Source organism: Thamnophis elegans, chromosome 17 (genome assembly GCF_009769535.1).
Source record: "Thamnophis elegans isolate rThaEle1 chromosome 17, rThaEle1.pri, whole genome shotgun sequence".
Lineage (NCBI taxonomy): Eukaryota > Metazoa > Chordata > Lepidosauria > Squamata > Colubridae > Thamnophis > Thamnophis elegans.
The window spans coordinates 7,142,389-7,425,061 of record NC_045557.1 but is presented as its reverse complement, the minus strand read 5'-3'; the positions used below and the strand labels follow the sequence as shown (position 1 = coordinate 7,425,061).

General features: G+C 45.9%; 10 protein-coding genes and 1 long non-coding RNA gene across 24 annotated transcripts in view; 3 read left to right on the top strand and 8 right to left on the bottom strand.

Annotated features, from left to right (window-relative positions):
* Window positions 1-17,979: 17,979 nt before the first annotated feature.
* LOC116520146 lies at window positions 17,980-33,611 on the bottom strand. Its single transcript, XM_032234297.1, has 7 exons — window positions 33,411-33,611; window positions 29,860-29,952; window positions 29,277-29,286; window positions 28,024-28,292; window positions 21,281-21,425; window positions 19,192-19,460; window positions 17,980-18,078 (listed from the first exon to the last, which is right to left on the bottom strand). The coding sequence occupies exons 1-7, from the start codon at window positions 33,609-33,611 to the stop codon at window positions 17,980-17,982; spliced, it is 1,086 nt and encodes a 361-aa protein (XP_032090188.1).
* Window positions 33,612-51,288: 17,677 nt separating this feature from the next.
* LOC116520246 (phospholipase A and acyltransferase 3-like) lies at window positions 51,289-67,938 on the bottom strand. 2 transcript variants are annotated; one of them, XM_032234407.1, is made up of 5 exons: window positions 67,840-67,938; window positions 62,201-62,289; window positions 54,887-54,989; window positions 53,434-53,702; window positions 51,289-51,414 (listed from the first exon to the last, which is right to left on the bottom strand). In XM_032234407.1, the coding sequence occupies exons 2-5, from the start codon at window positions 62,255-62,257 to the stop codon at window positions 51,313-51,315; spliced, it is 531 nt and encodes a 176-aa protein (XP_032090298.1). In that variant the 5' UTR covers window positions 62,258-62,289; window positions 67,840-67,938; the 3' UTR covers window positions 51,289-51,312. The 2 variants fall into 2 exon arrangements, with proteins under 2 accessions (XP_032090298.1, XP_032090297.1); XM_032234406.1 differs by lacking the exon at window positions 67,840-67,938 and adding an exon at window positions 65,706-66,647.
* A 2,757-nt stretch (window positions 67,939-70,695) lies between these two features.
* Window positions 70,696-73,900, bottom strand: LOC116519769 (phospholipase A and acyltransferase 3-like). Of its 3 annotated transcripts, none has more exons than XM_032233784.1 (4): window positions 72,827-73,900; window positions 72,549-72,651; window positions 71,505-71,773; window positions 70,696-70,906 (listed from the first exon to the last, which is right to left on the bottom strand). In XM_032233784.1, the coding sequence occupies exons 1-4, from the start codon at window positions 73,142-73,144 to the stop codon at window positions 70,835-70,837; spliced, it is 762 nt and encodes a 253-aa protein (XP_032089675.1). In that variant the 5' UTR covers window positions 73,145-73,900; the 3' UTR covers window positions 70,696-70,834. The 3 variants fall into 3 exon arrangements, with proteins under 3 accessions (XP_032089675.1, XP_032089676.1, XP_032089677.1); XM_032233785.1 differs by having other exon boundaries at window positions 71,555-71,773; XM_032233786.1 differs by having other exon boundaries at window positions 73,429-73,900.
* An 8,275-nt stretch (window positions 73,901-82,175) lies between these two features.
* On the bottom strand, window positions 82,176-84,138 carry LOC116519850. Its single transcript, XR_004256691.1, has 3 exons — window positions 84,059-84,138; window positions 83,137-83,199; window positions 82,176-82,243 (listed from the first exon to the last, which is right to left on the bottom strand). It is a non-coding gene; the product is annotated as an uncharacterized LOC116519850 (long non-coding RNA).
* A 756-nt stretch (window positions 84,139-84,894) lies between these two features.
* LOC116520145 (phospholipase A and acyltransferase 2-like) lies at window positions 84,895-91,389 on the bottom strand. The gene is made up of 5 exons (XM_032234296.1): window positions 91,279-91,389; window positions 88,561-88,663; window positions 87,434-87,666; window positions 86,533-86,595; window positions 84,895-85,101 (listed from the first exon to the last, which is right to left on the bottom strand). Exons 1-5 carry the CDS (start codon window positions 91,285-91,287, stop codon window positions 84,895-84,897), a joined length of 615 nt encoding a protein of 204 aa, XP_032090187.1. The 5' UTR covers window positions 91,288-91,389.
* A 2,829-nt stretch (window positions 91,390-94,218) lies between these two features.
* On the bottom strand, window positions 94,219-130,558 carry ATL3 (atlastin GTPase 3). 2 transcript variants are annotated; one of them, XM_032233841.1, is made up of 13 exons: window positions 130,479-130,558; window positions 110,984-111,201; window positions 109,123-109,266; window positions 107,915-108,019; window positions 106,464-106,514; window positions 106,172-106,228; window positions 105,028-105,120; window positions 104,649-104,787; window positions 103,627-103,754; window positions 101,453-101,509; window positions 99,448-99,519; window positions 97,280-97,725; window positions 94,219-96,614 (listed from the first exon to the last, which is right to left on the bottom strand). In XM_032233841.1, the coding sequence occupies exons 2-13, from the start codon at window positions 111,188-111,190 to the stop codon at window positions 96,545-96,547; spliced, it is 1,569 nt and encodes a 522-aa protein (XP_032089732.1). In that variant the 5' UTR covers window positions 111,191-111,201; window positions 130,479-130,558; the 3' UTR covers window positions 94,219-96,544. The 2 variants fall into 2 exon arrangements, with proteins under 2 accessions (XP_032089732.1, XP_032089731.1); XM_032233840.1 differs by lacking the exon at window positions 130,479-130,558 and adding an exon at window positions 123,962-124,042.
* Window positions 130,559-130,620: 62 nt separating this feature from the next.
* RTN3 (reticulon 3) lies at window positions 130,621-182,375 on the top strand. Of its 2 annotated transcripts, XM_032233843.1 has the most exons (10): window positions 130,621-130,757; window positions 152,331-152,381; window positions 157,122-157,130; window positions 163,328-165,277; window positions 171,833-172,040; window positions 173,181-173,319; window positions 174,472-174,541; window positions 177,145-177,191; window positions 179,070-179,128; window positions 180,255-182,375. In XM_032233843.1, the coding sequence occupies exons 1-10, from the start codon at window positions 130,646-130,648 to the stop codon at window positions 180,298-180,300; spliced, it is 2,691 nt and encodes an 896-aa protein (XP_032089734.1). In that variant the 5' UTR covers window positions 130,621-130,645; the 3' UTR covers window positions 180,301-182,375. The 2 variants fall into 2 exon arrangements, with proteins under 2 accessions (XP_032089734.1, XP_032089733.1); XM_032233842.1 differs by lacking the exons at window positions 152,331-152,381; window positions 157,122-157,130; window positions 163,328-165,277.
* Window positions 182,376-189,442: 7,067 nt separating this feature from the next.
* C17H11orf95 (chromosome 17 C11orf95 homolog) lies at window positions 189,443-199,102 on the bottom strand. The gene is made up of 5 exons (XM_032234101.1): window positions 199,028-199,102; window positions 194,714-195,193; window positions 192,176-192,556; window positions 191,402-191,824; window positions 189,443-190,190 (listed from the first exon to the last, which is right to left on the bottom strand). The coding sequence occupies exons 1-5, from the start codon at window positions 199,071-199,073 to the stop codon at window positions 189,664-189,666; spliced, it is 1,857 nt and encodes a 618-aa protein (XP_032089992.1). The 5' UTR covers window positions 199,074-199,102; the 3' UTR covers window positions 189,443-189,663.
* A 2,362-nt stretch (window positions 199,103-201,464) lies between these two features.
* SPINDOC (spindlin interactor and repressor of chromatin binding) lies at window positions 201,465-219,422 on the top strand. Of its 2 annotated transcripts, XM_032234456.1 has the most exons (9): window positions 201,465-201,622; window positions 203,390-203,456; window positions 207,860-208,045; window positions 209,460-209,729; window positions 209,856-209,957; window positions 212,892-212,987; window positions 214,850-214,969; window positions 217,069-217,119; window positions 218,451-219,422. In XM_032234456.1, the coding sequence occupies exons 1-9, from the start codon at window positions 201,560-201,562 to the stop codon at window positions 218,882-218,884; spliced, it is 1,389 nt and encodes a 462-aa protein (XP_032090347.1). In that variant the 5' UTR covers window positions 201,465-201,559; the 3' UTR covers window positions 218,885-219,422. The 2 variants fall into 2 exon arrangements, with proteins under 2 accessions (XP_032090347.1, XP_032090348.1); XM_032234457.1 differs by lacking the exon at window positions 209,856-209,957 and having other exon boundaries at window positions 201,467-201,622.
* A 5,125-nt stretch (window positions 219,423-224,547) lies between these two features.
* Window positions 224,548-228,595, bottom strand: LOC116520221 (dual specificity protein phosphatase 10-like). The gene is made up of 3 exons (XM_032234368.1): window positions 227,389-228,595; window positions 226,315-226,614; window positions 224,548-224,813 (listed from the first exon to the last, which is right to left on the bottom strand). Exons 1-3 carry the CDS (start codon window positions 228,593-228,595, stop codon window positions 224,548-224,550), a joined length of 1,773 nt encoding a protein of 590 aa, XP_032090259.1.
* Window positions 228,596-251,688: 23,093 nt separating this feature from the next.
* Window positions 251,689-282,673, top strand: part of MARK2 (microtubule affinity regulating kinase 2) — a 126,895-nt gene continuing 95,910 nt past the window's right edge. For 6 of the 8 annotated variants that reach the window (XM_032233821.1, XM_032233818.1, XM_032233816.1 and 3 more), the window contains exon 1: window positions 251,689-252,241. In XM_032233821.1, the coding sequence (XP_032089712.1) occupies window positions 252,188-252,241 (54 nt within the window). In that variant the 5' untranslated portion in view covers window positions 251,689-252,187. The remainder of the gene's footprint in view (window positions 252,242-282,673) is intronic. The other 2 variants (XM_032233819.1, XM_032233815.1) reach the window with 1 other exon arrangement.

Below are 282,673 nucleotides of genomic sequence, written 5' to 3'. Positions count from 1 at the left end.
TCTCCGCGACTCCTTGCCAAGTTTTGCAGATATCGGCCTGGCAGCTCTCCAAGCCAGATAAGGTCTGTGACTGTAAAGAAGTACTGAAGAATTGAAGAAGATTCTTGGCTGAGAAGCCAGACATCTTCAAGCAAAAACAAAGAAAATCCTTTTGAAAAAGCCCCTTTGGGACATGGCAAAGTTCTCTACGTGTGATGGGAGAGGGGCAAGAAGCAGATGTCTCCTTCCAAACTTCGCAATCTTTCCAAACCACAAGGCTACCCGTACTCCCAATCAATCCCAATTTTTCAGGAGAGAATTCCATCAAGGGGGCCTTACTCAGACTGAGTCGAGGGGGCTGCAAAACTGCTGCTGCTGAATGATGGAAGGGATGCCATCAAAAACAAAAACAAAACCAGCAGCATCTTCTGCTCTCTCCAAGGACCAGAGTGAGAAGGAAGGAGAAGTTTGAGAGATGTTCTCCACCATCCTGAGAATAAAATAGAGAAGCAGAAGCCTCTTACTGCAGGAGAAGGAAACTTCTGAAAAGGGGCAAACAAAAAAAAAAAGGTTTTTAGCAGAGTGTTTATTGGAGCTGACGTCTTGCATGGAGCTGTTGAAGGACATCTGGAATTAGCTGAAGCCCTTCTGAGCCCACGGGCTGCACAGCCCCATCCTTGGCATCTCACTAGCTAGATTCAGCATGACAAGTTGAAGCTAGGCCTTGACAGCTGAGAACTTGACATTTCCCCCGAAGAAGTCAGAGACAGGTGAAGAGTAAAACAGGAGTCTCTCGCTAACTTCCTGTTTGCAGTCCCCTCTGTCTCTTCCATCGCCTTCTTCAGATGAAGGAGATTTGAGGTCAATTTCCTTCAAGAGAGAGTTCCGCTTTCCTTTTCTTTTTTGAACCCCCGCATTTTATTTATGTAACATTCAATTTTCATCAAAGAGAGTGTGGTCTGGATATTGTTGTTAGTTGCAAAGTGGTGTCCAACCCATCAGAACCCCATGGACAACGTTCCTCCAGGCCTTCCTGTCCTCTACCATCGTCTGGAGTCCATTCAAGCTCACACTGACTGCTTCAGTGACTCTGTCCATCCACCACCTTTTCTGCCGTCCCCTTCTTCTTCTTTTGCCCTCCATCGTTCCCAGCTTTAGGCTCTTCTCCAGGGAGTCCTTCTTCCTTCTCATTAGGTGGCCAAAGTCTTTGAGTTTCCCCTTCAGGATCCGGCCTTCTAAAGAGCAGCCAGGGTGGATCTCCTCTAGGATTGACCGGTTGGATGGCCTTGCAGTCCAAGGGACTCGCAGGAGTCTTCTCCAGCACCAGAGTTCAAAGGCCTCTGTTCTTTGGCGCTTAGCCTTCCTTATGCTCCAACCTTCACAGCCATCCATTGCAACTGGGAAAACCACAGCCTTGACTAGAGGCACTTTTATTGGCAGGGTGATGTCTCTGCTTTTTAGTATGCTGTCTAGATTTGCTATCACTTTCCTCCTCAAGAGCAAGGGTTTTTAAATTTCTTGGCTGCTGTCCCCATCTGCGATGATTTTGGAGCCCGGGAAAATAAAATCTTGTCACTACCTCCATTTCTTCCCCATCTGAGTCCCCTCCGGGGAAAAGGGCGGCATATAAGTGCAATAAATTCAATTCAATTCAATCTATTTGCCAGGAATTGAGAGTGTCAGATGGGTATAATTATGTTTAAATAGTCATATTACACATCTTTGTTGTGATATTCATCACCATCATATTAATAATATAATAACATAATGGTATAATAACATTGGTACTTATCATCATCTTCTTTAGCAACTCTCTGCTTTACCATTTCTTCTTTTTATATCTCCTCCTTTCTAACTTCTGTTTCTGTTATCTAGCCATTGATAGAATATGGCCCATATCAAAAAAAATATTCATTTTCTTCTTTGTCCTTAATAGTAAGCATTAATCTGTCCATGTCTGCAGATTCTAATATTTTCTTAATTACATTCCCCTCGGACGGAATGTCATCATTTTCCCATTGTTGCATAAATACAATTCTCCTTGCAGTTAGTACATGAAAAATCAAGTCTTTTTTATCATATTTTCTACCAGAAAGATATGATAAAGAGAGTTCCACTTTTCAATGCTCTCAGTCCCCTACAGGGTTTTTACAGTAGTACCAACATAGTTTAGCTCTGCTTCTCGAAGAGCCAGCGCTGTCCGAAGACGTCTCCGTGGTCATGTGGCTGGCATGACTAAACACCAACAGTGCACAAAATGCTGTTCCCTTCCCACCAAAGATGGTTTCTATTTTTGTACTTGCATTTTTAATGGGCTTTCGAACTGCTAAGTTGGCAGAAGCTGGGGCAGGTTAACAGGAGCTCATTCCGTTATGTGGCACTAGGGATTCGAACCGCTGAACTTTCTGATCGACGATCTCAGTGTCTTAGCTGCTGAGCCACCATGTCCCTCTGCTTTTGTATAGTTTTCTTTAATTTATTTATTTTTATGGTTTATTTCCTGTCCTCGTCAGTTTTTGGTTTGGTTTTTATTTTATTTTTATTTAGCCATAGCAATAGCAGTTAGACTTATATACCGCTTCATAGGGCTTTCAGCCCTCTCTAAGCGGTTTACAGAGTCAGCATATCGCCCCCACAGTCTGGGTCCTCATTTCACCCACCTCGGAAGGATGGAAGGCTGAGTCAACCTTGAGCCTGGTGAGATTAGAACCGCTGAACTGCAGATAACAGTCAGCTGAAGTGGCCTGCAGTACTGCACCCTAACCACTGCGCCACCTCGGCTCTTTATTTTTATTTGATGCAGGCCACGCGAAGCCTCAGTTACACAAGATGGCCGGTTATATAAACCTTCTAAATAAAAATAAATAAAAAAGGATATAGTACCCCACGCAGATGTTGGCTTTGAATCATTCTGTGATTTCAACAACAGGAGCTGTTACCGGGAATAAAACTCACTGTTGCACGGAGCTCAGCAATTTTTTTCTTTTTAAAAAAAAAAAAAAGTTTGGAAGACTGAATTAGAACCAGGGTTCAAAATTTTTGTGAGGCTCTCTCTGCAAATCGGGCAAAGGGGGGGGGGGAACCAGCTTCTTTTGTTCTTTATGCAAATGACTGAGCCTTTATATAGTCTAAGTAGGTCACCCAATTCACAAGTCTAGAATCTAGAAGCGTAATTTGGGTTTCTTATTTTTTTTTTTTTAAACAGCCTGTATGTGCACCTTCCAAACAGCTTATTTTAAAACTGTAGGATGCATTCATGGGAGATACAAAACCATCTTTCATTAACCGAGGGCATGCACGATTTTCGAGGCATATACATTCCATCGGGCGATTCCATTCAGAAGCTTAAATTAAACTAACCCGGCGTCGTAGTGCAAATTTGAATTGGGTGTAGGCTGATTCGCACATCCCTTGTATTTCGTTTTATTTTCCTTGCCATCGTATTAACATTTGATAATTCACTGGCAAAATTTCGAGTAGGGTTGTGCTGGGGGCGCCTGTTTCTTGAGAGTTTTGTGATACGTCAATGCTACATTTTGATTCAGAATAGAATAACAGAGTGGGAAGGGACCTTCTAGAGGTCTTCTAGTCCAACCCCCTGCCTAGGCAGGAAACCCTACACCACTTCAGACAAATGGTTATCCAGCATCTTCTTAAAAACTTCCAGTGTTGGAGCACTTCACAACTTCTGGAGGCAAGTTATTCCACTGATTAATTGTTTTAACTGTCAGGAAATTTCTCCTCAGCTCTAAGTTGCTTCTCTCCTTGATGAGTTTCCACCCATTGCTTCTTGTCCTGCCCTCAGGTGCCTTGGAGATTAGTTTGACTCCCTCTTCTTTGTGGCAGCCCCTGAGATATCGGAACACTGCAATCATCTCTCCCTTAGTCCTTCTTTTCATTAAACTAGACATCCCCAGTTCCTGCAACTGTTCTTCATATGTTTTAGCCTCCAGTTCCCTAATCCTCTTTGTTGCTCTTCTCTGCACTCTTTCTAGAGTCTCAACATCTTTTTTACATCGTGGCAACCAAAACTGGATGCTGTATTCCAAGTGTGGCCTTCCCAAGGCCTTATAAAGTCGTATTAACACTTCACGGGATCTTGATTCTATCCCTCTATTGATGCAGCCTAGAACTGTGTTGGCCTTTTTTTACTCTTTACAATGCCCGATTCGCTTTTATGAGGCTGCAAATAAAAAGAATCAGGACATAAATGCCATGTAACCCTTGACATAATTCAGCAGCAAAAATTCAAAGGAAAATATATCCAGGTTATGAGGACCCATTTGTAACCAGAGTTATCCCAAGCCTTTTCTTTAAATAGGTTGTTTTTAATGTATCAAATTATAGACTTTCATGAATAAAACAGAAGCTGGAATGCAAAATAAAATGAGTCTATTTTTTTTTAAGATACAGATGCTGAAAATAAAGTCAAGCTTTTTCCCTGATTATCTTATCCTTCACAATAATATCCAAAAACCTTAGTTAAAAATCACTGCCTCAATGAAAGAAATAACACATATAAATTCTTTGGCTGCCTTCCAGATTTCAAATGGCTTCATAATTACTTCTGTAGTTCCCCAAAAATAAACCAGAAATAAAAGGTGGCAATTCACATTTGAAACTCTGAGCCGTTCCATTGAATTGGCCTAGCCTAGGATATCTATAGAGCGATGTGGTGGCTCAGTGGCTAAAATGCTGAGCTTGTTGATCAGAAAGGTCCGCAGTTCGGCAGTTCGAATCCCTAGTGCCGCGTAATGGAGTGAGCTCCCGTGACTTGTCCCGGCTTCCGCCAACCTAGCAGTTCGAAAGCAGATAAAAAATGCATGTAGGAAAATTGGAGCTACCTTTGGTGGGAAAGAAATAGCGTTCTGTGCAACTTCGGCGTTGAGTCATGCCAGCCACATGACCACGGAGACGTCTTCGGACAGTGCTGGCTCTTCGGCTTTGAAACCTTATGAATATTATTAATTAATTAATTAAATAAATAAATAAATAAATAAGCGATTATTTTTACTCAGGCAGGAGAAACATACTGTGTGAATTAATCAATGAAGTTGCAATTCTTGGACAGCCTAGAAGTCAACTTCAGCGATATCAAACAGACTTACTCTGAGTAGACACACATAGGGACCTGTGCTGTAAATTATACTGGTACTAAGAAGTAAGCGCGTGATCAAGTGGGGGTGGGGGAAACCTATCAATGCAGGGGAGATAAACTCAGTAGAAGGTGGGATCTCTATACAAAATGTTTGTGAGTTGTTGAATTGTGATGCTCAACATTCTCTACTAATGGAGGAGGAGGAGGAAGAAGAGGAGAGGGAGGAGGAGGAGGAGGAGGAGGAGGAGGAGGAGGAGGAGAAGAAGAAGAAGAAGAAGAAGAAGAAGAAGAAGAAGAACAACAACAACAACAACAACAACAACCAAACAAACAAAACTTTTGTGAATTGTTGAATTATGATGCTCAACATTCTCTATTAATGGAGGAGGAGGAGGAGGAGGAGGAGGAGGAGGGGAGAAGAAGAAGAAGAAGAAACATTTGTGAGTTGTTGAATTGTGATGCTCAACAATCTCTACTAATGAAGGAGGAAGAGGAGGAAGAAAAGGAGGAGGAGGAGGAGAGGAGGAGGAGAAGATGAAGAAGAAGAAGAAGAAGAAGAAGAAGAAGAAGAAGAAGAAGAAGAAGAAGAAGAAGAAACATCTGTGAGTTGTTGAATTGGGATGCTCGACATTCTCTACTAAAGGAGGAGGAGGAGGAGGAGGAGGAGGAGGGGGAGAAGAAGAAGAAGAAGAAACATTTGTGAGTTGTTGAATTGTGATGCTCAACAATCTCTACTAATGAAGGAGGAAGAGGAGGAAGAAAAGGAGGAGGAGGAGGAGAGGAGGAGGAGAAGAAGAAGACGAAGAAGAAGAAGAAGAAGAAGACGAAGAAGAAGCAGAAGAAGAAGAAGACGAAGAAGACGAAGAAGAAACATCTGTGAGTTGTTGAATTGGGATGCTCAACATTCTCTACTAAAGGAGGAGGAGGAGGAGGAGGAGGAGGAGGAGGAAAAGAGAGAGAGGAGGATTTTTATTTGGTATTCATATAGAACTGAGGATAGTACAAGAAAAACCACAGTGAAAATGCATCACAATATAAACATATATTAACTAGGTAGGAGCAGGTTTCAAAATTCTATTTCGGCTAGAGACTTCACAGGTTCCAGCAGCCAGAGCTCTTGTTAAATAGAAGGCCACCTCTAATGAAGAGACACTGCCTTTCCATTCCCTTCTGTACTCTACAGTAGTCATTCTCTGTTATTTATGTTTTATGTTTTTAACATTTTATTGGTGCACCATGCAGAATCCCTCTGCGAGAAGATGGATTTATTGATATATGACTCAGGTCTGGTTGCTTTATTCACTGTCCATGGTGTTGAAATCAGGCCTGCTGTCCAGTTCTTTTCACAGTTTACTTCCTCCTACTTCCTGTCTACACCTATTTTGAAACTGTAATGTGCTAATTTTCCCACCCCCCGAGAGGTAATTTTTGGCTTGGATTGCACTCAAAAGCACGCATGGGTAGGGATGAGGTGAGCCTTAATTTTGTTTTATTTGTATTTTAATTGAATTGAAAGTCAATACAGATTAGATTATGGCTTTATGGATTAGCCTATAGGCCATATCAAATCACAAGGTTCAAACACATATCACCAATAAAATGCTATACAAACAATTTAAAAGAAGAGTAGGGTAAAATACAATAGTTATAGGATAAGATACAATATAATTTAACAGAGTGCACCTTCAGCGTTTGGTCATGCCGGCCACATGACCACGGAGACGTCTTCGGACAGCGCTGGTTCTTCGGCTTTAAAACAGAGATGAGCAATGCCCCCTAGAGTTGGGAACGACTAGCACATATATGTGAGGGGAACCTTTACCTTTACCTATCTAATAATTAAATCCGATTTATAGAGTAAATGTTTATTTGCATAAAGATTCTTCCTAATCTCTAACTAACTAGGAAAATCTCACAAACGGCTAATTGCAATGTTCTCACCTAGCTTTTAATTTAAAAAAAAAAAGGGTGGTGTTGAGAAAATGCATTTATAGGCATTTCTTCTTTTTTTCTAAGCTAGTCTTCCTTTCTGCATGATGTATAGCATATCCACAAAAAAAGGAAATCCAAGATAGTTGAGTAAGCCAGTGATGAATGGACTTGGAGTAACAACTTCTAAAGTACATGAATCACTTAAGCTTTGTCTCCCGATTTGGATAATCTGATTTGCGAAATCAAATGGATTCTGCAAAACAACAAAATATTGATCGTACTGACAAAAGTTTGCTGGATCTTTGGATCAATTGCAAAGCATCTGATTACATCCGAGGCATTGAAACTTGGTGATTCGGTTTGAAAACTTGGTTCTGTTCCGCTCAATCCAATGATTTTCAAGTCCTGCGATCAAGACTTACCCCAAGACCTAATAAACGCAGCTGACAATCTTAAAATCTGTCAGGAAGTCAGGCAAGATGGTATTTGAGGGTCTAATACGGTGCGGTTTGCCCGTAACCAAACAACCAAATGGATACCACCAATTCCTGCAAGGAGCCGCTTGTTGCCGTGGAAACCGAATAATCAAGACATGATTGAAGGCACGGCCTCAGTGTCCATGCTGCAGGTAAAACGGAACACACAAGCAAGGTTGCCAAGGCAACAGATATGTTAGGAAGTAATTAAAGATAGGGCTGGTATATCTTAGTTCGGAACCAATTATAATTTCAGCAGGAATCTTCATGCTGTAGGTTAATGTTGGCGAATTGATTGAGCCAAGATGACTGCAAACATCAGCAAACATTCATAAATATCACGGAGAGAAGAGATTGTGATGCCAGTGGCAGGAATTATGGAACAGGAAGTGGAAGCAATTGGGTTTTTAAACCGTGGTTCCAGGTGAGTTGAGATTAATTGAGTGTTTATCAAATCCTCCGGATTCACAGAAGTGATACGACTGCAAAAAATATATATAATAAGTGACCAAAGGTAGCTTTCCAGGGGAAGATGTTGGATAAATGTTAATTTTGATATATGGCTGGTATTTGCCAACAAAAATGCATACCTGGAGTGTTTGGAGAAGCTTCCAATTTGTCACAAAGAGTGACTTACCAAAAGAAAAAAGAAACTGTATGAAGTTTGTCCTGGGATGGGCAATAGCCAAGCAAGGAAGAAAGGAGACATTATCACCAGGATCAAAATCAGATGAAAAGGAGGAAAACAACATTCTATTTGTTGCTTTGGTCCACTTGTCTTTTCTATGTCACAAGGATGATCTTGATGTCTTCTCAGATAATACAAGATCTTGAGGATGTTCTCCATTTCTTCCTCAGTTCAAGATAGTTTTGTGGCCCAACAGCAGCCAGCAGATCTGGCAGCAGATTCGGACAGTGAGAAGGGTTGGGGAGGAACATGGGCCAGTCCTGGAGTCTGGGGAAGTCTCTGAGGAGGGCTCTGTGTCGGAGGCAGAGAGGGGGCCAGAGCCGTATGCCAGTTATCAGCTGCCTTCGGAGTTGGATATCAGGGAGGCAGAAGAACAGCTGGAGCCAGATGAAGGAAACTGGTAATGAACAGAGGTCGACTTGGGAGTAAGGCCACAGGTGGATGGTTAATGGCCCCTCCCAGAGGAAATAAAAGAGGAGCAAAAGGGGAGTGGAGTTTGCAGGGGACAATTAGTTCAATTCATTGGCTCATGACTCTCCGAGGCTCCTTGCCAAGTTTTGCAGCTCCCCAAGGAAGTTAAGGTCTGTGACTGTAAATCCTCCCTTGAAAGACTTTGCTGGATATGAATGAGCAGAATTCACAGCAAATTTACAAAAGGATTTTTTGTCGGGACCAGGAGTTTGCTTCATGGTCTCGGTGAGTCTCGGTCAGAACAAATAGCTCTTATTTTTCCCACTGCAATTCCTCCAAGATTAGCCAAACAACCTCTTTCTAATAATGGCAGTCATTCTTCAACTGCCCTGTTTTGGGGAACAATCTCTCCATTATCTTCACTGTTGACCTACCTGGTCCATGGACAGCAGAAGAAGCTTTAAAAAAAAAGTATATGAGTGCTGGCAGGTGAGGCTGATAATTCCACCCAGCCCAGAGTTTCTTCAACTAGATGGCCTTCCCAATAGATGAACCTCAAAACTGTTGGAAACTCTGAAAATTGGTCTACAGCATGAGCTATGAAAGAGCTGCTCTAGTGACAGAATGACAGAATTGGAAGGGACCTTGGAGGTCTTCTAGTCCAAGCAGGAGAACCTATGCCCATTTCAGGCAAATGGCTGTCCACTCTCTTCTTGATAGCCTCCAGTGATTGAGTGTCCTCAACTTCTAAGACCAGCAGTGGTTAATTGTCCTCACTGTTAGGAAGTTTCTCCTCTCATCTACATTACCTTCTTCTCAGTAATGGATTCGTTGCTACTACTACTTTGACTTGAGGGTCATATACTGGGACTCCTTGGACATGTGGTCTACAAGTAGACGATTCCGCTAAAACATGCTTTTCCCTCCACTGTTTTTGTATTTTTGTATTTGTATTTATTAGTTTGTTAAACATGTACAAGATAGTAAGTATAAATATAAACATGGACATGAACGAAAGAAATGAGTAGGACAGGATGGAAGGCACGCTGGTGCGCTTATGCACGCCCTCTTTATGGACCTCTTAGGAATGGGGTGAGGTCCACGGTGGACAGTTTGAGGTTGAAGCTGTGGGGGGGGGGGGTTGAGGATGTAACAACGGAGTCAGGTAGAGCATTCCAGGCATTGACCACTTTGTTGCTGAAGTCGTATTTTCTGCAACCGAGTTTGGAGCAGTTTACCTTGAGTTTGTATCCATTGTTTGCCCGTGTGTTATTGAGGTCGAAGCTGAAGAAGTCATTGACAGGTAGGACGTTGTAGCCGACAATTTTGTGCACTGTAATTTTGTGTAAAATACTGTGTACTTTAGATCATACCGCAGGTGGTGCAGTTCCAGATTGCCAAGCCCAAAATTTTGAGCCTGGTAGCATAAGGGATTCTATTGTGAGCAGAGGAGTGGAGGACTCTTCTCGTGAAATACCTCTGGACTGGCTCGATTGCATTAATGTCCAATATGCAGTGTGGATTCCAGGCAGATAAGCTGTATTCAGGGATTGGTCTGGCAAAGGATTTGTATGCCCTAGTTAGCAATACAATGTTACCGGAGAACAAGCTTCGCAAAATTAGGTTAACAACTCTTAATGCCTTTTTGGCAATGCTGTTACAGTGGGCTCTGGGGCTTAGGAGATGAGTATTCCTAGGTCCTTGACAGAGTGGGGGTCCTCTGCTAGGTCGTTTCCGCCCACTTATATTTGGTGTTCTGATTTTTATTGCCAATGTGTAGAGCAGAGCATTTATTAGTCGAGATTTGGAGTTGCCAATTGCACGACCATTCAGACACATAGTCAAGGATAAGAGCCGAGGTGGCGCAGTGGGTAGAGTGCAGTACTGCAGGCCACTTCAGCTGACTGCTAGATCAGCAGTTCAGCGGTTCAAATCTCACCGGCTCAGGGTTGACTCAGCCTTCCATCCTTCTGAGGTGGGTAAAATGAGGACCCGGATTGTTGTTGGGGGCAATATGCTGACTCTGTAAACCGCTTAGAGAGGGCTGAAAGCCCTATGAAGCGGTATATAAAAATCTGCTATTGCTATTGCTATAAAGGTCGCTTTGTAGAGTAGGGGTATTGCCGGTGATGCTAGCCAGGAAGCTTTTCACCAGAAAGGATAACTACCCTAGAACGACTATTTAATCTCCAAGTATAGTTATGGGTACTTGTAGCAAATTGCACCCTACTTTCTTCTCCCTTTAAGCTTCAAAGGTTAAGAATTGAACACGGGATTCTGCATTGAAGGCTGAGCCAAGACATTTCCAGAGGGCTCAAGGTTATATACACCTTTGTAGGTCAACAGCAATCTTGTGAATTGATGCTAACTTCAGGCCAGCAAAGACCTTATAAATGACAGGGAAGGTTCAAACAATGCGGAGAGCATCTAGATAGCAAGATTGCCACCTTTATTTCCAAAGGCTGCCCCCACGTTTGATTTGACCTGCCCGAAAAGCCACCTTTTCAAAGCGAGAAAGAAGATTTATGCAAGGGAAGCCAGATGTTGTAAGCCGTTCCTTCACCTGCTGGGCTTCAAGGAGGCCTGAAGTTACTAATGAACGATTTAAAAATGAAAGGGAAAATCCTTCCATCAGTCCTGATTAAATTTTCCCAGCCCAGAAATCGTGTCTAAGTCTAGACTCAGAAAAAGCCCCAGGTCCTTCTCACAGGGGTGAGATCTTATATTTGCCAAAGAGATTTTTTTTTTTGATTGAAGCTTCCTTATTGTTATGGGCACCTGTTCTGCCCCCCCTCTTGCCGAGACAAGAGTAAAATGGAATGTCTTTTAATAACCAGGCCAGACTCTCGGTGGCTGAAAGCCAAATAAACAAACAGATAAGGACTTTGGCAGCAAGTCCGACAAACCTTGGTAGCAATGCAAACAAACTCTGGCAGCCTGCCAATTTCGTTTCTCTTTAGTCCAAGCGTTGACTTCTGCAAGAAGGGCGTGGCACAAGCAGTCTCTTTTAAAGTGTGGAGAGGAGCCTAATGACCATCAGCTGAGCATAATTACCTCCTGTAATTACGTAGTTGTTCTTGACGCCGAGTAGCCCTTCGATGACGTGCATCCCGGAACAACTCACAGGTGGTTTCTGGATCACTCTCTCTTGTCTCCTCCCCACTGATCCAAGGGTCAGGCGCCACCTGGTGGGCAACCAGCCTCTTTTTGCCCTGCTCGGAGTTGGAACCCTGTCCAGGGTCCTCCATATCCTCCAGGGCCGACTCATAGGGCCCCTCGCTGTCGGAGTCTGGTGGCAGCTCCAACGGCTCCTGCTGGGCCACAACAAGCACCGTATTTTTTTGGAGTATGACACACTTATTTCCCCCCAAAAAGAGGGTGAAAATTTGGGTGCATCTTATACACCGAATGTAGCCCTACCCACCTCCACCAGAGGCCCAAAACACAAGGCATGGAGGCAGCAATGGTCTGTGGGAATCCCTGCAGCCTGGAACAGCTGATTGAGGGGTATTCCAGCAGTCCAATTTACCCGCTGATCAGCTGTGCTGAATCAGGCTGCAATAAGTTCTGAAGTTGACCTGGTTGGTCATAGTTTGCATTAGCAATCACATTCAGAATGCACACAGAAGTAAGCAGGATTCAAAATAATAATAATATACAATACAAGACCAGAAGCAGGTTTTCCAAGGTAGCAGTAAATGCAAGCAAAACTCTAGCAGTTTCACTTTCAGTTTTCAGCTAAGCCAGGAGGGTCCTTCCTGTCTCCTTGTTGCTCACACGGCAAATACTGTTTCAGAGTCCGAATAGCCCTCATTGGCTGACTTAGTTGCGATGCCTATTCATTGGCTGGCCTTGTTAACATGTGTTCGAAGTCAGGAAGCTAGCCAGCTGAATACCATGGATCAGTGGTGAAATTCAATTTTTTTTACTACCAGTTCTGTGGGCGTGGCTTGGTGGGCGTGGTGTGGCTTGGTGAGTGTGGCTTTGGTAGGCGTGGCAGGGGAAGGATACTGCAAAATCTCTATTACCACGCCACTCTGGGTCCAGCTGGTTCTCTGAACTACTCAAATTTTCCGCTACTGGTTCTCCAGAACCTGTCAAAACCTGCTGGATTTCACCCCTGCCATTGATGCTAGTAGGCAGGGCAGAATTTTTCTTCTTCTTTTCCTCCCCAAAAACTAAGGTTTGTCTTATATTCCAGAGCGTCTTATACTCCAAAAAAATATAGTAATTTGTTTTTTTGTTATTGTTTTTGTGGGGGTTATTAATGGTACATATAGTTTTGACTTCAAGCAAGGAAGTATTATAATGGTCTTCAGTAGTATTACAGGCAGAGAACAGAATTTGCCAATCAAGAGATGATAAGCCGGCAGCTATGATATCATGGTTGGCTTTTTTAAAGTTATATTTTGGGTACCCCCACCTCATGACACTCCTCCTTGTGAGGACGTAAATTGAGACGAAGGTCTATCATGCTGTTGGAAAATAGTTTTTTTTATTTGTAGACCGTAAATTGAATTTCAACTGTTGCAGAAGATGAGATCAAGGCAGTAGTTGAGTCTAGTGTTGTTTGTTACTAATTGATCCAGTCCCAGAGTAGTAACGGCATTGTATAAGTTTGCATGTCTGGGTTCAAATGCACATTCTCTCAGGGTCCAATTAATAAGAGGTAAATTGAGGTCACCGAGAAAGATAAGAGAGTGGGCAGGAGGCTGCCCACGTTGGTAGTGAAGTTAGCTTGTTCGCATGAACGAGGTCGCAGTCAGGTCTTAATCATAAAACTTCGTAATATTTACGAAGTTCAATCCTGGCGACACTGAAATGATGATGCTGAAGGCTGGGAAGAATTAAGGAGAGCTAAATCCCATCTAGGCTTTGGAGAAACAATTGCTCCCACTGGTTCCCTGGCATGATTCCACTCTAGCTTCAAATCTCAAAAGGCAAGATAAATGCAGAGAAGGTTCTAAAATACTCCTAGAACTTTCCCGTACCTAATATGCTCTAGAATTGAGAGAACCCTAAGATTGAATATTGAATAGCATAGCATAACCATTTGTCTGAATTGGTGTAGGGTTTCCTGCCTAGGCTGGGGGGTTGAACAACGGAGTGGAGAGTTGGTCTCAGACAGAAAGCCACCTGAAGAAACTAAAAGTATTTGAAACGTGGATTTACAGACGGCTGTTACGTATAAGCCGGGTCGACAAAATCACAAATGAGGAGGTGATAAGCCGCCTGGAAAGGCCAAGGGAAATCATCAAAACCATTAAAAAGCAAAAGTTGGAATACTTTGGACATGTGATGCGACACCCGGAAAAACACGGCCTTCACTTCATCCTCCAGGGAAAGATTGAAAGCAAAGGAGGTCCAGGCAGAAGAAGAACATTATCATGGCTTCAAAATCTAAGGGACTGTTTTAGACTAAACTCTTGCTGATAAAAATAGGATCGCCAATATCCGATGATGGGTATGGCAGAAGAAGAAGAAGAGGAGGAGGAGGAGGAGGAGGAGGAGGAGGAGGAGGAGGAGGAGGAGGAAGAAGAAGAAGAAGAAGAAGAAGAAGAAGAAGAAGAAGAAGAAGAACAACAACAACAACAACAACAACAACAACAACAACAAGAGGAACAGGAGCAGGAGCAGGAGCAGGAACAAAAACAAGAAGGAGGAGGAGGAGGAGGAGGAGGAGGAGGAGGAGGAGGAGAAGAAGAAGAACTAGAAGAACTAGAAGAAGAAGAAGAAGAAGAAGAAGAAGAAGAAGAAGAAGAAGAAGAAGAAGAAGAAGAAGAAGAACAAGAACAAGAACAACAAGAACAACAAGAACAACAAGAACAACAAGAACAACAAGAACAAGAACAAGAAGGTTGGACTAGAAGACCTCCAAGGTCCCTTGCAACTCTGTTATTCTGACATAGTCCAAGGAGGCAACTACAATGCATAGGTTGTAGCCCTTTGGTAAACCTTGCGCTACAACTTTCCTCCACCTTGGTGAGGTGGTCAGGAGGTGAAGTTCAACAGGATCTCAGGTCGAAGCCTCAGGCTGTCCAACTCAAGCCGATGCTTGATGTTCTTTCTCCAACCAACTTACACTTAGCCTACATTTGGCTTAGATTCACCCTTGGGTGAGTTATTCCACCTCCACGTCTAGTCGGAGCTAAGCTCTCTACCAAATTGGGATTCCATTCACACAGTATGCCCCTCCACGGAGTACCCTGGATGTGGAAACGAAGATAACTTCAGAAAAGCGCCGTTGATACTTTGTGAGTGAAGCAGGAAGTGTGCTAATACAATAGCAAGCTTTTTTGTAACGCTCCCTCCTTGGGTGTTGCATTAAGGAGATGTTAAATATCTATTTTTATACCCAAACACTTCCCCCCATCTTATTAGGCGCTGTATTTTTAAAAAATTGTTGCCTGGTGATTTTATAATCATGTATACGATTCCTGCGGTCGGCTTACTGTGGTTATCTGTCATTTGTTGCCTTTTAGGGCTGGGTAGAAATTGTTATGATTTTAAATGGGATGTGATTTTCATATTGATTTATAATGTTAGTCAACATGAGCTACTTTGGCCAGAATTGAGGCAAATAAAAACACAATAAAGAAAGAACATAATCGCTCCGTAGTTTAATGTTGCAGATCCCACAGGTAGCTAAAACAGCTTTTTAGAAGGCAGAACAGCAAGGGGGAAACTCACCAATTGACCCCAAAATGTGCTTTTTTTGAGTAGGCATACCTATCCATGGCCACCATTGGATGTGGGAGCTTCTAAGACACTTGCAAAGTTCACATTTGTCCAAAAACTCAAGATGCTTTTTGAATCTGTGTTTGTTCTGACCGAGGCTTCCCAAGAGCATGAAAAAAATTCCTTGTCCCAGCAAAAAATCCTTTTATTAATTTACAGTGAATTCTGCTCATTCACAGCCAGAAAAGTCTTTCAAAGGAGGATTTATGGTCACAGACCTTCTCTGGCTTGGAGAGCTGCCAGGCTGATATCTGCAAAACTTGGCCAGGGGTCTCGGAGAGTCACGAACCAATTAAGCGAATGAATGTTCTCCTGCAAACTCCACTCCCCTTTTGCTCCTCTTTTATTCCCTCTGGGAGGGGCCATTCATTGTCCACGTGTGGCCTTACACCCAAGTCGACCCCTGTTCTTTACCTCTTCCCTTCGTCTGGCAACTCTGTGTATGTGCACACTGGGAACAGGCTCCAGCTGTTCTTCTGCTTCACTGATGTCTGACTCTGAAGGCAGCTGATAACTGTCAGACGGCCCTGGCCCCTTCTCTGCCTCCGACACAGAGCCCTCACCAGAGCCTTCCCCAGACTCCGGGACTGGCCCAGGTTCCTCCCCAACTTCCTCACTGCCTTATCAACGGTGTTGATAATAACTTCTCTTATTTCTACTGCAGTTTTCAGAAGGGCTGGTCAGAAACTCTTTTTCAGGCTGATTTCTCAGCTGCCTTCCTGGCCCACCCTGACTTCCTCGCTTGCCCCACCCCCCCACCCCCCCACCCCCTTCCCCAACTCAAGAAATAGCCTAGCCAAGCTGACTTTTAAAGCCATCCTGTAGTCATCCTTCTCAGTCCGGCTTCTGCCCAGCATCTCTACAATCTCATTATCTCCAGCCATAAAAAGAGTAATGTATAGAGAGCTGTTTAAGGGCAGGGAAAAAGCTGCTTCTACCCTCTCTTCTTCCTGCAAGGTAATAAGCCGATCTATTTAAATTTATGTCCCCAGAAATGGAAATCGTCAAGTGCTGCTCCTGGGATTTTCCAGAGACAAAACAAGGGTGTTCCAATTTCTGCCAGAATAAAGGTTGTGCAAAGAGGAGAGAGAAGGTAGAAGGTAGTGAGCTTTCCCGAAGGGATGTGGCTTTTAGAGATGGGATCACCTGGAAGCAGGATTGGGGGGGGGGGGCTTTCTTGCCATCTTATTCTTCTTTCCTTTCACAGGTTTGCCAGAATTCAAGCCAGCTTCCCAGGCTGAAGTGTGAGAGCAGCTTGGAAAGCAAGACGGTCATAAAACAAGACACACAATTTCGGGGAGAATTGGGGAAGGTGGAAAGCCATTGCAATTGCAACTGGGGAAAACATTGGTTTTCCCCAGTTGCAATGGATGGCTGTGAAGGTTGGAGCATAAGGAAGGCTGAGCGCCAAAGAACGGAGGCCTTTGAACTCTGGTGCTGGAGAAGACTCCTGCATTGAGTCCCTTGGACTGCAAGGCCATCCAACCGGTCAGTCCTAGAGGAGATCCACCCTGACTGCTCTTTAGAAGGCCAGATCCTGAAGAGGAAACTCAAAGGCTTTGGCCACCTGATGAGAAGGAAGAAGGACTCCCTGGAGAAGAGCCTCAGGCTGAGAACGATGGGGGGCAAAAGAAGAAGAAGGGGACGGCAGAGAAGGAGGTGGCTGGATGGCAGTCGGCGTAAGCTTTAATGGACTCCAGAGAATGGAAGAGGACAGGAAGGCCTGGAGGAACATTGCCCATGGGGTCGCGATGGGTCGGACATGACTTCACAACTAACGACAATAACAGAAAATTGTTGTTGCCTTGGGAACAACGGTCACTGGAATTGGGTATGTCTAGTTTAATGAAAAGAAGGACCAGGGGAGACATGATAGCAGTCTTCCAATATCACAGGGGTTGCCACAAAGAAGAGGGAGTCAAGCTATTCTCCAAAGCCCCTGAGGGCAGGACAAGAAGCAATAGGTGGAAACTCATCAAGGAGAGAAGCAACTTAGAACCGAGGAGAAATTTCCTGACAGTTAGAACAATTAACCAGTAGAACAGAAGTTGCCTCCAGAAGTTGCGAATGCTCCAACACTGGAAGTCTTTAAGAAGATGTTAGATAACCATTTGTCTGAAGTGGTGTAAGATTTCCTGCCTAAGCAGGGGGTTGGACTAGAAGACCTCCAAGGTCCCTTCCATTCTATTCTGTTCTGTTCTGTTTTCTATTCCTATTCTATTATGAATTCTGTTCTATTCTATTCTATTCCATTCAATTCCATTATCTATTATCTCCTGTTCTATTCCATTCTGCATTCTATTCTATTCTATTCTATTCTACTCTACTCTACTCTACTCATTACCCATAGGGCCCTTGAGTTCAGTTTCTTTTGGGGTGCTGAACGCACCGCAAAAAGCAATATATTCGGCCGACCAATCTAAAATGTTGTCCTCCTTCCTCACTGAAACAGATCTCTGCCAGAAACCGTAAGTCCTCAAGAGAGTTTTATTGGCTCCAAGCACGATGCGGGTGGTGGCTTTCTGCCACGAAATCTGATTAATTTTTGGTCTGGTGGTCTGAAAACAATATGGCAAATAAAAGACACTAGGCAGTCCAAACACCCCCAGAGCTGGTAAAGATCCTGCCATGGAGGCCTCCGCCCCCTCCCCAACCAGCTATTCATTGTAGTGCTTGCGCCATTTGGCCGCGGATCGGATCATGGCGGCCGCCACGCCCATCATGCCAATTGTTCCCACAGCAATGGCTTCAGTGACCTGCAAAGAAAGGAGGGAGGAGAGTAGGTGAAAAGCGCATCACGCGGCTGCACCCATTTTACAGGCGGAGGGCTGGATAATGAGGCTGCCAGGTAATGAGGATTTAATAGCTGCCAGCTGATGTAAGGTTGTAAGCTGTAAGCCGATGCAATGAGGATGATTCAGCAATATTGGTATAACCAGTTTAAGACTCTGGTGGGGTCCACACAAGTATTTTACCCTTTTAAGGGGGTCTATATATAGGTGGCCATTAGAGGGCCTCTCTCTCTCTCTCTCTCTCTCTCTCTCTCTCCCTCTCCCTCTCGTCGTGTATCTCATTTCTCTCCTTGTGTCCGTAGCTGAGTGGTAAGGGATGTATCTACCATGTGTATGTCTGTATATATTTGTATATGAACCACTATTAATTGTCTAAAGGCTCTGTGTGCTGTGTACTGTGTTTTGCCCCTGGGTTTATCTCATAATAGTCACATTGCCAAAACTCTGACATGTTCCTAAGAGCCTGGTGCTGGGTGAGGGGGGGGAGAAACAGACCAATCAGGAATTCTCTGCGTTCTTTCATAGCAGAAGCGCCAAAGAATATTGCTTCCTCCCTCTGGAATATCATTCCTCTGGAAATTAGACAGGAAGGAAGGAAGGAAGGAAGGAAGGAAGGAAGGAAGGAAGGAAGGAAGGAAGGAAGGAAGAAAGGAAGGAAGGAAGGAAGGAAAGACGGACTAGCAATAGCTAGTATATACCACTTCATAGTGCTTTTACAGCCCTCTCTAAGCGGTTTACAGAGTCAGCCTCTTTCCCCCAACAATCCGGGTCCTCATTTTACCCACATCGGGAGGACGGAAGGCTGAGTCAACCTTGAGCCAGTGAGATTTCAACTGCCAAACTGCAGCTAGCAATCAGCTGAAGTAGCCTGCAGTACTGCACTCTAACCACTGTGCCATCTCGGCTCTATATATCTGTCTGTCTGTCTGTCTGTCTGTCCTGTAAGCCGCCTTGAGTCGCCAAGTGTGAGTAGAAAGCAATCTCAGTGTTTTAAATAAATAAATTCACTTAATAAAATCCTGATCCCCATTGAGGCTGTAAAATCAAAGACTACCCATACACACTTTCCCCCCATACCTGGTCACTCATTGCAATGCCATATCGCAACTCCATGACAAAGTGTTCGCAGTTGTGGCTGGTCAGGTTGTAGGGCATCTCTCTGCCGACCAGCTCTTCTGCCCGCTCGAGGGTCTTCGTTAGGGGCAGGGGGGGATATGTGTGGTCGTGTTTGTTGTTCACTCGGTATTGGTCGTTCCGTACTACCGTTTCCAGCCAGTCTTTCTTAACGTACGCTCGGTCAGACAAGACCGCCAGTACGCTGGCGGCCCCATTCGCAAGGCGGTCACCTGCCCAGAAGAAGGAAAGGGGTTGAATTCACATGGCGCATTGAACCCCGGTTTTGCAACAGACGCTTGCTAGGTTCGTGCAGACTTGCAATGTCCCCTCCAATGGACCGCTGCTGCTCCACCTTGGCCACTGCTTGAGAACGCTGGGAGGGGACGTCCGAACATCTTGTAGGAGGATATTTGCAGCTCAGTGTTGAAATGAGGGGGTCCTTGATGCTCTCTGGGCTTAGTGGTTTTCTTGCAGATGTTTCATGACCCAACTAGGGAACATCATCAGTGCTAGGAGGGAGGGAGGGAGGAAGAAGGGAGGAGGAGGAGGGCGGGAAGGACTAGAGGATGTCCTTGGTGCTCTCTGGTCTTGAAATTTCATGACATGATGAAAATGGAGGAGGAGGAAGAGGAGGAGGAGGAGGAAGAAGAAGAGGAAGATTATAGTGTTTGATGCTCTCTGAGCTTGGTTGTTTTCTTCCAAACATTTCATGACCCAACTAGGTTATATTATCGGTGCTAAAAGAGAATGGGGATTGTGGAGAAAAGGAGGAGGAGGAGGAGGAGGAGGAGGAGGAGGAGGAGGAGGAGGAGGAGGAGGAGGATTGTGTGGTCCTTAATTTTTTCTGAGCTTGGGTGGGTTTTTTTCCAGACGTTTAATGACCCAACTAGGAAACTTTATCAGTGCTAAGACTAGACTAGAACCCATGTTATCTAGTTCGCAGAAATGTCTGCAAGAAAACACCTAATCTCACGGAGCATCTTAAACTTTTAACCTTTTCAGTTTCTTAAAAAAAATTTTTTTAAAAAAAACCACCACCAATATTTGGGCTTCAATGAGATGATTCTGCATTCATTACATCATTAACGCAGAGGCTGGATATTCCTTTGATTCATTCATTCATTTTCTCAATATACCTGCTACCCATCTCACAGCCACTCCTCCTCAGCTTAAAGGTAAAAAGCTAAAGGCTCCCCTCACATATATGTGCAAGTCGTTCCTGACTCTAGAGGGCGCTGCTCATCTCTGTTTCAAAGCCGAAGAGCCAGCACTGTCCGAAGACGTCTCCGTGGTCATGTGGCCGGCATGACTCAACGCTGAAGGCCCACAGAACGCTGTTCCCTTCCCACCAAAGTTGGCTCCTATTTTTCTACTTGCATTTTTTCAAACTGCTAGGTTGGCAGAAGCTGGGACAAGTCACGGGGGCTCACTCCGTTACGCGGCGCTGGGGATTCGAACCGCCGAACTGCCGACCTTTCTGATCGACAAGCTCGGTGTCTTATCCCCTGAGCCACGGCGTCCCTCCTTGGCTTACAATCCGATAAAACACGATTACGAAAAGTAAAACGAGGAATGTAACAATGGAAAAAGATAGAACAATATTCAGAGGCGTGTTGGACTACAAGCTCTCTTAAAACCCCTTTTCATCTAGGCTAATACAGTGTGAAGTAACCGGGCTGAGCTGCAAACAAGGCCAGGGAAAATTATCCGGGGAGGTGAATTAAACGTGAAGGAGAAACGCTCCTTTGGCTGCGCAGCAGCGGACTTTAATTCGGTTAGTGGATTAGCCCATTTTCCCTGCTTTTCACAATAGCTTGAAATGGAAACTAAGGATGGCTGGCACCGAGCAACCTCCCTTGGCGAGAAGGCAGTCACCGGGACTCTAACTAACCTAGTTAAAGCCTGTTGGGCCAACTCCACCCCCTGAGCGCTCAGCCCCCAGGTCTCGGTGGGCGCCCCACGGAGATAATGATGGTTATTTATTACTTGATCTGCCGGCGGAGTCCCGAGTACCCTCACGCTGGGCCTGTTGGTTCCCATGGAAACTCACATTCGGGGGCTAAATGGACGACCTTGCCCTCTCCGACGTAGATACCCCAGTGTTGATAGCAAGATCGGAAAATCTCAATCAAGTCTCCCGGTTTAATTTCTTCCTGTAAGAGAGAAAAAAGAAACAGGAGAGTAGAACGTAGAACCTAGAACAGGGATGGGGAACCTGATGCTCAAGCTGGAACACGCCTGCATGCGTGCCAGAGCACCAGAAACCGAAGATCAGCTGGCCCAGTATGCATATGCCTGCTTTTTGGCTGTTTTAGGGCTGTTTTCAGGCCGTTTTGGGGATTTAGAGCCGAGGCGGCGCAGTGGTTAGAGTGCAGTACTGCAGCCACTTCAGCTGATTGTTATCTGCAGTTCGGCGGTTCAAATCTCATCGGCTCAAGGTTGACTCAGCCTTCCATCCTTCCGAGGTGGGTAAAATGAGGACCCAGATTGTTGTTGGGGGCAATATGCTGACTCTGTAAACCGCTTAGAGAGGGCTGAAAGCCCTATGAAGCGGTATATAAGTCTAACTGCTATTGCTATTGCTATTTTCAGGCTGTTTTCAGGCCATTTTTCAGGCCAAAAAGGGCCTGGAAACAGCCCCCCAAAAGGCCTGATTTTGGCCATTTTGGGGTCATTTTCTGAGCCATTTTCATGTTGTTTTCAGGATATTTTCAGGACATTTGTGCCCCAAAAAAGTGGCCCAAAAATGGCCTGGAAATAGCTCAAAAATGGACCTGGTTTTGGCCATTTGGGGGGCCATTTTCTGGCTGTTTTGGGGCCGTTTACAGGCTATTTTTGGCCCACAAAATGGACCAAAAAACGGCCGGTTTTGGCCATTTTGGGGGGCATCTTTTCAAACCATTTTCAGGCCATTTTCGGGCCTTAGAAAAAGCCCCCCAAAAGCCTGTTTTGGGCCATTTGGAGGGGGGGCATTTTCAGGCCATCTTCCGGTGCTCCAGTGCCCAAGACGACCAGCTGCCAGAAACCAGAAGAGCAGCTGGCGACAGCAGGCATGCCCACAGAGAACGCAGTGTGTGCCACCTCTGCCATGTGTGCCGTAGGTTTCCCATCATGGACCTAGAACCAGGGGCCTGGAAGGGACCTTGCGGGGGTCTTCTAAACAAATCCCAGCAGCTCAAGGCAGGAGATCTTATAGATATCGATCTTGGGACAAGGGGTTTGCTTCATGCTCTTGGGAAGCCTCAGTCAGAGCACAATAGATTTGGTTTCGACGGAAGAGGGATGTTGATTTCCTGTTGGAATGCTCTGCATTTGTAGAGGTGGTGAATCCTGCAGCCCTGGAATCTTCTAAAAAGAAGCTGGACAGCCAACCTTCATGAGTGGTTGACTTGGTTTTCCTCCAGAAGGTGGAAATGTGGCCTGTGGTGGATTCCAATTCCACAATTCCTTGACTCTACGCCTGGAGAATGACATATTGACAGAGCCGAGGTGGCACAGTGGTTAGGGTGCAGTACTGCAGGCCACTTCAGCTGACTGTGATCTGCAGTTCAGCGGTTCAAATCTCACCGGCTCAAGGTCGACTCAGCCTTCCATCCTTCCGAGGTGGGTGAAATGAGGACCCAGACTGTGGGGGCAAGTTGCTGACTCAATTTGCTAAAAAAATCTGTAAACCGCTTAGAGAGGGCTGAAAGCCCTATGAAGCGGTATATAAGTCTAATAAATAAATAAATAAATAAAAATAAATATTATTGGAAGCACAGACCACGCAAAGTGACAATGCAAAGTCCAACTTTGGTCTTCAGTATGGAACAGGTTCTGTGCCTCTACCTTCTGAGGTTCAACCACGGATTCTGGAGCAACGACACTCCCAGAAGAGCAGGTCTGATGTTCTCCTAACCCCAAGCCACCAACTCAGACGCTAATGGCTTCAAGAAGATGAGTACCATCTCCATTAAATTGTTGTCTGGGCAAGGTAATGAAATAGACAGTCCAAAAGAGGGCATAAAGCTCATTGCCCGGTGGGGTTTCTCAGCACAGCCACTCCACATTACCACATTTTTGTGGCACTTCCCACTGTGTTGTATTGACTTATCCAAGCACCTCCCCACGGGGAAGCAAGCAAACCTTTTTTTCCGGGGAAAAAAAACCCCCTGTTATCTGCCTTTAAAATCAAATCAACGGCTTTTAAAAGGAGCATTCACAAATGCTTAGAGCCCTGGGGAGGTGGGGATGACAAGATCCCCTTCTTCACCCAGCGGAAAGGACTCTTAATTTAGTCCAGGCAGGTTTGTTTCAGCACCAGAGAGCTGGAATCTGTCAAATAACAAGAAGTGGTGGTGTTGCTTTTGGGAAGGAGGGGACGTTCGGGAAGGAAGAAAGGACAAGGAGGGAGTGAGGGGTGGAGGGAAGAAAAGAAGGAAAGGAGGAAAGGAGGAAAGGAAAAACCTGGAGGGGAGGAAGGATGGATAGACAGAGAGGGAGGGAAGGAAGAAGGGACAAGGAGGGAGTGAGGGATGGAGGGAAGAAAAGAAGGAAAGGAGGAAAGGAAAAACCTGGAGGGGAGGAAGGATGGATAGACAGAGAGGGAGGGAAGGAAGAAGGGACAAGGAGGGAGTGAGGGGTGGAGGAAAGAAAAGAAGGAGGAAAGGAGGAAAGGAAAAACCTGGAGGGAAGGAAGGATGGATAGACAGAGAGGGAGGGAAGAAGGGACAAGGAGGGAGTGAGGGATGGAGGGAAGAAAAGAAGGAAAGGAGGAAAGGAAAAACCTGGAGGGGAGGAAGGAAGGATGGATAGACAATTTCAGATTCTCATTTTTTTTCCTCTTATTATTGCTCTTATTTTATTATATAAAAGTGTATACACTAATATCCCCCTTTTCTCTTATTTCTGTCTCTGATTCTTTTAATCATATCATCCTTTGTTAAAAATAACATTTGTAAACAAGATGTATTTTTAATAATGTCCTGTAGTGATTACAGGCAGACAGTTCATTTAATGGCCATTCAAAGTCACAATACAATGGCATTGAAAAAAGCGACTTATGGCTGTGTTTCACAGTTACGACCGTTGCAGCATCCCCATGGTCACACAATCGAAATTCAGATGCTTGGCCACTGGTTCATATTTATAAGGGTTCAGCGTCCCTGGGACATATAATCCCCCTTTTTTGAGACCTTCTGACAAGCAAAGTCAATGGGGAAGCCAGATTCACTTAACAACCGTGTTCCTAACTTACCAGCTGCAGTGATTCTCTTAACGGCTGTGGCCAGGAAAGTCATAAAATAGGGCAAAACTCACCTAACATTTGTGACCTTTCCAATCAACTTCTGGCAAAGCAAAGTTAACGAGGGAAGTGGCTTTAGGACCTCATGATTCTTTTAAGAACTGCAGTGATTCGCTTAACAACCGTGGCAAGAAAAGGTTGTGAAGTCAGACATGATTCATTTAACAACTCCCTTGCTTAGCAACAATAACAAAAATCTGGTCCCAGTTCTGATCCACAATTTACAGTTCATTTAGTGACGGTTCGAAGTTACAATGGCACTGGAAAAAAATTGGCTTGTGATCGTTTTTCACATTTACGACCATTGTAGCATCCCCGTGATAATGTGATCAAAGTTTGGACCCTTGGCAACTGATTCGTATTTACGACGGTTGCAGTGTCCCGGGGTCATGTGATCTCATTGACAAGCAAAGTCGATGGGGAAGCCGGATTCGCTGAACAATCACGTGACGAACTGAACAACGGCAGTGGTTCACTTAACGACTGTGGCAAGAAAGGCCGTAAAACGGAGCCAAAAGAAAGTTCCGGGAATGGACAGGAGGCTGAGTTGTGATTATAAGTTGAGGACTCTCTGTATTCTTTATTCTCGGAGCCGCTCGGCTGGCCTGAAAGCTCTCCCTGAGCCGTAAAGGAGAATAAAACATTTTTTTTTTAATATTTAATACTAAATAGCAATGCTCTGCCTCATTTGGGACCTTCTGTGGCTCAGCTCCTGGCTGCAAATCAAATTCTGAATTTCCTTGCCAGATTACCACCTTCCGAAACTCAAGTGGACAGCATATTTCAAGAAGAAGGGGGGGGGGGGGGAAACAGTCGTTAGCAATCCGGACAATTTTTTTTTTTTTTTGGAGTGAGCAGGGATGAAAATACAGGTAGTCTTCAATTTACAATGGTTCATTTAGTGACTGTTCAATGGCGCTGAAAAACGCGGCTTAATACCGTTTTTACAACTTTCGCAGCTTCTCCATGCTCTCATGATCAAAATTCAGAGGGCATCTGCTTCATATTTATGACCAGTGCAGCTTCCCCGGGGTCATTAATCCCCTTCTGGCAAGCCAAGTCAGTGGCGGGGGGAGCCAGATTCACTTAACGGCCGTGTCCCTATCAACTGCAGTGACTCACTTAACAACGGTGGCGAGAAAGGTCGTAAAACAGGGCAAAGCTGACATGAGAAATGACTCACTTAGCAATGTAAAATTTACGGTCAATTGTGGTCGTAACTCACAGACTACCGGTATAGGTGCTGGAGAAGACTCCTGCATTGAGTCCCTTGGACTGCAAGGCCACCCAACCGGTCAGTCCTAGAGGAGATCAACCCTGGCTGCTCTTTAGAAGGCCGGATCCTGAAGAGGAAACTCAAAGACTTTGGCCACCTAAGGAGAAGGAAGAAGGACTCCCTGGAGAAGAGCCTCATGCTGGGAAGGATGGAGGGCAAAAGAAGAAGAAGGGGACGGCAGAGAAGGAGGTGGCTGGATGGAGTCACCGAAGCAGTCGGCATGAGCTTCAATGGGCTCCAGAGGATGGGAGAGGATAGGAAGGCCTGGAGGAACATTGTCCATGGGGTCGCGATGGGTCAGACATGACTTAGCAACCAACAACAACTACTCTATCTATCTGTCTATCTATCCATCTTTCTATCTATCCATCCTGCGAGTCCCTTGGACTGCAAGGCCATCCAACCGGTCAGTCCTAGAGGAGATCCACCCTGGTTGCTCTTTAGAAGGCCGGATCCTGAAGAGGAAACTCAAAGACTTTGGCCACCTAATGAGAAGGAAGAAGGACTCCCTGGAGAAGAGCCTCATGCTGGGAACGATGGAGGGCAGAAGAAGAAGAAGGGGACGGCAGAGAAGGAGGTCCCTGGATGGAGTCCCCGAAGCAGTTGGCCTGAGCTTGAATGGACTCCAGAGAATGGTAGAGGACAGGAAGTCCTGGAGGAACGTTATCCATGGGGTCGCGATGGGTCGGATATGACTTCCCAACTCACAATAACAAAACAACAAAGGAAAAAAATCTGCAAAGGACAGACAACCTCACTGGCTGACGACAGTTTTTGCCACGTTGCTGGTTATATTTTTCCAGACTTAAGCGTGCCTTTTCCATAGACTGGAGTCACAAGGGTTAAATCTTTCCTCCCCGTTACTGCATGCTAGCCTGACCAGCGCGATAGATTCGTTAATTGGTACATGCATCATAAAAATTGATCCATCGATTAGCTTGTGATATTTCAGCGCTCTTTGTAAATAAAAGCAGCAATGTTGGTTTAATTTTAGATCTCTTTTGCAGGCTGGCAGGAAAGTCTCCCTTTCTACCAAAACTGCAGGTATAGCTTGCTTAAAAGGTGCTTGCTCCGTTTTGGGGGCGCCCTCTGAAATTTATCCAAGGATAAAGTCCCATTAAGCTTAGAGGTAATTGCGTTAGGAATAAATGTCTATGAGATTGCACCGCTTAGAGTAAAACTCGTTGACTTAAATAGCGGGTCGTCATAAGTATGCAAGGGATTGCTCTCTTCAGGCTGTCTTACAATGTTTCCCTGCAGGCAGTCCTCAACTTACAACCATTGGTTTAGTGACTGAAGCTGCAACAGCATTGAAAAAAAAAGTCTCCTCATATTTATGACCCTGGCAGCCTCCCTGTGGTTGTGCGGTTAAACTCTGGCCGCTTAGCAACTGGCATGCATTTAGGATGGTTTGCTGTGTCTGAGGGTTATGTGATCATCATTTGTGGCCCTCCTAGCTAGCTTTCAACATAGGGAGGGAGGGAAGAAAGGAAGGAAGGAAGGGGAAGGGAAGGAAAGGAAGATAGAAGGAAGAGAAGAGAAGGAAAGGAAAAGAAAGGAAAGAAAGGTAGAAGGAAGGGAAGGGAAGGAAAATAGAAGGAAGGAAAGGGAAGGGAAGGGAGGGAAGGGAGGGGAAGGGAAGGAAAGGAAGATAGAAGGAAGGGAGGGGAAGGAATATAGAAGGAAGGGAAAAGGAAGGGAAGGGAAGGGAAGGAAAATAGAAGGAAGAGAAGGGAAGGAAAGGAAGATAGAAGGAAGGGAAGGGAAGGAAAGGGAAGGGAGGGAAAGGAAGGGAAGGGAAGGAAGATAGAAGGAAGGGAAGGGAAGGAAAGGAAGATAGAAGAAGGGAAGGGAAAGGAAGGAAAGGGAAGGAAAGGGAGGGAAGGGAAGGGAGGGGAGGGGAAGGAATGGGAAGGAAGGGAAGGGAAGGAAAGGAAGATAGAAGGAAGGGAAGGAAAATAGAAGGAAGGGAAGAAAGGGAAGGGAAGGGAGGGGAAGGAAAGGAAAGGAAGATAGAAGGAAGGGAAGGGAATTGAAGGGAAGGGAAGGAAAGGAGGAATGATCTTGTATTCTGCCAAACGTGGAGAGCATTGAAATGAGGAAAGGCTCCTGTAACCAAACACCCCACTACCACACAAATCCCAAACTTACAAATTGCCCAAACTTCCCTTCCCTTCCGTATGCGCAGCCTAACTCCCCACCCCACATGTTTCACACACAAGGCCACACACACCTGTTCACTCATTTCCGGTCCATAACGCAGCTCCATAACAAAATTTTCACAGTTTTGGCTGCTCAGGCTGTACGGCATCTCCTTTCCGACCAATTCTTCCGTCTGCCACAGGATCTTGGAGAGGGGTAGCGGTGGATGGGTCTTGTCATGCTTATTATTCACTCGGTACCTGTCCTTCCGGACTACATCTTCCAGCCAGTCCTTCTTTACGCAAACTCTCTCGGATAAAAGGGCCAAGGGGTTGGGAGAGCCATCGGCAAAATGTTCGCCTGGAAAACAAGAACAATGTCAACCCTGAAGGTGATCTGACCAATGGTGGGATTCAGAAATGTTTACTACCAGTTCTGTGGGTGTGGCTTGGTGGGCGTGGCTGGGGAAGGTTACTGCAAAATCCCCATTCCCTCCCGATCAGCTGGGACTCGGGAGGCAGAGAATAGATGGGGGCGGGGCCAGCCAGAGGTGGTATTTGCGGGTTCTTCGAACTACTCAAAATTACCTCTACCAGTTCTTCAGAACTGGTCAGAACCTGCTGAATACCACTTCTGGGACCTGACCAAACCCATCTTGGAGCTTTCTGTGCTGCCACACTAGAGCTGAGAGGGGAATGGAGATAGTTGAGACGTTGCAGCCAAAGCAAAACACTTTCTCTTCAGAACCAAGGTCATTCTCACACCTGGCCCTTGGAAAGAGGAGTGATTTTACCTGAGGGAGTCATGATTGGACCACATAACTGACTGTTTTGAGAAAGTGCAAAAAGGATTAGTTTTAATTAGGTGAAAACGGCGAGAACCCTCAGAGTCAATTTCCACCAGATCTGGGAAAATATGATATTTCCAAAAAAGCTAACTTTTTGAGGAATCCAATTGCCTTGGAATGTTGCTTGCTATGGATCTATTTCTGATCAACAAGCTCAGCGTCTTAGCCACTGAGCCACCGTGTCCCTCTTTCATTAAATTAAACATATCCAATTCCTGCCACTCTTTTGCTAAGAGAAGGATGGCTTCCCTGAGCAGGGGAATGGATTCCCGAGGGGAAGCCATACAGAATACCAAACAACAGAGTTGGGAGGGATCTTGGAGGTCTTCTAGTCCAACCTCCTGCTCGAATAGGAGACCTGTTGTGGCCCAGCAGGAGCTGTTGGAGCTGCCACCAGACTCCGACAGCGAGGGGCCCTATGAGTCGCTTTGGAGGATGTGGAGGACCCTGGACAGGGTTCCGACTCCGAGCAGGGTGCAGAGAGGCTGGTTGGCCACCAGGAGGCGCCTGAGCCTTGGACCAGTGGGGAGGAGACAAGGGAGTGTGATCCAGACGTCAGCAGTGGGGAGGAGCCAAGGGAGTTGTTCCTAGATGCCCAGCACCGAATAGCTAATAGGCGTCAGGAACAGTTGCGCCGTTACAGGTAATTGCACTCAGCTGGTGGTAATTAGGCTCCTCTCCAGACTATAAAAGGACTGCTTGTGCACACGCCCGTTTTGCAGAAGTCAACACATTAACTAATGTTGGAGAACTGTAGTGTTAGCTTGGCAGGCTGGATTGCTGCCGAGGCCTGTCTGTGCTGGATTGCTGCCAAGGACCTGTCTGTCTGTGAATAAATTCCGTAAGGTATCTTTGGCTTGGAGTGCTTTGGTGTGGGCAGAGGGGGGGGGGTCAGAACAGAGACCCTATGCCCATTCCAGACATATGGCTGTCCAATGTCTTCTTGAAAACTTCCAGTGATGGAGGGCCCACAACTTCTGGAGGGAAGCCGTCCCACTGGTTAACTGTTCTCCATGACGAGGGAGTAAAAAGCCATCCCCTTACCCACCTCCAGGGATTAAAATACTTACATTCAGTTACCAAATGGACCGCTTGCTGATCCCCTACGTAAAGGGCCCAGTGCTGGCAAGAAGAACGGAATATCTCAATAATGTCTCCTGGCTTTAATTCCTCCTGGAAGACACAAAGGTCTAAACTCAGTGGCCATCACTACCCTCTCCTCCCCTCTTCCTACAGGTAGACCAAAAGAGGCATTAGCGAGTTCAATTGTGGTTCTCGACTTACAAATGTAATTGGGACCAGACAGACCCAAAGGGGCTTTTTCAAGAGGCCACTGGACTTTGTTGTCTCACCGCAGTTTGAGGCAAAAAAACGAAGTCCAGGCATAGTGGACAATTGACATCACACCCCAAGATGATACCACTCTAATGGCCGAAAGCAAAGAGGAACTAAAGAGCCTCCTGACGTGGGTGAAGGAGGAGGAGAGTGCCAAAGTTGATTTGAAACTCAACATCAAGAAAACTTAAGATCACAGCATCCAGCCCTCTCCATTCCCGGCAAATGGATGGGGAGGAAATGGAGGTAGGGACCGATTTTATTTTCCTGGCCTCCAAGGTCACCGCAGATGGGGACTGCAGCTAAGGAATTAAAAGAGGCTTGCTCCTGGGGAGGAAAGCGATGGCAAATCTAGACAGCATCCTAAAAAGCAGACATCACCCTGCCTATCAAAAGTATGTCTAGTCAAGGCTCTGGTTTCCCCAGTTGCAACAGATGGCTGTGAAGGTTGGACCATAAGGAAGGCCGAGCGCCAAAGAATGGAGGCCTTTGAACTCTCGTACTGGAGAGGACTCCTGTGAATCCCTTGGACTGCAAGGCCATCCAACCGGTCAGTCCTAGAGGAGATCCACCCTGGCTGCTCTTTAGAAGGCCAGATCCTGAAGAGGAAACTCAAAGATTTTGGCCACCTAATGAGAAGGAAGAAGAGAGAGAGAGAAGAGCCTCATGCTGGGAACGATGGAGGGCAAAAGAAGAAGAAGGGGACGGCAGAGAAGGAGGTGGCTGGATGGAGTCAATGAAGCAGTCGGCCTGAGCTTCAATGGACTCCAGAGGATGGGAGAGGACAGGAAGGCCTGGAGGAACATTCCTCCATTATCCATCCGCGATGGGTCAGATACCACTTTGCAACTAGCAACGACAACACAAGGTGTGGAAATGTGGTTTTACTTTGTTCTCATCTGGCGAAATTCATCTTCCGCACCACCACCCTTCTAGCTGGTTCCTCTTTTTTTTTCCAGCTGTTTGTTGCCTACCTTCTCTGCATGCCAAACATTGCTGCACATATGGGGTGCACCTTGCCCAATAAACCTCTATTTCTTTGCAACCGTCGTTTTTAAAGAGACAGCCACCTTCCAAAAAATACAGGCGAAATTCACACCGGGAGTTTTTCTATGGTGCGGTAGCATCACCTGCTGGTCATCGGGTTTACTGCAGGAAAAGACAAGATGCGCGCGCGCGCGCACACACACACACACATCACCACCACCACTACTACTACTAGTGGCTGGCATCTGAACAGAAACATTGAGTAGCCAAAAATTATGCTCTCAATAGTCCTGACAGGTAGACTATGCTGCGAGAGAGGGATTGATTTATGCCACCGCAATCATTCAGTGAAAACCTGGAAACATACATCTAAGCCTCTCTTAAATCCAACAATGATAACAGATGTTTGGAGATCTACAATAACGGAATAACAGAGTTGGAAGGGACCTTGGAGGTCTTCTAGTCCAACCCCCTTGCTCAAGCAGGAGACCCTATGCCATTTCAGACAAATGGTGGCCCAATCTCTTCTTAAAAACTTCCAGTGTTGGAGCATTTATAACTTCTGGAGGCAAGTCGTTCCACTGATTGTTCTCCTTAGTTCTAGGTTGCTTCTCTCTTTGATTAGTTTCCACCCATTGCTTCTTGTTCTGCCTTCAAGTGCTTTGGAGAACAGGTCAACCCCCCTCTTCTTTGGGGCAGGCAAAGAACCCCGCTATCATGTCACCCCTAGTTCTTCTTTTCATTAAACTAGGTAAACTCGCACATATGTGCTAGTCGTTCCCGACTCTAGGGGGCGGTGCTCATCTGTTTCAAAGCTGGAGAGCCAGCACTGTCTGAAGACGTCTCCGTGGTCATGTGGCCGGCATGACTCAATGCCAAAGGGGCACGGAACGGTGTTCCCTTCCCACCAAAGGTGGTCCCTATTTTCCTACTTGCATTTTTTACGTGCTTTCAAACTACTAGGTTGGCAGAAGCTGGGACAAGTAACGGGAGCTCACTCCATTACGTGGCGCTGGGGATTCGAACCGCCGAACTGCTGACCTTTCTGATCAACAAGCTCAGTGTCTTAGCCACTGAGCCACCACATCCCTCTTCATTAAACTAGACATACCCAGTTCCTGCAACTGTTCTTCATATGTTTTAGCCTCCAGTCCCCCTAATTATCTTTGTTGCTCTTCTCTACACTCTTTCTGGAGTCTCCACATCTTTTTTTACATCGTGGCAACCAAAACTGGATGCAACATTCCAAGTGTGGCCTTACCGAGGCCTTACAAAGTGCCATAATGACAGACCTATTACTATAGCCACAAAAATCTACCAACTCCAGGCAGTTGCAAATTAGAGGCAGGAGGGGGGAGAAACGCATTGCATTAAGCCAGCAAAATGCAATTTCTGCCTCCGAAAATAAACACACCTGCACAAGCCCGGATAGACTGACAAAAACGGGCCAAAAGTTGCCGTGTTCCCATTTTACAGATGAGGAAGACTGAGGATGAGAGCTAATTGAGGCCAACGAGGTCATGGGGAGGAGGGGGGGCATGTAAATGGAAGGGGAAAAAAAGAATATTCCATTTCATTTGCCGTTGCTAAAGAATCCATGAAAGCGGATGGCTTCCCACGCTGAAAATCAGAGATCAGATCAGAGGCAGAAAACAGCAAATTTTGAGCGTTTGTCCTGCCGCACTTCATCTCAATGTTTCTGTTCAGATGCCAGCCACTAGCAATGCGGAAACATCTGCTCAGCAGCTGGAAGGAAAGGTTTCAGTTTCAGTTTCAGTTTCGCTTTATTTGTATGCCGCCCTTTTCCCTGGGGGGACTCAGGGCGGCTCACAGTTCAAAGGGGGGGGGGAGGACAAACAATTTACAACATGAAAACACTACCTCATTTAAGAACACAACAGTCATACAATTCGAGTAGGGGTTAGAGTCTTTAACCCCAGCCCAGCCGGGACAGCCAGATTTTAAGTGCGGCGCGGAAGGTCTGGAGGGTGGTGAGGGTCCGAATCTCCATGGGGAGTTCGTTCCAGAGGGTCGGAGCAGCCACCGAGAAGGCTCTCCTCCGGGTAGTTGCCAGTCTACACTGGCTGGCTGATGGAATTCGGAGGAGGCCTAATCTATGCGATCTTATCGGTCTAGTGGAGGTAATTGGCAGTAGGCGGTCTCTCAAGTACCCAGATCCAATACCATGAAGGGAAATCTATCTGGCCCTTTTCAAACAAAATTGACCGCTTCTTTCCCTCTTTTGCACCCTCCCCCCCCGCTGCCCTCCCCCCTCTTCTCCCTTTCTTGTCCCCCCCTCCCCCATTTACCATTTCGGCTGGGCCTTTAACCCTGATTAAAAGGGATGAGTGGTTTTGTTCCTCCTCGTTCATCTTGGCTAGGATGTGTTTTCTCAGTGCCGACTTCCTATGGGCATATCTAGAAGAGGGGAAAACAAAATAGAAGATAATTCCTGTTTCTTTAGTGAAAACTTCCCCAGCGCCCTTCAGCACAGATTGGGGTGGACCCATGTTGGCCAAGGTCCCTTTCTCAGTCCTCCTTGGTTAATCCCGGTTGCTTCCCTCCGAATCTCGCCCTGCCGCCTTGAGTTTTTCTTAGCGTTTTTTTTTTCCGGGGAAAATGGAGGAGGAGGAAGGAGAAAGAGGAAAATGGGAAGGGGGAGAGGAGGAGGAGGAGGAATGTAGAGCCCTTGATATTCTCTGAGCTTGGTTGTTTTCTTGAAGACGTTTTCATGACCCAACTAGGGGACCTTATCAGTGCTAGAAGGGAGTGCGTGGATTGTGGAGAGGAAGAGGAGGAGGGGTGAAGGGAGGAGAAGGAAAAGGAGGAGGAGGAGGAGAAAGAGAAGGAGGAGGAGGAGGAGGAGGAGGAGGAGGAGAAGAAGAAGAAGAAGAAGAAGAAGAAGAAGAAGAAGAAGAAGAAGAAGAAGAAGAAGAAGAAGAAGAAGAAGAAAGAGGAGGAGGAGGATAAAGAGGAGGAGGAGATAGGAGGAGGAGAGGGGAGAAGAGGAAGAGGAAGAGGAAGGAGGAGGAGGAGGATAAAGAGGAGGAGATAGGGGGAGGGGATGGGAGAAGAGGAAGAGGAAGAAGGAGGAGGAGGAGGAGGAGAATAAAGAGGAGGAGAATAAAGAGGAGGAATAACAATAACAATAACAATAATAATATAATTAGGCATTCTACTCCCACCTTAAGCATGACAGCCAGCTGTTCACTGTCGTGAGAGATTTATACAAATGATAAAAACAGGATAAAATAAAATAAGATGATGATGATGAAGATTGGGGTGCGAATGCTCATGGAAGCAGGATGGCATACTGCCTGCAGGGATAAAGAAACCTTCCCTCTTCCTTGGCACAACCCTCTCTCTACCCACCTACAGAATCCCTGGATTTCTCCCCCCACCCCAAAAAAAAACCCCATTCAACCCCCGAAAGTGGACCTTCCAGGCCTACCCAGCCACAGTCGCACCCCACCTCCACCCCACCCCGCCCAGTACCTGCCCCCTTGCTGTCCCCCAAAGACTAAAGCAGACTCAACCTCTGCCTAAAGCAGAAAACCAGAAGCCACTTTCTCAGGGGAAGAAACCATCTGAAAAATGCGGGGGGGGGGGAGGCTGAAAAAGAGACTATGAGAATCTGCTTCTCCCCCCCCCCCCCCCAATAAGGACTCACACAAGTCAAGCAGGCAACCCAAACATTCAAAGACTGGAAACTCTCAGTGTGGGCCAAGGACCAAACTTAGGAGTTTATCTCCCACACAGTGTTACCTCAGCCGTGAAATCACTAAAAGCCTGTGGTTGAACCATTGTTTGCTCAAGGGCCAGCACTTGGCCTACCCTGCAGGGTTGTTGTTGGTTTTTTTAGCAGACCCCGGATAAAGCTTTTTTCACAACAGGCCTGAGCAGTCCCTGCCCTTAGAATCTCACAGCAGAGCTGCTCAAAATTAGGGCAAATCAAATGCCTTTTTTTTCCCCATTTCGACACAAAGCTTTTAAAGTGTTTTGTTTGTTTGTTCTTTTTTTTTTAAAGGGATGAAATATCAGATGAAGGGAAGTGTGAATGATGGCATTTGTTTGCGAAAGCAATTTTTGCCAGCAAATTAAAAAAAAGTCTCCCGTCAAGATCCCCTGATTTTGCAAAAAGCATTTAAATTTAAATGTTGGCACAAAATGATTAATCGCCCCAATTAATATGCATTTTTCCTTCGCCCTGATTAGTTTTCTCTCTCTCTCCTGGCTTCCCCCACTGACTCTCTCTCTCTTCCACTGAAATTCAGACAGGAAAACCCCTAGGAGCTGAGACCGATCTTTTGGCCTGTGCAAAGTTCATAAATGTAAGGGAGCAAAGGGTTTTATCTCCTTCTCTCCCTGCCCCTCTCTTTCTAGGGGAAAGGGTTCCTGCTTGGGTGGAAGAGTTAGGAATCCTGGCCCATCATTCTGTGCCCATCATTCAACATTTTTTGATTGTGTTCCTTGGCCTGTTTCAGAAGGGTGGACTTCAACACCTAGAATCCCCCAGCCACCATGCTTTAAGATGGGTGGGCTTCAACCCTCAGAATGGGAGGAGGGAGGGAGAAAGGAAGGAAAGAAAGACCTGGAGGGAAGGAAGGAGGGAGAAGGAGGGAGGGAGGGAGGGAGGGAAGGAAGGAAAGGAAAACCTGGAGGGAAGGAAGGAAGGAGGGATGGGGGAAGGAGAGAAGGAAAAACCTGGAGGGAAGGAAGGAGAGACGGATGAAGGGAGGGAAGTAGGGACAAGGAGGGAGGGATGGGGGAAGGAGACAAGAAAAGAAGGAAAAACCTGAAGGATGGAAGGCAGAAGAGGGAGGAAGGGAGGGAGGGAAGGAAGGAAGGAAATGCAGGGAAGGAAGAAGGGACAGGGAGGGAAGAGGGAAGGAAGGAGAGACGAATGGAGGGAGGGAAGGAGGGACAAGGAGGGAGGGCGGGATGGGGGGAAGGAGACAAGAAAACAAGGAAAAACCTGAAGGATGGAAGGCAGAAGAGGGGGAGGGAGGGAGGGAGGGAGGGAAGGAAGGAAGGAAGGAAGGAAGGAAATGCAGGGAAGGAAGAAGGGACAGGGAGGAGGGAAGAGGGAGGAAGTCCTTGAAATTTGGCCATGTTGTCACTGAATCTCCAAAGTGGCCAACTGGAATTGGGGGCTTCTGACTTTCCTTTTAATGATCAGAACCCCAAATCAAGAGAGAAGAAATGGACAACGAGAGGTCCCTAAAGCAAGGAAGAAAATATTTAAGACAGCCCCTCCCCAAATGCACCCCACCTTGCTCTCTTGGCTGGCCCCGATCCAATTTCACCCTAGACCCCAGCCTGGATCAAGCAGAGAGGAAGGGAAAGGGGAGATACCCATCCAGCCACCTTCCCTCCCTCCCTCCCACCCACCCCCCCAGTACCTGCAATGGGCGCTCACTTTTTTTCCTGTGGCAAATGAATTCACCTCCCATTTCCTACTTGGTGCTTAGAGTGACATAATAGGACAGATGCTGCCACCTCACCTGTTACCAAGTAACCAAGAAAGACTCTGATGTCTATGCAAGTGAATGGGTTGGGTTAAGGTAGGGGTTGCGGGTTGAGGGGTTTCTCAAGCTGGGTCATCCCACCCACTCACCCCCACCCACCTACCCTCCAACTTCTGGGCAAAGTTTCTCAATGGAGACTTTTTAAAAAAAAAAATCAGGTGGTTAATTTGGTGATTCTATTATTATTATTATTATGAGCCACGGTGGCGCAGTGGTTAGAGTGCAGTACTGCAGGCTAACTTCTGCTGACTGCCGGCTGCCTGCAATTTGGCAAAATTTCAAATCTCACCGGGCTCAAGGTTGACTCAGCCTTTCGTCCTTCTGAGGTCGGTAAAACGAGGACCCAGATTGTTGGGGCCAAATAGGCTGACTCTGTAAAGAGGGCTGTGAAGTACTGTGAAGTGGTATATAAGTCTACGGGCTATCGCTATCTTCCTTCCTTCCAGGCTAACTCTGCAGACTGCCAACAGTTCAATCATGACCACCACAAGATTGACTCAGCCTTCCGGTCCTTCCAAGGTCGATAGAAAAGAATGGAATGGAATGGAATGGAATGGAATGGAATGGAATGGAAAGGAAAGGAAAGGAAAGGAAAGGAAAGGAAAGGAAAGGAAAGGAAAGGAAAGGAAGGAATGGAAAGGAAAGGAAAGGAAAGGAATGGAATGGAATGGAATGGAATGGAATGGAATGGAATGGAATAGAATAGAATAGAATAGAATAGAATAGAATAGAATAGAATAGAATAGAATAGAATAGAATAGAATTCTTTATTGGCCAAGTGTGATTGGACACACAAGGAATTTGTCTTTGGTGCACATAAGCGCTCAGTGTACATAAAAAGACTAGTTATGAATCATAAGGTAGGACACTTAATGATAGTCACAGGGTTCAAATAAGCAATTAGGAAACAATCAATATCAATATAAATTGTAAGCATACAAGGAGCAAAGTTACAGCTATTCAGTCATAAGTGGGAGGCAATGGAGGGTCATAGGAATGACGTAAAGGCTAATAGTAATAGTAATGCAACCTTAGTGAATCGTTTGACAGTGGTGAGGGGATTAGTTGTTTAGCAGAGTGATGGCGTTTGGGGAAAAACTATCCTTGTGTCTAGTTGTCTTGGTGTGCAGTGCTCTATAGCATCATTTTGAGGGCAGGAGGACCCAGGTTGTTGGGGGGCAAATAGACTGACTCTGTAAGCCGCTTAGAAAGGGCTGTAAAGCACTGTGAAGTGGTATATAAGTCTAAGTGCTATTGCTATTATTTTGCAGATTATTTGGAAGACCCTGGACACAGCTCCCATATCCCAGGTGGTTTTATGCCAGTGGCAAAATATAATCCCATTCTTCCTGTGTCCCTTGCAGTCGGTAAGTGAATCACACAGTCGTTAAATGAGCCTGGCTCCCTCTCCTGGCTTTGCTTTTCAGAAGCCAGGTGGGAAGGTCAGAATGGGTTGATCACATCAGCCCAGGATGTCTAATTTTATTGATTATGAAGTGTATCTGTCGTCAATCTGGCCTCTTAACAACTCTGGGCAGCTTACAACATGTTGCAGCCGTGGCAAATGTAAGGATAGTTTCCCAATGCCCAAATTTTAACCACGCGATTGCGAGGATACTGCGATGATTATAATCGCATGGATGAGTCACAAGTCTCTTTTCTTAAAAGTGAACTTTGAAGGCTCACTAAATGCCTGTAGTAGATTGTGACTAACAAGCACAGAACGCAGCCGCGCGAGCGATTGTGGGTGCACCTCAGTACACCCACGTTACACCTATCCTCCGCGAGCTGCACTGGTTACCGATCAGTCTCCGGATACGCTTCAAGGTGCTAGTCGTAACTTATAAAGCCCTTCATGGTATTGGATCTGGGTACTTGAGAGACCGCCTGCTGCCAATTACCTCCCACAGACCCATTAGATCTCACAGGGTTGGCCTCCTCCGGGTGCCATCTACCAGCCAATGCCACCTGGCTATTACCCGGGGGAGGGCCTTCTCTGTGGCAGCTCCGGCCCTCTGGAATGAACTCCCCGCAGGGATTCGGACCCTCACCTCTCTCCAGGCCTTCCGAAAAGCCGTCAAAACCTGGCTTTGCCGGCAGGCCTGGGGGTGATGAGTTCCCTCCCCTCTCGACATGTATGGTTGTGCGACTGTTGTTTACTTTTATTATTTGTATTTTGTCTTTTTATGTTCCCCCTTTTTTCCCCCCTTGAATTGTTCGCTGCCCTGAGTCCTCCCGGAGAAGGGCGGCATACAAATAATAAAATTCTATTCTATTCTATTCCCCAAGTGCAGTTTAGTTGATAGGGGAGAGAGAGAGCGAGAAAGTTTCAAGGACTGGCAAGGAATTGCTGACAAACCTTTTGGAAGACTCGGAGCTAATGAGTTAAGAGAGGTGCTTTCTGATCCAAATACAGCCGAATTTATACAAAAATTTAGAATAGACCTGGAAGGGACTTTGGAGGTTTTCTAGTCCAACCCATTTGTCAGCACCTCTTCACTGAGTAATTAGGAAAGAAGACCACGAGACTCCATAGGTAGAAATCAAGTGTACTTTTACTAATTACAAATGATTAAAGGCGTAGCAAAGCGAAGACTGATTATTTAGGCGCGAAAGCGATTGATATATAAAATAACCCATTCCCCACCCCTTGGCATCCCAGTTACAGTCCAATCATAATTCTCCTAAGTGTCAGGTGTGAGATAAGACAAACCTTTTGGAAGACTCGGAGCTAGTGAGTTAAGAGAGGTGCTTTCTGATCCAAATACAGCCGAATTTATACAAAAATTCAGAATAGACCTGGAAGGGACTTTGGAGGTTTTCTAGCAGTGGGTTGCACTGCTCAAACAGGAGACTGTAGCATTCCAGACAAATGACTATCCAATCTCTTCTTAAAAACATCCAGTGATGGAGCACTCGCAACTTCTAAAGGCAAGTTATTCCATCAATTGATTAGTCTCACCGTCAGGAAATTTAGTTCTAGGTTGTTTCTCTCCTTGATCGGTTTCCATTCGTTGCTTTTTATTATTTATTTATTTATTTATTTGTCTTGTATGCCGCCCACTCCCGGAGGACTCCGGGCGGCTCACAAAAGACAAGGGAAAGGGGGAAAACGAGACAAAGACAACATATTAAAAACAAAACCAACATTCACAATTTCCGTGGAGGTAGATGCTTCTCAGCTCCCCCCAGCCTGCTGGAACAGCCAGGACTTGGTGGCTTTGCGGAAGGCCGGGAGGGTAGTAAGGATCCGGATCTCAACAGGGAGCTCGTTCCAGAGGGCCGGAGCTGCAACAGAGAAGGCTCTCCCCCGGGGAGTCGCCAGCCGACATTGGCTGGCAGATGGAATCCGGAGGATTCCTGCCCTCAGGTGCTTTGGAAAATAAGTGAACCTCCTCTTCTTTGTGGCAACACCTCAAATTTTGGAATGATGCTATCATGTCACCCCCAGTCAGGGGTGGGTTCCTACCGGTTCGCACCGGTTCGGTAGAACCGGTTGGTCAAATCTACCGAACCATTGAGAGGAGGTTCCACCGGTGGACCCGGAAGTAAGTTCCGGAACGCCTGTAGAGGGGAAGGAAAGGATGACTTTGACTAGTGAAATATCTAGTGGTCCATGCATATTCTATATCGTGGCACGACAAAACCGCGGTAGACTAAAGCGCGCCCGATTAAAGTGCGTACCTGACGTCATCAGCAGTGCGACAAATACGACCGCGGAGAAAAAAGGGCGCTTTAAAAAGCGCTTTTAAAGCAAGCTGATTCACGTAAAGGTAAGGGTTAGGGTTAGGGTTAGGGTTAGGTTAAGGTTTAGGGTTAGGTTTAGGGTTAGGTTAAGGGTTAGGTTTAGGGTTAGGGTTAGGGTTAGGTTTGGGGAGGTTAGGTTTAGATTTACGAGCTAATTTTAACTTTACCGCTCACAGCGTGCTGTTTTCGTCGCGCTGTGATGATGTCACGTACGCGCTTTCGTCGAGCGCGCTTTAGTCTACCGCGGTTTTGTGGTGGAACCATTCTATATAATCCCCCATTAGTGTATATGGGTTACAGTGAGTTTTTTCAGAATAATAATAAATAAATAAATTGTAAAGGAAATCTCACTAAGCCTATATCTATCCCAAAATATGTAAAGCTACAGTCTAGCAAATAAGACTGTATATGTAGTACCCCACCCACAACTCTTTAAAGTAGATATTTCATGAATCCAGGATAAAGGTGCCGCTGCTTTAAAAAGTAGGTGCTGTGGGCTTTACATTCCTATATATTCAAAAACAGTGCATAACCCTAACAAACCTTATTATTTAATGAATTTAAGTTGTGGCCACTGCTTTGAAGTTAAATTCAGATGTATGGATGCCTCTTTCTTTTCTGTGTAATTTATATCTTGACTGGGAATGCTGACATCATCTTGGCCACTCCTACCCGGTCACATGGCTAGCAAGCCACTCCCACCCAGTCACATGGCTGGCAAGCCACTCCCACAAAGCAGGCCACACCCACAGAGTAGGTTCCAAAAATTTTTTGAAACCCACCACTGCCCCCAGTCCTTCTTTTCTCTAAGACTAGCCATGGCCAAATTCTTGCAACTGTTCTACATACGTTTTAGTCCCCAGGCCTTTAATCATCCTTGTTGATCTTCTCTTGTTGTGGCACGCCAGTGGCCAGGAGAGCTGGCAGCAGAGTCAGACAGTGAGGAGGGTTGGGGAGGAAGATGGGCCGGTCCTGGAGTCTGGGGAAGGCTCGGATGAGGGCTTTGCGTCAGAGGCAGAGAGTGGGCCAAGGTCGTCTGGCAGTGATCAGCTGCCTAAGGAACTAGACAGCGGTGAGGCAGAGGAACAGCTGGAGCCTGTTCCCAGTGTGCCCATGCGCAGAGCTGCCAGAAGAAAAGAACAACTCAGAATTCAGGGTCGACTTGGGAGTAAAGCCACAGGAAGGTGATTGGCTCCTCCGAGAATCTAAAAGAGGAGAGAAAGGGGGGTGGGCTTTTGCAGGAAACAATTCATTCATTCGGTCGTTAGATTCATTTCAGGAGTGTGAAGATCTGTCCGTGAATCTCAGAAACTCTGTGCCCAGAGTCTTTCCTTGCACAGCACCTCATTTGGGAAAATATTTACATGGCAGCTTTCCAAGATAGATAAGGTCTGTGGTCATAAATACTCCTTTGAAAGACTGTTTGCCAGGCCTTTGCTGAATGTGAATGAGAGGAATTCACATTTGTTTAATAAAAGAGTTTTTGTTGGGACCAGGAATCTACCTTGTGCTTTTTGGGGAAGCCTAGGCTGTGTAGTATCCATGTAGTATCCTTGCTGGCATGGATTTGCGCCACACTTTTGCTCTGGATGTCTGTGCCTTCTGTTATACCTAGATGGTGATTTATTCACAACCCTTCCGCAAAAAACAGAGGGGGGGGAATGGGATGAGCATTAATCTCTTGCTAGCTATAAAGCCCATTATGTAATGTCTTATTTATGAATTCATCTTTGCAGCCAGACATTTGAAAACAGCCTTGTCCTTTCTCTTTTCAAACAAAACCCCTCTGGGCATCTCACAAATTTAATTTTTAAAAATGAAAGGGAGCTGCAAGAGTGATAATGAACACATAAGCCCTATAATAACTTGAAATGTACTGTAATATGGTACATCTAAACAAGGTAGTGTTTTATTTTATTTTTTTAAAAAATAGTGACAAGCTATAAGAGAGGACTGGAGTCAACATCTTGTTGCATCGCAGAATGCAAATTTGGGGGCCACGAAATAGAAGATCCCCCCCCCAAAAAAAGCATGTTCTGAAATCCCCCTTTTGAGGATGGATTTGAGGACAGGTTAAAAAAAACAGTAAGAAATCCAGTAAGAATTCTTTATTGGCCAAATGTGACTGGACACACAAGGAATTTGTCTTTGGCGCATAGGCTCTCAGTGTACATAAGGAGAATAAAATACATTCATCAAGAATAAAAAGATGCAACCCTTAGTGATAGTCAAGGTTAATAATACCCTATCAAATCGTACTAGGAAACAAATATAAATTGAAAGATACAAGCAACATGGTTATAGTCATAAGTGGGGAGAGAGAGAGATACTAGGAAGGAAGAGAATAATAATAGTAATACAGCCTTAGTAAATTATTTGACAGTGTTGTGGGAATTAGTTGTTTAGCAGAGTGATGGCATTTGGGGAAAAACTGTCCTTGTGCCTAGTTGTCTTGGTGTGCAGTGCCCTATAGTGTCGTATAGGGTAGGAGGGTAGGAGTTGAAATAATTTATGTCCAGGATGTGAGGAGTCTGTAGATATTTTCTCAGCCCTATTTTTGACTCAAGCAGTGTGCGGGTCTCCAATGGAAGGCAGGTTGGTAGGCATTTTTTTTTAACCAAATCATTTTTTCTCTCTTCCCTACCTCTACGCCAGCTGTTGGTATATTAAACGTTCCCATGGTTACATGGGAAAATAAAATTAAAATCATGTTTTGGTGACCTCGTTTGCCATTTCTCTTCTTCTTCTAATTCAGAAATCCAGTTTGACTGAGGTTTCTGCTTTACAATAGCCGAGTTTTAAAATGCATGATGCAGAGCAGTGTTTTTCAACCTGAGCAACTTTAAAATGTGTAGATTTTAATTCCCAGAATTCCCCAGCCAGCATGCTTTAGGATGGGTGAACTTCAACTCCCAGAATTCCCCAGCCAGCATGCTTTAAGATGGGTGAACTTCAACTCCCAGAATTCCTCAGCCAGCATGCTTTAAGATGGGTGGACTTAAGAAAGATGGAAAGTTGGAGGGGGGCGAAAGAAAGGGTGTATGGAGGGTCAAAGAGGTACATTGGGTTTCTATTTTTGGGGGTATTGTTGACAAGAGGAATGGCTGTGTTTATTGTTTAATGTTATATGGCCCCGGTTATGCACAGTATATATATGACTGTACGGAAATGAAAATGGAAAATAAAAACACATTTATATTAGAAAAGATGGGTGGACTTCAACTCCCAGAATTCCCCAGCTAGTGTGTTTTAAGATGGGTCAGCTTCAATCCCAGAATTCCCCATGCAGCATGCTTTTAAGATGAATGGACTTCAACTCCACAATCCCCCAGCCAGCAGGTTTTAAGAGGGATGGATGTCAACTCCCAGAATTCCCCAGCTAGCTAGCCTGTGGGATTCTGGAAGTTGAAATCCACATATTTTAAAATTATCACAGTTGAGAAACATTGATCTAAAGGAAAAACAATGGGGGGGAAACACACACCAGAAATAAATGATCCCTGAAAATTATCATTAAAGCTGGAGAATAACAGAGACACTTGCTGAAGTCTCCTGAGCTGGATTCAGATTGCAAATAACAAAACCTCGAGGGTGTTTTTTTTCAAATCTTCCTTCGAAAAGAGAAGATGAGCTCAGATGTAAAATATCCCAGACTGGGAAAGAATCTCTGTTTTCTTTATTCTGACTCCAGAGACAATCAGCATTTCGAAGCACAATTGGGATGGAGTCGTTCAAATGTGAAATCAGCTAATTGTGAGTCTCTCTCTGTGGGTATGGTGAAGATTTATAGTAAATGTCTGGCCTGCAGCCATCTTTTCATTTGGATCTTTGGCCTGCTACACTTTTTATTATTCTACTATGCCTTTTCTATTGTGGGGAAATGGGAGGAGGAATTTTAAGGAGTTAGATGCTATGTAGCCATAACAACATTCTTTCTAGAAAGCCAAGGTCATCCTTTGACTTTGCACCTCTGCACCTGACCGGAACTGGATGGGTGGAACTACCAGCATGGCAGTGGGAGATTGGACCGTGTGGGGAGCAAGATCTTGAACTTTCAACTAGGTGGGGAAAACCGGGAAGCTTTCAGATTCGGGTTTCCCCAGATGTGCCAACATGGCTCTCTTAATAAATTGGAACTTTGAGCAATACTTTGCCTTGGACTCTGATTTACTTTTGGATGCTATTTGGAACGCTGACAGTAAGGAAGATAGGATTTTGCAAATAGGGGTGGAGACTAATACACCCCCCTCCCCAAGGGAAGGGAAATGGGGGACATGTCCTGATGTTCTTGATAACCCCCAAGAAACGAAAGCATGATTCCCACGCTCTGAATTTTTTCCCCATCTATAAATCTTTGCAGCTGGCACCGAACAAGAAATGAATGTTATTCTCAATCAAACACGTTGTCTGCAAAATATTCTGACCTTTTGCAAGATTTCTGGAGAATATTAGATTGGGAAATGTTGGAGCAACCTGGCAACATTAAGTGAGCATCGAAATGTGCCCGCCTGGCATTTGGCTTTTAATTCTCACATCCTGCCAGGTGGTTTTCATCTCAGAGGCAGGAGCACAGAGCAGGCCAGCCAAGCCCAGAGAACAAAAAGTAACTGAGGCCAAGAACAAAATTAAGATTTGTCCTGTTGTCATACAACAATGGGCTGTTGATAAAGAAAGACATCGGAGCTGTGGAGAAGAAAAGAGACATCTACAAGTAGTCCTCGACTTACGACCAGGAAGAGACATAGCTTTTTTAATAAGTTGCAGATAGAAAGAGACACAGATGCTTCAATAAGTTGCACAAAAGAAAAGACACAGCTGCTTCAATAAATTGCAGACAGGAAGAGACACAACTGCTTTAATAAGTTGCACACAGGAAGAGACACAGCTGCCTTAATAAGTTGCAGACAGGAAGAGACATGGCTGCTTTAATAAGTCGCAGACCAGAAGAAGAGACACAGCTGCTTCAATAAATTGCAGACCAGAAGAGACACAGCTGTTTTAAAAAGTTGCAGATAGGAAGAGACACAGCTGATTTAATAAGTTGCAGACAGGAAGAGACACAGCTGCTTTAATAAGTTGCAGACAGGAAGAGACACAGTTGTTTTAATAAGTTGCAGACAGGAAGAGACACAGGTGTTTTAATAAGTTGCAGACAGGAAGAGACACAGATGCTTCAATAAGTTGCAGACTGGAAGAAGAGACACAGATGCTTCAATAAGTTGCAGACAGGAAGAGACACGGTTGTTTTAATAAGTTGCAGACAGGAAGAAGAGACACAGTTGTTTTAATAAGTTGCAGACGGGAGCTGCCTTTGCACTGAATCTAAAACATGGCACAGCTTATGAGCACTGTACTATGTCCCTGCCAGCCCTTTACGGTAAAATTCGAGTAACAATCCAACGACTTGTAGGTCAGGGCTACTTTTATTGTAAACATGGGGTAACAGGATCCTGCAAGTCTGATTGTGTTTTTGACCCTTTCCCACCTTCTCACAGTTCGGCGGTTCGAATCCCTAGCACCGCGTAACGGCGTGAGCTCCTGATACTTGCCCCAGCTTCTACCATCCTAGCAGTTCGAAAGCAGGTAATAATGCAAGTAGAAAAATAGGAGCCACTTTTGCTGGGAAGGGAACAGCATTCCGTGCGGCTTTGGCATTGAGTCGTGCCGGCCACATGACCACGGAGACGGCTTCGGACAGCACTGGCTCTTTGGCTTCAAAACAGAGATGAGCACCGCCCCCTAGAGTCTGGAACGGCCAGCACATATATGCAAGGGGAACTTTTACATTTACCTTTACAACGGCTAGGACCAAATCTATAGGGCATGTCTCCCAGGGCTCTCCTAGGGGGAACTCGTTGGCTCCTATTTCTAGTCTCTTTGTTTTGATTTTCCGTAAATCACTTTTCTCAACAAGGTCCTTCAAAAGCTTGTTTCTCACGGGGAGGGGGGCTTTTTCAGACCAGAGAGGATCATGCTGGAAATGTGATCCTGGTTAAGCCAGCTTGGAAGACGCATTGGGCTGAAAGGAACATCAGTCACAGAGGACTAGCTGCTCAATGAACCTGGTTCACACAGCAGAGTTAATCCCCTGTCATCTTCTGAAACCAGAGAATTCGATACTTCCAGAGAAGTGCCTTTTTATCTGCCTTTGATCCTTGGCTGCAGTTCCATCCATCTCTGGATGACACTGACAGTTTCTCTCTTTTTTTACAAGTAAGACACTTTCCCAATTAAAATCAGCCGAAAATGCAGCGAAATTCCCACTGGGTCAAACTCCTTGTCAGTCACTGGGAACAAGATCTGAGCTGTATATTTAAATTATTTCAGGCTGATCGTGGCTAACTGTGTGTTGTGGCCTGCCAATGGCCAGTGGAGCTGGCAGCAGACTCGGACAGTGAGGAGGTTGGGGAGGAACCTGGGCCAGTCCTGGAGTCTGGGGAAGGCTCTGAGGAGGGCTCTGAGTCGGAGGCAGAGAGGGGGACAGAGCCATATGCCAGTTGTCAGCTGCCTTCAGAGTTAGACATCAGTGAGGCAGAGGAACAGCTGGAGCCTGTTCCCAGTGTGCGCATGCACAGAGTTGTCAGTGGGAAGGGATATTTTGCAGTATCCTTCCCCTGGAGTGGGGAGGGAAGGGAGATTTTGCAGTATCCTTCCCCTGGAGTGGGGAGGGAAGGGAGATTTTGCAGTATCCTTCCCCTGGAGTGGGGAGGGAAGGGAGATTTTGCAGTATCCTTACCCTGGAGTGGGGAGGGAGGGGAGATTTTGCAGTATCCTTACCCCGGACAGGGGAGGGAAGGGAGATTTTGCAGTATCCTTCCCCTGGACTGGGAAGGGAAGGGAGATTTTGCAGTAACCTTCCCCTGGACTGGGAAGGGAAGGGAGATTTAGCAGTATCCTTCCCCTGGAATGGGGAGGGAAGGAAGATTTTGCAGTATCCTTCCACTGGAGTAGGGAAGGGAGATTTTGCAGTATCCTTCCCCTGGAGTGGGGAGGGAAGGGAGATTTTGCAGTATCCTTCCCCTGCCACGCCCACCAAGCCACGCCCACAGGACCAGTAGTAAAAAAAATTGAATTCCACCACTGCCTGCGTCTTTTCATCCAACTTCTAGTCGCGCTCTTGCAGAGCAAATGAAAGATGTCGTGGCCCAGATTAAACCCCGGTTCTCTTTTTTTGTTTTCCTTTGCAAAGTGATGGAAAAGTGGCTCCTTCAGACCTTCCAGACTTTAAGCCCTGTGACTAAGAACACACACACACACACACTGTTCATCACTCACGGCTCCTTCAGAAAAACCAACTCAAAGCTTTTATTGGCATGTTGTTTCCTCGTGTGGAGTATAAATCATATATTAAAAAGAGCAATTTGGTGGTTGCATTTTTTTATTAAAAAAATAAATAAAACCCTTCTTTCACCTTACCATGAAAGAGGCAGGTTTATTTTTAATCACTGTTTTTTTTAGCACGGAAATGGGATGTGTCCTTATGCTCTCGAGGGCAGCAGTGCGTTGTTGTTGTTTTTAATCACTGGTTTTTGCCTTGTATTTTCTAGCTATCAATTAAAAAGCGACTGACTCTGAAATGTTGTTGTTTTTTTCCAAGGTTTTACATTGCCCTGCAGGGAACGGTGGAATTGTCTGAAATGCAAAACAGAAAGGTGTGTGTGTGTGTGTGTGTGTGTGTGTGTGTGTGTGTGTGTATTTAATGTGTATATCTGTGTGCATATGGTGTGTGTGCATGTGTGTTGTTGTTAGTTGCAAAGTCGGAGCTCTTGAGGTGGGTGAAGAAAGGAGTGTGCAAAAGTTGCCTTGAAACCCAACATTAGGAAAACTAAGATCATGGCATCTGGCCTTCTCAATTGCTGGCAAATAGATGGGGAAGAAATGGAGAGAGTGACAGATTTTATTCTCCTGGGCTCCAAGATCAGGGCAGATGGGGACTGCAGCCAAGGAATTAAAAGAGGCTTGCTCCTGGGGAGGAAAGCGATGGTAAATCTAGACAGCATCCTAAAAAGCAGAGACATCACCCTGCCAATCAAAAGTGCGTCTAGTCAAGGCTCTGGTTTTCCCAGTTGCCATGGATGGCTGTGAAGGTTGGACCATAAGGAAGGCCGAGCGCCAAAGAATGGAGGCCTTTGAACTCTGGTGCTGGAGAAGAAGACTCCTGCATTGAGTCCCTTGGACTGCAAGGCCATCCAACCGGTCAGTCCTAGAGGAGATCAACACTGGCTGCTCTTTAGAAGGCCAGATCCTGAAGAGGAAACTCAAATGCTTTGGCCACCTGATGAGAAGGAGGAAGGACTCCCTGGAGAAGAGCCTCATGCTGGGAACGATGGAGGGCAAAAGAAGAAGAAGGGGACGGCAGAGAAGGAGGTGGCTGGATGGAGTTCTCGAAGCAGTCGGTCTGAGCTTCAATGGACTCCAGAGGATGGGAGAGGACAGGAAGGCCTGGAGGAACATAGTCCATGGGGTCCCGATGGGTCGGATATGACTTTGCAACTAACAACAGTATGTATGCGTGTGTGTATACAGTATATGTATGTCTGTGTGTTTGTGTATATATAAGGATTCTCACTTCAGCCACACGGGGGGTGGGGAAAAAAAGACCAAGCAAGCTTTATTTATTTACTAAGCTTACATAATTGCATTTAAATTAAATATACATTTATATTTAAATTTATTCAAAATGTGTACATTATTATTAGCCCCATGAGTAGCCGTTCTCCCAAGCTAAATAACTAATAATGGTGGAAAAATCACTCCGGCACTAATTTCACTGGGAGAAACACCCGCCAGGCTTTAGCTCCTCTCATGCATTCGTGGGGGGGTGGGGGGGGGTTGGAATGGTGCTAAAAGTTACGTGAAAACATTGGAAACTGCAGTTAGAGAGAGAGAGCTCACATGGGGGGGGATACTGGAAACCCCTTTCTGAGTGCCGTATCGAGGGGGGGGGGGACTCCATTTGCCGAAGAAGGGAAATTGTAACCCAATGCCTGGTTTTCCAAGCTCTGTTCTGTGAAACACCCCAAAAGGACTTCCATGAAACTTTGGTAGATATATATATATATATATATATATATATATATATATAATCAGTGGTGGGATTCAAATAATTTAACAACCGGTTCTCTGCCCTAATGACCATTTGGGTAGGTGGGGCTCGGTGGTCATGTGACTGGGTGGGCGTGGCCAACTCAAGGTCACTCACATCGATGGGTGCTTGGCCTTAGCTGTTGCAATGTAATAAGGGTTAACCGGAGAGGCAGTTTCTGTAAGCAGGGCAATAAAGATTAGGCTAGAAATAAAACCAGAATGTTTCCTTCCTGTCTTCCTTACAGGATTACGTAAAGTGGGGAAAAAACAAAAGGAGATTTCTTCCAACAACCAATTCTCTGAACTACTTAGCAAGTTACCAACCGGTTCTCCCGAATAGGTGCGAATCGGCTGAATCCCACCACTGATATATATAGAGTATATATATATACAGTATATATATATATCAATTAACAGCTTCCACACCCTGAAAAATGCATTTGTAATATATTTGGAGGATGTTCACCTCTCAAAGGATCTCTACATAGTACAGGTGGTCCCCGACTTAATGACAGGAATTGGACCCAAAATTTCCCATTGCTAAGTGAGACGATCGGTTGAGGGGGTTTTGCCCCGTTTTACGACCTTTCTTGCCAAAGCTGTGAAGCGAATCGCTGCAGCTGTTAAGTTAGTCACACGGTTGTTAAGTGAGTCTGCCTTCCCCCGTTGACTCTGTGTGTCAGGGGGGTTGCAAAACAGGACTCCGTGACAAAGGGGACACTGCAACCGTCGTAAATATGAGTCAGTGGCCAAGCGTCTGAATTTTGATCCCGTGACCACGGGGAATGCTGCAACGGCCGTAAGTGTGAGAAATGGCCATGACCTAAGTCACTTTTTTCAGTGCTGTTGTAACTTCAAATGGTCACTAAGCGAACCGTTGTAAGTCGAGGACTTCTTGTACGATCTACAGCTCTCTTGGCCAGGGCCGACGTCCTGAAGCTTAAAAACCACATCTAGTCCCTCCCAAAGCCTTAATTCTCCAGAATTTGTTGGCTTGTGTTTTTAAAACACAAAGCAGAAGCGTAGTGGAGATCGGTTAATTCGGTGAAAATAAAATACATTGCATTGCACATGGAAATTAAATCAGACTTTAACTGCGCTCTGCCTAATTCGTTGACCTTCAAACCACCACTGCCTCCACCATCTGTCTGAAGCTTAGTCCCAGAATCTGGGGAGGCCAGTTACAAGCTTTAATCTGATCAAAAAGTTGGTTAACTTTTAACTTTTTAACTGGAGGAAGGCAAAATCCATTCACCCGGGATTAAGTGAAGAGTTACTTAGTCAGACCATCTGCAAGCTGGACATAAAAGGCAAAGTTTCCCCTCTCACATCTGTGCTAGCCGTTCCCGACTCTAGGGGGCGCTGCTCATCTCCGTTTCAAAGCCGAAGAGCCAGCGCTGTCCGAAGACGTCTCCGGGGTCATGTGGCTGGCATGACTCAACGCCGAAGGCGCACGGAACACTGTTCCCTTCCCACCAAAGGTGGTTCCTATTTTTCTACTTGCATTTTTTACATGATTTCGAAACTGCTCGGTTGGCAGAAGCTGGGACAAGTCACGGGAGCTCACTCAGTTACACGGCGCTGGGGATTCGAACCGCCGAACTGCCGACCTTTCTGATCGACAAGCTCAGCGTCTTAGCCCCTGAGCCACCGCGGGCTGAATATAGCTGTGGACATTAGGCTCCTTCCTGGGCGTTAAGATGGGATTTGGAGAGATGGCTGCAAATAACTTTTTTTTTTCCTCACGGTGATCGTGTCTCAAATTTTTAGAAACTTAGCACACGCACGCACACACACATGCACAAATGCCCAGGAGACGGAGAGCTCTGAGAAATCTGCTTTTTCCTCATTATTGGTTCTGCTGCTTTTTCCTCCTAACCATGGCGGTGCCCACTCCAACAAACAAGCCAGCCAGGCCCGCGATGGTTGCCCCCACGAAGAAATCTCGGACCTGCAAGGGGGAAAGAAAATATTTGAATCGTCAGAATCATACGGACTATACGGGTCGCATCCCACTTACTATAATAGCTCGTTTAGTGAGTGTTCACAGCAGTGGTGGGTTTCAAAAATTGTTCGAACCTACTCTGTGGGTGTGGCCTCCTTTGTGGGAGTGGCTTGCCGCCCATGTGACCGGATGGGAGTGGCTTGCCACCCATGTGACCGGATATGAAGATGCCGACGACACTTGTCAGAACCACCTTAAATGACCTCACACACAGCACTGGCAGGCATAAGAATAGGATGCAAACTTGTTTTTTTAAAAGGCATCTTTGGTTTGCGTTAAAACTACTTCAACACACGCAATGTTCTGATTGCACCACAAACGCAGTAGTCATCCTTACCTTTCACAGAGGCACTGAGTTTTATAAATATGAGCATGATAGTGTAGAATAATCATATCCAAGGACCAGTGGTGGGTTTCAAAAAAGTTTGGAACCTCTTCTGTAGGTGTGGCCTGCTTTCCGGGTCCACTGGTGGAACCTCTTCTAACCGGTTCGGTAGATTTGACAAACCGGTTCTACCGAATAGGTGCGAACTGGTAGGAACCCACCTCTGGTTTACAGTTATAACGTCACTGAAAAAAGTGACTTATTCGCACTTGAGAAAGTGCACTTTGCCACCATGTATTTTACAGAATACAGAATAATAGAGTTGGAAGGGACATTGGAGGTCTTCTAGTCCAGCCCCCTGCTCAAGCAGAGACTATATTATTCCAGACAAATAGCTGTCCAATATCTTTTAAAAATCTCTAATGACAGAGCGCAAAAATGCCTGGTGGCAAGCTGTTCCACTGATTAATTGTCCTCATTGCAGGGGTGGGTTCCTGCCAGTTCTAAGCTCTTCTATAGAAGAGGTTCCACAAATCTACCGTGTCATTTAGAACTAGTTCCAGCTCCCTCCCCTCGCCCGTCCGCACATCATCAAGATGAAGAGCGAGAGGAGGAATTCTAGGAGTTGAAGTCCACAAGTCTTAAAACTGTCAAGTTTGAACACCCCTGGGGGTTTTTTTCCCTAAAGGGTTAGTGGTGCAAGTGTCTTGTAACTTGACAGCTTTAAGACTTGCGTGCTTCAAATGCCAGAGTTTCTGAGCCAACATTTTGGTTGCTAAGCAAGAGCGTTGTTAAGTGAGTTTCACCACATTTTACAAGTTGGCCACGCCCACCCAGTCACATGGCCGGCAAGCCACACCCACCTGGTCACATGGCCAGCAAGCCTCTCCCACCTGGTCACATGGCCGGCAAGCCACTCCCACAAAGCAGGCCACACCTACAGAAGAGGTTCTAAAAAAATTTGAAACCCACCACTGCCTCACTGTTAGGAAGTTTTTCTTTAGTTCCAGGTTAAACCCCAATTAAGGTCATCAGACAGACAGACCCACTTAGTACTGCATTCTCCCCCCCCCGCCCCCCCGCCACAAATAAGAAGTAACCAGAAACTAAGTCCTAATGCAGTGATGGAGAACCTTTTCGGCACCGAGTGCCAAAAAGAGAGCCCTTCGCTCGTGTGCTCATCTGGGCCGCAACCAGAAAGAGGAGCTGCCCAGAGGACATGCGCTCGCTGAAAAACAAACTTCTGGTTTCCGGTGCGCTCAGGCACACCGGCCACCAAATCTTCCGGTCACTGCTGCGCATGTGCCAATCTGCTGGCGGGCACGCATGCTCACAACCGGGAAAATAGAAGACCAGCTCTTCCTGCCACACACCGAAAGGTGAGCAGATCATCACATGCGCGTGTGTGCCAGAAACCCGGAAGAGGAACATGGCTCCGTGTGCCGTTTTGGCGATAAGTTCGCCATCCCGCCCCTAATGCATCTTTGGGAGCAAAAAGTAATCTAAGACCCCGTCAGGGAAACACTGTCATTAGATGCCTCGTATGGCAAACTCAACAAAGTTAACAGGAGGCATTAAACACACGAGGATTCTCCCAAAGCCCAGTTTTGTCCGGAAAAACTCAAAGGAAAACCCCTTACTTGATCGCTCCTGGCCACGCCGTAGCGAAGTTCGGTGACGAAGTGCTCACAGTTCTCGCTGGTGATTTTGTACTCCAGTTCTTGGCCCACTTTCTCTTCAGCCAGCCTGACAATCTTGTTGACGGGCAGCGGGGTGTATTTGCAATCGTGTTTGTTGTTGACCCGGTATCGGTCGTGGCCCACCACTTCCATGAGCCGCTCCTTCTTCACCAGGGCCTTGTTGGTGAGAGTGGACATCAGGCTGGCACAACCCGCTCCAGCCAGTTCACCTTGAGCGCAAAAAGAAAGAGTAGGAGAGTCATTCATGGAAAGCCAGTAGGGTGGGCTTGTGGACTTCAACTCCCAGAATTCCCCAGCCAGCTTGGCTGGCTGGGGGATTCTGGGAGTTGAAGTCCACAGGCCTTAAAGTTGCCACAGTTGGATAAACCTGTCCAAGATATTAGCTTAGATGTTCCCTGGACATCCTTCTGATAGGTGGACTTAATTCTCAGGAATAAATACACTCTTCGCTACGAATTCTGGGAAAGGAACTCCACATGTTTTAAAGTTGCCAAAGTGAGATACCCTTGAATGTGTTCAAAGGCACCAAGCCAGAAACTGGGAGACGGTGAGTTCTAGCCCCACCTTAGCCAACTGGGGGACTTACGGCCAATCACTGTGACTCTGTGAGTTCTAGTCCCACCTTAAGTATGAAAGCCAGCTGGGTGACTTTGGGCCAATCACCAGGAGACGGTGAGTTCTAGTCCCACCTTAAGTATGAAAGCCAACTGGGTGACTTTGGGCCAATCACCAGGAGACGGTGAGTTCTAGTCCCACCTTAAGTATGAAAGCTGGCTGGATGACACCTGGCCAATCACCAGGAGACAGTGAGTTCTAGTCCTGCCTCAGGCATGAAAACCAATTGGTGTGACTTTGGCCAATCCCCAGGAAACAATAAATTCTAGTTCCACCTTGAGCATGAAAGCCAGCTGGGTGACTTTGGGACAATCACCAGGAGACAGTGAGTTCTAGTCCCACCTTAAGCCATGAAAGCCAGCTAGGTTACTTTGAGCTAGTCCCTCTTAGCCCAACCCACCTCACAAGGTTGTTGTTGCAGGGAAAATAGGAGAGGGAAGGTATGTTGGATATGATTCCCACCTTGAGTTATTTGTAAAAAAAATAAAATAAATAAAGGCCGGATACAACTAAATAAACCTGCATTTTTTTAAAAAAAAAAATGGGTATACTACAAGTCACAGGATGGCTGCTTTTTAACTGCACTGACATACAACAGAAATCACCATTTTTCCGAATGGTTGCTAATCAAATGGTTGTAAATCAAGGACTACCTATATCTTGTGGCCAACATTGCTACATTTCCCAGGGTTAGAATTGTGGTTAAAATGCAGAGGACCCAACCGAGCTGGATGTTTGCCCAGTCATTTGGCCACCCGTCCAAGAGAGCCTTCCTTACTTGGGGGAGCAAGATGGATCACGTAACCATTCCCCACGTAGATCGCCCAATGCTGGTAAGCCAGCCGGAATATTTCTATCAAGTCCCCAAGCTCCAGATCAACCTGTGAATAAAAGAAGATCATCAGGAACGAAGAATCAGGACCACGCCTCAATTTCCAGCGAAGGAGATTCATTGCTTGGGAAACTAACCAAGGAGAGAATCATCCTAGAATGAAGGAGGAAAATTCCTAACGATGAGAACGATTAACCAGTGGAGCCTTCAGAAATTGCTCCACAGTGGTGGGATTCAGCCAGTTCGCACCTATTTGGGAGAACCGGTTGTTAACTTTCCAAGCAATCAGGAGAACCGGTTGTTGGAAGAAATCCCATTTGGGTTTTTCTCCACTTTACAGGGCTAATCCTGTAAGGAAGGCAGGAAGGAAACATTCTGGTGTTGTTTCTAGCCTCATATTTATTGCCCTGCTTAGAGAAACTGCCTCTCTGATTAACCCTTATTAAATTGTAACAGCTAAGTCGAAGCGCCCATCGACGTGAGTGACGTTGAGTTAGCCACGCCCGCCTGGTCACATGACCACTGAGCCCCACCTACCCAGCTGGTCATTAGGGCAGAGAACCGGTTGTTAAATTATTTGAATCCCACCACTGGTGCTCCATCACTGGAGGCTTTTAAGAAATAGGAGCCATTGGTTCAAAAATGATATCATTCTCCTGAAGCAGCGGGGGGTTGGACTAGATGACCTCCAAGGCCATTTCCAACTCTGCCACTGTGACTAGAAAACTAACGTTCAGGACTAAACTGGTGCTAGATAAGTTTTTTTAGTTTTTTTTTAGTTTTATTTGTCAACGGAAATGAAGAAAGGTTGGAGTTAAGACTATTTATGGGAATGCCATGAACTCTAGGCCCGTAATGGCGAAACGATGCACGCAGAGCCCTCTCTGCGGGCATATGTGCCAGCCAGCTGGTCTTCTCGGGGGGTCCAGAGTGCTGGAAAATGGCCTGAAAACAGCCAAAAAAATGGTCAAAACGGCCTGAAAAGCAGCCTAAAAAGCAGCCTGAAAATGCCCCCCAAATGGCCTGAAAACAGCCCAAAAAATGGCCTGAAAATGGCCAAAAATAATGTGAAAAATGGCCTGAAAAGTGTCCTGAAAATGCCCCCAAAAACTGGCTTGAAAAAAGCCCGAACAATGGCCAGAAAATGGCCAAAAAACAGGCATGCATGTGTCATCTAGCTGGTCTTTGGGCTTCCAGCACTCTGCACACCGCTCTAGGCTAATGACTTGCTTGTCGCCGCCTCCCCCACCTCTGCCTCCTTTTCTCCTATACAGACCAAAGAAAACCCACGAATGCAAAGCAGAGAGAAAACCAGCGCTTTAAAAATAATAAACCATCCAGCTAAGGCAAATTTGAGAAAAGGACGGAACATCTATAAGAGCTAGAAAATACACACACAAAAAAAATTCAGTCACCGGATAATCCAGGCTAACGAAAGGGCATTCCAGAACAGCGAACAAATGTTTCTTTTATTTTAAAAAAAGAAAGAAAGCCCTGCTGTTTGGCCACTGATGGAGATTCATTGCAAAACCCATTGTTCCTTAGCATTGCAAATTATTGTTCCGTTGTTTGCGATATTTTCCTTGCCGTTTACACACTTTGCAGATTTTTCCCCCCCTCCCTATAAAACAGAGAACGTGTTCCTATTATCAGCAATTTGTTCTAACCTTCTCTTGAATGGTCTTAAGTGTTCTTAAAGGATTTGTGCAGCCCGAGAGGTGCTTATCTGTAAGAAATGTTTCCCCCCCCCCAGCCGCACAACCTCCGTATGCAACCGGCAATCATTGTGGCTCTTGTTGTGCTTGTTATTACAGATGCTGAATCAATTCCAGAGCTTCTCTCGTGTCCTGGAGGGATCTTTCTCCTTATTGATTAGTTTTTTCCCAGCAATTCATTATTTACAACCAGCTAATCCGAAGGAGCACATCATATTAGTTATACAGAATGAGATTCCCCAATTGCAGCTAAAGGTGAGTGTTTTGAAAATGTTTGAGCAATCAATTATAAATCCGATGCTCGGGGCGTTTTTGTTTAATGAAGGAAAATAATGTCAAAAACTAACCTCAAGGAGATACTTGAACGCATGCATACAAATATTCCTGCTCCACTCCCTAAAATGTTGGGCAATCTGTGTTACAGGTAGTTGTCGACTTACAACGGGTCACTTTAGATCTTGGTGTCCTAGTGGACAACCATTTAAATAGGAGCCAGCCGTGTGCAGCAGCTGCCAAAAAAGCCAACCCAGTTCTAGGCTGCATAAACAGAGGGATAGAATCAAGATCCCGTGAAGGGTTAATACCACTTTATAAGATCTTGGTAAGGCGACACTTGGAATACGGCATCCAGTTTTGGTCACCACGATGTAGAAAAGATGTGGAGACTCTAGAAAGAGTGCAGAGAAGAGCAACAAAGAAGATTAGGAGATTGGAGACTAAAATATTTGAAGAACGGTTGCAGGAACTGGGGATGTCTAGTTTAATGAAAAGAAGGACTAGGGGAGACATGATAGCAGTCTTCCAATATCTCAGGGGCTGCCCCAAAGAAGAGGGAGTCAAGCTATTCTCCAAGGTGCCCGAAGGTAGAACAAGAAGCAATGGGTGGAAACTAATCAAGGAGAGAAGCAACCTAGAACTAAGGAGAAATTTCCTGACAGAACAATTAACCAGTGGAACAACTTGCCTCCAGAAGTTGTGAATGCTCCAACACTGGAAGTCTTTAAGAAGATGTTGGATATCCGTTTGTCTGAAGTGGTGAAAGGGTTACTGTCTGAGCAAGGGGCTGGCCTAGAAGACCTCCAAGGTCCCTTCCAACTCTGCTATTCTATTCTATTCTATTCTATTCTATTCTATTCTATTCTATTGACCATTCAAAGTTACAATGGCATTGAAAAAAGTGACAGGACCATTTTTGTGATCAAAAATTCAGACTCTTGGCAGATGACTCACAGTTACGACGGTTGCAGTGTTGTGAGGGGTCAAGTGATTCTTTTGTGACTTTCCAACAAGCAAGTCAGATTCACGTAACAACCGTGTCACTAACTTAACTACTGCAGTGATTCGCATAACAACTGTGGCAAGAACGGTCATAAAACGGGGCAAAATTCCCTTAATAAATGCCTCACTTGGCAACAGAAGTTTGGGGCTCAATTTTGGTCGTAAGTCAAGGAATGCCTGTACTGCGGGGATGAGTCCAATTGCCGAATTGAAGGCCTTACAGATAGTCCTCGGCTTACAACCATTTATTTAGCAACCGTTCAAAGTTGCAATGGCTCTGAAAAAATGCTTTATGGACCAGTCCTCGCACTTACAACTGCAGCTGCACCCTCCAGGGTCACATGATAAAAATTCAGGCACTTGGCAGCCAGAAATGAATGTACCACAATTTGTGATCATCAACTGTGGCCTTCCCAGCCAGTTTCTGACACACAATGAGGATTGGTGGATTCATTTAACAACTGCACGATTCATATTAACAACTGCAGCGATTCACTTAACAACGCTGGGGAAAAAATGGGTCACAAACCTAGCACAACTCTCTTAACACATGCACCTTGCTTAGCCACAGAAATTCTCGTCCCGATTGTGGTCGTAAGTCGAGGAAATGCCTGTGGTCGTAAGTCGAGGAAACAAACTTTGTTGGATAAAATTTATTGAGATAAGTCCCAATGTTGTTTGTCCAAAAAGCAATTTAACTTTCTTGGGGGTTTTTTTCCCCTTGAAAACATTTTGCTTCTCATCCAAGAAGCTTCTTTGGTTCTTGGATGAGAAGCGAAATGTTTTCAAAGTGGGGGACACACACCCACACCCACAAAAGTCCAGTTTCCTTTTGAAAAGGGGCAACCATGATCTGGATGGTTGAGCAGCTCCATAGTTATTTAGCGAAGGTTATCTTCCATAGTTCAGGGTCCATCAGATAGCCACTCTCTTTGGCAAACATTACATAGTGAAACTGAGAAAAACGATGAAACTTTGATCTCTCAGCCAGCTAATTCACAGGTACACAGAGACACAAACACACAAATACTTCAATAAATGACAGGACAAATCGTGCCCACAAAGCAGGATTTTGAAAGACCCAAAGATCCAGATCTTTTGCTTAATCCTCCAGGGAAAGATTGAAGGCAAAGGAGGTCCAGGAAGAAGAAGGAGGAGGAGGAGGAGGAGGAGGAGGAGGAGGAGGAGGAGGAGGAGGAGGAGGAGGAGGAGGAGGACGACAACAACAACAACAACAACATCATGGCTTCAAAATCGAAGGGACCAGTTTGGACTAAACTCAGCAGCAATTTTCCGTGTGGCTGTTGATCAAAATCGGATGGCCAAAAGGATGGCCAACGTCCGATGACGGATAGGGGAGGGGGAGGAGGGGGAGAAGAGGAAGAAGAAGAAGAAGAAGAAGAAGAAGAAGAAGAAGAAGAAGAAGAAGAAGAAGAAGAAGAAGAAGAAGAAGAAAAAAGGAAGGAGGAGGAGGAGGGGAAGAAGAAGAAGAAAGAAGAAGAAGAAAAGGAAGGAGGAGGAGGGGAAGAAGAAGAAGAAGAAGAAGAAGAAGAAGAAGAAGAAGAAGAAGAAGAAGAAGAAGAAGAAGAAGAGATTCAGATACCCAAGTACCAAATGCAACCTCAAGAAACTGATTCATGCTGCAAAGAGCTGTGCGCAGAGACACACAAACATAGAATCAAGACCAACGTGTTTAATGCCACTTTATAATGCCTTGGGAAGGCCACACTTAGAAGACTGCATTCAGTTTTGATGTAAAAAAAGATGTGGAGACTCTGGAAAGAGTGCAGAGAAGAGCAGCAAAGAGGATCAGGAGACTGGAGGCTAAAACATAGGAAGAACGGTTGCAGGAACTGGGGATGTCTAGTTTAATGAAAAGAAGGACCAGGGGAGACACGATAGCAGTCTTCCAATATCTCAGGGGCTGCCCCAAAGAAGAGGGAGTCAAGCTATTCTCCAAGGCATCTGAGGGCAGGACAAGAAGCAATGGGTGGAAACTAATCAAGGAGAGAAGCAACTTAGAACTGAGGAGGAATTTCCTGACAGTGAGAACAATTAACCAGTGGAACAACTTGCCTCCAGAAGTTGTGAATGTTCCAACACTGGAAGTTTTTTAAATGATGTTGGATAACCATTTGTCTGAAGTGGTGTAGGGTTTCCTGCCTAAGCAGGGGGTTGGACTAGAAGACCTCCAAGACCCCCTTCCAACGCTGTTATTCTATTCTTGCTTCTAGTTCTCTCTTACTGCAATTTCCTTGCCTGCAAAGGGCCCTGAATCTGTGGGAAGAAGTGGCTGCATTCACACAACACCTTTCGTTTGGTTTCTAAAGTCTTGCCATTTTGGGGGTTAGGCATTACACTGAGTGGTAGTAAGTTAATCCATGTTGCTTGACCAGATCTAACCCATTTACCCAAGTCTTTACTTCAAACAAATCTAACTAACCCATCTAACCAAAACCTATGTTGTGTGAATGCTGTCTTGATTCAACTCGCTTTGTATGAGCTCAACTGTTCCTTCTTCACTTCCCCTACCTACAACATAACACAATCAACAAAGGTAATTTTCTAGACTGCCAACGAAGCAAAATACAGAATCTTATTCCACATTTCCAGCAAAGCAAAAACACAGATGTTTATGACACCTGCCCAAAACCTCACGGGGACACACTGGCATACAAGACAAAAATCCCTAGGAACTATATTTTCAAATTATGTTCATATGATCCCAAACATTGCTTTCCCCGCAGCTTCCTGAAAATGCAATTTTAAACGATTAGAACACAGAAAATAGTTACCAGTACCTTTTCAATTTTTTTAAAAAAAACTAAGCTACCCAAATTTATATCCACTGTAGTATCAGACAACTTTAAGTTTCATAAATGAAGGAACTCGCTGGGTAAAAAGTTACTTTTTAAAATCATAATTGATTATTTGACTGAGAAACCGAAAGTTAAAATTCTCCCAGGCAAAATGGAATGTTTGGGTGTAACCGCTCTAAGTCGGCAAACCCTGCTTGCAAAAGTATTTGTGCAATTTCTTTTTTTCTCATGAAACTTTTATTTTATTCCCAAAGTTAAAAGACAAACTTCAAAAGAAAACAAGAGCTGAGCAAAGAGAAAAGCTGACAAGGGGGGGAAAAAACCGCATTAAAAAGGCATTTTTTTAAAAAGCATACATGTCCCCCCCCTGGTTGAATGTGGATAAATATATTTCAACAAAAGTAGTTTCACACAAACACACACCGTGCAAAGCAAGTCCACAATTTATGAACGTTTCCACAATTTTAACGCCACCCTCTCTCTCTCTCCTGCTCACTTACCTCGTCCATGCTGGAGATCTGTCACCGCTCGTATCTGTGTGCTTTGACTTTTTCACCAACACTGGACACACAGACGCACAAAACCTCACACAAATACTGTCCCTTTGGAAGCTGCCTGAACAGACCTAACAGTCTGGAATGAACAGGATGGAAAGTGGAAGTGGGAGAACTGAGTCCGCTCTGATGAGCATCACGTGGAAAAAATTATGCCGTCCAATGAAGGAAGGACCTCTGGCCAGTGAGCCACCGCCAATTGCGTGGCAGTGACCTCAAGAGAAATGTTCGTGCCATGAGTGTGGGGGTATCAAATATCAGCTCCCAGAGCAACAATGCTCAGCCGCGTCCTCCCATTAACCAGGAAACGCAATCAAGATTCCTTTCCTCCTGTTAGCCCTTGGATTAGAAGTTTTAGCCTGCCCCAAAAAATAAAAAGCCAGCCAGTTTCTATTTGGCTTATACATATAGTCCTCGGCTTACGGCCACAATTGGAAGTAGGATTTCCATTGCTCAGCCAAGCAATGGTTAAGGGATTCACACCCGATTCGATGGGCTTTGGACATGCTTGTTAAGTGAATCGCTGGGGCGAATCGACTCGTGCAGTCGTTAAGGGAATCCCATGGTTGTGGCGTGTGTTAATTGTGGCCGTCGGACAAGCAAAGTCAATTCGCTTCAACAATTGTGCCACTAACTTAACAACTGCAGTGATTGACTTAACAACCGCGGCAAGGAAGGAGGTAAAAATGGGACAAAGCTCACTTGGCAAACGTCTCACTTAGCAACAGAAATGTTGGACTCAATTGTGGTCATAAGTCAGGGGTCGCCTGTACAGTTACAGACCAGCATAATGAAATAATGTGGACCCCTTTGGTTGCAAATGGCTCTAAAAAGGATGCAGTTCGGTAGCTTACACGTTCTTTCTGGACGCATTTATTCAATTTTATAACTTACCAGACTGAAAAGCTTTGCTTTGATGGTTTTAGGAATCGCATTTTTCTTGTGCTCCATGTCACCATGTGTTGCTACTGTGCGCACACAACCTGAAACATCAAACCAACATGTCAGTCCTCCTGACAAGCCAGGAAGACACGCATCCGTTTGAACACGTATCCCGTTCGAGCCCCGCTATCCAGTTTTAAAGCTTTGTTTCAGAATAGTTTCCAGAATCCTAAAAACAAAGGAGACAAAACAGCGATCGCAAAAGACACAGTTTGAAAGGTATAAACGAAAAGTAAAATATTTCCCAGGATCCTAAGCACTTGTTCTGAGCGAGGCTTCCCAAGAGCACGAAGCAAACTCCCGACAAAAAAACCATTTCATTAATTGACGATGAATTCTGCTCCTTCACATCTAGCAAAGTCTTTCAAGGGAGGATTTACGGTCACAGACCTTATCTGGCTTGGAGAGCTGCCAGGCCGATCTCTGCAAAACTTGGCCAGGAGCCTCGGAGGGTCATGAACCAATGAAGCGAACTAATGGCCTCCTGCAAACTCCACTCCCCTTTCGCTCCTCTTTTATTTCTTCTGGGAGGGGCCATTCATCGTCCACCTGTGGCCTTACTCCCAAGTCGACCCTTGTTCTTTAGCTGTTCCCTTCGTCTGGCAACATTGCGCATGGGCACACTGGGAACAGGCTCCAGCTGTTCTTCTGCCTCACTGATGCCTGACTCCGAAGGCAGCTGATAACTGTCAGACGGCCCTGGCCCCCTCTCTGCCTCCGACACAGAGCCCTCCTCAGAGCCTTCCCCAGACTCCAGGACTGGCCCAGGTTCCTCCCCAACCCTCCTCACTGTCCGAATCTCCTACCAGATCCGCTGGTGAGCCAAAACAGCACTTTTGGGTCAAAGGCAACAAACCATGATTTGATTATTGTGGGCCACCCAGAGTTATGGAAAGTTAGGCAAGCATACGAGTTTAGCAAATTGTTATTTATTATAATTCTCCAGGCAAGTAAAAGAAGCTACCTGTTAGCAAACCTTTTGTAACAGAGGTTTTTTTTCAAATGTTTTCAGTTCTGTATTCAAAACACCCCCACCAAAGAGCTCAAAGCAAACAGAAACCTAACCATAACAATATTTAAACACTGGCTGCAGAATAAAAATAACTAAAAAAAAAACAAAAAAAACAGGAAGACGGCTAGATTAAAAGAAAAAAAAAAACGTCCCACAGCCGAAAAGGAAGACAAATGAAAACTGTGCTGAATCTGCCAGTATCTCTTCTTTTTAAACAAAACAACCAATAAACAGTTAAAAAAAAAAAAGCAAAAGCAAAAATGCTTCTGTTGGCCTGCGGCTGTTAGCTGGAATTTAAGGCTTCATTATTAGCATTTAAAAAGATAAATACGATATTAGTATTTTTAATATGGCTTGCCTAATCAAAAAAAATATATCTTTTTCCCCCCTTAGCCAAGGGCATTTTTTTTTCTTTTTGTATGCAAGAACTTATCTTTTCTAAGGGAATAAACAATCGGGAGCCTATTCTGAAAGCCTCTGAATACACTCTCAAGTTTTAAGACAGATAACAAATTCAGCTGGAGAATAATCACATAATTCATAAATTTGCCCCTTGGGGAATATGATCCAGAATCCCTGTTTTCTCTCCGTTCCCAATGCCTTTTATTAATGGACCAATTACTTTCTGTCCTACCACATATAACCAATACAGGCAGTCTCAACTACAACAGTTCATTTAGTAACCATTCAAACTTGCAACAGCGTTGAAAAAAAGGGACTTAAGATGGTTTTTCACATTTACGACTGTTGCACCACTCCTTAGGTGAAGTGATCAAGATTTAGAGGCTTGGGCAACTGAGTCATATTTACGACGGCCGCAGTGCCCCTCGGGCATGTGATCTTCTTTTGCGACCTTCCGACCAGAATAGAATAGAATAACAGAGTTGGAAGGGACCTTGGAGGTCTTCTAGTCCGACCCCCCTGCCTAGGCAGGAAACCTTACAACACTTCAGGCAAATGGTTATCCCATCTCTTCTTAAAGACTTCCAGTCTTGGAGCGCCCACAACTTCTGGTGGCAAGATGTTCCCCTGGTTTAATTGTTAGCAAAGTCAATGGGGAAGCCAGGCTCAATTCACAACCGCATCACTAACCATTGCAGTGATTCGCTTAACAACTGGGCAAGAAAATTCGTAAAACGGGGCAAAACTCACTTAGCAAATTTCTCACTTAGCAGCATAAATTCTGGTCTCAATTGGGGTTGTAAATATGGTCCACTTATTTCTATACCCTATTTTTTTTAAAAAAAACAACAACCCTCAACCCTCCCCCTTAATAAATGCTTATTGAATTAATTCGGGTGGGCCAAGAAGCCCCTTTGCAAATATATAATACCCTCAAAACGATGCTATAGGGCACTGCACACCAAGACAACTAGACACAAGGACGGTTTTTCCCCCCCGAAAGCCATCACTCTGCTAAACAACTAATTCCCTCACCGCTGTCAAATAATTTACTAAGACTGTATTGCTATTACCCTTCTCATCATTCCTATCACCCATCTCCTCCCACTTATGACTGCAGGACTATAAACTTCATTGTTTGTATCCTTACGATTTATACTGATATTGATTGTTTCCTGATTGCCTATTTGTACCCTGTGACTTTCATTAAGTGCTGTGCCTTACGATTCTTGACAAATGTACCTTGTCTTTCGATGTACCCTGAGACCATCTGCACCAAAGACAAATTCTTTATGTGTCCAATCACACTTGGCCAATAAAGAATTCTATTCTATTCTGTTCTATTCTATTCTATTTTCTATTATTTTCTTTAATACTCTATATTCTATTCTGTTCTGTTCTATTTTTTTCTATTTTCTATATTCTATTTTTTTCTATTTTCTATTATACTCTATATTTTATTCTATTCTATTCTTTTTCTATTTTCTATTCTTTTCTATATTTTGTTCTATTTTCTATTTTTTTTATATTCTCTTCTATTTTCTATTATATTCTATTTTCTATTCTGTTCCATTTTCTATTATTTTTTATATTCTATTCTATTTTCTATTATTTTCTGGTCTATTCTATATTCTATTCTATTTTTTTCCTATTTTCTATATTCTATTCCATTCTGTTTTCTATTATTTTCTAGTCTATTCTATTCTATTTTTCCTATTTTCTATATTCTTTCTATTCTATTTTCTATTATTTTCTAGTCTATTCTATATTCTATTTTTTCTATTTCCTATATTCTATTCCATTCTGTTTTCTATTATTTTCTATATTCTATTCTATTTTCTATTATTTTCTAGTCTATTCTATATTCTATTTCTTTTCCTGTTTTCTATTATTTTCTCTATTCTATTCGTCTGCCTCAAATGCAGGGTGATGTTCTTATCCACTCCGCAGTTTACCCCAATCTCAATGGGGCAGTGGGGGGGGGGCTGAATTGGCAGGTAGCACAGGTGTGCTCGCTTGCACAAGTCATCCAGAGCTCCGTACCTTTGGAAAGCAAAGCCTGATTGTGCAATTTTTTGCTTTTTTTCAACACCGCCGTGCTGCTCGTCTTGACTACCCCAGAAGCTGCCTTGGCAGGCATCCCTGGCTGGTCTCCCTTGGCGTTGACATGAGGCGCGTGGAGGAGGCCACACCGCGCTGCTCTCATCGCGGTGTTGGGAGGTCTCAGTAGCTGCTTCTCAGGAACACTCAAACTTTGGGGTCCATGTCCCCCAGAAACTTGGGCTGGGCCCATCAAGGACTTGCTGTTCTTTTGCTTGGCGTTGCCTTCCGGGCAAGCCGCCGCTTTCGTTTCGTTCTCCTCCGTCCAACATAGCTTCTTCCCGACTAATTTGGGGTGCTGCGTGGGCTTGCCAGCGTCCTTCTTCAAGGGGGGCTCTTTGGGAGCGGGGGGCGACCTGCCTTGGGGGCCTTTGGCGGAGGGCTTGGGTTCTTTCGAGCCTTCCAGGACCGGTGGCTTATTTACGGCCTGTTTCTTGCCTGTTGGCAGCCTGAGGTGGACGGAAGTTGACGCCTTCATGGTGCCCCCCTGGGCGGGCAGGGTCTTGGGTGGGTGGGCAACGTTCTGGCAGGATCCGCGATCACAGAACCAAACAAAGAAGTCAGACATAGCACGAGCCAGGATGGGTCTCCTGTCCCCTAGCCTGCCAGCTGCTGAGGGCCCTGAATAGATTATGACAGGGGCCATCTCCTGGCAACGGGGTCTTATGACCCCCCACACACTGTCCCTCCCTTTGGCTTGGCATCCCTGGATTGGAGCAGGGTAGCTGCCCCCACCCCACCCCAAGCCTTTTAAAAGAGGTCCAGGGAAGGAGGGCTGCTTTGACCTCTGTCCTTAGTTGCTATGTGGTGGACAGAAATTAAACCAGTGAAGTCAAGAGCTGCTGGAAATAATGAATAGGATAGGATAGGATAGGATAGGATAGGATAAATAGGATAGGATATAGGATATAATAGAAAAGAATAGAAAATAGAAAAGAATATAGAATTAGAAAAGAAAAGAATATAGAATTAGAATAGAAAAGAATATAGAATTAGAATAGAATAGAATATAGAAAAGAATAGAAAATAGAAAAGAATATAGAATTAGAATAGAAAAGAATATAGAATTAGAATAGAAAAGAATATAGAATTAGAATAGAAAAGAAAATAACATAGAATTAGAATAGAAAAGAATATAGAATTAGAATAGAAAATAGAAAAGAATATAGAATTAGAATGGAAAAGAAAAGAATATAGAATTAGAATAGAATAGAATATAGAAAAGAGTAGAAAATAGAAAAGAATATAGAATTCGAATAGAAAAGAATATAGAATTAAAATAGAAAAGAATATAGAATTTGAATAGAAAAGAATAGAATATAGAAAATAATAGAAAATAATAGAACATAGCATATAATAGAAAATAGAAAAAATAGAATAGAGTAAAATAAAGTAGAATAGAGTAGAATAGAGAATAAAAAATTAGAATTAGAATTAGAATAGAATAGAATAGAAAAGTATCATAGGACTAGAAGGGACCTTGGAGGTCTTCTAGTCCAGCCTCCTGCCTAAAGTATGAGACCTCTAGCGATCTGGATAAATACTGTTTTAAAAAAAAAGTAAAATAACAACACACACAAAAAATAAAAGCAGCACCCAGAAACAACAACAACAAATACACTTGGAGGAATCGAAAATGATTAACCACCCTACAGACACACACACACACACACACACACACATAAACACAAACACAAACACAAACACGCAAACACACAGTAAGAGGATGCCAAACGCCGACTACAAGTGAAGCTAAAATTCAGCCACCAAGGCCTGTTGCATGCTGGGGGGTTTCCCCCCCCCTTTCTTTTTGTCACTTAGAGACGGGGGGGGCGGGGGAAACCACAGAGGTCTTATTTTAGAACTTTGATGACTAGTAGAGAATCAAATGCTGGGGGGGAAAAAAGGGGGGCTTGCTTTGCTTTCTCCCCCCCCCCCCCCGTCCCCTTCAAAATAAATCGCCACGTTTGCTCTGCTGCCTCTCCAGAAGAACTGAGAAAGCAGAACAGGGAATTGCACTGAATTAGTCACCTTATTCGGCACAGAACCCCATAAATAATAATAAAAGGAGGCAAACCTTTTCTCCGGCTGAAGCCAACCAGCAAGTTCAGCTGGGATTTTGACACATCAGCTGATTAAAGCTTGCAGGGGAGGGACCCGTCAAAGGCGGATTCGCTCCTCCCTCTGCAAGCCATTTTTTCCCCCCAGCTTCTAAAAGCAACTCGGAGTTCCGGGGTGGCGTTGCTGCCCCCTCCTGGAGAAACATTGCTCCACATCTGGTTAACCTCTGCGTGGCAACGCAGTATTTATAGGCTTGGGAAGGGACCCTGGAGGTCTTCTAGTCCAACCCTGCTTATGGCAGCAGAGTCTATACAAGTGGTGATGGCTAGCCTTTATGTTTGTTGGGTGGCAAAAATGCGAGCAGGTGCATGCCCGGCACCCATAATACAAAGTGCGCCCCCTCCCACATGCGCTCCTACACACACACACACACACACACACACACACACACACACACACACACCGCACTGCTCGCCCCCCAAGCTGAGCTTGGCTATTTTCACAGCGCCAGCCAGCTACCAAGTGGAACCATGACCCAAGGAAGTATGGAAGAAATTGCACCAGGCACTCTGTTTACATCAGGCAATGAACTTTTATTTGCCAGAACTGTCCCCAAATGGCAGCGTTTCCGATGCTCTGATGATGTGTAACTTCCACCAGGCCAAAAGCAACTTTCAGTTCTGAATTCCTAGAAATGACCCTCTGGACTGTCAAACGAGAAAAAAAAGGGGGGTGGGGCAGGAAAGCCGAGCTGTTGATTTGATTTGATTTTATTTTTATTTCTACAGCTTCCCATCTCAGTCTGGGCGGCTCACCGTTCCAAAACCTCTATTACAATTGAAGCCTTTTAAAACACTTAAACCAGATGGATTTCATGCCTGTGCTTCACTCAGAACTCTTGCCTCGGAGCGCGGCGGGGGTTGGAGTGGGGAGAAAAGAAACTTTTTAAACTCTGGGGAAGGCCAGGAAGTTCTCCTTTTTTGATAACCAAGCGTCAGAATCACCTTGGGTGAACTTTATCACCCGCCGCAGTGCCTTCCTGTCGGCAGCTGTTGAACCAGCCTACCATTCTGTGATGCAGTATGTGGGGACACTTCCTATCGTTGACCGATAGAAAGAGGCCATCGGGCCGTTCTTCCACCTGATTTTCCCCGCAGGACTCTAAGGAAAGGAAGTCTGTGTTGAGCCTTATTAACCACCAGGGACAGGTTGTATTTTTCTTACAATAGCAGAGTTGGAAGGGACCTTGGAGGTCTTCTAGCCCAACCCCCTGCCTAGGCAGGAAACCCTTCACCACTTTATTTATTAATTAGACTTATATACCGCTTCATAGGACTTTCAGCCCTCTCTAAGCAGTAAACTTTGAACTTTTTCCCTTTGACAGTCCAGAGGGTCATTTCCAGGAATTCAGAACTGACATAAATATGACCAACAAAACATCAGACAAGTGGTTATCCAACATCTTCTTGAAAACTTCCAGTGTTGGGGCATTCACAACTTCTGGCGGCAATTTCTGTTCCACTGATTAATTGTTCTGTCAGGAAATTTCTCCTCAGTTCTAAATTGCTTCTCTCCTTGATTAGTTTCCACCCATTGCTTCTTGTCCTGCCTTCAGGTGCTTTGGAGAATAGCTTGACTCCAGTGACGTGCGGTGAGGTTTATGGCTGGTGAGGCAAAAAGAAGGAAAGCGGCTTTTGGCCGCTTTCAAGAAGGAGGCTTTTGGCCGCTCTGGTGCTTTGTCCGACACTGAGGCGGGACGCGTCCCGCCTCTATGTCGGAGTCGGACAAAGCACCGGAGTGGATGAGCGCGAAACTGAGATCTTGCTTAATGTCAAGGCGGCCTCCCTCAGTAACCAAGAAAGAATCATTCAACTCCATTTTGCAGTATTAAGAGTACTTTTACTGGTCATGAGTAGCTTGCAGCTAAGCAAAGCAAGATCTAAGGCAAAAGTGCGCGTAATCATAGATATCAATATGTGACCCAACCCCCTCCCCCTGGTAACCCCATCCCATAGTCCAATCCGCACATCCCACAGGTGTCATGTGGGAGACAACTTCAAAAAGCATCATCAGGTTGCTATGCCAGACAGTTGGCCTTGGCGGCAAATCCTCTATCTGCAGCATGCACAGTAGATGGTGAGAAGAACTCACTTTCCACAGTCACTCCTGTACTGAATACTTCCCCACCCAAATACCATGCCCCCCCTCCCCGTTTCAATGGCAGCTGAAATCAAGCAGCAAAGTAGAGGCTGACAGAGAGAGAGAGACAGAGACGAGAGAGAGAGAGAGAGAGAAAGAGAGAGAGAGAGACAGAGAGAGACACAGAGAGAGAGAATGAGAGAGAGACAAAGAGACAGAGAGACAGAGAGAGAGAGAGAGAGAAAGAGAGAGAGACAGAGAGAGACAGAGACAGAGAGAGACACAGAGAGACACAGAGAGAGAGAATGGGAGAGAGAGAGAGAGACAAAGAGACAGAGAGACAGAGAGAGAGAGAGAGAGAGAGAAAGAGACAGAGAGAGAAAGAGAGAGAGAGAGAAAGAGACAGAGACAAAGAGAGAGACCGAGAGAGACAGAGAGAGAGAGACACAAAGAGGCAGAGAGGCAGAGAGAGACAGAGAGAGAAAGAGACAGAGACAGAGACAAAGAGGCAGAGAGACAGAGAGAGACAGAGAGAGAAAGAGACAGAGAGACAAAGAGGCAGAGAGACAGAGAGAGACAGAGAGAGAAAGAGACAGAGAGAGAGACAAAGAGACAGAGACAGAGAGAGACAGAGAGAGACAGAGAGAGAAAGAGACAGAGAGAGAAAGAGACAGAGAGAGAGACAGAGAGACAGAGAGAGAGAGAGACAGAGAGAGACAGAGACAGCGACAGAGAGAGACAGAGAGAGACAGAGAGAGAGACAGAGAGACAGAGAAAGAGAGAGAGAGAGAGAAGGCAAACTACATATTGGAGAAAGTGAATTCTTGGAGACTGCTTGTTGAAGCCAGGGTAAACTTCTCTTTACTTCATCCTCATGAGACCCTTATTAGGACAGCCGCAAAAGTCAAAACTGCTGCAATTGCTATCCTGACCGCATTCAAGACCTGCAATTTGGAGAGAAAAAGGATCAGCAAAGATTTTTCATCAGTGCAAGGAAAGGACGTATTTTCTGATTAGAAGAAACGTCCTGAATGGTCTATGGTTGCATGAGATACCCCAGTCTAGAAGGTACCATAGAACACTTCCTGGAATCCTACGTCTGGAAGGGACCTTGGAGGTCTTGTAGTCCAGCCCCCTGCTCGAGCAAGAGACTTTATACCATCCTACACAAATGGCTTTCTCTTCTTGAAGACCTCCAGTGATGGAGCACCCACAACTTCTGGAGGCAAGCAGTTCCTCTGTTGAATGGTTCTCCCTGTTCAGAAATTTCCCCTTAATTCCAGGTTGGATCTCTCTTTAGTTATCTCCCACCGTTTACTTCTTCTCCTGCGCTGAAATACTTCTGGAAATAAGTCAACCCCCCCATGGGCTAGTTGGACTGCAACTCCCAGAATTCCCCAGATACTAGAGCCAATGGAATTGTGGGGGTTCTACTCCCAACATAACCATAGAGCACCTTCTCGTCACTCAGGAGAACATAGCAATGCTGGTTATTGCTGTAGAATATCCCCAGAGATGAAATCTCTCTAAATCCACACTCACTTGATCACTCTGGGGCACATCGTAGCGCAGGAAGTTGGAGAAATGCTCACAATTCTGGCTGGTGACTTTATATTCCATGGTTTTGCCCTCCAGGTCGTTTGCGAGACAGACAATCTGATCTGGGGTGCGGACACTATATTTGTTGTCATGCTTGTTGCTCACGCAGTAGCGATCGCCCCCCACCACGTCCAACAGCGGCTCCTTCTTCACCAATGCTCTGTCGGCCAAGAGCGACTTGCAGCTGGCAGCTCCCGCTCCTGCACATTCGCCTGCAGAAGGAAAGGGACGGTGTGGTTGCCGGTCAGGAAGGAGTCCGTGCCCAGAAATTCGTACACGGAGAAGAGAATTTGTGCAGGGTTGAACTGCAGAGGCTTTCTCAGGGCTTGGTTGTTCTCTGGCAGACCCAATCAGTGGTAGAAGGGAGAAGGGTTTGCAGAGGAGGAGGAGGAGGAGGAGGAGGAGGAGGAGGAGGAGGAGGAGGAGGAGGAAGAAGAAGAAGAGGAAGAGGAAGAGGAAGAGGAGGAATATTGTGAGATCTTTGATGCTATCTGAGCTTGGTTGTTTTCTTCCAAATATTTCATGACCCAACTAGTTTATATTATCAGTGGTAGATGGGAATGGGGATTGTGGAGAGGAGGAGGAGGAGGAGGAGGAGGAGGACGACGACGACGACGACTATGAGATCTCATTTTGGTTGTTTTCTTGTAGAGTTTTCATTTCCCACTACAGTTAATCCTCAACTTTGGATCAGAGGTGGGTCAAATGAGGACCCAGATTGTTGGGGGCAAGGGGCTGACTCTGTAAACCACTTTATGAAGGGCTGTAAAAGCACCGTGAAGCGGTATATAAGTCTAAGGGCTGTTGCTATATACTGCAATAAAGTTGAGATACTTAATTTTCTGGTCTGGTCCTGCTCTTCAGCTCAGCCACAACCGAAGTTCTATCCTAAATCATTGCCCCAAATTAATATCGCAGGTCAGATACAAACATTCAGGTGGGGAGTTGAGGGTCCAACCCCCCTCCCCCCCCTCCCGGGTTCCTTACTTGGTGGAGCCAGATGGACAACGTTGCCCAAACCCACGTAGACTGCCCAGTGTTGGTATCCCGTCCGGAAGATCTCAATCAAGTCCCCAGGATTCAGGTCCACCTACAAGGAAAGGAAGGCCTGGTTGCAGTGGAGAGAAGCCAGCTGTCCCTGCGACACCCCCAGCCTGCCAGTATCTCTAATAAACTGGTGTTAAAGAAGAACCCAAGATTACAAGCCATCATGCAACGAGGCGGGAGGTTGGGAAAAAAATGCATAAAGTTGTGGTGCAACCTACCGTAGAATCAGAAGGACAACAGAACAACAAGAGTTGGAAGGGACCTTGGAGGTCTTCTAGTCCAACCCTCTGCTTGAGCAGGAGACCCAATACAATTTCAGACAAGTAGCTATCCAACCTGTTCTCAAAATCCCCCAGGGATGGAGCATGTGTATCCTCTGGAGGAAGCCGTTCCAGCGATTCATTGTTCTCACAGTCAAGAAATGTCTCTCTTAATTTGAGGTTGCTCCTCTCCTTGATCAGTTTCCATCTCAATCCACCTCCGCCAATTAAACCTGCCGTCAACGTTTCTCTTTCTTGCAACCAATTAATGTGCATAAAGTCATCCTGCAAAACTTGATAATTGCAGGAAAACAGATGGATAACATATACCTTCTAAACTCTCAAACGCAACCACCAACATCTGACATCCTGTCTCCGAGATACATAAGACATAAAGATTAAGGAATTGGGACAAACTTCACTCTGGAAAGTACAATCCAGCACCCAAAGGGTCATAAAGCACACCCCAATATCTGCACAAACACACAAACACACAGCTTCCACTTCAAATGCTTTTTGCTTTCTCTCTCCATCTTAAGGCTTCTGTCTCGTTCGTTTACCTCTCCTGTCCAGGATGTTTTGTTGGTCATATTTATGCAGTTTTGACAGCGAGGAAATTCCTGAGTGGCAGAAAAGCTGGGAGTTTTGAAGAAATCCCGAGGAGATCCTGTCTGAAGGCAACTAACGGTGCGCAAGTGAAAGTAGAACTAACACAAAGACAAACTTTACCAAAACAGTCCCCAAATGGCAGCGTTTCGATGCTCTGATGATGTGTAACTTCCACCCGGCCAAAAGCAACTTTCAGTTCTGAATTCTTGGAAATGACCCTCTGGACTAAGACATAAAAATTAATGAATTCGGACAAAGTTCACTCTGGAAAGTACAATCCAACATCCAAAGGGTCATAAAACACACCCCAATACCTGCACAAACATACACACACACACACACAGACACAGCTTCCATTTCAAATGCTTTTTGCTTTCGCTCTCCATCTTAAGGCGTCTGTCTCGTTCGTTTACCTCTCCTGTCCAGGATGTTTGTTGGTCATATTTATGCAGTTTTGCAACTTCCAGTTCTGAATTCCTGGAAATGACCCTCTGGACTGTCAAACGAGGAAAAAAAAGAGGGGGCAGGAAAGACGAGCTATTGATTTTTTTTAATTTTTATTTCTACAGCCTCCCATTTCAGTCTGGGAGGCTCACCATTCAAAAACCTCTATTACAATTGAAGCCTTTTAAAACACTTAAACCAGATGGCTGGTGCATCACTCAGAACTCTTTATTTAGTTATTTTATTTAGTTAGTTAATTTGTCAACATGTATGAGATAACAGGTAGAAGTATAGACATGGATTAAAGCTGTGGGGGGTTTGAGGATGTAACAATGGAGTCAGGTAGAGCATTCCAGGCGTTGACCACTCTGTTGCTCAAGTCGTATTTTCTGCAATCGAGTTTGGAGCAGTTTACCTTGAGTTTGTATCGATTGTTTGCCTGTGTATTATTGCGGTTGAAGCTGAAGTAGTCATTGACAGGTAGGACGTTGTAACAAACAATTTTGTGTACTACACTTAGGTGAGACCTCAGGCGGCATAGTTCCAGGTTGTCCAAGCCCAAAATTTTGAGCCTGGTGGCCTAAGGGATTCTATGGTGAGCAGAGGAGTGGAGGACTCTTCTCGTGAAATACCTCTGGACTCGCTCGATTGTATTAATGTCCAATATGCAGTGTGGCTTCCAGGCAGACGAGCTGTATTCGAGGATTGGTCTGGCAAAGGTTTTGCCTCGGAGGGGGAGAAAAAGAGACTTTTTGAACTCTGGGGAAGCCCAGGAAGTTCTCCTTTTTTGATAACCAAGTGTGGGAATGAATTTGGGTGACTGTACCTTGAGACGGCCCATTTTTTATTCTTCAAAAACACAGAACGATTCTCACACTTCTGGGTTTGGCTGACACAATTTCTGGTGTTTTTTGCTAGTTTCCAGCAAAAAAAAAACCCACTCTTTACGGAAACTGTTCTCATTTATTAACTGTTGTATTCACCTAACAACTTCCGCATCAAGTGCCTGCCACAAATTCAGCTCAACCACATTCAGCTCAATTCCGGTAGCAAGTCGAGAATTACCTCTAGAGGTAGTTGCTCCCCAGAAAACACACAAAATAAACGTATACATAATTGATTCGTTTTTATTATTTACCACGTGGCATCTACGGACGTCATTTCATCCCTGATATACCCAAAGGTGCTTTTTCAGGAGGCAACTGGACTTTCTTGTTTTTTTCTTTTGAAGACGTTTCTCCTCTCATCCAAGAAGCTTCTTCAGCTCTGAATGGAGGGTGGGGAACGGAAGGATTGATACTTTTTTTTTTAATGAAAATTTTGAAAAACAAACTTTTACAAATATTTACTTCCCTCCCCCCACCCTCCCCCCCAAGCTCCCCCCCCCAAGCTCCCCCCCCCCCCGGCTTCCCAGAACCAATACAGGATATAAATCTTTAACAAAAACATTCTAAAATAAACTGAAAAAAAAGTTAATAACATCTTTCACTTGAGCTTTAACTCCTCCTTGCTAGGCTAGCTCTAAACAACTTATATCATTCCTAGTTTCTTTAGTCATAAACTATCTGGAATTTCTTAGTCCCATATTTATTTTGAGTATAGTCAATCCATCTTCTCCACTCCAGTTTATATCTCTCGTTTGAATGGTCCTTGAGATATGCAGATATTTTAGCCATCTCAGCTTGGTTTGTTACTTTCAGTGTCCATTCTTGAATAGTAGGCAAATCTTCCTTCTTCCAGTATTGCGCCACCAACAGTCTAGCTCCGGTTATTAAATGCAAAATCAGCTTAATCTCCACAACTGTACAATCAGTAATTATGCCTAACAAAAATAACCGAGGGGTAAACTTTATCCTTTTTTTGAGAACATTTTGCATAATCCACCATATTTTTATCCAAAATGCTTTAACCTTTTTACAAGTCCACCACATATGAAAGTAAGTAGCATCAGCGCAATCACATCTCCAGCATTTAGGTTGTAAGTTCGGATACATAGAGGCCAGTTTTTTAGGATCTAAATGCCATCTATAAAATATCTTATAAAAGTTTTCTCTCAAATTTTGGGCTTGTGTAAATTTTATATTTCTTACCCAGGTCTTTTCCCATGTATCTGTCAGCCCTTCTTCATTCAAAAACAGGAAAGAAAACCACAGGACTCCATTGGTTGAAATCAAGTGTACTTTTACTTATTATAAATGAATAGAAGCGAAGCTAAGCTAAGTCTGGTTAATTAGGCGCGAAAGCGAATAATATATTGTATAATTCTTTCCCCTCCCCTTGGCATCCCGTGCACAGTCCAATCATAATTCTCCCAAATGTCAGGTGTGAGATAACTTCGAAAGGCATCACCAGGATGGAATGCTGGACTGTTGGCCTTGGCGGGAAACACTCCTCCTCCACATGCGCAGTAAGGTGGTCAGTTCAGAGTCTAGAAACTTCCTCCAGCACAACAATGATTCAATCCCTCCCAAATACCATACCCCCCCTCCCGTTTCAATGGCAGCCGAAGCAGTAGCAAAGCGGAGGCTGATATCCGGCCCCCCTCCAAAAAAAGGCGGTCAGACCTGCAGAAACGAGAAAGCACAAACAAACAGATGAACAATAATACACAAAAAAAGGGGGGGAAACGGGAGAGGAAAAGAGAGAGAAAAGAGAGAAGAGAAAGAAAAAAAAATCCATCAGGAAAGCAGCCAAATCAAGGTTTGTCAGGATAAGTAGACTAGAACTTTTGGAGTAACTGAGGGGCCCAAACATGGGACCCGTCCACCCACTCGGCGGGAGAGGGGGGGAAATGCTTCCAAACCACCAGGTACTGGACACGATTCCGGCCTCTACAAGAGTCCAAAATTTCGCGAACCTCGAAATGTTGTTCACCGTCAATCAAAAGTGGAGCGGGCGGTGGAGGAAGAGGTGGACGTAATGACGAAGTGCAAACAGGCTTAATGAGGTTAACATGGAAAACAGGATAAACTTGGTTGAGGTGTTTAGGCAGCTGCAGTCGAAGAGAAACAGGATTGATGACCTTGACAAGAGGAAATGGGCCAACATATTTAGGCCCCAACTTCTTTGACTTTTGTGGAGTCTGAAGAAACTTGGTGGACAAATAAACCCGATCACCAACTTTGTAATCATACGGCTTAGTCCGTTTCTTATCAGCCTGTTTCTTATGGGGCGTGATGCGCAGTGTCCAAAGTTTGGAGAGCTAAAGGCCAAACGTGTCGAAGGAGATCACTCCACTTGGACAGGGACGACACCTGGGGCTGTTCACAAGGAACCTCAGGAATGGGCACAAAATCTTGGCCAAACACCACACGGAAAGGGGTGAAACCAGTGCTGCTATGCACAGAATTATTATAAGCCACTTCCGCGTGCGGCAACAAATCCACCCAATCATCTTGCTGGTAGTTGATGAAACAACGTAAATATTGTTCCAGAACAGAATTCGTTCTCTCACAAGCCCCATTAGTCTGAGGGTGGTGGGTGGAGATTAAGCCCTGGGCGGAGCCAATCCGCTTCAGAAACTCCTTCCAGAAAACGGAGGTGAACTGCACTCCACTATCCGAAATGATGCGTTCGGGTACCCCATGTAAGCGGTAAATGTGGGAGATGAACATCTTAGCAAGAGTCTTAGCAGAAGGAATCTTGGAGCAAGGGATGAAATGGACTTGCTTGGAGAACAAGTCGGTAACCACCCAGATGATAGTGTGTCCCTGACTCTCAGGAAGTTCAATGACGAAGTCCATAGAGATTTCCTTCCAAGGGGCGACAGGGCGAGCTACAGTTTGGAGCAGTCCCTGCGGCTTCCCCGGCGGGCATTTAGCAGCTGCACAAATGGGACAACTAGCAACATAATGCTCAATGTCCTTTTTCAAAGAAGGCCACCAAAACTGTCTCTTGACGAGGTGGAGGGTTTTAACGAACCCAAAATGCCCTGCCATCCGAGAATCATGAGCTCGCTGAAGAACAATTAATCGAAGAGACGCAGGAATGTAAAGCTTTGCCCCAATCCAGGGCAAATCATCCCTCATAGTACATTCATTTACGTGCTGCTGGAACCAATCATCATTAGGGAGGGCATTCTTGAGATTGGAAAGAAAATCCTGGGACATCTTCACCTTAGAACGGGCTTGACTCCTAGTAACAACTGGAGCAGCGAGGCTCGCCGTGGGAATGACAGGCTGGACCACGCTGAGTTTAGAACAGTTGTACTGAGGAAGCCTGGATAAAGCATCAGCCATAAAATTCTTCCCCCCCGGAATGTATTTCAGGGTGAAATTAAAACGATTGAAATGCTGAGCCCAGCGCATCTGTTTAGGAGAGAGTTTCCTGGGAGTTCTCAAAGCTTCCAAATTTTTATGGTCAGTCCACACCTCGAACGGGTGCTTGGCACCCTCCATAAAATGGCGCCATGTGGCTAAAGCCCAACAAACAGCAAACGCTTCCTTCTCCCAAATAGCCCAACATCTCTCCGTGTCAGTCAGTTTGCGAGAGGTGTATGTGCAGGGTTGTAAGTTACCTTGATCATTGGCCTGAAGCAAGACGGCCCCCACCGCCACATCACTGGCATCAGCCTGAACCACAAAAGGCGCGTCCATGTCCGGGTGCTTGAGGACCGGTTCACCGGCAAAAAGCCGTTTTAACTTCTCAAAGGCAGCTTGACATTCCATGGTCCAATCCAACGGCTTGCTAGGCTTGGGTTTCAGCCCACCTTTGGACTTCAATAAGTTAGTTATGGGAAGAGCTATCTTAGCAAAAGAAGGGATGAACTGGAGATAGAAATTGGCAAATCCCAAAAAGTTTTTCAACTGCTTGCGTGTACGGGGGGCCTCCGACTCAGTGACCGCTTTTACTTTAGCGGGGTCCATCTCAACACCCGCGTGGGAGATACGATAGCCCAGGTAGTCAACCTTCTCCTGATGGAATTCACATTTGGACAATTTGGTGTAGAGCTCTGCGGCCCGAAGCTTCTTCAGCACAGTACGAACCAGCTTTACGTGTTCCTCATGTGTTTCCGTGTAAATAAGGATATCATCTAAACATACGATAACGCCTTTGTAAAGATGGTCATGTAACACCTCATTAATCAACTGCATGAAGACCTCAGGCGCCCCCTGTAGGCCAAACGGCATCACACGAAATTAGAAACAGCCAAGGGGGCAGTTGAAAGCTGTTTTCCACTTGTCTCCCTCCTTAATACGGACTCTATAGTATGCTTCTCTCAAGTCTAGTTTAGTGAAAATGCGGCCCTTCCCCAGTTGGGCCAGCATGTCCTTCATCAGTGGTAATGGGTACAGATTCTGGGCAGAGATGCAGTTCAAGTTTTTGAAATTCACACATAATCTGAGAGACCCATCTTTCTTTTCTCTGAACAGTACAGGAGCCGCTACCTTGGGTCTAGCTGGCTCAATAAAACCCCTTTCCAAATTTTTGTCAATGAATCTTCTCATCTCCTCCATTTCCCTAGGGGACATTGAATATATCTGGGGCTTGGGAAGCTTCACCCCGGGCAAAATATCAATGGTGCAATCAGTGGGTCTGTGGCGGAGGGGAGTTTATCAGAAGATTTCTCACTAAACACTCCCCTTAGATCCCAATATTCTTTCGGAATTTTCTCCTCCTCTTCGATCCTCTCCTGCCCCCTGGCTGCCAATGCGGGGTTAGAATCAGCAGGGTCTGGAGTTTCAATCTCCCGTTCAGGGGGTGTACTAGTGCGAATGCGTAACCACCCCTTTCTCCAGTTAATGCGAGGGTTCCATTTACGAAGCCAGGGGAGTCCCAGAATAAGGGGCCGGTCCATTCCAGGTGCCACAATAAAAGTGATTAATTCTTGATGGGTCCCCATTTTCATCTCTAAGGGCTCAGTAGAAAAATGAGCCCGCAATAGAACCATCAATTTGGCAAAAAAACAATAGGGGTTTTCAAAGTCCTCAATTTCAAGCCAAGTTTTTCCACCATCTCAGGACTTATCATACAGCGAGAACAGCCCGAATCCAGGAGAGCTAAAAGTTTTTCAGCTGCGCCAGAAGGTGGCACTCGTAGTTCAATTGGGATAAGCATGGGGGCCCCTTTGGAACTTACCCAGTGATGAGATCGTTCCTCATCTGATTCGTCAGACGAGCTGGAGCTAACGCCTCCCTCCTCCTCCGGCTGGAAAAGCTGGGGAACATTTTCAGCGGTGCACGCAGCCACTCTTTTCCTGCCCGGGGCCTTACTTGCTCTTCCCTCTTTGCGGGGAGGGGGTGTGGAGCAGTCTGAGGCAATTTTACGCGGCAATTCATGGCGCGATGGCCTTCCTTTCCTCAGTGGAAGCTTGTGAAAGGCTTGGTTTTGCTGGTGAAACTCCCTTTCCCCTTACTCCTGGGGCGGAGGGGGTCTTTTGGAATTGCTGGGGGGGATTTCTCCGCTTCTCCCTCTTTCATGCATTGAAGTCTGGCCAAATCCAACTCAACATCTGCCGCGTGTTCATACCAAGCAGTCACCCAGCGGGGGTTGTGTCTGTTTACACACTGCTGGTATATTTTTTCATTCAATCCCTCAGCAAACTGATCCAGTAAAGCATCTTCTGACCACCCTCTCATATAGGCTGACAACTGTTGAAACTCCTGGACATAATCTGCTACCGATCTATTTCCCTGTTTCAGGGCCATAAATTTCACCCGCCCACGTCTCTCAATCAGCGGGTCATCAAACCTCCTCTTCATGGCTGCCATAAAGTCATTAAAATTCCTCAGGAAGGGGGAATTGCATTTGTGTAGGCTCACCATCCATTCGGCCGCTTTTTTTTCTAAGGACATTAACACCATCCGAACTTTCATTTCATCAGACTCTAAATCAGGTCCATAGATTTCCATATAATTCCAGACCAGAATGATAAAAAGCCCTAAGGTTTTAGGGTCACCCTCGTATTTTACAGTTAAGGGAGGGACTTTTGCCATTCGGCGTCATCTGTCCCCCCCACTCTTTGAGCGGCCCTAGCTGGGGGGGGAGGCTGGTTCTGGGTTTTCTTGCGCCCAATCCCCCTCGGCTTCTTCACCCTCCCTTAACCTATGCATCGAGTACCTTTGCTCAAGATCTTCAGCCTGTTCCCTTTCTGCTGCTCTTTCATGGCTTTTGCGTTCAGACCAAGCTTCCTCGAGGAGTCTCATGGCATGGGACAGCTTGTAATCCTCTTCCCCAGCGTCACCCCAATCCGCTGACTTTTTCTTTGGTCTCCTTCTCGTGACTCCAGCATCCAACTCCTCCGACTCTCTTTTTGCCCCACACCCAAAGTCCATCTGGGACGAACAGTAGGCTCTTCCACCCTTAGCCCAGCCAGTCTTTCAGTTAAAGATGGTCCTGCCATCGCCCCCTCATCTTCTTCTTGGTCACTCACATGCAGAGACATTTCTTTTCTTCTTGTGAGGACACCCCCCTCGGTAGGTTGTAGCTCCAGGTGGGGTGGAAATGAGACTTAGCTTAATTGTCAGCCCTTCTTCATTCAAAAATCAGGAAAGAAAACCACAGGACTCCATTGGTTGAAATCAAGTGTACTTTTACTAATTATAAATGAATAGAAGCAAAACTAAGCTAAGTCTGGTTAATTAGGCGCGAAAGTGAATAATATATTGTATAATTCATTCCCCTCCCCTTGGCATCCCATGCACAGTCCAATCATAATTCTCCCAAATGTCAGGTGTGAGATAACTTCGAAAGGCATCACCAGGATGGAATGCTGGACCGTTGGCCTTGGCGGGAAACACTCCTCCTCCACATGCGCAGTAAGGTGGTCAGTTCAGAGTCTAAAAACTTCCTCCAGCACAACAATGATTCCCCTCCCAAATACCATACCCTCCCTCCCCGTTTCAATGGCAGCCGAAGCAGTAGCAAAGCGGAGGCTGACAGTATCCAACATTATTGGTTCTTCAAAATTTTGAGCCCACTTTATCATACAGTCTTTAACTAATTCTGTTTATGAATCCATTTCTATTAATGCATTATATAGTCTCTTTATATGCATTGGACTTTGATCTCTAATTTGTTTTAGAAAATTATCCTCGACTTGCATAAAACCGTTTTTTTATCTTTTTTCCAGAAACTAACTTGTTTATCTATGGCATTTGCTTTATGGCTGCAACCAAAACAGGTGCCATCATCACAAGGCGACCTGCTTAACAACTGTAACTCCATGCTCGATTCCAATCATAGATTGAGGAAATGCTTGTATAGCTATGATTCTTTAATAGAAAGGACCCTCCCCAAAGAGACAAAATAAATGCATACCTTCAAGGGTCCCAGCACGGCAGACACAGCTGCTTACACTGGTAAAAAGGCCTTAAGCAGGAACTGCAATTGGAAGAGAAAGAGGATCAGCAAAGATTTTTCATCAGTGCAAGGAAAGGACATATTATCTGATTAGAAGAAACGTCCTGAATGGTCTACGGTTGCATGAGATAGTCGAGTCTAGAAGGTACCACAGAACTCTTCATGGAATCCTATGTCTGGAAGGGACCTTGGAGGTCTTCTAGTCCAGCCCCCTGCTCGAGCTGGAGATTTTATGCCCTCCTACACAAATGGCTTTCTCTTCTTGAAGACCTCCAGTGATGGTGCACCATAAACGCGAGACGCATGTCGAATATAGCTGCTGCGAGATCAGGAGGCAGAGAACCACGTGCCTCCTTTGCATAAGGAATTTTTCGCCTTTTAACCCTTGCTTAACTCTGAGCAAGGGTTAAAAGGCAAAAAATTCCTTATGCAAAGGAGGCATGTAGTTCTCTCGCCTCCCCCTGCAGTTAGCACTAAGCAGACTCAGAGTCATCCACTGTGACTCTGGCAGCAACTGCCTTAGCCTTTTTCCTTTTAATTTTTCTTTTCTTTTCCTCATGACACTGGTGAGGCCCCGCCTCCCCTGCCTCCCCTGACTGCACGTCCTGCTTTGGACCATTATGTTATTATCCACTTTTAATGTCAATACTTTTAAATTATATTTTAATGTTAGTATTTTTTAACATAGTTTAAAAACTAATGTGTATTGCTGGTCTTTGACCATAATAAAGATTTTACTTACTTACTTACTTACTTACTTACTTACTTACTTACTGTCTGTATTGTATAAATGTAGCGTATATCTAATTTGTGTGTGTGTGTGTGTGTGTGTGTGTGTTTTACATGTTTGTTAATAAAAATCTTTATTAAAAAAAAGAAAGAACCCTCCCCAAAGAGACAAAATAAATGCATACCTTCAAGGGCTCCGGCATGTCAGACACAAGTGCTTCCATTGCTAACAAGGCCTTATCCCAGACCTGCAATTGGAAGAGAAAGAGGATCAGCAAAGATTTTTCATCAGTTCAAGGAAAGGACATATTATCTGAATCGAAGAAACATCCTGAATGGTCTACAGTTGCATGAGATACCCCAGTCTAGAAGGTACCATAGCACCCTTTATGGAATCCTACGTCTGGAAGGGACCTTGGAGGTCTTCTAATCCAGCCCCCTGCTCGAGCTGGAGATTTTATGCCCTCCTACACAAATGGCTTTCTCTTCTTGAAGACCTCCAGTGATGGTGCACCATAAACGCGAGACGCATGTCGAATATAGCTGCTGCGAGATCAGGAGGCAGAGAACCACGTGCCTCCTTTGCATAAGGAATTTTTCGCCTTTTAACCCTTGCTTAACTCTGAGCAAGGGTTAAAAGGCAAAAAATTCCTTATGCAAAGGAGGCCCGTAGTTCTCTTGCCTCCCCCTGCAGTTAGCGCTAAGCAGGCTCAGAGTCATCCACTGTGACTCTGGCAGCAACTGCCTTAGCCTTTTTCCTTTTAATTTTTCTTTTCTTTTCCTCATGACACTGGTGAGGCCCCGCCTCCCCTGCCTCCCCTGACTGCACGTCCTGCTTTGGACCATTATGTTATTATCCACTTTTAATGTCAATACTTTTTAATTATATTTTAATGTTAGCATTTTTTAACATAGTGTAAAAACTAATGTGTATTGCTGGTCTTTGACCGTAATAAAGATTTTACTTACTTACTTACTTACTTACTGTATTGTATAAATGTAGTGTATGTCTAATTTTTGTTTCTGTGTGTTTTACATGTTTGTTAATAAAAATCTTTATTAAAAAAAAGAAAGGACCCTCCCCAAAGAGACAAAATAAATGCATACCTTCGAGGACAACAGCACGGCTCCCATTGCTAACAAGGGCTTAGCCGGGACCTGCAATTGGAAGAGAAAGAGGATCAGCAAAGATTTTTCATCAGTGCAAGGAAAGGACATATTATCTGATTAGAAGAAACGTCCTGAATGGTCTACGGTTGCATGAGATAACCCAGTCTAGAAGGTACCATAGTACTCTTTATGGAATCCTACATCTGGAAGGGACCTTGGAGGTCTTCTAGTCCAGCCCCCTGCTCGAGCTGGAGATTTTATGCCCTCCTACACAAATGGCTTTCTCTTCTTGAAGACCTCCAGTGATGGAGCACCCACAACTTCTAGTGGCAAGTAGTTCCACTGATGAATTCTTCTCACTCTCAAGAAATTTCTCCTTAAATCTAGATTGGATCTCTCTTTAATTATGTCCCACCTTTTACTTCTTCTGCTGCCCTGAAATATTTCTGGAAATAAGTCAACGCCCTCATGGGCTTGGGGGCTAGTTGAACGGAGACTTCCAGAATTCCCCAGCTCCCAGAGTCAATGGAATTCTGGGAGTTCTAGTCCCAACACAGCCATAGAGCGCCTAGTGCAGTGCTTCTCAACCTGTGGGTCGGGACCCCTTTGGGCGTTCAACAACCCTTTCACAGGGGTCGCCTAAGACCATCGGAAAACACATATTTTCGATGGTCTTAGGAACCGAGACACCAATTTTATGGTTGGGGGTCACCACAATATGAGCAACTCTATTAAAGGGTCGCGGCTTTGGGAAGGTTGATAACCACTGTCCTAGTGAGATGACCTTCCCATCACTCACAAAAACAGGGCAATGTTATTTTTCAATATTTTGATCATCCTGAGACAGGGACTACAAGAAATCTGTCTAAATCTACAAAGACCGCACTTACTTGATCACAAGGGGCCACGTTGTAGCGCAGGAAAGTGGCAAAATGCTCACAATTTTGCGTGAAGAGGTTGTATTCCATTTTTTTGCCCACCAGCATCTCTCCCATAGAGACAATCTCCTCTGGGCTCCGGACAGGATATTTGGAGTCATGCTTGTTGTTGACATAGTACCATCTTGTACCAATTATCTGGATATACCTTTAACAATCTTTGGACCAGTGGCGTGTGGTAAGGATTATGGTTTGTCAGGCAAGAGTGCGGCAGCTTCGAGAAGCAACGTCCCCGCCACTGTGTCCAACAGGCGTCTCGTGTTTATGTCCGCCATAAATGTGAGACACCTGTCGAACACAGTGGTGAGAACATCCCTGCCGCTGCCGCGCTCCACCGCCTCACCCCCCGCCTCCTCCGACCCCGCCGCTGTGTCCAACAGGCCAGTCGTCTCATGTTTTTGGTGGACATAAATGTGAGACGCCTGTCAGACACAGTAGCAAGAACGTCCCTGCTGCTGCTGTGCTCCGCCGCCTCCCCCCCCGCCTCCTCCGATCCCGCCGCTGTGTCCGACAAGCCAGGCATCTCGCGTTTATGTCGGACATAAATGTGAGGCACCTGTCGGACACAGCGGCGGGGACGGAGGAGGCAGGGAGGGGCTGAGGCGGCAGCCGGCAAAAAAAGAGGAGAGGAGGAGGAGGAAATGGAGAGGGGAGCAGGACGGGGTTCCCAGTGAGGGGCGAGAGGGCTGCCCCTCTCTTCTCAAACAAACTCTCTCTCAAATTGAGAGAGAGTTTGTTTGAGTGAAGTGAAGAAAGAAACACATGCACACGCACACGGACACGCACACACACACAAATTACTCGCAATAAAAAATTACAAATTAAATTACAATAATTTTGAATTCCCCTCCCTCCATACCTTTTCCAGCTGTGTCACAGAGGATTTCAACTCTCCTCTTGTCTGCCCATGATGAAAATGTAAAAAATGTAAAAATAAAAAGGCAACTTAGGCAAGAGTTGCTGCTGCGAGATCAGGAGGCAGAGAACCATGTGCCTCCTTTGCATAAGGAATTTTTTGCCTTTTAACCCTTGCTTAACTCTGAGCAAGGGTTAAAAGGCAAAAAATTCCTTATGCAAAGGAGGCACGTAGTTCTCTCGCCTCCCCCTGCAGTTAGCGCTAAGCAGGCTCAGAGTCATCCACTGTGACTCTGGCAGCAACTGCCTTAGCCTTTTTCCTTTTAATTTTTCTTTTCTTTTCCTCATGACACTGGTGAGGCCCCGCCTCCCCTGCCTCCCCTGACTGCACGTCCTGCTTTGGACCATTATGTTATTATCCACTTTTAATGTCAATACTTTTTAATTATATTTTAATGTTAGTATTTTTTAACATAGTGTAAAAACTAATGTGTATTGCTAGTCTTTGACCGTAATAAAGATTTTACTTACTTACTTACTTACTTACTTACTTACTGTATTGTATAAATGTAGTGTATGTCTAATTCGTGTGTGTGTGTGTTTTACATGTTTGTTAATAAAAATCTTTATTAAAAAAAAAGAAAGGACCCTCCCCAAAGAGACAAAATAAATGCATACCTTCAAGGCCAACAGCCCGGCAGTAAAAACTGCATGAATTACTATCTTGACCGCATTCAAGACCTGCAATTGGAAGAGAAAGAGGATCAGCAAAGATTTTTCATCAGTGCAAGGAAAGGACATGTTATCTGATTAGAAGAAACGTCCTGAATGGTCTACGGTTGCATGAGATAGTCGAGTCTAGAAGGTACCACAGAACTCTTTATGGAATCCTACGTCTGGAAGGGACCTTGGAGGTCTTCTAGTCCAGCCCCCTGCTCGAGCTGGAGATTTTATGCCCTCCTACCCAAATGGCTTTCTCTTCTTGAAGACCTCCAATGTTGGAGCACCCACAACTTCTGGTGGCAAGCAGTTCCACTGATGAATTCTTCTCACTCTCAGGAAATTTCTCCTTAATTCTAGATTGGATCTCTCTTTAATTATGTCCCACCCTTTACTTCTTTGCCCTGAAATTCTTCTGGAAATAAGTCAACGCCCTCATGGGCTTGGGGGCTAGTTGAACGGAGACTTCCAGAATTCCCCAGCTCCCAGAGTCAATGGAATTCTGGGAGTTCTAGTCCCAACACAGCCATAGAGCGCCTAGTGCAGTGTTTCTCAACCTGTGGGTCGGGACCCCTTTGGGGGTCCAACGACCCTTTCACAGGGGCCGCCTAAGACCATCGGAAAACACATATTTTCGATGGTCTTAGGAACCGAGACACCAATTTTATGGTTGGGGGTCACCACAATATGAGCAACTCTATTAAAAGGTCGCGGCTTTGGGAAGGTTGAGAACCACTGTCCTAGTGAGATGACCTTCTCATCACTCACAAAAACAGGGCAATGTTATTTTTCAATATTTTGATCATCCTGAGACAGGGACTACAAGAAATCTGTCTAAATCTACAAAGACCGCACTTACTTGATCACAATGGGAAACGTTGTAGCGCATACGAGTGGCAAAATGCTCACAATTTTCCGTGAAAAGGTTGTATTCCATTTTCTTGCCCACCCACATCTCTGCCATAGAGACAATCTCCTCTGGGCTCCGGACAGGATATGTGGAGTCATGCTTGTTGTTGACACGGTAGTTATTTCTCCCTGCCACATGGGATAGCCATTCCTTCTTCACCATAGCTTTGGAGTTGGAGTCACCTGGTTCATGTTCAGAAGGAAAAAGACCACACCCAGAAAATCAAACCCATAAAAGAAAATATTTGTAGCTCAGGTTTGAACTGTGGAGACCTTGGTGCTCTCTGAGCTTGCTGGTTTTCTTACAGACGTTTCATGACCCAACTAGGGAACATAATCAGTGCTAGAAGGGGATGGGGATTATGGAGAAGAGGAGGAGGATAGGAGATCCTTGGTGCTCTCTGAATTTGGCGGTTTTCTTGGAGATGTTTCATTACCCACTGCAGGTAGTTCTCAATTTACAACCACAGTTTGGACCAGGATTTCCATTGTTAAACAAGGTAGTTGTTAAGTGAGTCACCCCTAATTTTACAAACATTCCCCCCCCCAATGGTTGTTAAGTGAATACCAAGCCCGCTAAGCGAATCCTGCTTCTTCCTTTGACTTGGCCTCTCGGCGGCCAGTGAGGAAGGTTGCAAAATGGCATCAGGTGACCCTGGGATGCCAGAAGCATTTTAAGTACCTGCCAGTTGCCAAGCGCCCAAATTTTGATCACATGACTATGTGGATGCCGCGATGGTCATAGGTTCAAGGATCGGTCATAAGTCTTTTTTTTTTCAGGGCTGGTGTAACTTTGAAAGTCTGCTAAGTGGAAGTTTATAAGTCTACCTGTATAGGAACACTGAAATATCCCAAAATGCTGCTGTATCACACAGAATATCCTGCGATAGAGTTTGAGGTGGATAATTTTCTGGCTTTCTCCTGCCCTTCAGATGCTCCTGGCAGCTCAGCCAGCATGGGGGGTCAGGCCTATCCTAACTCATTGCCCCCATTCTAGAATTGAGGCCCAAATGCCCACATCAAGATGGAGTTTCGTCTTTGTCATCTGGCAAACCCAACCCAGAGTTTGTTCCTTACCTGATGAAGTCACATGGACGACGTAGCCTGAACCCACATAGACTGCCCAGTGTTCGTATCCCAGTCGGAAGATCTCGATCAAATCCCCAGGCTTTGGATCCACCTGTGCGGAAAGGAAGACCAGTTTGAAAGGAGAGGAAGCAATTAGATCAGCCCCCTCTTCCACACACCCAAGAATAGTTTCCCAAGAATAACTGAGTTGGAAGGGACCTTGGAGGTCTTCTAGTCCAACCCCCTGCTCAGGCATGAAATCTTATACGATTCTGGCCAAATTACCTCCAGTGAGGGAGCATCCAGACCTCTGGGAGGCCAGCTGCTCAACTGATTATTTCAAAAAAAGACATGGGACCAAGAGTTTTCCATCTGAATCAAAGTTTGGCAAACCTTTAAGCATTTCACGTACAAAACATTCGCCTGCTTCTACCTTTTGCCATTTCCAAAGAGACAAAAAGCAACAATGAACATCAGTTGTGTCAAGAGATCACACTTTGGGGGGGGGATTCCTGCCTTCCTGCAGCTGCTGGGGATCAACTTCCTGGAGGTTTGGGGACAAGGGGCTGTCGTTGGCAGAAACCAGAACATGACAGAGCATCCTTCACTCGGTGTCTGTGGCCAGGCATGGGATGTCTTTGCGCCAAGAACATACAAAACGGATGCATGTTTGCTGCCTTGAGCTACTTACAAAATTTTTAAAAGGCAGGAGAAAAAATTGTAATGAATAAATGAATAAAAATTCTCCAGCCCCCATACTGGGAGTTGAAGTCCATCCATTCTTAATACATGATGGCTGGGGAATTCTGGGAATGGGAAGTCTTGTTTTTTTTAATAAAGTTTTTTATTTTTTCATTTTCATAACATATGAAAATTTTCAAAACATGTACACTATGATAAAGTAGGACATAAAGTGAGATTTGGACATTAAGTGCGAAACCTACTGGGTCTGGCTGGACAGCCTCTCGGGACCCCTTTAAATCTATATTAAAAAGCTACATAGACAGAGTTGGAGCTTGCAAAAGAACAGGAAGAAAACCTATGTCAAAAGTCCAAACCACAAGGTTCAATTAAAGTTCATTAATGACACGTCGTACATACCTGTAACAAAAGGAGAAGTAAGATCCCATCTCCTTATAAGGTTATCTCCTCAAGGTAACCACTAAGAAATGAGTTAAGTGTTTCTGTGTTACGCTGCCTTTGAGAATGTATAAGAACGCCTGCTTCGATAATGAAGGTTGTTCAGAACTTGCAATGCTAGCCATGGGCTCGCTTTCTGAACCTGGCTGCCAAATAAACTTTTCCTGTATCCGGAGAAGTCTAAAGCCTGTCATTTTCTGCAACAATTACATAGCCAGCATCGTATTGTATTACTAAATGTTTACATCAATTCATCTTACCATCAATTCCCCAAAACAATTATTGGCTCTTCTGCTCTCCATACACCTTCACCCTCTTCTCCCTCTCTCTTCCTCCTCCCTACCCCCTTTCTTCCCTCTGTTATCCTTCCTTTCTCTACTTCCCCTTCATCTCTCCTACCCCTCTCTCCTCTTCCACTCCTTCTTTCTCTCCTCCTCTTCCCCCCTCCTGCCCTCCCTCCTATCCCTCGCCTCTCTCCTTTTCTTCCCACTCTTCATTTCATTTGCTTGGTGTATTTCAGCTTCTGAGCAAGCTTCATTTTATGTTGATGGTACACAGCTGCTTAAAACATATCAATTGGATTTGGCTAGGTCTCTTGTTTGTCTCCTGCTTTTCCAACTTCTTTTTTTTTAGACTTATATACCGCTTCATAGGGCTTTCAGCCCTCTCTAAGCGGTTTACAGAGTCAGCATATTGCCCCCAACAACAATCCGGGTCCTCATTTTACCCACCTCGGAAGGATGGAAGGCTGAGTCAACCCTGAGCCGGTGAGATTTGAACAGCCGAACTGCAGAACTGCAGTCAGCTGAAGTAGCCTGCAGTGCTGCATTTAACCACTGCGCCACCTCGGCTCTCTGATTTAAACTTCTAATTTATGGCAGTTGATTAACTAAAACGGGAATGGGAAGTCTTGTTAAAAGGTTGAGAAACCCTCACAAATAGCCTAATGACACCTTAACAGTTATGATAGCATCAGTTTCTCTGGATATCCGTCCACCTCCTCCTGTTGAACCTGCCCTCAATTAGTCTACACAGATTCTCAGTCCTCCAGGATGGTTGACGGTTGCCCCAAAAGTGCTTTTTCAAACGACAACCGAACTTTGTTTTTCCCTGAAGACGTTTCCCTTCTCATCCAAGAATGGTGGAGGATGGAAGGATTTATATTTATATTCCTTGCAGCCATCTGCTCATCAGAACGAGTGCTAACAAACAAGATGACTGCATGGAATATAAATCCTCCCATCCTCCACCGTTCAGTCAGAACTGAAGAAGCTTCTTGGTTGAGAAGTGAAACAGCTTCATGGAAACACAAAGTCCAGTTGTCTTTTGAAAAAGCGCCTTTGGGACAATTATTGCCTGGATGACCGAGAATCTTCACAACCTCCTATCTCCAGTTAAAAGGCAATAGAGAGACTTCTATAAAATTGCTGAATCTTGATGGTGCTGCAAGGTTAAACTTTTTGCTTTATACCTCCAAACCAGCATAAACACTTACACAAACACACACATAAACCAATACACACCGTTTCCCTTCCAAATACTTTTTGATTTTGCTCTCCATCCCAGGTGTCTGTCCTGTTCACTTACATATTTCATCCTGAATGTTTTGCTTGTCGTATCTTTCTTTGGCTGTGGCTTTGTTCGTCCCAGAAATCTGGAGCAACAAAACTCCTGACCTGTTTTGAGGGGTCCTGTCTGAACGCAACTAAGGTGTAGACAGAAAATGAAAAGAGAGCAAGAACAGTTACAGACTTTGATCACAACCACGCCCAAAACGGACGAAAGATAAGAGACCGAAACCAGATTTTTCTTCCCTTTCGCTTTGGATTTATTAGAAATATCCTTCCTGATGCTAACCCCTCATTTTGCTGGTTTTATTGTTTTGTTTAGCACATGGCATCTATAGACATCATGCGATCACTGATATACCAAAGGTGCTTTTTCAGGAGGCAACTGGACTTGTTTCTTCTTTGAAGACGTTTCACTTCCCATCCCAGAAGCTTCTTCGGCTCTGACTGGATGTTGGGGAAGAGCTGAAGAAGCTTCTCAGATGAGAAGCGAAACATCTTCAAAGCAAAAACAAGTGAAAAAGCACCTTTGGGAAAACATGACCTGGATGATGGAGAATCTCCACAGACAATCACTGATATACAAATATAAGTTTATATAAAGCATCAGCAAACATATAAATAACTAAATGACTAAATACTGTAACAGTCATAAGTGTGAAAAATGATCATGTCACTTTTTTCAGTGCCATTGTAACTTTGAACGTTCACTAAGTGAACTGATGTAAGTTGAGGACTTGTGTGTATCCTGATTTTATTCCAGTGGGATCCATATTTTCCAAGGCAGCTGCATTCTTGGGCGTTTTTTTTGCTGGATCTGTGTGATCTGTTGGGTTGAGATTGTTAAAAGTGGCCCATTTTCATTGCCATTCTTTATCACGATCAGGTGCCTCCAACCTTGGCAACTTTAAAACCTGTGGACTTCAACTCCCAAAGTCCCTCAACCAGCCATGTTGGCTGGGGAATCCTGGGAGTTGAAGTCCCTGAGTCTTAAAATTGCGAAGGTTGGGGACCGCTGATCCAGATCATAAGAAGACTGTGGTAGGCTAGGCCAGGTGGGCTCCCCAGACTTAAGACTGGTGAGAAGTAGAGAGTCTTACCTTCTCTTGGTGAAACCAACAACAACAACAACTGTTCATGTTGTTGCCTCAATTGGGACTTTCGTTTTGTTGAGAAAAAGACTTTGAACTTTGGAAGATCAAGAAAGCTTCTCTCCATTTTGGTGAACAACCACGGAAACGAACCCAGGACTCACCAGGGAGTCCTCCCCCCGTATTGAGTTGGCCCATTGGGGAAGCAGAACACGCGACTTTGGTGTCCTTAAGACACACGGCTTGCAAAACGCCTGTTTCCCAAACTCTGGTTAATCCTGGGCCCTTTTCTCTTTCTCTCCTCTTCAAGGTTGTGACGGGAAGAAAAGAGCAATATTCCCAGGGTGCAACTTCGGATGTTTGGGTAAGAACCCGTCATGGCAGGTGGGAATAAACTTGGAGATCAGGCAGGGATGCTTCCACGGGGACAGTCAGATAAGGGATCCTCCGGCGGAGGGAAGTTTTGCAGGGAGAAAATATTTTTTGAAGGATCAATATAGCTTCTCTTTTCTTGGTAAACAGGCACAGAAACGACACAGTGACTCATGTCCAGGGATTTTCCTCCTACCCCTCTCTCCCCTGGACTTGAGATGCCCCATTTGGGAACCATTAGCTAATTCTCTGATGACTTCCACACGACTTCAGAAATGCCTGCTTCTTAAATTCCAGTAAATTCGTGGCCTTTTTCTCTGTCCTGTGCAGTTGTTACAGGGAAGAAAAGAAAAATATTCACTGGGTGCAACCTTCAGCTGCTTGGGCAGGTGGGAATGACCTTGGCAAACAGGTGGCAAAGAGAGCAGGTGAAGAGATGCTGCCCCCGGGATCAGGCAGATAAGAGGCAGCTGAGCCCACAGCTGCACAATGGATGGAGAAGGAGGCTCAGAAGGGACCCTCCCTAGTTTCTCAGGCTGTAAAGGAGACAGTGGAGATTTGTACTTTCAGATGTGCTAGATTCTATTAATGTAGCTTTAGGCAACAGGCGGATAAGAGGCAGCTTAGCCCTCAGCTGCACAATGGATGGAGAAAGAGGCTCAGAAGGGACCTTTGCTAGTTTTTCAGGCTGTAAAGGAATGGGGAGAGAATTGTACAGGTAGTCCTAGACTTACGACCACAATTGAGCTCCACATTCATGTTGCTGAGACATTTGTTAAGTGAGTTTTGCCCCACTTTAGAGCACCAAAGAATGGAGGCCTTTGAACTCTGGTGATGGAGAAGACTCCTGCATTGAGTCCCTTGGATTGCAAGGCCATCCAACCGGTCAGTCCTAGAGGAGATCAACCCTGGCTGCTCTTTAGAAGGCCAGATCCCAAAGAGGAAACTCAAAGACTTTGGCCACCTGATGAGAAGGAAGGAGGACTCCCTGGAGAAGAGCCTCATGCTGGGAACGATGGAGGGCAAAGGAAAAAAGGGATGGCAGAGAAGGGGGAGGCTGGATGGAGTCACCCAAGCAGTTGGCATGAGATTAAATGGACTCCAGAGGATGGGAGAGGACAGGAAGGCCTGGAGGAACGTTGTCCATGGGGTTGCGATGGGTGGGACACGACTTCCCAACTCACAACAACCTTTCTTGCCAGTTGCTAAGTGAATCTGGCTTCCCCATTGACTTTGCTTGTCAGAAGGTCACAAAAGGTGATCACATGACCCCAGGACACTGCAACCGTCATAAATATGAGTCAGTAGCCAAGTGTCTGAATTTTGATCAGGTGACACGGGGAAGCTGCAACGATCATTAGTCTGAAGAACAGAAGTCATAAGGTTTTTTCGCTGCCGCTGTAACTTTGTACCGTCCACTAGGACTATTCTGTGCAGGCATGAGATTTTCAGAAAATGACACAGACCACCAAATAAATGCACACACACACCCTTCGCACCATTTCAGTATACCAGTCTTTTATTTTCGCAGTTGCAAAGTGGAATGCTTTCTTTTGTGCTTTATAAATATAATTCAGCATCAACATCCTGACCACATTGGTCCACAGGGGGGAAACTTTGTGACCGACAAAGTTGTCAAAAAGAGTTCTGAAAACAGCGAAAGGCGGAAACAGCCGGGAGAGAAGCATCCACTCCCTTTCCCCCCTCACCCGCCCCCCCACCCTACACATATCTCTCTGGGTGTCTTGGACTGCAACTCCCAGAATTCCAAGGAGCCACGGCCAAAGGGAATTCTGGGAATTGTCCCCTCGAACACGAACACAGCTCTCCAATTTCCACTCAACCCTTTGAAAGAAAACCCGGCCCTGCATTTTCTCCGTACGGTTTCCCAGCGCAGCCCAGAAGGATCGGTGTCTTCCTACCAGACTTTAGATTCCACACTCAGCTGTGTCAGGTACAAAATAAAGAATCACCTAAACTAGCTCATTCTAGGCGCAAAACCCCAACGTTGAAAAAGTTGGCATTTGAGAGATCAGAGATTTTGCTCTTCCCCGGAGAAAACAAAGCTGCATTTGGGAGCTTAGAGGCCTGTGATGTTGTGGGGGGTGACAATTCCCATAAACAAAACAACACAAAACAAAAAAAAGAGGTAGAATGCAGCAACGACAAAAAACCTCTTGTGAAAATAAGACTTGCTGTGAAAGGAATGGCCACCAGAGGGCGATCGTGAGCATAAGCCAGGAAAAAACTCTACCGAGTTTTTGCTCCTTGCTTTCTAATGGCCCAAAAGACTTAACCTTCGTGCTTTGCGATCAAGCGAGACTCCAGCAGCAAAAATAAGGCAAAAAAAGGTTAAAAAGGAAAAAAAGGCACCTTGAAGAATACATAAAGCTATCCTCACCCTCTGGAGAAGCCGTAGTGATTGAGGGAGGCTAGAATGATTCAAAGCTTGGAGCGGAGTAATAATAATTTTTGGTGCGAGGCCTATATAAGGGTTTCCGAGCAGGAGACGGGGGGAGGAAACAGAGGGTCCCGGTGGCGCCCAGAGCTTTGGACAAGTTTGCCAGCTGTGGGGCACATACCCTGCTACGGAGTTTTTATGAATCATCCCAAGGTTGATTTGGTGGGTGACGAAGAAGGAGAAACAGTCGGACGTTAAACAGCGTGGCTGAGAATGGGGAAACAGCCTTCAGAGACAGAGAGGAGACCAAGACCATTCACCCTCACAAGCTTGGGAAAAGCAGGGGGGGGAAAGGAGGGGGGAGGGTGAATTCTCCATACCAGTAAGTAAGGGCAACGCTACTGGTTACGTCTCAACCCAGTAAACCTAAGAGTGGGGTATACACAGATGCAAACGCCGGCACCGCATTCAAGGAACAATGTCTTGACTACCCTTGGAAAACTCCCGACGTCCCGCACGGCTCACCCCCCGATCTGGACGGAGATCCCAAAGAGATCCAAGCGGGGCCGCTAAGGAGATTCCCCCTCACATTTCGACGTCCCGGCGGTACAAGGTGAATTACAAGAACCAAAACGAAGCGGACACCACGTCGTACCGAAAGCGAGAGAGAGAGATACAGAGACACTGGCGGCGATGCGGGAGATGTTTAACGCGCCAACGGCCTCTCGTTTCTCCCTCAAATTCCGAGCTTCCTGAGACGTCTTTCTAAGGCAGTGGAGCTGCTGGCTGGACGCAATTCCTCTCGGTGTCGAAGCAGGCACTGTCCAGTTTTGAAAAGGCACTGAAAATAAAATAGCTTTCCTAATTTTCTTTTAACGATTTGGCTAGGCCCGCCGGGGCCCTTCAGCAGAATTCTTTCGAAGTTTGGCCAAACTTTCACCAAAAGAAAAGCTGGGTAATTTAGGCACTCCGAGGTCGATGCCTGGGGAGGGCCGGGGAAAGCTTTTTTTGGGGTGGGGGTGGGGGAAGGGGAGTTGGCATCTTCTCCTTGGTACAACCGACAAACTTCGAAAACAAACGCCGGCAGCTGAAACGACAGTGGGGTTGATTTTTTTTTTTCCTTTTCGTCACGGAAGGCACTGGCTGGCATGGAAATGGTTTTCGAGCGGCTGTTTCGTTTCCCCATTTAAAGTGCAGAAGGTTTCTTTCTTGAAGGGAGGGGAGGGGAAATGAAAAAAAGAAAAAAACCCAGAGGAGGGGGGGGTCCATCAAAGGAAGGTGAGCGGGAAGAATGGAGCAGAGATCCCCCCCCCCCCCCCGACTTAAAAGCTGTCTATGAAGAAGCTCTGCAGAAGCGATTCCTGGATCGGAAAGCCGACGGTTTCCACCATCAAGGATGATGTCTTGGGAGTTCGCCTGGTTCACTGAGACTTCTTCTGCGGTGGTGGGGACGGGGGCTGCTCTCTGGAGGGGGCTGCATGGACAGGAGACCTGGAGAAGGTAAGCCCACAGGTGAGAAGATGCTCAGGTTAGGGGGAAATTTCACACCCAAGAGTTTAATCATTTCTTGGTTTTTCCCGATAGTCCTCACACTTAAGATCACAATTCAGCAGAGTCAGCCTCTTGGCCCCCAACGATCTGGGTCCTCATTTTACTGACATTGGAAGGATGGAAGGTTGAGTCAACCTTGAGCCAATCAGAATCAAACTGCTGGCAGTGGGCAGAATTATCCTGCAATACGGTATTCTAACCCCTGGGAAGAGAAGGAAGGAAGGAAGGAAGGAAGGAAGGAAGGAAGGAAGGAAGGAAGGAAGGAAGGTAGGTTGGTTGATGAAGGGAGGAAGGGAAGAAGGAAGGGGAGGAAGGAAGAGTGATGGAGGGAGGGAAGGAGAGAAGAAGGAAAGGTGACAAAGGGAGTGAGTGAGAGAGAGAGGGAGAGAGCGAAGAAGGAAGGGCAATTGCAATAGCACTTATATACCGCTTCACAGTGGTTTACAGCCCTCTCTAAGTGGTTTACAGAGTCAGCCTTTTGCCCCCCAACAATCTGGGTCCTCATTTGATCCACCTCAGAAGGACGGAAGGCTGAGCCAACCTTGAGCCGGTTGTCCCCCCCCATTCCCCCCCCCCCCCCCCGTTTGACTAAGCCAAATGCCTACCGCATAGCCCGTATCTTCTCCATCACGAACTCCGCCGTGTTGTCAATCACAATGCCCAGTTCGCGGTATTCGCCCGAGTAGCGGATGTAGCCCCAGGCTAGCAGGGAAAGGAGCAACAGCCCTACTATTAAGTTGCACAACTGGGCAATCAAGCTCAGTCCAATGTACTCGGAGATCCCAGAGATTACGTAGAGCACCACGATGATGCCGAAGAGGATGGCGGGCGTCCGGAAAGTGTTGAAGATGTTCTTGCTCTGGTTATGCTTGGCCAGGTCTACAAAGAGGTCGCTCAGCTCCTGCGCCAACTCGTCCTCGTAACGTTGGCTGAACTCCCGGCCGCCCATCTTCTTGATGCGGCGGAAGTGCTCCAGAGCCCGCGAGTTCTGCTCCTGGTGCTTCGCCTCCAGCAATTCGGGGGCCACATAAGGTTTGTCTCCGCCGCAGATCTGGAGGGGGAAGGGAGGAAGCAGCCGGTTTAGCTACCAGGCTCAGTAAAGCGGGCTGGGAGAGCCGGTTCGGTGGGTGGTTCTAAGCGGCAGGCTAGAAACTGGGCGATCGTGAGTTCTAGTCCTGCCTTAGGCATGAAAACCAATTAGTGTGACTTTGGCCAATCCCCAGGAAAGAGTGAGTTCTAGTTCCAGCCGGGTGCATTTCGGCCAATCACTGCGAGATTGTGAATTCTAGTCCTGCCTTAGGCATGAAAGCTAGTGGGAGACTTTGGGCCAATCACCAGGAGACAGTGAGTTCTAGTCCCGCCTTAGGCATGAAAACTGACTGGGTGACTTTGGGCCAATCGCCAGGAGACGGTGAGTTCTAGTCCTGCCTTAGGCATGAAAGCCTGTGGGAGATTTTGGACCAATCGCCAGGAGACAGTGAGTTCTAGTCCCGCCTTAGGCATGAAAGCCAGTGGAAGACTTTGGGCCAATCACCATGAGATGGTGAGTTCTAGTCCCTCCTTAGGCATGAAAGCTAACTGGGTGACTTTGGGCCAATCACCAGGAGATGTTGAGTTCTAGTCCTGCCTTAGGCATGAAAGCTGACTGGGTGACTTTGGGCCAATCGCCAGGAAACGGTGAGTTCTAGTCCCACCTTAGGCATGAAAACCAGTTCCATGACTTTGGGCCAATCAACAGGAGACTGAGAGTTCTAGTCCCGCCTTAGGCATGAAAACTGACTGGGTGACTTTGGGCCAATCGCCAGGAGACGGTGAGTTCTAGTCCTGCCTTAGGCATGAAAGCCTGTGGGAGATTTTGGACCAATCGCCAGGAGACAGTGAGTTCTAGTCCCGCCTTAGGCATGAAAGCCAGTGGAAGACTTTGGGCCAATCACCATGAGATGGTGAGTTCTAGTCCCTCCTTAGGCATGAAAGCTAACTGGGTGACTTTGGGCCAATCACCAGGAGATGTTGAGTTCTAGTCCTGCCTTAGGCATGAAAGCTGACTGGGTGACTTTGGGCCAATCGCCAGGAAACGGTGAGTTCTAGTCCCACCTTAGGCATGAAAACCAGTTCCATGACTTTGGGCCAATCAACAGGAGACTGAGAGTTCTAGTCCCGCCTTAGGCATGAAAACTGACTGGGTGACTTTGGGCCAATCGCCAGGAGACGGTGAGTTCTAGTCCTGCCTTAGGCATGAAAGCCTGTGGGAGATTTTGGACCAATCGCCAGGAGACAGTGAGTTCTAGTCCCGCCTTAGGCATGAAAGCCAGTGGAAGACTTTGGGCCAATCACCATGAGATGGTGAGTTCTAGTCCCTCCTTAGGCATGAAAGCTAACTGGGTGACTTTGGACCAATCACCAGGAGATGTTGAGTTCTAGTCCTGCCTTAGGCATGAAAGCTGACTGGGTGACTTTGGGCCAATCGCCAGGAAACGGTGAGTTCTAGTCCCACCTTAGGCATGAAAACCAGTTCCATGACTTTGGGCCAATCAACAGGAAACTGAGAGTTCTAGTCTCGCCTTAGGCATGAAAACCATCTGGGTGACTTTGGCCCATTTGCCTTATTTCCGGCCCTGGAAACACGGAAACAATGTGAAAACATTTCTTGGCTCCAAAAAAAACCCCCCTCAACAACATTCTCTACAGAGTCAGGAGGAGTCAAGAACGACTCCTGGGCAGCCCATGCAGGTGGGTAAATGCCTCCCTACCCCCCCTGCCCCCCCACCCTCACCTTTTCCATGCTGCTGTAATACAGGTCTTTGGCCGAAGCGACAGCAGCCAGATTGTTGGCTTCAGCTGTGGCCTGAAAAGGAGGGAAAACAACTTCAGAAATAAACCAGTTGAGTTTTCCCACCCTCTGCTAAGAGTTAGGAAAACTGTAAAAAATAAAAAAAAAGGTAATTGGCAGGTTGCATTTGGAGGTTTTTTTAAGCTTGCATAAATTTTATATTTCTTACCCAAACCTTTTCCCACGTTTCCATCATTATTAAAGTTATCAATGCCTTTCTACCATTCTTCCATATTTGCATCTTTTTGTAAAAATATTGGTATCATTTGAAGAAGAAATAAAAACTTAAGCAAAACGTTCATTTTTACTACTGTTATCCTTTCCCAGCAAAGACTATTATAATTTCTCCCATTTATTCACCTCTGTCTATATATTTTGTGCCATAATGGTTCATAATTACACTTATGTAATTTGGAGGTTTAATGCCGTGTTTTTTTTTTCCTGTAAGGTAAAGGTTCCCCAGGCACATTATGTGCTAGTCGTTCCTGACTCTAGGGGGCGGTGCTCATCTCCGTTTCAAAGCCGAAGAGCCAGCGCTGTCCAAAGACGTCTCCGTGGTCATATGGCCGGCATGACTCAACGCCGAAGGTGCACGGAGCGCTGTTCCCTTCCCACCAAAGGTGGTTCCTATTTTTCTACTTGCATTTTTTTACCTGCTTTCGAACTGCTAGGTTGGCAGAAGCTGGGACAAGGAACGGGGGCTCACTCCGTTATGCGGCGCTAGGGATTCGAACCGCCGAACTGCCAACCTTTCTGATCGACAAACTCAAGTGTTTTAGCCACTGAGCCACCGCATTCCCCCCCCCTTTTTTTCTGTACAGTGCTGTAATTTTATTCAATATTGCGACTGGAGCCAGCTCTGCAGGTTTTGTCGAGGCAATAATTACTACTCGACTTACGACCAAAATTTCTGTTGCTAGGCGAGACACTTAAGTGGATTTGCCCCAGTTTGCGACCCTTCTTGCCACCATTGTTAAGCCAATCACTTCAGTTAAGTTAGGAACATGTGGGATGTTAATGGAATCTGGGCCTTCCCCCACTGATTTTACTTGTTGCAAAAGGGGATCACACGATGCAGCGGCGCTGTGACCGTCGTAAATACGAGTTAATTGCCAAGTGTCAGAATTTTGATCACGTGACAAGGGGGGGGGATGCTATAAAGGTCGTAAGTGTGAAAAACGGCCACAAGCTGCTTTTTTCAGTGTCGTTAACTTCGGCCACTAAATGGACTGTCGTAAGTCGAGGATTACCTGCAATCACCACCCTGAATTGAAACAAGAAGTCAGTGATTTAAACTCTTGTTGTGGCCCGACAGCGGAGCTGGCAGCAGATTCGGACAGTGAGGAGGGTTGGGGAGGAACCTGGGCCAGTCCTGGAGTCTGGGGAAGGCTCTGAGGAGGGCTCTGTGTCGGAGGCAGAGAGGGGGACAGGGCCATATGCCAGTTATCAGCTGCCTTCGGAGTCAGACATCAGTGAGGCAGAAGAACAGCTGGAGCCTGTTCCAGTGTGCACATGCGCAGAGTTGCCAGACGAAGGGAAGAGCTAAAGAGAAGGGGTCGACTTGGGAGTAAGGCCACAGGTGGATGGTGAATGGCCTCCCCCAGAGGACATAAAAAGAGGAGCAAAAGGGGAGTGGAGTTTGCAGGAAACAATTCATTCATTTGTTCGTTCATTTGTTTCAGGAGTGTGACAATCTGTCCGTGAATCTCAGAGACTCTGTGCCCAGAGTCTTTCCTTGCACAGCCCCACATTTGGGAAAATATTGACATGGCAGCTTTCCAAGCTAGATAAGGTCTGTGGTCATAAATACTCCTTTGAAAGACTGTTTGCCAGGCCTTTGTTGAATGTGAATGAGAGGAATTCACATTCATCTAATAAAAGGGGTTTTGTGGGGACCAGGAATCTGCATCGGGCTCTTTGGGGGGCCCTTGGCTCAGGCGAAACTCACCAGCAACATGGATTTGGGGTGTGGCAAATCTTCCCCCTGGTAGATCTTGATATAAGCCTGGAACGAAGGACATTAACGAACAATTATTACACGGCTGTGAATTCAATCGTTTACATGGTTTTTCCTCCCAACCTTAAAAATATTTCTGGGTCCTCAATCCAGTAAGGAGCAAAGCATCCTCCGTGCTAAAGAGGGGCTGAGCTAAAGTTACCCCTCAACGTCGGAGCCCCAGATTTCTGTCCCAAAGCGAGGCCTTTGTTAAATTTTGCTCCATTTTATGACTTCTCTCACCACAGTTGCTAAGTGAATCGCTGCAGTGGTTAAGGCAGTCACCCCGGTTGTTAAGTGAATCTGGCTCCCCCCCCCACAGACTTTGCATGTCAGAAGGTCGCCAAAGGGGGATGACGTGACACACACACACACACACACACACAGGGGGAACATCGGAACCGTCTTAAGTACATGCCAGTTGCCAAGCATTTGAATTTCGACCACGTTTTTGGTGGCCGTGGGGATGCTTCAATTTTGGTGACCCATGGGGGTGCTGCAATGGTTGTTAAGTGTGGAAAACGGTGCCAAGTCACTTTTTTGAAAGAGCTGTCGTAACTCGGAATGGTCACTAAGTGAACTGTTGTAAGTCGAGGACTAGCTGCTGATGAGATCAATAAATCAGATTTGCAACGAAACAGGAAGGAAGGGAGGGAAGGAAGGAAAGAAAGCAAAAGGGAGGGAGGGATGGAAGGAGGGAGAGAGGGAGGGAGGAAGAGAGGGAGGGAGGGAGGAAGGAAGGAAAGCAAAAGCAAGGGAGGGAGGGATGGGAGGAAGGGAGAGAGGGATGGAGGGAGGAAGAGAGGGAAGAAGGAAGGAAGAAAAGAAAGCAAAAGGGAGGGATGGAAGGAGGGAGGGAGGAGAGCAAAAGGGAGGGAAGGAGGGATGGAAGGAAGGGAGGGAGGGAGGGAGGTAGAGAGGTAAGAAGGAAGGAAGAAAAGAAAGCAAAAGGTAGGGATGGAAGGAGGGAGGGAGGAGAGCAAAAGGGAGGGAAGGAGGGATGGAAGGGAGGGAGGGAGGTAGAGAGGTAAGAAGGAAGGAAGGAAAGCAAAAGGGAGGGAGGGATGGAAGGGGGGAGGGAGGGAAGGAAGGAAAGCAAAAGGGTGGGAGGGATGGAAGGAGGGCGGGAGGGAGGGAGGGAGGGAGGGAGGGAGGGAGGGAGGGAGGGAGGGAGGAAGGAAGGAAGGAAGGAAGGAAGGAAGGAAGGAAGAAAGAAATCTGAAAAGCTTAGTTCCTACTGGTGCCTGACTCAGGACTTTGCAGAAGGAAAATATTTTTTGAATTCTGGAAACTTCACCTTTTTTTGCAAAGTCACAGAAATGACACAATGACTGTCCAGGGATTCTCCACCTTGTCCTCCCACCCCGGGATTTGAGATGAGCCATTTAGGAACCAGAGGCTAATTCTTAAAAACACGTGACTTCCGAATGCCTGCTTTCTTAAAATTCTAGCAAACTCTTGGCCTTTTTTCTGTTCAGTTCTGTGCAGACCTGCCCCAAATCCAAATCAAAGCAGATCTGACTGCAGCTCAAAGTTACTAATAACTGCAGCTAGGATTGTATTTGCGCAAAAATTGAAAATATGAAGATATCCCTATGGATGAGAACGTGATTAGGAAAATATTAAGAATGTGCAGAAATGAATAGGTGAACACCTGAAATTAAAGAGAAGGACCAATCTGATTATTATAATACATGGCCATTATTTTATCCATGGTTAGAGAATAAATATGAAAAGTGGAAAAAAGCAAGAAGAGTGAAATAGAGAAAATGTCTTAACAAAGTTATTTAAGTTAAGAAGAGGATTGCTACAGTATTAGGTATGGCATATATCAGGATTAAGTTCAGAATAGATAAAATAATAAATATGGCTGTAAATTGTAATTGTTACTGTATAAAAAAAATATTTGCACAAAATATATGTACCCAGACGACACACATTGCTTAATGGAAGATGATGTTTGAATTAAAATAAAATATATATTTTTTAAAAAGTTACTTAGAAACATTTTAAACAAATACACTAATTAAATCAGACTGCCAGGCCAAGCAAGTCTCAATATCTTTTTTTATTTATTTATATATTGATTTTGATCTCGGTGAAAGAAAGAGTGTGATGAAACATACCTTGAAATACTCCAAGAGGCCTCGGCAAGTTACTTTCGAGCCGTTGATCTCCTTTTCTAAGAGCTGACTAGGATCCAGGACAAACGGAATCAACTGCTTCAGCTGGTCCTTGAATTCGTTGGAGATGTCTGCGCAAAAAAGGAAGGAGAAAGGTAAAAGAGGAAGAATGCAATGGGAATGGAGTTCTTTTTTCCCCTGTGAATTGTTTTATGGCCTTATAAAACACAGGCAAGACATTTATTATTGTAGGTAATAGCATCACCTACAATATAAAAGGTACTCGCACATCTGTGCTAGTCTAGTCGTTCCCAACTCTAGGGGGCAGTGCTCATCTCCATTTCAAAGCCGAAGAGCCAGTGGCATGACTGTTCCCTTCCCACCAAAGGTGGTTCCTTTTCTTCTGCTCGCATTTTTTTACCTGCTTTCGAACTGCTAGGTTGGCAGAAGCTGGATCAAGTCAAGGGAGCGCACTAGGGATTCGAACCGCAGAACTACCGACCTTTCTGATCGACAAGCTCAGCGTCTTAGCCACAGAGCCACCATGTCCAACTACAATATTGCATAGCATTCATGAGTGTAATGCTATGCGGAAAAGCCTTTTAGGAGACAGGGCAAAATATGCTGGCAAGGGAAAATTAGATGCATGCACAGAGTTGCCAGGCGAAGGGAAGAGCTAAAGAACAGGGGTCGACTTGGGAGTAAGGCCACAGGTGGACGGTGAATGGCCCCTCCCAGAGGAAATAAAAGAGGAGCGAAAGGGGAGTGGAGTTTGCAGGAGACCATTAGTTCGCTTCATTGGTTTGTGACCCTCCGAGACTCCTTGCCAAGTTTTGCAGATATCGGCCTGGCAGCTCTCCAAGCCAGATAAGGTCTGTGACTGTAAATCCTCCCTTGAAAGACTTTGCTGGATGTGAAGGAGCAGAATTCACCGTCAATGGATAAAGGGGGCTTTTGTCAGGACAAGGAGTTGGCTTCATGCTCTCGGGAAGCCTGGGTCAGAACACAGAGATTCCAAACCTTACCGTTCAGACGGCCATCAAAATTTGGGCTGGTGGCCACTTTGAGTCCCGGGTGAGGTAAGAGGAAACAGTTGACATTGGTGAAGCAGGAGTGGATATGTTTGCGAACGTTCTGGATCTCTTCGTGCTGGTGAGATTTCACCTTGGGGCATAAAAGGGAAGAGAATTCAGAGGATGGATTCAACACCCAAATAGACCAGTGTTTCTCAACCTTGTCAACTTGAAGATGTCTGGACTTCAACTCCCAGAATTCCCCAGCCTGGCTGGGGAATTCTGGGAGTTGAAGTCCAGACATCTTCAAGTTGACAAGGTTGAGAAACACTGAACTAGACACTAGCGCAGAATTTCTGGGGTTTTCATTGTTGTTTCTATTTTGCTTCACCTCCAGGCGTTTATCCAGGAAACTCATGCCCCCGTCCAAGCCGTAGTCATACTCGTATGGGAAACTCCAATCTCGCACCAGGAACATCAGCGTCTGCGTTGAGAGAGAAGAGGCTCAGATTAAAACTCTGCACCCTGAGATAGACGGGGGCTAGACGAATCAAAAATTGGAATTAAGACTGCCCGGAGAAATATCAGATACGCAGATGATATCACCCGAATGGCAGAAAGTAAAGAGCCCTTTGATGTGGGGGAAGGAGGAGAGTGCAAAAGTTGGCATTAAGAAAAGGTTTAAGGTTTAATAAATTTATAGGCCGCCCAATCCCGAAGGACTCCGGGTGGCTTACAGAATACATATTTAAAAAGAATAAAGAATTTAAAAAAATAGAGGAAAAAAAAACAGATTAAAAGATCACTTCATGCACTCAATCCAGGCGGGGCTGGACCTCATTTCATGAGGTCAAGAGCCCCAGGCCTGCCGGAATAGCCAGGTTTTGGTAGCCTTTCGGAAGGCCGTGAGAATGGGAAGGAAAACTAAGATCATGGCATCCGACCCGCTCAATTCCCAGCAAATAAATGGGGAAGAAAGGAGACAGATTTTATTTTCCTGGCCTCCAAGATCACCGCAGATGGGGACTGCAGCCAAGAAATTAAAAGAGGCTTGCTCCTGGGGAGGAAAGCGATGGTGAATCTAGACAGCATCCTAAAAAGCAGAGACATCATCCTGCCAATCAAAAGTGCGCCTAGTCAAGGTTTCCCCAGTTGCAATGGATGGCTGTGAAGGTTGGACTATAAGGAAGGCTGAGCGCCAAAGAATGGAGGCCTTTGAACTCTGGTGCTGGAGAAGACTCCTGCATTGAGTCCCTTGGAATGCAAGGCCATCCAACCGGTCAGTCCTAGAGGAGATCCACCCTGGCTGCTCTTTAGAAGGCCAGATCCTGAAGAGGAAACTCAAAGACTTTGGCCACCTGATGAGAAGGAAGAAGGACTCCCTGGAGAAGAGCCTCATGCTCATTTTGCCTTGGATTCAAAGTTTTTATTTTTTCCACCCTGGGGCTGTGAGTTCCACAGGTGAATTATAAATGGGAGCCCGAGATTGTCCAGGCAGACTCCCTCCCCTCACTCCCAACTGACCGAATGCATACCTGGAATGGCTTCAGAAAGATTTCGTCCATGGCCAGACGCCCGTATTCGGTAAAGAGCTGCGGAAAGAGAAAGAAAGCAACACTGAGGGCCAGTTGCATGGAGTGGCGGCATGGCCACCAGGTGGCGCTCTTGCCTCACAATCAAGAGGCTGGGCATTCGATCCTATCACTCTGGGCACTATGAGAAAATATCTGCTGAACAAAATTCCGCATTGGCGACAGGAAGGGCATCCGGCCAGTAAATACTCAGCTGAGGGCCAGTAGCATGAAAAGATCCCACACTCCTGCCAACCTGCAGCTGCTGGAGGTCATCTTCTTGGATGTTTTGGGACAAGTTGTAAATCTGGAAAGGAAAGAAATGGTGTACACAATTATTTGCTTAGCAACCGCAGCATGAAAAAAGGGCCGCAAAATTGGGCATAACTTGCTTAACAACCACATTACTTAGCGATTAAAGTTCCAGCCTCAAATGTGGTTGTGAATCAAAAACTATCTGTATTGTCTTAATGATTGTAGGCTGACGATGCTTCTGGGTTTTAGGCATTTTGTTTTAATCTTGCAAGCTGTCCAGAATCATGTACGTATGTGAGATGGGCATATATAAAACGGTTGAGTGGATGGAAAGAATTTGATTGACTGATTGAATGACTGATTCATACATAGATAGATAAATCGATAGATAGACAGATATAGAAGGTAGATAGATGACAGACAGACAGATGATATTGATTAGATAGATAGACAGATAGACAGACAGACAGATATAGAAGATAGATAGATAGATGATAGATAGATAGATAGATAGATAGATAGATGATAGATAGATGATAGATAGATGATAGATAGATAGATAGATAGATAGATAGATAGATAGATAGATAGATAGATAGATAGATAGATAGATGATAGACAGACAGATGATATTGGATGGATGGATGGATGGATAGATAGATAGATGATAGACAGACAGATGATATTGATTAGATAGATAGATAGATAGATAGATAGATAGATAGATAGATAGATAGATAGATAGATAGATAGATATAGACAGGCAGATGATATTGGATGGATGGATAGATAGTAGACAGACAGATGATATTGGATAGATAGATATATGATGATGATAGATAGATAGATAGATAGATAGATGGATGGATGGATGGATGGATGGATGGATGGATGGATGGATGTGATATAGATGATATGATATGATAAACAGACATATAGGGTGGATTATGAATGGAAAGATTAAAATGAATAGATGAATGAATAGATAGATAGATAGATAGATAGATAGATAGATAGATAGATAGATAATGATAGATTGATAGATGAATATAGATTTAGGTAGCTAGGTAGGTAGATGGTAGGTAGACATATAGCATGGATGGATTATGGATGGAAAGATTAAGATAAAAATGGATAGACAGACAGACATGATGTATGACAGATATAGATGGACAGAGCAACAGGTGATGGAAGGAGGGAGAGAGAGAGAGAAAGAGAGAGAGATGGCTAGATAGATAATAGATTGGTAAAGAGATCACACAGATGAACAGACAGACCAACAGATGATGAAGACATACAGGCAGGCAGACAGACATCTGAGTCTCCAGGGGCAGCAAGACCTTCAGCTAACTTCCCACACTGGTGGGACCCCAGGCTAGTTTTCCTCACTTGCCAATCATGGCCAGCTGCAAACAGTGAGACTTTCTAACAAGGGAACGGACGGCAGCTCACCTGAACGGAACTGGTCATGGTGCTGAGGGCAAAAATGGTGGCGCAGTCTTTGACGGTGGACTGACTGTCAAAGGCCCCCTGGGTGTCCATCAGCACAACAGCAACCTGCAAGCAAGAGGCAAATTTGTGAATATTTACCATTTATTGTTGGAATACAAACCTTGAATTTTCAAGAGGAAGGTTGTCAGAATATTCATGACTGGGAGAGACATGGGAACAAGGTCAGCCAATGAATAAGCATAGCAACCGTCAACCAATGGGAGCTTAAACAGATCTGAGTCTGTGCCGAGAATCGACACTGAAACTACTCTGTCTGCTCTGAACTCTTGAGATGAAACTAACTCTTCTCTCCTGCTTGTAACTTCCACCACATTGAAAGAATCTACTATTCGTATGGTACATTTATTCATTTATTATTTATCCAATTCAAATTCTTTTTTTTATAAAGTGTTTTTATTTTTAATTTTCAAAACAAACACAACACGTAAAATCTTCCTTTTTTACATACTGTAGAAAGCGTATCAGTTGGTTACAAAAGACTTTCGTGCCATCTCAGATTCTGAATTGGTCATCACGTGTCCTCAACAGCTTGGGCCAATCGGTCCCATCTACAGAATTAGCTGAGTAAGGGGATTCTCTGTCAGAGGGGGGGTGGGAAACAACCCTAAATGTCCTTCCTGAGGTCAAATATCTTTTCCAATTTTCAAATATCGTTTCCTCTCATCGAGACAAAGTGATTTTTTGTAGCAGATGCATCAAACACATTAACAAAAGCGTGTCCTTTTAAAATGCTTGGTCTTCAAATCCCCTTCCCATTTTTTAAAAAAACAATGGAGGATCTTGAAAATTGCTTTGGTTCATACAGGTTGCATTTTTCAACATTTACTACGTTAAAAATGAAAACCGACACACTGGCAGAATCACGTGTAACCTGGAAATTAAGGAGAAACTTCCTGACAACTTCCCTCCAGAGGATGTGGGCGCTCCATCCCTGGGGGTTTTGAAGAAGAGACCGGGCAGTAAAATTGTCTGAAATGGCAGAGGGTCTTCTGCTTGAGCAGGGGGGGTTAGACTAGAAGACCTCCAAGATCCCTTCCAATTCTGTGATTCTGTTTTGTCCAGGGAACATGCTACCCTGATGCTCCGTTCTATTTCTGCAAGATGGCATTTCCTTTTTCCCCTCCGTAACCATTCCTGCTTTTTCTTACCTTCTTCCCGCTCGGCTTCATCACGATGAAGACTTCGCTCCAGATCTGAATGCCGGTGGTCTCGGGATCGGAGCCCCCCCGCCACGAAAATCCCGTCAAGGGCTCATTCTCCACCCCCAGCCAATCATTGTTGATGTCTTCTTTCTGTAGGGGGGGGAGGGGACTGTCAAAATGAGATCTCCAAAAACCTTCTGAGGATCACAAGACCCAAAATTCCCTTTGATTATTATCCCTCCGGGCAGATTTTCTGAAATAGGACGTCCCAGTCCAAAGGGACTACAACTCCCATCGTCCCAGGGCAGCGTAGCGCTGAAATCTGAATCCACCCCCGAAGCCTGTTGGATCAATGGGAAAAGATTTTTCTCTTCCCTGAGATAAGATTTTGTTTTTCCTCTTGGAGGTGGAGAAAAAAAAAATTTTTTTTTTTTTTACAAAAAATAAAAAAGGAGTTTAAAAACTTTTAGAAAGAAGAGAAGGGGGGGATATTTCACTTTTATGTAATAAAATAAAAGTAATAACAAGAGAAAACATGGAATAATAATCAATGACAGATTGCAACCTAAAAATAGATGTGTACTATTATTAGAAATATGTAAGTTGATTGAATGTAATAATTATGATTAACTTTATTAGTTTTGTTTGTATTGGAAAGTAAGATGCCCAGGTGCCACATGGTTCATGCATTGATTTGATATATTTATAAAAAAATTTTAAAAAAACTTGGAGGGGAAAAACTTTTTTCAGGACTCCATAAGATGAAAATAAGATTCGATGGGGAAGGAAATGTGGATGAAGGGGAGGCAAACCAGAACCTTCGATCAAATGACCAAGTTACTTGACAGAAATCTCGGAGTGATAAATACGATTTGTGTATATCTTTGGGGCTGCAAGAGGCAGGATCAGAAAGAAATAAAAAATAAGATTTGGATCCCAGTCGCTGATCCCTGAGTTCTTACTGTTAGTCATGGGAGCAAAATAGCAGCTTTGTATTAACAGAAAGCTCTTATGCAACCCTGGTATAAAATGATTGCGAAGGAACCAGCGGCAAGCCACGGCTTGCTAAAAGTCGCACTTTCTAACTGGAAAGTGGCTCCCCCTTTGCTGAATTGCAGAAAATAGGCAACGGCATCGGGATTCAAACACAGTTTGTTCTTTCTCTCTAGGTGTTTCCCAACCTTGGCAACTTTTAAGGTGTGTGGACTTCAACTCCCGGAATTCCCCAGCCAATATTCTTTAAGATAGGTGGACTTCAATTCCCAAAATCCCCCAGTCCTTATCTGGCTTGGAGAGCTGCAAGGCCGATATCTGTAAAACTTGGCTAGGAGTCGCGGAGAGTCACGAACCAATTAAGCGAACGAATGGTCTCCTGAAAACTCCACTCCCCTTCCGCTCCTCTTTTATTCCCTATGGGTGGGGCCATTCACCATCCACCTGTGGCCTTGCTCCGAAGTCAACCCCTGTTCTTTAGCTCTTCCCTTCGTCTGGCAACTCTGCGCATGCGCACACTGGGAACAGGCTCCAGCTGTTCTTCTGCCTCACTGATTTCTGACTCCGAAGGCAGCTGACAACTGGCATATGGCTCTGTCCCCCTCTCTGCCTCCGACACAGAGCCCTCCTCAGAGCCTTCCCCAGACTCCAGGACTGGCCCAGGTTCCTCTCCAACCCTCCTCACTCTCCGACTCTGCTGCCAGCTCTGCTGGCGGGGCAACCACAAGATGCTTCCACAATCAGGGATGGCAGGCGTGGGTAGCAATCAGGAATTAACAACGACAACGAGGGCACCAAAGATATATAATGCTCATCCTGCAAGACAGCCAAAGTATGGCATTGCTCCTGCGTGCGAAGGGGAAGCCAACCTTACCTGTGTGTAGAGGTAACGCAGAAGGAAGTCCAGCAGGAAGGACTTTCCCTTACGGAAAGCGCCCGCTACGGACACAACCACCACGTCAAGATCACGGATGGCATCTTGAAGGAGGACTTGGCTCAAGGCCTTCTCGTCCAACTCAAAGGAATGTTCTTCTTTGTGAACCAGGACGATCTGGACCGGACCCGGCTTAGTTCCCACCATGGCATCTCCTCCTGTTGAGGTCAAGAAAGAAAGAAAGGTTCAATGCATATAAAGAGACTACATAATGCATTAATAGAAATGGATTCGGAAACAGAATTAGTCAAAGACTGTATGATAAAGTGGGCCCAAAATTGTGAAGAACCAATAATGTTGGATACATGGGAAAAGACCTGGGTGAGAAATGTAAAGTTTACACAAGCCCAAAATATGAGAGAAAACTTTTATAAGATGCTTTATAGATGGCATCTAGATCCTAAGAAACTGGCCTCTATGTATTCGAATTTACAACCTAAATGCTGGAGATGTGATTGTGCTGATGCTACTTACTTTCATATATGGTGGACTTGTAAAAAGGCTAAAGCATTTTGGATAAAAATATGGTGGATTATGCAAAATGTTCTTAAAAAAAGGATAAAGTTTACCCCTGAGTTATTTTTGTTAGGCATAATTACCGATTATACAGTTGTAGAGATTAACCTGATTTTGCATTTAATAACCGGAGCTAGACTGTTGGTGGCGTAATACTGGAAGAAGGAAGACTTGCCTACTATTCAAGAATGGACATTGAAAGTAACAAACCAAGCTGAGATGGCTAAAATATCTGCATATCTCAAGGACCATTCAAACGAGAGATATAAACTGGAGTGGAGAAGATGGATTGACTATACTCAAAATAAATATGGGACTAAGAAATTTCAGATAGCTTATGACTAAAGAAACAAGGAATGATATAATCTGTTTAGAGCTAGCCTAGCAAGGAGGAGTTAAAGCTCAAGTGAAAGATGTTATTAATCTCTTTTTAAGTCTATTTTAGAATGTTTTTGTTAAACATTTATACCTTGTATTGGTTCTGGGAAGTCTGGGGGGGAGGGTGGGGGGGTTGGGGGGAAGAGTGGGGGGAGGGAAGCAAATATTTGTAAAAGTTTGTTTTTCAAAATTTTCATTAAGAAAGAAAGAAAGAAAGAAAGAAAGAAAGAGAAAAAAAGAAAAGGATAGGCAACATTCACCTATACACGTATTAGTCCTTGAGTAACGACAGTTCATTTAGTGATGAAAAGGACAACGGCACTAAAAAACCCGACTCAGGATGCTAATTTTTCACCCCAGGGACCATCTCTGTGGTCACGTGATTAATAATTCAAATGCTTGGCAATTGGCGTATAACTATCTATTCCAGAATTTGAACAGTATAAAGAGCTTTTTCAGGGGGAGAAACGAAGGTACACTGGTGTGTGTGTGGTGTGTGTGTGTGTGTGTGTGATGCCCAAATATGGGAGGGAGCAAACTGCTTCCCTTTTGCCTTTCAACCCATTCATTCATTCATTCATTCATTCATTCATTCATTGGATTTCTATGCCGCCCAATCCCGGAGGACTCCGGGGGGCTTACAGAAATGAAAAAAAAAAAAAAAAATTAAAAGGTATTATTAAAAACAACAACCCCACTCCAGGAGCCTTCCAGGCAGAAAAATAATCATTCTGTGTTCCATTTTTGCTGATAAATAAATGAAGGGAGACTAGTATAGATCTATTTCAAGCTATTTAGCTCTCAACAGCTAGCCATACCCTTAACTGGGATTCGAACTTGGGCTGTTTTTACATGTTAGGCAATTATGTTAACCTGTAAGCCACAAGCTCTCCTCCCTTATCAGCTGAGCCAGGGGAATGATTAAGTGTTTTGTCAAAACACTTGGTATGCAGTTCGGCGGTTCGAATCCCTAGCTCCCCATAACGGAGTGAGCTCCCGCTACTTCTCCCAGCTTCTGCCAACCTAGCAGTTCGGAAGCAGGTAAAAAATGCAAGTAGAAAAACAGGAACCACCTTTGGTGGGAAGGGAAAAGCGTTCCCTGGGCCTTCGGCGTTGAGTCATGCCGGCCACATGACCCCAGAGATGTCTTCGGACAGCGCTGGCTCTCTGGCTTCAAAACAGAGATGAGCACCGCCCCCTAGAGTCTGGAACGACTAGCATATATGTGCAAGGGGAACCTTTACCTTTACGAGAGTTTGTTTAGTGACTGTTCAAATTCTTCCACTGTGATATTATTTCCATGTCTAAACCTTTTACATTCCCAAACATGAATCCTTGCTTGGCCAAACAAGGACATTTCAATGTCGTGATTTCTTCCCCACCACCGCCCCAAAAAACCACAACTTATATAATACACCTGGGATTGTTTGAGCTTGCTGAAATTACTTTCTGGGCTTTCTTTTGTGACTACACAACGTTTTACAATGTAAATAATGTTGATATTTACATTGTGGGGATCTGGCCAGTCTCAAAACGTTTGCAGGCATTTTGGATAAAAACAATTTTGTGATGAGCCACTAAGAGCGTGCAACAGACCATAATAAGCGTACTTTATTGATTTTCTTTTTATAATGCATTCAGTTCAATCTTCTGCATTCCTGAAAAACCAATTAAGAGATATTTATATAGCAAGGCCCTGGAATTATATCTATTTGTCATCTATCGATCTATCTATCTATCTATCTATCTATCTATCTATCTATCTATCTATCTATCTACCTACCTACCTACCTACCTACCTACCTACCTACCTACCTACCTACCTACCTAATCTATCTATCTATCATCTATATTTATTAATCTATCTCTATCTCTATCATTTATTTATCTATGCATCAACCAATTATCTCTCTCTCTCTCTCTCCCTCTCTATCTCTATTATCTATCTGTCATCTATATTAATCTCTCTTTCTCTATCATTTATCTATGCATCAACCAATTAACTATCATATCTATCTCTATCATTTATTTATTTATGCATCAACCAATTATCTATCTTCATATCTATCTCTATCATTTATTTATTTATGCATCAACCAATTATCTATCTTCATATCTATCTCTATCATTTATTTATTTATGCATCAACCAATTATCTATCTATCTATCTATCTATCTATCTATCTATCTATCTATCTATCTATCTATCTATCATCTATCTATCATCTATATTTATTAATCTATCTCTATCATTTATTTATTTATGCATCAACCAATTATCTATCTTCATATCTATCTCTATCATTTATTTATGCATCAACCAATTATCTATCTATCTATCTATCTATCTATCTATCTATCTATCTATCTATCTATCTATCATCTATATTTATTAATCTATATCTCTATCATTTATTTATTTATGCATCAACCACTTATCTATCTTCATATCTATCTCTATCATTTATTTATTTATGCATCAACCAATTATCTATCTATCTATCTATCTATCTATCTATCTATCTATCATCTATCTATCATCTATCTATCATCTATATTTATTAATCTATCTCTATCTCTATCATTTATTTATCTATGCATCAACCAATTCTCTCTCTCTCTCTCTCTCTCTCTCCCTACCTACCTACCTACCTACCGTGTTTCTCTGAAAATACTACACAGTGTTATTTTCTTTTTACCTACAAAATATGGCTTGGGCTTTATTATGGGGGCAGGGTTTATTGTTTTGGGGTTGCTGGGCGGCTGCTCTCTTGCAAGCGGGCTCCCAAAGAGCCGGGCACAGCCTCATGGGCAAATGGCTGTGTTGCACTGCCACAGCAGCGCAAAACAACAGCCATGAAGCGACCACGCTCACGAGCAGCCACACGCCAAACCCCCTTTCCAGCCGGGCACAGCGCCATTCACTGACCTAGCCGCTTGAACGCCTATTCGCCGCCACCCGTCTCCCGCGGCTTGGCACCTTCCAAATGCCACTGAATGGCGCTCTGCACGGCGGGAGAGGGGGGTTGCGCGAGCGGCTGTTCCGCTCTCGCTCACCCGCCTCCCAGCCTCACGATGCATGGCCCAGCTCTCATTACAGAGCCAGGGAACCTCCGCCGCCATCCCAGTCTGGCCTTTTCCGCGGCTTCCAACCTGAGTCTTTCAGCAGTGGCCGCTCTGGGCGCACGCTCTATGGTTGTGGGCCACAAGTTCTGGTGGCAAACGGTTCCACAGGTTAATTGTTCTCACTGTCCAGAAATTTCTCCTTAATTCCAGGTCTCCTTGATTATTTTCCAACCGTTGCTTCTTTCAGGTGCTTTGGAGAATAGCTTGACTGCCTCTTCTTTGGGGCAGCCCCTGAGATATTGGAAGACTGCTATCCTGTCTCCCCTGGTCCTTCTTTTCATTAAACTAGACATCCCCAGTTCCTGCAACCGTTCTTCCTATGTTTTAGCCTCCAGTCCCCTAATCCTCTTTCTTGCTCTTCTCTGCACTCTTTCCAGAGTCTCCGCATCTTTTTTTACATCATGGCGACCAAAACTGGATGCAGGATTGGCCTTACCAAGGCTTTATAAAGTGGTATTAACGCTTCACGTGATCTAGATTCTATCAAAATTGTACAATCGTAGTTTGTAAACACGGTCTCCCAATCTGCTCCCCCCTCCCACCCGCTCCTTCTTCTACTGGGGAATTCACGCTCAGGAGGGCATCCATTCAAAGGCCGATCCCATCCTTAAGATGCTCCAAAGTGTTGCAAGCGGTCCGTTGCCATGGCAACGGAGACGAGTTCCAGGAAAAGCACAATCCGCTAAGATGGTTTGCATCCTTCCAGCCGTTCCTCTCCCAAGCATGAATTCTCACAGGAGCAAATTCGACGGATATTTTTTCCCCCCCACTAGCAGCAGGGCGCAAAAGGAGGAGTATTCTGTACCTACTGGGGCTGCTGTTCCAATCGTAAAGGAAATGATAGTGTGAGATAGAATTCTTTATTGGCCAAGGGTGATTGGACCCGCAAGCAATTTGTCTTTGGTGCATAGAGCCAAGGTGGCACAGTGGTTAGGGTGCAGTACTGCAGCCACTTCAGCTGACTGTTATCTGCAGTTCGGCGGTTCAAATCTCACTGGCTCATGGTTGACTCAGCCTTCCATCCTTCCGAGGTGGGTAAAATGAGGACCCGGATTGTTGTTGGGGGCAATATGCTGACTCTGTAAACCGCTTAGAGAGGGCTGAAAGCCCTATGAAGCGGTATATAAGTCTAACTGCTATTGCTATAAACACACAGGGTATTCTGACCTAGGCTCCCCACAAAAGGACGAAGCCGATTCCTGGTCCCGACAAAACCCCTTTTATTAAACAAATGTGAATTCCTCTCATTCACATTCAGCAAAGGCCTGGCAAACAGTCTTTCAAAGGCGTATTTATGACCACAGACCTTATCTAGCTTGGAAAGCTGCCATGTCAATATTGTCCAAATGCAAGGAAAGACTTGGGCACAGAGTCTCTGAGATTCACGGACAGATCTTCACACTCCTGAAACGAATCTTAACGAATGAATTGTTTCCTGAAAAAGCCCCCTCCCCTTTTGCTCCTCTTTTATGTCCTATGGGAGGGGCCATTCACCATCCACCTGTGGCTTTACTCCCAAGTCGACCCTGATTTCTCAGCTGTTCTTGTCTTCTGGCAGCTCTGCACATGTGCACTCTGGGAACAGGCTCCAGCTGTTCTTCTGCCTCACTGATGTCTGACTCCGAAGGCAGCTGATAACTGGCATACGGCCCTGGCCCCCTCTCTGCCTCCGACACAGAGCCCTCATCCGAGCCTTCCCCAGACTCCAGGACTGGCCCAGGTTCCTCCCCAGACTCCCCACTCTCCGAATCTGCTGGCAGGCCACAACACAGGGTACATATAAATAGCATGATATAAGACATAAATCACAGTTACAATCGTTCATCATAAGTTACAAACAATTGATAAATCATTAAGAAACTAATACGAGAAGATAGTAGGAGCAACGAGGGGGGGGGGAAGAGAAATGAGATAATGCTGCAGGAATTAAGTATTTAGCAGAGTGATAGCATGGGGGGAAAATCTTTATATCTGGTTATTTTGTCATGCGATGCTCTATAGCGAGGAGGAATTGAAATAGATTCATGTCCAGGATGCGAGAGGTCTGTAGATATTTTCTCAGCCCCCTTTCTGGTTTGTGCAGTACAGGGAGTCCTCGACTTAAAACAGCTCATTTAGTGACGGTTCGAAGCTACAGCATCCCTGAAAAAAGCAACTGTTTTTCACACCTACAACCGTTGCGGCTCCCCCATCAGTCGTGCGATTAAAATTCGGACGCTCGGCAACTGGTTCACATTTAGAGCCGAGGTGGCGCAGTGGTTAAATGCAGCACTGCAGGCTACTTCAGCTGACTGCAGTTCTGCAGTTCAGCTGTTCTAATCTCACCGGCTCAAGGTTGACTCAGCCTTCCATCCTTCCGAGGTGGGTAAAATGAGGACCCGGATTGTTGTTGGGGGCGATAAGCTGACTCTGTAAACCGCTTAGAGAGGGCTGAAAGCCCTATGAAGCCGTATATAAGTCTAACTGCTATTGCTATTTATGACGGATGCAGTGTCCCCCCCCCCCACTACCCTGGGGTCGTGTGATCCCCTTTTGCGACAAGCCAAGCTGACGGGAAAAGCCCGATTCACTTAACAACCAGGTTTAGTAAATTAACAGCTGCTGTGGTTCACTGAACAGCCGTGGCAAGGAATGGTCGTAAAATGGAGCAAAACTCACTTGAAACAAAGGTTTCGCTGAGCAACGGAAATGCCGGGCTCCATTGGGGTCGTAAGTCGAGGACTACGCGCGACACAGATCCTCAATGGAAGGCAGGGCTGTTTGCGAAAAGCGTGAAGCCGGAGCGTAAATTCAGTGAGGATAATTGTGGGTGGGGGGGGGGGGAAAGCGTTTTTCATTTTTTTTTAAAAAGTGTTTTATCCATCTTCAAAATGAAAGCTGTTCTCATCATCGCCGGCTAGGTTTTAAAAAAACAAAAACAAATTGTACCTACAAACCATTTTATTGGAACATCAATATTTCAACCGCGCTAATAGCTCCAGTTGCCTGCCGGGGCTTCTCATTTCACAACCAGAAACAATGAGATTGTGCAGAAGGGAAGCCCAGGGTGTTTTGGTTTTTTTTTTTTGCGAAAATCTTGCACCTCCAGAGCTGGGAAGGTGGATCGTGGCAATTTTAGCTCTTTAGGGGGTGTCTGATTTCAAGGAAGTGCTCCCCTATGTTACTTCTGGTTGCAATGACACCTGTTCTAAATAAAATCTATTCTCGAAGTTGCATAACCGCCATCAAAGAGATAACTCAACCAGCAACAACTAAGTTCCAACATTCAAAATGTGGGCCAAGCCCAAAATATTTCCGTCCGTTTCATCCATCCATCCATCCATCCATCCATCCAGGAATCAACTAACGTAATCACTTCATTGGTCGACCCTGTTGATTCGGACAGATTCGGATAGTGAGGAGGTTGGGGAGGAACATGGGCCAGTCCTGGAGTCTGGGGAAAGCTCGGATGAGGGCTCAGCGTCGGAGGCAGAGAGGGAGCTAGACAGCAGCGAGGCATAGGAACAGGTGGAGCCTGTTCCCAGTGTGTGCATGCGCAGGGCAGCCAGAAGACAAGAACAACTCAGAAAGCAGGGTCGACTTGGGAGTAAAGCCACAAACCTTGGAGGTGATTGGCCCCTCCCAGAGGAGACAAAAGAGGAGCGAACGGGGAGTGGAGTTTGCAGGAGACAATTCGTCTCTTCGGTCCTTTCAAGAGTGGAAAGTTCCATTTGTGACTATAAGAGACTCTGTGCGAAGTGTGGCCTTGCCCTGCGTTTGGAAACTAGTTATCTGGCAGCTCTCCAAGCGAGATAAGGTTCGTGTGGATAAAGATTCCTCTGAAAGGCTGTTCGCCAAGCCTCGCTGACTGTGAATGAAAGGAATTCACAGTCATGTAAATAAAAGGGGTTTTGCTTCTTGCTTTTTTAAGGAAACCTGGGTTAGAACAGACTCAACTTTCTGGCTTCCGGCTAAATTCAAATGATCCTTATTTTGGCCAGGTTTGGCAAAGATTTAGTTCAGAGGTGCCTAACGCCGGGAAACGTGTATGGAAGAAGAAGACGATGACCAGAGTTAAATGGACGGACTTGATAACAGAAGAAACAGACTTGGAAGGGACCTTGGAGATCTTCGAGTGTCCAACTGGCTGTTTAAGCGGGAAACTCTATAGGCCCATGATGGCGAGCTGTTGTGGCCCAGCAGGAGCCGTTGGACCTGCGACCAGACTCCGACCGCGAGGGGCCCTGGAGGACCCTGGACAGGGTTCTGACGCCACCAGGAGGCACCTGAGCCTTGGACCAGTGGGGAGGAGACAAGGGAGAGTGAGCTGGATGCCAGTAGCGAGTTGTTCCTGGATGCACGCCATCGAAGAACTACTAGGCGTCAGGAACAGTTGCGCAGTTACAGGAGGTAATTGCACTCAACTGGTGGTCATTAGGCTCCTCTCCAGACTATAAAAGGACTGCTTGTGCACACGTCCCTTTTGCAGAAGTCAATGCATGAACTAATGTTGGAGAACAGTACTGTGAACCTGGCAGGCTGGATTGCTGCCGACGCTTATCTGTGTTGGATTGCTGCCAAGGACCTGTCTTTCTGTGAATAAATTCCGTAAAGTATCTTTGGCTTGGAATGTTTTGGTGTGGGACGCGGGGGGGGGGGGTCAGAACAGCGAGCCTATGTCACGCATGTCATATAGGTCATATCAAGAGATTCACTTAACAACTCTTCCACAAACTGAACTGTGATTGATTCGCTTAACAAATTGTGGCAAGGAAGGTCGTAAAAACTCACTTAGCAGCTGCCTCGCTTAGCAACAGAAACGTGAGGTTCAGTCGTAGTCCTAAATAGAGGACTTAATCGAGTAATTTTTTTTTAAAGCGGAAGGAGAACACAAAAGACCGTCAACAACGGATAAGGCAGGAGAAGAATTGGGTTTAGGAGTGGTGGGATCTCAAACCAGAGGACACCATTCCTCTAAACCGGGCACAAGGCTTTTAAAATCACTTCTACGGAATTAAAATGCCTCTCCTTCCTTTCAGTTTTCCGGAACACCAAGACCTGGGAAAGAGGCCAAATTTTGAGAAAATTCTCCTTTTTTTTCCTCTCCTCCTTTAAAATATATATATATATATATATATATATATATATATATATATATATATATATATATATATATATATATATATATATATATATAATATATGGAAGCAGACATGGCATGCTTTAAGTTGGCAATTTTTATCTCTAAGGAAGTCGGCCGTTGGGAATCCAGACCTCCCTCAAGAAATTGTTTTGTGGAAACTTTGGGAAGGGCCTTTCCACGCTCCTTTGAAAGTCCCGTGAAAGGAAGAAGGCATATACACACACACACACACAGACACACAAACCGAGCCAAAAAGCACAATCCACTCACATACCACAGACTCCTGCCAGCGCCAGCCTCTGGATACAGTGAGTCAGACCTCATCAAGACCGCTCCCTGTCCTGTTTTACATGGTGGAGCAGAAAGAAAAACTCCAGCAAACATGGAGTTTTCCTTGAAGCAACAAAACGACAACAACTCCGTACTATTTTCATTTGCTCCACCAGCATTCAAGAAACCAGCGGGACCTTTTTAACCCAGCTTGCAAGCAGAGTTAGGAAACGAACAGAGGGATAGAATCAGGATCACGTGAAGTGTTAATGCCGCCTTTTATAATAATGCCTTGGGTTAAGACTCCTGCTTGGAATGCTGCATCCAGTTTTGCTCGCCAACGTTATTAAAACAAAGATGTTGAGATTCTGGAAAGAGCGCCGAGAAGATCAACCAAGAGGATTAGGGGACTGGAGGCTAAAACACATGAAGAACAGTTGCAGGAACTGGGGATATCTAGTTTAATGGGGGTGGCTGGATACTGTAGTAATCTTGCAATATTTGAGGGGCTGCCCCAAAGAAGAGGGAGTCGAACTGTTCTCTGCAGGACAAGAAGCAATGGGTGGAAACCAATCAAGGAGAGACGCAACCTGGAATTAAGGAGAAATTTCCCGACAGTTGGAACAATTAATCAGTGGAACTACTTGCCACCAGAAGTTGTGGGTTGCTGCAACGCTGGAAGTTTTTAAGAAGAGATTGGGCAACCGCTCGTCTGAAATAAAATATTTTGTTTGATAGGCGGCCTCCAAAATCCCTCCCAACTCTGTTATTCTGTTAATTTTTGTGCCGGTGGGCTTGTTATTCCTTGCAAAAAGTTTGGTTTAGTTTATTGTCATTGTGCACATCGCACAATGCAATTAAATGCCATCTTCGGTGTCCATTATAACTATAAAAATAAAAAAATCCAAAACAGATAGAATCATCCACACCATGCATTGAAAAAAAAGGAGTGGCCCATCTCAGCATCCATGGGTGCAGCTATCTTCAACAGCAGTTGGGACATAGAATAAATAAATTGGCTTTAGAGGTAGAGTGTCCCTATCCATGTAGGCTCCATGCCAAAAATTATAGGATCCAAGAAACGGCTTTCTAATGAGGCAAAGCATGGCTTTTTTTGGCCACTCCCTAGGGTGGACCTTAACGTGGCTTGAGGACAGAAAGATTTGGAGGATGGAGGAGAAACATACACATTCTTTGACCACACCTCTGTGGTCAAGCTGAGAAGGCCACACACAGGAAAAACCTTGCGGATTTCTCAAGATGGCTTGAGATAGGAGTGCAGCTCCTTGCATGGACAAAGTTTTGGTTCCTCAAAAAAAAAAAGTGGGGAGATCGAGAGGTATTTCTCTTTCTGATCTCGAAGGGAACATTGAAGCCTTTGTCCCTTCTGAATCACTGGTGTTTTATTCTCCTTGCAAGAAATGAAAGTCTCAAATTACAACCAGCTAAGGCGCTGGGCTCCATAAAACATTTCAAAGATAACTCAAGTCAATCTAGATCAACGGTTCTCAGTGGTGGCTAATTTTAAGTTACGTGGACTTCAACTCCCAGAAGTAGCTAAGGTTGAGAAATACCGAGGGAGATAAAATAGAATTTAAGTACAGCTTTGAAATTAGGTTTTAGGCGGTTGAAACAAGACACCTAATTACATAATCCATCAAAACCCAAACATTTGAGCTGGTGAGAAAGAATAGAATTCTTTATTGACACAAGGAATTTGTCTTTGGTGCACAGGATCTCAGCGTCCATAAAGAAAAAATAAAATACATTCATCAAGAATAAAAAGATGCAACACTTAGTGATAGATAGTCAAGGTTGCTAATAAGCTATCAAATCGTGTTAGGAAGCAAATTAAAACAATATAAATTGAAAGATACAAGCGACATGGTTATAGTCATAAGTGGGGAGAGACAGATACTAGGAAGGAAGAGGAGAATAATAATAGTTATACAGTCTTAGTAAATTATTTGACAGTGTTGTGGGAATTAGTTGTTAAGCAGTGATGGCATTCAGGGAAATAACTGTCCTTGTGTCTAGTTGTTCTCGTGTGCAGTGCTCCATAGTGTTGTTTTGAAGGCAGAAGTTGAAACAATTTATAATCTATATTAATTTTCTATTTTTCCCATCCGTTCAAGCCACCGTAAAGACAGTTATCGCTACAAACTCCATTCGTAGGGTCCCAGTTTGGAGCGGACCAAGCTGACTTCAGAACTACAGGTAGTCCTTGATTTACAACCATCATTTTAATGACGGTTAATGAAATAATAATGTTCAAAGTTACAACGGCACTGGGGAAAAAGATTACTTATGACCGTTTTTCCGCACTTCGGCAGCTGATCGAAATTCGAATGCTTGGCCCATGGCTCGGAAGCCACGCGATCCCCATTTGCGTCCTCCCGACAAGCAAGATTCGCTTAACAACCGCGTGATCCACTTAACAACTGCAGTGATTCGTTTAACAACGGTGGCCAGGAAGATGATAAAACGAGGCAAAAATTCAGTGTGGCGCTTAGCCACAGAAAGTTTTGCCAACTGATTGCAACCCGACCTACAACTGAAACCAGACCCCGGATGAAGAAACATGTGGGAAAACCGGTTCAGGTGTTTGGACATATTCCTTAAATTGGAGCAGATACTTATCCCCAATGCAATAATAATCCCGTTCTTTTTCTTTTCTTTCTTTTTTAAAATAAATGCCACAAGGCCCACATCAAAGGAAGATGGAGAAATGCACACACACACACACACACACACACACACACACACACACACACAGAAATTGCACTGCCTCCTCTGGGATCCATGTCTGATTTCCTTCCTTGAAATCATGATAACGGAGCAATTTACTATCTGGCATCTCAGCCAGGTAAGAGCGATAAGGGGGTGGATGGTTTGAACCCTTGGCGTGGCATTTCTTTCCCAGTAGCACAAGATGGCTGAGTTTGCAAAACAACCTGCCTTTCCTCACCTCCCCTTCTCACTCTCACTCACACACACACCCCAAATGAGCATTAGGTGATTCCTGTGGATCAGCTGTAGTTGTGTGCCTCTTCTTGCAAACCTCAACAACAACGAAGCAGACATGTTGCAATTAAAGGAAGGAATAATAATCTAGACAGCTCCCCCCTCCCAAAAATTGATGCATTGCAAGGGAACTCTTCCAGCCCCCCAAGAAGCAATAGGGCCCCCCTCCAGATGCTTGGGCCCCCAAAGCCCATCATCCCCAACCCACTTGGCACAAGGCCAGCTGTTGCATTCTTTGCTTTGAATATTGCATTGGGAAATGGGGAGGGGCGTGTGGGTCTCCCTCTGCTGTCCCTGGGCTGGGGATTAGGGGTGGGGGTGGCTGAGCACCTGGCACACTCACTAGGGGGCATCTTTCCAACCGCTCCCCCCCCCATGGGAAAAGGGGGGGCTTGCATTTCTTTCCCCCCCACCCCACACCCCCAAAACAAGGAAGGTGCAATAGAGAGGCTGCCCATTGCAACCAGAGGAAGGGTCCCTACCGGCCAGCTCCAGCCTGATGAGCCCCCGATGCTAACGCCGCAGCCGAAGGAATGACACCGATCTGCAGCCGCCGCCTCCCGCCCGCCCCTCTTCCCGCCCCATGGCCATGCAAGCCAAAGGCGGAGCCGGCACCACGCGGGGAGAAAGAAGGCAGGAGGAGAGCAGGGGAGAAAGAGCTCCTCGCCAGAGGCACGCCGGGAAATGTGGTCCGCCTGGGGACGCTCATGCTGAGGGGGTGAGGCGGTGAGAACTACAACTCCCGAGAGGACGCGCGGGAAGGCGGTTTTTTTTTCTTTCCCCGGGCTGGCTCTGGCGCAGGGCATTTCGGGAGATGGAGTCCCGCCTTCTTGCAATGGGCATGAAGCCTGCAAGGGAATGAGAGTCGTTGCGTTTGGAGGCCTTTTTTTCCCTAAGGATGCTTTTCCCAATGGGAAGGGAGGGGGGGAGTGAGGAGGAGGAGGAGGGGTAGCAGCCCCCCCCCATCATTCAATCAATTGATCAGTGAATTAGTGGATTGCCTCCAGTTTAGAATAGGATTCATAATAGAAGAGTAGGAATAGAATAGAATAGAATAGAAAGTAAAAAAGAGAATAAAGAAAGAATAGAGTAAAAGAGAATAGAGTAAAATATGGAGTAAAGAATAGAATAGAATATAGAGTAGAAAAAGAGAGAATAGAATATAGAGTAAAAAATAAGCAAAAAGAATAGAATAGAATATAGAGTATAGAATAGAATATAGAGTAAAAAAAGAGAGAATAGACTAGAATATAGAGTAAAAAAGAGAGAATAGAATAGAATATAGAGTAAAAAAGAGAGAATAGAATAGAATATAGAGTAAAAAAAGAAGCAAATAGAATAGAATATAGAGTCAAGAATAGAATAGAATAGAGAATAGGAATAGAATAGAATAACAGAGTTGGAAGGGACCTTAGAGATCTTCTAGTCCAACCCCCTGCTTAGGCAGGGAGCCCTATACCACTTCAGACAAATGGGTTGTGCAACAATATATAATTAAATCCCTTATATCTGCACCTACATTTCTTTTGCAAATGCAACTTTGATGGTCATTAAAGATGCAAAGCTGAAATCCAGCAAAGGAAACATATGCAAATAGGGGATTTCTTCCCCCCCCCCCTATAGTAAGCAAAAAGAAGTTTGTTTTGGAAACTACGATATCCCAGCTGTAGAATTTTGAAGCTGACTATCCTTGTCTTGCTTCTTGCGTTTCATAATGCTTTATAAGAAACAGGTTTGGCGTGTTTCAAAGGCGCCCAGTCTCTTAAAAAAAATTTTTAGACTTTGCCGTAGAGTTCTGGGTAAAAGAACAGCCCAGTTTTCTTCCTAAGCCATTCAGAAATGCAACGCATTCCTCTGGCTATTTGAAGAGAATTTCAATAGCCACTTTCTGGCTGGGTTTTCATCATCACCTCGTTCCATTTGGTAGGGGGGGGGGGAGTTTCATGGATTTATGTAAACATAGCCCCTTTCCTTAATTTTCAGTTTATGCAGGGGTGAAATAGAAATAGAATATGGTACAGAAAATTGAATTAGTCTAATAAGGGTATTTTTTCTTCCGTTCAAATCCCTGCTGGATTTGTTGGCAAGGTTTTTCAGAAATAGTTTGTCATTGCCTGCTTCCTAAGGCTGAGAGAATATGACTGGCCCATGGCGGGATTAGAAGAATAGAATAGATTAGAATATTGAAAAGAACAGAATAGAATAGAATAGAATATTAAATAGGATAGGATAGACTAGAACCTTGCCAACAAAGCTGCAGGGATTTGAATGAAAGAAAAAAATATATCCTCATTAGACTAATTCAATTTTTGTACCATATTCTATTTCTATTTCATATGAAGAATGGTTGCAGGAACTGGGTATGTCCAGTTTAATGAAAAGAAGGACTAGGGGAGACATGATAGCAGTCTTCCAATATCTCAGGGGCTGCCCCAAAGAAGAGGGAGTCAAGCTATTCTCCAAAGCACCTGAGGGTAGAACAAGAAGCAATGGGTGGAAACTAATCAAGGAGGGGAAGCAACTTAGAACGAGGAGAAATTTCCTGACAGTGAGAACAATTAATCAGTGGAACAGAAATTGCCTCCAGAAATTGTGAATGCCCCAATACTGGAAGTCTTTAAGAAGATGCCAGATAGCCATTTCTCTGAAGTGGTGTAGGGTTTCCTGCCTAGGCAGGGGCTGGACTAGAAGACCTCCAAGGTCCCTTCCAACTCTGCTATTGTATTGTATAATACAATACAATACTATTGTGGCCTGCAGGAGCCGTTGGAGCTGCCAACAGACTCTGATAGCCAGGGACCCTATGAGTCAGCTCTGGAAGATGTGGAGGACCCTGGACAGGGTTCAGACTCCAAGCAGGGACCAGAGAGGCTGGTTGGCCACCAGGAGGCGCCAGAGGCATGGAGCAGCGGTGAAAGCCAAAGGGAGTTTGTCCCAGACGCCAGATAAAGACGGGCAGATAAGCGCTGGCAGCAACTACGGAGATATAGAAGATAATTGGGGCCAGGTGGTTGTGATTAGGCTCCTCCCAAGAGAGTATATAAGAAGAGACTTTGGGAGGAGACCTTTTGCAGGACACAACCATTATACTAAAGCCAGAGAAGCTCTTGTGTGTATTTCTTATCTGTGGAAGTCTGGGTTGCTGCCAAAGTCTTGTCTGTATGTTAATTACTGTGCATAAATTGGCTAGCAGTAATCTTGTGTCAGCATGACTCATCGTACAGAGGGGGGGGGTCAGGACACAATACAATACAATATTGAATAGAATAGAATAGAATAGAATAGAATAGAATTCTTTGTTGGCCAACTGTGATTGGACACACAAGGAATTTGTCTTTGGTGCATAAGCTCCAAAGAAAAATAAAATAGAATACATTCATCAAGAATCATAAGATACAGCACTTAGTGACAGTCATAGGTTACTCATAAGCAATCAAATTATATTAGGAAGCAAATAAAACAATATAAAATTGAAAGATACAAACATCATGGTTATAGTCATAAGTGGGGAGAGAGATACTAGGAAGGAAGAGAAGAAGAATAGTAATGCAGACTTAGTGAATTATTTGTCAGTGTTGTGGGAATTAGTTGTTAAGCAGAGTGATGGCATTCGGACCCATCCAAAATGTTGCCGTAGAGTTCTGGGTGAAAGAACAGCCCAGTTTTCTTCAAACTTTCCCTAAGCCATTCAGAAATGCAACGCATTCCTCTGGCTATTTGAAGAGAATTTCAATAGCCACTTTCTGTTCTATGGCTGTCACAACTTTGAACGGTCATAAAACGATCGGTCGTTAAGCAAGGACTACCTGTACATCTCTTTATGGCAGCAAACGCTGGGGTTTTTGCCTCTTTGCTGCCCTCTAGTGGACATGTGGTTTGGAGCGTGTTGTTTTTTTTGCTGTTGGAATTCCGTCATTCACAAAAATGCAGGCAGGGATTGACTGTGGGAATCCTAAAACACCAGTGTTGACTTAATTATAGTGGGGGGGGGGTAGAGAGAGGAAACTATATTTTGCAGGTCCATAGAGTACATGCAGGATGGTTCCATTTGCAGAAAATATCCAGTAATTGCTTTGGCAATTCATTTAAAGGTGTGGGGGGGGGGGGGAACCAGTCACTCCTGACTGTGGGCAGAATTAGCCTTCAATGCTGCATTCTAACCACTGGGAGGGAGAGAAGGAAGGAAGGAAGGAAGGGAGGGAGGGAGGGCAATAGAACTTAGACTTATATACCGCTTAACAGTACTTTCCAGCCCTCTCTAAGTGGTTTACAGGGTCAGCCTGTTGCCCCCAACAATCTGGGTCCTCATTTTACCAACCTTGGAAGGATGGAAGGCTGAGTCAACCTTGAGCCGGTCAGGATCAAACTCCTTGCAGTGGGCAGAGTTTAGCCTGTAGGGCTGCATTCTAACAGGAAGAAAGGAAAGGAAGGAAGGGAAGGGAAGGAAAGGAAGGAAGGAAGGAAGGAAGGAAGGGCAATAGCACTTAGACTTATATACCGCTTAACAGTACTTTCCAGCCCTCTCTAAGTGGTTTACAGGGTCAGCCTGTTGCCCCCAACAATCCGGGTCTTCATTTTACCAACCTTGGAAGGACGGAAGGCTGAGTCAACCTTGAGCCGGTCAGGATCAAACTCCTTGCAGTGGGCAGAGTTTAGCCTGTAGTGCTGCATTCTAACAGGAAGGAAGGAAGGAAGGAAGGAAGGAAGGAAGGAAATGAGGGAGGGAGGGTAATAGCAATAGCACTTAGACTTATATACCGCTTCACAGTGGTTTACAGCCCTCTCTAAATGGTTTACAGAGTCAGCCTCTTGCCCCCCAACAATCTGGCTCTTCATTTGACCCACCTCGGAAGGACGGGAGGCTGAGTCAACCTTGAGCCTGGTGAGATTCGAACCGCCAAATTGCAGGCAGCCGGCAGCCGGATGCTGCAACCCTCATAAATACATGCGGGTAGCTAAGCGCCTGAATTTTGATATCCCCTGAGCATGGGGATGCTGCAATGTTTGTAATGCAAAGACCAGGCATAAGTCACTTTTCCCCCCAGTAAAACTAAAGGTTCTAAGTCAAGGACAACCTGTATGGATTATGTATGAAAAAACAAACAGCCATGTTTGATGGTTTAGAGCTAAGTTGACATTTTCTGATACAGAACTTTTCATGCCTTTTTTTTTTTAAAAGAGTCCACTGATGAATTCCGGGACACATTACAAAGACATCAACACGCATCGTATAAAAATGGTTTGCCATATTCTACTTTTGAAGAACCGTTTCTACTTCTATGTCCAACCTACAGAAACCCCCAAGGCTTTTCCAAGGTCAACCAGAGTTGAATAGGTATGGGGATTTCTTTTTTTTACAGTATTCTTATTATTTATTTACTATATGGGCTATATTTATACGTCCACTTAACTGACCTCAGCAAAATCTGAGACGGCTAAACAAAACATCCATGCAGTAACAGGATGCAATTAAAAAAACACATTTAAAATCCAAAACAAGAAGAAAAATGGCATCTGAGAATAGCTAGCCTAGAACAAACACAAACCAATGACGTTATAATATCACTATTATTATTCAGAGGCATGTTTACTTTTTCTTTTAAAACAATGATGTTTGCCATGACTCACCATCCAGTAAAAGGGAAGTGCCTCATTTACAATTAAAATATACTCATCCCTAAAAGTCATCTTTAAAATGGCATTACCTGGCATTAAAACAACCCCTTAAGTAGGAGCCAGCCATGTGCAGCAGCTGCCAAAAAAGCCAACACAGTTCTAGGCTGCATAAACATAGGGATAGAATCAAGATCCCGTGAAGTGTTAGTACCATTTTATAAGGCCTTGGTGAGGAATACGGCGTCCAGTTTTGGTCGCCACAATGTAAAAAAAGATGTTGAGATTCTAGAAAGAGTGCAGAGAAGAGCAACAAAGATGATTAGGGGACTGGAGGCTAAAACATGTAAAGAACAGTTGCAGAAAGTGGGTATGTCTGGTTTAATGAAAAGAAGGACTAGGGGAGACATGATAGCAGTCTTCCAATATCTCAGGGGTTGCCACAAAGAAGAGGGAGTCAAGCTATTCTCCAAAGCACCCGAGGGCAGGAGAAGATGCAATGGGTGGAAACTAATCAAGGAGGGAAGCAACTTAGAACTAAGGAGGAATTTCCTGACAGTGAGAACAATTTATCAGTGGATTAATTGTTGCCTCCAGAAGTTGTGAATGCTCCAACACTGGATCATTTTAAGAAGAAATTGGACAGCCATTTGTCTGGGGTGGTATAGGGTCTCCTGCTTGAGCAGGGGGTTGGACTAGAAGACCTCCAAGGTCCCTTTCAACTCTGTTATTCCAAAATAGCATCAATCTTCTTTAAAAAACAAAACATTGATGTCATCATTTCCTAAACTCTTGGGCAGCTTAAAAAATCACCTTCAAATTCTTTATAACAACAAAAGCTACATTATGTATGTTTAGCCACTTCCCTATTTATTTAAATTATAAATCAGCTTCTGTGTGTGTATGCAATATATATATTTGTGTGTACGTATATGTGTGTGTGTCTGTGTGTGTGTATAATAATATAACATAAACTAACATAACATTAATGTAATGTAATTATAATATAATATAATATAATATAATATAATATAATATAATATAATTAATATAATATAATTAATATAATATAATTAATATTATATTTTATTATATTATATATATATATATATATATATTATATATTATATATTATATATTATATATTATATATTATATATTATATATATATTATATTATATATTATATATTATATTATATTACAATACAATACAATACAATATAATACAATATAATAATATACGAATGTCTTCCTTTAAGTTTTTTTTAAAAAAGGAAGCAATTTTGATAGGCCAAAGACACGCCTACTTCCCGCCCTCCTCCCTCACTGCGCCTGCGCTCGAAAGCGCCCAGCCCGACACGCCCCTTCGCGGCACGTTTGCTCACCGCCCTCTTCTCGCGCCTGCGCACTGCGGCCTCGTCGCCTCAGGTTGACCAGTCGGTGCTCGTCCGTTGAGCGGAGCGGTCGTTTGGAGGAGAATCTTCGTCGACGTTTTTTTTTTTTTTTTAAATATATCTCTTATCTATATATCCCACCCCGGTCGTAGGCGAAAATGGCTGATCCGGCCGCCCAGTCCCCGTTTATTTCTTCTTCGGCCGGAGGCGGCTCCTCCGAGGCGGGAGGACGAGACCTGAAGGGGGCAGGTTCCCCCCAATCTTGCGCTGGTAAGGACGGAGCGGGGGGGGGGAGTGGGCAGTGGAAGGAACGGCGGCGGCGGCGGCGGCTGCGCGGGAGGGGAGGGGGGAGTGCGCGTTGACGGGAAGAGCCGTAAGGTTGCCTTGTCAAGCACGAGATGGGGGGGGGGAAACGGGGGGAGAGAAATGCGCATTTTTTTGGCACCCTTGGCATTTCATGCAAAAAAATAAAAATGACAAGAGGTCTGCTGACTTGCCAGTAAATGTGCCCCCATTTGCATTATTTATTTTATCCAGTATTTTATTTGCTTTCTCCCCCCCTCCCCCAATTAGGTGGGATGTAGGGTAGAGTGCACCCTTGCATTTAATGCAAAAAATTAAAATAAAAAATGACAGGGTCCGCTGATTTGCCAATAAATGTGCCCCCACTTGCATTATTTATCGAGAGTCAGTTATTATTTTTTGCTTTCTCCCCCCCCCCCAATGAGCTGGGATGTAGGGTAGAGTACGCCCTTGCATTTAATGCAAAAATTAAAAATGAGTGGGTCTGCTGATTTGCCAGTAAATGTGCCCCTATTTGCATTATTATTTTATTGAGAATCAGTATTTTGTTTGCTTTCTCCCTCCCCCAATTAAGGTTAGCTGGGATGTAGGGTAGAGCCCACCGTTGCATTTAATGCACAAAATTTTAAAAAATATGACAGGGTCTGTGGATTTGCCAGGAAATGCACCTTGGCGTTGTCTTACCCAGATCAGATATTTGTTGCTCCCATCTTTAAAACAAGGTAGATAAGAATTGGGGAGAGGGGCTTCAGAGCACCCCCTTTCCCCCCTAGCTAGCAGAATGCAGGATCAATTAAAAATTTTATGTTTATTGATCTAGGAAATCTCTCTCTCTGCCTTGCAGTTCCTTAATGGCTGCAGATGGCTTTGGCAAAAGCAATGTTGAAATGCTTTGAAATACACACACACATACACACAATTTAAGGGTGACACTAAAAAGCTTGGGAAGATGAACCCTACAGTCTTTTCTCAAAGAAAGTGGGGGGGGGGGTTCGGTTCCCTGCCGCTCTTGGCTCCATTATATGTACTCTGCCCTGGAGGACAAGATCAAACTGCCTGTTGATGTGATGATAGCTGATTACAGCTGTTTTCTACAACCTGCCCCCCCCCCCAATCCCTGGGGAGGGGGTGTCTGCCACTCCCCTCAGCGGGAAGCAGGGAAGATCCTCCAGGTCGTACCCAAAATGAGATTCCGGTGACAGTTCCATGCCGACCTTTTCAATTTTTTTTTGCTTTGCAATTCAGTTTTGCAACCATGGGAAGCATCTAAACCAGGTGGAAGTCATCATTTCCCCCCCCCACCCCACGCTCCCCACACACAAAAGGAATTTAAAAATTCAGCCCCTTCGCTGGTAGTGTGGGGGGGGGGACGACAGCTCTTTTATGAATAGGAAAGGTCTCTGTCCTTTAAATAAAAAACAAGAACTCTAATCCGAAATACAGATTCTGGGCTTTGAAAACCTTCCCTTCACTTGACTGTTGTCTGTCTGTCTGTCTGTCTCGTCGCCCCCCTCCCCGAAAAATGGAAGATTGTGGGAAAATAATAAACCATATGGCAGGAAGAAAAGATAGCGGCTCGTGGGATTGCAGGGAGGGGGGAGATTGCTCAAAACAAGCATGTTTTCTGGCTGCACACCATTACAATAGGGATATGAATTCAAAATCGAGATAATTTATTTAACGTGACCAGTTTTCAGCGCAACACCTCCCCCCCTCCTCCTTGCAGATTTCCCACTCTTGACATGTAAAATATTCTTTAAAAATAATAATAATAATAATAGATTCATTTCTAAGCAGGACTGGTAGCCTCTTTGTGACAAATATTTCTGTCTCCTTTTATCCTTTTTTTGAGAGCTGCCACAGATAGATAGATAGATAGATAGATAGATAGATAGATAGATAGATAGATAGATAGAGATTTTCCTGGAAAGTGTGGTGTGGGGATCACATAGGGGTCTGAGACATAGGAAGAGGCCTCCGATGAAGCCCTGGGGACGGGAAGGGCGTGGCAGTTCCCAGGGCTTGGGAGAAAATGGGGATTTAGCATTCAGCTCTGCCTCCTGCTATCATTTGGAAAACGTAGAAAGGGGGAGCAAAAACTCTATGTGCCAAACCAAGAGGATAAATTGAAGGTTGGAGGAGCTGGGAAATGGGCTGTGGAGCGGGTGGGGGGGGCTTGCCAAGATGCCAGGGGCAGGCAAGCTAGTGCTGGGTGTGGCACACCAATCCCGTGGAAAAATTCTTAGGCAATGTTCCCGCGCGGGGAAATGAAGCAATCTCGGTTGGAGTAGTTTAGGATCACAACTGCAGGTTAGCATTGCAAGACGTCTGGCTGATGCGTTACAAACCCTCCGTTTCTTTGGTGGGTGTTTCCCCCCCCCACCCCAGCTGCAAACCCCTTCCCCAGTCCTCCATTCCAGATGTCTTGTCTGACCTGGCGGGGGGGGGGGGGAGACAGATTGGGGAGTGGCCTGGGAAGCTCTGGAAATCCTGCCTTTCTCTTGCTACCAAAGCGAGGAGGAGGGAGAATGGGTGGGTTGGAAGTGAATCCTAGATTTCGTTTTTTAATTCGAGGCATTGGATCCCAGGAACGAAGCCCGAATGTGGGTTTTGCACCAGCTTGGCATAGTCTCCCTTGCTGATATGGGATTTTTTTTGGGGGGGGGGGACACGAAAATCTCCCCTTGCAATTGCAGGAAGGGGCACCTCGCTCTGTTTTGGATCCATCGAAGTCCCCAACAGGGGGTCACTTCACTGGCATCGTCTTCGAAGCGTGGCTTGTCGCCCCTCCTTCCCTTTTGCCCCAAAGGTCCAGGATTCTGGAGGGCATCCTGAATAATTCCCACGCCACGCAGGTGACCCAGTCGATTGGGGGTGGGGGAGAGAAAAAGAGCATTGGTGGTTTTTTTTCCCCAGACAATTTTCTCTCTGTGTCTGGGTGGTTTCGTAATGCGGCCGCTGTGGAAAAAGAAAGCAATCTATTGTCATTTAAATCTTCCTTTCAAAAAAAATCCTTTGCTGCTGCTTTTGGGGGGGTGGAGGAGGAGCGAGAATGCATTAAAAACTGCTTCTGGGAAAGCCGCCCCCCCCTTCCGTGGCTCTGATTTTTCATTCTTTTTTTTTTTAATGCCTTTTGGAGACTGCCGAAGGGATGAAGACAAAGCTCCGATTAGCTAAAATGGGGGTGGGGGCATCGTCTGGAAGGATTGGGAAACGGGAGGGGGGGGAAACCTGGGAAGCAAGCCGCCTCTTCTTCGTTGAACGAAAATCTGCAGTGCAGATGTCTGTCAGGGCGAGAGAGGGAAGCACGGCGGGGCAGGTGACGCTACTTTAAAGGGGACGGAGTCTGCCCAACCTTCCCACCCTCCCGTCTCGACAGCACAAGCCCCTTTGGGGGCCCGCGACCCTGCCGCCTTATTGGTTTTCAGTATATAATCCAGCAGGCAGCTGATTATTCCGCTTGGGGCCTTTCCTCGGGATCGGGGGCTTGTAATGCATCCCCCACCCACCTGTCTCTGCCTCTGGTATTCCAGCTATGGATGCTGGTTTGGGAGCAAGCGGCGTGGTTTCTCTGCAGGGCATAGAGTTAAAGATCAAGATCAGAAGGGGTTGAACATGTGCTCGCCGTCTGATTGAATAATAAGAGCTGGAAGGGGCCTTGGAAGACGTCCCCCTCCTCAGGCAGGAGACCCTGTATCATTTCGGACAAATGGTTTGTCAAGTTGTTTCTTTAAAATTTCCTTTTTGGAAGGGAAAGAAGGGGAAAAAAAAACAATGAAAGCATTGGAAGGGACCTTGGAGGTCTTCTAGTCTAACCCCGCTGCTCAAGCAGGAGACCTTAAACCATTTCAGACAAATGGTTTGTCAAATTTCTTTTTTGGAAGGGAAAAAAAAACAATGAAAGCATTGGAAGGGACCTTGGAGGTCTTCTAGTCTAACCCCTTGCTCAAGCAGGAGACCCTATACCATTTCAGACAAGTGACTGTCCAGTCTCTTCTTAAAAACCTCCAGTGATGGAGGAGGAAGGAAAGAAGAAAGGAAGGAGGGAAGGAAAGAAACAACGAAAGCATTGGAAGGGACCTTAGAGGTCTTCTAGTCTAACCCCCTGCTCAAGCAGGAGACCCTATACCATTTCAGACAAGTGGCTGTCCAGTCTCTTCTTAAAAACTTCCAATGATGGAGGAGGAAAGAAAGAAGAAAGGAAAGAGGGAAGCAAAGAAACAACGAAAGCATTGGAAGGGACCTTAGAGGTCTTCTAGTCTAACCCCCTGCTCAAGCAGGAGACCCTATACCATGTCAGACAAGTGGCTGTCCAGTCTCTTCTTAAAAACCTCCAGTGATGGAGAAGGAAGGAAAGAAGAAAGGAAGGAAAAAAACAATGAAAGCATTGGAAGGGACCTTGGAGGTCTTCTAGTCCAACCCCCTGCTCAAGCAGGAAGCCCTAACATTTCAGATGAATGGTTGTCCTGTCTCTTCTTTAAAACCCCCAGAGTTTTGCAGGGACTTGCTGACCAGAAATCGGTTTGCTAAAAAGATTCCATGCCAGACCGAGAAAGATTTTGATTCTGCGGCTTCACCCTCTTGCCCTGATGAAGCGAACCAGGTTAATCATCCCTCGACCACCTTTCTCTCGCACATCCAAGCCAGCTGCTCCTTGAACGTCGCTTCCCCCCCCCCCACACCTTTCTCTACCCACCTCTCCACTGCGCGAGTCTCATCTTCAGCTGCCCGCTACCAAAATACACCAGAGGATGCTTTAAGCTTGCGAGTCGTTTCAATTTAAGTGGCGTTTGCCCGCTGGGCTCGTTCTTCGCATTTTTCAAAGAAAACCTTCGTAGCATTGCTGGCTTCATCTTTTTATTTATTTATTGTGAGTCTTTATTGTGGTTTTCTGCTGTAGCCGTTCGGAAAAGGAGGGGGAGCCCGTGGTATGAAGTGCAGTACGTGACATATCCGTAAAGTGACATTTGGAAGATCTCAACCACTAAGGTGGTTTTCAGAAGGAAAAACCCGGGTAGAAAAATAAAATAAAATAAAATCTTTTTTTAATCTGCCCCCCCCCCCCAAAAAAAAAAAAAGAGACGATGATGTTGTGGAACCAGGCAGTTGCGGTACCTCCACAAATGAAACGCCATCACAAAAGAGATTTCCGAAACCCATCTCACTCACTTTAGGCATCTCGAGAGTGAAGGCCCCAGTTGGTAACCGGCAGAAAAGCTGCCCTTGGCAACAAGATGTTTTAAATCTGAAATATAACATGCATGGAATTTTGCATTTATTATACATCGCCATTGCTTTTTTGGGGTTTGCCGTCGTTTCTTGGATAAGCCCCCGTCGGCCTTTGCATTTTTGGTATGCAAAATGCAACGGGCTGTGTCTATGCCCACGGGTCACATTTTAAGGCCCAGTGTGATGCACAGAACCAGGTGTGCCCTTGTTGCTAACACAAACAGGGTTTTTTTTTTTAAAAAAATGTCTTGCATTTGCTCCGAGCACACACACACGATCAGCATTGATGAACTGCCAGCCATATGTCTCATCTTCCAACAGTGACATAATTTTTAAGGGGTCTTGGAAGAGTGTCGGAGCATCTGCTCTGCAAAAAAAAAACCAGACAAAGCCAGGAATTGGCACGGGGGCGACGGATGGCTCTGGATTGTGTTGAAGAGATCAGGTTTCTAGCCCTTCGGGCTGCTGAGTGGAGCATGAGAGCTCATAATGGCAGCGATCTGTGAAATTGTAGAAGCAACAAGATATGTGGAGGGCTTGAATGTTTTTGGGAGTGGGCGCGGGTGAGGGGGCTCCATTCCATGACAGGTGGCTTGTTTTGATTTAAACCAAGGTATACATCTGCCAGAGGGAGGCGGTGGCTCAGGGGCTAAGACGCTGAGCTTGTCGATCAGAAAGTTCGGCGGTTCGAATCCCTAGTGTGGCATAATGGAGTGAGCTCCCGTTACTTATCCCAGCTTCTGCCAACCTAGCTGTTAGAAAGCACGTAAAAAATGCAAGTAGAAAAATAGGAACCACCTTTGGTGGGAAGGGAACGGCGTTCCATGCGCCTTCGGCATTGAGTCATGCCGGCCACATGACCATGGAGACATCTTCGGGCAGCGCTGGCTCTTCGGCTTTGAAACGGAGATGAGCACTGCCCCCTAGAGTCAGGCACGACTAGCGCATATACTATACTTCTACCTTTTTATAAATCTACCACTTAAGTTTGTCCTTTTGAATCCAACATTATATATATATATATATATATATATATATATATATATATATATATATATATATATATATATATAATGTTATATGTAATATTTTTTAATTGGTGGTCTATATGATGTAGATTTCACTGCTTACCTTTTGCTGATTTGCAAAAATTATTGGCATTTTTGTGATCCACACGGTAGTTTTCTTAAACCAGCAGGCTCCTCTTTGTCTCTCTTTGGACTTTTCCATTTTCCCTTAAAAAAAAAGAAATACATAATGCTTTTCAATCATGAAACTCATATAGGTTATACAGGTGGCCCTTGACTTACAACGGTTCATTTAGTGTCCGAATTTACAACGGCACTGAAAAATGATTGAGGATCATTTTTCCACACTTAATGACCGTTGCAGCATCCCCGTGGTCACGTGATAAAAATCCAGAGACTTGGGATCTGACTCGTATTTATGATGGTCGCAGAGCCCCAGGGGGGTCATGTGATTCCCCCTTTTGCAACCTTCTAACCCCCTTGAGGAAGCCAGATTCCCTTAACAGCTGTGAGGCTAACTTAACAGCTGCGGGGATTCACTTAGCAACTCTGGCAAGAGAGATCGTTAAATGGGGCGAAATTAACAACTGTGTCACTTAGCAACAGAGATTTTGGGTTCGATTGTGGTTGTAAGTTGAGGATTGCCTGCACGTCGTGCTAGTAAGAATCTCTACGCTGGATAAATCTGTTTCTAACATTTGATTTTTTTCCCCCCACCATGTATTTCTACTTTTGATTCGCCTACAAATCTTAAAATGTCGAACCACTTTAATAGCAATGAAGACTAGGATATTTTTCAGAGAAAGAATGCAAAGTGTCTATATGTGTGTGTGTGTGTGTGTGTGTGTTTGTGCTGATAAATAAATATCAGCACAAATATAACACAAAATGTGTAACAAAGGCAACAGTAAAAATATTGGGTTTCTGTCGTGATGGACTCTTGTGACGAGCCGAAGGACAGATGATGGAAGCAGTTAGCTTCCTCCCATAATTGGGGCTTACCAGGGGTTATGACACTATATATATATATGTTGTTGTATTTGTGCTGATAAATAAAGGGAGACTAAAGTCACAGACTTTAAGTCCCTTTATTTATTTATCAGCATAAATATAACATATATATATATATACATATATATATATACATACATACATATATATATATATATATACATATATATATATATATACATACATACATACATACATACATACATACATACATACATACATACATATTAGAAGGGTGTTTTAATCCCATTTTAAAAATCTAACTTGTTAGGAAATGATGGCCAAATTCCAATTTGCATCTCTTGGGCGTGTGTGTGTGTGTGTGTGTGTGTGTGATATTTCCTTTGGCCCATTGCAAAATGGGAAATGTTTTATCCCTCAAACTGTGTGAAGTTAAACCCCATTAGGGTTTTAACAGAGAGAGATCTAAACAAAAAAACCCCTAGAATTGGTGGTGTAGGAATTCATACACTGACTTGAGTACATTTCTCCCTGCGGACAGAATAACACGGGCTTACCTGGGGTAAGGGTGGAGTACCACTTGCCAAATTAGTAAATCATGACTAAAAGGCAAGAAGTGGGCAAATTAAGGCGCTGTGATAATTAACATATTTCTACCCAAGTGGTAGAACTTGTTCAGAAGTCTTGGGATTTGCTTGAAAGGTCCCTTGTCCATCTTCAGTTTCTTGACTCATGTTGGTGTTCCCTGTGGCTGCTGAAGATTTCTTGAGTTGGGAACTCAATTCCAGAATTAAGACAGTTGAAGTACAGACAATGATTCCACGTCGTGCTTGTCGGTTTTTTTCTATAGCTCGTGGCAAACCTTTTCAGTGTAAAAGGCCCCATGATCCACAGCAGGCAGGGGCCATCATGAAGCACGATTAATGTAGGATTTCTACTACTACTACTACCCTCTTGTTTAAACCTTACAGAAGCGGTTTCCGACGCGCCTCCTATGATGGTTTCGGACTAGTTTCTGCTGATTTTTTAAAGAATTAAGGATTGGGCTGAAGGTGCCTTCAGCCTAACAGACATTTTGAAATGCTGCATCAGACTTCTGCTGCCAGATAAATATGAATTATGCAACGTTATGGTGCATTCGGATTTTTTTTTTCTGAAGCCCTATGTTTAAACATCGAATCGCTTATGTCTAGAACAAAGCAGAGGGCTTGGAAAGTTAATTCACTCAATTTATTTATTTATTTTTTGTTCTGTAGGCAGCTTGAAGGCAAGAAATAACATGTTTTTCTGTCTGGATCGAAGTGGAATTTGTCAATTCATGCCTTAGCCAGGACGAATGACTTTTGGCTGTGCTTCCTTCCCCTGAATGCCAGTTTTCGCTTCGCCTAGAATAATACAGTTGGAAGGGCTCTTTGAGGTCATCTAGTCCAACCCTAGACCCTACGCCATTTCTGACAGAGGGCAGCCCAGTCTCCGGGGGAATGAAGCTCCCACAACTTCCGAAGGCAACTTCTGTTCCATGGGTTGATTGTTCTCACCGTCAGGAAATTCCTCCTTTAGTTCTAGGTTGCTCCTCTCTTGGTTTAATTTCCACCCATTGTTTCTCGTCTTGCCTTTTGGTGCTTCGGGAAATAGTTTGATCCCCCAGTCTTCGTAGGAGCCTCTCAAATATTTGGAAGACAACCATCATGTCTCCCCCTAGCCCTTCTTTTCGTTAGATTAACGTACCCAAATTCTGGTAACCGTTCTGTCCAGTCTCTTTTTTTTTTAAATGCAAATAGTGCAAACATAGAAATATACATCTAAATACAAAAAAAGAGGGGGGGGAGTAAGTGTACCCCATATCCCCTGGAGACCCTCTTTGCTTCCCCCTTATATTTCTTCTTCTATAACAACTAAAGAATATACAATATATCCCATTTGTGCCCTTATCCCCTCCAAAACAACATATATTCTTGAACATATGTTCAAGAATATATTCGTAAATAGGTTTATTCACTTTGCCTTCCACCAACTGATTTTACAAAATTATAATTTTATGGAATAAAATCCATTATAATCGTTTGCTTTGATCACCCCTTTTTAAAAAAAATTAATCTCCATTGTTAATTTATCATTTGTTGCCATACTCCAAATTTCATTATCCCACTCGTTTCTTTGAATATCCCAATCTTGTCCCCAATATTTAGCCACCACTAATCTAGCTGCCATTATCAATTTTACAATCAATCCCGTTTTTCCACCAGCAACAGTAACGCGATTCTCGGTGACCTGTCTGAATTTACAATTTCTCTAAACACCTTGTCCCGTATTTTTTGTGCACTGTCACACTCTCACCACATATTTGTCCAGTCTCTCAAACTACGGTTTGAGTGATGCTTCCAAATAGATTTGGATGCGGATTAATTGACAAAGGCCGGGTTTGACCAACTGTGACTGCATAAGTCATTCTATGGGAGGGAACCTACCTTCCTAAGTGGTGGAAGGGAACACAGAGGATCATAAACTTTTGGGAAGAACAAATCGGAACTTGGTAACCTGCCCGGATCTACCTGGCTGAGTTCACTTAATTCTGCTTGGAAAACTACAGCTTGGCATTACAATACAATACAATAGCAGAGTTGGAAGGGACCTTGGAGGTCTTCTAGTCCAACCCCCTGCCTAGGCAGGAAACCCTGTACCGTTTCAGACAAATGGCTATCCAACATCATCTTAAAGACTTCCAGTGTTGGGGCATTCACAACTTCTGGAGGCAACTTCTGTTCCACTGATTACAGTGCAATGTGTAAACTCAGCCAATGTGGCTTCTAGGGTGGATATGATTTAAATTGAGTCGATTTAAATCACGCTAGTAAAGAGACTTGATTTAAACCGACTTGATTTAAATCATAATTTTTAAAGAGCAGCTTGTCATCTCTGACCCGCCGTTGACTCACCAACTCTAACTAAACTCCGTTTCATGCTGAATAAATTAAATTATTAATGTGTCTTAAAGAGAAAACTAACTTCAGATAGATTTTTTTTTTATTCCAAAAGCATTTGATTAAAAAGAATTTGATAAAAAGTTCAAAAAAGAAATCCAATTTATTTATTTATTTATTTTAAAAATCAGTTTTTATCCAACCCGGTGGCTTCCCAATAAAAGCATAATTAAAGGAAACACTGTCTGATCTGCCTCAAACAGGAATCTCTTGCCAGGCCCACAACAAAGCACTACATTCGTACCTTTTAAAAACTATTCGCAATTCTTGTGACCTTCATAAACTTTTTTGGAGAGAGAAATTATAGGTCAATCCTTAAAATTGGGGTGTTGCTCTCGCTTAAGTGGGGTGTTTCTTAACACACTGTTTTTTTTGGCAATGATGAACTTTTAAGAAAAACACAAGTTCCAGTTCTTTTGTCTTATCTTGCCACTTAAAAAACAACAACAATCTCACTTCCTGAGAGTTGAGTAACACTAAAAGAGTCTTTTATCAGAAAAACTTAAAAGTTTGCCCTTGGTTCATTTTTCAGCCATTAAGGATGTTCTCCAGTGGGGATAATCATTTCAATTCCAACGCTTGTTTTTTTCTGAGATTTGCCCGAAATCTGTGGTTTCTCAACCTTGGCAACTTTAAGATAAGTGGCCTTCAACCCCAGAATTCCCCAGCTGGGATAAGTCCACCTATCGGAAAAGCTATCAAGGTTTAGGATGCTGAACAATGTTCTGGGATGTATGAGATCGGATCCTGCCATCTTCCTCTATCCCAGCGGTCACCAACTGGTGCTCTGTGGGGAAACTTTGGTGGTCCGCAGAAAAATTATTTGCATTTTTTATATTGCACTCAATCAGGGGTCCTCAATCTACGGCCCCTGGGGCGGATACGTGCGATGAACGCTTGTGTTGCTGCAGAGAGTCTCCCCCTTCGGGGTCTTTTTGGGTGGGTCGGAGGGGGGCAGAAATTCTGACTTGGGGTCTGCTTCAGCCTCCTGGTGGGGGGCTTAGGGCGAAGGCTGGAGGGAAGCGCTGCTGGTGGCGAAGAGCCAGAGGGCCTCGTTCCAGTGGGACTCCATCACGGCCTGGAACCGTGCCCCCCCCCCCCAAAAAAAGTTGTAAGGATGTAGAAATTCAAAGAATCAAAGGTGAAAGTGGCCATCCCAATCTTTTCCAGCTCGTTTAACTATCCTCCATCAGGTGGAACGAGTGTTTTCAAAAGAAGCAGATGAAAGTATAATTAGAAAAACATTAGACTACGGAGAGATGGATAGGTTAACATTCATTATAAAGGATAAGGAAGAAACAGAATAACCTGGGATATGTTTTAAAAAGCGCTCACTCCACAACACAAAATCTCCAGAACCGTAAAACCTACAGACTTGAAATTTGGCATGTATGTTCCTCTTGGTTTCTAGGTCACTCGCTAAGAAAGGATTTTTGGAAATGACCCATCAGTTCATCAGTATTTCTTATACAGTATTATATTAACACTTATCAATGCTAGAGTTAAATGTTCTACTCCCCCTCCCCACTTGAAAGGAATTCTGTTCCAACTGCCAGTTGCCTTACATAGGCGTGGCCAGCACGTAACTCATCCGGCCTGCGGGATGGCGTGATCACATGGTTTCGTAGCGAAGCATGGGTATCCAGCTAGTAATATATATATAAGAAAGGAATGCAAGAGATTGTATTACATACAAGCAAATATTAGTATTAATATTACAATTATTACTACTATTACCAGTATTATTATTGCATATTATAAGTAAATGATGTAAGGATTATTACAAATAAGCAATTATTAGTATTTTAATTACAGTTGTTATTAATATTACTCTTACTATCAGTTTAATATTGCTTTGTATAGATAAATGGTTAAGGGAGCCTATGGCTCAGTGACTAAGACGCTGAGCTTGTTGATCAGAAAGGTCAGCAGTTCGACGGTTCAAACCCCTAGCGCCCTGTAATGGAGTGAGCTCCCGTTACTTGTTACCAGCTTCTGCCAACCTAGCAGTTCGAAAACAGGTAAAAAATGCAAGTAGAAAAATAGGAACCACCTTTGGTGGGAAGGGAGCAGCGTTCCGTGCGCCTTCGGCGTTGAGTCATGCCGGTCACATGACCACGGAGACGTCTTCGGACAGCGCTGGCTCTTCAGCTTAGAAACGGAGATGAGCAGCGCCCCCTAGAGTCGGGAATGACTGGCACCTATGTGTGAGGGGAACCTTTACCTTTCTATTATTAATATTACCCTATCAGTTTATTAATCCTTTGTATGGATAAATGGATCCTGACAATATGTTGCTCATTAAGCCTTTACGTGGTAGTTTAAAGAAGAAGAAAAATATATAAATAAACAATTTAAAAAAAATAAGCAGCCAAAATAATGAGTTCTCGTGGGACTGATGATATTGTTAGCTGGGTTCGGTGCTGGCCTTTTGTTTTTTATAACAACCCAGATTATTATTGGCTTTAGATTTTTTTCCCCCCTCCAGCTTCGCATATGTACGCAATGTTGTGGCTCGTTGGCTAATCCCAGAACACCGGACTTCAAACAGCTTCAGTGAGTGCATTTGGCCCGGTTTCTAGCCCTCAAGCCATTATTACCACAGGCCGATCGGATAGATTGAGCCTTGCACAAGGTAGCCACACATCCATGCTTTTCCCGTCGCTCTGCCTCATTTGCCCCGAGATGACACACACACACACACACTTTGTGCTCTTTACACAAAGGCATTCTAGGGCAGGCTTCCAGTTCTCTCTCGGCCCCACACCCTCCCCGGCCCTCGTCACTTGTGGCTCTCCACTTTGATCCACGGAGCGTGCCAAGGTTGGCTCAGCAAAAGCAAATATGCCCATTAAGGCTTGGGGTTTTTTTGTTTTGAAAGGACAATTTTATCTCCACTTGACCGAAGATCCTCAGTAAACATGGGCAGTTGGGAAGGGAAAGAGGGTAGCTTTGCTTTTTTGATGAAGGGTACAGATTAACAGAGTTGGAAGGGATCTTGTAGGTCATCTAGTCCAACCCTCTGCCCAAGCAGGAGACCCTACGCCATTTCTGACAGAGGGAAGTCCAGTCTCTTCTTGAAAGCCTGCAGGGATGAAGCTCCCACAACTTCCGAAGGCAACTTCTGTTCCATGGGTGGATTGTTCTCCCTGTCAGGAAATTCCTCCTTATTTCTAGGTTGAATCTCTCCTTGGTCAGTTTCCATCCATTGTTCCTTCTCTGGTGCTTTGGAGAATAGCTTGACCCCCTTCCTCCTCTCTGGGGCAGCCCCTTAAATATTGGAAGATGCTCTCCTGTCTCCCCTGGTCCTTCTCTTCCCTAGACTAGCCAGGCCCAGTTCCTGCAACTGTTCATCGTATGTTTTAGCCTCCAGTTCCCTAATCATCTTGATTGCTCTTCTCTGCAAAGAATTACAGTTAGTCCTTGACTTATAACAGTTCACTTAGTAACCGTGCAAACTTACAGCTGCATTGAAAAAGTTGACTTAGGACCGTTTCTCCGCACTTAACGACCACTGCAGCCTCCCCGTGGTCACGGGATCAAAATTCAGACGCCTAGCAAGTTCGCCCAATATTTATGACGGTCACAGTGTCCCGAGGGTGTGTGTGTGTGTGTGTGTCACACGATCCCCTCTTGTGACCTTCCGACAAGCCAAGTCCGGGGGGTGGGGGAAGGGAAAGCCAGATTTGCTTAACAACTATAGTAACTACCTTAATAACTGCAGTGATTCACGTAACGACTGGCAAAAAAAGGTAGAACAACGGGGCAAGGGTGTGAATTTTGCTCCCTTGAACATGGGAATGGTGTGACGGTCGTAAGTGTGGAGAAGGGTCACATGTCTCATTTTACAGTGGCTGTGAACTCATAGTTCAGCTCATAAAGTTCAGCTATAATTCAAATGATTAGATCTGACTGGAACACGGTGTATTGCCAAAATGGTGCTCTTAATAAATAACTGGTTTTCTTTTGAAACTTGGCTTGAGGCTCATGAAATCAATTAGGACGTCTTTCGGAAACCTGACAGTGGCCTTGTAACTTCAAACGGTGACTAAATGAACTGTTTTAAGTTGAAGACTACCTGTATCTTCTGGTACCAAGGGCCAAGGAGTGGTTGTAAGTCACCTTATTTAAAAACAAATAACCCCGCTGTTGTAACTTCAAACAGTTGCTAAGCAAATAGTTTTTAAGTCAATGGCTCCTTGTACAATGGAGCTGGTATTTCAAACAGATTTCAGTAACCTCGATGCTCGCTCTGTGGGCGAAATTGCTCAACATTTTCCACTTGCCAAACTCTTATGAGGAGCAGAGCCTGAAAAACTGCATTAAAACGTGGGAAACAGGCTCAAGTAAATAAAATGCACAGGTAGGTAATCAAGCTTAGATGAGATCTAAGATTTAGACCTGATTAGATCTGCCCTCCTTTTTTTTTTCTGAATACGTTTTTTTATCGGATTATAAAGTATTATAAGAACACAAAAGCAAATAGGAGGAGAGAGAGGGGGGGGGAAGGGGAAAGAAAGTGAGGAAGGATAGCAAAAGAAAAAGGAAAGGAAATATTGACTTTCAACTCTCTCTGTTATGGTAAAATAAGGCATTAACAACAAATCACAACTTTTTGTTTTACCATAATCGCATGAACACGGGACGGGGTGGCTCAAGGGCTAAGACACTGAGCTTGCCGATCAGGAAGGTCGGCAGTTGGGCGGTTCGAATCCCGAGCACCGTGTAACGGAGTGAGCTCCCGTGACTTGTCCCAGCTTCTGCCAACCTAGTAGTTCGAAAGCACGTAAAAAATGCAAGTAGAAAAATAGGAACCACCTTTGGTGGGAAGGGAACAGTGTTACGTGCGCCTTCGGCGTTGAGTCATGCCGACCACATGACCACGGAGACGTCTTTGGACAGCGTTGGCTCTTCGGCTTTCAAACGGAGATGAGCATCGCCCCCTAGAGTCAGGAATGACTGGCACGTATGTGTGAGGGGAACCTTTACCATTGCCAATTCCATCAGCTTCTGCAACCATGCTAGGAATAGAAGCGTCCTTCCATTTTTGCGCCTGCGATAGTCTTGCTATATACAGAGTAACAAAGTCCCAAACTTTCTCCAATTCTTTCTCCATTAGACCAGTGTTTTTCAACCTTTTTTGTGCAAAGGCACACTTTTTTCATGAAAAAAATCACGAGGCACACCACCATTAGAAAATGTTAAAAATTTTTAACTCTGTGCCTATATTGACTATATATAAAGTGTTTTTCCCACGGCACACCTTACACTATGTCATGGCACACTAGTGTGCCGCGGCACAGTGGTTGAAAAACACTGCATTAGACCCAAGAGGAGAAGTTCTAGTTTCATATTTAGAATAAGAATAGAAAATAGAATAGAATAGAAATATGGAATGAATAGAATTAGAATTAGTGGAAGTAAAATGAATAGGATAGGATAGAATAGAATAAGAATAGAAAATAGAATAAGAATAGAAAATAGAATAAACCAGAAATATGGAATGAATAGAATTAGAATTAGAAGAGTAGAAGTAAAATGAATAGGAGAGGAGAGAATAGAATAAGAATAGAAAATAGAATAGAATAGAAATATGGAATGAATAGAATTAGAATTAATAGAAGTAAAATGAATAGGATAGGAGAGAATAGAATAAGAATAGAAAATAGAATAGAATAGAAATATGGAATGAATAGAATTAGAATTAGTAGAAGTAAAATGAATAGGATAGGAGAGAATAGAATAGAATAAGAATAGAAAATAGAATAGAATAGAAATATGGAATGAATAGAATTAGAATTAGAAGAGTCGAAGTAAAATGAATAGGAGAGGAGAGAATAGAATAAGAATAGAAAATAGAATAGAATAGAAATATGGAATGAATAGAATTAGAATTAGTAGAAGTAAAATGAATAGGATAGGAGAGAATAGAATAAGAATAGAAAATAGAATAGAATAGAAATATGGAATGAATAGAATAGAATTAGAATTAGAAGAGTAGAAGTAAAATGAATAGGATAGGAGAGAATAGAATAAGAATAGAAAATAGAATAGAAATATGGAATGAATAGAATTAGAATTAGAAGAGTAGAAGTAAAATGAATAGGAGAGGAGAGAATAGAATAGAATAAGAATAGAAAATAGAATAGAATAGAAATATGGAATGAATAGAATAGAATTAGAATTAGAAGAGTAGAAGTAAAATGAATAGGAGAGGAGAGAATAGAATAAGAATAGAAAATAGAATAGAATAGAAATATGGAATGAATAGAATTAGAATTAGTAGAAGTAAAATGAATAGGAGAGAATAGAATAAGAATAGAAAATAGAATAGAATAGAAATATGGAATGAATAGAATAGAAATATGGAATGAATAGAATAGAATTAGAAGAGTAGAAGTAAAATGAATAGGAGAGGAGAGAATAGAATAAGAATAGAACATAGAATAGAATTCTTTATTGGCCAAGTGTGATTGGACACACAAGGAATTTGTCTTTGGTGCATCTGCTCTCTGTGTATATAAGGAAAATAAAATACATTCATCAAGAATCATAAAATACAGTACCTAGTGATAGGCATAGGTTACTAATAAGCTATCAAATCGTACTTAGAAACAAAGCAATATAAATTGAAAGATACAAGCAACATGGTTATAGTCATAAGTGGGAAGAGAGATGTACTTAGGAAGGAAGAGAAGAATAATAGTAATACAGCCTTAGTAAATTATTTGACAGTGTTGAGGGAATTATTTGTTTAGCAAGAGTGATGGCATTCCGGGGGTGGGGGTGGGGAGAGGAACTGTCCTTGTGTCCAGTTGTTGTGGTGTGCAGTGCCCTATAGCCTCGTTTTGAGGGTAGGAATTGAAATAATTCATGTCCAGGATGTGAAGGGTCAGTAGATATTTTCATAGCCCCCTCCACTTTCCTGTGGCTAAGAAACGAATCCTCATCCAAAAATTTTATCACATGCTTTTTATCACACACTTTATTGCTTTATCACATGCCCACCATGGATGATCTCCCCTCCTTTTTTCCCCCACGTTAACTTCACCAGGCTGGTTGGCTTCCTACCAACCAACTGACCCGAAAAGCAGACAAAACTTTTCTTTCTTGTGTTTATTAAGCGGTAACCAGCAGCATACATAAGAGACCTCCCCCCCCAAAAAAGCGGGGGGGGGGGTTGCATTTTGTATCTTCCCTGATGAGTCAGTTAGACAGCCTTTCGATAGCTTTATTTTAATTTTATTTTTTTCCCCAGCCTCAGCTTCCCTTTCTGCAAAAAAAACCCGGAGTTGCTGACACTGTCTTGCAGGAAATAGCATATAAAAATGGCTGCCTGGCAAATTAAATTAAGCACTTAATTTGCAAATCAAAAAGCGGGCTGAATATCTGAGTTAGGTCGCTCCCTTCGCTCTTGATGAATCAAGGAAAATGTGACTGCTTCATTGGGGGTGTTTTTCCATAGCTCAGCACCGGTTTATTCCCGAGCTCAACCTGTTTAAATGTTTCCAAGGTAGCTTTTAAGCCGCTTCTCTCGATCTGGTTATTCATATGTGCGTTTGTGTTATCCTTTGGCTCTGTTATAAATGTTGACCTGCAAATTTTTGCCCGTGGGTTTTCAATCGTCTTGCTTCACGCTGCCTGCGACAATTTTTATAATTATTTCTTCGCATGAACCTTTGCATAAACAAGAGGGATTGAATCAAGGTGCTGTGAAGTGTGTTAATGCCACTTTATAAGGCTTTGGTTAGGCCACACTTGAAATACGGCATCCAATTTTGGTCGCCACGATGTAAAAAAGATGTGGAGACTATAGAAAGGATGCAGAGAAGAGCAACAAAGAGGATTAGGGGACTGGAGGCTAAAACATAGGAAGAACGGTTGCAGGAACTGGGTATGTCTAGTTTAATGAAAAGAAGGACCATGGGAGACATGATAGCAGTCTTCCAATATCTCAGGAGCTGCCCCAAAGAAGAGGGAGTCAAACTATTCTCCAAGGCACCTGAGGGTAGAACAAGAAGCAATGGGTGGAAACTAATCCAGGGGAGAAGCAACTTGGAACTAAGGAGAAATTTCCTGATAGTGAGAACAATTAATCAATAGAACAACTTGCCTCCAGAAGTTGTGAATGCCCCAACACTGGAAGTTTTCAAGAAGATGTTGGATAACCATTTGTCTGAAATGGTAGAAGGTTTCCTGCCTAGGCAGGGGGTTGGACTAGAAGACCTTCAAGGTCCCTTCCAACTCTATTATTCTATTCTATTCTTTTCCCTGTGTTTTTAAAGCTTTGGCAGGGTGAAATCCCTGCTGGGGAGCCACCAAAAAGAACCATCCAGAACCTCGGCAATTACTCACCACAGCCCGGATTGTAAATCTTTGCAAGGGCCCAATAGATCTAAATAAACATTCACCAAAGACAAATTCCTTGTGTGTCCAATCAGTTTTGGCCAATGAAGAATTCTATAATCTTGTGACCAAGTGAGACTCGATTGCTCCTTTGGAGGACTGCTGAGGTTGGAGATATCCTGGCAGGGAGGAGGAGGATTATAACCAACTTTATTTTTTTTTAAAAAAAAAGTTTTCGTGTTATTCGTTTATTCGAGAGATGCACCTTTTCTATAAACGCAGTCAGTATAAACGCACGCTGGAGCCAGAGGGGGGGTGGGTGGGCTGCAGCACATTTCCAAGGATGTACAATGTGCTTTTTGTGAAAAGCAGAGACTTCCCCCCCCCACCTCCCTGCAGTGCCCCCAGGTGCCAACCCATTAAAAAATAGAAAAGCCCGAATTGCCAGCTAGCCCTTGGCAAAGATAAGAGTCACCCTTCGTGGCTGATTAAATAGGTTGGGTGTTGAAATTTTGGGGTGAAGAAGAGAGGAAGGGCGAGGATGCTTTTGGTCCTGGGTACCACGCCAGAAGCATTGCTAAATGAGTACATCTCGACTTTTGGGCACTTATTACTCTTTCTTTCTTTCTTTCTTTCTTTCTTTCTTTCTTTCCCTTTCTTTTCCCTTCTCCTTCCTTTCTTTTCCTTTCTCCTTCCTTTTTCTTTCTTTCTCTTCTTCCTCTTCCTTTCTCTTTTTCTTTCTCTCCTTCCTTTTCTTTCCTTCTCTCCCTCCTTTTTCTTTTCCTCTCCTTCTCCTTCCTTCTTTTCTTTCTTTTCCTTTTCCTTTCTCCTTACTTTCTCTTTCCTTCTTTCTCTCCTTCATTCCTTCCTTCCTTTTTCTTTCCTTCTCTCCCTCCTTTTTCTTTCTTTTTCTTCCTCTCCTTCCCCTCCCTCCCTCCCTTTCTTTCTTTCTCACCTTCCTCTTCCTTTCTCTTTCTTTCTCTCCTTCATTTTCTTTCTTTCCTTCTCTCACTCCTTTTTCTTTTTTTCTTCCTCCTTCCTCTTTCTTTCTTTTTCTTCATCTCCTTCTTCTTTCTTTCTTTCTTTCTTTCTTTCTTTCTTTCTTTCTTCTTTCTTTCTTTCTTTCTTTCTTTCTTTCTTTCTTTCCAAACAGTTTGAGGTTGGAGAAAGGTTGGATAAATCTACCTCTCCCACTCTCCCATCAAGCATCCTCTCAGGAAAATAGTTGCCGAGCCAAACCAGTTTAACATCTTTTCAGGTGTATCTTTTCCATCCACACTGAGCCAAAAATGGATTTGCAGGGCTGAGGATGGGGACTTCGTATGGTGGTGTAATTTTGTGACATCGGGAAGGGAATGGGGCCCTGGAGATCATTTGATCCAGTGCCCCTCCCCAACCTTTTGGGACCCCTGATTTAATCCATCCCTTGCCATAGTAACGCCCATTCCCAGAGCGCCTCCCCCCCCCTTTAAGGTAGCCACCCAACCTCTATTGAGGCTTGGTGGCGCAGTGGTTAGAGTGTGGTACTACTACTTCTGCTGACTGCTGTCTGCCAGCAGTTTGGCAGTTCGAATTTCACCAGGTTCAAGGTTGACTCAGCTTTCTGTCCTTCTGAGGTGGGTAAAATGAGGAGCCAAATTGTTAGGGATAAATATGCTGACTCAGTAAACTGCTTAGAGAGGGCTGTAAAGCACTTTAAAGCAGTATATAAACCTAAATATTGCTATTGTCCTTCCTTCCTCCTTCTCATTCCCATTTCCTCCCTTCCTTCCTTCTCATTCCCATTTCCTCCCTTCCTTCATTTATTCATTCATTCTCATTTCCTTCCTTCCTCCTTTTCATTCTCCCTTCCTTCCTTCCTTCCTTCCTCTCATTCCCATTTCCTTCCTTCCTTCATTTATTCATTCATTCTCATTTCCTTCCTCCCTCCTTCTCATTCTCCCTTCCTTCCTTCCTTCCTTCTCATTCCCATTTCCTTCCTTCATTCTCATTTCCTTCCTTCCTCATTCCCATTTCCTACCTTCCTTCCTTCTCATTCCCATTTCCTCTCTCCCTTCCTTCATTTATTCATTGATTCTCATTTCCTTCCTTCCTCCTTCTCATTCTCCCTTCCTTCCTTCCTTTCTTCTTCTCATTCCCATTTCCTTCCTTCCTTCCTTCCTTCCTTCCTTCCTTCATTCTCATTTCCTTCCTTCATTTATTCATTCATTCTCATTTCCTTCCTTCATTTATTCATTCTCATTTCCTTCCTTCCTCCTTTCATTCTTCCTTTCTTCCTTCTTCTCATTCCCATTTCCTTCCTTCCTTCTCATTTCCTTCCTTCTCATTTCCTCTACTTCAGCTGACTGCAGTTCTGCAGTTCAGCAGTTCAAATCTCACTGGCTCAGAGTTGACTCAGCCTTCCATCCTTCCGAGGTGGGTAAAATGAGGACCCGGATTGTTGTTGGGGGCAATATGCTGACTCTGTAAACTGCTTAGAGAGGACTGAAAGCCCTATGAAGCGGTATATAAGTCTAACTGCTATTGCTATTCTCATTTCCTTCCTTTCTTCCTCCCTCCCTCGCTTCCCAGAGTTGGAAGGCGCTTTGGAGGTCTTCTAGTCCAACCCCCTGCTCAGGCAGGAAACCCCAGGTCGAGGGCCACCTACACTGTGGCTTTTCACAATCTCCAAGCCAATTTTGCGTCTTTCTTAAACTGAAATTGATTTTTAAAAACTGAACCACTTAAGTCAACGCTCTCATGTTCCCCACCTGTCCTTTTCCCTTCTGGAGCAGATGGGTAGAGCTGGGCAGTAGCCCTGGGGTTTCCTATGTGCTTTGCATCAAGGTGAGTGACCACTCTCCCATTTTCCCAACCGCCACCCCCATCCCCCCTGCCGGGCACCTGAGAACAGGTCTCTTGGCCCCCTTTCCTGATTAACCGTATAAATTGCTTGCCTCCTCTTTTAGGGTTACCACGTCTCATCCTGTGTATTTCCCTTTCAGATTCCTTTGTTACTTCCTCTCAGCCTGTCTCTCTCTTTTCGACCTCACAAGGCAAGTTTGTCATTTTCTTGTACAATCCCCACCCTTCACCTCCCCCCCTTCACCCACCCCGCTTCTGAAAGAAAAATGTTGAAAGAGGCTGTAACTGGGGACAAGAGAAGGTTCCCCCCCCCTCCTTTTCGGTCAAACCCACAAATAGGATCTCTATGGCTGCTTGGGTGAGGCTATCGTCCTGCAGCTTGCTCGTCCGTGGCTTTCCCTTAAAATCATTTCTGGTCAAAGGCTTAAGTGTTGGAATTCGGAAAAGGTCGCAAAAACATCCGAAAAGGTTGTCCCCGGAGGTGCTTTTTCTCATGTTCGGGATGGCTGAGAAATCTCTACAGACTTTTCGGAAAGTCTTGATGAGCCAGTTTGCTGAGCCTGGGGTCTGGATGGACCAGAATTGGCGATGAGCTTTTTATTTCCTTTAAAGAAAAAGGAAAAAAGTTACCGTATTTGTCAGACACACTTAGATTTTGAAGAGGCAATTTAAAAAAAAAAACGTTTTTGCACTCTTGCAGGCCTCCCAAAAACGGCCCATTTTTTGCCATGCATAGCCTTTAGGAGGTTTATAGAGTGCTCCTGGAGGTTGGGGGGGCGAAAATGAGCACAAAACGGCCCATTTTTCATTCATTTTTGCCCTCCCCAGCCCCCAGGACCACTCTCTAAGCCTGCTAAAGGCTATCCATGGCCATTTTTGCAAGGGGGCGGGGTTTCAGAAAGCCAAAAATGCTGTATTCAGTGTATAAGACGCACCCAGATTTTCACCCTCTTTTTTGGGGGGGGACGGTGCATCTTATACTCTGAAAAATACAGTAGGTTGCATTGATCAGCGCAAAGCTTTTCCCATGAATCCGAAAATAATTTCCGATCCGATCTGATTCTGTTTGCAGGGGAACGAGACAGGGGCGCTGATGAGAGCAGAGTTGAGTTGCGTGTTGTGACCTAGGCTTCCTTGAGTAAGCATAAATCACAATCTTAGCCCCCAAAACCCTCTCTTATTCATGGTCATTCACCGTCCGCGAGGCTTTACAAACAGCCTGTGAAGATTCCGACAGATGTCTGCTCGAGTTGCCGCAGTCTTTCAGGGGAATGTTGATAAACACCCACCTTTATCTCCCTGGGAATGCTGCCAGGGACCTAATTGCCAAAGGCAGAGCAAGGCCAAACTTAGCACAGAGTCAAACAGAACTTTCAAAGCTTGAACCGACCAGACGAACTAATTGCTTCCTGCAAAAGCTCACATCCCATTCGCTCCTCTTTTATGTCTTATGGGAAGGACCAATCGTCTCCAAGCCTTACTCCCAAGTTGACCCTGTTTTCTTAATTGTCAAGTTTCAAGTTTAATTTTATTTATAGGCCGCCCAATCCCAGAGGACTCCGGGCGGCTTACAGAGAGGGGAAAGAAAAGAAAACAAAAGAAAATAAAAATAAAATAGACAAGTTAAAAAGCAACGCAGATCCATTCATTTCAGTCGGGGCTGGACCTCAACAATGAGGTCAACAGCCCCAGGCTTGCCGGAAAAGCCAGGTCTTGACAGCTTCTCTGAAGGCCATGAGAGTGGGTGAGGTCCGGATTTCTGGGGGTAGTTCATTCCAAAGGGTCGGGGCAGCCACAGAGAAGGCTCTCCTCCGGGGAGCCGCCAGCCGACATTGTCTGGCTGACGGCATCTGAAGGAGGCCCACCCTGTGGGATCTTAGCGGTCGTTGCCTTCTGGCAGCTCTGCGCACGCGTACACTGGGAACAGGCTCCCTCTGTTCTTCTGCCTTGCTGGTGTCAGGCTCCGGGGGCAACAAATAACTACCAGATGGCCTTGGCCCCCTCTCTGCTTCCAATGCAAAGCCTTCGTCTGAGCCTTCCCCAGGCTCCAGGACAGGCCCATGTTCCTCCCCAACCTCCTCACTGTCCGAATCTGCTGCCAGCTTTGCTGGCCGGCTGCTGGCGGGCCCAACATTGCGTGCATCTGCAAAGCTGGAGGGGAAAAAAATCTAAAGCCAATAATAATCTTTCCAAACAGTGAAGCTTTGATAGCTTTAAGAAGAATCAAGATCTCCGTTGTCAGCTTCCACGCGACCACGTCATGTGCTTTCCCAAGCAAAACTCTCTTGCCAAAGTTGTTTTTCCTGTTCTGGATTGCCTTTCCATTAGGCCCAACAAATATAAAGAAGGCTAGATTTGGGGGGGAGGAGGATCTGTAGCAGTGATTCTCAAGTTGGCCACTAGGGTGGACTTCAGCTCCCAGAATTCCCCAGCCAGCATGCTTCAAGATGTGTGGCTAACTACAGTTCCCAGAATTCCACCCATCTTTAAGGGGCTGAAGTTAAGAAACCTCTCTCTCCCGCAGCGTCATCTCTCTCTCTCTCCCGCATCTCTTGCCCCCAACAATCCGGGTCCTCGTTTTACCCACCTCGGAAAGACGGAAGGCTGAGTCAACCTTGAGCCTGGTGAGATTTGAACTGCCGAACTGCAACTAACACGTCAGCTGAAGTAGCCTGCAGTACTGCCCTCTAACCACTGCGCCACCTCAGCTCGGTTTTCTAAGAAGAAGCTACTTGAGGCTCTGTAGGAGTGGAGGGCTGCGGCCTTTTAGATCAGGGGTCCCCCAACCCACTCCCCGATGCCAGAAACCTGGTCGTGCCAACAATCGAAGCCCCGTCTGTGGGATGAAGACAGCACACCAAATCACGCCCCCCCCTCCAGTCCACGGAAAAACCTCTCTCCACGGAATTGGTCCCTGGTACCCCCCACGAAATGGGGGGTGGTGCTGGTCTAGATACTTGTGAACTATAACTTCCACCTATGGCCACCTCTGAAGGATTTTTTTTTGGGGGGGGGATACTTTTGACCCTCGTGGCAGAAACATACTAGCCTGGCATCTTGTGCCTTACAGGATGCTCCAATAATAGAGGTTTTTAACGTCCATAATTGTAGCCTCCGTGTTGTTGGTTTTTTTTTGCACTGCTGTAGGAATAGGAAGCTACCCCAAAAGAGACTTTGGGGGGAGGGATATTTCAGGAGTGGGATAGCAGTTACAGCCTTTTTTCCCCCTCCTCCTTTTTTTTTCTTTCTGGAAACTGTAAAACATTTTTCTTCCTGCTTTTTTTTCCTCCCTCCGCGTCCACCGGTGGACCCAGCTTGGCTACAAAATCCTGAAATGTTCCTATCGTGGTGCTGTTTAATTATATGACGTGCTCTGGCTCTGTTGGCTGCTTCTCCGCGCTGTGTTTCTTGCGTGAATTGATTTCGTCCACCTCCCATCTTCTGTCTCGTTAAGCTTGCGCTTTTTTTTTTTTTGTTTCATGTCCCCCGAAATACCGAATGCAAAGAAGGAAGGAAGGAAAGAAGGGAAGGAAAGAAGGAAGATTTATTTTGGAAGGTGCATGGAGGTTGAGAGTGGTTGTAGCAACAATTGAAGGATTTTTTCTCCCAGGACAAAATGTTGAGAAGGGGCTGGGGAGGACTCCAAGAACCAGGTGTCGGCAACCTGCAGCTCCGGTTCCGCATGCGGCTCTTTCGTCCTTCTGCTGTGCCTCCCTGTAGTCTGGCCTCGCCCTCCTCTCCCAATCACTCAACACATAAAGCTGGGTGGGAGAGCACGGAGAGAAAGAATGAGACAGAAAGAGAGAGATACCCATTTCCCCCACAAAAGAAAACACCGGGAGCCACAAAACCCGGGTAGGTGTGGCTTGCGGGGTCATGTGACTGGGTGGGAGTGAGTGGTGTCAAGTTGGCCACGCCCATCCAGGTTTTGTGGCTCCCTGTGTTTTCTGTGGGAAATAGGCCCATGAGTGTTTTAAGGTTGCAGACTCCTGCCGTAGACAGGGATCAGCCCTGGTCTGTGGAGATACTCAAGTCAGCCGGGACACGGTTTCTCCCGGAGATGCTTCAGTTCTTCAGAAGTGAGGAAGCTTCTTGGGCGAGAAGCGAAACGTCTTAAAAAGAAGAAAAAAGTTCAGTGACCTTTTGAAAAAGCACCTTTGGGACGCTCGTCACCGAGGGTGCCATTCTGTGATGGTCGGATTGGATTTAGTTGGAGGTGTTTTATGAACCTCGCCAGTGCAGTGTGACGTTGGCTTTATTGAATAAACCTTGATTGAGCATGCCGTTCTCATGTGGGCTGCACCGCGAAGCCAGGTTTGAGTGCTCCGAATGGTTTGCTTCATCCGTCACCATTTGCGAATACGGACAGTGCGTCAGTTTATTACTCCAAAGTTATGCTAGCTAGGAACTCTGGGAGCTGTAGTCCTTTGGAGGCGGAGTGGCCTGGCAAAGCTGGTTTTAAGTTTCGTCATTCAGAGCCCTCTCGGATTAATTCTGCTTTGAAAGCTTTAATCCAAGAGTCCTTCAGTCTTCCGACATCTCTTTCCATCTCTCATCCCTCTAGGGAGCATCATTCCAGGTGCTTCTAAGATCTTTTTAGAATAACAGAGTTGGAAGGGACCTCGGAGGTCTTCTAGTCCAGCTTCCCTGCTCAAGCAGGAGACCCTCTACCACTTTAGACAAATGGTTATCCATTCCCTTCTTAAAACCCTCCAGTGATGGAGCACCCACAACCTCTGAAGGTGAGGGTTGTGGCCTGCCAATGGCAGCCGATTCGGAGAGTGAGGAGGGTTGGGGAGGAACCTGGGCCAGTCCTGGAGTCTGGGGAAGGCTCGGATGAGGGCTCTGTGTCGGAGGCAGAGAGGGGGCCAGGGCCGTCTGACAGTTATCAGCTGCCTTCAGAGTCAGGCATCAGTGAGGCAGAAGAACAGCTGGAGCCTGTTCCCAGTGTGCGCATGCGCAGAGCTGCCAGACGAAGGGAACGGCTAAAGAACAGGGCTCGACTTGGGAGGAAGGCCACAGATGGACGGTGAACGGCCCCTCCCAGAGGAAATAAAAGAGGAGCGAAAGGGGAGTGGAGTTTGCAGGAGACCATTATTTCGCTTAATTGGTTCGTGACTCTCCGAGACTCCTGGCCAAGTTTTGCAGATATCGGCAGATACCAGGGAGATGAACACGGCCCCCTAGAGTCGGGAACGACTAGCACATATGTGCGAGGGGAACCTTTATCTTTACCATATGGTGAAGTAAAGATTAAGAACCACTGGTCTAAACTCTTTTCCAAAATGGGAAGCGATCTAATGGTGGCCAGCTTCTCTCAAAAGCAGCACCTTGTTTTCATAAGGGGTTTCAGTTACTACCTCCCCCCCCCCCAAAAAAGTCTGTAGCAGTCCCACTTCCTCTACTACAACGATAAATATTCATTAATATATAAAGCTTCCAAGAAGCAGATGACATTCCTATTTCACTATCATGACTAATAACGAGGAGTGGATCTCCTCAACTTGACTCATTGGTTTGCAATGAAGGATCATAAATTCTGTAAATGAATCATCCAGGAAATCTCATGGTACAGCCCTTTTTGTTAGGGGGAAAAAATACCTAAATACCTTAAGGACTCCTAAGCCAACTTTCTCTAACCTTGCAGGCATTGAGGGCTCGAGTGGGAATTTCATCCAGTGACGCAAATTCCAAACACTTTCTCTGGAGCGAGAAGCCCCAATTTGGGATGTTGGAAGGTGTGTTTGGCTGCTCACAATAATCCCTTCCATTCTCAGGGCGTTTGCTGAGTGATTGGGGTAGCTAGCCTCTCTTTTATTTGGTTTACGTTATTCCCATTGCACCTCGTACAACGAAATTAAATGCCCTCTTCAGTGTACATTATAACTATCAAAATAAAAAGACAAAACGCACCTCCTTCACATTTTATGCAATTGAATTGAAAACCCGATATTGCACTGTACTGTAGAATTCATTAGAGTTGCTGCCCCTGGGAGAGAAGCTGTTTTTCAGCCTGTTTGTCCTGGTTTTTATTCTCCTGTACCGGCTGCCAGATGGTAATAGTTCAAAAAAAAAAAAGGATGCCCAGGATGAGATGAATCTTTAAGGATGTTTTGAACTCTCTTAAGGCACGGGGGCTATAAAGCTCTTCCAAAGAGGGGAGAGGGCAACCCGTGATCCTCTGGGCCATGACTTTGACCCTCTGGAGCACTGTCCTATCTGCCCCTGTGAATTGGCAAACCAGACAGAGGGGCACTAAGTTAAAACACTCTCTATGGTGCAGCGGTAGAAGGTCACCAGCCGTTTTCCATTCAGTTGTTGTTTCCTGAGAAGTCTCAGGTAGTATAATCCCTGCTTTTGACCAGTGCTGCGATGTGAGCACCCCAGATCAGGTCCTCTTTTTATGACAACACCCAGAAACTTAAAACTGGCCATTTGCTGCACCCGGTCTCCCTTGGTAAGCAAGGGCTGGATATCTGATCTATTCCTTCTATAGTCGGCTATAAGCTCCTTGGTCTTGTTGGTGTGAAGGACCAAGTGATGGTCTCCACACCACGAAGGCCACCGGTTTTATTTGTTTGAAGGAGAGTCAGAATGATTTTTCCCATCTCTCTTTAAGGGCTGTGACTAAGCAAGATATTCAGGCCAAGGCGCCTCGGCGGCTGCAATCACTTAATCCTGCTGAAGGTCGTTCCCTTTCGAGATAACAGACTTTGACTTCATTTAAATTGGAGGCATCAGTTAGCCAGACATTGGACTTCTGGCTTGCAAAGGAATGGGTTGTTCCTGCAATCAAAGGTTTCGTGCAAAAGGAAGACCAATTTTATCCACCAAATTGCAGTTAACCTCCTCCTGCAGTAACCTCTAGACTAGATATGTCTCGTTTAATGAAAATAAGGACTAGGGGAGACATGATAGCAGTGCTCCGATATCTCAGGGGCTGCCCCAAAGAAGAGGGGGTCAAGCTATTCTCCAAAGCATCTGAAGGCAGGACAAGAAGCAATGGGTGGAAACTAACAACTTATAACTAAGGAGGAATTTCCTGACAGTTAGAACAATTAATCAGTGGAGCAGAAGTTGCTTCCAGAAGTTGTGAATGCTCCAACACTGGATGTTTTTAAGAAGATGTTGGATATCCATTTGTCTGAAGTGGTGTAGGGTTTCCTGCCTAAGCAGGGGGTTGGACTAGAAGACCTCCAAGGTCTCTTCCAACTGGTATTCTATTCCCATCTGTATAGCCAAAGTGTCTTTGGGAATGCCACGACAACTTCCCAAGATCTTCTGTAAGAATCTGAGCATTCTTGCTTGAGAATATATAGAGATAGAGATAGATAGATAGATAGATAGATAGATAGATAGATAGATAGATAGATAGATAGATAGATAGATGATAGATAGATAGATAGATAGATAGATAGATAGATAGATGATAGATAGATAGATAGATAGATAGATAGATAGATAGATAGATAGATAGATAGATAGATAGATGATAGATAGATATAAAGTTCTTGACGAGAGCTGAAATCTTGCCCTATGGGTAGTCCTCGGCTTACAACCACAGCTGAGGTCAAAATTTCCGTCATTGAGGGAGATCATTGTGCGAGTTTTGCCCCGTTTTATGAGCTTTCTTGCCACCATTGTTAAAGGAGTCGCAGCAGTTGTTCAGTTAGTAACATGGCTGTTAAGTGAATCCGGTTTCCCCATTGACTTTCCCTTGTCAGAAGGTCGCAAAAGGGGAGGGGGGAGTGGGTCACGTCACCCCACAGCCATCATAAATATGAATCAGTTGCCAAGCGTTTGAATTTTGAACAAAATGGGGGGATTGCTGAAATGATCGCGTGAAAAATAGTCACAAAATGGTCGCTTTTATCAGTGTCGTCCTAACTTCGAAAAGTCACCAAATGAACTGTCATAACTCAAGGACTACCCATGCTTCAGAATTTGGGTGACAAGTTTGGCTTTGTGGTACTGCTGGAGCTTAATTTTGGGTTTGGGATGGCAGCCAGCTGTTCTGACCTTGGTTTCCCCAACAACTACAAGACAGATTCCTGGTCCTGACAAAACCCCTTTTATTAAACAAATGTTCTCTCCTTCACCTTCAGCCAAGGCCTGGCAAACAGTCTATCAAAGGCGTATTTATGACCACAGACCTTATCTATCTTGGAAAGCTGCCATGTAAATATTTTCCAAATGCAAGGAAAGACTTGGGCACAGAGTCTCTGAGGTTCACGGACAGATCTTCACACTCCTGAAATGAATCTTAACGAATGAATTGTTTCCTGCAAAAGCCCCCTCCCTTTTCGCTCCTCTTTTATGTCCTATGGGAGGGGCCATTCACCATCCACCTGTGGCCTTCCTCCCAAGTCGACCCTGATTTCTTAGCTATTCTTTTCTTCTGGCAGCTCTACGCATGCGCACACTGGGAACAGGCTCCAGCTGTTCCTCTGCCTCACTGCTGTCGAGCTCCAAAGGCAGCTGATCACTGCCAGGCGGCCTCGGCCCCCTCTCTGCCTCCGACACATAGCCCTCATCAGAGCCTTCCCCAGCCTTTAGGACTGGCCCATGCTCCTCCCCAACCTCCTCACTGTCTGACTCTGCTGCCAGCTCTGCTAGCGGGCCACAACACCGATGTGGTAGGCTTCAGAGCATCATTGCCCACAGCCAATAAAACATCTATATTTCTGCTTATTAGTTGGCAGGTGTTTAAGATTCCCTCCAGGATTTTGGACTCTGCTCGGCAAATCTTCTTTTTTTAAGTGTGGGGTTTAACTTAGGAGCATTCTTTCTTTTTCTCTGCGCAAAATATACTGTGCTTCTTGGGATATAAACCCCAGTCATTATCCCCGCAGAAAGCTCGATTTTGAAAAGCACAGGAGCTCTTTCAAAGAGGCTGGTACAGAAATGGTATGGCTGCTGAGAGTAGAAAGGAAGGTTTTATTTTGCTAAGCTTCTTTAGTGTGTCAAAAGCCTTTTCGGGGGGGGGGGGTGTTCCCCGTGCATAGCAATAGCAGTTAGACTTACATACCGCTTCATAGGGTTTTCAGCCCTCTCTAAGCGGTTTACAGAGTCAGCATATTGCCCCCAACAACAATTCTGGTCCTCATTTTACCCACCTCGGAAGGATGGAAGGCTGAGTCAACCCTGAGCCGGTGAGATTAGAACCGCTGAACTGCAGATAACAGTCAGCTGAAGTGGCCTGCAGTACTGCACTCTACCCACTGTGCCACCTCAGCTCTTTATAGCATCTTGTAGCCCAGATCTTTTCGATAGATGGAAGGGTTTGAAAACAAGGTGCTTCGGCAGATAACCGAATTTACCTTTAGCCTGAGTTGCCTTGAGCAAGTGAGACGCTGCCGTCTCATCTTTAGCCTTTGCCCGAGCTTGTTCTGAGAGTTTAGCTCACAGGTGTGTTTTCCAATTTTCAGGGTTCCAACACTGAGACTTCATGTTCAACTGCAAAAGTGAGAAGGTTTTGGGAAGGTCACCCCAGAAGTGCCTGCAACACAGTTGATCAAGCTGGAGCATGTTTTCAGCTGGCTTCCCATTGGTCAGTGGTGCAGTTGGGCAATTAGATGTCTGTGATAGGTGGTGTGTATTAAGGTTGCAAAAATTGCCTTTGCCTGTAGCTCTAAAGGAGACGTGGTGGCTCAGTGGCTAAGACACTGAGCTTGCCGATCAGAAAGGTCGGCAGTTTGGCAGTTCGAATCCCCAGCGCCGCATAACGGAGTGAGCTCCCGTTCCTTGTCCCAGCTTCTGCCAACCTAGCAGTTCGAAAGCACGTAAAAATGCAAGTAGAAAAATAGGAACCACCTTTGGTGGGAAAGTAACCGTATTCCGTGCGCCTTCAGTGTTTAGTCATGCCGGCCACTTGACCACGGAGACGTCTTTGGACAGCGCTGGCTCTTCGGCTTTGAAACGGAGATGAGCACCGCCCCCTAGAGTCAGGCACGACTAGCACATATGTGCAAGGTGGACCTTTACAAGTAAAACAGGCGTTCTACTCTCTCCCAGTTCACCTAATCCGGGAGTGTCAAACTCTTATTTCATTGAGGGACGCATCAGGGTTGTGTTTGACGTTGGGGGGGGAGCAGGTTGGGCGTGGCTAGCTCAACGGCACTCGTGTTGGAGGCATCCATGGTGACCTGAGAGCTCTTTCAGCGAAAATGGACTCCCGAGCTCCGTTTTTGGCTGCGACAGCCTCCTGCAACCCTCTGCCAGTGAAAACGGAGCTGTTAAGTGAATTTTTGCCCCATTTTACCACCTTTCTTGCCATGGTTGTTAAGTGAACCACTGCAGTTCGTTAAGTTAATCACGCGATTGTTAAGGGAATCTGGCTTCCCCGTTGACTCGGCTGGTCAGAAGGTCACTGAAGGGGATTGTGTGACCTTCCCGGGGACACTGCAATCGTCGTAAATATGAGTCCGTTATCAAAGAGCTGGATTTTGATCACGGGGATGCTGTGACGGTCGTAAGTGTGAAAAACCACCATAAGTTCCTTTTTTTTCAGTGCCGTTGTGACTTTGAACATTCACTACACCAACTAATGAACTAAGTTCACTGGAAAACTACCCGTAATGATATATTTACCTTAGGAGTAGCAGCAGCTAGATCAGGTAGAATTAAGCGTGATCCCAAATAGCCGTAGAAACAAGATATACTTCAAAGAGAAACCCAGGTTGTATCATTTCTACAACATCTGACCTGCAAGCACCCGACAACCTTCTACAGTTTGTTGAGGAGGTTTATTTGCATTTGGGGCAGGGGGTGGCTGCTTCTGTACACACCTGCCCAGCATGATCTGTTCATTTGCCTTTCTCTCTTTGGCTGACTTCGGCTGTCTCCCTCCCCTGAAATTAAATGTCGGTCACTATTTATTTATTTTTTGAACGTTTACGTGGATCGCAACCTCCCTACGACACTCCTGTCCTCCGGTCGGCGGTCTTATGCATGCGCGTAGAGTTTGGTAGGGTAGAGTCGTGGCTTTCGTTTCGTGACGAGCATGTTGCCTGCTTGATTGTGGCATTTGTCTCTCTCTCTGTATCCCTCCCTGTTTAAATCGGGGAAGTCTTCCTTGGCACGATTCAGCTTGCTGGATGCAGTTTCCCTGGTCCTTTCCTCTCTTCTCTTCCATCAGCTGGAGTTTATTTAACGCATTCCGGGAATCAGAGGGAACCCAACAGCAAATCATCTCTCCCCAAAGACCAACAACAGGAAGGACCAAAACAAGGACGCGTCCAAGGGACCAAGGAAGGTTCAAGGATAGAGACCATTTCGGTGGCATCTCCTCGCCAAATGGAATTGCCCTTTTCGGCGGGATCTAAAATTCATAGCCGCGGTCCCGTCACGGAAGCGACTTCTCCGCGGGAGAGTGAATTCATAGGAGCCGGGCCCCTGGATGGTAAGACTGATCAGAATGGATGCCGGCCCGAAGAAGAACGAGCGTCAAAAGGAGATGCTACGTTTGCACTGTTGGCTAGCTCGGAAGACGGACGCGGGAAGGTTCCTTCTGAGATTCTCAGCTCACATTCCACCGCGTCTCCCGGGGACACCGCTGAGCCGCCCGCGGAAAAAGATTCCCCCGAATCTCCCTTTGAAGTCATTGCTGACAAGCTGGAATTTGATAAGGAGTTTAAAGAGGTCGTGACCAGCAGCTCCAAGGACATCGGGAGCAACTGGGTGATACACAGCGAAAGGGAGCAGTTGACCGATATTCCAGAAGACAGCATTTGCGAGTTCCAGGCAAAACCCCGTAGTAGTGGGCGGCTTCCCTCAGGACCGGGGCTCTCCCGCCAGTCTTCAGGCACAACGGCGGCTCTGGAGGAAGTCTCCAAATGCGTCCGCGATCTACACAGTTTCACCAATGAGCTGCTTAACTGGGACCTGATTCCCAAGGATCTGGAAGACAAGGCGGATGACTTTATCAACACGGGCTTTAAGGCCTCACCCGGCAAAATCGGCGGTGGCGTTCCAGAACCCGTGGTGAAGCCTAGCGATACAGAAACCGGCAAGGCTCCCGCGCCTCACCAGCCTGTGACAATCAGCCTCCACCCAAAAGGCAAGCCGTCTCCAAAAGTAGACAAGGATCAAGCCGCTGTGGTTGGCCAAGCCGTCACTGTGGTGAAAAGTGCTCCTCCGGAAGCCGTCCAGATGACAACCGAGCTCTCTTGGCCCAATCTATGCCTGCCTGAAACCACTGATGCAGATAGCTCTGGAGAATCTGATGACACGGTCATCGAAGATGTCCCCGCTGACCTGACATCCCCGAATAAGGCGGTGGCTGAGAATTGCCAGGGCTTCTCCAAACTCATCGGCTCCTCTGAGGCAGAAATCGAATATATAGATGAGGAGGAGGCATCTGATGAGCTTCAGGAAGACCAAATGGTTTCCCAGTCCTTGGAAAGCCGTTGGCGATTCACGGATGAGTTCAAAGTAATCCCAGCTACAGAGAGACTGTCTCCTGCATTTCAGTCTTCCAGAGAACCTGATCTGAGCCCACCTTCTAAAGCCAAGCAGGCATTTGACGCTGGAGAACTGGAGGTGCCGAGGAAGACGCCCAAGGCCGAAGACCCCTCGCGAAAGATTACTTTGGACAGCGTCAAAGAGGTGGTGTGCCCGGATGGTCTGGGCAGTGAAAGTTTTATGGACTTCATGAAGGAGTGCTTAAAATCCAAGGGGGCTGAATCTCCGGAAGACCCAGTGGAGATGTTCTCGGAGGCGGAGCTGAAGGCCGCTCGCTCCCAAGGGGCATGGCCCTACTTTCAGCAGCCGCCCCAAGGGAAGCAGGATTTCGAACACGAGCACATCACCATCACAGCCCTCAAAGAGGTGGGGAGGAAAGCTGAGAGACCCACACTCTTCTCTCCCCCCAGAGGGAGGCACTTTGGACAGTACTGTGAGTTCCCGCCCGACGCGCTAGCCTCTGCTCCAAAGTCAGCCTTGGAGAAGAGACCTCTCTGCCTTGAGCAGGCCGTCGATGTGATGCTGGTTCCCGCCAGCGTCAGTCTTGGGAAAACTTCTCACCCGCTTCCTCCCGAGCCGCCGTCTGTGCTACATGCCCTTACAAAATTACTGGCTCAATTCTCAGGTAACCCCACGAGAAGGTAATGATGTGGCTTGCATGTGGCTCCCTGCAAGAACCATGGGTGTTGTGTTGTTTATTTCCACTGGGGTGACAGTGGATACTTGGATAAGCTTACTTTTTAACCACCTTATTTGTAAAATCCCACTTAATAATAATAATAATAATCAGCTTTCCCACCAAGTTCCAGTCTATTTGTCTGGTTAATCTTTACAGTTTTCAAAGACGTTTTTGCCGGGAAGGCGAAAACTTTTTCCTTTTGCTTTCTAAAAACACTATCCCATTTATCCGTTTAAAACTTTCTTGTATCACAGTCTTGTTAAGCTTTTGGCTTATAAATTGAAATTCTTTTAAGATAGTAGGGTTCTCCCCCCACCCCTCTACTTAATTCCAAAATGAAGGTAACTCACCGAGTATCTTTTGTTTTTTTTTAAATATTTCTCTTACGTTGTACATTAGTTGTATCCCGAAGTGTTTAAGAAAGTGAGCTTTCTGTAGGTCGTATCCATAAAAGCTACATACAAGATTTTGAGGCACGTTGGTGTTTCCTTCACTCTTGTCTATCGCAAGACCAGATTCACATGTGAAGATCCAATGAAACTGATTTATTGCTGAAAGCTTATGCACAAGAATCTTCTCAACTAACAATCAGCCGCCGCTTGGAGTTAGATAAGGCTCAACGGAATACAAGGGAGGTTGGATTTAGTTCGCTTATAGCTATGTAGGGTGTTCTGACCTAGACTTCCCAAGAGCATGAAGCAAACTCCTTGTCCCGACAAAAAACCCTTTTATTAATTCACTGCGATTTCTTCTCATTCACATCCAGCAAAGTCTTTCAATGGAGGATTTACAGTCACAGACCTTCTCTGGCTTGGAGAGCTGCCAGGCTGATACTCGGAGAGTCACGAACCAATTAAGCAACTAACTGTCTCCTGCAAACTCCATTCCCCTTTCCCTCCTCTTTTATTTCCTCTGGGAGGGGCCATTCATCGTCCCCCTGTGGCCTTCCTCCCAAGTCGACCCCTGTTCTTTAGCTCTTCCCTTCCTCTGGTAACTCTGTGCATGCGCATACTAGGAACAGGCTCCAACTGTTCTGCTCCACTGATCTCCGACTCCGATGGCAGGTGATATTTGTCAGACAGCCCTGGCCCACTCTCTGCCTCCGACACGGAGTCCTCATTAGAGCCTTCCCCAGACTCCAGGACTGGCCCATGTTCCTCTCCAACCTCCTCTATGTCCGAATCTGCTACCACCTCCGCTGGCCACTGGCGAGCCACAATATAGGGATTCTACGCTGATTCCTCTTTTGACTCCACCTCCAGTTTCTGCCATTCCTCCTACAGCTCAATGCACAGTTGAGTGCAAAAACCTCAATATTTGAGATCTGCTCAATAGGGCTAACTATCCAGAGTTCAAGAGGGCGATCTCCTGATCTCTTCCTTCTCCAGAGAGAATTTCATCAGCTCGGCTACTAATTTTGCCACGATGCTTTACCCATTCATGAAATGCTCGCTGAGACATCTAATGTTCTAACCCAGCTTCCTTAAAAAGCAAGAAACAAAGTATTGGTCCCGACAAAACCCCTTTTATTTACACTACTGTGAATTCCTTTCCCTCACAGTCTGCAAGGCTTTAGCAAACAGTCTTTCTGAGGAATGTTTATCCACACGAACCTTATCTCGCTTGGAGAGCTGCCAGATAACTAGTTTCCAAACGCAGGGCAAGGCAAAACGTGGCACAGAGTCTCTTATAGTCACAAACAGGACTTTCCACTCTTGAAACGACCAATGAATGAATTGTCTCCTGCAAACTCCACTCCCCGTTTGCTCCTCTTTTGTTTCCTCTGGGAGGGGCCAATCACCTCCAAGGTGTGGCTTTACTCCCAAGTCGACCCTGCTTTCTTAGTTGTTCTTGTCTTCCGGCAGCTCTTGCTCAGGCGCACACTGGGAACAGGCTCCAGCTGTTCCTCTGCCTCACTGCTGTCTAGCTCCCTCTCTGCCTCCGACGCAGAGCCCTCGAGTGAGCTTCCCTCAGCCCCCAGGACTGGCCCATGTTCCTCCCCAAGTGTCCAACTATGCTGCCAGTTCTGCTGGCCACTGGTGGGCCACAACATCCAAAGTGCATAGACCCTCACCAAGATCAGTCACTAAGTTAGCACTTTCTAGACAAGAACTACATTTAATCCTCAACTTACGACCAGTTGCTTGGTGACCGGTACAATGGACACCCCGTCCGCAAAAGCGATTTGCAACCTGATTTCGAAGATTATGATGGCTACACACACACACACACACACACACACACACACACACACACACACACAAGTTTGCCAGTTTCTGGCATTAGTTTGTTCCGTTACAAAATGCTCACTGGGTAAAACAGATTCACTTAATCACTGTTGTGTTTGCTTAGTGACTGCAATGACTTACAACCGTAATTCTGGGGCAGTTTACGGCCATAAGTCGAGGACTACCTAAAAATGCATGATGGAATACTTTTTCATAACTGCACCCCTTCAACTATTGTCAGTTAATTTGCAGCTTTTTTTTTTTAATCCAGTGAATATTTCTGATCACGAAGGAAATTCAAAGCAGTTGGTTGTGAAGGTAACCAGTTAGCTGTTTAGGATTAGGGGGGGCATTGAGTTTTCTAATACTTGAGGGCGGTCAGAATAGGGGGGGGGGGATTTATTCTCCAAAGCACCTGAAGGGCAGGACAAGAAGTAAAAGGTGGAAGTTCATTAAAGACAGAAGCAACCTGGAATTAAGGAGAAATTTCCTAACAGTAAGAACAATTAGACTAGAAGATGTTCAAGGTCCCTTCCAGCTCTGTTTTTCTGTTCTTCTGCTTGCCTTCCTTCCTTCCTTCCTTCCTTCCTTCCTTCCTTCCTTATCACTGGAGGTTTTCAAGAAGAGACTGGACAGCAATTTGTCTGAAATGGGATAGGGTTTCCTGCTTGACCAGAGGGTTGGATTAGAAGACCTCTGAAGTCCCTTCCAACTATGTTATTCTGCTATTCCTTCCTTCCTTCCTTCCTTCCTTCCTTCCTTCCTTCCTTCCTTCCTTCCTTCCTTCCTTCCTTATCACTGGAACTTTCCAAGAAGAGACTGGACAACCATTTGCCTGAAATGGTATAAAGACTCCTGCCTTCGAGCAGAGGGGGGGATGGACTAGAAGACCTCCAAGGACCCTTCCAGCCCTACAATTCTATGTGTTCTTTTTTTGCCCGGGGGTGGTGGTGGTGGTGAAGAGCCGTTGGGGGATTTCACGTAACTTGTCAAAGTGTGTGAGAAAGAGAGTTGGAAGGGGAGGTATCACGGCTTCCTAACCCCGGAGCTAAACAGTAGGCAAAAAATCTGGCAAAACTGGAATTGTGTGTGTTCGTCTGTCCCCACCAAGTATTCCGGAGATGCTGCTATACCTATGTGGTTTAGACCAGAATGTGATTTAAACGTGGAAGGCTATAAAAGATAAAAAGATTTGTTTTTTTGATATCCAGAAGAAAACGTGGGGAGGGCTGCGGTCTCAATTTCGGGAGATGGACATCTTTAACAAGAGATAAAAGGGGCTGACACTCCTCCCCTCCTCTTCTCTTCCCTCTCCTTTTTAATTCAGGGAGCCCACCCCACCCCTGTCCAAAGGATGGGCTTTTATAAACTTTTATTCTTGGCCAGCTGCCCGTGGCCCACGGACCCCCTCAAGGGGGAGTGGATTTCCCCACTACTAAAACAGAGGAAGCCTTGTGTTGAGTTGTGAATGCTTTTTCTGTGCTGTTCAGACGAGTCTCCATTCTTTTGGGGGGGGGGGCTTGTCTGGGTCTAGCCCCCCCCCTGCTTTTCTTGAGCTCTGCAGCTTAGATGGGAGCTCCAGCGTTCAATAACACAGAATACCAGGCAGTCCTCGACTTACGACCCATTTAAGACTCCAACCTTTCCGTTGTTAAGTGAGACATTTCTTCTGTGAGTTTTGTGTCCATCCGTCCCCTTGCCTCCGTGGTTAAGTAAACCACTGCAGTTAGTCAGCACGGTCGTTAAGTGAGCCTGGCTTCCCCCTTGACTTTGCCGGTCGCAAAAGGGGAAATCGCATGACCGTCATAAATGCTAGTCAGGCGCCAAGCGTCTGAATTTTGATCACATGACCGGGGGGGATGCCGCAGCGGTTGTAAAGTGTGGGAAAACGCTCCTGAGTCCCTTTTTTTTTCAGTGCCGTTGTAACTTCAGACGTTCACTAAACGAATTGTTGTAAGTCGAGGACTATCTGTATTGTGAAATGGGAGTATTTCAAAATATAGGGGAGAGGTAGGTTGGTGGCTAAATAAATATATAACAATGTTGAAAGAGTAGCTTTTGTACCTCAATTAAATCTGCTCTTGGGGGAATATAAATTGCATTATGTGTAATAGGAATAGGGACGCGGTGGCTCAGGGGCTAAGACGCTGAGCTTGTTGATCAGAAAGGCCAGCAGTTTGGCGGTTTGAATCCCCAGCGCCTCGTAACGGAGTGAGCTCCCGTGACTTGTTGGATTTTCCCCCTTATCAGAGGGAAGCCCCCTTGTGGAGTACTGTGAAGCCGTTACCAAGGCAACTCCACTGCGCTGCATAGTAGAAGCCATTTTACAGTAGTACAGTAGAAACCATTTTGAGGCACAACAGGATGTATCTTAACAGAACACACACCCCGAGGGATGTCTTACCCCCATAGTATTTGTTTCCAGAGAGTAAGTCATCTGTGTACCAAGTTTTGTTGAAATTGTTCAAGGCGTTCCAGAGTTATGCTGGAACATACACACACACAGCCATTGATTGATTGAAAGAAGGAAGGAAGAAAATGAAGGAAGGAAGGAAGGAAGGAAAGAAAGAAGCAGACAGACAGACAGACAGATAGAAAGAAGATAACTGGTGCTCCGTTTGCAGAAACTATGTCCTGAGGAGCATGGAAGAAGATTTAAGAGAGATTTTAGTCGGTCATAATATTATTATTTTTTACGATTCTGTGTTGCTTTTCGAGAGTCTTAAATGAATTGGGATTTTCAATTCCCAATTGTTGTGACTAGAGGCTGGTTTTATGCAACTACGACTACAAATCTGTGTCAATCACCTTTTAAAAAAATAATTATAATAATAATGAAATTTTTTATTCCGTTCTTGTATTTTGAAACCAATTCAGATGGAGGCGTTCCTTGACTTACCGCAGATGAGGTCAAAATTTCTCAAGTTGCTAAGCCAAGCATTTCTTAAGTGAGCATTGTCCCATCTTAACGGCCTTCCTCGCCACCGTGTCTAAACGAATCACAGCAGTTGTCAAGTTAATCCCATGGTCGTTAAATGAATCGGGCTTCCCCATTGATTTTGCTTGTCAGAAGGTCACCAAAGCAGATCACGTGGCCACACACACAAACACACACACACACACACACACACACACACAGGGCCACTGCAACTGTCATAAATGCAAACCAGTTGGCAAGCATCTGAATTTTTAAATCACATGACCCTGGGGGGACGTTGCAACAGTCGTAAGTGTGAAAAACTAAATGAACTGTTGTAAGTCAAGGATTACCTGTATTGTAAAATGGGAGTATTTTGAAATATAGGGGAAAGGTAGATTGGTGGTTAAATAAATATATTTAGTTCACCCAGTGAACTGTGGTGTGTCGAGGACTCCCCGTAGAGTTGTTATTTATTTTTATTTATTTTTTAGCTTTCAAATTTAGACACCGCCCTTCCGGCTGAGCCACTTTACAGTTACAAGCTTCCCCTGCAAGGGATCATGCGCTCAATTTGACAGTAGATAGTAAGAGCACTTAGATTTACATACCACTTCACAGTGCTTTACGGCCCTCTCTAAGCGGTTTACAGAGTCAGCCTCTTGCCCCCAACAATCTGGGTCCTCATTTTAACCATCACGGAAGGACGGAAGGCTGAGTCAACCTTGAGCCGGTCATGATCGAACTGCTGGCAGTGGGCAGATTTAACCTGCAATACTGCATTCTGGAAGGAAGGAAGGAAGGAAAGGAAGGAAGGAAGGAAGGAAGATAGCAATGGCACTTAGACTTATATACTGCTTCACAGTGCTATACAGCCCTCTCTAAGCGGTTTATAGAGTCAGCCTCTTGCCCCCAACAATCTGGGTCCTCATTTTACTGATCTCTGAAGGATGGAAAGCTGAGTCAACCTTGAGCTGGTCAGGATCGAACTGCTGGCAATGGGCAGAATTAGCCTGCAATACTGCAGTCTAACCACTGGGAGGGAGGGGGGGGAGGAAGGAAGGTAGGAAGGAAGGAAGGAAGGACTTAGACTTATATACAGCTTCAAAGTGTTTTTACAGCCCTCTCTAAGCGTTTTACAGAGTCAGCCTATTGCCTATCAACAATCTGGGTCCTCATTTGACCCACCTCGGAAGGACGGAAGGCTGAGTCAACCTTGAGCCTGGTGAGATTCAAACTGCCAAATTGCAGGCAGTCAGCAGAAGTAGCCTGCAGTACCGCCCTCTCACCACTGCGCCACCCCCACGGCTCTCCTCCTCTGACGGCCGGCGTCTCCTCTTCTCCCTTTCCCCACAGTGCGAGACCTGGTTTTCTGGAGGGATGTGAAGAAGTCCGGGGCCGTGTTCAGCACCACCCTGATCCTGCTCCTCTCCCTGGCCGCCTTTAGCGTCATCAGCGTCGTCTCGTACCTCATCCTGGCCCTGCTGTCTGTCACCATCTGCTTCCGGGTCTACAAGTCCGTCATCCAAGCTGTGCAGAAATCCGAAGAAGGCCATCCCTTCAAGTGAGCGGGCTTCCAGTCCATCTTGGATCTTCTGCCCCCCGGTTGTCCCTTTTGTGAAATGGGCAGATCTCATAACTCAGTGGTTTGGGATCCCCATGGGCGGCCGTTTGAGTCCCGGGCAAGAGCGTGTTAAATGTATATTTATGGGGCGCGTTAAAAAATACCCTTGCTCACTGTTGTGCGGTGTTTCTCAACCACTGCAACTTTTAAGGTGTGTGTCCCAAAGGTGCTTTTAGAAAGGAAAGGGAGGGAGGGAGGGAGGGAGGGAGGGAGGGAGGGAGGGAGGAAGGAAGGAAGGAAGGAAAGAAAGAAAGAAAGAAAGAAAGAACTAAAGAAAGGCAAAAGCAATAGCCCTTAGACTTATATACTGCTTCACAGTGCTTTCCAGCCCTCTCCAAGCGGTTTACAGAGTCAGCCACTTATCCCCAACAATCTGGATCCTCATTTTAGGTAGGTAGGTATGTAGGTGGGAGGGTAGGGAGGGAGGAAGGAAGGAACGAGAAAAAGGAGAGAGAGAAGGAAGGGCAATAGCAATAGTACTTAGACTTATATACAACTTCACGGGCATATAAGTTTACAGCCCTGTCTAAGCGGTTTACAGAGTCAGCCTCTTGCCCCCAACAATCTGGGTCCTCATTTTACCCACCTCGGAAGGAAGGAAAGCTGAGTCAACCTTGAGCTGGTCAGGATCGAACTCCTGACGGTGGACAGTGTTAGCATGCAACACAGCATTCTAACCACAAGGGAGGGAGAGAGGAAGGAAGGAAGGAAGGAGTACTGCATTCTAATCACTGCGCTACCACTGTTCTTCAATCACCAATCCAATTTTATGACATTTTTGGGTAGTGGTGAAGTGAATCACCCTATTTATTCAGTGACATGTTTGCTGCAGGAAGTAAAAACTGCTTTTCAGCCAAAAAGGCAAATTGTGGTCCCAGGATCCACAGCAGGCCACAAACTGCCATAAATATAGGCCGGTTGCTGAGTGGCCAAAATGTGGTCAGGTGACCACAGAAGGGGCCGCCATTGGAAGTTCTGATCTGGGTTGTAAGCACCTTTTGGGCAGGCGTGTGTCTGTCGTAAGCCGAAAACCAGCTACACGTTTCCTTCGCTGTTACACTCTGCCATTTCCCTCCGCAGAGCCTACTTAAACATGGACGTCAACCTCTCCTCCGAGACCTTCCATAACTACGTCAGCTCTGCCCTGGTCCACGTCAACCACATCCTGAAAGCCATCCTACGCCTCTTCCTGGTGGAAGATTTGGTCGATTCACTGAAGGTCAGCACGAGGCCTCACCCAGGAATTTGGGCCCAGGGTTGGAGGTGGTATTCAGTCGATTTGGAACGGTTCGCCCGAACCAGTAGCGAAAAACGCGGGCTGCCACCCACTTGCCCTGGCTCTATGGTAGTGATGGCGAACCTTTTTTTCCTCGGGTGCCAAAAGCGCCAACACCCATAATCCAATGCCCCCCGCAATATTTCCACCACCACCCCACGCATACGGGCGCAACCCCTTGTTCCCCTGCTTCCTGCGCATGCGTGCGCAACCCCTGTTTTGCTGCTAGCAGGCCCCCCTGCAGCCCCCTGGGACCAAAACAGTGGTGGGTTATGACCGGTACGCCCTGGTACGGGTGTACCGGTGCCTACCAGGAGCACCAGGTACCGTTCCGGTACGGTGCTCCAGAGGGCCCCGCCCGCCCACGCTCCTTACCGGTATTTGAAATTTTCGAGGCTTACATGCACGGAGCATACGGCAGCTGGAGTGTCGCGGGTGGTAACCACGCATGCGTGCATGTTCATGTGGTGGGCGTCCGGCCCCATTGCACCATACCGGTTGCACCAGATCCGGAACCCACACTAGACGAAAAATGGGGTGGGGGGGCACATTCCCCCTCACCCTAACCCCCCACACATGCACGTGTGACCCCACCCACGGGCATGCGTATGAATCTCCCAGCAGAGACCCGAAAATCATTTGGCTGGCGGGAGGCGCATGCACAGTGAAGCTGACCTGGGCGACCCTAAAGGAAAAGCCTAGCAATTGTGGAGCCAACTGGTGACAGGGAGCCTCAGCACAGGGATGAAAGGGCCGCATGCGGCTCCAGAGCCGCGGGTTGCCAACCCCTGCCCTAGCAGTTCGAAAGCATACAAGTAGATAAATAGGTACCACTTTGGTGGGAAAGGTCACAGTGTTCAATGCACCTTCGGCATATAGTCATGCTGGCCACATGGACACGGGAGCGTCTTCGGACGACTCTGGCCCCCTCGGTTAAGAAATGGAGGTGAGCAACCCTCCCTAGAGTAGGACACCAAAGTAGGCCGGGGAAAACATGACCTCTATGAAAAGGGATTTAGCTGCCCGGTTTTCACCCGGTTCACATTCCTGCCCTCCCTTTCTTACTAATTGTGCCCTCTCCTGTCTGGTCTGCAGCTCGCGGTCGTCATGTGGCTGATGACGTACGTCGGGGCCATTTTTAATGGGATCACCCTCCTCATCCTAGGTAAGTTGCAAACAGAGATAAAGATGAAAGCATGGACAGTTCCGCAGGGACCAGTAGGCAGGTGGCCGAGACCCCCACCCCACCCCCCTTGGCTTCCTCCATTTGCTTCCTCCTCCATTCTTTACTCTTTGTTTAGATATTAGATTTATATCCCATGATTCATTGAGGACCTCAAACGGCATACATTTTCCCCCAGAACAACAGTCCTGTGAGGTAGGCTAACTTGCAAGGGATGAATTGACCCAGAGTGTCTCCGGGAGATCCTTGAGGCTGAGGACTCGAACCCAGGTCTCTCCAGTACTACCAGTCTATCCCCTTCCCCTCTACAGAATCCCAGTATAGTTTAGTTTAGTTTTCTTTTATATTTTATTTTTCATTTCTCATTTTATTTTATTATTTGTTTGCCACCTGTCTCTCTACCAAGTTTTGTTTTGTTTTATTTTTATTTTATTATTTATTTTATTTTACATTTCATTTCTTATTTTATTTTATTATTTGCTTGCCACCTGTCTCTACCAAGTTTTATTTTAATTTTATTTTAACTGTATTATTTTATTTTATTTTTATTTTATATTTCATTTCTTATTTTATTTTATATTTCATTTCTTATTTTATTTTATTATTTGCTTGCCACCTGTCTCTCTACCAAGTTTTATTTGTTTGGTTTTATTTTAATTTTATTTAATTTAATTTTATATTTCATTTCTTATTTTATTTTATTATTTGCTTGCCGCCTGTCTCTCTACCAAGTGTAATTTTAATTTTTTTTTATTATTATTTTATTTTTTTTTATTTTATATTTCATTTTTTTTATTTTATTATTTGCTTGCCACCTGTCTCTCTACCAAGTTTTATTTTAATTTTATTTTAATTGTATTATTTTATTTTTATTTTACATTTCATTTATTTTATTTTATTATTTGCTTGCCACCTGTCTCTCTACCAAGTTTTATTTTAATTTTATTTTAATTTTATTATTTTATTTTTATTTTATATTTCATTTATTTTATTTTATTATTATTTGCTTGCCACCTGCCTCTCTACCAAGTTTTATTTTTACTTTATTTTAATTGTATTTTATTTTTATTTTATATTTCATTTCATTTCTTATTTTATTTTATTATTATTTGTATGCCACCCGTCTCTCTACCAAGCAACTCCAGGCGGCGTTGATTGATGCTTAAATTTGCTCTCAAAAGTACGAAGCCGATAAGGAAGAGACATCAGGAAGGAGAAGGTTTAGAAAAAAGAAAAAAAAAATCTAAAGCACCCATTTGAAAAAAACCTGGCAGTTCTTATTCCCCTTGCAGAGTGAAAACAGTCCTGGTAGCATGATAAGAAAATTATTCCCATTGCATTTTAAATCGTACTTTATTCCAATTCCATTTTAAATTTGCCTTTTTTTAAATCAGATTTTAGTAATAAATTTCTTTCTGGAACTCTGCACTTCGATATTGCCCAAGGGCTAATCAAAAAATAAATATTGAAAGATAAGAAAAGGGACATCAGCAGCAGGGCATTTCTCTTTGCTGGACCGCCCAAGAGAAGGTATCAATGTCCCTGCACCACCTTCTTCTTTCCTCCCAGCCCTAAACCTTCCTCTTTCTGAGTGTCTATATAGACAATGGTTCTTGCCTAATCTATTCAAAAATCCCAGCTTCCTCCTCCTGAGGCAACGAGCATCTACTGTAGAGAGCCCTGCTTTCAATCCTGAGACCTGTCCTCAATTTTTTAAGTACTGTATTTTTCGGAGTATAAGACGCACTTGTATTCCCCCCTAAAAGAGGGTGAAAATTTGGGTGCGTCTTATACACTGAATGCAGTCTGTAGTCAGCTGTTTCAGACTGCAGGGATTGCTATTGCCGCTGCCGCACATCCAGTTTTCAGCCTCTGTGCCCATTCCAATCCCCGTCACCTGGAACAGGCAGAAAATGGGGTGCTGAAAACAGGGGGCGCGGAGGCGACAATAGTCTATGGCAACCCCTGCAGCCTAAAACAGCTGATCATCGGGAAGCTAATTCAATTCTTATTTTATTATTTGCTTGCCACTTGTCTCTACCAAGTTTTATTTTTATTTTATTATTATTTTATATTTCATTTTCCGCCCATTCTGATCCCCGTCGTCCGGAACAGACGGAAAATGGGGGGCTGAAAATGGGGGGGAGGGGCGCGGAGGTGGCAATTGTCTATGGCAACCCCTGCAGCCTGAAACAGCTGATCATCGGCAGGCCAATTCAACCGACAATCAGCTGCTTATGCTAATCAGGCTGTGCTGAAATTGAAACTGAAACACTTTGTTTACTGCAAGGAGGCAAATTGCTGGGAGGCAGAGGCAGATTTTTTCCCCCTTGTGCTAATCAGGCTAAACTGAAACTGAAACAGGCTGTTTGCTGTTTGCTGCAAGGAGGCAAATGCAGAGGCAGATTTTGGTTTTCTTGTTTTCCTCCCAAAAAGCTAGATGTGTATCTTCAGAGCATCTTATACCCTGAAAAATATGGTAGCTTTTGGGTTTTGGAGATCTCTTGATTGGGCCCCAAAGCCTCTCCAGAATCCAGCTTCACCCCTTTTGACTTATCATGCCTTTTTTCTTCTTCTTTTTTTAGGGGAATTGCTGGTTTTCAGCATGCCGGTCGTTTATGAGAAATATAAGGTGGGTAGCTTCAGTCTCAAGAATTCTAGGCAAGCCATTCGGAAATAATAATTATTGTGTGTCTCCCAGGATTGCTGAAATAATGGGATTTTAGAGAAAGTTTGATTTGATTTGATTATATTTATATGCCGCCCTTTTCCCCCGAAGGGGACTCAGGGCGGCTCACAGTTCAAATCAGGGAAGGGGGGGTACAGACAGAAAAAAGACGAAACATAACAATACATAATTTAAAACACACAACAGTCATACCATTCGAGGCGGGGGCAACAGCTCTTTAGCCCCAGGCCTATCGGAACAGCCAGGTTTTAAGGGCTTTGTGGAAGGCCTGGAGGGTGGTGTGGGTTCGAATCTCCACGGGGAGTTCGTTCGAGAGTGTCGGAGCAGCCACAGAGAAGGCTCTCCTCCGGGTAGTCGTCAGACGGCACTGGCCGGCGGATGGAATTCTGAGGAGGCCTAAAGTTGGTGGCTTTGACAATATTATAATATTATATATGCTTCGTATAAAATAGGCAACAGGTATTCTGACCCAGGCTTCTTTAAAAAGCAAAAAGCAGAGTCTTGGTCCCAGCAAAACCTCTTTTATTTACACACCTGTGAATTCCTTTCATTCATAAGTCAGCAAGGCTTAGCAAACAGTCTTTCAAAGAAATGTTTATCCACACGAACCTTATCTCGCTTGGAGAGCTGCCAGATAACTAGTTTCCAAACAGCAGGGCAAGGCAAAACTTGGCAGAGTCTCTCATAGTCACAAACAGAACTGTCCACTCTTGAAATGACCAAAGGAACAAATTGTTTCCTGCAAAAGCCCCCTCCCCATTCGCTCCTCTTTTGCTTCCTAAGGGAGGGGTCAATCACCTGCAAGGTGTGGATTTACTCCCAAGTCGACCCTGCTTTCTGAGTAGTTGTTGTCTTCTGGCAGCTCTGCGCATGCGCACACTTGGAACAGGCTCCAGCTGTTCCTCTGCCTCACTGCTGTCTAATTCCCTCTCTGACTCCGACACAAAGCCCTTGTCTGAGCTCTCCTCATCCCCCAGGACTGGCCCATGTTCCTCCTCATTGTCCGAATCTGCTGCCAGCTCCGATGGCCACTGGCGGGCCACAACAACAAAGAATCGGGAAGTTTTTTTCCCAAGCTTTGAAACACGCAACAGGGCAGTATGTTCAAAAAAAAAAAGGCGGAGCAGAATTCGTGATGGCATCTTTAGGGGCATCTGGACAGCTTGTTAGAACTGGAAGAGTAAATAAGAACAGAAGTCAATGTGTTTCATTCCCTTCTTTTATTTTTCAAACGTAGAATATTGCCTCATTCTTTTTCGGCATTTTATTCCCTCTTTAAAAAAAAAAAACGGGGAACAGAAAATTAAGAGGATTGGGGGGGAGGGAACCTGTGTTGAAAGTCTAAAGATGTTGTTTTTCCCCCAACTTCAGGTGCTTTTTAAGACGTGGGGATTTCAACTCTCCAAATTTCCCAGCCAGCAGGGCCCAAAACAGGACTGGCTGGGGAATGCTGGGAGTTGAAGTCCACACATCTTCAAGTGCCCGAAGTTGGGAAACACTGGTTTAAGAGCAGGGTTTGGTGACAGCAGAGCTATGAATGGGAGAGGGAAGGAGGGGTCAAATGCGTCATCAGTCTTGAGTCTCTTCATGCCCACAAGAGATGCCTTGAATTCCATTGACATTCCGGAATTCCAATTTGCTTTAACAGCAGTTCATATTCTGGTAGAGAGAATAGGCTTCTAATAAACTCTTCTTTATATTCATTTGAACAACTGCCGGGTTTCCTGACTTGTCACCCTGGACAGAGATGTATAAATTTGACAATGCACAACCCATCTTTGGTCTCCCTGACTCATCTTCTCTCTTGCTTTCGGTCCTCAGACTCAGATTGACCATTATGTCGGGATCGTGCGGGATCAAGTCAAATCTGCAGCTACAAAGTGAGTCGCACAAAAAGATCCTGAGTTTGTCCCAGGACTCCTCTTTGGCGATGAAAGAAAGCCATAGGCCCAAACTGAATAGTAGGGCTTCACAGGGAGGGAGGAATATGATAGAAGGAAAGAAGATGATAGAAGGAAGGAAGATGATAGAAGGAAGATAGATGGAAGCAAAGGAAGGAAGGAAAATAGAATATAAGGGAAGGAAGGAAGGAAGGAAGGAAGGAAGGAAGGAAGGAAGATGATAAAGAGAAGGAAGGAAGATAGATGGAAGGAAAGAAGATCATGGAAGGAAGGAGAGGAAGATGATAAGGAAGGAAGGTGATAGAAGGAAGATAGATGGAAGGAAAATAGAATATGAAGGAAGGAAGATGATGAAGAGAAGGAAGGAAGATAAATGGAAGGAAAGATCATGGAAGGAAGGAAAGAAGGAAGAAAAGAAGGAAGAAAGGAAGGAAGGTGATAAGGAAGGAAGGTGATAGAAGGAAGATAGATGGAAGGAAAGGAAGGAAAAAATAGATGATAAAGGAAAGGAAGATGATAAGGAAGGAAGGTATAGAAGGAAGGAAGGTGATAGAAGGAAGGAAGGTGATAGAAGGAAGGAAAGGAAGGAAATTAGATGAAGGAAGGAAGATCATGGAAGGAAAAAGAAGATGATAAAGAGGAGGAAGATAGCTGGAAGGAAAGGAAGGAAGGAAGATATAGAAGGAAGGAAGGAAAAGAGAAAAGAAGGGAAAAGAATGAGAAGGAAGGAGGAGGAGGGAAAGGAAGGGATAAGACAGATGGGAGGGAAAGAAGAAAAGTATAGAGGGGGAGAGAGGAAAGAAAGAAGGAAATAAATTTCACTTTTGATTTTCATCAAAAACCACCTTAAACCTTAAAAAATAATTCAGGAATTACAGATATTAAAAAAAAATACGCTCAAAAGGCCATAACCTTCCTCCCCTTCCGTTTTACCTTCATGTCTTTTTTTTTCTCCCACCCCCCCATGGGCTGGTGAGGAGCTCTCCCTTTGCAACGCGCTCAATCTCCATTCTTAAAAAATAATTTGAGAATCGGCTGCCGCAAGGGAGCTTCCCGCAGCCCCATGCTCCTTTCTCAGCGCCTTTCTCTCTCTCTCTTTCCCCAGGATCCAAGCAAAGCTTCCCGGCACCGTGAAGAAAAAGCCCGAATAACCTCCACCAGGCATCACGAAGACCCAGCCATTAACAAAACGAAAAACACCCCCCACCCCCAAACAAAGGAAAACACTCCCTCTCTGTGTCATGGCTATAATCACTGTTACTCGTTACCTTATGAAGGAACTTGCCACCAAGTCAGCTTGATGTCTGCGTCCCAAGCTTACTGATTGTGTTTTATTATTATTATTATTATTATTATATTGTTATTATTATTATCCTCATCCTCACCCTTTCCCCTCCCCACCCCCCCAAAAAAGCCGAAACACTGAGCTCTCCGTATGCACTGGAATATAATCATGGTTATCGGGTAGTTTTAAAAAACTTGAGAATTAAAAGGGTTTGAGAAGAGCCCCTTACGAGTGGGGAGTGGGGGGGAATCCTTGGAGCGAAAACACTCCACCACCCACCCTGCCTCAGTTTCACCCCAAGAGGCGAGGAACCCCTTCGGATGAAAAGATCTCCAACAAACCTAGGTATCCCCCCCCCCCGCCCCTTTGCTGCCCTCCTTCCCTAATAAAATGTGGGGTTTCCGAATTCTGGGTGGGTGGGGGAATCTGCTGCAGCTTCCTTATCTCTCTCTCTCCTCCCCCCCCCCACCAGGGATGAGATGCTCCTAATTTAGGAAGCTCTGGACAGCCTTTATCTCCCCCCCCCCCTTCTCTTCTCCCTGGAAATAAAAATATTCTGCTCCCTCTCCTTTCTCGTAGTGATGGCAAACCTTTTCGACACTAAATGCCCCAAACGGGGGTGCATGTGTGCACCAGAGGGCCAGAACCCCAGAGACCAGCTGACTGGTGCATCCCTCCTCCGCCCGAATTCTGTATTTTAATTCTTTTGCTGTGTGATTCCCGAACTGAAGAAAAGAAGTCTGCAACTGCTGTAACAAATGGCTGTCCTTAAAAAAAGAAAATAATCCTACCCTCCTCCCTTCTCCTTCCCCCTTTCTCATCCCAAAAGATGGCAAGGGATCCATCCTTCTGAGCCCTTCCCTCGTTTTCTCCCCCTCCCTCTCCCCTATTCTTGCTTCGGAAAGGAGTGGGAATTCAGGGTTAGGAAAGAGAGAAGAGCAGAGCTGGGGGAGAGAGCCAAGAGGCTAGTCCTCGTGGAGGTGCGGCCTTTTGGGAGCGGAGGGAGGAGCAAAAGTTTTATTCCCAGGGAGGATTTCTAATGGCTGTTTTCCCTTCCTTGCGAGGGCTTGAAGTGGGAGAAATAAAGAGGCTGCCTCTCTCTATTTAGGCTGAGCAATTGAGGAGGGGGTGTGTGATTGTTATTTGGGGGGGGGTGTTAGGAGGACCCCAGAATAGGAAACTTGAATAGGAAAGATTGCATTTTCCCCACGCCACCCAATTTCTTCCCCTTCCCACAGCCCCCCAACACCCTTTGCAAACTGCTCCTGTTTAAAATTGAGGAGGGGGGGGCACAGGCTCAGGGAAGGGAGACCCTCAAGCACATCAGCCCCAAATCTTGGCTGGGGGGGGGGGGGAGCATCCCACCTGCCACTGCAGGGCAGCTGTGCCATCATTTTTCCACAAAGGATAAAAGCCCCACAAGGTTAGAAGGCCAGGTTGGTAATTTTTTTTTGGGGGGGGGGCACTCAGGTGCTAAGGAACCCCCCCCTCTTTAAAAGAGCTGCATGCATTTCCCAAGGAGACTCTCCTAAGCCTCTGGCTTCTCCCCCCCCTCTTCAAATCCCTCCTTTCCCTCCCCCTGCCTTTCAACCCCAAATACCCTTTTAAAAGCCCTTTTCTGCACCAGATGCTTCCAACATCTGTTCTGTCGCTGCTGTGTTTTGCCTACTATGAATTGACTCCTTTTGCGACCCCCACCCCACCCCCCAGGCAGACTTTTATTCTTTTTTTTTACAAAAAAAATTGTACGTAGATGGCAAAAAAAACAAGAATTACCCACAATGCCCTTCGCATCCGATGTGCTTTATAGGAGGGTGGAAAACACGGGTGCCTGGGGGGGGGGCTTGAGACTTAACAGTGGGCAGAAGGTGGCGGGGGGAGAGAGGGTCTTGACTGTCCTTTGATGTGGTGTTGAATAAAGGAGCACTTGGTGATCTCGAATCTTTTGGTTCCAGAAATTAAGATGGAGTTGGGAGGGATCTTGGGAGGTCATCTAGTCCAACCCGCCCAAGCAGGAGACCCTACACCACTTCTGACAGATGGCAGTCCGGTCTCTTCTTGAAAGTCTCCTTTGATGATGAAGCTTCTGCAATTTCTGAATAACAATAACACAGCTGGAAGGGACCTTGTAGGTCATCTAGTCCAACCCCTCTGCCCCAAGGAGGCACCCCTACATCATTTCTGACAGAGGGCATCCCAGTCTCTTCTTGAAAGCCTCCAGGGATGAAGCTCCCACAACTTCTGAAGGCAACTTCTGTTCCATGGGTGGATTGTTCTCACTGTCAGGAAATTCCACCTTATTTCCAGGTTGAATCTCTCCTTGATCAGTTTCCATCCATTGTGCCTTGTCTGGTCTTCAAAGGTGCTTTGGAGAATAGCTTGACCCCCTTCCTCCTCTGTGGCAGCCCCTCAAATATTGGAAGATGCTCTCCTGTCTCCCCTGGTCCTTCTCTTCCCTAGACTAGCCAGGCCCAGTTCCTGCAACCGTCCATCGTAGGTTTTAGCCTCCAGTCCCCTCCTCATCCTGGTTGCTCTTCTCTGCCCTCTTTCTAGAGTCTCCACCTCTTTTTTATAGCGTGGGGACCAAAACTGGATGAAGGATTCTAGGTGTGGTCTTACAGCAACACAAAACCCAGATGGTGGTTATCTTCAAGGCAACACTTCCACTCTGCTGATTTTGCAACACATCAAAACTCTTATTCTTGCAATTAAAAAATTAAAGCAATTAATTAATCCTTCTTTGGGATGGGGGGGTCCTTTCACCTCTCGCCTCAAATCTGTTGTGCCTTTGAGGTTTGATTGCCTTTGTTTTTAACTGCCTAGCAGTGTCAAGCTAAAGAATAAGCCCGTTTATTTAAATTTCTGAAGCGCCCCTCTTGGAAAGCACGGTGGGGTGATGAAGGCATCCTAGAAGCTAGGAGATGGGGGAGTTCTAGTACCATCTTGGGCAGAAAGGAAAATGCAGGGATTTCTTTAGGCATTCTCCGATAATCAGGCACAGATGGAAGCAGAAGGGGGGGGGAATTAGCCAACAGTTGAATGAGCCATACTGACTTCCTACTTAATTTGGGAGATTGCCCCCCCCCCAAAAAAACCAAAACCTAACTAGTTCTGTCATTGGTGCTGAGTGAGAGCTAACCTGGTTGACTTCTTCCCTAGCATTCCATTTGTCTTAAGATGGATCTCTCCCAAGGTTGGCAACCATTTTAAGACTTGTGGACTTCAACTCCCAGAATTCCCCAGCCTCAATGGCTGTGGGGGATTCTGGGCGTTGGAAGTCCACAAGTCTTTAAAAAGTTGCCCATTGGTTTAAGATGAGGACTACGACCACTCGAGGCCTTTGAACTCTGGGGCTGGAGAAGACTCCTGCATTGAGTCCCTTGGACGGCAAGGCCATCCAACCGGTCAGTCCTAGAGGAGATCAACCCTGGCTGCTCTTTAGAAGGACAGATCCTGAAGAGGAAACTCAAAGACTTTGGCCACCTGATGAGAAGGAAGAAGGACTCCCTGGAGAAGAGCCTCATGCTGGGAAAGATGGAGGGCAAAAGAAGAAGAAGGGGACGGCAGAGAAGGAGGTGGCTGGATGGAGTCACTGAAGCAGTCAATGGACTCCAGAGGATGGGAGAGGACAGGAAGGCCTGGAGGAACGTGGTCCATGGGGTTGCAATGAGTTGGACACGACTTCGCAACTAACAACATGATGACTTGCTTGGCTGCAGACACCAGTTGGCCCATGGTTCAGCCATAGGGCTCCATCGAAGGGCTAGAAACGGCAGCCGGTCATCCACTCCATTATGGGGGAAGCTGCCCTTGGGGGATGGACAACAGCTGGAACCAAAGAGAAGCTGTAAAGCAGCAAAAATCCATATGTTCTGATCCAACAGGTTTGCCTTCCAGGATCACAAACAACTTCCCCTCCTCCCCAGAGATGGCCGAGATTCGAACGCGCTTCCTTGCCCGTTTCCCCCTTGAAAATAGCCATCTGGGGAATCTCCCAGTCTCGGCATTCGACCTCATACTGCCAAAATCTGATCCAGTTCGCCCCCCCCCACCCCCCGCCAAACCCGCAGCAGCAAAAGGGGAAATCTTGAAGCCCCCGCCCCAAAACATTTTGTCTCTTTCCAACGAAAATAACCTTCCGAGTTGCATTTTTAAAATAGCAGAACTTTTAAAGGGGGTGGTGGGGTTGTTTTTTCTCCTCCTCCATAACCTGTTTTTACAAAACGTAGTGCTTATATATATAATATACATATATAATATAATATAAAAAACATTTCGTATCGATGCAAAACACACTTTTTTCCCCACTCCACAAGCGACGGAGACTAAAAATTCCCACATAGTCACAAGGTTGTTGTTATCAGCAATATTTTTTGGGGTGGCAAAACTCGAGGGCCAAGCCATGAAAAGGGACGACGGAAGGGAAGGGAGGAATGAGGCGGCGTGGTTTTGGGAGGAGAGGAAAAAAAAGAGAGCAGGCAACTCATGCTTGCCAAAAATATGGGTGTGCCTTGTTCGAGATCGCTCCTTTTCCATCCTCAAAGCAAGCCTTCGGGCTGTTTAAAAACCAGTTTAGTTTTTAGCCCATTCAGCGAAAGAGCCCGCTAAATCTAGGGGAGAATTTTCTGCCCTTAAAAAATAAAATAAAAATCAAGGGCTCCTTCGGGGCAAAGCAGCTGCAATCCCCAGTTAAGGATGGCTTTTTGCTGTCTCGAAGCAATGCGGAATAATATCAAAGCAATATTCGGCTTATGGGTGCTGACGCACAATTTGGTTTCGCTCCCAAATGCAGCCTGCAACTCTCTCTAAAAGACTGGATGGAAATTAGGCGTGGTTTTTTCTTTTTTTGCTGATGGGCTCAGGCACCCCTAGGATGTAGGATTCGGGGGGCGGGAGTTACAGAAGGTGTCATTCAGAAAAATCCAGAAGGTCTCTTCATGATTGACGATTCCTGGTTCAGCTTGTTTAGCCCCAGCAATCCAGTTAAACCAAAGAGGTTTTTAGCCAGTCACTCTAACATACCAAAGTTTGATTCCCCCCTCACCCACCCACCCATCTCGTACCAGTTTGATCCCTATAATGGAGAACATTTGTAGCTCAGGGTTAAAATGAGGTGGTGTTCTCTGAGCTTAGGGGTTTTCTTGCAGACGTTTCACGACCCAACTAGGTATCATCATCAGTGTTGGAAGCACCATTTGCAGCAAACCTGTTCTGACCGAGGCTTCCCGAGAGCATGAAGCCAACTCCTTGTTGTCCCGACAAAAAAAACCACTTTTATTAATTGACTGTGAATTCTGCTCCTTCACCTCCAGCAAAGTCTTTCAAGGGAGGATTTACGGTCACAGACCTTATCTGGCTTGGAGAGCTGCCAGGCCGATCTCTGCAGAACTTGGCCAGGAGTCTCGGAGAGTCACAAACCAATTAAGAGAACTAATTGTTTCCTGCAAACTCCACTCCCCTTTCGCTCCTCTTTTACTTCCTCTGGGAGGGGCCATTCACCATCCACCTGTGGCCTTACTCCCAAGTCGACCCCTGTTCTTTAGCTCTTCCCTTCGTCTGGCAACTCTGTGCATGCGCACACTGGGAACAGGCTCCAGCTGTTCGTCTGCCTCACTGAAGGCAGCTGATAACTGTCAGACGGCCCTGGCCCCCTCTCTGCCTCAGACACAGAGCCCTCCTCAGAGCCTTCCCCAGACTCCAGGACTGGCCCAGGTTCCTCCCCAACCCTCCTCACTGTCCGAATACGCTGCCAGCTCTGCTGGAGGGCCACAACAAAACCCCACTCCTCTCTAACACAGATGAAGTTACCTAGTTGGGTCACGAAACGCCTGCGAGAAAACAACTTAGCTCAGAGACCACCAATGTCCCCCTCCCCAGCCCTTCCTCCTCCTTCCCCTTTTCCTTCTCCACAATCGCCACTCCCTTCTAGCACTGATGATGCTACTTGGTCGGGTCATTAAACGTCTGGAAGAAAACCACCAAGCTCAGAGAGCACCAATTTTGATCCCTGCTTCTTTCCGAAGCCCTCCTTGCTGTCTCATTAAGGGTCAAACAACTTGGGTGCAGCCTAGGGGGGGGGGGGTCATCCGAGAACCCCCCCACCCCCCTCATTCCTTTTTAAACAGCAAACATCCATCTCTCTCCCCTCTCCTCATTGCTTTAACCGTGTTAAAGCTGTTCCAAATTTGTGCCCTCTTTCTTGGGAAGGTCTACTACACCCACCTACTCACTGCAGAAGGAAAACCCAGCGCTCGGGTGAAAACTCCTCCATGGCCTCCTAACCATTTACTACTGGAATCCAGGAGAATAGAAGTGCCAAAATATTTAGCAGAAAAGCAAAACCATCTACCAGATGGTTCACTTGGGTGGGGTTTTTTGGGGGGAGGGGGGCTGCATTAGGAGGGATATTTAAAGGGGTTGGTTTTTTAAAAAAATTCTGTTGCTTTTGTGTCCCCCCCAAAAAACATCACAGCTTAAACTCTCCTCCTCTTTCCTTCTGTATTGAACTGCCGCGTCTCCCCGAAAATAAGACAGGGTCTTATTTTCTTTTGATCCCCCTGAAATAAGCGCTTGGCCTTATTTTCGGGGAGGCCTTACTATTTTTTGAGGTGCAGGAGGCCCCTTAGCCTCGGCCCGCGGATCAGCTGACCCAGAGAGGGCCAGAAGTTCTCTCTGTTTCCGGCACACTAGCGTTGCTGTGTCTATTGCTCTTTTTCATTTCATTTCAATTCATTTATTGAATTTCTATGCCGCCCAATCCCGAGGGACTCCGGGCGGCTTACAGAAATGAAAAAAAAGTTAAAAATAATTTTTAAAAACAATGGGACACAACAAAGTTAAAAAGGAACACAACCAACACCCAATCGAAAGGGGGCTGGACCTCAATCGAGGGGTCAACAGCCCCAGGCCTGCCGGAAAAAGCCAGGTTTTAATGGCTTTGCGAAAGGCCATGAGAGTGGGCAGGGCCCGGATCTCTGGGGGCAGCTCATTCCATAGGGCCGGAGCAGCAACAGAGAAGGCCCTACTCCTAGGCGTCGCCAGCCGGCATTGTCCCGCTGAAGGCACCCAGAGAAGGTCCATCCTGTGCGATCTTATTGGTCTAAGGGAGGTATGTGGCAGAAGACGGTCTCGCAGGTATCCGGGTCCTACGCCATTTTTACAGCCGCCACTAAGAGAAGGGGCGCAGTAGCTAGGCTTTGTGGGAGCAGCCTCCGCGAGGCCATTTACGTGGATGGCAGGTGCCTGTGGGGCGCATGGGGCCTGGTCCCCCGTTTTCCCCACCAGGAAATGGAGGGGACTGGCTGCGCATGTGTTTAAATATTTTTGGGGAGGCCTTATTATTTTTTGAGGTGCAGGAGGCGGAAAGCATGTATTTTTTGCAATATTTTGCAATATTTTTTGGGAGGGCTTATTTTAGCGCATGCGCTCAAAAGCCCGATTGGGCTTGTTATCCAGGGAGGTCTTATTTTGGGGAAAAACAGGGTAACTAAACACGGAATCCATCGATTTATCTTCTGATGCGCCAGCTCCTTCTACGCGTGCTTTTAAGTGCAACGCCAAGAGGTAATTGCGAACTCAGCTCAAATTTTTCTCCGGGGTTTTTCCTTAAGTGATGCTACGTAAACTCAATCTCTCCTCTCCTCCTCCCCCGGTTCTGGGTGCAAGTCGCCATTTGGGGCGCAGGAGAAAAAGAATTGATCATGTCTTCAGAAAATTTCTCCAGTAAGCTTTTGAAAATAAAAGGCTGATTGCACGGCGGTGTCGCAAAACCCGAAATCGTGCCTTTCAGATTACGCACCGTCCACCCGCAAATGCCTTGTGCTAATCCCGGCAATGTCGCAACGCGGGTTCAGCTTCCTGCCGCGGGCTGGGTTGTGGCACGACAAAACCGCGGTCCACTAAAGCGCGCCCGATTAAAGCGCGTCGCTGACGTCATCAGCAGCGCGACAACAGCGACCGCGGAGAAAAAAGGGCGCTTTAAAAAGCGCTTTGAAAGCAAGCCGCTTCACGTTAAGGTAAGGGTTAGGTTTAGGGTTAGGTTTAGGGTTAGGTTAAGGGTTAGGTTTAGGGTTAGGTTCAGGGTTAGCATTAGGTTTAGGGTTAGGTTAAGGGTTAGGTTTAGGGTTAGGTTTAGGGTTAGGTTTCAGGGGGTTAGGTTTAGGGGTTAATTTTAGGTTTAGCACTCACAGCGTGCTTTTTTCGTCACGCTGCAATGACGTCAGGTACGCGGTTTCGTCGAGCGCGCTTTAGTCGAACGCGGTTTTGTGGTGGAACCGGCTGGGTCATGTTTTCCTCCACTCCCTCTTCCCACCCGTTCTCCCTCTCGTTTTCTAACGTTTGCACGAAGACGTTCCTGAGGCAGGAAGCACAGAACCCACCCCCACCCCACCCCCATGATTCCAGAGGAAATTCCTTGCGGTTTCGTGGCATGCAACTTCCCAATTATTATTATTATTATTTTTAAAAGGAGAACCTGAAAGGACAAGATCGATCTGCACCAAGGTTCCATGCCACCTGGTTCCTCTGCCCAGCCTTGCTTAAGAGAGCTGCTTTCTAACCCTGAGCGACAACTCTGGTAAGGCAAGGATATTTTTTCCCCCCAAACGGGTTGACCACCGAAGCTGCCGCGGCCCGCGGATCTGCCGCGGGCCGGCGCGTACCTCCGAACACTGCAACGCGAGACTTTCCAAAAATAAAATAATAATAAAATCGCATCTACCAGCCTATTAAGTGCTTTCCGGAAGCAAAGTCACAGGAGAAGAAACGCCAGGCGTGAAAGTTTTAGCAATTTGCAAGCCTGCTATTCCCTCCTCCACCCCGCCCCGATGATTTCAGTTTCGAGACGAGTCTACCTCTCGTTTTTCCATTTCTGACACCTTTGTTTTTGAGGGAATAAGCCTTTTTCCTGTTTGGTTTGGTTGTTCTTCCAGCTCTCAAAGTACCATAAGCCCCGGGAGGGCCAAGTTTTCCGAGCCAAAATCTCTGCAGCCCAGAGAGAATTTAAAAAAAAAAAAAAAATTAATAAAACTGTTGCTGCTGAAACACAACATGCAATGAAACAAATTTTCTGGACAAGAAGGAAAAGAATATGTTGAGGGCCTCCGCAAAGCGTCGTTGCATCCAGTTGCAGCTCTCCAAAATGCATTTCAACCTCCTCCGCTGTCCGCAGAAGGAGAAGAGAAACCGCCTCGTTCGCCGTTTCCTCCCCGATTGTACAGAGCTGGTGCGGCTAAACCGCGCACACCGAGAGTTTGTAACCCAAGGCCATTTTCCCTGCCTCTTCCACGTTGGGCTTTACATCCCGCGTTTCGGAACCGAGCCCCGCGGTGGGCGCCTTTTTGGGACCCGGTGCCCTGCCGCGCCTGGCAACTCGCGCGTTCTCGCCGTAAGCGTCCAGGATGGTCTGTTTCTCCAGCTCGGTGTATTCCAGGGAGAACCGATGGACCTGGAGGATGTGACGTTTGATGGTGCTGACTTTGAGGGTAGCCAGCGTGCCCCCGCAGACCATGCAGATCAAACCGTGCTTCTGCTCGTCGTAGTCCATCAGGTACTGCACCCGCCAGCGGGGCTGGTAGTTTCGGCGCTGACTCCGCCGAGACAGGGTCCCGGTGGGCGTGGAGGAGGCAGCTCCCGGAGACGGCTGGGGCAGGGCCAGCCTGTCTGCCCCGGGGGCATCTCCCTCCTTCTTAGGAGTTGCCCAGTCCTCCGGAGAATCCGCTGGGGATGCAGGTGGCTTGTAAACACGGTGCGATTCGGCTGGGAAGCGAGAACAAAAGAGAGTGGCGAGCTTGTTAGAGGCAATTGTGCTTTTATGCAAAGGGACAGCCACTGAGATTCATCATGGTTATCTCCTTTTCAGCTTGGAGCAGTGATACTCAACTTTTGCCATTTTAAGGGGTCTAGACTTCAATTCCCAGAATTAAGATAAGTGGACTTCAACTCCCAGAATCCACCAGCCAGCATGCTTTAAGATGGGTGGCCTTCAACTCCTAGAATCCCCTAGCCAGCATTCTTTAAGATGGGTGGCCTTCAACTCCCAGAATCCCCCAGGCAGCCTGCTTTAAGATGGGTGGACTTCAACTTCCAGAATCCCCCAGCCGGCTTGCTTTAAGATGGGTGGACTTCAACTTCCAGAATCCACCAGCCAGCATGCTTTAAGACGGGTGGCCTTCAACTCCTAGAATCCCCCAGGCAGCCTGCTTTAAGATGGGTGGACTTCAACTCCCAGAATCCCCCAGCCGGCTTGCTTTAAGATGGGTGGACTTCAACTCCCAGAATCCCCCAGTCGGCATGCTTTAAGATGGGTGGCCTTCAACTCCCAGAATCCCCCAGCCGGCATTCTTTAAGATGGGTGGCCTTCAACTCCCAGAATCCCCCAGGCAGCCTGCTTTAAGATGGGTGGACTTCAACTTCCAGAATCCCCCAGCCAGCATGCTTTAAGATGGGTGGACTTCAACTCCCAGAATCCCCCAGCCGGCTTGCTTTAAGATGGGTGGACTTCAACTCCCAGAATCCCCCAGTCGGCATGCTTTAAGATGGGTGGCCTTCAACTCCCAGAATCCCCCAGCCGGCATTCTTTAAGATGGGTGGCCTTCAACTCCTAGAATCCCCCAGCCAGCTTGCTTTAAGATGGGTGGCCTTCAACTCCTAGAATCCCCCAGCCAGCCTGCTTTAAGATGGGTGGACTTCAACTCCCAGAATCCCCCAGCCAGCTTGCTTTAAGATGGGTGGACTTCAATTCCCAGAATCCCCCAGCCAGCCCTAACCCTAACTAACCCATGCTCACTGGGGAATCCTGGGAAAGTCCACCAATTTTAAAGTGACCAGAGTTGAGAAACACTAGCTTAGACAGTCTCATGCCTCACTTTTCAAAATAATAATAATGATCTGTACATCATCCCGATCAGTTCCAGCTTCCTCATGACACCTGTAAAGCCCACATACACCTACCCCCCCCCCACCCTCACCTTGGTCCACCTCCGCATCCGTTTCCGGCTGGGAGTCGTCAGCGTCTGTCAGGCTGGCTACTTTCTGGTTCCACTCCTGGACGATGAGAGCTTTGACCTGGTGACTAAGCTGCGTGGAGTCGGGGTGCTTCTGCTGGATGTGCCTCTTGATGGTGCTCATCTTGAGCGTGGCCAGCGTGCTCCCACAGACCATGCACACCAGCCCGTGGCGCACCCCATTGTAGTCCATTAAGTACTCCACCCGCCAGTGTTCCTGGAAGTAGCGGCGGTGGTCTCGGCCACGGGCCGGGACACGAGGGCTGCTCCCTTCTGAGTCCCACGGAGCAGCCTCATCCGTCCCCTCCTCTGCCGTGGGGCGATCTGGGGATGCCGAGGAGTCCAGCTCTTTCGTGCTCAGATCCTGCCGGGCAGACACGCCGGTTTCTGGATGGGCGACGAGAAACAGGGGAAAAAAATGAATTTAATTCCTGATCAATGCCAAGGGCTGCAATCCCTGATTGGAAGGATCCTGTGGTTGCCCGCCAGCAGAGCTGGCAGCGGATTCAGACAACGAGGAGGGTTGGGGAGGAACCTGGGCCAGTCCTGGAGTCTGGGGAAGGCTCAGACGAGGGCTCTGCGTTGGAAGCAGAGAGGGGGCCAGAGCCGTCTGACAGTTATAGCTGCCTTCGGAGTCGGATATCTTTTTGGGGCAGCCTCCCCCAAATATTGAAACACTGCTATCATGTCACCCCACGTCCAGCGGGGATTCTTTCCCTCTCCCCACTCCCGCCTCACCTGCGTCCCCTGCATTCCTCCCCTCGGCTCCCAGCACCAACTCCCGAGAGTTCCACGCCTGGAGGATGGCCGCCTTCTCGGCGGGGCTGAAGCCGAGAGAAGTGGGGTGCGCCTCCATCACGTGACGCTTGATGTCGTCCAGGTTCAAGCTGGGCAGGGAGGAGCCACACATCATGCAGAAGAGACGGTTGCCCTGGGGGTCGTAGTCCATCAGGAACTCGGACTGGAACCAGCTCTGCAAGGACTGCTTCAAATATTGCTCCAGGCTTTGAGATTCACCCTCCGGGGAAGATTTCAGGGTGAGGAGGCCGGAGGGACGGTGGCTCCCACGAGAGGGGAGAGGAGCTGGCCCACGGCATCTCCGGCGGCCTCCGTCCAGCCCTGGAACAAGACAGGTAAATCTTTTCTTTTTCCTCCCAATCCAATTTTTATTTTTTGTATTCTTTACACATATCAATGCGTGAATGGTGTGGTATACGGGTATCATACATTTCAGGGCACATAAACATTATCTTATTACTCCTAAATATTACATTTCACTTCCTTTATTTCAAATTATTTCCACATGCCTTTTCTTGCCCCCCTTCATTTCTGTATATCTTAACGTAAGGTGAAGATTCCCCTCACACAGACGAGCTAGTCGTTCCCGACTCTAGGGGGCGGTGCTCATCTCCGTTTCAAAGCCGAAGAGCCAGCGCTGTCCGAAGACGTCTCCATGGTCATGTGGCTGGCATGACTCAACGCCGAAGGCGCACGGAACGCTGTTCCCTTCCCATCAAAGGTGGTCCCTATTTTTCTACTCGCATTTTTACGTGCTTTCGAACTGCTAGGTTGGCAGAAGCTGGGATAAGTAACGGGAGCTCACTCTGTTACGCGGCGCTAGGGATTCGAACCGCCGACCTTTTTCTAATTGAAAAGTTCACCATCTTAGCCCCTGAGCCACCATGTCTCTCTATATCTTAACATATTAATATATAATTGCTATTATTTCCCTCTATTTTCTATCCCTATTTTAACTTTTTTTCCTCTTTCATATCGCTATAATATTCAAAAATGTGTTTTTGACCTATTTTGTTATTCATATTTCCTTCATGAAATAAAAATTTCATTATTTCATTCTTCCATTATTCAATATCTCCGTACACAGTTTTAGTACCAATCACAATCATTTATACCTTTAAAGTACTGCTAGTCATGTTCTTTCCAGTTCTTCAATCCATCATTCTATTATTAATACACGTATACACACACATACACACACACACACACAAACAAACACACACACACAAACACACACACATACATATATGCTAGTCTTGTTGTATTTGGGTCTTTTCCCATGTAAAAAAGACTCAAATACAACAAGACCAGCATTCCTACACCCATGAAAATCTACGAAAACATATACATATAGGTAGAGATGAGAGATAATAGATTAGACAGACAGACAGACAGACAAATAGAGAAAGATAGATGATAGAGACAGATAAGAGAGAATAGCTAGCTAGGAGCACTACATCAAACTGCCTATCTAGATAGATATTAAATAAATAAATACTAGACATTAAACAGAAATTAGATTTTAGATAGATAAAAGATTAGAAACTAGATAAAGATTAGAAATTAGATAAAGATAATTAGAAATTAAACAGAAATTTGCTAGAAATTAGATAATTAGAAATTAAAGATCAGAAATTTGCTAGAAATTAGATAGATTAGAAATTAGATAAAGATTAGAAATTAGATAAAGATTAGAAATTAGATAAAGATTAGAAATTAGATAAAGATAATTAGAAATTAAACAAATTTGCTAGAAATTAGATAATTAGAAATTAAAGCAGAAATTTGCTAGAAATTAAAAGATTAAAAATTAGATAAAAATTAGAAATTAGATAAAGATTAGAAATTAAAGAGAAATTTGCTAGAAATTAGATAAAGATTAGAAATTAGATAAAGATTAGAAATTGATAAACATTAGAAATTAGATAAACATTAGAAATTAGATAGATAGAAATTAAACAAATTTGCTAGAAATTAGATAATTAGGAATTAAAGATCAGAAATTTGCTAGAAATTAGATAAAGATTAAAAATCAGATAAAGATTAGAAATTAAATAAAGATTAGAAATTAAAGAGAAATTTGCTAGAAATTAGATAAAGATTAGAAATTAGATAAAGATTAGAAATTAGATAAACATTAGAAATTAGATAAAGATAATTAGAAATTAAAGATCAGAAATTTGCTACAAATTAGATAATTCAAAATTAAAGATCAGAAATTTGCTAGAAATTAGATAAAGATTAGAAATTAGACAAAGATAATTCAAAATTAAAGACCAGAAATTTGCTAGAAATTAGAAATCAGATCGATAAGATATTTTGATAGATATCCAACATGACTTCTTCACTAACCTACATGCCTTTTCTGCATTAAGTTCCCCAATGACTTTGGGGGTCTTCCGGTCCAGGCCCAGGCAGACACCCCACCCGCCCACCCACCTGAATCTAGAATCCCGCCCTGAAAGGGGGCCAGCCTACCGTGATCCCCAGGGGGCGCAATGGACCCTTTGGCGGACTCGTGGGCCCCCTCCGTCTCCATCTCCAGGCCCAGGTGCGCATCCCAGCTGTTCATGATGACCTCCTTCTCTTGGGCGCTCCAGGTGAGGGAGTAGGCGTGTTTTTGCCGAATGTGCCTCTTAATGGTGCTCAGTTTGAGTGTGGCCAGCGAACTGCCGCACACCATGCAAATCATGCCATGCCGTGCCGCGTTGAAGTCCATTAGGTATTCGGCTCGCCAGTGCTCGTGGTAATACCGCCGGTGGTCCCGGCCGGGAATCCGGCTTTTGCCAGGCCTGGAAGCCCGCGCTTCGCAATGGTCCAAGTATTTGCGTCCTCCAGCCAAGAGAGACATGGGGTCTCTTTTGGTCATCCCTCGTAGCAAACCGTTCCCGGCGGGACGCAGGAGACGTCCGGAGCTCGACCCGCCACTGTGTTGGGAATCTGGACACGTGGAATCTCCTGGTGAGATAAGATACTCAGTTTTACTCGATCCATTAACAGGTCGTCTGGTCCAGGGGTCACCAACCTTTCGGACCTCAGGGACCACTAAATTCATCATTTTAAATCCCGCGGACTGCTAATACGATCTGCCTAAGGACCGCCTGGGTGGGTGTGGCTAGGTAGTCATGTGACTGGGTGGGTGTGGCCAACTCGATGTCACTCACATCGAGGGGCATCTCGCCGGCCTCTACTCGCCCCTCCCCTCCCAGCCCCTCCTCGCTTGCCCGTCTGGGCTCCTTAGGGCCCCAACAGGAAGCAGTTGCTGGATCGAAGCAGCCACCAGGAGAAAGAGTTGGCAAAACAGTTCAGTTCAAATTGGATCTGACTGAGAAGGAGGCTCAGCAGAAGCACCTCACTGAGGCCTAGGAGCATGGGCTTTCCAAGCGGAGGGAAGACCTGCAGGAGTGCAAGGCCAGGTGCCGGCGCCTGGAGGCTCAGTGGGCTGAGATGGTCAGCCAGTTCCAGGCTATGATGCAGTCCCACTGGAACGAGGCCCTCCGGCTCTTCCCCACCAGCGGCCCTTCCCTCCAGCCTTCGCCCAAAGCCCCCCACCAGGAGGCCGAAGCAGACCCCAAATCAGAATTTCTGCCTCCCTCCGACCCACCCAAAAAGACCCCGAAGGGGGAGACTCCCTGCAGCAACACAAGCGTTCATCGCACGTATCCGTCCCAGAGGCCGTAGTCTGAGGACCCCTGATTGAGTGCAGTATAAAAAAGGCAAATAATTTTCTTGCGGACCCCCAGTTGGTGACCGATGGTCTGGTCGACTTACAACCAGAATTGGGAGCAGAATTTCCATCGTTGAACAAGGCCGTTCTTAAGGTAGCTGCACCTGATTTTGTCACTTTTTGTCCCCGTTAGAAGCGCACCACAGCAGTTGTTCAACAAATCCCATTTTGCAAATCTAGTTTTCCCCACTGCGTTGGCTTGTCGGAAGGAAGCCAGCTGGAAGGGCCTGTAGATTGCTACAGATGAGCAGAGTTGGAAGGGACCTTGTAGGTCATCTAGTCCAACCCCTCCACCCCAAGCAGGAGACCCTACACCATTTCTGACAGAGAGCAGCCCTGTCTCTTCTTGAAAGCCTCCAGTGATGAAGCTCCCTCAACTTCCGAAGGCAACTTCTGTTCCATGGATTGATTGTTCTCCCTGTCAGGAAATTCCTCCTTATTTCCAGGTTGAATCTCTCCTTGGTCAGTTTCCATCCATTGTTCCTTGTCTGCTTTGGATAATAGCTTGACCCCCTTCCTCCTCTCTGTAGCAGCCCCTCAAATATTGGAAGATGCTCTCCTGTCTCCCCTGGTCCTTCTCTTCCCTAGACTAGCCATGTTGATCCCAGGATGTTCGGTCGTAAAGACATGCTGGTTGCCAGTTTCCCAAACTTTGATCACCTGGTTCACAGGGATTTGGTTTATCGTGGGGATGTTGCAACACTGGTAGAAGGGGAGAACTGGTCGTGAGTCACCGTTTCCACTGCCCTTGTGACTTCCATCACTTAATGAAGGGATATGTTTTGATTTGCCTGTACGGGAGGCAACCACAGGGGGAGAAGGTGGCCACCCAAAATTTTGATTTGGTGGAAGTGCCAAAGATCCAGGGTTATCGGTCTTGACTGAAAGGTTATTTGCTGAGTGACCAGTGGGCTTCCTGGGGCAGTTGGTGGGCCACTAGGAGACCCGTCTGCTGGAGTGGACAGGCCCAGGGTGGACATGAAGGATGGAGGAGGAGGAGGAGGAGGAGGAGGAGGAGGAGGAGGAGGAGGAGGAGGAGGAGGAGGAGAAAAAGAAGAGAGGAGAGGAGAATAGAAGAGGAGGAGAGGAGAAAAATGAATAGAGTAGAGTAGAATAGAGTAGAGTAGAACAGTAGAATACAAAAAAAGAGGAGGAGGAGGAGGAGAAGAAGAAGAAGAAGAAGAGAAAGGATAAAGAAAGAGAAAGGAGAAAGAGAAGGAGAAGGAAGGAGGAGGAGAAGAAGAAGGAGAAAGAAAGAGAAAGGAGAAAGAGAAGGAGAAGGAAGGAGGAGGAAGGAGGAGGAGGAGAAGAAGAAATAATAATAATAATACAGGTAGTTCTCGACTTGCAACTAATTTGTTGCGTGTCCGTTCGAAGTTACAACGGCTCTGAAAACAGTGACGTGGCCGTTTCCCACACTTACGACCGTTGCAGCATCGTCCCCGTGGCCACGTGATCAAAATGCTGGCAGTTGACAAGTGACTCATCGATACGACCGCTGCAGCATCCCAAGGATCGCGCGATCCCCCTTTGGCGGGGCATCCGCTTAACAGCCAGTGGTCATTCCCTTGACAACGGGGGCAAAAAAGGACGTAAAACAGGGCAAAGCTCACTTAACAGCCTTAACTCACTTAGCAACAAAAATTTCCACTGGGTCGTAAGCTGAAGACTACCTGTAATCATCCCTTCTTTACAGGGAAAGCTCTCAGCGGCCCTCAGGGGAAGGGGCTCTTTTGAGGAGGGGCTCTTGCCAGGATAACTACCCCCCCTCCTCCTTCCCAAAGCTATTTCCAAGGCCAAGAATGAGTGAGTTTGTGATGTGTGTTTGTGATGTGTGTGTGTGTGTGTGTGTGTGTGTGTTTTTGTGTCCCCCACTGGCTACTCCCAGCAGACGTCTTCTGAGTGAATGAATAGGTTTGTGTTTGTTGTGTTTCTGTGTTTGTGTATGTCTAGCCCAGTGGACATCTTCAGAGCTGATGTGTGTGTGTCTGTGTTTTTTGTGTGTGTGTTGTGTGAGTGGACGTCTCTCCCAGTATTTGCTTGTGTGTGTGTAGGGGGGGGGGTGTTTCTCCCAATGGACATCTTCAAAATGAAAGTGTGTTTGGGTTTGTTGGGGGGGGGATATATATCTCCCAGTGTTTGTGTGTATTTGTGTGTCTCTTTCTCTCCCCCCCCCAGTGGACATCTTCAGAGTGTGTGAGATTGTGTGTGCCTGTGTGTCCCAGTGCACACCGCCCTCCAAAAACCAGCAACCAGGCAGCGAAGGAACCTTTTAGAAGACAACAGTCAAAATACACACACACACACACACACACACCCCACAGTCCCAAGGGCAGAATTGATGCTCTCAACCCCAAAGGCAAGTGGAGGGGTTTTTTTTGGGGGGGGGACATCCTCCAGCCCCCCTCCCCCAAAACATCCTGCCCCCAGATTGGCTAAATCTTGCAATTTGACAGCTAGGAGGAACACAACTGAAAAGGGGGCTGGCACAACTCCGAAAGTTTGTGTTAAATCCAAAGCTGGGGCACCAAAGCAGAGGGGGGGGGGTCCCTCCTTCCAGAGGGTCCGAGGAGGAAGGGGTCCATGCACCAGAGTAACCCCCCCCCCCACATTTACAGCTGGCCAGGTGAAGCACCCTTGGAGGGGAGAGGAAGGAGATGCAACTTAAATCCTGCTGCTGTTGGGGTCTTCCTGCCCTCCTTTCTCTCCCTCTCATCCCCTTCTTGGGAAGCCCACCCACCCACCCTTAGGCTGCTGCCCCCCTTTCCTTCCCCCCCTTCCTCCATCCTTCCCCCCCCCAAGCTTTTGAGGCCCACCCACTGCTTCTCTCCCCCTCCTCCTCCTCTTTGCAGTGTATTTGCATCCAAGGGGGGGGATAGAAGATGGGGAGGGGAGGGGGAGAATATGGGGCAAGGGGTGGGGAGGGGGGCCCTTTCCACGCAAGCAGCAGGTGACGTGGATGGAGAAACTGGGGCGGTGGGGAGGGGGCGGGAGTGGAGGATGGGTTGTTGGGAAGGAGAAATGGTGGGGAGGGGGGATTTGCAAGCAAACCCTTTTGTTCTCACCTGAATCCAGGGGTTCTTCTTTGATGGAAAGTTGGGGGGGCTCCATGCCAGCCCCTTCGCTCGCTCCCCCCCTCTTTTTTTTTTTAGACATCCATCCCTTTCCCCCCCCCACTTCCTTTCGGTTCCCCCCCCTCCTTATTTTTTGCATGCACTATTGCATGCAATCCCCCAATTGGTTTGCAAATAATAACAACAACAAATAAAATGCAATAATTCTGCAATCGATCCGGGCCGGGGAATTGCAACCGCGCTTTGCAAAAGCGGGGGGGTCCCTTTCCCTTCCCCCCCCCAGCTCCACGCCTGCGGCCGAGCGAGGCAACGCGAGCAAGGCTCCGGCTTAGTCAGGGTGGGGAAACCTTTCCCCCCGGGGCCCCTGGGGCTCCTTCCAGGGCTCCTGGGTAAATTTAAAGGGGACGCAGCCTATTTCTGCAGCGGGGGGTGGGGGGGAAGGAAGAAGAGAAGGGGAAGCAGGAAAAAAAAGGGGGGGCAGAAATCAAATTCATAATAATATTAAATCATCGGTTTGCACGGTCACGAATGCCTCCCCCCCCCCTCGCCGGCTCAACTGTGCAATCAATGCATTTTGCAATAGATATTTTGCATTATATGTATTTTGCATCAAATATATTTTGCATTATATGTATTTTGCATCAAATATATTTTGCATTATATGCATTTTGCATCAAATATATTTTGCATTGTATGCATTTTGCGTTATATATTTTGCACGCTGTATGCTGCGCTAACGTTGCACGCTCTCTCTTTCTCCATCGTGCTCATCCAAACAGTAAGAGTTGGAAGGGACCTTGGAGGTCATCCAGTCCAACCCCCTGCTCACGCAGGAGACCCGTACTAGGGATTCGAACCGCCGGTCTCTCTGATCGACAAGCTCAGGTGCCTTAGCCACTGAGAACCACCTAGTCGGGCGGGTTTTTTTCCCAGCGGAGGGGAAAGTGGGAGGGAAGATGCAGGATGCGTGGCCCCTGCTTCCCCCTCTTCCATGGGTAGTAGTAGTGGATTTAGACACGTACGCACGTTTCAGACGTGCCCAAACCCAGCTGTTAAAAGCAGATCTCTGGAGACCCAACGATGGGACTACAAGGCCCATCCTCCCCATGCAGCACAATTATTGGGGAAGCGGGCACCAAATTGCAAGTCTAGGAAAGGGGGCTGGAGGGAGGTTGCTGGGGACCCCCCCCCCCTCCTGCCACCCTGGTCTTTGCAGGGGACCCTGGGTGTGTGCCTCTACTGCAATGGGGGTGGGGGGCATTTGCTTTCATTTTTTGATAGCTGGACGTGAGTAAAGGGGAGGGGGGAATCACCCTGATGGACACCCATTTGTCTGAAATGGTATTGGGTTCCCTGCCTGAGCAGGGGGTTGGACTAGAAGACCTCTAAGGTACCCTCCCAGCTGTTTTTCTGTTCTTCTGCTTTCCTTCCTTCTTTCCTTGTCAAGAAGAGACTTGGACAGCCATTTGTCTGAAATGGTATAAGGACTCCTGCCTGGGGGGGTGGGGGGTGGACTAGAAGACCTCCAAGGTCCCTCCCAATTCTGATATTCTGTTAAGGCGCCGAAGTTCCACCCATGAAGTGCTGGAGAAAAACACCCGCTTTGCAGCTGTCCAAAAAGCAGAGGAGCCCAGGTTGGGAAAAAGAGGCACCGGCGACCCCTTTTAGCCCACGCCCCATTTTCCAGAATTAACTTTGGCCCAGTTGAAACAGCTGGGGTGGTGGTGGGGAGCTGGCTTCTGGGAGGGTGGGGGGTTTCGGCGGCCAAGGCTGATCGTGCATTTAAATCAAATGCAGAATTTAAATCAAATGCATTTAAATAAATCAATAAAATAAAACAAAATGCATTTAAATCAAATGCACAGTCGAGGCAGAACCTCCCTGTTCAGAAGCAGTCTACCTGCAACTAGGAAGCAGGTAGAAACAGGATTTTGCTTTCTATACATCACTAAATTGGTTTTTTTGAGGGTCTTCTCAAATGCAAAATAAATAAATAAATAACACCTCCCCCCCCACACACACCCCAAATTCATCTTGGTTTCTTTTTTGCCGTTTCCCTGAAGTTCCGCCGCTATCCCGACAGGTGGCAGCCGTCCCTGCTTCTCCAGCCTCTCTCATCGACACCCCCCACCACCCGGTCCCTTGTCTCCGATTGGCCTTCCTCCAGGAAAAGGGGCGGAGAAAGAAGCCGCGATTGGCTGGACGGCACCAGGCACCAAACATTGGAGCCAAGAGCAAAAATAGAGCCGCCGCCCCCTTAACTCCCGTGACGTCATTCAGAAATGGCCTCCCTCTCTCTCTCTCTCTCTCTCTCTCTCTCTCTCTCTCTCTCTCCCACTCCGGCGCCGCGTAATCATAGAGGCGCGGGAGGGCTAGACGGGCCCGCTCTCTCCGGAAATTCCGGCTACCTCTCCGGGGAGGGGGAAAAGGCCCTTCGGACAATGGGACCATAGAGCAGCCAGGGAGCGGGAGTGGTCCGGCCGAAGGGGGGCCGCTCTATGGGGCTGGGAGCCGCCATGCTCTATGATGCGCGGCGGGGGCCGCAGCCGCAGAAGCACCGAGGAGGCCCAGCAGCTGCGCGGCCAGGTGGGAGCTCTCGGGGTGGGGGGGTGGGGGTCTCCAGCCCCCCTCTGCCCCCCCTTAATGCCTGGGGGGGCAGGGGGAAACCTGAGAAGCCCCTCTGTGGGGGAGGGGCTGCTATTCTCCCCCTGGGGGGTGGAGGGTGGTATTAACCCCTCCCATGACTCGCAGGGGGGGGGACTGAAGTAGCCCCCCCAACCCAAAAACATGAGTGGGTTCAAAAAGAAAAGGCCTTTGGGGAAGAGGGGGCCTTTTTATCCCTTCCCCCCTTTAAAGCAACCCCCCCAAGATATGAGGAAGGGGCGGGGGTCTCTTCTCCCCCTCCCCATTTACAGTTGGGGAGGGCTAAAAACACCCCCCTCCCCAACTTCCAAATGCTGACCTGTTACACCCCTCTTCCCCTCCTCCAAAACCTCCCCCCCTTCCCAATTTGCTTCTTTGCCTGAAAGAAAGAAGGGGAGGGGGCAATCCCATGCAGGGGCCATATCACCTGGCTTGGGGAGGGGTCTTGTCTCTCTCCCAGGTTCCCCCATTCAAATGCAACCAGGGAGGAAAGGGGGGGGGAGGGAAAGCCTGGGTATCCCCTCTCTGTGGGGCAGGGCCTGCTATTCTCCCCCTGGGGGTGGTATTGACTCACCTGAGACAGGGAGCAAGTGAAGTAGCCTCCCCCACCCCAAAACATGGGAAAGAGTGGGGGCTTTTTATCCCCTTCCCCATCTTAATAGCAACCCCCCCACACACAAGATATCAGGAAGGAGTGGGGGGTCTCTTCTTCCCCCCCCCACCCCATTTACAGGTGGCCAGCTAAAAACTGCATCCTTCTACATCTCCCACCCCACCCCCAAATGCTGACCTGTTACATCCCCCTCCTCCGCCTTCAAACTCCTTTCCCCAATTTACTTCTTTGGTGGAAAGAAAGAAGGGGAGGGGGCAATCTCACACAGGTGCCAAATCACCTGGTTTTTTGGGGGGGGGAGATGAGAGTGGCAGGTGGGGCATCTCCCAGGTTCCTTCAAGAGGTGGTCTCCCCCTCCCCCATTCAAATGCAACCAGGGAGGAAAACTGGGGGAGGGGATTTTGGGTGGGTGGGGGCTGCTCATTCCCACATGGGGAAGAGGAGGGATGTATGAGACAGCCTTCTCAGGTGGGTCTGGAAGAGGCAGGCAAGGGGAGATGCAGGAGAAGGACTTTGAAAAGATGGAGGGGAAGATGGTTTTGGGGGGTAAATGGGAAAAAACCTGAAGAGTATTTGTGGGAGGGGGGGTCAAAGAGGGGAGGGGGTGTTTAGGAGTCTTGAGTGAGAATCCCTGCTAAGAATCTTAAGTCCTTGGCCTGGCTGCTTAAAAGCCTCAGAATGGAATCTGAATGGAAAAATAAAAAGAGAATTGATGTAAATAATAATAATAATAAAACACTATCTGGTGGTGAGTGGGTGGGTGTTTTTTTGTGGGTGGGGGGCAGGCAGTGAATTTAGTGATTCACTCATTTGAAATGCAAGGGAAAATAGAAAACGGGAGCCGAAAGAGGGCTCTCTGTGTGTAAACAGGTTTTGTCTACTGAGATTGGGAGGGAAAAAATGAATTTAAACAGCGTGGGAGATGAGGCTGTATTTGGAGCAAAGAGCTTTGGATACAGAAAGTGAAATCCTTCTGTCTTTATTGACAAAATAAACATCCCTTTAGAAATGTTTGTCTTCAAGGGGTGGGCAACTGATTAAATTATCTTCCCCCCCCTTCCCCCTCTCTGATTTTGCTTAAATGTCCTTTCTTTTAGTCTGTGCTGAGTGGTTTCTGGAGCAGAGTCTTTCTCATCACTCAGTCCAGGGAAGCCTGTCTCGTAGGTAAGAAAATCTGAAATTCTCCTGTTTTTGCTAAAGTCTAGGAAAGCGGTGGCACCTGGCTGACCAGGTCTCAGTTCAGAAGCTAACTAGTAACTACCGTGTGTTTTTCGGATTATGAGACGCACCCGACTATAAGACGCACCTACATTTAGAAGAGGAAAACAACAACAAAAAAGGTTTTTGGTCTTCACACGCCCCACTTTTGGCCCTTTTTGGGACCTTATTTCTACCCTTTTCCAGCCTTTTTTCTACACATTTTCAAAGCTTTTTCAGCCCGGTTTTGAGCCCTTTTTTTGCCCATTTGTTCGGCCTGTTTTTTCGGCTTTTTCTGACCCATTTTCAAGGCTTTTTTCAGCCCGATTTTTCAAAAAAATGGGCCGAAAAAAGCTTCAAAAACGAGCCGAAAAAGCCTCAAAAATGGACTGAAAAAAAGGGCTGAAAATGGTGTGTGCGGAGGCCAAAAAATGGCCTGCGGGTGGCCAGGGTTTCTGCAATATTTAGTCTATAAGATGCACAGACATTTTCATCCGCTTTTGGGAGACAAAAAAGTGTTTCTTAATAGTCTGAAAAATATGCTAGCTTATTTAGTCAAGTTAGCTAGCGCTTGGTTAGAAGTCCAAAGATTGTTGGTTGGACTTAATGCTCCTTGTAAGAAAACCAGGGTGGGCTATTTCCAAATTCCATAAGATTTCCTTTTATTACATATTGTTCCAACTTAAAGACTTTTAACTTAAGCCAACTAACTGGGATCCATACAAGAGACACAATACGTTTGCATTCTATTATTTTTAACCTTGCGTGGTTAGCCTTTGAAGGGAAGATACGCTGCTTTTATTTATGCTAAAAAAAAAACCTGCAGGCGAAAAAAAAAGAATGATTAAAAATGGAGCTCTTTAATTATTATTATTATTTTACTTTTTTAAAAAAATGGATTGTTGGATTCCCCCCAACAAGAAGAACAGGGATATAATCGGCTTTTAGACAGAATATCAGCAAAGAGACGGAATCTGCAAAGATGAAGGGAGGAAAGCTAAGGCTGAAAATGAACTAGGCATTGAGACGGAAAGTCTGAAATAACGACAACGAAAAAGCTTATTTCAACATGTAAAAAACAAAAAAAAAGTCAAGGAAACGATAGACTGAGAGAAAGGGGCACGGAGGAGACAAGCAACCTTGAGAAAGCAGAATTGCATAATTCTTTTTTTTCTCCCATTCATCTTTACACAGAAGGGGGAAAAAATGCAACCTCTCGAAAACAGCACCTTAAAAAGCAGATTAGGAATACCTTAAAGGAAGCTAAAAGGAGAGCTGTGGATGGTTTATGAGTTGTGTTAAGCTAGTTAGGGATTTCTCGGGTTGGGTAGATCAGTGTTTCTCAACCTTGGCGACTTTAAGTCCTGTGGACTTAAAGTCGCCAAGGTTGAGAAACACTGGGGTAGATGATAGGTCCTACTTTCAGATCATCATCTTTCTCTTAACCACCCCATAATCCCTGGCGCGGTGGAGTCTGGGCAACTGAATGGAGCTAGAAGTGTGTTTACTGGCTGGCTGCCCTTCGTGTCGCAAGCGCGGAGTTTTAGTCAGCAGATAATATTCTCATTGTGCCCAGAAAGAGAAACATGGGCTCTACCTAGGATTGAACTCACAAGCCAGCCGTGTGCAGCAGCTCCAAAAAAGCCAACACAGTTCTAGGCTACACAAACAGAGGGATAGAATCAAGATCCCGTGAAGTGTTAATGCCAATTTATAAGGCCTTGGTAAGGGCACACTTGGAATACGGCATCCAGTTTTGGTCGCCACGATGTAGAAAAGATGTGGAGACTCTAGAAAGAGTGCAGACAAGAGCAACAAAGAGGATTAGGGGACTGGTGGCTAAAACATATGAAGAACAGTTGCAGGAACTGGGTAGGTCTAGTTTAATGAAAAGAAGGACTAGGGGAGACATGATAGCAGTCTTCCAATATCTCAGGGGCTACCATAAAGAAGAGGGAGTCAAGCTATTCTCCAAAGCACCTGAGGGTAGAACAAGAAGCAATGGGTGGAAACTAACCAAGGAGAGAAGCAACTTAGAACTAAGGAGAAATTTCCTGACAGTGAGAACAATTAATCAGTGGAACAGAAGTTGCCTCCAGAAGTTGTGAATGCTCCAATGTTGGAAGTTTTAAAGAAGATGTTGGATATCCATTTGTCTGAAGCGGTGTAAGGTTTCCTACCTAAGCAGAGGGTTGGACTAGAAGACCTCCAAGGTCCCTTCCAACTCTTTTTATTCTATTCTAATAACTACATAAATACACACTGGGGATTTCTCCCTCGCCGCCTCCCTTCCGTTTCCCTCGATTTGCTCCTAGGGTTTTTGTCCATTTTCGTTTCCATGATCAAAACACAAAGCCGCCTTTGTCTCTTCAAAGTGAAACACCAACCTTTGAAGATGAGGAATGCAAAAGTGTGGCTGGGAGGGAGCAGGAACCGGTAGCTTCTTTCAAAAACATATTGCAAGGTTGTTGGTTTTCTGTAGGCCCTGGTTATCTCCTTGATCCTTCCCCTCTTAGTTTCTACATTTAGATACCGATAGTCCTCGATTTGCAACCATTCATTTAAGGACCAAAGTTGCAGCCGCACTGAAAAAAAGCAACTTACGACGACCCTTTTCCACACTTACGACTGTCGCAGCATCCCCAAAGCCACATGATCAAAAATCAGAGGCGTGGCAACTGGCATGTCGTTATGACAGTTGTGGTATCCCGAGATCGTGTGAAACATGATAGCAGTGTTCCAATATCTCAAGGGTTGCCCTAAAGAAGAAGGAGTCAAGCTATTCTCCAAAGCACCTGAGGGTAAAACGAGAAGCAATGGGTGGAAACTAATCAAGGAGAGAAGCAACCTTAGAACTAAGGAGAAACTTCCTGACAGTGAGAACAATTAATCAATGGAACAACTTGCCTCCAGAAGTTGCGAATGCTCCAACATTGGAAGTTTTAAAGAAGATGCTGGACATTTGTCTGAAGTAGTGTCAGGTTTCCTGCCTGAGCAGGGGGTTGGACTAGAAGACCTCCAAGATCCCTTCCAACTCTCTTCTTCTATTCTATTCTAAATAGCAGTTATGGTTGCAAAAGCCCAACATTAAGACAAACCCCTAGATGGGAAAAAGCAAAGGTATTTAACGCCTGGAAGCTTTCTTGAATACATGCTAATCGATACCAATATGTTATGGTTTGGGGGAATGATCTGCAGGAATTGGATTAAAAAAGGATGCTGCTCAGATAAGAGGCCTCAGCCGGATAATGGGAAGAGCAAGAAGCTCAAGAGTGACACACACACCCCCATCCCTAAATTCTCAAAGTCTTGCTAATGTAGATTTTACAGCAAACTGGAATTGGATGATTTGGTCCGGCTTCTTGCGTGGTCAGTGTGGGTAAGACAGACGCTGTTATCTAAAAACTAAATGCACAGATGTTATCCCGAGAGACTCCGCAGGCCACTATCAAAAAAAACCTTTGATTCAGCCCGAAATCTGCTTTGTCTATTGTGAAAGTCCCTTCTCGTGCGTGTGTGTGTGTGTTAAAATGCCCCAAATCTTGGGACCTTGGCAACAAGTCGGGATATATGAGTGCGTTAAACCTCTGAAAGTTCATTGAGAAGAGTATCGGCTGTTTGCTAATGCTTGATTGTGGTTTGTTAATCGGACGCTTAAGTTTAAGAACAGCCTGGATCAGGTTGAAAAGGATGAGCCAGCTGCTTCTCTTTTATAATTAAGCAGCTGGTTTGTTTGCAGTAAAACCTGCGAGGGGAATCAGATCTGTTTCTCTGCCTAAGCCTCCCCTCTATGCAGGTGGTCCTTGTTTAGTTACAACAGCACTGAAAAAAGTGACTTGCGACTCCCTTTATCAGGCTTATACAACCATTGCAGCTTTCCCCCGGCCCCGTGATCAAAATCTGGACACTAGGCAACCAATTCGTGTCTACGACGGTGCTGCAACAGATATAAGTTTGAAAAAGTCACTTTTTTTCAGGCCCATGGCAACACCAGCCGACAGTTGCAAGTCGAGGGCTGCCTGTACAAAGGTGCCTCGATCCTAAGCAGGGCAGTTGAGTGAGTTTCGCAGCCCTTTACGGCCTTCCTTGCCACGGTCGTTAAGCGAATTGCTGCCGTTGTTGGGCGAGTCCCACGGATGTTAAGGGAATCGGGCTTCCCCATTGACGTTGCTGGTCAGAAGGTCGCAAAAGGGGATCGCGTCGTAAATATGAGCCAGTTGCCAAGCCTCTGCATTTTGATCGGGCAGTCATAAGTGTGCAAAATGGTCGTAAGTCCCTTTTACCAGTGCTATCGTAAACAAATTGTTGTGAGTCCACTACCTGTGCTTCCTTTCTCTTGACGAGGGATGTTATTTCTGTCTCTTCCACAGTTGGGATTTGGGGTGCCAATTCTGCCGCCTCCCGATCTCCCATGGCGCTGAAGGCAGAGGCTCCCTTGACGGACTACGCTGAGGTCTCCCGCTTCAGGGAGAAGGAGAAGATGGCTGCTGATTATCGACTCCTGCGCCGCCCCTCAGGGAGGCAGGAGGCAGCCCTTGTAAACCCCATGGACAAAGGTGGGGGATTTTCCTCACAAGCAGGGTGCGTGGGCGGCACTGGGCAAACAGTGGGAACTCAACTCAGCAGGGGCGTCCGGAGTCCCGGGCAGAGACAAGACTCAGGGTTAAAATGAGGTGGTGTTCACTGAGCTTAGGTGTTTTCTTGCAGGCGTTTCATGACCCAACTAGGTATCATCATCAGTGCTAGAAGCACCGTTTGCAGCAAACCTGTTCTGACCGAGGCTTCCCGAGAGCATGAAGCCAACTCCTGGTCTTGACAAAAAAAAACCTTTTTATTCATTTCCTGTGAATTCTCCTCCTTCACATCTAGCAAAGTCTTTCAAAGGAGGATTTACAGTCACAGACCTTATCTGGCTTGGAGAGCTGCCAGGCCGATCTCTGCAAAACTTGACAAGAAGTCTTGGGAGAGTCACGAACCAATGAAGCAAACTAATTGCCTCCTGCAAACCCCACTCCCCTTTCACTCCTCTTTTATTTCCATTCACCGTCCACCTGTGGCCTTCCTCCCAAGTCAACCCCTGTTCTTTAACTGTTCCCTTCGTCTGGCAGCTCTGCGCATGCGCACACTGGGAACAGGCTCCAGCTGTTCTTCTGCCTCACTGATGTCTGATTCTGAAGGCAGCTGATAACTGTCAGATGGCCCTGGCCCCCTCTCTGCCTCCGACACAGAGCCCTCCTCAGAGCCCTCCCCAGACTCCAGGACTGGCCAAGGTTCCTCCCCAACCCTCCTCACTGTCTGAATCGGCTGCCAGCTCTGCTGGCTGCTGGCGGGCCACAACCAAGGTATCGGACGACAGTTTCAGAGGCACCGAAAATTTTAAGGGAAGCGAGTTGTCTAATCCAAAGTGAGAGACAAGTGTAGGATTAGGGCAAACTCGTGGGCGTGTGTCATAACTCTTTAGCAAGAGGGAACATTACAGGGGTTGGATCAAAGGTTCTTGGTAACCCTGCTGTTTTGGCTTATTTATGTTACACCTTTATTACTCAACTAAAGTATGTAATTAATTCAATGTGGCAAACATACATGATACTCCTTCCTCCTTGTCTTCCCCCCTCTTTCGCCCACTACTATCCTGTGAAGTGGGTTGTTGTAGGCAAACGACAACTGAAAGAGGGACTGGCCCAAAGTCACCTAGCCAACTTTTATGGCTAAGGTGGAACTAGAACTCCCAGTCTCCTGGGGATTGGCCCAAAGTCATCCAGCCGGCTTTCATGGCTAAAGAACTCATTGTCCACAGGTTTTCATCATAGACCAGGCCTTTTTCCTCACTTTCATGCTGGCTGGGGCATTCCGAAAACATCAGAGCATCTTCTCATGCTTAAGAGAAACAATCTTGAGTTCTAGAACTTTCCCTTGGTGTGAATTTTGCGGTTCCTTTTCAATGAAAGCCCCGTTTTTCCCCCCCTGCAGGACAATACCCATTTTCAGAATCTGCTGGCCAGGATGAGCTCGGGATCTCCTGGAAGCAAGAATACCTGGTAGCCGAGAACCCGGACGATGGCCGGCTGGTGTGCATGGTATGCGGGGGCATCTTGGCCACCTCCGGCCCCGCGGCGGCCCGTCAGCACATCCTGCAGCAGCACGCCCACTCGCTGGACTTCACCCTGGAGGAGAAACGCAACATCCTGGAGGGCTGGAGCGAAGGAGGCGTGCTGCCCGCCGTCGATTCGCCACCGGCAGGTAAAACATCTCCCTGCTCTCTTTTTGTTGTCGTTGCGCGACCCTCGCGGATTAGAATGGCCAAACCAGGCGCCTGGCGCTGCGTCCCGCAGCTTCTGATTCCCTTTCTGGCCCTTCCCACCCCAGGCGGTCCCGGCGAGAACAAGCAGCCTGCCGAGATCGAAGTCCTCCTTGATACGGAGGAGCAGCCCGTGAGCCGGAAGCGCGGGCCCGCCCAAGCACGCCGCGGTGAGTGCTAGGTCACGGACGTGCCTAGAGCATGGGTGTCAAACTCGATCTCATGGAGGGCTGCATCAGGGTCGTCCTTGGCCTCGGGGTGGGGTGGGGGGGACGTGGCCAGCTTGACGTCTCAAGGGCGCCTGTGGTGGCCTGCTGGCGAAAATGGAGCTCGGGTGAGCCACGCATTCCCCCGCACCTCCGAGCCCTGTTTTCAGCCACGGCGACCTCCTGCATTCCTCTGCCAACGAAAACAGAGCTCCGTTTCCGCTGCCGGAAGCACCGCACACCGGTCGTTCGCTGCTTCCAGGGCGGCCAGATCCGCCCCCCCGGGCCTTGAGTTTGACACCCTTGGCCTAGCGCATCCTTTTCAGACCCCCGGGCCTCGCTGGACCCCAGTAGTCCTTGACTTACGACCACAGTTGGGAGTAAGATTTCCGCTGCTTAAACAACGGGAGTTCTTTAGTCGGGCAAACGGAAGTCGTGCCCAGTTGTTGTTGTTTTTGGCCGGAGTCATTAAGCAAAATCACTGCATTCGTTAATGCAGTCATTAAGCGAATCTAGTCCGTCCGTCTCCCATCGAATTTGCTGGTCGAAAGCTGGCTGGGGAGGTAGCCATCGGCAAGCCCTTGATGCCGGGAGGGTTGTGGGAGTGTGAGTTCCCTTTTTTTTCCCAACGCCATTGTATCTTCCAACGAGTGGTCATAAGTCCAGGACTGCCGGAGTTCTTGGGTCCCGTCTCCCAAGTCTGCCACCTTGGAAGTGAGTGTTCTCAAAGCAGCTGCACCCAGTCTTGTCATGAGCAATCACGCTGTGCCGGGAATGTGTGATGATTGTGCGTGTGAGAGACATTAGGCAGTCAAAATTCCTCGCTGATCTCAAAAGGCAGATAAGGTATCCCTCTTTCCGAGTCTGTCAAAGACCTGCCTAAGGCTCCTCGGAGATATATCCCAGCATCCTTTGCTGCAGGCTACGTTCGGGGGGGACCCCCCACCCCGAGAGCTTCTGGGAACTGTAGTTTACCCGCTGGAAAAACCCAAGTCCCCCCCCCTGTTTTTCTTTACTTTATTGTCATTGTACGTACACAGTTTACACGTACAATGGAATTCGCATAACACCCAGAGACCAGGCCCAACACCCATAACAATCCCCTAACACACACACACACACACACACACACACACATACCCAAAAAACACAACAGATCAAGTAGTGCTGTCCGATAGCTCACCGATGGTGGCCCTTTCGTTCATCGTTGAGTGCAATGACAGCTCTGGGATAAAAGCTATTCGGAAGACACGTGGTCCTAGTTTTAATTGTCCTGCCAGAAGACAACAGTCTTAAGATGATTGTAAGCAGGATGGGAAGAGTCTCTGAGAACATTATGCAACTTCCTCAAAGAGCGAGATGTGAAGATGTCATCCAGCGTGACCCGTTAAATGCGTGCAACGTCAAAAGCGCGCCGACCAAACTGCGGCGAGAAAACAGTGAGGTCGAAAGCGCTCCCACGAAAGAGCGCCGACAAAATCGCTCCCACAAAAGCGCGATTAGGGTTAAGGTAAGGGTTAGGGTTATTACCTTGTTTTCGCGTTGTTTGTTGATGGCGCGCTTTTGTCGGCGCGCATTTATCGGCGTGCTTCTGTGTGCGCGATTTCGACCTCGCTGTTTTCTTGCCGCGGTTTTGTCGGTGCGCTTTTGACGTGTGCGCATTTGTCGGTGAACCGTCATCCAGGGCTGATAGCTGGAGCCCGGTGATATTCTGGGCAGTTTTAATGATTCTCCGGAGAGCTTTCTCGTCCGCTGCAGAGTTGCTCCCGTACCATGCAAGAATGCCATATGTCAGGACCCTCTCAATAATGCTGCGATTGTAGGACAGAAGCAGAAGCTGAGATAGATTTATCTTCCTTCACATTCTCAGGAAGTGCAGCCTCTTCGGTGCCTTCTTCACAAGCATGTTATCATTCATGTTCCATAAGAGGGTCCTCCGAGATATAATTGCCCAGAAATTTAAAACTGCCAACCCTCTTCCATCGCCTCCCCATTCTTCTCTAGGCGGGTTGCTGCAGGACATCAGCCCCGGCTAAATGCAGATAATCCTCTACTTACAACCCACAGTTGAGCCCTTTTGCTAAGCAAGACAATGATTAGGAGAGTTTCTCCCCATGTTTACAACCTTTCTCAGCACAGTTGTTAAGTGAATCGCCGCTAAGTTAGTAACACAGTTAGTAGAAGATGTATAAACGAAGCCCCCAACCTACAAGGCAAATCCTGCCCTTTTCCCCAAAGGCAAATCCTGCCCTTTTCCCCTTTTATCCTGCTTCCTTTTGGCAACTTACACGTAGTCCTTGACTTACGACCACAGTTGAGCCCAAAGTTTCTGTTGCTCAGCGAGACAGTTGTTAAGTTGAACTTTGCCCCGTTACAAGAACTTTCTTGCCATCGTTGTTTAAGTGAATCCAGCTTCCCCATTGACTTCGCCTGTCAGAAGGTTGCAAAAGAGGATCACGGGACCCCCCCCCCCCCCCCAGGAACTGTCACAAATACGAGTCCATTGCCAAGCATCTGAATTTTGATCGCGGGACTGCGGGGATGCCCCAACGGTCGTAAGTGTGGTGAAATGGTCACAAATCGCTTTTGCCAGTGGCGTCGTAACTTCAAACGGTCGCTAAATGAACCATTGTAAGTCGAGGGCTGCCTGCTGTCATATTTACCCAAGTTAACAAAGCGGCACCGAACAAGTCACGGAAAACTCTGAAACGCCTTGATTTGAAGTGTATTTTGTGTCCGTGCTAATGCAGCTGCTTCCTAACCGTGTCTCTTGAGTCTCTCGTTTTCGTTTTGTCGTGAAAAAACAACAGGTTCTATCCTCACAAAGCTACACAACACCATTCAAGACCCCGCAATTGAACATGAATTGTGCTTTTCTCGTCTTTTCTCCCTTCGCAGCAGAGGGCTTGAACTTGGAAGCTGAGCGGCGACTTTCGGTTCGACAGAGGCCGCCCGCCAAGGATCCGAGGGGCCAGGAGCCCATGAAGGCTACAGGTAACACGGGGTTGGCTCGGAACCACTTGTTGAGTGTAGCTTTCTGATTCTCCTTTCCTCTCTGTCCCTCTCCTTTTGTGTGCTGAGACTCTGTTTTCATGCCAAAACAAAGAATTTGTTCAATGAATTCAGGATGCCTGAGCAGAAATCTTGGAAACCAGGCAGTGGAAGAGAGTAGAGTTGGGGAGAAACACTTAGATTGAACAGCCAAGAAGGAGAAACGGATAAAGATTCAAGATAGGAATCTGGTCAAAAAAAGTAAAAAAAAAAAAGCATAGCAATTAAAATATTAAAGCGGGCAAGAAACAATGGATAGATGATTTCTCTTTGTAAGTATTGAAGCGGGCAAGAGACGATGGATAGATGATTTCCCATTTTGGTTGGTCTGTTTTGCTTTCGCTTTCTTTTAAAACATAGCAATTAAAGTATTGAAGCAGGCAAGAGACAGATAGATGATTTCTCTTTTTGTTGTTGTTCTGATTTGCTTTTCCCTTTCTCTTTCACTTTCTCTTTTCTTTTAAGTAGGTGACATGATTAGAAGTTAGCTAGGATAGAAAGGAAAAGTCTTTTAATAAAGGGTGACATGATTAAAGCTAGAAATGAGGGATAGAAATGAGAGAAAGGGGAATCTTAGTGTATGCATTTTTTATATAATGAAATAAAAGTAATAAGAGAAAACGTGGAATAATTGAACAATGACAGATCGCAACCTAATATAAATATGTATCATTATTAGAAATACGTAAGTTGATTTGAATGTAATAATTATGATTAACTTTTATTAGTTTTATTTGCATTCAAATGTATGACACCAAGGTGCCACGACGTTCACGCGTTGATTTGATATATTTGTAAAAAATCAAAGACTTGGGGGGGGGGGGGGCGGGAATTCAGGATGTCAAAACTCAAGTTTCTAGCCCTTATGAAAAGGAAAGGAGAAGCTTGAAAGCTGGCAAAAGTTTTGGGGGGTTTTGATTCCATAGAGATGGCGATTTTGGACTTGATCAAAAAAGTCCAGTTGCCTCCTGAAAAAGCACCTTTGAGATTCCCGGTCTGTGGGTGTTTCTAGTCCTCAAGATTCTGGAGGAAGCCATGAAAACGTCCTTTGCTGATTTTTATGCGGTTAATCAGGGCTTGAATAAAATTGGATTAGAGCAGCGGGAGAGGACATCAGACTTATTATTTTAACAGATAACAGATTAACAGAGTTGGAAGGGACCTTGGAGGTCATCTAGTTCAACCCCTTCCCACCCAAGCAGGAGACCATACTTAATTCAAAGACCAGTACAATGAGAAATACACAAAGAGTATCTAGTTAAAAGTTCTAGAATTAAATAACTAACAAATAAAATCTCTGCCGATTAGATTTACATCCTGCTATTTTCAGATTAAATGCAGGTAATCCTTGACCTACAACTACAATTGAGGCCAAAATTTCCATTTGCTAAATGAAACATTCATTAAGTTTTTCCCCATTTTACGACCTTTCTTGCCACCGTTGTTAAACCAATCACAGCAGCTGTGAAATTAGTAGCAGAGTCGTTAAGTGAATCTGGCTTCCCCCTTGACTTGTGAGAAGGTCGCAAAAGGGGATCACATGACCCCTGGACCCCAGGACGTAAATATGAGTCAGTTGCCGAGCCTCTGAATTGGGGGGATGCTGCAGTGGCCGTAAGTGCGAGAAACTTTCATAAGTGCGAAAAATGGTCGTAAGTCATTTTTTTCCAGCGTCGTAACTTCTAACAGTCTCTAAACGAACCGTCGTAAGTCTCACCTTCCACTCTTAGGACTCCGTCGGCTTTAGATGTGCGAGTATCGGAATAAGCATGGTGTCATTTTTCACACTGGTTTTTGCTCTCTAGGAAAGGAGTGGCTGTCAGAATGCGGACTTCCCAGTTCGGCTCCGGCTGAAATCCGCATTTTCACCGACGGCTCTTTCCCAGCTGGATTCACCCTAAAGCTGTACTGCCGTTCTCAGCCAGGTAGGTGGAAACTCGAAAGCAATCGGTGCAAACCTTGTTTTTGAAGACGCTGGAAATATTGGCGCCACTCCAGCCTTGGCACAAGATCACAAAAAGTTTTTATCTACAACTGTTGCACCAGACCAAGGTCACACACAACAATATCCGGTATCTCGGCAGTCCAGACATGGAAATCCTCTTCTGTTTTGTTTTCGGAGGTGGGGGTGTTGTTACGTTAAAAAGAGATTGTTTAGTCGGCTGTTCCTGGGATGTTTTTTCCCTTTTTTCCCCCCTTCCTGCCATTTCTCTGCCGAACCTCTACTTCTCTGCCTAACGTCGCTTTAATCCATGTGGTGTGGCTGTAACATTATTATTTATCCTTCTTATTATCTTCTTCATTCTCCCTTTTATTGGTGGTATTATTATTATTTACTTGATTCATTAAACATGAAACTCGGTCAGCTGAACATTTAAAAATGTATCACAAATATTATTAACTGGTGCTGATATGGGTTGCGGCCAGCATCCTAGGTATCAACCAAGTACCTTCTTAAGATTATTATTATTATTATTATTATTATACAATTGTATCACAGTGGCCAGTTGTTTCGCCGGATTTGGCATCGGTTACTAGTCGGGCCCCACCCAGGGGCCTAGGACGTCATAATGTATTTTCATAATATCCGTGCAGATCCAAGCAGTGCGGCTTTTTGCATTTGACTGATGGTGATTTTGTCAATTTTTAACTGTTTTAAATGTAATTCCAGTGCTTTCGGAATAGCACCCAGTGTGCCAATTACCACTGGAATTATCACTGCTGGTTTGTGCCATAGTCGTTGAATTTCGATTTTTAAGTCCTGGTATTTTGCGATTTTTTCATGTTCCTTCTCAGGGAATCTGCTATCACCTGGTATTGCGATGTCTATGATTGTGACCTTATTTTTCTCAACCAGTGTGATGTCTGGTGTATTATGCGCCAGTATTTTGTCTGTTTGTATGCGAAAATCCCACAAGATCTTGACCATCTGATTTTCAGTGACTTTTTCAGGCATATGTTCCCACCAGTTTGTTGCTGTTTTAATATTATAATTTTTGCGCAAATTCCAATGGATCATTTGTGCTACTGAATTGTGCCGCAATCTATAATCAGTCTGCGCGATTTTTTTACAGCAGCTGAGTAGGTGATCAACAGTTTCATTAGTTTCTTTGCAAAGTCTGCATTTGGCATCATCAGAGGATTTTTCGATTTTGGCCTTATAATGGCATTTGTGCGGTTGTTGTTATTATTATTATTATTTCTTTTATTCATTAAACATGCAACTCAGTTAACTGAACATTCAAAAATGCATCACAAATACCATTGACTGGTGCTGATGGCTGATATAGGTTGCTGCCAGGATCCTAGGTATCAACCAAGGACCTTCTTAAGATGTACGATGTGCCAAGTAGCACAGTTTTTTGCCGTCCCGCTGGTGTTATTGCAGAAACCTGCAATTTCTTGATGTGTTTTGCAAAATTCTTGGACATGGTGTCAAGCACCCCGATGACAATGGGTAGTTTCGATGGCCAGGTTGCGATATTTTGAGATGATATTATTATTATTATTATATACTTTCTTCATTAAACATGCAACTCAAGTCAACTGAACATTCAAAAACGCATCACAAATACCATTGACTGGTGCTGATGGTTGATACGGGTTGCTGCCAGCATCCTAGGTATCAATCAAGTCCCTTCTTAAAATATACAACGATAATTATTATTATTATTATTTATTAGTATTAGTATTGGAATTATGTTGCTTTGCTTCTGAGCCAGACACAAATTCCTTGTGTGTTTAATCATACTTGGCCAAATAAAATAGATAGTCCTCGGCTTATGAACACAACTGAGCCCGAAATGTATGTCGCTAAGCAAGACACTTGTTAAGTGAGTTTTGGCCCATTTTACGACCTTGTTAAGTGGCTGCCTTCTTTTGGGTGTTTGGCTTGATATTTGGTTCCCCAAAACTGCAGAAAAACTCCTTGCCAGGAGAAGAGGAGGGCGGGAGGACAGGAAGCTGAGTATTTGGATTGTTGTGCGTATCCTACAATGACAACTGTGATGTGTTTCAATTGCAGAACCATCGCCAGGCACGGGAGCTAAGGCAAACACAAGGAAAAAAACAGTGGGTAAGCATGATGTTTCTGTTTCCTTGAAATAGCTGGTCTTCGTTTTACATCAGGCTGCGCTTCATTGGGTGGGGAAGGGGTCAGCGGCGGATTCTCTCCGCCAGAGGTCACTAATATTGTCCAGTAAGAAGATTCCTCTTGGTTCCAAGGAGAGAAAACCCTTCTGTTGTCCATCCATCAATGTGTTAGCCCTGAAACCAATTAACAAGTTGGGAGTTCTTCCTTTTTCTCTCCCCCCCCCGCCTTAATACAGGAGGCTGTCTTGCTTCCCCCCTTGTTTTTCTGGTTTGTCTTGGGATCCTTTAAGAAGCAACGTGGTTATCCTACCACGTCTGTACATTAATCAGCAGTGAAGTTCTGGGAAGCTCACAAATTGCAGGCCCTTCCTTTTTTTAAGCTCGCCTCGTGTCAGCAATGCAGGAACTAGAAAAGGGGAAATTATTCGTGTAAATGATGCCAGGTTAAAACGGTGATAAAACAAAAAAAATGTGTGCGGTTCGAGCCCCATACCGTTCGCACGCGGTTTGCAAGGGATATTTCCGATTGGCAAGTCATTCTGCGGGTGTGTGTATCAAATACGTTAATTCAGTTGTATGTCTTTGTGCGTGTACATCAGGTATTTTAATTCACTTTTAAGTGTGTGTGCGTGTATATCAGATATTTTAAATCAGTTTTAAGTGTGTGTTTGTGTATATCAGGTATTTTAATTCAGTTTTAAGTTTGTGTGTGTGCATATCAGGTACTTTAATTCAGTTTAAAATCTGTGTGTGTGCATATGAAGTACTTTAATTCAGTTTTAAGTCGTGTTCAGAAGATGCTTCACTTGGTTATGACGTGGCTTGACCGGTTAGATGGGCAAAGACAGAATTAACAGAGTTGGAAGGGACCTTGGAGGTCTTCTAGTCCAACCCCCCCTGCTCAAGACAAACAGGCTCAGTTGTTTGTGGGCCTTGTGGGATGAGACATTTGCAAAGTGAGTTCTGCCCCCATTTTACGACCTTTCTTGCCACAGTTGTTAAGCAAATCACTGCCGTGGATGAGTTAGTAACCCGGTTGTTAAGCGAATCCCCATTGACTTTGCTCATCGGAAGGTCATAGAAAGGGGGATTGCATGACTCCGGGACACCGCAACCGCCGTAAGTATGAATCAGTTGTCAAGCATCCGAATTTTGATCATATGACCACGGGGAGGCTGCAGTGGTCATAAGTGCAAAAAATGGTTGTGAGTCCCTTTTTCCAGTGCTGTTGTAACCTCGAACAGTCACTAAATGGACGGTTGTAAGTTGAGGACTACCTGACCAATGATGCGCGCCCTTGCCTCTCTTCCCCAGATCGCGACTGCTCCGTCTCCCTGCTGCGGCTCCACTCCAGGGACACTGGCGGTCACCTCCACCCAAGCCAGGACACCCTCTCTCCCCGTTGCCCGCTGGGCAGCTCCGCCGACAGCCGCCCCAAAGACTGTGGGGCAGTTCGGGGAGCGGCCAAACGGGGAGCCCCTGCTGGCAAGGAGGCGTCCACTGCCCTCGGGAAAGGCTTCAACCCCTCGTGGCGCGCTCGGTTCCTGGTGGACTTCGACGACGCCACCGGCCACCTGGTGTGCATGGTTTGCGAGTACCCGTTGCGGCGCGTCTGCCTGGCCACCGTCAAGCAACACATCCTCCAGTGCCACGCTGAGACGCTGCAGATGCCCCGCGAAGTGCGGCGTACCATCCGCGAAGTCTGGGAGAACCGGTGCCAGCCCTCCGCCCAGGCCCCGAGGAAGTGACGGGCTCCTCCATCCCACTTGACTTTCTCGGGAAGCCACAAGAGAAAGGGTTAAAAAGAGACCAAATTCTGTTGGACCAGGCAGGCGCCATGGGGCGGAGCTTGAGGGAAGGAGGCTCCACCCCTCCTCGGAAGCCCCGCCCCCAACGCTATCACTCCCCTCTCCCTCGCTGGAGAACTGAACAGATTCTAACTCTGCCGCCATTTTTCAACTCTTAATTCTGCTTTTTTTTTTTATACGCACACAAACACACACACATATATATATATATATATATATTATTTGTTTCTGTTTTCAACTTTGTTTTCCCGTCCTAAGCAGAAGCAGCTCTGATTTCTCTTTCAGGCCGCAGCCTTATTTTTATTTTTTCACACCGCCACGGAGAACGGAGTCAACGCTAAGTCAGCGAGTGGAGAGGGGAGATTGTTGCCACTGCCTTCCCCTTATTACAGGGTCTGTTTATTGAAAAAGAAAAGATAAAAGTAAAGGGAACTCAGGGGGAAAATCTTTTTTTTTTTCAGTTGCAGTCTGATCCTTTGCCTTTTTTTCATATTTTTTTTTGTCATTTTATTTTATTTTTTTTACGTTAAAAAAAACTGCAGGAAGAAAGTAAGTAAGACATCTCCTCATGGCTGAGACTGCCTTTTGCAGCCACAGGAGGTCATGTTCATTGCCGAGCGCTGTGTCTCTGCAATTCAAGGGACACCCCCACGCCCCTGTGTTTTTGGGTGTCCTGATTTAACCGGGGGATTTACAATATATCAACTTGGGCCTTTAAAAACAGATTCATTGAACCACAGGGAGCAGTAAAGTTATATTTTATGTTCTACCAGCGGCCTCCTATCTATCTACGTTTTGAGTTCTGCGTTCCAATCACCCCTTCTCTTGTACTTCTGCAGGCGGTGGTGGTGGTGGGGGAAATGGGGTGGGCATTTATCTTTTGTTAGAATTTTGGAGCAAAGAAAAAGGTAGCCGGATCCATAAATTGTGCTGAATCAACCCCTTCAGTTGCTTTATGGTTTTGCATCTGGCCCACAAACGCTGGTGTGTATGTTCAGCTAAGCCAGGGGTCGGCCATCTTAAACACTCAAAAAGAGCCACAAAGGTCCTAACGGGAGGCCCCCATTCAATTCTGGAGCCGACTTGAAGTCTGCCCGCCCCCCACCATAGAGTCTCCTAGCGCGGCATCCTTTTTCCTCTATCTGTCCTAACCAAAAACCCTATCGATTGTAGAGCCGACCGGCGACAGGGAGCTGCAGCAGAGGGATGAAAGAGCCACATGCGGCTCCGGAGCCGCAGCTTGCTGACTCCTGAGCTAAGCTGGAAGTCCGGTTCCCTCACCATAGTCTCCTCCTAGCACAGCGTTCTTTTTCCTCTACCTGTCCTAACCGAAAGCCCTATCGATTGTGGAGCCGACCGGCAACAGGGAGCTGCAGCAGAGGAAAGAAAGAGCCACATGTGGCTCCGGAGCCGCAGCATGCTGACCCCCTTACCTAAGCAAAGCCTGGCTTTGAAAACCAGCATGTGAAGAAGCAGCAATCTCTCGGTGTGTGCCTTTATTATCCAGGTGTCAGGCGGCAGTTCAACAGGTAAATAATCAGTTTTTTCCCCTTTATTCAAAGGTGGACAGACTTTCTTGCTGTAGTAGACGAAAGCAGGTTTATATAATTGACTTGAAACTTAAAAAGGTAGAGGAAGGACAATTCGTGTCCTCTCCTAATTCCACTGAAAGAATTGTTAGTGCCGCTGCTTAATTACAATAAAACCACTGGGGGCGGGACCTTTTTTTTAAACCCCCCCCCTTTTTTTATTGCTTGCAGTTTCGGAATCCACCACTTGAGGGCGCCATTTGACTTGTCAAAGGGGCCGGTTGAGAGAGGAGGAGGAGGACCAAAATCCTAGAGAAGACGCCCCTGCATAATTTGAATTCTCTGTATATTTGCTTCTGTGGTCTGATGATCCCGAAAACAGATAGGGGGCGCATACGTTGCAAGGTGCATGTTTTTTCCCCCCGTCTGCATTTTCATGCATCCTACATAAAAGCAATTTTAGGGCGAATTAAATCTCCTACAAGCAACCCCTCCCAAAACCAGGGGTGAAATGCTACCGGTTCGCACCAGTCCATCCAAAGTGGTCCTAAAAAACAAATGCTACCAGTTCGGCAAACGGGTAGTTCTGACGATCAGTTGTGCCGTCTGATTTATATTTGCTAGAAAAGAAATCCTGCTTTCTTAGCGAATCTAAATAGCGCGGCACAGCTGTCCGTCCCCCCCCCTCCCGCTGTTCTACCTACCTTTGCAGGCTCAGAAAATCCTCCTTTTTCAGCTCCATGCGGTAGCGCCCGCGGTGCACGCGCGAAGCGAACCCGGTAGCATGCTTCAGGGCATTTCACCCCTGCCCCAAACCCATGTCAAATATTGGACTTTGCCAATGGACGGAACCGAATCCAGAATAGCATTTGTCCTCCTGCGGACATTGTCAATCAAGTCTTGTTGATGGAGGCAATTTGAGTTAAAATGGACCATTTGGCGGAGAGGCTGGGAGCCCTCCTGCCTCCCCCCCCCCGCGCCTTCAAAAGAGACTCTTATTACAAAAGCAGAAATCACATTTAATAAATTAAGGAGAGGCCCTTTACAGTCGAGCCCAATAAATAACAAAAACAAGGTACAGAGATTGAGAGAGAGAGAGAGAAGGCAGAAGGAGGAACCGAACAGTGAGAGGCAGTATTTTTTTTAAAAGTACAAAATAGTCTAAAAAGAGAGAAATAGAGGAGACGTTGAACTCGCTACCCACCACTGTCACAACTGCTACGGGAAGCGGGTGTTGCTCGGATCGCGGGGCGTGTGGAGTCTCTTAAGCAAAGCCAGGAGCGCAGGTTTTACAAAGGCTGGTTGTGTGTACACTCACATGCAGGAACGAAATCGGCCATGAAGCTTTTGCGTTGGAACGCCGTGTGCATTTAAAAGTGGTTCCTCCGTTGGTTTTTCTGAGTTTTCAGAAACCAGAGTCCATGTTTCTCAGTCTCGCCGCCCGTTCCCCGCATCGCACCTTTTTAATAAAACCCCGATCAGGCTTTTAAAAATATTTATGCCGAGATTTTTAAATCACAGGTTCTGCTCAGTTGGAGCAGCAATTTGCAGATGCTGAAATTCGTATCTCTCCACCCGCGAAATCTATTTAATTTCTCCACCCTTTTTTTCCCCTCCCAATATTTCATCACAATAATCCGGTGCGCTGGGGAAAAAAAATAAGTTTTGCACCCCGACCTTCACGGAAGCATTTGCATCAAGATAAGCGTCTCCCCTTCCCCAGTCTCATCCTAATCAGCATTTCCCCCCGTTACAAGTAAGTCCTTGACTTACGACCCCAACCGAGCCAAACGTTATGCGAGACCGTTGTTAACCTGGTTTGACGTTGTTGTTTTTTTTGGCTTGCTACAGCTGTTAAACAAATCTCTGCCGTTGTTAAGTGAATGCTAACGGTCACAAAAGCAAATCTGGCTTCTTGGGCCAAGCGCCCCAATTTCGATCACATGTGACACCCACCCACCCTCCCAGGGGCGCCGCAACAGTTGTAAAGCATGAAAACTGTTCGTAAACGCCACTTTTTCTCCCCCAGTGCTGTCGTTAAATTTGAGTGGTCGCTAAACGGTTGTAAGTCGAGGACTACCCGTACCCCCATCTTGGGAATTTCAGAGGGGTCTGTAAAACCTTGCCGCTGGCGGGATTCAGAATAAAAATCAGACATTTCCAACAAGAAAAGGAACAGTGGGGGAAAAAAACCAGCTCACCCAAGATACTTTTTCAAAGAGAGACAAAACATGGAAACTACAAAGATTTTGTGTTTTTATCACAGTTGTGTGGCATCTCCCCCCCCCCTTTTGGCATGGTGAGTGAGCGGAGGTAATGGAGGACCTGCCTGCTGCCCACTCCTTGCATTGCCCCCTCCCCAATTTTCTAAAACCACATTCACACACACACACACCCATACCCATATTTATGCTCGCTTGGCAGTTTGAAACTGGCAGATTGGAGAGAAGTGAGACTCCGGAAGACTAGTAGTGAAAAAGCCACAGAGCCTACAGAAAGCTCTTTGCGCTCCCCGCTTTTGCGGGGGGGTGGGGGTGGCGCAGGGGGCTTTAATAAAATGAGCCCCCCCTCCGATAAAAAAAAATAGGCGTGTTATGTATTGCATCTGAAGTCAGAAGTGGAACTTTAACCCTCCCCAAATGAATTTTGGCGGGTGGTGGATGCCTCCGAAACTGGCAGCGAACTTGATAACCTATGGACTTCAACTCCCAGAATGCCTCAGCACAGCCAGCTCAGGGATTCTGGGAGTTGAAGTCCGCAGGTCGTAAAATTGCCCACCCCCTGCTTTATTAAGATAGCGGCCTCTATGGTCACTGGCTGTGGAGGAGGATGGGAAGGGTAGTCTTTCTCCCCCCCCCCCTTTGAAGGGAGCCGCAACATCCTTTCCTCCCCATTGAGTTTTTCTAAGTTAAAACATCCCTCTGTCTTTTTAACAGTGCTTCATTTTAGAGAGGTGGGCTGCTTTAACTGCTCAGAGGGGGGGGCTCCTGTTTCTCATCCCTTCCCCCCCCCCTTTAAATCCTCACCATGCAAGGTTTTTGGATATCTTCCTGGGAGGGAGTGTGTGAAACGTAAGTGCCACTTGCAGCTCATTAAAGCAGCTGCCTCTTATTTTATTTTATTTTCCTTGGTGGGGGGAAGCTGCTTTAAAAAGCCCACAGTGATGCGCCGTTACAAATCCTCATTTTGCAATCACTTCTGAAATGCTCAGACGAGAGAGAGAGGAGCAGAAATTGTGTGTGGGGGGTGAAGAAACCTGGTTGCCCCCACCCCCATTTAAGTGGGGGAGAAAAGGATGATTCCGACACCCCTGGTTTTCTATTTGCAGCTTTTTTTTTTTCTTTTGCCAGCCCAGAAGGAAAATCTGCAGTACCCAGTTTGGGGGATGCGTTCCACCCTCACCCCCCTACCCTCACCCCATTTAAACCCCCCACCCACCCCCCACCATCAAACCCTCCCTGTTCCTTATAGATGCACAAACACAGAGACAGTTGGCACAAGGAATCAGGAGATTATATATATATATATATATATATACTGCTATCCACAGCATATCGAGGAAGTAAACTGGAGCTTTTAAATCTTTTTTTAAAAAGGCAGTGGTAAGGAATAACTCCCTCTAATTTACACACACACACACACCCTCACACACCCAATAAATTAACCTGGCACACAACAGCCCCGCCCCAGTCACTCCCCATTCCCTTCCCACCCCGGATGCCAACGTAGTAGACCAGCTTGGAAAAGCTGCGGTTGAAACCATCACCGCTTCCATTTGTGCCACCCAGACCCACAACCCCAGGTGACAGCAGCCAGGTGCGTGGAGACACAACCTCAAGGATTTGCCGTGCAGAGGCAGACGGAGATTAGAACTGCCCTGGGGTGAGGGGGGGTGTTGATTTCCTATGAGGTTCTGGATTTGGCAGTCCGCTTGCTGCTTTGACCGTCTCGGAGGGGGGGAGCAGACACCCTCCTGCTGCCTCCCTCCCCCTTATTGCACGCCCTCCCTCCCTTTCCCCTCCCCCCCTAGCCCTGAGTGTTGATGGAGATCACCCAGTGGTGCTCCATCCCAGTTCACACTTCCGTCTCCACGCCGGCCAGCTTGGGGGTGAGGATGCGGGGCGTGACGCCGGCGTTGAGGTCCGTTTCGAACTGCAAAAGTTGCCCCATGAAGTTCAGGTTGGGCGAGATGACGGGCCGGCGGCCCTTGACGTATTTGTAGGCGTCGCCCATGGTCATCAAGGTGTGCTTCATCAGGTACGCGATGACGATGGTGGCCGAGCGCGAGACGCCGGCCTGGCAGTGGACAAGGACTCCCTTGCCACTCTGGTGGGCCTCCTCTGGAGTTGGGAGAGGGAGAGAAAAGGCAGCGTTAAGAGGCAGAACATGCTAAGGTCCACAAATCACATGGCCCCTTTTGAGATTTGTGGACTTCAACTCCCAGAATTCCCCAGCCAGCATTTTTAATGCTTTAAAATCTAGTGACTGCTTAAGACAGTCTCAGTTGCAGTTGGCAAGTGACCACTAGGAGGCAGTATGTGATTGGTTTTGTCCTACAATAATCCTAGGCGGCTCAGCAGCTAAAGATGCTGAGCTTGTCAATCAGAAAGCTCGGCAGTTCGGCGGTTCGAATCCCTAGCGCCGCTTAACGGAGTGAGCTCCCCGTGACTTGTCCCAGCTTCTGCCAACCTAGCAGTTCGAAAGCAGGTAAAAAATGCAAGTAGGAAAATAGGAACCACCTTTGGTGGGAAGGGAACAGTGCTCTGTGCGCTGAGTCATGCCGCGGGCTCTTCGGCTTTGAAACGGAGATGAGCACCGCCTCCTAGAGTCGGGAACGGCTAGCACCTATCTGCAAGGGAAACCTTTACCTTTTTAATCCCACACTGCCTCCCAGTGGTCATTCTAAGTAAGGACACACGCAAGGACGAGCCAGAAGAGCTGGGGAATTCTGGGAATTGAAGTCCACTCTTAAAGGGGCCAAGTTTGGAGACCCCTACTCTAAGCTAAAACAAGATTTTACCCTGTCCAGTTTTGTCCAGATCTATGGTTGTATTTGTCTCGTTTTCCTAGCCGAGGGACCCAGCATCGTCTGAAGACGCTTCCGTGGTCAAGTGGCTGGCATGACTATATAAATTTTGGGCTCAGTTCCGGTCGTAAGTTGAGGACGGCCGGTATACATTGAGCCGCACGGAACTGCATCACTTAACAGTGGAACTTCCGAGTCCCTGTTGCCGTAAACCGAGGACTATCTGCATGACCCACACCCAAGAAGGACTGCAGGAGACACGACGGCTTACGACCGCAACTGAATCCAAAACCTCCGTTGCTAAGCGAGACATTTGTTAACTGAATTTCGCCCGATTCAACCACCTTTCTTCACACATCCGTTAAGCGAATCACTGCCATTGTTCAAGGTAGTCAGGCATTCGTTAAGTGAATCTGAATTCAACATTGAGTTTGTTTGAGTCACACAGCCCCCAAAGGGGAATCACGCAACAACCCTGGGATACGGCAACCGTCATAAATGTGAGTCGTACATTGTGAAGCATCCCAATGTAAAACCACATGACGCTGTAACGGTCGTAAGGGTGAAAACTGGCCGTAAAAAGTCACCTTTTTCGGGGCCATTGGAACTGCGAACGGTCGCTAAATGAACTGCATTTCGGGGACTAACTGAACTCCCTCCATTTTCTGGTGCACGAATTTTAGCTTCCCCACCCCACTGAAATGTTTCCTGCAAAGAATATTGGGGGGGGGAGCGCATCATGAGGATTTCCTGCCAGCATTTTCCCACTTAATACCCCCCCGCCCCTTCAACCTGGGTCAAGATTCGTCTCGTACCGATGAACTCAAACGCCTCCTCGAAATATTGCCGCAGGTCCTGTCGGTTGTTATCGGTGGCAGGCAGCCGCTTGTAACGGAGGGGCCCGCTGTCGGCGTGGTAGAGAGGCAGGTGCGTTGTGACGTTGAGAACATGGCCTACGTTGAGGTGGAGCAACACCTCCAGGTTCTGGGCGTCCCTCTCGTTGCCCAGGTAGAGGAAGGGGAGGATGGGGCTCAGCTCGGCGTTCTCTAAGTCGGGGGTCAGCGGGGAGCCCACCTCATCCGAGATCTCCGGGGCGTCCGACCCAATCGGACTGCCTGCGGGCAAAATACAAAACGTGAAGATGGCGTTCCTTGTGCCCCCCGGAGACGTGGCATTTGAACGAGAACGCATTGCGTGGCAAAACGGGAGAGGTGGCGGCCCAGGGGATGTGGGGGTCTCCAAAGTTGGCCTCTTTTAAGACTTGTGGACTTCAACTCCCAGAATTCCCCCGTCAGCCGAGCTAATTTCTACCTCTTTGTTGTGCGTGTTCTTACTTAGACTGACCACTAGGAGGCAGGGTGGGATTATAGATAGGACAAAAACCGGTCACATACTGCCTCCCGGTGGACGCTTAACCAACTGCAACCGAGACTCACAATTCTGTGAAGAAGCAACACAGTCGTAAAGTTTTTTTGTTTTTTTAATGCTGAATTCTGGGAGTTGAAGTCCACAAGTAGTCAAGTTTGGAGACCCCTGGATGAAATGCTCCCCTAGATTGGAAACGAGGTGTGTGTGTGTGTGTGTGTGTGTGTGAAAGAGAGAGAGAGAGAGAGAGAGAAAGAAGAATAAAAGATGCTTTGCCCATTGTGCCCTTCACTTCCTCCTCTCCCTTCTTTCCTCCCTCCCTTCCTCCTTCGCTCCCTTCCTCCCCTCCTTCCCTTCCTCCCCTTCCTTCCTTCTTTCCTTTCTCCCTCCCTCCTTCCCTTCTTCCCTTACTCCTTCCCTCCCTCCCTTCCTCCGTCCTCCAAGCTAACAGCCACCACCCAATCCTATCTCGGGCCCCTTCGCTTAAACCCCTTGGAGTTCCGCTGCCCAAAATGTCTCCTTACCTCTCTTCCCAAGGCCTTGCTCATCCCTGTGTACCAAATCCAGGACCAGGTGCAGGTTCTGCATAGGCTGGATTTTGGGCGGCTTGGGGGGGCTAGCCGGTGGGGATTCCAGGACCCCTCCGCAGCCAGATCCTTCCTTGGACCACAGGCATTGCCGCGAGGAGTCCCGGCCGTCGCCGGTGCCCCTCGAAGAGAGGAAGTCCAGCACAGCCAGTTTCCCTTGCTGGAAACGCCGCCGTCCCGGCGCGTCGGCGACTCCGAAGCGCATGGCGCCTTGCAGCTGAGTCTTGGTGAACTCCACCAGATTGCGGCAGTCCAGGATCAAGGGGGAGGATGGCGGCTGGCCCCACGGGGGCTGCGACAGGGGCAGGGACGACTTCTTGTTCATCTTCCTGGCTAGCTCGTCGGGCCAGGCGGGGCGGGTGTTATAATCATCATCTTCCTCGTCCTCTTCTTCATCCCCGCCGTAGCAGCTGGGCGCCGGGGAGGGCCCCACCCGGGGGTCGTAAGCCACGATGGGGTCGCTGCTGCAGAAGCTGCAGGAGGAGCTGGCTGACTTGACGGAGAGGTTGCACGCCAGGCAGGCCAGGGAGCGCAGGGCCACGGGGGTGCAGGAGAAGCACCCCAGCTTCTTCATGGACTGCGGGCTGCAGCCGGGGCAGCTGAGAGAGCGCAGGCTGGATCGGCTGGAGGAGAAGCAGCCCAAGGAGCGCAGACCGGACTTGGCCCCGGCCTCCTCGCAACGCATCAGCCGCCAGCAGCCCCAGCAGCCGCACTTTAAGGGGTGCATGGTGGTGGCGGGGCTGGAGAGCGTCGAGCTGGGGGACGCCTCTCCCAAAGGGTCGGCGTTCTCCTTGAGACCCCGCTTCTTGAGCCTGGCCTGGGGCAGGAGCGCCTTCAGCTGCGGGGTAAGCGCCCCTTTCTTCTCGCCCTGCTTAGGTTCCGGCGGCCAGGCCAAGCCGCGCTCGGAGCCTCGTCCCTGAGGCTTGAGGTCGAGGGTGTGAGAATGGCCGGGGAGAAGGACGCTGCTTCGGCGGATGGCTTCGCAGGGATCCTGGCTGCCCGCTCGGCCCGTGGCAGGGGTGGACGGGGACAGCGGCTTCTCCCCGCCACTGCCTTGGGTGACAAAGCTGTGGGTGAGGCGCAGGGCTAAAGTCTTGGGCCTCTGCAGCACCCCGATCCGCTCTTCGAGGGGCGAGGGTGGCATTGGGAAAGCTGAGCTGTGGGGAAGGGAAAAGGCCAAAGCGAGATTATTACGATGGTCTCCATTCCTAGCATGCTCTAGCAACAGCCCTAAGACTTATATACCGCTTCACGGTGCTTTTACAGCCCTCTCTAAGCGGTTTACAGAGTCAGCCTCTTGCCCCCAACAATCTGGGTCCTCATTTGACCCACCTCGGAAGAACAGAAGGCTGAGTCAACCTTGAGCCGGTCAGGATCGAACTGCTGGCAGTGGGCAGTTCACCTGTAGTACTGCATTGTAATCATGGGAAGGAGGGAGGGAAGGAAGGAAGGAAAGAAAGAAGGAAAAGAATGGGAGGAAAGGGAAGGAAGGCAAAGAGGAAGGAAAGAAGGGAAGGAAGGAAAAGGGAGGGTGGAAGCAAGGAAAGAAGGGAAGGAAGCAAGATGGGAAGGAAGGAAGAGAGTGGGAGGGAGGGAAGGAAAGCAAAGTGGAAGGAAAGAAGGGAAGGAAGGAAAAGGAAGCGAGGAAGGATAGAAAGAAGATCATGGAAGCAAGGAAAGAAGGAAGATGAGAAGGAAGGAAGGAAAAGAATGGGAGGGAGGGAAGGAAGGCAAAGAGGAAGGAAAGAAGGGAAGGAAGGAAAAGGGAGGGTGGAAGCAAGGAAAGAAGAGAAGGAAGCAAGATGGGAAGGAAGGAAGGAAGGAAGGAAAAGAGTGGGAGGGAGGGAAGGAAACCAAAGAGGAAGGAAAGAAGGGAAGGAAGGAAAAGGAAGCGAGGAAGGGAAAGAAGATCATGGAAGCAAGGAAAGAGGGAAGATGAGAAGGAAGGAAAGAAGGAAGGAAGGAAAAAGGGAAGGAAAGAAAAGAAAGATGATAGGGAGGAAGGAAAACAGGGAAGGAGGAAGGAAGGAACTTCATCCACATCATTCACATTCCCAGTTCAATCTCTCCTGCTATTATTTCAAACCCCGAAGCCTCCAAGACCCTTTTTTATTTACCGATGTCTCCCACACGGCTGCCACCCTCCGTGCCCTCACCCCAATGCCACGCAGTCGTCATCCAGGAACATTTCGATGCCTTTAGGCGAATGTCTTTTTATGGACCAGTCCAGCTTTTGAGCAAGGCCTCCCTTGTCAGCTTTCCAGCTTCCTGAGCCGGATCGTATTCTGTCTCCCAGATGCTCCCAGTCGTGCAGTCACATCCTTGCCACTCGGGCAGAGGGCTACGTGTTTACAATCTAGCTCAGGGAGCCTTATGCCCATTTTAGGGACCTGGAAACTGAGGCCAGGAGAGAGTTTTTAGGGACCAAGTTGAATTTGCATTTCTTGCAAGTCCTTTTCCAAATCCCTTTTCTGTCCCTAGCAACAAATTTCCAAGAAATCCCGAAAACTTCCACCAGATTTTGGGTTAGCTAGCCCTTGAGTTATGGCCACAATGGACCCCCCCCCCTCCCAAAATTTCCGTCGTGAAGCAAAACATTTGCTAAGGGAGTTTTTGCCCCATTTCCCCAACTTCCTCGCCCCGCTTATTAAGTACACCACTGCAGGTGTTAAGTTAGTCACATGGTCGTTAAGTGAGTCTGGCTTTGACTTTGCTGGTGAGACGGTCGCAAATGGGGATCTCATGACCCCAGGACGCTGCAACCATCATAAATTTGAGTCAATTGCCAAGCATTTTCATTTCGATCAGGCGACCTCAAGGATGTTGCAATGGTCGTAAGTGTGGGGAAACGGTCATAAGTCCATGGTGACTTCGATTGGTCACTAAACAAACTCTTCTAAATTGAGAATTGCCTGTATTTTGCTTATAACGTCTCCTTGATGAATCACAATTAATCAAAGTTAAACCGCTCTCTGGAACCAGCTGCACACTCAAATCTACCATAAAATTCCTTGGCGCGCCGCTTTTCTGCGCCAATCCCACCGATTTGGCACCAATGAACCAATGCCCACCGAGTGTGTTTTTCACACACACACACACACAACCAGCACGAGGCAGCTCTTGGCTACAAATAGATCCACAGGTGTGCAAATTCTCTTGGGAGGGAATCCCTGCCGGGACGTGCACACGGGCGAATTTGGCTTCCCGTACAAGCCACGTTCAAGTCCATTGGTGGTGGACCCATCTCACTCCCCCCCACCCCAGCTCATCCCTGAATCTCTCTGCGGCCTACCTCGCAGGGGTGTGTAGAGGAGGGGAATTTGAAAAACAGCCTCCCGGATCTGATCGCGGCTCCTACCTCGTGAATCTGTGCAGAACTGGGCAGGCTCTTTGCACGCATGTTATGCCACACTTCAGCGCAGGCTAGTCGAATAACAGATTTTTGCTCACCCAAAACACACACACACAAACACATCTGCGGGCACCTTCAGAGCTTACCTTCTTAACCTGTCCACAGCCTGCTAGGTCCCTTTAAGGTACTTTTCTCCTTCCTACCAGCCAGAGAAAGTTGGACGGTGCCTCTAAAAATACCAGCCTGAGCTCACCGCCTGGCATGGCGATGAGGGCATTGGGGGTCTTGGGTTTCACACGCGGGATGAGCTCACCGTTTGGCCCTGGACACGCTTGGGCGACTTTCTTGAGGGAAGCAGGGTGGGCGAGGAGGGAGAGGAGGGCAGTGAGACGAGCCGGGGTGAAGAAAGAGCTGAAGATTTTCCCCGGACTTAAAAAAAATAATAATGGGATGGGAGTCTGGCTGTTTGCAGGCCAGGATTTCCCCAACTTGGCTATTTTAAGGATGGGTGGACTTCAACTCCCAGAAACCCCCACCTAGCATGCTTTAAGATGGGTGGACTTCAATTCCCAGAAACCCACAGCCCTCATGCTTTAAGATGGGTGGACTTCAACTCCCAGAATTCCTCAGCCAGCATATTTTTGAGATAGGTAGACTTCAATTCCCAGAATTTTCCAGTCAACACGCTTTAAGAAGGTAGGACTTCAACTCCCAGAATCCCCCAGCCCTCATGCTTTAAGATGGATGGACTTCAACTCCCAGAATTCTCCAGCCTTCATGCTTTAAGATGGATGGACTTCAACTCCCAGAATTCCCCAGCCAGCATGCTTTAAGATGGGTGGACTTCAACTCCCAGAATTCCCCAGCCAGCATGCTTTAAGATGGGTGGACTTCAACTCCCAGAATTCCCCAGCCAGCATGATTTAAGATGGGTGGACTTCAACTCCCAGAATTCCCCAGCCAGCATGCTTTAAGATGGGTGGACTTCCAACTCCCAGAATTCCTCAGCCAGCATATTTTTGAGATAGGTAGACTTCAATTCCCAGAATTCTCCAGTCAACACGCTTTAAGAAGGTAGGACTTCAACTCCCAGAATTCTAGAGCCTTCATGCTTTAAGATGGATGGACTTCAACTCCCAGAATTCCTCAGCCAGCATGCTTTAAGATGGGTGGACTTCCAACTCCCAGAATTCCTCAGCCAGCATGCTTTAAGATGGATGGACTTCAACTCCCAGAATTCCCCAGCCCTCTTGCTTTAAGATGGGTGCACTTCACCTCCCAGAATCCCCCAGCCTTCATGCTTTAAGATGGATGGACTTCAACTCCCAGAATCCCCCAGCCAGCATGCTTTAAGATGGGTAGATTTTCAACTGCCAGAATTCCCCAGCCAGCATATTTTGAGATGGGTAGACTTCAATTCCCAGAATTCTCCAGTCAACACGCTTTAAGAAGGTAGGACTTCAACTCCCAGAATCTCCCAGCCAGCGTGTTTTAAGATAGGTGTTGGGAGTTAAGGTCCTCCCATCTTAACAGTTGACGAGTTTGAGCGGAAACCGGCTTTAAGATACCCAACTTGAAATATCGGTGAGAATTTCCCCATCCTGACCCGGTGGCTGATAGGAAGGGTGGCTTCACAGCCCCACATGCCTCTTTGGGGAAGTTCCTAGTCCTCTGGATTTGCCAACGATGGGCATCCAGCCACGGCAGCTTCCTGGCGTGTGCCATGGAAACGAGACCCGGTGTTCGCCAATCAGAGCGGAGTCTCTGGAGTTGGCTTGTTAAAAATCAGCACGCTTCATTTGTGCCCAGAAGGAAGAACTCGGAATGAGTAAAATGTCTTCCGCCTACGAGGGACTCCCTCTTAAGTTAGATTAAAGAGGTCAGGACGTCGAAGATCTTAATAAGCCAGTTTGCCTCCAACAAACCACGATGATGCCAAAAACGAGGGCCTTCCCGCAATGACAATCACACGTGCCCGCCAAGATTGCAAACTCGATTCGGGAAATTGTGTACTATAAGGTCATTGGGCACAGGTGCTTCCAAATCCCCATGCAAAGGTAAGGGATTAATGCATCTTTGCTGGGGGATTCTGGGAGTTGAAGTCCACCCATCTTAAAGCATGCTGGCTAGGGGATTCTGGGAATTGAAGTCCACCCATCTCAAAGCATAAGGGCTGGGGGATTCTGGGAGTTGAAGTCCACCCATCTTACAGCATGTTTTCTGGGGGATTCTGGGAGTTGAAGTCCACCCATCTCAAAGAATGCTGGCTGGGGGATTCTGGGAGTTGAAGTCCACCCGTCTTACAGCATGTTTTCTGGGGGATTCTGGGAGTTTAAGTCCACCCATCTCAAAGCATGCTGGCTGGGGGATTCTGGGAGTTGAAATCCATCTCAAAGCATGCTGGGTAGGGGATTCTAGGAATTGAAGTCCGCCCATCTTAAAGCATGTTTTCTGGGGGATTCTGGGAGTTGAAGTCCACCCATCTCAAAGAATGCTGGCTGGGGGATTCTGGGAGTTGAAGTCCACCCGTCTTACAGCATGTTTTCTGGGGGATTCTGGGAATTGAAGTCCACCCATCTCAAAGCATGCTGGCTGGGGGATTCTGGGAGTTGAAGTCCACCCATCTCAAAGCATGCTGGGTAGGGGATTCTGGGAATTGAAGTCCACCCATCATAAAGCATGTTTGCTGGGGGATTCTGGGAGTTGAACTCCACCCATCTTAAACCTGTCAAAATTGGGAATGACTGCTCTAGATTGAACAGACGACAATCTAACCTAGGTGAGATGCAAAGGCACACATCTAATTGTGAGAAAGGCACAACCCAGCGGCTTAATTAAATAAACCAGCTTAGCCTAACAGAAAATAGTTCCTGCTTTACATCAGCATAGCCTCAAGTTCAACTCCCAGAGTCCCCAAGCAGAGTTTTGAAAACCTCCGATCTAAATCCCCCCCGGGAGATTTTTGTTGCCAAGTCAGCGCCAACGATGCAATGCCCATTACGCAGGTGGAAAAACTGAGGCCGAGAGAACCCTCCTTGCCAGTGGCTGGCACAACCAAGTCACTTTAAAACCAAACAAGGTTGGTTCATCGGCTTTGATCCAAATTGGAGCTTTTTTTTCTCTCTCTGCAAAAGCGATCTATAAATCTAAAAAAACCTCAAATAAATTGCCTAACGTCTACAGCTTCACTAACCGCAACACACATATATATCTCTCTGTTGCATCGCCTCATCTACAAATATTGTTGCAACGATGGGATTGTTCAAACAAACCCCCCAAACCCCAAGAGAATCGGCTCTCCCTTTCATTGCGATGCTGAGCGTCAACTTATTTAATTTCGATCTCGCCTTTTTTGCAACCCCAAAACCCTGCGCTTTTGAAGGAGGGGGTTGGGGGGTGGGATGTCTTTAAACAGACATTCCCCCCCCCGCCCGCTTCACACATACACCTCTAATTAAAATCTCTGCACCGAATTAAAATTTAATTAAAATAATAATAATGTTGAGCTCAAGCCACCCGGGGGTCCCTTTGTTTTACCCAACCTATTTCTTGATGCCCATGTGGATTGGCACACACAGGCAGAACTCCCCCTCCCGCAACAGACACACACACACACAGACAGACAGACACACACACACACACAGAGCACACACCTTTGCAAACCCACCCTGAGTGGCATCACAGGCTTAAAAATAACTCTGGGTGTCATGGAGTGGCAGTCACGATGCCCCCTTTTTAAAAAAACCAGTACCTAGGATGCAAAACAGATCCCTTCCCTTACCCCCCACCCTCCCCAAATCACTAGGAACCTTCCCCCCCCAATCCTTCGTCTCCCACGCACCCAGGAAGATGGATCTGTCACAACACTCCAAGGCAGACACCACAATTCACCCACTCGCCCTCCTCGGGGAAGGAAAGCTTTCTTCCTTTCTGTGCCCATCTCCTTAAGCAACCCTGCACCCCCCCTCCTCACCTTTCTCTGCCCGGGAGGGGGGGCAGCCCTTGAAGACCTCCTCTGCACCCCCAAAACGGGGCAGAGGGGGGGGAAACCCTTTGATTCTCTTCCCACAATTTCCCCCTTTATGCCAAAAAAATGCAATTTGCCTTTGGCTCCCTTGTGGGTATAGGGGCTCTTTCTGGGGTGGGGGTGGGCATTTTTGGGGGTGAGGGGGTGCCTTCCACCGTTAGACCACCTAGCTGCGCTTCCTTTCCCCTCCCCCTCCCCAACGCCAATCCAGTTTGTCCCCCTGCACACCAACAACACAAAATTGGGTAAGCGCAATTGGGGTCTCCTTCCCAAATCGCCCCCCCCCCTTTTTCCTCTTTGCAAGAGGTAAAGTGGGGAGACAAAGGGGAGGCAAGCATCTTCGTCCCCCCCCAAACCCTTTCTCCCATGCAACACCCCCCCCCAGGTGTTTTGCACTCACCTGCATCACATCCTCCAGCCGAAAATTGGGGGTCAAAAAACAAAAAAGAAAGCGAGTGGATCCCACGTCCTGCCTGGATCCCTTTTTGCAGGCTTTGCAAGGCGGGGATCCCCCCCCCCGCCCCGTCCCGTTTCCCCGTTCCCGACCTGCGCCCCGTCTGGTTGCGTTGTTGTGTTGTGTTGTGTTTTTTTTTTTCTTTCCCTTCTCCCTCGCTGGGGGAAAGCAGGGCGGGAGGGAGGGAGGGAGGGGGGAGAGAGGAGAGGCAGCTGGCAGGATGACCTCATCGCCCGCCAATCCGAAGGCGGCGCGGCTCTCCCGGGGAAGGTGACGTCACGGGGCGGCACGTGAGCCGGCAGGTGGTTCCATTCACAGGGAGGCGGGCGGCGCGGGGAGACCCCCTTGGCAAAGGAGGGGGGGCGGAGAGGGGGTGGAAGGGGGGGACCCCCCCTCCCTCTCTCTCTCCGTGCATTTTTCCAGGATGCCCCCAGAGAAGGTGGAGGGCAACGCACTCTCCTTATTATAGCCTTTTTTTTTCTGCTTTTGGCCAATTCATACTGTTATTGGGTTTTTGGAAAATGTTGTTGTTGTTGTTATACTTTATTCATTAAACATGCAACTCACTCAACTGAACATTCAAAAATGCATCGCAAATACTACTGATTGGTGAGACGGGTTGCTGCCCGTCCTAGGGATCGACCTTCTTAAGATGTACGGTGATGATTTGTTGTTGTTGTTGTTGTTTTGCTGTTGTTCGACCAATGGAACAGCTTGCCACCAGAAGTTGTGGGAGCTTCATCACTGGAAGCTTTCAAGAAGAGAGTGGAGTGCCCTCTGTCAGAAATGGTGTAGGGTCTCCTGCTTGGGGGAGGGGGGTGTACTAGATGACCTCTAAGGTCACTTCCAACTATTCCATTCCGTATATTTCCTATTCTATTCCTCCTTTTCTATTCTATTCTATTCTATTCTATTCCATTTCGTATATTTCCTATTCTATTCTATTCCTTTTATTCTATTCCATTCCATTCTATTCTATTCCTCTTATTCTGTTCTATTCCATTCCACATATTCCATTCTATTCTATTCCTCTTTATTCTATTCTATTCCATTCTATTCTATTCGTCCTACTCTATTCCATTCCGTATATTTCCTATTCTATTCCATATATTTTCTATTCTATTCCATTCCATTCCATTCCTCTTAATCTATTCTATTCCATTCTGTATATTTCCTATTCTATTCCATTCCATTCTATTCTATTTCTCTTATTCTATTCTATTCCACATATTCCATTCTATTCTATTCCTCTTATTCTATTCTATTCCATTCCGTATATTTCCTATTCTATTCCATATATTTCCTATTCTATTCCATTCCATTCTATTCCTCTTAATCTATTCTATTCCATTCTGTATATTTCCTATTCTATTCCATATATTTCCTATTCTATTCTATTCCATTCCATTCTATTCTATTTCTCTTATTCTATTCCATTCCACATATTCCATTCTATTCTATTCCTCTTATTCTATTCTATTCCATTCCGTATATTTCCTATTCTATTCCATATATTTCCTATTCTATTCCATTCCATTCTATTCCTCTTAATCTATTCTATTCCGTTCTGTATATTTCCTATTCTATTCCATATATTTCCTATTCTATTCCATTCCATTCTATTTCTCTTATTCTATTCTATTCCATTCCACATATTCCATTCTATTCTATTCCTCTTATTCTGTTCTATTCCATTCCGTATATTTCCTATTCTATTCCATTCCATTCTACTTTACAGCCCACTCTAAGCCATTTACAAAATCAGAATATTGTCCTCATTTATCTGGGCCCAATAATGGGTGGCCAATACATTTTATAAATGAATAAAGTTGATACTTAGCTAAATATTAATGATAATCATCAAAGGTAATCATTACAAATGATATAACAGCACTGAAAAAAGTGATTTAGGACGGCTTAAAGAAGAATATTTGTAACTCAGGGTTGAACCATTTTTCACACTTACGACCACAAAAATTCAGATATAAACTGACTCATATTTATAACAGTTGCAGTGTCCCGGAATTATGTGAATGAAGTAGCAGATACGGTACTTACGTGCCCTATTTTTTTTAACAACAATGGGAAATCGTGATATTGATTTGATATTTAATTCAATATTGATGTATTTAATTCAATATGAATGCGGTATTTAATTCAATGTGAATTTGATATTTAATTCAATATTAATGATAATCCTCAATGGTAATCCCTATAAATATCACTAATGGTGCAAAAGAAGAACAGATATATATTTGCCCTATTTTTGCACAACAGTTGAATATCTTGATATTCATATTTTATGATACTCTCTTATAAGGCATAATATGGGATGATAAGAAAAAGTGGGATAGGGAAAAGAATTAGAACTGAATTTTTTTTTCTCCTGGGGTCTGATTTTCCCCAACAAGCTGACACTCCAATTTATATTATTATTTTTGTTATCTATAAAAGATACGTTTTAAGAATTTTATTACTTGAATAAATAAAAAGAAAGAGGAAAGGATAGGCAAAATTATAAAAGAAGGGGAGGAAGCTGAAATGAATAAAAAAAATATACAAACTGTAGAGAATTGAACTTTTAAAAAGTACCATAAATGGGCATCTTTTCTAAAAAAAAACAAAAAACCTGGTTTGTTACTATAACTGTTTGTATTAACAACTAGCTGATATAATCCAGCGTTATTTATTTATAGAGGGAAAATGTCCGGACCAAATGTAATTTCTAATGTTAGATTTTCCCCCTTAACCAGAGGGAGCCACCTTGTTATGTATTGTGAAGCTATTACCATGGCAACTTCACTGCGCTGTACAGTAAAAGCCATTTTACGGCAAGAGAAGCCATTTAAAGGCCCCCCCACAGTATTTGTTCCCAGAGTGCGAGGCAACACCTTGGCCTCAGGTGGTAGAGATAGAAACCAACAGTCCTCAACTTACGTCCGTAAGAGGGACCCGAATTTCCGTTGCTAAACAGGTTGGTTGTTACGCAAATCTCACCGCCGAAAGGTGTTAAAAACGGATGCATTTTGATAGCTGTTACCAGCGGTGGGTTTCACATTTTGTTACCACCGGTTCGCCTCCCGCACATGGCTGTCGCTTCGCACGCGTCCCGCTCGCTTCCCCTTCCGCGCATGCGCTTTGATCGCTTGTGCCCGCCTTCCACGCATGCGCCTGGCCTCAAAAAACTTGCCTGAATAGGACGGCATAGAGCTGATTTCTGCTACCGGTTGAGCCAAACCAGGGATCGGCAAACGTAAAAGAGCCATTTGGACCCGTTTCCCACAGAAAATAAAACACCGGGAGCCACAAAGGTCCTAACCGGAAGCCCCCTGTTCAATTCTGAAACTGACCGGAAGTTCAGTTTCCCCACCATAGAGTCTCCTCCTAGCGCGGCGTACTTTTTCCTCTACCTGTCCCAACCAAAAGCCCTATCAATTGTGGAGACAACTGGAAAACCCGCCCCTTGCCATAGAGTCTCCTCCTGGCGCACTGTGCTTCTTCTTCCCCCCCCCCCGGGAAGCTCCTCTCAAAATTGTGGCGCTGACCGGTGACGGAGCCGCAGCAGAGGGAGGAAAGAGCCACATGCGGCTCCGGAGCCGCAGTTTGCTGACCCCTGAGCCAAACCAATCCGAACCGGCTGAGTACCACATCTGGCTGTTCACTCTTTTGCAGGACAATTGGGCTGAAATATTTATATGCCCACCAGAGAGAGGAGGGAGAAATAGGGGAAGTGTACAATTACACACTCACACACACACACACACACATTGTGTGTTGTTGTTCTGAAAACCCCCATCCGCCTGCCCTCTCTGTTTTTCCTTTGTCTGGGGCTGGCGAGGAGGGAAGTTTGTACTTCGCTCAACCTCAGCCCCAAATTTGCAGTGTGACTCAACGCCCAGCCGCCTACAAGAAGGGTGAGCCTATACATTGGTCATTGGAATGGTGTGTGCATGTGTCATCTTGGGTGTGTGTCATGCACTTGACACACACAAACACACAAACACACACACACACACTGCTCTCTGCCCCTTCCTTGTGTGTGCTCACTCTTGGCACCCTTGGTGCTGAAAATCTGGGTTAGCCAAAATCCTCCTGGCCTTGACCTCGGGGAGGGAGGCCCAGCAGCTAGATGCTAATGCTGGCCCGACTCTGGCACAGAGGCCAAGCCGCCACTGAGCAAGAATTCGTGAACGGCAGGGCGGGGGGGGGGGGGAGAAGAAGAGTCAGGTAGACTGCCCCGGCCCTTGGAAGCTCCACCTAGCCTCAGTGGAACCGGCTCTGGTGGTTCCAGGGCAAAAACTTTGCGCTGCATGAAGGGGTTGGCGATCCTGTTTTCTGAAACCATCCACCGCTCTCCCTCCCACATCCGGTGACTACAAATTCCATCGTTTAATTACATGTGGCAGGAGGAAGCCGCTTCTCTGGTCTGATCAGGGAGTTGATTTGTCACTTTGGCTCTTGCAGAGAAAACAACAACCAAGTCCTTCCTTCCTTCCTTCCTTCCTTCCTTCCTTCCTTCCTTCCTTCCTTCTTTCTTTCTTTCTTTCTCTTTCTTTCTTTCTTTCTTTCTTCCTTCCTCTCTTCCTCAGTTCCTCCCTCCTTTTCCCCTATCTCTCCCTCCCTCTCCTCTTTTCCTTCTATCTTTCCCTTCCTTTATCCCTCTTTCCTTCCACTTCTTTCTTTTTTCTCCCTCCCTCCCTCTTCTCTTTTCCTTCCTTCCTTCCTTCCTTCCTTCCTTCCTTTCTTTCCCTTCCTTATCCCTCTCTTCCTTTTTCCTTCCTCCTCTGTTTTCCCCTCCTTCCTTCTTTCCTTCCAACCCGTCCCTTTTCTTTCTTTCTTTCTTTTTCTTTCTTTCTTTCTTTTTCTTTCTTTCTTTTCCTTCCTTCCTGTTCCTTCCTTCCTCTGTCCCGCTCTCCTTCCCTCTATCTCCCCCTTCCTCCCCTTTTCCTTCTTTCTTTCCCTTCCTTTATCCCTCTCTCCCTCTTTCCTTCCTCCTCGTTCCCTTCCTTCTTTCTCTCTTTCCCTCCCTCCCTCTTTCCTTCCAGTCCTTTCTTTCTTTATTTCTTTCCCTTCCTTCCTCCGTCCCTCCATTTTCTCTTCTCTTTGCCTTCCTATTTTCTTTCCTTTCCTTTATATCTTTTCCTTTTTCCTTCCTCCTCTCTCCCTTCCTCCCTCTTTTCTTTTTCTTCCTTCCTGCCTTTCTTTCTTTCTTTTCCTTCCTCCCTCCCTCCAAACTCTTCTACATTTTTCCAGCCCTTCCTGGTCCCATCATTGTGGAACTCAGCATCCTGCATATATCCACCCTACACCATTCTAACCATGGAGATGTCTGTTTTCTTCTCCCAGATTTTGGCTCTAACGTGAATGTTCCCCCATCTGCCAGATATCCGCTCCCCAAACGTTGTCAGCCCTCCCCAATTCTCTATACCCCCCCTTTTTTTAAACAGGTAACCATCATGGCTGGATTAACCAAAACACAACCTGCCTAACCTCCTCATTTGTCAGCTCTTCCCCCCCCCCAAAAAATAAAGGGACACCCCTTCTCTCCCATGGTGGAAATTCCCTGATATTTTCTGCTCCTAGCCTCAATTTCTGGGCCTGTCGATTTCCATCACCATCTCCATTCCTGTCCCATTTCTGCTTTCGGTTGCAGAAGATAGATAAATGAAGGAAGGAAGATAAATGGCTAAGACGCTGTGTTTGACAATCAGAAAGTTCAGCAGTTCGGCTGTTCGAATCCCTAGCGCCACGTAACGGAGTGAGCTCCCATCACTTGTCCCAGCTTCTGCCAACCGAGCAGTTTGAAAGCAGGCAAAAAATGCAAGTAGAAAAATAGGAACCACCTTTGGTGGGAAGGGAACGGTGTTCCGTGCACCTTCGGTGTTGAGTCATGCCGGCCACATGACCCCAGAGAAGTCTTCGGACAGCGCTGGCTCTTCGGCTTTGAAACGGAGAGGAGCACCGCCCTCTAGAGTTGGGAACGGCTAGCACATATGTGCAAGGGGAACATTTACCTTTTACCTTAAGCAATCTTCTTCTGCTTTCTGTTGCAGGTACCCGAAGGAAGATATTTACACCTGCCTATCTATCCCTCGTTTTGAAGAAGCACCCCAAAATTGGCCGCCATATCTTCCCTGAAGAACTCACCCATGGGGATCAACCGATCTCCAACCCACTGTAATCTTGTCCTTTTTCACACACTCATAATAACGCCTGCGGGAATGAGGCTCTGGGAGCCTCCCGGCGGTGGCGGGATTTGCCTCTAATAATCCCCTTACTGCACACAAAAACCCGTTGGACCACATCCAGAGGTGTTGTTTACCTTGCCATGTTACGCAAACAGGTTTTTGGGAGCGGATGCTGAATGCAGAGTTTAAAATGTGAAATCTCCTTCAGGTGCCAGCCTTCTCCTTTGGCCTTTTTTGGGGGAATTGTGTTGTATTCCTGGGGATTTCGAACGTTTCGTATTCTTTGCCACGTGCGGCGAAAAGTGCGTTTGATATCCATCTCGCCCCAGTTGGCTTTCCCGACTGGCTTTTTAAGAACCGCAGGTTTGAATGTTGTGCTTTTTGCTTCGATCTGGGTTGGTATTTGTGGACTGGATAAGGTCATAGCTCATCGGCCCTAAAAAGTAAAGGTTCCCCTCGCACAGGTGTGCTAGTCGTTCCCGACTCCAGGGGGCGCTGCTCATCTCTGTTTCAAAGCCGAAGAGCCAGCGCTGTCCGAAGATGTCTCCGGGGTCATGTGGCCGGCATGACTAAACGCCGAAGGCGCACGGAACACTGTTCCCTTCCCACCAAAGGTGGTTCCTATTTTACCTGCTTTAGCATAGCATTTCAGACAAATGGTTCTCTTCCCTTCTTAAAAACATTCTTTTTTTGAAGGAAGGAAGGAAGGAAGGAAGGAAGGAAGGAAGGAAGGAAGGAGTTGGACAGGACCTTGGTGATCTTCTAGTCCATCCCCCTGCTAGAGCAGGAGACTCCATAGCATTTGAGACAAATGGTTGTCTGATCTCTTCTTTAAAACATTCTTTTTTGGAAGGAAGGGAGGGAGGGAGGGAGGGAGGGAGGGAGGAAGGAAGGAAGGAAGGAAGGAGTTAGATAGGACCTTGGTGGTCTTCTAGTCCATCCCCCTGCTAAAGCAGGAGACTCTATAGCATTTGAGACAAATGGTTGTCCGTTCCTTTCTTAAAAACATTCTTTTTAGGAAGGAAGGAAGGAAGGAAGGAAGGAAGGAAGGAAGGAAGGAAGGAAGGAAGGAAGGAAGGAAAGAAAGAAAGAGTTGGACAGGACCATGGTGGTCTTCTAGTTCATCCCCCTGCTAGAGCAGGAGACTCCATAGCATTTGAGACAAATGGTTCTCTGTTCCCTTCTTAAAAACATTCTTTTTTAGAAGGGAGGGAGGGAGGGAGGGAGGGAGGAAGGAAGGAAGGAAGGAGTTAGATAGGACCTTGGTGGTCTTCTAGTCCATCCCCCTGCTAGAGCAGGAGACTCTATAGCATTTCAGACAAATGGTTCTCCGTTCCCTTCTTAAAAACATTCTTTTTTGGAAGGAAGGAAGGAAGGAAGGAAGGAAGGAAGGAAGGAAGGAAGGAAGGAAGGAAGGAAGGAAAGAGTTGGACAGGACCTTGGTGGTCTTCTAATTCATCCCTCTGCTAGAGCAGGAGACTCCATAGCATTTGAGACAAATGGTTCTCTGTTCCCTTCTTAAAAACATTCTTTTAGGAAGGAAGGAAGGAAGGAAGGAAGGAAGGAAGGAAGGAAGGAAGGAAGGAAGGAAGGAAGGAAGGAAGGAAGGAAGGAGTAGGACAGGTCCTTGGAGGTCTTCTACTCTAGCCCCCTGCTAGAGCAGGAGCCTCTATAGCATTTGAGACAAATGGTTGTCCGATCTCTTCTTTAAAACCTTCAATGTTGGTGCAGCCACAACTCCTGGTGGCCAGCTGTTCCACCAGCCAATCGTTCTCCCTGTCCGGAAATTCCTCCTTATAATCCCATGCTGCTTCTCTCCTTGATTCATTTCCTTCCGTTGCTTCTTGCCCTGCCTTCAGGTGCTTTGGAGAACAGGTAGACCCCCCCTCCCCCCTCCTCTTCCTTGGGGCAGCCCCTCAGATATTGGAAGACTCCTATCGTGTCGTCCCCCCCCCCCCGCACCCTTAAACCTTCCTTTCACTAGACTAGACATACCCAGTTCCTGCAACCCTTCTTCGTAAGTTTTAACCTTGCTGGAAAGATTAAACTCCCCCTGTACGAAAGGAGAGCTTGTTGCTATGAGTTAACTGGGTGTTGTTGTTGTTGTCATATTTTCAGGCTCTCAAAGGCACACAACAACAACAACACTTTTTTTCAATAAGCATTTCCGAGCTGGGCATTTCCACCCAGGATTTGATGGGAAGCAACGGGTAAGAAAGCTGGGTGAGCGTTGCCTATGGCTGGTGCATCTCCTTTGCGGATTCATCCCAGCTGGCCTATCTCCACGCGCATATAAAAGCCCCCCCCTTCAGCTTCTTTCCCCCCCAATTGGGGGGGGGGGAACGAAACCATGATGTCACTTCTGGCCAATAGGAGCCCTCTCCTTTCACCCCAGTTGTAAATCTTCCTTTTTATTTATTCGGACAGATTCTTCTTCGGGTTTTGTGTCTCCATCCGTAACTGAGAGAGAGAGAGAGAGAGAGAGAGAGAGAATAGATGGATGGAATGAGCAATTTAAAAATTTTCATTTTAGAAAAAGTGAGCGGCTTTTTCGAAATACGGCATATCAAGAATTATTCTTTTATTATTAGGCCTTCTGTGGTGTTTCTTTCTCTCTATCATTCTTTTTTTCTCATTCTCATTCTTACTTTTTCTCTCTCTTATTCTCTCCCTCTCTCATTCATTCCTTCTCATTCTCTCTCTTTCTTTTATTCTCTCTTATTCTCTCATTCTTTTTTCTCTCCCTCATTCTCTCTCTTATTCTCTCCCTCATTCTTACTTCCTTAGTCGCTCACTTTCTCATTCTCTCTCTTATTCTCTCTTTCTTATTCTCTCTCTCATTCTTTTTTCTTTCTCTCTCATTCTCTCATTCTCTCTCATTCTTCCTCTCTTTCTTATTCACCCTTTCCTTTTCTCTCTTATTCTCTCCCTTTCTTATTCTTTCTTTCTCCTCTCTCTTATTCTCTCATTCATTTTTCTCATTAATTTTTCTTTCTCTCTCATTCTCTAATTCTCTCTTATTCTTCCTCTCTCATTCTTTCTCTCTCTCTCTTATTTGCTCCCTCTCTTCTTTCTTTCTGTTCTCTCTCTCTTATTCTCCCATTAGTTTTTCTCATTCCTTCTCATTCTCTCATTCATTTTTCTTTCCCTTTCATTCATATTCCCTCACATTCTTCCTCTTTCTCTCTTATTCTCTCCATCTCTCATTCTTTCTTTCTCTTCTCTCTCTTATCCTCTCTCATTTGTTTTTATCTCTCATTCTCTCATTCATTTTTCTTTCTCTCCCATTCTCTTACATTCTTTCTCTCATTCTCTCCCTTTCTCATTTTTTTCTCTTCTCTCTCTTATTCACTCTCTCATTCTTTCTCATTCTCTCATTCATTTTTCTCTCTCATTTTTTATTCTCTCACATTCTTCTCTCTCTCTTATTCTCTCCCTTTCTCATTCTCTCTCTTGTTCTCTCTTTCCCTCCCTCTCTCTCTCTCTCTCCCTCCCCCCCTCTCTCTGTATTTTTCATGGGTTAGCTTTGTCTGTAATTGTTGGTTCTGTTTCCAGCATTCTATAGATTTTTTTTTTCATTGCTCCTAAGGAATTTCTTGCGAAATTATGAGTTTCACTTTTCTTATGCATCGAGATTTCTATATTTAGAGAGACGGGGCAGAGAGGTCATTCAATAACTTGATGGAAATTCTGAGCCTAGCCTGCTCCCTTTCAAAAGAGTAAAATGGAAGGAAATTATCTCATTTTGCAAACCCGTCTTCATATTTCTTCTGCTAAAGGGTCTCTCCTTGCTTTCCAAGTCTTGAGTGAAAGGCGCCAATGAGAACTAGGAACTTGGAGCATTTGCTGATTAATAAAACCCAGCACAAGCCTGAATTATTCCCCCTCGTGGCTGAATGAGGTATTGCAAGGTCAAGTTGGAAAATAGGACAATCTTATTTCCTGACAGTGAGAACAGTTATTCATTGGATCGGCTTGCCTCTAAAAATTGTAGGCGATCCATCGCTGGACGTTTTTAAGAAGAGATTGGACAGTCATTATCCAGAATGGTATGGGGTCTCCTGCACAGGTAGTGGGTTGGACTAGAATTGCAATACCCAAGATCCTTTCCAACATGGTTTTATAATTGTTTTTTTGTAAGCCGCCCGGAGTCCTTCAGGATTGGGCAGCATATAAATTTTATAAACAAACAAACAAACAAATAAATAAATAAATAAGTAAGTAAGTAAGTAAGTAAGTAAGTAAGTAAGTAAATAAGTAAATAAGTAAATAAGTAAATAAGTAAATAAGTAAATAAATAAATAAATAAATAATGGTTTCTATAGGAAATACTGCCATCTGATGGCACAGTGAGAAAATTGCAGCCTCTATAGGGAAAATAGCAACATAGGATCTACTAACTACCATATAAGAGATATTGCCCTCTGTTGGCTCAATCTGGTATTGCGATCTCAATATGGAAAATTTCTATATTACATGTTGCCCTGTTTAACCCACTAAAAATGCAATACTTCAGGTATTAAAGGCTCAGGGAGTAAAATAGGGCCATGTAATGGAATTTAAGAGGAGTGCTGCCCCTGGCGGCTCAATGTGGTACTGCAACCTCAAGACGGAAAATAGGACAATGCAGGTCCTTGACTTACGACCACGGCGGAGCCCCAGATTTCTGTTGCTAAGTGAGACACTGGTTAGGTGAGTTTTTGTCCCCCTTTGTGATCTTTCTTGCCACAGGCGTTAAGCGAATCGCTGCAGTGTTATTAAGTTAGTAACGTGGTTGTTGAGTGAATCTGGCTTCCCCATTGATTTTGCTCGTCAGAGGGTCGTAAAAAGGGGAATCACCTGACCCCGAAACACTGCGACCGTCATAAATACGAGTCAGTTGCCAAGTGTCTGAATTCTGATCACATGACGATAGGAAGGCTGCGACGGTCATAAGTGCGGAAAATGCAATCTCTTTTTCCATTGCAACGCCACTAAAATACTAATAATAAGATAATTTACAAGATTTATCGAGAAGACGATGAAAAGATCATCACAAGAATCTTCTATTTTTAAGAAGAAACCTCTCTCTACATATAGCCACTGCACATATAGTCGAATATCTATAGAACGGGTCGATTCTGTAAGGGGTTGATGCTTAATGTCATCTGTCCTTATGTAAACTCGCAAGATTTATTTTTCTCGCCATTTATATCTATACATCCAAACTAGACTGATGTTTTTCTGTCTCACATATGTGTGTGTATGGGAGCATCTGCATAATGGTTATCCTTTGAGAGCTGAATGCAATGACATTTGATTTCAATGTCTGCTGATTAGTGTACATGTAAAAGTGGCAATCAAGTTTCTATTCTGTATTTTACTATTCTATTATTAATTCTTATGCTATTCTAATTCCATTCTATTCGTATTCTATTTCTCTGTTATATTCTTATGCTATATTATTCTATTCTTATGCTATGCGATGCTTTGCTATTCTAGTCTTTATTCTATTCTTATTCCATTCTTTTCTATATTCTATTCTTATTCATTCTTATTCTTATTCTATTCTATTTCTATATTCTATTCTATTCTCATAAATTCTTGTTCTATTCTTATTCATTCTTATGCTGTTCTTAATACATTCTTAATTCTATTTCTATATTCTATTCTCATTCATTCTTATTCTTATTCTATTCTTATTCATTCTTATGCTATTCTTAATATATTCTTATTCTATTCTATTTCTATATTCTATTCATTCTTATTCTATTCTTATTCATTCTTATGCTATTCTTAATATATTCTTATTCATTCTTATTCTATTCTTATTCTATTCTATTTCTATATTCTATCCTATTCTCATACATTCTTGTTGTATTTTTATTCATTCTTATGCTATTCTTAATATATTCTAATTCTATTCTATTTCTATATTCTATTCATTCTTATTCTATTCTTATTAATTCTCATGATATTCTTAATATATTCTTATTCTATTTCTACATTCTATTTCTATTCTCATTCATTCTTATTCTATTCTTATTCATTCTTATGCTAGTCTTAATATATTCTTATTCTATTCTATTTCTACATTCTATTCTCATTCATTCTTATGCTATTCTTATGCTATGCTATGCTAATCTAGTCTTATTCTTATTCTATTCTTATTCTATTCCACTGTACTCCATTCCATTCCATGCCAGGAAAGTTCTCCCTCGTTTTCTCACGTGTTTTTACAAGAAACGAAGAAAACGTCTCATCTCATCTGCGAAGGAAGGCAGATTAAAGCTCCCAGTTGTTTGGAAACCCAGCGGCTTCATAATAATCTGAGGATAAGCTCAGAACTAGTTTCACCCATCATGCTTAACCAGCTTAGCAGAAACGGCTCCAATTTCTATCTGCCTCTTCCAGTACACACCTCCACCTGGGGTTGTGCCAAATTGTGGTGACAAGTTACAAAAGCGACAAGATAAAGGTGGCAAGGATACATAATGACCCCATTCCCACATCCCAGTCAGTCCTAAGTATTTTCTAGTGTTGTTGTGGCCTGCCAGTAGAGCTGGCAGCTGATTCGGGCAGTGAGGAGGGTTGGGGAGGAACCTGGGCCAGTCCTGGAGTCTGGGGAAGGCTCTGAGGAGGGCTCTGTGTCGGAGGCAGAGAGGGGGCCAGGGCCATCTGACAGTTATGAGCTGCCTTCGGAGTCAGACATCAGGGAGGCAGAAGAACAGCTGGAGCCTGTTCCCAGTGTGCGCATGCGCAGAGCTGCCAGACAAAGGGAAGAGCTAAAGAACAGGGGTCGACTTGGGAGGAAGGCCACAGGTGGACGGTGAATGGCCCCTCCCAGAGGGAATAAAAGAGGAGCAAAAGGGGAGTGGAGTTTGCAGGAGGCAATTAGTTCGCTTCATTGGTTCATGACTCTCCGAGACTCCTGGCCAAGTTCTGCAGAGATCGGCCTGGCAGCTCTCCAAGCCAGAGAAGGTCTGTGACTGTAAATCCTCCTTTGAAAATCTTTGCTGGATGTGAATGAGCAGAATTCACAGTCAATTAATAAAAGGGTTTTTTGTCAAGACAAGGAGTTTGCCTCGTGCTCTTGGGAAGCCTCAGTCAGAACAAGTTTGAAATATCTATGCGTATGTGGGGAAATTTCCATGGGTTTCTATGGGATTTACAAGTAGTCCTTGACTTTACAACAGTTCATTTAGTGACTATTTGAAGTTACAACGGCGCTGGAAAAAGTGACTTATTACTGTTTTTCACACTTAACGACCGTTGCAGCATCCCCATGGTCATATGGTCAAAATTCAAACGCTTGGTAACCGGTTCATATTTATGACGGTTGCAAAAGTCCCAAAGTCACGCGATCCCATTTTGCGACCTTCGGACAAGCAAAGTCATATCGGGAAGTCAGATTCACTTAACAAACCTGTTACTATTCTAACAACTGCAGTAAATTCATTTAAATTCTGCGGCAAGAAATGTCAAATGGGGGGAAAAGTTCATGTAATAAATATCTTGCTTAGCAACAGAACTTTTGGCCTCATTTGTAAGAGCCATAGGTCAAGGACTACCTTCCTGCATTGGCCCAAACCATAATATGTACTCTCCACCTTTTCACTCTCTATTTTAATCTTTTTTAAATTCTGTTTTTAACTTGCTTTTATGATCATGATTTTTTTTTAAATACGAGAGCCACTTTGGCCTAGTGGTTAAAGCACCAAGCTAATGATGAAAGAAATGTCCTTCTGGGTTCGGCTCCAAGTGGGGAAAAAGACACTGGAGACGTGGAGGCTGCTTGGAAAGATGGTTTTAATGGTGGACAGGACCACATGGCTCGAGCCCTGAACAGAAAAGGGGATCACATGCTTCAATGTTGGTGGAGAAGAAGAGAAGGGCTGAGGGAGGGGCTTGCTAGGCTTTTTATAACCTGTTCAGTCCCACCTCTCTGTTTCCTGTTCCTGTGTAAGAAATGCATTCTGATTGGTTGTCAGACTCCCATGGGGCCATACAGGGGCAACTCTCTAGGCTGTGTTTTGAATCCAGGTTTGGTTGAGTTCTCAGATGCCATGTGGTCAGTTGAGTAAAAGGCCAATATTATCATGCTTTAATCCCATCCTCCTGTAGCTGAAGTGGAGAACTCTTTATTATGTAAAGTGGACTAGCTTGGCCTTCTTAATGGCCCATTGACAAAGTGGGGATGGGCAGGAAGCTGCAGGCAGCTATTCTGTCTTTTAAAACATGTTTCTTTCTTTTCACATCCAGAGAAATATTCTGCCTTTTCAATATTTCCTAGGATATTTCATTTTTCTGGGAGAGGGCTGGGTGATAACTTCCTACACTAGGAAACAGGAGATGGCGAGTTCTAGTCCCACCTTAGGCATTTTGAAAGCCAGCTGGGTGACTTTGGGCCAATCACCAGGAGACTGGGAGGTCTAGTTCCGCCTTAAGACATGAAATCCAGCTGGGTGATTTTGAGACAATCACCAGGAGACAGTGAGTTCGAGTCCCGCCTTAAGTGTGAAAGCCAACTAGGTGACTTTGGGCCAGTCCCTCTCTCAGCCCAACCTACACCACAAGATTGTTGTCGTGGGGAAAATAGGAGGAGGAAGAAGATGTGTTGGATATGTTTTCCACCTTGAGTTACTGGTAAAAATAATAAAGTCAGGATACAAATTAAATTAAATCTTTTTTTTAAAATTATTATTGTAGACTTCCCAGAGTCACTTTGGTATGATGTCCACAAATCTTAAGGATGACAGAGTTCACCTGACTAGGGGAATTCTGGGAATGGAAGTCCATATATCATAAGGCTGATAGGGTTGATTGCTAGATTGTTGTCTTCCCATAATGTGTTGTTGTTGTTATTAATTGCGAAGTCGTGTCTGATCCATTGCGACCCCATGGACCACGTTCCTCCAGGCCTTCCTGTCCTCTACCATCCTCTGAAGTCCATTGAAGCTCAGGCCGGCTGCTTCGGTGACTCCATCCAGCCACCTCCTTCTCTGCCGTCCCCTTCTTCTTCTTTTGCCCTCCATCGTTCCCAGCATGAGGCTCTTCTCCAGGGAGTCCTTCTTCCTTCTCATCAGGTGGCCAAAGTCTTTTGAGTTTCCTCTTCAGGATCTGGCCTTCTAAAGAGCAGCCAGGGTGGATCTCCTCTAGGACTGACCGGTTGGATGGCCTTGCAGCCCAAGGGACTCAATGCAGGAGTCTTCTCCAGCACCAGAGTTCAAAGGCCTCCATTATTTGGCGCTCAGCCTTCCTTATGGTCCAACCTTCACAGCCACACATTGCAACTGGGAAAACCATCGCCTTGACTAGACACACTTGTGTTGCCACACTGTAAAATTGCTTGGGAAATTAATGGATGCAAAGCTGAAAATGACACCGATCAGCGCTAGAATGCACCACTAGAGGGCAGCAAAAACCCACGAAAAAAATAATAATCAAAACCCTCAGCCCTCTAGTGGTCATGCACGGTTTGGCAGGCCAACTCTGGTGCTGTATACTAGTTAGTAAAGCGAATAAGATGCGCTTAAAATCATTCAGTTCAAAGCAGAGGGATGAAATTCAATCAAAAGGCATTTTACCCATCTTCTTATAAGATAATTGTAACGAAAAAACAGGGATGCAGGCATTAAACAAATCAATATTAATTTTAATTGAAATTAATTATAAATTAATTTTATAAAATTAATTAAATAATAATTAATCTTAATAGTTAATTATGGTTTGCTCTGACCAGCTCTGCAATCTGATTTTTTTAAAAACAATCGACGTATCTTTATGCTGGATCAGCAATACCAAAAGCGGGGAGGGAAACTTCACCCATTTCGCCTCTTTCCGTCAACTCCGAGCCCGTTCGGCTATTTTCGTGTCTAGGAAAAAAAAAAGAAGGTTCGGGTGTTTTCGACGACAACCGATCGCTTTCCCCTTTTTTATTTTTTTAAATACCGTGCCCATTGATTTCCGGAAGTGCTTTATTTATTTATTTTCCCGTCTCCTCCCACCTTGACTTTCTGTCCAATCGTAAAGCCATTGCAAACCTTCACCCCGCCCCTTTCTCCTCCCTCTTTTTTTCCCCACCTGCCTTCCTCATCTTTTTTTTTCTCCCCCTTCCTCAGCCAATCAGATCGCCGCTTAACCTCTTCGGCTTTTTCCGCCGACCGTGGGAAGCGTCCCCGGGCCGTGTTCGCTGCCGCGGTTGCCCCCCTACCCACCCCTCGGCTGTTTCCGTCATCTCGGCGGAAGTTGCCGAAGCCCGGCTGAGGCGGCCATATTGGGAGCCGCCGCTGTGTGAAATCCGAGGGGCGGCAAGTGGCGTCCTGGCCCCGGCGGCGGCGGCGGGAAGACGGTGCCGGAGCCCTGCGAAGGAGGCCCGGCGGGGCTTGGCGACGTCCAGCCGGCTTCAAACGCAGGGGTGGTTTTTTTCTTCTTCCGGCGCGGCCTGGCTCTAGCGCCTCATCCCCGGCCTCGCGTGATCCTGCAAGCCGGGCACCCCGCACCCTAGCCCGGCTTGGAAGAGGAGCCTTATGCCGGGCCTTCCGACCGCCCAGTGAGCCCCCGCTTCCCCCATGCTGGTGGCCTGGCCGCCCCCCTCGCCCTGAGGAGGAGGAGGAGGAAAAGAAGAGGAATAAGACTCCCCCCCCCATCCCTTCCAGCTGGGCCAAGCAGAAGGAAGAGGGGAAGGCGCTGAGCAGCTGGGGGGAGCTCCCCTCAGGCGCCTGCCAAGGGGAGCCATGTCGAGCACCGGCCGCAGCCCCCTGCCCACCGTGACGGAGAACCTGGAGCAGGTAAAGACGGGAGAGGGAGGGGGGCTAAATATAGACGTGGGGGGGGCTAAGAACAATTATTTGGGGGGGTCTTTGGGGTATCCCCCCCCAGAGCGAATTGAAGAGCTGGGTGGCTTGAAACCTCTGCCCCACTTAAGCTGGAGGGGAGGGGGAGAGGTTTAAATGCCCCCAATCCCTTTAATCTTCCTGCCATTCTGGGGGGGGGGAGAAAATGTGTTGGGGACCCCCCCTCTCCCCAACCTCCTATTGAAGGAGCAGGCCCTGCACAGGTGGTTGCAGGGGGGGAGAAGGGGTTTCTTTTTTGGGGGGGGGGAGCGATCTGTTTCTTCTAAGGCAGTGGTTTCCAACCTTTTTTTGGGGGGGACATGCCCCCCGCCTAAGCATCTCTAATAATCCTGATTGCCCCCCCTCCTCCATGTGACATATGATTCTTACTTTTCTGATTCACTTATTAAATAAGCAAATATTACTTTGCTTAAGTGCTTGCTTACTTAACAACTGGGTTTAAACCAGGTTCAAATTGCCCCCCCCCACCCCAATTAAAAAATCAAATTCCACCACCCCCGGGCTGTGCCCCCCCTCCCACATTGGGAACCACTAGTCTAAGGTTTTTTGGGAGGGGGAAGAAAGGGGATCAAGATGGGATCCTACCCCCTCCCCATAGTTTGCCCCTCTTCCCCCCCCCCCCCCAGTTGGCAGAGGGTGTTGAGAGAGGAAGGACCTGTCTGGCTTGCTTTTGCAATTGGGGGCAGAGAAAACAGGGGCTTTCCTGCGATTGGAGTATAACTCCCCCCCCCCCCCCCCGTTTCAACCTCACATCCACTGGCTTTTTGAATCTGTGCTTCTGAATCGGGGAATTTGAGGGGTTGGGGGTTTCCCTTTGCTTTGCCCCTCTGTGCCACACACACACACACACACAAATAAGACACCCCCCCCCCTTTGCGAGCGGGGGTGCCAAGGAAAGAGGAAGGAAGATGGTGGCTTCTCTTTTTTCCCTCTTGAAACTGGTTCTGCTGCTTTTGGGTGGGTGGGTGGGTGGAAGAGTGTCTTTCCCCTCCAAAATGTCTGCCTGTGTTTAAAAAAAAACTCTCTTCGGAGGAGGCACGGAGAGCGAGGCTGGTGAAACATCTGGAGGGCTGTTATGGACACCCCCCCCCCCTGAGGAATGGATTTGTGCCAAGATTTTGGAGGAGGCTGAAGGGTTCTTTTCCCAATGGGTGGGTTTGGGTGGAATAGAGTAAAATAGAATAACAGAGTTGGAAGGGACCTTGGAGGTCTTCTAGTCCAACCCCCTGCTCAGGCAGGAAACCCTACACCACTTCAGACAAGTGGTTGTCCAGTCTCTTCATAAAAGCTTCCAGTGATGGGAAAGGAAGGAAGGAATAACAGAGTTGGAAGGGACCTTGGAGGTCTTCTAGTCCATCTTCTTAAAAGCCTCCAGTGACGGGGAAGGAAAGGAAGGAAGGAAGGAAAGAAGGAAGGAAGGAAGGAAGGAATAACAGAGTTGGAAGGGACCTCGGAGGTCTTCTATTCCATCTTCTTAAAAGCCTCCAGTGATGGGGAAGAAAAGGAAGGAAGGAAAGAAGAAAGGAAGGAATAACAGAGTTGGAAGGGACCTTGGAGGTCTTCTAGTCCAACCCCCTGCTCAGGCAGGAAACCCTACACCACTTCAGACAAGTGGTTGTCCAGTCTCTTCATAAAAGCTTCCAGTGATGGGAAAGGAAGGAAGGAATAATAGAGTTGGAAGGGACCTTGGAGGTCTTCTAGTCCATCTTCTTAAAAGCCTCCAGTGATGGGGAAGGAAAGGAAGGAAAGAAAGAAGAAAGGAAGGAATAACAGAGTTGGAAGGGACCTTGGAGGTCTTCTAGTCCATCTTCTTAAAAGCCTCCAGTGATGGGGAAGGAAAGGAAGGAAGGAAAGAAAGAAGAAAGGAAGGAATAACAGAGTTGGAAGGGACCTCGGAGGTCTTCTATTCCATCTTCTTAAAAGCCTCCAGTGATGGGGAAGAAAAGGAAGGAAGGAAAGAAGAAAGGAAGGAATAACAGAGTTGGAAGGGACCTTGGAGGTCTTCTAGTCCAACCCCCTGCTCAGGCAGGAAACCCTACACCACTTCAGACAAGTGGTTGTCCAGTCTCTTCATAAAAGCTTCCAGTGATGGGAAAGGAAGGAAGGAATAATAGAGTTGGAAGGGACCTTGGAGATCTTCTAGTCCATCTTCTTAAAAGCCTCCAGTGATGGGGAAGGAAAGGAAGGAAAGAAAGAAGAAAGGAAGGAATAACAGAGTTGGAAGGGACCTCGGAGGTCTTCTATTCCATCTTCTTAAAAGCCTCCAGTGATGGGGAAGAAAAGGAAGGAAGGAAAGAAGAAAGGAAGGAATAACAGAGTTGGAAGGGACCTTGGAGGTCTTCTATTCCATCTTCTTAAAAGCCTCCAGTGATGGGGAAGGAAAGGAAGGAAGAAAGGAAGGAATAACAGAGTTGGAGGGGACCTCGGAGGTCTTCTAGTCCATCTTCTAAAAAACCTCCAGTGATGGGGAAGGAAAGGAAGGAAGAAAGGAAGGAATAACAGAATTGGAAGGGACCTTGGAGTTCTTCTAGTCCAACCCCTTGCTTAGGCAGGAAACTGGTTATAAATAAAGCGACTTGCCTGGGAGAAGCTCTCGGGGATGAGGGAAGGCAAGCCTGTGCAGGTGTATTTCTTTGCCCTCACACCTGCTTCAGATGTAGCAAACCTGGCTTGACAAGGGTGTCTTGGTCCAGCAACCAAGAGACAGGAGGTGTGAGAATAGAGATTCTTGAATCCAAGGAAGATGCAGTGGAAGGTAATGGCAGAGATCTTCCTCTCTCATTTATTCTCTCTCTAGACTGGGAATAAGCAGGCTGGGAAGCTGCGTTTCTCGAACCCAAAGCAGGTAACCACCTTCTCTGTTTTACATTTCGACTATGGGTGCAACCTAGCAGTGGCCGGTTGCAAGCAATTGTGGGAGATGCGATCTAAACACTAAAGCATTAGAACGATGCTTAGTTCTTGAGTCTGTCACAGAAGTTGTGTTTGAACAGGGTGCACAAACCTTTTGTTGTTAGTTACGAAGTCGAAGTCGTGTCTGACCCATCGCGACCCCACGGACAATGTTTCTCCAGGCCTTCCGGTCCTCTACCATCCTCTGGAGTCCATTGAAGCTCATGCCGGCTGCTTTGGTGACTCCATCCAGCCACCTCCTTCTCTGCCGTCCCCTTCTTCTTCTTTTGCCCTCCATCGTTCCCAGCATGAGGCTCTTCTCCAGGGAGTCCTTCTTCCTTCTCATTCAGTAGCCAAAGTCTTTGAGTTTCCTCTTCAGGATCCGGCCTTCTAAAGAGCAGCCAAGGTTGATCTCCTCTAGGACTGACCGGTTGGATGGCCTTGCAGTCCAAGGGACTCAATGCAGGAGTCTTCTCCAGCACCCGAGTTCAAAGGCCTCCATTCTTTGGCGCTCAGCCTTCCTTATGCTCCAACCTTCACAGCCATCCATTGCCACTGGCAAAACCAGAGCCTTGACTAGACATACTTGTGTTGGCAGGGTGATATCTCTGCTTTTTAGGATGCTGTGTAGATTTGCCATTGCTTCCCTCTCCAGGAGCAAGCCTCTTTTAATTTCTTGGCTGCCGTCCCCGTCTGCGGTGATCTTGGAGCCCAGGAAAAAGAACCTAAAATAAAAGAAAAATAGAATAAAACCCAAAGTAACCTTCTGACTTTTAGAAGCCTTGTGGCTTTCAGAATCCCCAGCCAGCCACCATGGTGGAGTGCAAGGCTGGCTGGGGAATTCTGGGAACTGAAAACCCACACCTTTTTTAAAAAGCTGCCAAGGTTGGACTCACCTCTGAGTTAGAAGATTCTTTCGCCGCCTCAAGGTAAATATTTAGTGGATTATTTGGCTCCTTCAAGGGGAAAGGCAGCTGAAGGATTGCATGGACTATTCAAAGGATCCCTAACCCGGAACGTGGCTTTTGTACATGTATGTAATCTTGCATCTGGCGGTAGGGGTTATGTTGAGCAATCGATTCATTTTACTTTCATGTGGCACGGGGTGGATGCCGTGGCGGGCTGGGTCGAGTCTACTTCCTGATAAAGAGCGCAGGAAGTTAAAAGAAGGTGAGGTGACGAAACCACTCTTAGAGCTAAGTTGATTCCGCATCGAGGTGTCTTCCAACATTCAGCCGAAGTCTCTCTGTGAAACCAGGCAAATGGGCCCTTGAATCCAAGGCTGGAAACCCACCCACCCACCCTAAAAACTATGGAATAGGACAGAAGCAACACCTGTGCAGGTACCTTTTTAATATACAACAGTTGTACCTTTTTACGAAGGGCAGGTGTATGATGTCACTGGAACCGCTGGTTCGCTGCTGCTTTAATCTACTTTAATGGCAATAATAACCCTTTGTGAATAGCACACTTGAAAAATACTACTCCGTGCAAAATGTGTACCTCTTACAGTGTTGGACAAAACTCTGTCCTTATTCTCCCATCCGTTGGGATTGTAAAAGTAGCCAGGTTTCAAAATTTAAGCTGATAACGTTTGTTTTGCCGGGGTGGGTCAGGTGAACCGCTGTGTCTGAATTCATGCCTTGCGTTGAGCCATAAACCATGGTTTGCAAACCACAGTGGCTGGCTTTATATGATGTCCCAAAGCGCAGAGTTAACCCATTGGCGTTTTAACGCGTCAAGTTATCCCAGGGAGGTCTTGCTTGGAGTTAACCGCTTGTTGTTTCTCAGCTGTTTTCGCAAACCCTTTGGATTAAAAAGCCAGCATATAAATCACCCACGCTAAATGCATGTGTGAATTGTTTCTGGCTAACAATAGAATGCAATATAATAGAATAACAGTTGGAAGGGACCTTGGGAAGGCCACACTTGGAATACAGCATCCAGTTTTGGTCACCGCGTTGTAGAAAAGATGCGGTGACTCTAGAAAGAGTTCAGAGAAGAGCAACCAAGAGGATTAGGGGACTGGAGACTAAAACATATGAAGAACGGTTGCAGGAACGGGGGATGTCTAGTGTGATGAAAAGAAGGACGAGGGGAGACATGATAGCAGTCTTCCAATATCTCAGGGGCTGCCCCAAAGAAGAGGGAGTCAAGCACCTGAGGGCAGGGCAAGAAGCAATGGGTGGAAACTAATCAAGGGGAGAAGCAACTTAGGAGAAATTTCCTGACAGTGAGAACAATGAATCAGTGGAACAGAAGTTGCCTCCAGAAGTTGTGAATGCTCCAACACTGGAAGTTTTTAAGAAGATGTTGGATAGCCATTTGTCTGAAACGGTATAAGGTTTCCTGTCTAGGCAGGGGGTTGGACTAGAAGACCTCCAAGGTCCCTCCCAATGCTGTTATTTTATATTATTCTAGTCCATCCCCCCCCCCCCCCCCCCCCCCCAGTGAGACACTCTTCAACTTTATTAGGTGACAAACTTCCTTTTTAAGCAAGCGTGATAAAAGGCTGCAGATTTATAAAAATTATACTTCAACCAGGAGAAGGGAGTCAGTTGGCGAGTCCTGGTGTAGGTCCTAGGAGTCTCCAGATGGTTCTGAGAAGAGCTGATCTACTCCCATCACAGATTTCTTTCTCCTATGGGAGCAGAGTAAATTGTTGGAGGTGCTTCAGAGCCTTGGAATATGCACTGCTTGCAGGGAGAAGTCATATGGATCCATTGCGCCTTCCCTCCCACACATGTTTCTTGGCTGCCCACAGATCCAGTGTTAGCTGAGAGCTGGGCAGAAATGCTGCCTTCTCCCCCTTTTTTCTTTCCTCCTTCATTCTCTGCAGGAAAGTCTTTCTCTCTCATTCGCTCTCTCTCTCTTTCTCTCATTCTCTCTCTCTCTTTTTCTCATTCTCTCTCATTCTCTTTCATTCTCTCATTCTCATTCACTCATTCTCTCTTCTTTCTCTCATTCTCTCACTCATTCTCCCTCTCATTCTCTCTCTCCCATTCTCTTTCATTCTCTCATTCTCTCACTCATTCTCTCTTTCATTCTCTCATTCTCTCACTCATTCTCTCACTCATTCACTCATTTGCTCTTTCTCATTCGCTCATTCTCTCATTCTCCCTCTCATTCTCTCTCTCTCCCTCATTCTCTCTCACTAATTCTCTCTCATTCTTTCTCTCATTCTTTCTCATTCTCTCTCACTCATTCATTCTCATTCTCTCTCATTCTCTCTCTCTCTTTTTCTCATTCTCTCTCATTCTCTTTCATTCTCTCATTCTCTCTTCTTTCTCTCATTCTCTCACTCATTCTCCCTCTCATTCTCTCTCTCCCATTCTCTTTCATTCTCTCATTCTCTCACTCATTCTCTCTTTCATTCTCTCATTCTCTCACTCATTCTCTCACTCATTCACTCATTTGCTCTTTCTCATTCGCTCATTCTCTCATTCTCCCTCTCATTCTCTCTCTCTCCCTCATTCTCTCTCACTAATTCTCTCTCTCTCTCATTCTTTCTCATTCTCTCTCACTCATTCATTCTCATTCTCTCTCATTCACTCATTCTCTCACTCATTCACTCATTTTCTCTCTCTTTCTCCCTCATTTGCTCTTCCTCTCTCATTCACTCATTCTCTCTCTTCTGCCTCTCATTCTCTCTCTCTCATTCTCACTAATTCTCATTCTTTCTCTCATTCTCTCTTTCATTCTCTCATTCTCTCACTCATTCTCATTCTCTTTCATTCACTCATTTTCTCTCACTCATTTGCTCTTTCTCTCTCATTCAATCTCATTCTCTCTTCTTTCTTTCACTCATTCTTTCTCTCTCACTAATTCTCTCACACTCATTCGCTCTTTCTCTCTCTCATTCTCTCCTCCCCCCCACCTTGGCTTCCTGTTTTTGTGGTTGTTCTTCACAGCTTCCGCAATCTCTCTCTTGAATTGCGTTAGAGGGGCAGTTGATTTCTGGATCAGCCGGGGGAGGGGGGGAGAGACCTGTTCTTTGGAGACAACGTGAGTTGTGGTTGTAGGTGAAAATTGTCCCCCCCCCCCCATTTAGAAAACCAGGGGGGGTCTTCATCCTGCCAGTGACCCCCCCCCATATGATTATTTGCTTTTGTGTGTCTTTCAGTGGGGAGCCTGTCCATGAGTTGTCTGTCGTTTTTGAGTTTTCCGGTAGAAGAAATGTTGGGGGACTCAGTGACAGGCAGTCCTCGACTTACGGCCATAATGGAGCCCAAATCTTTCTTGTGGCTAAGCGAGGCAGCTGTTAAGTGAGCTTTGCCCCATTTTACAACCTTTTCTTGCCTCCACTGTTAAGTGCGGTTGTTAAGTTAGTAACACGCCTGTTGAGTAAATCTGGCTGCCCCATTGATTTTGCTTGACAGAAGGTCGCAAAAGGCGATCACATGCCCCCCCCCTTTCCAGGACATGGCAACCATCATAAATACGAGTCGGTTGCCAAGCGACCAAATTTAGACCATGTGACCAAAGGGATGGTACAGCAGTCGTAAGTGTGAAAAACGTCCCTTTTTTCCTTGCAACCTTCAACAGTCAGTAAACAAACTGTTGTAAACTGGGGACCACCTGTAAGTAAGTCAGATTTGATGCTTCTGATTCATAAGCTCTCCCCCCCCCCCCTTAAATCCACCTGTGGCGATAGTTGTACCTTGGTTTTAACTCAAGGTCCTTGGCTGCTGTCACAAATGGTAAAAATCCAGCTGCATTTTGCATGCTTCTTTTATTTTTCGGTTGCTTTTTTTGCCTCCTAAAAGAATTGGATCAAAGTTGTGTGGCTAATCAGCCACCAGGTGAATGATTATTATTAATCATTAATAATTATTTAGGAAGAGGGGGTCAAGCTATCTTCCAAAGCACCCAAAGGCCAGACAAGGAAGAATGGATGGAAACTGACCAAGGAGAGATTCAAGGAAATAAGGAGAATTTTTCAGACAGGGAGAACAATCAACCCACGGGACAGAAGTTGCCTTCAGACGTTGTGGGAGTTTCATCCCTGGAGGCTTCCAAGAAGAGACTGGACTGTCATCTGTCGAAAATGGTGTAGGATCTCCTGCTTGGGCCGGGGGTTGGACTAGATGACCTGCAAGGTCCCTTCCAACTCTTGTTAATCTGTTAAATCTTCCCTCAACCTAGGAAGTGCTTTCTTGAACTAAGGGCGAATTAAGGGCAGCCAAGTCAGATCTGATTTGTCCTTGCAAGGCAGATTCCAGAGATGGGAAGTTGAAAACAACCCCGAAAGTGACTGAGAACGAATCATTTCTGGATTTTGGCCGGGGGTAGATTTTGACCTCCAGTCTTTTAACTGGGAAGCTCAATCTGGTATAAGGTTTTTCACTTTCTGAACCATCAAACAGTCCTGTTCCTGTGAGGCACACACTCAGACCTTGGCCCTGTCAAGCAAGCCATCCTCACTGTCCATCTTTTAAGGTGCTACTCTCCCCCTAAACTGAAATTTGTGGGATTTTACCGAATTGAGATGGTCTCCCGATTTCGAACTTCGCACCCTAGTTAAAAGGAAGTCTCCATCACGCTCTGCTATCCCCAAAAAAACCCCACTTCTTAAACCAGGAAATTCAGGTTGGTCCCCGTCACTTGATATCATTGAGCCTTAAAAAGGTTTTAAGTTTTAGTTCGTTGCACAGCTGGATTTGGCATTTTGGTCTACCGGTTGAATCCTTCCTAAGGACCTGGGATAGACAGATGTGGAGGTTTGAAAGGGTGTAAGCTGTTCCGAGTTGAGCAGCCTTTTGCAATTGACCAGTGGTGTGTGTGTCAACGCCAGTGGTGTTCGGTTGCTATATATAATCGTTCCTCATGCAGTCAGCCAGATGTTCAAACCTGATTTGGCATTTTTATCCACCAATCAAGTCCTTTCCAAGGCCCTGGGAGAGGCAGATGTGGATGGTGTAAAAGGTTTCTTTTCAGGATGTAAACCGTTCCGAATCGAGCTGCCTTCTTTTGCAATTGACCGATGGTGGATTTGTCAATGCCGATGGTGTTTAAGTGGTACTCCAGTCGTTTATTCTTTATTGAAGCTGCTTTAGGTGTGGTTTTGTGTTGTCTTATACCACACGGGGCTAAGATGCTGAGCTTGTCGATCAGAAAAGTCGGCCATTTACCGGTTCGAATCCCTAGCGCCGCGTAACGGAGTGGGCTCCCATGACTTGCCCCAGCTTCTGCCAAACTAGCAGTTCGAAAGCAGGTTAAAAAATGCAAGTAGAAAAATAGGAACCACCTTTGAAATATATATTTTTTATTATTTTTACATTTAAAACAATGCAGTACCGCAGAGTTGAAGTGATCATACATTCACATTATACACAATTGGTCTCAACCATTAACTATTAGCCTACTTAGTGCATTATCTATCCTTCTGTCCAATCACAATATATACAGTTTATTCCAGTCTTGTCACCTTGTCTTATGCCAATCATAAAATCTGTTCCAGGCTTCACCCTTTATTTTTAAGTTCAAGAGTCACCCTATCTGCTTCCGCATAGACCAACACTTTTCTGATTATATCTAGCTCTGATGGTGTATTTTCTTTTTTCCAATACTGCGCAAAAGTTATGCATGCCACAGTTAGTACATGTATAATTAGATAGAGTACATTTTTTCTTAAACCCCTCCGGTATTATGCCTAGGAGAAAAAATTCTGGTTTACACAAAATTTGGTCTCCCACCATTTGTTAATAGGAACCACCTTTGGTGGGAAAGGAATAGTGTTCCATGCGCCTTTGGCGTTGAGTCATGCCGGCCACATGACCACGGAGACGTCTTCGGACAGCGCTGGCTCTTCGGCTTTGAAACATCGAGGAGCAGCACCCTCTAGAGTCGAGAAATACTAGCACATCTGTGCGAGGGGAACCTTTACCTTAAAACACACTAAGCCACAAACCCCACCTTAACAATAATATTAGGTTTGTTGACCGTGCTTTTTAAAAATAACACTGGTTTTGTGCAGGTATCAATCAATGGTTTGTGTTATGTAGCTTTATCCAAGTCCCACAATTAGGTGATTTTTTTCATGGTGGTGTTTCATCCAGAGTTTGGGGAGGGACGGAAACCCCTCAATCCCTCCCCCCTCCAGATGTTCTAAAAGTATTTGATCCGTTTTGCTTTAAGGGAAGAAAGATTTAATGTCCTATTTTGACTCCCCATTCCCTCCCCCCCCACACACACACACTGTTCAAAATTTAATTTCTATGATTTTTTTTTTTTGAGATATGAAGCTGGGGTTAATGCTCCTTTTTGTATTTTGTCCATCACCATTTCTTTATCATTAAACCACCCTTTTATTAGCATTCTCTCAGTCTGCCCTACTAATGCAGTTTGATTTTGTAGATGTTAGTAAGATTTGGATTTATGCACTGGCTTTTGGGATCCCACTTGGAAAAAGGCAGCAAGTGCATCATAATCGATATTTTATTGGGGGAATTAAATTTTCTCTCTGTCTCTCTGTCTCTCTCTCTCTGTCTCTCTGTCTCTGTCTGTCTGTCTGTCTCTCTCTCTCTCTCTCACACACACACACACACACACACACACACACACACACACCAACCAAGCAATGGTCATTGCCTGCAACAGATTAAGGTTTGCCCTGAAGAACTCACAAGTGGCAGCCCGTAATATGTCTCTGCTCTATTTAGCCCTGCTGGATTCTCAGTGGTTGGAGATCTTAAATGAGAGGGCGGGGGGGGGGGAGATAAGCCAGACGGGAGTTTTATGACCTCTTCCCCATATTTAAGCGAATCGCTGCAGTTGTTAAGTAAATCGTACGGTCGTTAAGCAGACCCCCGCTTCCCCACTTGACCCTACATGTCAGAAGCTGGCTGGGAAAGTCGGAAATCACACGATCCCAGGATGCCATCACTGTGCAAAGTCCATTTTCTGGTTTTTTCCAAGCTCCTGTGTGATGCTGACAATAAGGTAGAAATGCTGAGGCATTGGGCCAGTCCATAAGTCATATTTTTAAGCGTCGTTTTCACTTTGAATGGCCACCATTCAATGGCCTCTGCGTTGTATCTTTTCCTACTTTCCATGGGTGACTCAACCCAGCCCTTGATGGCTTAAGAGGAGAGATGCTCTCCAAAGCCCCCCCCCCCCCGCTTCATAGAATATAGAATAACAAGCGTTGGAAGGGACCTCGGAGGCCTTCTAGTCCAGCCCCCTGCTCAAGCAGGAGACCCTGTACCATTTCAGGCAGGTGGCTGTCCAATCTCTTCTTAAAAATCTCCAGTGATGGAGTACCCACCACTACTGAAGGCAAGCAGTCCCACTGGTTAATTGTCCCCACTGTTAGGAAGTTTCTCCTTAATTCCAGGTTGCTTATCTCTTTGGTTAGTTTCCATCCGTTGTTTCTTGCTCTGGGGTGGGTTCCTGCCAGTTCTACCCTCTTCTATAGAAGAGGCTCCACAAATCTAACATGCCGTTTAGAACCGGTTCCAGCTCCCTCCCCCTGCCCGTCCGCACATCATCAAGATGAAGAGCGAGAGGAGGAATTCTGGGAGTTGAAGTCCACAAGTCTTAAAGCTATCAAGTTTGAACACCCCTGGGTTTTTTTTCTAAAGGATTAGGGGTGCAAGGGTCTTGTAACTTCACAGCTTTAAGACTTGCACACTTCAATGCCGGAGCTCCTGAGCCAACATGACTGGAGGAGGAATTCTGGGAGTTGAAGTCCATAAGTCTTAAAGCTATCAAGTTTGAACACCCCTGGGGTTTTTTTTTCTAAAGGATTAGGGGTGCAAGGGTCTTCTAACTTCACAGCTTTAAGACTTGCACACTTCAATGCCGGAGTTCCTGAGCCAACATGACTGGAGGAGGAATTCTGGGAGTTGAAGTCCATAAGTCTTAAAGCTATCAAGTTTGAACACCCCTGGGGTTTTTTTTCCTAAAGGGTTAGGGGTGCGAGGGTCTTGTAACTTGACAGCTTTAAGACTTGCGTGCTTCAAATGCCAGAGTTTCTGAGCCAACATTTTGGTTGCTAAGCAAGAGCGTTGTTAAGTGAGTTTCACCACATTTTACAAGTTGGCCACGCCCACCCAGTCACATGGCCGGCAAGCCACTCCTACCCGGTCACATCGCTGGCAAGCCACTCCCACAAAGCAGGCCACACCTACAGAAGAGGTTCTAAAAAATTTTGAAACCCACCACTGCTTCAGATGCTTTGGAGGATAGGTTGACCCGCATCTTCTCTGGGGCAGCCCCTCAAATATTGAAAGTCTGCTATCAAGTCACACACCCTGGTCCTTTGGATTCATCAGAATAACAGAGTTGGAAGGGACCTTGGAGGTCTTCTAGTCCAACCCCTGCTCAAGCAGGAGACCCTATAAAGGTAGCTGTCCAGTCTCTTCTCAAAACTCTTCAGTGATGGAGCGGCCACCATGTATGAAGGCAAGGAGATCCACTGGTTAATTGTTCTCACTTAAGAAATTTCTCCTTAGTTCTAGGTTGAATCTCTCGATGATTAACCGAATAATACAGTTGGAAGGGACCTTAGAGGTCTTCTAGTCCAACTCAAGTAGGAGATCCTATCCCATCCCAGAAACATGGTGGTCCAATCTCTTCTTGAAAACCTCCAGTGATGGAGCATCTACAACTTCTACAGGCAAGTCGTTCCACTGATCAATTGATCTGGGATTATCGAATACTAACAGAGTTGGAAGGGACTTTGGGGGGTCTTCTAGTCCAACCCCCTGCTCAAGCAGAAGACCCCTTTCTGACAAAAAAAATGGCTGTCCTGTCTCTTCTTGGAAAAAAAAAAGTCCATTGTTGGAGCATTCACAGCTTCTGGAGGCCATTTGTTCCACTGCTTAATTACCGTCAGGAAATTCCTCCTTAGTTCTGAGTTGCTTCTCTCCTTGTTTAATTTCCACCCGTTGCTTCTTCAGGTGCTTTGGGGAGCAGGTGGACCCCCTCTTCTTTGAGGCAGCCCCTCCAATATTGGAAGAGTGCCATCATGTCTCCCCTGGTCCTCCTTTTCCCAGGCTAGCAGTGCCCAGTTCCTGGCACCGTCCTTCGTAAGTCCTCGCTTTCAGCTTCATCCTCCTTGTTTTTCTCAGTCTCAACACGCACTTAACTTAAGGCCTAGATTCTCCGCTCCCTTTTAGCATGTGTCTTAGCAACCAGGCCTAAAAAGAATGGCTAATGTGTAAGTGCAACGTGTAACAACAGCATCCTAAATATATCCCTAGCATCCCTCATGTTAGGGGAGCCACACACACAAAAATGAACAAGGGGAGGGAAGCAAAAAAAAAAGAGAGACCAAACCCCAAAACTTCTGCTTTTTTCCCCTTATGAATCAGGGTTGGGGGTGTCCCAGACTTTCTGGCCTTCTTGGTTTGAAGCCAGATTGCAGGTTTGAAGCCCCCCCCCCATCTATTTAAAAGCAAGGTTTCACCCTCGTCTCATTTGCAATTCTCGTTGGCTCCTTGGAAAACAACTAAATTTGGCTGGCATTTAGTCGTGACTGCTACGAAACGGGTCTCGCCACCCCAAATCGTTTTCCTTTGGCTTGTTTCAAGCTACATTTGTCGAGGCCTATCGTGTTTCCCCGAAAATAAGACAAGGTCTTATTTTCTTTTGAACCCCCACCCCCAAAATAAGCACTTGGCCTTATTTTCGGGGAGGTCTTATTATTTTTGAGGTGCAGAAAGCGGCGAGCATGGTCACCTCCTTGCCTGCTGCTGTGTTGCAATATTTTTTGGGAAAGGGCTTATTTTAGCGCATGCGCTCAAAAGCCCGATTGGGCTTATTATCCGGGGAGGGCTTATTTTCGGGGAAATGGTAGGGAAAAAAGGACACGCAATCAGGTGCAGCTAATCACAGGTAACTTGCCTGACTTTAACAACTGGGATTTTAATGTTCCTGTTTGAGGATGGGACTCCTCTCCCCCACAGCTTTTCCTGTGGGGGGTTCCATTCCCCCCCCCACACACAGAGCTAGTCCTCGACTTACGACCATCATGAAGCCCAGTATTTCTGTTGCTAAGGAACATAGTTGTTAAGGGGGCTCTGCTCCATTTTACAACCTTTCTTGCCACCGTTGCTAAGGGAATCACTGTGGTTGTTAAGTTAGGAACACGGTCGTTAAGTGAATCCGGCTTCCCCATTGACCTTGCTTGTCGAAAGGTCGCCAAAGGGATCGCGTGACCTTGGGACACTGCAACGGTCATAAGTATGAGCCAGTTCTGCTAAGCGGCTGAATTGTGATCATGTGGCCAAAGAGATGTGCAACTGTCATAAGAGTGAAAAACGATCATAAGTTCCTTTTTTTCAGTGCTGCTTTCAATGGTCACAAAATGAATACTTGTAAGTTGAGGACTCTGTACATGTAGAATATTTGTTAATTCTCACTTTCTTTTCCAGTAAATTCTTCCTTTTTCTGTGTTAGTTTCACACCTGTTGATTCAAGCTGCTTTTAAAATGAGAAGGAAGGAGGACATTTACCCTTTCCTTCCGCCCGGATTGAATACTTATATATACCCACTGCTTAAATCTATATATATAAAAGCGAAATGCCACTCACGCATCATCATGAAATCTCCAGAACCGTAAAGCCTACAAACTCGAAATTTGGCACGTATGTTCCTCTTGGCTTCTAGGTGCTTGCTAAGAAAGCATTTTTTGAAATGACCATCAGATCATTAGTATTTCTTACACGCTCTGATGAGAAGGAGTTAAGACATTCTACTCCCCCTCCCCACCTGAAAAGAACTCTGTTCCAACTGCCACTTGGGCATGGGCGTGGCCAGCTGCCAGCTGGGAGTTTACACATTTTACTCCCCCCCCTCCCCATCTGAAAAATGTTCTGATGCTAAGTAGTTAGACATCCTACTTCCCCTCCCCACCTGAAAGGGAGAGAAAGGGGATAAGATAGGAGAGGCCTCTGTGGGGCAAGCCTGAGGGAGAGAAGGGGAGAGGAGAAGCCAATCGTAACTACTCATTAATGTTCAAGCTTTAACTGTCAATTTATCAAGCCCGATCACAAGCACGGGTATCCAACCAACTAGTGCTGTTATATAACGCAGCCATACAAAATTCTCCTTTTACCGGAAACTCTATTCCCAGAGGAGAACCGGTCTACTTGCTCAGTTATTCCGTTGTTTTTGATGCCATCTATGCTCCTACTGCCTTTTCTTGGTCCGCAAAGCCTTTTGCAGGGTGGGCCCAAAGCCTTTTGATCCTTTTTCGGGTTTGATCTCGACAGTTGCAACCCCAAACCTCACTCGGAGGGGATCTGGCTGTCCTTTGGGCCTTGGTTCCTCTGGTCAATGGAGCGAGCAAATGGGGGGGGGGGGCGCTGCCAGGAGAACTTGGAGAAGGCATAGGATGCCAGCAATTCATTTTCCTTGAAAATGGGGGAAGTGGGAGGAAGAAGGGGTGGGCAACGAAATATTCTCTTGAGAAACCCTTCTTTTTTTCCCCTGCAGGATCTTTGAATCATCTGCTAATTACAGAGAGAGAGAGAGGGAGAGGGTGGGATGCATATGTTTTGGTACAATACTGGGTGATGTATGGATATTCATTGCTGATACGGCCAATCCCTGATTTAAACAAAATGACCGATTCATTTTGAGGGAGGGAGGGACGAAGGGAGGAAGGAAATGAAGGGATGGGGGAAGAGGAAGGAAGGAAATGAAGGTATGGGGGAAGAGGAAGGAAGGAAATGAAGGCATGGGGGAAGAGGAAGGAAGGAAATGAAGGCATGGGGGAAGAGGAAGGAAGGAAATGAAGGCATGGGGGAAGAGGAAGGAAGGAAATGAAGGCATGGGGGAAGAGGAAGGAAGGAAATGAAGGGATGGGATGGTCTTTTATTCCTCTGACAAAGCAAGAAACACAGTGGCTCAGTGGCTAAGATGTTGAGCTTGCCAATCAGAAAGGTCGGCAGTTCAGCGGTTCGAATCCCTAGTGCCGTGTAACAGAGTGAGCTCCCGTGACTTTTCCCAGCTTCTGCCAACCTAGCAGTTCGAAAGCACGCAACAAAATGCAAGTAGAAAAATAGGAACCACCTTTGGTGGGAAGGGAACAGTGTTCTGTGCGCCTTCAGCGTTGAGTCATGCCGGCCACATGACCCCGGAGACGTCTTCGGACAGCGCTGGCTCTCCGGCTTTGAAACGGAGATGAGCACCGCCCCCTAGAGTCAGGAACGACTAGCACATAATGTGCGAGGGGAACCTTTACCTTTAAAGCAAGGAAGTTTCTGCGCTTAACTTTTGTCCAGGAGGGTGGAGACGAGAGGTAATGTTTCTTCTATCCACGCCAAACTGGTCTGACCAGTTCTCCTAATGGTTGGTATTCTTTTATTTTCCTTTTTTCTTTAGTACTCGGAAGGGTGAGACAAGAGAGCAGGAAAAAATATATATCTTAAAATTGCAGGTAACGTTGGAAGCCTCCTGGCTCTTATTTGCTAGGCCAAAAATCTTTGCTTCCGTTTTCTGACCATTTTGGTGGGAGTTTTTATTTTTGTGTTTGTCCCTTAAGTGGCTGTTGTACTCCAGCAGTGATTGACACATGGGGTTTGTCGTTGCGACCCTCAGAAAGTCCTTAACTTAACCACCACAATTGACGCTGGAATTTCTGGTTGCTGAGCAAGGTGAAAGTTCAGGGAGTGACACCCCAGTTTTACCATCTTGTTTTTTTTTTTAATTTTTATTTTAAACACATAAACACATCAACTAAAACACCTGACTTAAAACAACATAGGAACACGAAGTTCCATCATGTATCATACAGCGGTTCCGTATCGGTTTCTTTGCAGTTAGTGTTTTCCCTTCTATACATTTCTATCTTGCATTCATGGTCTCCTTATTCGTTATCCATTTTTATGTACTATTCTATATTTATTTATACTTAATCTATTAATATTGTCTACCTATATTGTGCTTTATATTCCTACTGTCATTTATTCTCTTACATACAATTATAGGTATACATTCACATGGTTATTCTTTTTCTTTGCCATTCTTATGCTTTTGTTATTCCATTTAAAAGGTTATAATATGCAGTTTGAGTTGCTTTGTTTACCATCCCTAGCGCCTTTTCCCTTTCTTTTACCATCTTGTTTGCCATAGTTGTTAAGCGAACCGCTATGGTTTTTAACTGAATCATGGATTGTTCAGTAAATCTGTCTCTCCCGCTCCCCCCCCCCCATTGACCTTCCTCCAAAGCATACAAATAGATTGACTAATAATCATTTTTATTTTTATAAATTAAGTGCGTATATGTAGAGCCGGCAACACACACACACACACACTCCGATTCCGTTTTATTTATACATTTTGTTCGTTTAATTTCAGTGGCCAGCCATCTCCAGTCAGTGACTCTGGGCAGTTTACAATTCAGGAAATACGTTACGCTTAAAAGTTTAGACGTTTGCAGGTCAATGATCGTCTCGTGGCGAATCGCGATTAAAAGTTTCAAAAAACAATAAAAGCCATGAACCAGTAAAAAAAAAAAACCCATTAAAAAATTCCAATTCAATATACAGGGAGTGCTTGACTTATGAAATAGCAACTGAGCGCAACATTTGTTGCTAAGCGAGACAGTTCTTAAGTTAGTTTTGCCCCTTTTTACCATCCGCCGTTGAGTGAATCACTGCATCTGTTATGTTGTTAAACGAGCCCGGTTTGACTTTGTTGTGTCGCAGAAGGTCGCAAAAAAGGGATCGCGCAGCCCCGGGACGCTGCCACTGTCATAAAAACAAGTTTACCACCTCTGTAGGAGATGGCTGCAGTGGTGGTAAGTGTGAAAAACTCCTGGGTCACATTTTTTCCCCAGCGCTGTAGTAACATTTGAACAGTCACTGAGTAAATTGTCGTAAGTCGAGGACTACACGCACACAAGATTTTTATTTTCAAAAGAAAAAGTTCAGAAACAGAAAAAAGCATTTTTTTTCTAGGATTAGAGTTCACAAAGCAACACCCCCCCTCTGGGTATAAATCTAGTTTTAATTAAAAGTACCCGAATGGTCCAGCTATAAGACGTTTTATTTCCTGGTACTTTATTATTTTTTTCCCTTTTTTTTTTGTTTTTGTTTCTTTCAATCTCGCTCGGACATAATCCGCCTTAAAGTTCCGTTGTTGCAGCACGCCGTGTTCTGTTACCGTCTCCGTTAAAGAAAGTCCATTTCTCCCTCCCTCCCTCCCCATCTACCTAGCTGCAGGCGTCGGGCTCCTTCCCATGGTCGTCGTATAATGGGACTTCTGCAGGCCCCGCTGGAGTTTTTTAAGATTAATGTTTTGAAATCGATAATAAAAGCTGCCTGCTTTTAGCTTTTGCTCCGCTTCACCTTACAGGTGTGTGTGTGTGTGTCTGTGTGTGTGTGTGTGTGTGTGTCCCTGTCGGCCACGCCCGAGGAGCTAAATTGCTGGGTTTGGGCTGGAATTGTCATAAATAAACTGTCCAGAATTGCAGAATTGTTCGACGTAATCGTTTCTTGCAGCTCCACAATAGAACCGGAGTAAGAATTGCAGGTGACTTGTGATAAAAGACAGAAAGCCAGACTTTTGCGGTTCTTTTAGCACTAGGCAGGCCGTCCTTGGCTTATAACCATTCACTTAGTGGCAGTTCCAAGTTACAACGGCACTGAGTTACGACGGCACTGAGAAAAGGGACTTAGGACTGTTTTTCCACGCTTCCGACCATGGCAGCCTCCCCTTGGTCAGATGATTTGCATTCAGATGCTTGAGGGACTGGCTCGCATTTACGACGGTTGCAGCATCCCAGGGTCATGTGATCCCCCTTTTGCAACCTCCCGACGAGCAACGTCAAGGGAGAAGCCAGACCCGCTTAACGACCGTGTTGCTAATTTTAACAGCTGCAGTGAGTCCCTGAAATAAATGTGGCAAGGAAGGGGGTAAAATGGGACAAAAGTCATTTAACAAATGTCTCTCTTAGTGGCATACATTTTTGGGCTTAATTGTTGGTTGTAAGTCGAGGATTGCCTGTACTCTGGGTTGTGATCAAGGTTGGCTAGTAAGTTTTACAGGGAATCCTCGACTTACGGCCCACAATTTCCACTGTGAAGCAAGGCAGTCGTTAAGCCAGCTTTGCCCCATTTTATGACCTTCCTTGCCTCGGTGGTTATGTGAATCCCTATGGTTGCTAAGTTAGCAACATGGTCGTTAAGTGAATCCGGCTTCCCCATTGACTTTGCTTGTCAGAAGCCCACCAAGGGGGAAATGACATCACCCTGGGAACCCTTCCACCGTCGTAAATATGAGTCAGTTACCAAGCGTCCGAACCTCGATCGCGTGAGCAATGGTTGCAAGTGTGAAAAATGGTCGTAAGTCACTTTTTTCCCCAGTGACCTCGGGACTTCGAACAGTCCCTAAGTGAACTGTTGTAAGTCGAGGACTACCTATGCATTCGTACAGCTGAATCCTCAGTATGTATTTGCACAAAGGTGTTTATATTCCACCATGAAATAATTAGTTTGTAGAACGGAATGTAGAATAACAAGAGTTGGAAGGGACCTTGGAGGTCTTCTAGTCCAACCCCCTGCTTAGGCAGGAAACCCTACACCACTTCACACAAGCGGTTATCCAACATTGTCAAGTTTCCATAGTTTGTTTGATCGTTTACTTTACACCCCAGGACTCATCTCTGAAACTACACGGAGTTGTTTCAATATCTGCAATATTTTCCAGACATTTGACCTTTTATTTTATCTCCGTATATCGTTTTTGCAGAATTAAGTAATGTCCCTTTTTAAAAGATGAGCAAAGCAGGGCTCGGATCTTCTTTTTTTTTAAAGTGTACTCCTGCCCGAAAGATAGAGCAAAATCTTTAATTTAAAATGAAACTTTCTGCTAGAAAGGCACTCTTTCTAAAGCACTTCCTCCCTCCGCCCCACCCTCAAAAATTTTATTAAAATGTGTTTTTTTTTTAAGTCGCAAAGTGGCAGAAGAAAAACGAAAAAGAAAGAGGAAGGAGTAAGGAAGAAAACAATATTGCAAAGAGTGCAAACAGAAAAAGCTATCGAGAGAAATGACTTCAATACAGATCAAAACCAGTGACCCTTTGAACTGGAATAAATCAAAGCAAACAGCCGTTCTATCATAAATGAGGCTAATCATGAAAATCCAAGGTTAAAATTTCAGTTTCAAACAAGAACTAAAGGGTAACTTCCCATTAGATACAAAGCCAGATAAAGTCTTTTCTTTAATCGAAGTGATCAGTGATTTGACCGAGACTTCCTGAGAGCATGAAGCAAACTCCTTCTTGTCCTGACAAAAACCCCTTTTATTAATTTCCCGTGAATTCTGCTCATTCACATGCAGCAAAGTCTTTCAAGGGAGGATTTACAGTCACAGACCTTATCTGCCTTGTGGAGCTGCCAGGCCGATCTCTGCAAAACTTGGCCAGGAGCCTCGGAGGGTCACGAACCAATGAAGTGAACTAATTGTCTCTCCTGCAAACTCCACTCCCCTTTCGCTCCTCTTTTATTCCCTCTGGGAGGAGCCATTAATCATCCACCTGTGGCCTTCCTCCCGAGTCGACCCCTGTTCTTTAGCTGTTCCCTTTGTGTCTAGCCACTCTGCGCAGGCGCACACTGGGAACAGGCTCCAGCTATTCTTCTGCCTCACTGAAGGCAGCTGATAACTGTCAGACGGCCCTGGCCCCCTCTCTGCCTCCGACCCAGAGCCCTCCTCAGAGCCTTCCCCAGACTCCAGGACTGGCCCATCTTCCTCCCCAACTTCCTCGCTGTCCGAATCCGCTGCCAGCTCTCCTACAACAAGGCCTGCTAGATGTCGGAAACAGGCTCAACAATTGGGCTTACCTAGGTTTTTTTTTTTTGCTTCCATGGTTACCCTTTTGGGGAAATTGATTGTTCCTTTTGGCGGGCAACAACAGATATAGGTAAGTGAAGCGCAGAGGCAGGTGGTCGGATCCAACCAATCATCGGAACGAACCGGTTCGCTCCCAGCTGATCGTCGGAGCCACCAGTTCTCCCGAACCGGCTGAATCCCATCCTCGGTCTTGGGGATTGAACTGTGAATTGAGCTAGCTAGCCCGAATTTCATTTACTCCCCCCCCCCCCCCCTTCAAATGAAATTGCTGTGGTTCTTTTAAGCTCTGGGTATTAGTCAGAAGGAGATAGGGGAAAGGCTGTGCAAACACTCTGTAATTAAAGCAGGAAAAGCCCTGGACTATAAATTTGGGAGTGTGTTTTTGATGGGGCAGAAAAAGCCCTTACTTAGCCAGAGTTAACTTATCTTGACCGCACCCCCCCCCCCGCCCCCCGGATTCAAGCGGTTGAAGGCGATTCCCAGCAGAAAACACTGATGCACGCGAAACGACAGGTAAATGCTTAACGCAAAAAAACTTATTGTGTAAAGTTGGGGTGGTCTCCACTCCAGATCTGTGCATAGGAGGGAGGATAGACCTTGCCTTGGTCTCTGGCATCCATTCGGTCTGGTTCATCTCCTAGAGGGAAGTGGGGCCATTTTTTTCTCTCCTTTTTATGCCTCTTCTACACGGAAGAATTTTGAATTAAAATAAAGCCAGGAATATTCACCGCTTTACGGGTGACTTAGGATTCATAAGTGAGGTCAAACCGGGTTTGGAAATGGCTATGTCAGATCCCTAAAAGGGATACTGCCATTCAGTTGGGAGGAGGGGAGCCTCGGAGTTAAAGCATTAGCTACATCTGAAACAACTGAGTTTTACAACTTTACAACTGGTTCCCTGTCACCGGGAGACTGAAGGTCTCTGGAGGGGTGTTTATGGTAGCCATGTGGGATATATAACTGATGTCTAACTAGAGATAGCCATGGGAACATGTGCTTCATTGACTCCCAGGGCAGAAGAGTTTAAGGAAGCATCTTCACCCTTGTGTATTGGTCAGAATCTGCATTCGGACAAAGGGGAGGGGGTCATTATCAGCTGAATCCCATTTGCAGGGCCTAAAGGTTTTCAGATGCTGCTTTGCTTCTGATGGTTTCCATCCTGCTTGATTAAAGGTTCCTTTTGAAATAATCCGTTGCAAGAGTCTTTCCTTTCTTAAGTTAGGAGAGGAGCCAGTACAGGCTAGCTCCTTACAGGCAACATTTTGGCAAATGGGCTCTAAAAACCATTGGTCACCAACGGGGTGGTCCGTGAGGAAATTTTTGGTGGTCCGCAGAAAAATTATTTGGATTTTTTATATTTTACTAAATCAGGGGTCCTCAAACTATGCCCCCTGGGACGGATACATGCAATGAACGCTTGTGTTGCTGCAGAGAGTCTCCCCCTTCGGGGTCTTTTTCTGGGGCAGTCGGAGGGGGGCAGAAATTCCCACTTGGGGTCTGCTTCAGCCTCCTGGTGGGGGGCTTTGGGTGAAGGTTGGAGGGAAGCACTGCTGATGGGGAAGAGCCAGAGGGCCTCGTTCCAGTGGGACAGCATCACAGCCTGGAACTGCTGACCATCTCAGCCCGCTGAGCCTCCAGGCGGTGGTACCTGGATTTGCACTTCCGCGGGTCTTCCCTCTGCTTGGGAAGCCTATGCTCGTAGTCCTCAGTGAGGTGCCTCTGCTGAGCCTCTTCCTCGGTCAGATCCCATTTGAACTGAGCTCTTTTGCCAACTCTTTCTCCGGGTGGCTGCTTCGCTCCAGCAACTGCTTCCCGTTGGGGCCCTAAGGAGCCCGGACGGGCAGGTGAGGAGGGGCTGGGAGGGGAGGGGCGAGTATAGAAGTCAAATAAATAAAAACATTTTGAGATGGTAAAACTTCGCAAAAACATCTCATTCAGTTTACTCCAAATCTCATTCACAGTTTTCTTGATGCCATTCTCGTTTATCGAAAGCATTCCTGCCCACCCAGGGCCCCGAGAATAGCTGCTCCAATTTCCGTTTCATGGACAAAATAGTCCGTTTCAGTGTGGGAATGTTCCCAGGGAAGAAACAGGTATTTCTGAGGCCGAAATGAAGAATTTCTGTTCATTTTAATGCTTTTCGAACATCCCCTGTAGGTGTGTGGGGCTCCCTGTTCTCCAGCCAATCCTGAATACATGTAGCTGTTGACTTACAAGAGTCCATTTAGTGACCAAAGTTACAACGGCACTGGGAAAAAAGTGACTTATGACCATTTTTCACACTTACGACCTTTGCGGCAGCCCCATGATCATCTCCATCCCCACCTTTTAATAACCCCATAATCCCTTGCGGGGTGGAGTCTGGGTAACTGAATACAGCTAGCAGAGTATTTTACTGACCACTTGCCCTTCCTGTCACCAGTGCGGAGTTTTGTTCAGCAGGTATATTCTCAATCTGCCCAGAGAGAGAGAAATATCTGCCTCTACCTAGGATTGAACTCACAGCCTCCGGATCGTGAGGACCTCTAGGCCACTGCACCATGATCATGTGAATAAAATTCAGATGCTTGGCAACCGGTCCATACTTACGACGGTTGCCATGTCCCGGGATCACGTGATTTCCCCTTTTGCGACCTATCAACCAGCAAATGGGAAAGCCCGGTTCGTGTGTGTCATGTATCACCTGCAGTGATTCACTTAACAAGCGTGGCAAGAAAGGTCGTAAAGTGGGAGGTGGGGGAAACACACTTAACAAACATCTCTCATGTTAAGACCAAAAATGTTGGGCTGAATTGTGGTCGTAAATTAGCCCTTAATCCAGCCGTGTTCTTAGTCCAACGTAACTAGAGGCTGTCAGATAAATGAGAGGCCGTTGTTTTTTCCCCCCCTTATACTAATAATTCTCCCTCTCCATAAATCTGCCTACTTCTTCTTTGGGGAAGTGCTCCTTGTCAATAAAAGGTTAGCATTGTCATTACCCTTTCCTGAAAGAACAGTGGTGTACATGAAAAAGCATTAAAAGGGCCAGAGCTTTAAATAAAGCTGACAGTGTAAAGATTTAATACGTTTTTTCCAGAGGAACAGAACGATGTATCATTGTGCACTTGGACACAGCCCCCCCGGGGCACAAAAGCATCTTCCAACTCCTTAAAAAAAACAAAAAACCACGTTCTCTTCTAAGAAGCTATTAGACTGTTGTTGTTGTTTTTTTTTAAAAAATAAAATGGTAGATTTGTAAAGCAGATTATTCTTTCCGCCGATAGATATCACAATGGCCAATTTCAAGGTGTAAATCCAGCCGTGTAGTTGCGTGTTCCCCGAAGGAACTCGCAAAAAAAGGAAGCTTACGAACCTTGGTAAGGCCACACTTGGAATACGGCATCCAGTTTTGGTCGCTGTGTTATAGAAAAGATGTGGAGACTCTAGAAAGAGTGCAGAGAAGAGCAACCAAGAGGATTAGGAGGCTAAAACATGAACAGTTGCAGGAACTGGGTATGTCTCGTTTAATGAAGAGAAGGACCAGGGGAGACATGATAGCAGTCTTCCAATATCTCAGGGGTTGCCACAAAGAAGAGGGAGTCAAGCTATTCTCCAAAGCACCTGAGTGTAGAACAAGAAGCAATGGGTGGAAACTAATCAAGGAGAGAAGCAACTTAGAATTAAGGAGAAATTTCCTGACAGCGAACAATGAATCAGTGGAATGACTTGCCACCAGAAGTTGTGAATGCTCCCCACTCTGTACGTTTTTAAGAAGACGTTGGATATCCATTCGTCTGAAGTGGTGTAAGGTTTCCTGCCTAAGCAGGGGGTTGGACTAGAAGACCTCCAAGGTCTCTTCCAACTCTGTTATTCTATCTAACCTGTGGTGTGAGATATTGTGGTCCCATTTCATAGCCTGGTTGTGAGTCTCCCTGCACTGAATTTAGATTGAACAAGAAAGAGAGATGAAGGTAGTGACAAAGGTGAGGCGTGTAGGAGGCCAATTAAAAAATGCATAAGAATTAAAGCACTGAAGAGGAGAAGAAATGATGGATAGAAATAATTGCCCTTTAGATATTAAAGTAGCCTGATTGTAAGCTGAAAGAGGCAGAAATAAATTTAGATAGGGGGAATGTTAGAATATAATTTTTTATAGAAAGAATAATAATAATAATAATACAAAGATTAGAAGTTTACATGCATTTTCTTTATGTCCAAATAATATAATGAGGAGTACTTAAATTTAATAAATGTGATAGAGATTACTAGCATGAATTGGATTAATATGAATGATGCCCAGAAACAACTTTTGACTATACATAATATAGAAATGTTTAGATTGAACAAGGAAGATATAAATAAAGATGAGTTAAGCATTTTGGTTCATGTATGTTTAAACAATATAATGAGGATTACTTAAATTTGATAAGTGTGGTAGAGATGACTAATTGTTACTCCTAATTGGATTAATATGAATGATATCCAGAACCAGCTCTGTCCGCATACAACATGGATGTATGTTTTTTTTTTAAATAATAAAAAAAATAATGATATAAAAAATGTGAGGCTTGGTTATTACAAGGCAGTTCTCATTGGCTTAGTGACCATTGGAAGTTAACAACAGCACCCAAAAAAAGTGATATAGACCCTTTTTCACACTTACGACGGTGATCCCGTGATCAAAATTCAGATGTTTGGTAGCTTGACTCATATTTACGACAGTTCGCAGTGTCCCCTCCTGACGTGCAAAGTCCATTCGGGGAAGCCAGAGTCGTGTTACTAACTTAACCATCGCAGTGATTCACTTAACAACTGTGGCCAGAAAGGCGTTTAAAAGGGTGCCAAACAATTGTCTTGCTTAGCAGCGGAGATTTTGGGTTCCGTTTGTGATCGTAAGTCGAGGACCTACCGGTATATTTTTTAAAAGAAGCGATGAAATATTCCTTTGATTTCAGCCTCTTCGCAGTGAGTAGGCCATTTGCTCCCAAGGAGAGGAACCAACCTAGAACAAAGGAGAAATTTCCTGAGAGTTAAAACAATGAATCAGTGGAACAGCTTGCCTCCAGAAGTTGGTTTTTAAGAAGAGACTGGACAACTATGTGTCTGAAATGGTGTAGGGCCGTGATGGCTCACAGAGCCCTCTCCGTGGGCACATGGGCTGCCAGTTGCTCTTCTGGTTTCCGGAGTGCGCTTGTGCGCTGACTAGCTGGTCTCCATGAGTGCTGGAGCTCCTGAAAACAGCCCCCAAAATGGCAAAAAACCAGGCCTTTTCCTGGCCATTTTTCGGGCTGTTTTTCAGACCATTTTCATACATTTTTTTCATACTGTTTGGGCCAAAATGGCCCAAAAACAGGCGTGCGCATGCGCTGACCAGCTGCTTTCCGGCACTCCGGTGTGCGCACATGTTCCAGTTTGGGCACTTGGTGCCAAACAGCTTCGCCATCACTGATGTAGAGTTTTCCCACTTGAGCAGGAGGTTGGACTAGAAGACCTCCAAGGTCCCTTCCAGCTCGGTGATTCTCCTTTAGCGTTGACTTTTGACCACATGTGTTAGGGAAAAGGGTGCACTGCCCGTTCTTAGTGCTATCACATTTTCCGTCATCCCCCTGCCTATGAATTAGTTGTTTCTTCCCCCCACCACCACCAAGTCCGTGTGCAGGCTGTGATGCCTTCGTTATTTTATTTATTTATTAAATTTATATATTTCACAGTCCTACCCTGCATTGCCTACGTCTTACAAACGGCCCCTTTCTGAGTCTCCTGGCAGTGAGATAAGTGGCACATACATTTCATAAATCAGCATGATTTCTGATGCTGAAGGTTTATTTCACAGCTTGGTTCTCCTGTGTGGTTTAGATTTGAGCTGCTTCTTCTATTATTTATTTTTTTATCTTTCCAGGGTTTTGATTTCATCAGGGGGCAGTTTTAATATTTCTTCATGCAAGTCCTGTAAAAGAGAAAAGGGGGAGGGGAGAGAACCCCCCCCCCCGTTTCTTCCACGGCCTGTACAGCCAGCTGCTTATAAGAAGTGGTTTCCAAGTTCGAAAGATCCTAGAGGTGTGAAGAAATTCAAAACACAACGTTGACACCCAAGGAAGGCAGAAAAGGAAAACCACTTCCTCTTTCGACATTCTGCTTCCTGCCTTGTTGCAAAATTGCTTTTTCAAGCAGGATAAGGCAGCCTCTTTTCCTACAATCTCCACCCCACCCTGTTGGCCAGACAATTAGGAGATAATTTGCTAGGCCTTTTTAAGCTCTTTAATTAATTGATTCATTAAGCTTGCCTGATCTCCTGTTCAAAGCTCTCTCTCGGGGAGTCCGTGCCGCAACGGTGAAATGGAACCGGATTGCAAAGTTTGGCTGGTTTCAGCTTCACGGTCCGTGTTCAGAGAAGAGGGATGATTTTACTAAGAACTTTAGGATTCACACAATCACACAAAGCAGTCAAAATGAAAAAACTCTGGCTGTCAAACTTTGCAGGCTCTCCCACCTGCGTACGGCTTTGTGGGTGCCAGAAATAAACCCACCCCTGCCTTTGAACGGGTACATCTTAATTACAGGGTTACGACCACAATTGAGATGCGGGGCGGGGGGAGATTTCTGTCAATAAGCGAGGCGTTTTGTCAGGTGAATTTTGCCCCATTTTAACGAGCTTTCTTGCCGAAGTCGAGGGGGGAAGACAGTCAATCTGTCTTCCCTCCTCGACTTTGAAGGTCGCCAAAGGGGGATCCCATCACCCACACTGCGACCGTGATAAATATGAGTCCATTTCACCAAAGTCTGAATTTTGATCCTTTGACCAGGGGGAATGCTACAATACAACCGCCGTTAAGTGTGGAAAGTAGCCATGAAGTCACTTTTTTCATTGCCAATGAGAATATGCCTGCCGGGGGGGAGGAAAAACTCCGCCTCGGTGACACGAAGGGCATCTGGCCAGTAAACGCTCCGCTCCTATTAGTTGCCCACACTCCACCCCTGCAAGGGATGACGATGATTGTAACTTTGAACGGACGCTAAATGAACTGCTTCAAATTTGAGACCTGCCCCTCTTTCCTGGTATATTTTTCCTTTCTGTCGCATTAAAACGACAGAGGCGTTCTAAGTAGATTTTGCTTGCGCGTCTCTGCTATTTGTGGATGTACCAGATGACTTGCGAAAACAGAACATGTGGTTGAGCTGTTTTTTCTTTTTTAAAAAAACTTTTCTGCTAAGTCTTCTTTTAAACCGCGCTCTGCCTTTTAACTCTCCAGTACAGCACGAATCCTCCAGAGGGAGGAAAGGGGGGCGGGAGGGGGGGGGAAGAGAAAGTCTTTACCTTAATTACTCTGATTGCTCCCTTACACAGCCCAGAATGCTAATTGATTTGAGGCTGGATCCACTCCTGCCTTTGCAAATAGATTAAATAAATCTCTCGTGCGTCCCTTTGCTGGGATGCTCAGTTAAATGTCATTTCCTCCTCTTGCCGCCTTCAAAGTTCACTCGCCACTAGGCATTAAGAGCCGAGGTGGCGCAGTGGTGAGAGTACAGTACTGCAGGCCACTTCTGTTATCTGCAGTTCAGCGGTTCAAATCTCACCGGCTCAAGGTTGACTCAGCCTTCCATCCTTCCAAGGTGGGTGAAATGAGGACCCGGATTGTTGTTGGGGGCGATATGCTGACTCTGTAAACCGCTTAGAGAGGGCTGAAAGCCCTATGAAGCGGTATATAAGTCGAACTGCTATTGCTATTGCTATTGCTAGGTGAGGAACGGCACAGGTAAAACAAACAGCTTGTTTTTAGGGACTGTTCCAAGTTAAAACGGCACTAAAGAAGGGATTTACGACCATTTTTCACACTTAAGAAATCGCTTAAGAACTGGGAGGCAAGAAAGGTGGCGAAATTCTGCCAAGGTGAGCAAACTCCACGTAGCAGACTTAACTGCTGTGATTCGCTTAACCACTGTGGCAAGAAAGGTCGTAAAATGGGGCAAATGACTCCCTTAAGAACAAAAATTGTGGGCTCCATTGTGGTTAGTCAACTTACGACACGATCTCGGTGTCAGAATTTCCATTGCTAACCAAGGTGTTTTTAAGTGAGCCGTTTTACGACCCATTTTCGCCTCCTGTTTTTAAATGAATCATTGCAGTTAAGGGAATCCAGTCGTTAAGACTTCTTGCCCGGGGGGGGGGGTGTCTTTGTGGAAGGGTCACAAAGGGAGATGACATGACCCCCGGAGACGCTTGCATGCCAGTTGTGAAGCCCCCCCCCAAAAGAGCCGAGGTGGCGCAGTGGTTAGAGTGCAGTACTGCAGCCACTTCAGCTGACTGTTATCTGCAGTTCAGCGGTTCAAATCTCACCGGCTCAAGGTTGATTCAGCCTTCCATCCTTCCGAGGTGGGTGAAATGAGGACCCGGATTGTTGTTGGGGACGATGTGCTGACTCTGTAAACCGCTTAGAGAGGGCTGAAAGCCCTATGAAGCGGTATATAAGTTGAATTGCTATTGCTAGGTGAGGAACAGCACAGGTAAAACAAACAGCTTGTTTTTAGGGACTGTTCCAAGTTAAAACGGCATTTAAAAAAAGGGATTTACGACTGTTTTTCACCCTTAAGAAATCGCTTTAAGAACTGGGAGGCAAGAAAGGTGGCGAAATTCTGCCAAGGTGAGCAAACTCCACGTAGCAGACTTAACTGCTGTGATTCGCTTAACCACTGTGGCAAGAAAGGTCATAAAATGGAGCAACCCCCCCCCCCCCTTTAACAGATGACTCCCTTAAGAACAAAAATTGCGGGCTCCATTGTGGTTAGTCAACTTATGATCGGCGTCAGAATTTCCTTTGCTAACCAAGGTGTTTTTAAGTGAGCCGTTTTACGACCCATTTTTTTGCCTCCTGTTTTTAAACGAATCATTTCAGCTAAGTGAATCCAGTCGTTAAGACTCCTTGCCCGGAGGGGGGGGTGTCTTTGTAGAAGGGTCACAAAGGGAGATGACATGACCCCCGGAGACGCTTGCATGCCAGTTGTGAAGCGCCCCAAAAAAGCACCGAGGTGGCGCAGTGGTTAGAGTGCAGTACTGCAGCCACTTCAGCTGACTGTTAGCTGCAGTTCGGCGGTTCAAATCTCACCGACTCAAGGTTGACTCAGCCTTCCATCCTTCCGAGGTGGGTAAAATGAGGAGCCAGACTGTGGGGGCGATATGCTGACTCTGTAAACCGCTTAGAGAGGGCTGAAAGCCCTATGAAGCGGTATATAAGTCTAACTGCTATTGCTAATCCCTCCCCAAAAAAATCTTGGGGATAGTGCGACTGCCTTAAACATGAGGATGGTTGCAAGTCCCTTTTTTTCAATGTGGTCGTAACTTCAAACAGTCACTAAATGTTTGTTTGTCAAAAACGCTTCTGCCTCTTCGCTTTTTATTGTTTTTAATGTACCTGACAAACACAAAATACATTTTTTTGTGTGTTCCAAAAGCAGCCTGGGCATACTTTCTTTCCTTTTCCCCCGCCCCCTTTTTTTCGGGGTGATGGGGGGGAGTCCTGCTGGCTGAAATACTTTTGATAGCAGATTCTAATGAGCGTAGCCCCCTGTCCTTGAGCTATTTCTCTCCCCCCCCCTTTCTGCTCAAGTGTTTTCTCTGCTGAGTCAGCTTTTGACCCACCTAATACATTGCTGTTAAAAAAAACAAAACACCACGTAGGCAACTTTTCTATCACCTG

Excerpts from the sequence above, each read along its gene's own strand:
- LOC116520146 (XM_032234297.1), bottom strand. The coding sequence starts at position 33,611 with ATGGGTCCACCCCAATCTGTGCTGAAGGGCGCTGGGGAAGTTTTCACT. Across the intron at positions 29,953-33,410 it reads TTAAAGGCCCAGCCGAAATG|GAGGAATTAAAGCCAGGAGA; the intron begins GTAAATGGGGGA and ends TGTGTCTTCCAG. Across the intron at positions 18,079-19,191 it reads GCATTGCAATGAGTGACCAG|GTCACTGAAGCCATTGCTGT; the intron begins GTATGGGGGGAA and ends CTTTCTTTGCAG.
- LOC116520246 (XM_032234406.1), bottom strand. The coding sequence starts at position 66,408 with ATGGCCCCTGTCATAATCTATTCAGGGCCCTCAGCAGCTGGCAGGCTA. Across the intron at positions 62,290-65,705 it reads TCAGGCTTTGCTTTCCAAAG|GTTGTGTGCGCACAGTAGCA; the intron begins GTACGGAGCTCT and ends TTGATGTTTCAG. Across the intron at positions 54,990-62,200 it reads AAGCAAAGCTTTTCAGTCTG|GTTGATCTGGAGCTTGGGGA; the intron begins GTAAGTTATAAA and ends TTTTATTCACAG.
- LOC116519769 (XM_032233784.1), bottom strand. The coding sequence starts at position 73,144 with ATGCACATTAATTGGTTGCAAGAAAGAGAAACGTTGACGGCAGGTTTA. Across the intron at positions 72,652-72,826 it reads GTTGTCCTTCTGATTCTACG|GTGGACCTGAATCCTGGGGA; the intron begins GTAGGTTGCACC and ends CTTTCCTTGTAG. Across the intron at positions 71,774-72,548 it reads TGTCCATCTGGCTCCACCAA|GCGAATGTGCAGGAGCGGGA; the intron begins GTAAGGAACCCG and ends TTCCTTCTGCAG.
- LOC116520145 (XM_032234296.1), bottom strand. Across the intron at positions 86,596-87,433 it reads ACGTTTCCCATTGTGATCAA|GTCTTGAATGCGGTCAAGAT; the intron begins GTAAGTGCGGTC and ends TTCCAATTGCAG. Across the intron at positions 85,102-86,532 it reads CCGGGCTGTTGGCCTTGAAG|CATGACTCCAAATATCCTGT; the intron begins GTATGCATTTAT and ends GTCAACAACAAG.
- ATL3 (XM_032233841.1), bottom strand. The coding sequence starts at position 111,190 with ATGGTGGGAACTAAGCCGGGTCCGGTCCAGATCGTCCTGGTTCACAAA. Across the intron at positions 108,020-109,122 it reads TGAAGCCGAGCGGGAAGAAG|GTTGCTGTTGTGCTGATGGA; the intron begins GTAAGAAAAAGC and ends TCTTGCTTGCAG. Across the intron at positions 99,520-101,452 it reads ACCCCAAATCCATGTTGCTG|GCCACAGCTGAAGCCAACAA; the intron begins GTGAGTTTCGCC and ends CCTCCTTTTCAG.
- RTN3 (XM_032233843.1), top strand. The coding sequence starts at position 130,646 with ATGGCTGATCCGGCCGCCCAGTCCCCGTTTATTTCTTCTTCGGCCGGA. Across the intron at positions 130,758-152,330 it reads TTCCCCCCAATCTTGCGCTG|ATTCCTTTGTTACTTCCTCT; the intron begins GTAAGGACGGAG and ends TTTCCCTTTCAG. Across the intron at positions 179,129-180,254 it reads GTCAAATCTGCAGCTACAAA|GATCCAAGCAAAGCTTCCCG; the intron begins GTGAGTCGCACA and ends CTCTTTCCCCAG.
- C17H11orf95 (XM_032234101.1), bottom strand. The coding sequence starts at position 199,073 with ATGGAGCCCCCCCAACTTTCCATCAAAGAAGAACCCCTGGATTCAG. Across the intron at positions 195,194-199,027 it reads AGAAGAACCCCTGGATTCAG|GAGATTCCACGTGTCCAGAT; the intron begins GTGAGAACAAAA and ends TTATCTCACCAG. Across the intron at positions 192,557-194,713 it reads TGCGCCCCCTGGGGATCACG|GGCTGGACGGAGGCCGCCGG; the intron begins GTAGGCTGGCCC and ends GTCTTGTTCCAG.
- SPINDOC (XM_032234456.1), top strand. The coding sequence starts at position 201,560 with ATGATGCGCGGCGGGGGCCGCAGCCGCAGAAGCACCGAGGAGGCCCAG. Across the intron at positions 208,046-209,459 it reads TGTAAACCCCATGGACAAAG|GACAATACCCATTTTCAGAA; the intron begins GTGGGGGATTTT and ends CCCCCCCTGCAG. Across the intron at positions 214,970-217,068 it reads GTACTGCCGTTCTCAGCCAG|AACCATCGCCAGGCACGGGA; the intron begins GTAGGTGGAAAC and ends TTTCAATTGCAG.
- LOC116520221 (XM_032234368.1), bottom strand. The coding sequence starts at position 228,595 with ATGCCACCCTCGCCCCTCGAAGAGCGGATCGGGGTGCTGCAGAGGCCC. Across the intron at positions 226,615-227,388 it reads GCAAGGCCTTGGGAAGAGAG|GCAGTCCGATTGGGTCGGAC; the intron begins GTAAGGAGACAT and ends TTTTGCCCGCAG. Across the intron at positions 224,814-226,314 it reads GGAGGCGTTTGAGTTCATCG|AGGAGGCCCACCAGAGTGGC; the intron begins GTACGAGACGAA and ends TCCCAACTCCAG.